The sequence below is a fragment of the Brachyistius frenatus genome, unplaced genomic scaffold (genome assembly GCF_029030835.1).
Source record: "Brachyistius frenatus isolate BFR_SWC_R1_liver_20210118 unplaced genomic scaffold, ASM2903083v1 Contig_6, whole genome shotgun sequence".
In the NCBI taxonomy this organism is placed as follows: domain Eukaryota; kingdom Metazoa; phylum Chordata; class Actinopteri; family Embiotocidae; genus Brachyistius; species Brachyistius frenatus.
This window is the reverse complement of record NW_027210605.1, coordinates 2,088,585-2,376,942: the sequence shown is the minus strand read 5'-3', so window position 1 is coordinate 2,376,942 and position 288,358 is coordinate 2,088,585. Positions and strand designations below refer to the sequence as shown.

General features: G+C 40.8%; 8 protein-coding genes across 19 annotated transcripts; 4 read left to right on the top strand and 4 right to left on the bottom strand.

Moving 5' to 3' along the window:
* Nucleotides 1-21,438: 21,438 nt before the first annotated feature.
* Nucleotides 21,439-88,125, top strand: LOC138636493 (metabotropic glutamate receptor 7-like). Its single transcript, XM_069724531.1, has 10 exons — nucleotides 21,439-22,894; nucleotides 47,539-47,755; nucleotides 55,408-55,543; nucleotides 56,138-56,292; nucleotides 58,814-58,951; nucleotides 61,268-61,468; nucleotides 68,864-69,003; nucleotides 74,011-74,946; nucleotides 83,000-83,252; nucleotides 86,976-88,125. The coding sequence occupies exons 1-10, from the start codon at nucleotides 22,391-22,393 to the stop codon at nucleotides 87,023-87,025; spliced, it is 2,730 nt and encodes a 909-aa protein (XP_069580632.1). The 5' UTR covers nucleotides 21,439-22,390; the 3' UTR covers nucleotides 87,026-88,125.
* An 11,271-nt stretch (nucleotides 88,126-99,396) lies between these two features.
* Nucleotides 99,397-111,339, bottom strand: LOC138636501 (dystroglycan 1-like). Of its 5 annotated transcripts, none has more exons than XM_069724545.1 (4): nucleotides 110,972-111,339; nucleotides 105,851-105,949; nucleotides 104,058-104,624; nucleotides 99,397-102,858 (listed from the first exon to the last, which is right to left on the bottom strand). In XM_069724545.1, exons 3-4 carry the CDS (start codon nucleotides 104,478-104,480, stop codon nucleotides 100,552-100,554), a joined length of 2,730 nt encoding a protein of 909 aa, XP_069580646.1. In that variant the 5' UTR covers nucleotides 104,481-104,624; nucleotides 105,851-105,949; nucleotides 110,972-111,339; the 3' UTR covers nucleotides 99,397-100,551. The 5 variants fall into 5 exon arrangements, with proteins under 5 accessions (XP_069580646.1, XP_069580666.1, XP_069580662.1 ...); XM_069724565.1 differs by having other exon boundaries at nucleotides 111,147-111,339; XM_069724561.1 differs by lacking the exon at nucleotides 110,972-111,339 and adding an exon at nucleotides 110,808-110,884.
* An 18,272-nt stretch (nucleotides 111,340-129,611) lies between these two features.
* Nucleotides 129,612-165,724, top strand: LOC138636530 (poly(rC)-binding protein 4-like). 2 transcript variants are annotated; one of them, XM_069724593.1, is made up of 14 exons: nucleotides 129,612-130,162; nucleotides 142,443-142,632; nucleotides 143,895-143,918; nucleotides 145,571-145,603; nucleotides 147,319-147,435; nucleotides 151,004-151,135; nucleotides 152,816-152,944; nucleotides 154,159-154,233; nucleotides 156,403-156,474; nucleotides 158,963-159,004; nucleotides 159,090-159,165; nucleotides 159,638-159,687; nucleotides 162,555-162,724; nucleotides 164,744-165,724. In XM_069724593.1, the coding sequence occupies exons 2-14, from the start codon at nucleotides 142,525-142,527 to the stop codon at nucleotides 165,087-165,089; spliced, it is 1,374 nt and encodes a 457-aa protein (XP_069580694.1). In that variant the 5' UTR covers nucleotides 129,612-130,162; nucleotides 142,443-142,524; the 3' UTR covers nucleotides 165,090-165,724. The 2 variants fall into 2 exon arrangements, with proteins under 2 accessions (XP_069580694.1, XP_069580686.1); XM_069724585.1 differs by having other exon boundaries at nucleotides 129,613-130,162; nucleotides 158,948-159,004.
* A 4,128-nt stretch (nucleotides 165,725-169,852) lies between these two features.
* On the bottom strand, nucleotides 169,853-222,237 carry LOC138636439 (dedicator of cytokinesis protein 3-like). Of its 3 annotated transcripts, none has more exons than XM_069724460.1 (54): nucleotides 221,429-222,237; nucleotides 214,499-214,582; nucleotides 213,251-213,291; nucleotides 211,206-211,261; nucleotides 206,660-206,756; nucleotides 204,978-205,126; nucleotides 203,249-203,333; nucleotides 201,883-201,924; nucleotides 201,076-201,230; nucleotides 200,809-200,890; nucleotides 200,653-200,713; nucleotides 200,415-200,562; nucleotides 199,283-199,371; nucleotides 197,873-197,998; nucleotides 195,493-195,617; nucleotides 195,235-195,397; nucleotides 194,973-195,079; nucleotides 193,293-193,464; nucleotides 193,108-193,205; nucleotides 192,518-192,601; nucleotides 192,313-192,413; nucleotides 192,137-192,218; nucleotides 191,564-191,734; nucleotides 190,666-190,858; nucleotides 190,415-190,542; nucleotides 190,076-190,222; nucleotides 189,862-189,960; nucleotides 189,666-189,760; nucleotides 189,406-189,481; nucleotides 189,169-189,269; nucleotides 189,006-189,064; nucleotides 188,738-188,886; nucleotides 188,538-188,623; nucleotides 188,409-188,435; nucleotides 188,221-188,316; nucleotides 188,069-188,129; nucleotides 187,862-187,955; nucleotides 183,440-183,588; nucleotides 181,314-181,400; nucleotides 180,962-181,066; nucleotides 179,556-179,697; nucleotides 178,991-179,157; nucleotides 177,319-177,405; nucleotides 176,955-177,134; nucleotides 176,772-176,855; nucleotides 176,541-176,657; nucleotides 175,906-176,048; nucleotides 175,100-175,235; nucleotides 174,782-174,863; nucleotides 174,405-174,520; nucleotides 174,154-174,238; nucleotides 173,949-174,071; nucleotides 173,639-173,721; nucleotides 169,853-172,774 (listed from the first exon to the last, which is right to left on the bottom strand). In XM_069724460.1, exons 1-54 carry the CDS (start codon nucleotides 221,463-221,465, stop codon nucleotides 172,166-172,168), a joined length of 6,261 nt encoding a protein of 2,086 aa, XP_069580561.1. In that variant the 5' UTR covers nucleotides 221,466-222,237; the 3' UTR covers nucleotides 169,853-172,165. The 3 variants fall into 3 exon arrangements, with proteins under 3 accessions (XP_069580561.1, XP_069580570.1, XP_069580579.1); XM_069724469.1 differs by having other exon boundaries at nucleotides 175,906-176,030; XM_069724478.1 differs by having other exon boundaries at nucleotides 175,906-176,027.
* Nucleotides 222,238-225,801: 3,564 nt separating this feature from the next.
* Nucleotides 225,802-241,849, bottom strand: LOC138636455 (DDB1- and CUL4-associated factor 1-like). Of its 2 annotated transcripts, none has more exons than XM_069724490.1 (25): nucleotides 241,518-241,849; nucleotides 239,447-239,567; nucleotides 239,283-239,359; nucleotides 239,116-239,189; nucleotides 238,891-239,004; nucleotides 238,005-238,142; nucleotides 237,237-237,833; nucleotides 236,463-236,564; nucleotides 236,210-236,368; nucleotides 235,656-235,835; nucleotides 235,275-235,484; nucleotides 234,971-235,140; nucleotides 234,724-234,848; nucleotides 234,038-234,273; nucleotides 232,111-233,186; nucleotides 231,827-232,025; nucleotides 231,281-231,363; nucleotides 230,715-230,799; nucleotides 230,374-230,607; nucleotides 229,690-229,783; nucleotides 229,179-229,283; nucleotides 228,913-228,986; nucleotides 228,730-228,825; nucleotides 228,357-228,639; nucleotides 225,802-227,233 (listed from the first exon to the last, which is right to left on the bottom strand). In XM_069724490.1, the coding sequence occupies exons 2-25, from the start codon at nucleotides 239,557-239,559 to the stop codon at nucleotides 227,178-227,180; spliced, it is 4,680 nt and encodes a 1,559-aa protein (XP_069580591.1). In that variant the 5' UTR covers nucleotides 239,560-239,567; nucleotides 241,518-241,849; the 3' UTR covers nucleotides 225,802-227,177. The 2 variants fall into 2 exon arrangements, with proteins under 2 accessions (XP_069580591.1, XP_069580599.1); XM_069724498.1 differs by lacking the exon at nucleotides 241,518-241,849 and adding an exon at nucleotides 240,806-240,891.
* Nucleotides 241,850-242,227: 378 nt separating this feature from the next.
* On the bottom strand, nucleotides 242,228-246,797 carry ssuh2rs1 (ssu-2 homolog, related sequence 1). 2 transcript variants are annotated; one of them, XM_069724436.1, is made up of 14 exons: nucleotides 246,708-246,797; nucleotides 246,259-246,301; nucleotides 246,100-246,167; nucleotides 245,298-245,402; nucleotides 244,726-244,801; nucleotides 244,490-244,619; nucleotides 244,277-244,337; nucleotides 243,874-243,995; nucleotides 243,706-243,768; nucleotides 243,521-243,603; nucleotides 243,312-243,404; nucleotides 243,053-243,158; nucleotides 242,559-242,666; nucleotides 242,228-242,434 (listed from the first exon to the last, which is right to left on the bottom strand). In XM_069724436.1, exons 2-14 carry the CDS (start codon nucleotides 246,279-246,281, stop codon nucleotides 242,294-242,296), a joined length of 1,179 nt encoding a protein of 392 aa, XP_069580537.1. In that variant the 5' UTR covers nucleotides 246,282-246,301; nucleotides 246,708-246,797; the 3' UTR covers nucleotides 242,228-242,293. The 2 variants fall into 2 exon arrangements, with proteins under 2 accessions (XP_069580537.1, XP_069580529.1); XM_069724428.1 differs by lacking the exon at nucleotides 246,708-246,797 and adding an exon at nucleotides 246,397-246,582.
* A 32-nt stretch (nucleotides 246,798-246,829) lies between these two features.
* On the top strand, nucleotides 246,830-250,277 carry rpl32 (ribosomal protein L32). The gene is made up of 4 exons (XM_069724448.1): nucleotides 246,830-246,888; nucleotides 247,483-247,583; nucleotides 247,699-247,880; nucleotides 250,113-250,277. Exons 2-4 carry the CDS (start codon nucleotides 247,488-247,490, stop codon nucleotides 250,240-250,242), a joined length of 408 nt encoding a protein of 135 aa, XP_069580549.1. The 5' UTR covers nucleotides 246,830-246,888; nucleotides 247,483-247,487; the 3' UTR covers nucleotides 250,243-250,277.
* A 1,860-nt stretch (nucleotides 250,278-252,137) lies between these two features.
* grip2a (glutamate receptor interacting protein 2a) lies at nucleotides 252,138-288,112 on the top strand. Of its 3 annotated transcripts, XM_069724520.1 has the most exons (25): nucleotides 252,349-252,578; nucleotides 258,964-259,044; nucleotides 259,761-259,896; nucleotides 261,546-261,691; nucleotides 263,369-263,452; nucleotides 263,568-263,643; nucleotides 264,582-264,727; nucleotides 267,880-268,027; nucleotides 268,118-268,287; nucleotides 272,714-272,842; nucleotides 273,071-273,232; nucleotides 273,728-273,914; nucleotides 276,757-276,902; nucleotides 276,992-277,072; nucleotides 277,409-277,472; nucleotides 277,869-278,014; nucleotides 278,803-278,947; nucleotides 279,260-279,399; nucleotides 279,963-280,145; nucleotides 280,231-280,390; nucleotides 280,606-280,615; nucleotides 282,161-282,265; nucleotides 282,735-282,959; nucleotides 284,829-284,975; nucleotides 285,955-288,112. In XM_069724520.1, exons 1-25 carry the CDS (start codon nucleotides 252,401-252,403, stop codon nucleotides 286,150-286,152), a joined length of 3,393 nt encoding a protein of 1,130 aa, XP_069580621.1. In that variant the 5' UTR covers nucleotides 252,349-252,400; the 3' UTR covers nucleotides 286,153-288,112. The 3 variants fall into 3 exon arrangements, with proteins under 3 accessions (XP_069580607.1, XP_069580613.1, XP_069580621.1); XM_069724506.1 differs by lacking the exons at nucleotides 280,606-280,615; nucleotides 282,735-282,959; nucleotides 284,829-284,975; nucleotides 285,955-288,112 and having other exon boundaries at nucleotides 252,138-252,578; nucleotides 282,152-282,261; XM_069724512.1 differs by lacking the exons at nucleotides 280,606-280,615; nucleotides 282,735-282,959; nucleotides 284,829-284,975; nucleotides 285,955-288,112 and having other exon boundaries at nucleotides 252,138-252,578; nucleotides 281,688-282,242.
* The last annotated feature ends 246 nt before the right edge of the window (nucleotides 288,113-288,358 follow it).

Here is a 288,358-nt window from a genome sequence, read left to right as displayed (position 1 = left end):
TGTCGCCTGCAGAGGGAAACCATTAAGCTCACCAAATATCATTATCAGATTTTCAATAAGATTGCAGCCATCAGATAGTGAATACAGACAGTGTTGCTGCTTCCCCTTGTCCTTCTTGCTGCACCAGGTGCAACATGTTTCTGCAATTCAATCTTGCTACAAGGCCACGAGGAGGCTATACTTATTGCTTAGATCCCAGAACAAATCATAAGCCCAGCAAATATCAGGGGCTGGGCTGCCTGGGGAGTGGCTGGAGGCTGAGGAGCTTGGATGTGTACTGTTGTTTGAGTGATTACACAATGATTACCACCTGCTGCGTACTGTTGTGCAGTGTGTACACTGCAGTACAAGTGCACTTAGGGGATTTACAGTGTTCGTCATTATCAAAATTTAAATAGCTTTGCTGATAAAGTCTTCCCAAAATGAAACCATATTTCAATAGATAATCCTCTCCCTGCAAAGCCCCAACACTCATCACAGGCCAAAACTAATGAGAGATAAGAAACCAGAGATAAGGGAGTTTAGGCTTGCGAGGTGTTCTTTTGCTTTATTGTATACTAAGCGCTAAAGTATCAGAAAGGTTAAAAAGGACTAAGCAGTCTCCAAAAGCCAGCACATATCAACAGAGAGTGCGTTGGTTGGTTTGGATAAAATAAGAGAGGAGTGGTACCAAAGAATAAAAGTGGGAACCCATCTGTCAGTGCAGTCTGGCTGAAGTTGGCCCTCGCCTCTCTGTTTTGATTATTTCCTTATCTCTCTCTTACTGGCTGGCGGTGAGTAACAGTGACCCGCTGGATTGCTTCCTAGACCATATTTCCTGGTCTGACTCTGGCATTGCAATCCATTCCTAATGTCAGTGGATTTATTCTGAGGCTTAAAATCTCACAAAGCCACAAAAGATTGACTTCTCAATGAAGAAAACTTGATAAAACAAAATGGCATGTTGGACATGTAGCTAATATGCAGCCATGAGAAGGCTGAATGTGAACAGATGTATTTTAAATAGCAAAATGAAAATGAGAACACGCAATGCTTTGTACCACGGGCCAGTTTCACGAAGCTACACTTTTAACTGTGGCCGAGATTTAACTCATAGTCAGACTTCAGATAAATGTCTAAATTAAGAATTTGCTAAAGAGGTCTAGTTCTTTGCTGTCTTGAGAGGAACAGACTTGCCATTAATTTTGGGCAAGTTTAAACTCTACGAAAGATATGAAAAAACATGACTGACTGATGAATCACATCATACCGCTGAGCTCCACACATTCCAGCAAAAACATTTTTTTTGTCTTCTGGAAAACTTTAACAGTTATAAGGAGATTTTACCTGGAAAAATCACAGTTTCCAGTAAAAAAAAAAATAATAATCACAATGCAGTGCTTTCTAATGTGGCAGGGCTCAATACTTTTGCTAATTTGTCAGTAAGCATAAGTTTCCTTGGGCAAATGAAAACAACAGACGATGTTGTCACTGCTTCCCAAAGGAGTTTTTGCTGTCTCTAACCTTTTTTTTTTTTTTTTTCCCCTCTGTTGATGTTTGCTAACAGCAAATTATGAGCCTCTTTATCTTGTCCTTCGTTACCACTGGTCAGCAGATGTCACCTATGGTTACCGTAGAAACACTGGTTTGCAGGTATCAGTGATTATTGCCAAGGAAACACTGGTCAGCAGCTTTCACTGACTGTTACCATGGAAACATGCCCAGGGTCCTGACATTTTTTGAAAACCCAATCCTGGAAAGTGAGTTTCACACCTAGGAAAAGTTATGAAAAATGAGAGGAATCGTTAAATGTCCTGAAAAGCATAACTTTCGTGAGTTTTCCTTTTACTGAGAGCAAATTGTCAGACCTCTGCAACAGCTGGCAGCTTAAATTAGGGGCCAGATGTCGTTAGAACAGAGGGAGTGAAGTGTTCTGAATGTCCCACAAACGTTTTGGTATTTGGCTTTTCAATGAGGCTAAGACAGAAAATTGTTTCAAGAAATAACTCAAGATTTTTCTATTTCAGTGACATAAGGCTAAGATTAATGAGTTCCTCTTTTTAAATAAACAAGACTGTAAAAACCCTTTAGCCACTTTAGATGTTTAGTCATTAATCATAATGCTTTAGGGAGGTTTCTGATCTGACCCTAATTCAATCTGCTCCTTGATATAACAATTCCAAACATACAGCTAGTCGTAAAGAATTATCTGTAGTTACAAGAAGATCACAGGGTTCTGCAACAGGAATGGCCCCTCGAGCCCTGAAGTAACTGATTGACAGCCTAAATTTACCGAACTGTGGCAAGTTTTCCAAGTATATTGAAAAAGTGTGCCAAAAAGAAAACTGGTGCCATTTTAAAGGAAAAAGTCGGTCCAAATAATTTGATTTAGGCTTTTTTTTTTTCTGTTTACTGCACTGCTGTAGTCCCCTAATTGATTTATTTTTACATCCTAACTTTAATCTTTTTTCCTTTTACACTTTAGCACAGCAGTCGTTAACAACCTTTTGTAGTTTTACTGGCCTGATCATATATTTTGTCTTGTGAGTCCAACTGTCGCCAAAGTATACGATCATACGACTTTGAAAATTCTCATATTTGAGTGAAATGTTGACAATTTTTGTCTGAAAAATAACGGAAACAATCCTTCAATTATCATAAAAGTTGCAGATCATTCTTTTTGTTTTTTGATTCTTTGTTTCTGCTTATGTACAGAATGACTAAACATAAGACACACCGAGTGGGAGACGGAGAGAGAGAAGTCATCGCTAACTGCTGAACTAAAGTAGCTATAGGGGATCTGAATAGCCAATAAACAGCTGTGGGATACGTGTGAAAGCCGCTAAAAGAAGGAGGGAGCTATGAGGGCTTGAGCAGAACTAGTTTAACTTTGCAGCAGGTAATTAGCCACAGTAAGGACAAATATAGCTAAACGAACTGGGTTGAGATAAATAGCCAAACTGCTACCAGTAACCAGAAATACACAGCACCTCAGTCTGTAACTGATGGTGAAAACAACTGAAGAAGCATTCCTGGAGATAGGTCTTTTTTCATTTGATATATTTGGATCTAGTGCATGCTATTTTTGTAGCTCTGATGTAGCTCATCACGTAGCTCCGACTCACATGTGAACGTTTAGCCTACTTTGTGCAAAATACCGAGATATATATTGTGTATCACCCTTCAGCTTAAAAAATACCAAGATATGATTTTTGGTCCATATAACTCAACCCTACTGTCTTTGAGTTTTATATGTTCTAGTCAGAATAGATATGCATACGGCATATGCACAGCACTGCATGACTTTCAGAGATATCGCTGAGCCATACCGCAAACACACGACACTCACCATTTGCCAAGCAATCCCTCTTTGCCTTGTTCCTCTGCTGCTGTGATTTTTCTTCGCCTGGATTCTGTCCTGTCCAAGTAAACAGTGCCTTTGAAGTATTCTTCCAATGTTAATAGCCATGGCACCTTTAATGAGGAGGCAACAGACAAGGCCTGGGAGAAATATTAGCTCAGCAAGGTCATAGCAGACAAGGTCCCATCTGTCTCTGTGCAGCCTCGGTGGATCCCAGACCCTTACATTACTCTGGCCCCGGGGCAGGGAAAATGGATCATCAATCTGATTTAGAGAGACTCTGGCCAATGCTGTCATTTCCAAGCTGAATAACACTAGTTTCTTCTACCATCACCTTTTGCAGGTAAATTCATAATGGCTAGTGGTGTTAAATTGTCTCATGTATGGCGTCACTGAGCCCCAGCCCTTCAGAGAGCTTCACATCACATCACATTACATCACACCAACATGCCTCATCACAGTGCACTGCAGCCAACATGAGGATCTGGGTTTAGTGCAACACTACAGTCAGGGCAGTAAAAAGAAAAACAGAGCAGAAAAAAAGTTGTAGTAGCCATTACTTTTTATGTACTGGTGAATATACTGCTGCCATGTATTCCAGGGTAATTCCCTGCCATTGTCGTGAACTTTAAGTCTGTAAGTGAACTCACTGGCCAATCACTTTGCTCCACCTTCAGAAATGTGACACAGTAAAACCGAATCAGACGTGCCTTCAATGCAGCCCCTTTTTCTGCTCTGCGTTGCACGCACACACACGCACGCACGCAGGCACGCACGCACGCACACACACACACACACACACACACACACACACACACACACACACACACACACACACACACACACACACACACACACACACACACACACACACACTTGCATACACACACAAAAATAACATATACACCTTTATACTCTCCTGCCATGGAATTTGTCTTGTGGCGGAAATGTGGTGTGAACGACAAGCCTCTATGACCATACAGCACTGCTGATAATGAGTCTGTAAGCCATTTGGTCAGCTATAAACTGGGGGGAGATTCTTGTGAACATCACCCAGGAAAGACAGCCAAACAGCACCCTGGGGTAGACATTACCGTAAAGAAAGGAGGAGGAGCAGCAGTCTAGGGCAGACAGGTCACTACTTCTCGAACCTCACCGTGTTTCGCAGGTCTTTGCATAAGAGATGTTTGAAAAAGAAAAGGCTGGAGAAATCCTGCACTTTCTGATTTCTGTCATCTCCTTTTCAAACATCTCTCTTTTTTTTTTTTTTGGCCCCTCCAATCCCGGCTGTCGTCTTATCAGCCTTGCCCACCTATGACGCCTCTACTTAAGCAGCTCCTGCACCAGGAAAATGTCACATTTGTCTCAAACAGAATGGAGCCAGAGAGAGGGAAGAGGTTGTCTCCACAATGTGGGGCCTTAAGGAATCTTTTGCAGCCCAGTTCTTTTCTGCTCAGCATCCCTTGAATGTGACACAAATCCCTCTGGCAGAGGAATGACTCCTTTATCCTTAGATTTGCTTCAGGTATATTACTTGTATTTTTCTCCACTGTATGCTGTGTGATGCGTTCAAGCACAGTTGAGAAACAGCAGGGGAACCATGGCTGTTACCCCTGGCTGCAGGTTTTTCAAAACCTTGGCTACAGCCCAAGAAGTAAGCAGGTGGCCAAGCCGAGCACGCTGTGGTCCCGCAGACTTTGAACCTGATTCCTGCAAATCCACATATTGTTATTCACCTGGAACTTGCTGTCTGGTTGACTTCCAGACCCAAACAGCTTTTTTAGCAGGTCTGCTCTGCACACTCCCCAGCATTCTGCTCAGTCTAGCACAGGTCTTTATTGTTTGCATCACATCACACTTCCATGCTGAGTCCAAACATCTCTGTAGTATTCCCTTCTTCTGCACACAGTGTGACTGTGCTTTCTTCTCTCTGGCTAGGTGCATATTGTCAAGGGATCATTTAATAAGAAGAGGATTGCTTGGAAAAGACAAGAAAGGGCCTCAGGTGGAGAACCTCCCTTTGATGAGGATTAGTTTTATCCTGTATATGCAAATGACATTGATTAAGCCACATACAGTACATCCCCTGCTTTAGTGTGGCATTCCTCTCCTGCACGTACTCTCCAGAGAAAGTACTGCAATACAGCCTTGGGAGACAATGCTAATAGCCAAAGATGAACTGCTGTCATCATCATCATCATTTGTGGCTCACAGAAAAAGGGGTAGTGGCAAATTACACAGACATGTCATTGAACAACTGGTGTTTGTTTTTCCTGATCTGCATGCTGATTAGCATGATAAGCAACATATTTTTCTGTTCACTAAAATGCACCGGATGCTTCTTGCAGTCCATGGCTATGCAGACTTATCTTCTTCCCATGTTGGGACTTTTAACGTCTTAATCCCTCGGCATATTGCAGGAGATTATCTTTCTAAAATTAACTAGCCCCTTGAGACTGCAGAGATAGCAGCTGCTTTTTTTGCCACTTGGCGAGTTTTCAGCAAACAAAGTGGCTTATTGCATACGTGAGTGCGTGCTCACATTAGCTTTTTATAAGCTGTAAGATTTCAGGGCTATTATGCTCTTTCCTCTGCTGCTTTATTCATTCAAATAGAGGAAATGTTTGAATCCAGGTTGGTGGATTCTGAGGATTGTGTTGTTGTTGTTGTTGTTGTTGTTGTTGTTGTTGCAAAGGATATTTGACAGCATATGTGCTCTGCATGTTGTCACCATGCTGGGAAATAAAAATGGAGTAATTCTAAAGGTCTACCAATCCGACTTCAGTCCCTCCATGTCTGGTATTCATGAGAGGTAAACTTTAGCTGATATATCCTGTGGAAAAAGACACTGCATCTGTTTATGGCAGCAAGTAAACCAGCTTTAATTAAGTCTCAAATTATTATAATTCTATTTCTTATTTTGCCAATGAACATCAGCTAATCCTCCAAATAGCCAGGTATCAAAGAAAAACAAAACATAACTTGACTCAGAATTTTTTTTTTTTTTTTATTTTTATATCTCTGCTGATATTTTTTTTATGTGGAGTCATACTTCTGCAGACTTGATGGCTTCTTGGAAAAGTAATTAATACTGTACATTGTCATGACTTACTCACTTTTTCATTCATCAGGAGTGTGAAACTAAATGTCCTCTGGTAAGCCATCAGTTCTGGAATTGTAAATGTTCATAAATAGATTTTGGACCAAAACTTTGTTTCTCAGGAGGTAAGTGGTCATATGGTCCATTGAAGGAGTATTCCCAATTCATTTCAAAGGGAAGTTTTACGGGCTGCTAAGTGTTCTGAAAATTGACAACAAAAAGTTTAGTCCATTTAAAAAAATAGATAGTCCATACAAAATCGTATAAAGCTATAGGATAATTTTGATGATATCGGTCTCTTGTTTCTTTTGACTTTGAACGGACGTATCTGCCAAATAGATGTAATCAATTGTAATAGAAAGGCATACTTATTGTGCTGACCCCTGGCAGTAGCATGTGACAATTTGAGATGCTGATTTTCATTTAGTTTCTGCATTAACGTCAAACTTAAAAGCACAAATTTAAATAATTTTATCTAACTTTCATTGTTATTCAGGAGCCTTCAGGAGTCTTTCACAACATTCATTGGAATAAAGGCAGAAAATCAACCTGGACGGATTTATTTTAGAGCAATCACTGATTGAGTCACATAACAAGTCACACTTACACCTTGGGGTAATTTAGAGTCATTAATCCCCCTGATTTGCATGTGATTAGTCTGTAGGAGGAACGCTTTATGAACGTGAGCAGAACAAATGTGTTATGAACAGCAACAAGTCACAGCCTTGTATCAGGTCAGGAATAGATATTTGTAAAAGCACTCTTTTGTATAGAAGTATTTATACTTCTACTCTGCAACAATTAAGAGGGAAATGTGTTACTTTTACATGCATTTGACAGCTTTAGTTACAGGTTACAACAATAAAATACTGCATCCACATTTTTACATCAATGATAATACTCCATTAGTATAACAGTATCACACTCCATCCCAGACTCACACCAAAGCATGTAATACATCCACTGTGCTAGTGTCTAGCCTTGGAATGAAAATTAAGGTACCTTATGTTTACACACCAAAAAACAGGTAGTTAGGAAAAGAACAGGGTTTGAGTGAAAATAAGTAATTTAACATAAGTAATGTTGTACACATCATATAAGTTACTTAATGTATGTTTCATAAGTAAGACATGTTATATAAGTAACTTTATTATATACAAAATATGCATTGACTGTTGCTTTCTCCCAGTCTGAAACACCAGTCTCCCAGTCTCACCAGTCAAAGTCTTGTTTGCTCATCTAACCACACCCCATGTCCTCCCCGCATGGACTTCACTATTTGTACTTTGTCACATGATGCCCTGGGAATGACAACAGGATGATCATACATGCGTGTACTTTTTAAGCTTAGGCGAGGCAAAATGTGAAGCTGACCCAGCATTCTCTACTTGTCTGACAGGTTAATACATGTTTTGGCATTATACCTGGCTAAGCACTCAGGGGTTATACAAGGGTCGATCAAAAGGTTCAGAGACGGCTCCTGTTGCAGGCGAACAGAGTGTACCAGTGATGTGCACAGAGCAGGGGGAAACTCAAACCGTCGTGAGTAAGTATTTCAAGTTATGTTGCTTAATCACCATCAGCACTTGAGGTACACATGTTTTAGTGACCACTGGCATGTGTGCATTCGTTATTTTGCCATCGACTTGAGTAAAGAGCGCACGTCAAATTTAGTGTCAGACATGGGTTTTTGGCAACAAACACTGTTGAAATGCTTCAGAAAATCTACAGCAATGAAGTAACAAGCCAGGCAAGGTGTTTTTGGTGACATTTGTGTTTCAAGAGGGGCAGAGCGTTAACATGTATGACAGAAATAGACACATCAGGTCAGGAGCACCTGCAGGTGGGTTTTCTTTGTCTTCACAGGGTTGTGCACTTTGAATTCTTCCCCCCGAGTCAGACTGTCAACACCGATTTCTACTGTGAAATTCTTAGGGAAATCATTTGGTGGAAATAACCTGACCTGTGGAGTGATGGCACCTCGTTCTCCAACATGACAGCTTGGTCGCTCACAGAGTGCTCATAACACCCAGGTTTCTTGCCCTCAACAACGCAAACTCTGATCACATGCAACAGCAGCAGTCTCTGAACTTTTTGATCCAGCCTTGTATTTCTGCACTATGACTCCTTATACTTTTGATACTTTATGTACTTTTCTCTAAAAAGATACAAAAGCATATTTACTGACTAAAGGAAACATTTTCAGTGCAGGGCTTTTATTTGCAATTTAGTATTTCTAATTAACAGACTTTTTACTATTACTCAAGTAAGGGATTTGAGTACTTCCCCTTGAAAGGCAATGGCAGTGTAATATCAGAGAATACGTCTGTATAAATATTGGTTTCCATGGAATAATAGGGCCCATATTCATTTCCCTGCATTGTTAGTCCCTGGTCCATTTTCTGAAGGACTCACAACCTCAACCTCCTTCACTGTAAACCAAAAAAAAAAAAAAAACACCTTAACGGCTATGGTGACTAGCAGTGGTCTAAAGTGGGCACTTTACAGACAAGGGCAGGAGCGAACAACTGAAGCTTACATAAAATTACATGAATGGGCCATCCATTCTAAGAGTAATGTGTGCTTGTATGGCTTTTTACCTGTATCAATGTTTGTGTGTTTTTATGAAATTATGCTCATTATTCACTATTTGCTGCAGAACGGTGTTCCACTTCAACTCACTCTCTGGTAACACCAGCTATTTTATAGAGTGCATCTATTATCTGTAATCTGATAAAGATTTCACATCAGGGTTGGGTTGCTCTGCTCCTGCCTCCTCTGTGTGCAGTGAAGTTAAGACTCAAACAAGTGAGTCATGTTGTAAGTGACAGCAGATATTTATCACTGCCACTGTTTATGGCGCAGGCTGCATGAACACTTTTCCTTTTTTTTCCCTGTCAATCTGGAGAGCTAAGCAGGAGAGTTAAGCACTAATAAGGCAGCTTCAGTGTTCATCTCGCTCACTCCCCTCCTCTCCACTGTCAGATCAAGGAAGAGATCTGAGTGCGTCCTGGAGAGCCTCCCCAGTGATCACTGGGTGGAAATAAAGCCGATTGCTTAAATAAGTAAGAACAACCACAAACAAGTGACTGGCTAGATGTAAAAATGCGGTATAGTTCGCCCCAAGCACTGTTTTAACCTGTGAAAATCAAAAACAGTTACAGGTTTTGCATCATGTACACAGAGCGGAGGGAATTAGGTTGCTGCTGTATGCTGGCAAGCACGGCTTTTCAAAATTAGGGCTTGCTCCCATATCAGCATGCCTTTTTTTCCTCTGAAAACATGATGAATAATTAAATAATAAATAGTGGAAGCAAGGAAAATGTCATCAGTGCCTTGACTTGATTTATACATTCTTCCTGAAGCAAGAAAGGAGAAAAATATCTTCCACTATTCAGTTTGTACAATTTTGTTCTTTTCAAAGCTTAAAAATCCTTCAATAACTTGTTTTTTTTGGAATTGGATTTTATAAGCAAATTTTATTTAGGGTGATGGTGAATTATGTCTGTCTGACTTCTTCTCCCAACACCTTTCATGCCAAGAGTGTCCCTCCTGCTTACTATGGAAGCATCTTGAACTGGTTAAAAAGAACATTTACTGCAAAATGAACTGCACTGAAAATTACTGACCCTGAAGGGAAGAATTTCTATTTGCTTTTGGTCTCAGCCTGTTTGATATACCCACATCCCTGCAGCTAGGATGTGATTGCTGAGGTCGTCTCCTAATGGTGCGCTGTTTGCTTTCAATGCACTTTCAAATCACTTGTATAGTATCACCTTGTAAACTTCTCCACATATATATTTTGAAAGCATCCTGGGAGTAGACTGGAGATGCTTCTGCTGTGCTGGGCTCTCTCTTGTGCCTCTGAGGCCCTCATCAATTATGTCCTCAAGGTTCAATCTCCCTGCATATTTCCATTCTCAAATGAATGGAATTCTCTATTATTTAGCTGCTAATACGGCTTCTGATGGCCTCTAAAGTTTGACAGGATGGTTTTGTGTTTGATGATTTCCTGCACTCTGAGATCAGCGCCAACGTAAAAAGGGGCAGACTTTGGCCACACCGGTCATTTTATCTGTTCTCCGTTTCCTGCTAGTTGCATTAGCTCACCCACTGGGGTTTCTTTTGGCACATTAAAACAGATTTGGGTTAATAATTGATGCTGCGATTTATGGACTCTAGTGCCTGAAGTTCAATTGTAAGCCTCCACTTAAAAGGAAAGCATGTCTCTCATTCCTGCCTTTGCCTCAGAGTGCCTTGATTTATAACTACAGTTTGATGGTGTGCAATTTATTGTACAGGAGTCTGTTGAACGAAAGAGCCAGACATATCATTTTTCATACAACGGGCATTTTGATGTGATTATGTTTGCGTTTTCGATTTCTCGTTCACTATCAACTCAAGACAATGAAGGAAAAATATTGATCTTTGCACCACGAGCAGTAAATCTGATTGTATTTGTACAGCGCTGGGCTTCTGGCCTTTTGTTGATGAAGAAATGTTGCCTGAAATTAATGTTCAATATCAACACCGGTTTTGACATTATGTGAAAAAGATCTATAGAGTGTTAATCAATAGTATTGCTTAGGTGATCACAGAGAGTGTGATGTATGAGTAGGCATTAGGCTTAGCTTTAATTAAAATTCTGCAAAGAGGCTGTCAGGAATTACATGACTCATAATGTTTGCTTGTGATAGCCTTTCACAAATGTAGGAGTGAGAATCATTTATTTCACCTTAATTTATCTATCAGCTTTCAACTAAACATCTAATTGTATTCCATAGAGTGTCTTTTTCAGAGGAAAAGCCTAATTAGTTTTCTTTGGTTTGTCTTTTAATACTTATTGGATGCATTAAGTTGACCTTTTTAGTTATGCTAGCTGTATGAACATGTGAATGGCAGTGTCAGTTGGTTGAACTGAAATATCTCAACAACTTTCAGCTGGATTGGAATAATATATTTTTTTACAGAGATTCATGGTCCCCAGAGGTTGAAGATTACTGACTTTAGTGAACCTCTCACTTTTCTTGTGGCTTAGCGCTGGGCAATATGTTGATATTATATCATCTTGTGATATGAGACTAGAGTTTGGATAACGTAGTATCATGATATGACATAATGGTTTTCTTTTCCCAGTTGTGATGTAATATTCTGAACCTAAAACACTCTTCTAGATGTTCTATTATTTATATATTATCTGTCTCAGCCATTATATTAACATTACTAATGATTATTTGTAAAAAAAAAAATTATTATTATTTTTTTTTTAAATCGTATTGCGTAAATATTTTGTGAAAGCACCAATTTTAAACCCTACAATATCGTTGTAATGTCCATTTCAAGGTATTTGGTCAAATATATGGTGATATCAGATTTTCTCCATATTTCCCAGCCCTACTGTAGTGACACCTTGATGTTGACTGTCATGGTTTTGACTTGTTTCAACAGTCAATCAAACTGATGTTAGTTGGTTTGACTGAATCAACTACTATAAGATCTATTACCATTAAATTATGTACAGATATTCATGTGCCCCTTAGGATGAATTGTTATCACCCTAGTGATGCCATAACTTTTCATCTAGCACCATTGTCAGGTCAAAATGTCAACACTTCGGTTTATGTCATCGTCATCCGTACGTTGTGTTTAGTGTTTTGTGACGCCGGCAGCTGTCATCCTCTACGGGCTCTGTGTAAATTTGTCTTTTAAGATTTTGTTCATATTTTAAACATCCTATCCTAAAAATAATATAATGACAACAGCAGATCCTGCTTGAATGCATCCACTCACTGACGTTATGATGCAAATACGCCAGTCAGACTTTTTATGATGGTCTTATGTCTGTAACTTTAGTGCAAAAAAACATGACTCTATTTCTCTCTCTCTTCCTCGTGCACTCGCTTGCTGAGTAGACACGTACACACAGCATGAGAATCGAGACTTTAAAGGTGGTCTGAAAGCTATGTACTATGAAATATAGGCTATTTCTGCAGGCGCTGCTGTTAGTGATCATTAGCAAACCTTAGCATGCTGACATGCTCATCTAACATGGTAAACATTGTCTGATAAATATCTGCATTGTACACATGTAGCTCAAAGCACTGCTGTCACACACTGCAGATCTGCTTGCATGACTGAGGACATTTGTTACCATCAGTGGTAAATTGTGGCCACTCACTCATGAAAGCAGTCAGTGCTTGTCAAGTGTGAATAAATTTGTTTTCTTAGTGGTGGCTGCACCTTGTCTAATCGTATGCTTTTATGCAAATTAAGTCCAGTCTGAAGGTCAGCCAACAACTTTGTTCAGCCAGCATTTCAGTAAAACACAGCCCAGTGAGCAGACACAGTTGTAGGCTATGTTCAGCCTAATGACTAAAAGACTGAGCTCATACAACATATAATTTGGGGAGAACCTTGGACCTGGAAGCTTTCATTGCACATAAGGCATGACATTTTTTGGTGACTCTCCAAAACAATTTAGGATAAAGAATCACTTAAATTTTGTTTTGTCTTTTTTACTATTTTTCTGACTATAATTATTTTTCTTTCTAGACGAAATTAATAAGGGAGAGGAGGATCCATTCCCAACAGAACAGAATATAAAGCAGAAGGAAGCATTAAGACATGCACCTGGTTTCAATTCCCTGAAAAGAGGGATTTCTACCATTTCCAGCTCCATTTTAATTTCCTGTTTATTTCTCTCTCTGAAGCTCTGGAAACTCTGAAAGGATTTAAATGCCCTTTAGTCCCCATGTCTGTCTCCCATTGCCTTTGATTTATAGATTTGATTTTCAGCTTGAAAGCAAGAGGGGAGAAATTCCAAACGGAGAAATAACGCCATCATGACATGGAGGAGCTTAAAGCGAGCTGAAAGGTGGGGGAAATAGGAAGGATATAAAACGCCCATTGCGAGCTCCACGGATGAAATATGAGGAATTGTCGGAAACCATGTAACAAAACGTGATATGCAGCAAATGAACTGGGCTTTAGTCAATCCCCGAGCAACCATAAGAAGTCCCATTCTGCTTTGTCTGTATTGTGCTGTGCCCTGTGTCGACGGGCCTCACTTTCACTTGACACTGTCGGGCACCCATTAAATGCTGCAATACGCAATCATTCCTCCCTCCAAACTCTATAAACATAGTGTGCTCCCTGTTACTCTCTTTCACTTGGAGCTGTGATTTCTCAGCCAAGATGTCAAATTGTGGGCTATAAATTCCCTGACTTGACCATGACTTGTCCGACTCTCCTGCGTCTAAAACAAGCCATGACTAACATAACCCAGCAGGTAGCTTTGTGTGAGTATTTCCTCACTTAACTCTCTCTATATGCAAGAGTTCAGCTGGTCGGGCTACATAAGGTACTCTTGTGTGCCGATAGTGGAACTGCTCTGGGGAACAGGCATCTTTTGACCCAAAGTTCCAGCCACAGTGCTCCTATGGGACCCCTGGGCCATGGGGAGTCTAAAGGGAGACAGACCGAGCCTGAGAGACAGCAGGGATACTTGGGGACCATGAAGGCACTGAGCTCGCAAAACAGATAAACCCAGGGGATTACCGTCAGGCTGCACACTCCTCAGGCTTGCACATGGTCAAAATGGGGAACGGTTTAGCTTGAACCTCTTTTAATCGTGTATGCCCTCCAGCTAAAGATGATGACATAAAGGGTCTGAGGCAGCAACCATAAGTGCCAATTCAAGTGTGAGGCTTTTATTCCTATAGGTAGTAATTTATTGTTCCACCTTATGGGATTTCCACGTGCAGTAATTTGTTACACCGTTAATTTCCACCTAATGAGTGAGAGAGATTAATATATGTGCATGATGAATTGCACAGCAGTAAGTGCTCAGACTAAGCAAATTCTTGTTTAAAATGTGTGTGCGTGCGAGTGTGTGTGTACCTTTGTGTATGCTTTTCAAACTCTGGTTAAGACTGCAGGGGCACTTATCTGAAATAAGTAGGCCTGCCCTCCACCGCAGTCCTCGCTAGCAGCTCCATATGGTAATGAGCTGTGTAAGATGAAGAAAATATGTTTTTTTGCAACACAAACAGCACTGCAGTTAATTTAAGAGGCACAGGCATAATCCACTCACAAAGTTCTAATGACAACAGCATTTTTTCACATGGAAAGTTCATGTGCAAAATGGAACAATGAGCTCATTTGGGCAACAATACTATTAGCATTTCAGAAAAATTGTTTGAAGTGAATGCAAATGTACCAGACATTAACTCACCATAGAGGTATGTGACCAGCTGCCAAAACATAAATTGAAATGAACAACAAACTAAGTGGCTTGCTCGCCAAAATGGAAAGGAATGATGAGGTCACGTCGGCCATCTGTAGTACAGTATGTTCACTGTCTCAGTGTTAGCGTCTTCATTAACATGAAGATTATTTTAATCTGCCAAAATTGCCCCATTTATACCCGCTGACATTTAGTACTTATGCCTCTTTTTGAATTGAGAACCGTCTGAGCTGACGGAGGAGAAGAGAAAAGGCTTGGAAGGTGTTGAGGCTGGAAGTGTAGCTCTCCTTTGTGTCACATCACAAGTGCAGTGCTGCAATTTATTTGGAACCACAGTCGGCACTTTACAAAGTGCCTTGCACTGCTGGCCAATGTTTACCGTGGAGGACAGAAATCAATTCAAAACAAGAGCAAGCCATTGTTGAATAAAAATGGTAATCATTGATCAAAACAGTTGAGTTGCAACAATTGTACAATTGTGAGAGAATGTCCTGATTTTTATCAAAGTGCAGGTTTGATCGTTTTTCTTAGTTCTCCTGGTTTGTTGTGAACGAACAACTATGAATTTACAGTTCAATAATAATTCAAGAGGACACATGACAAGTAAAGGTAGGGTAATCCTGATGTAAAAAAAACATGTACAGTAACTAATCAATATATGCTTCATCAATTATCTTTAAGGGGCAAGAAAATATTGACTTTTCAGTAATTAGAATGTATGAGTAGTTATTAGTTCCTGTCACTCAGCAGCTGATTCAGAGTTACTGAGGAAATATTCAGTAAATAAAAATATTAATTAAAAGAATATTTCAATATCTTACACTTACTCTGTTTCTTGCTGAAAGTTAGACTAGAGGATCAGTTTTAAGTTAAAACTGAAAACTAATTTATTGCATTTTCTCTGATCCCACATTTTGTGTCCCTCCCAGCAATTCTACAGCAGATAATACAGTTATCAATCCACAACAGTTTGAGGTTTCTCACATTTAACTCCGAAAGCCACAGATGTATTTTCCAACGGATACTCTTTTTATTTCTAGTATTTTACTTCTAGTACATTTCTTGTACATTATAATATGCTGTTAACACAAATACGTATTCTATAACTTATAAAATGTTGAGCATCATTTATAAAAAGGTTAATAAACATAACTGTACCTCCATCGTTTTTTAGTTTAGCACGAGTGGACAGATGCAGCTGTAGTAACTCTAGTGTTCTTGTGGGAGGTCCTCAGCTAAAGAAGTTTGGATTATGAAAAAAAAACAATGAAAGACTTTCAGAGTATCCATCAGCCTGTAGAAGTTGTGACATCGCTTGACATTTTTTCCCCAGCCATGGCCACAAAAGCTGACTACCAAGGTTTTCCTGAGTGTGTGACTTGCGAAATGTTCTGGCTTCCCAGGTTGGAAATTGGCCACAAGAACAATATGCATGTTTATATCTGCAGGTTTGAGACAGTTAGCATAACTAATATGTATATGAACACTGCTCATTAGTCCAAAATTCTCTTGGAACTGCTACTTCGATGGTATCTTGACCCTTGTCTGTTTCAGAGCTAGCCTCATCTCTCTTTTTCTGCTTTGAGTAAATATATTCATAAATGTCATAAATACAAAGTCATTATCGTCAGTAACCTCAGGTACATCCTTATTTTCAGAGCTGCTGTCTTTAAAAACCTCCGGTGTCCAAGAAACTACTGCTGTGCACTAAACCTGACATCAAGGCGGTGTGTTACTGTGACACCAAGCTAAAAGATTTTTTTTAATCATCCTGGTTGCCTGGCTACTTCACAGTATTGACGAGACTCCAGGAAGTGACCGTGCCCAGCCAAGAAATAACCATAACCTTCTGTAAAAGTACAGCTTGTCATTTAAGCTTTTGTAGTCCATGCATTTGTTACCCTTAGTCTGAACTATTGTAATTCTTTATATCAGGATAGCCTAATAATTCGGAAAAGCCAACAATTGATCGAAAATGCTGCAGTGAGAGTACTGACAGGAACTAGCAATAGAGACCATATTTCTCTCGTCATTGACTCCCTCAAGAAGAGACCAGCTCTATCTTATCTTAAAGACAATACACTATTATTCCATTACAGTGCTTTGCTGCCAGAATGCAGGCTTACTTGTGGATCCTATAGAGTTTCCAGGAGTAGAATGGGAGGCAGAGCCTTCAGCTTTCAGGAGTCTTCTGTGGAACCAGCTCCTAGTTTGAGTTTGGGAGGCAGACACCCTCTCTACTTTTAAGATTAGGCTTAAAACTTTCCGTTTTGATAAAGCTTACAGGCCTAGTTATGGCTGGCTCAAGTGACACTGAACCATCCCTTAGTTATGCTGCCTCTCCTCTCCTCTCCTCACTTACTCTCTCCATGCATTTATATGCCACTATTCCATGTCATTATTTTTGAGTCTTCTCTCTCCCGCAGTGGTGTCTTTCCTCACTGACCTCTCTCTCCCTGGTCTGTGCCTTTCTGTAGATATTTCTGGCTCTGGAGCTGTATGACTCTGATCTGCGGTTACTGACCCCACCAGCCTGCCCAGTGTTTGTTTATTGTTTCTCAGTATTCACCTTTTCTCTCTCCACTCATCTCTCAACCCGGCTGGTCCATTGTCAGAGGTTTCTTCCTATTAAAAGGGAGTTTTTCCTCCCCCTGTCACCAAGGACTTGCACAAGGGGAAATTATTGAGTTTCTTTTTATAGTATTGCGAGTTCTTGACCGTAACTTGTAAACTGCCCTGAGAGAGATGTTATAGTTTGGTGCCATATAGATAAAATTGAATTGAATTTTATTGACGAATGAGATATAATTGTTTATTCTTCTATCTGAGAGGAGCTGGTTGATTTTGTTAAGTTTGGGCTGAGCTACGTTAGCAGTTTCCACCTGTTTCCAGTCTTTAGGTAAGCTAACTGACTGTTGGTTATTATAAAGTAACCTTATAATAACTGACAGACAAAACAGTGGTATTTATATCTTCATCTTCTGTAACTCTTAGTAACTACAAGTCCTTTAACAAAATATGTTGTAATGTATACATAGTCCTTGATTCAGAGTTATTACTGATATTTTTAAATGATCATTTAGTATGTATTCCTCACTTATTTCTTGGTAACTACCAAGAATGTGACATATATATATATACATATATATATATATATATATATGTATTGTTGTGAAATATTAATAGCCATTTACAATAAAAACATAGATTATTTATTCAAGCTCATACAAAAAAATGTATATATATTTTTTCTTATGAGCCATGGTCTGGTCATCTATATCCATCCTCCTATCTTCTATCCTCACACATGCATGTCATAACACCTCCCTCAAACCGAAAAAAAAAAAAAGGAAAAATAATGAGTCATTCACTAAGACTGTGGATAAAATCTCCTCCATTGCAATATACCATGAAGACATTAGGGATTTTTTTTTTTTTTTAAAAAAAGGTCCAGAGCTGCTCAAAAGGTCAGCTAATTAACAGACACAAGGCGAGAGACATTTGCTATCACAATCAAATTTGTGGCTAAAGTCTTTCAGGCTAACTAACACAGCTGCACCCACTTATCATGTGTGTCCACAGGACCATGAAGTTAGCCATCAAAACAAAGACCCAGTCACCCACTAATAGGGTCTCTGGAAAATTCCAGAACTTTGTGGGTGGGAGATCAGCACCTTTGGGTCCATTACTGTCACATATAATACCTCTAATCATTGTCACTACCACCCTGGCTCCCAATCAGGAGCAGGTACATGTCACATCTTGAAGAAAGAAAAAAAAAAAAAAAATCAGCCGCTATGGCTAAATATACATATTCTTTTGATTTTCCTTTTTCCTACTTTAACTTTTTTGCTCGTCTCAAAGGTTTCATCTCTTTATAACCTACATTGTAAGAAGCCTGTGTGTCATAAAACCAGTGAGTGTCAAAGATAGCCCGGGGAGAAAAACCTCTTGTTACCAAGCTACCCACTGCAGTTATGTATTCCAGCGGTCACTTGTGCATTATCTGTCTATCTTTCACATTTCAGAGTGTGAATGGGTACTGAGCTCTCAGCAGCAGCTTTACAGAGACATAATTAGAAGGAAGAAGGTATGACAGATGGATTACAATCGTAATTGAGAGTGTGGAGAGTCTTACGCCCTAGCTGCAGTGCACCTGCTTTGTCTTTGGCATAAACAGCAGAAGAGGTAAGAATTTGTCTTCTCATACAGGGTGCCTGTGGAATTACAAAACGGTTTTTTTTTTGCTCCTCACAGCGACTGACTCTGCTTACAGTGATAAAGAAAAGCTAAGATAGCCTGATTTTATTATTCCAAAGCAGATGGCACAAAATGAGACATGGGGTCCTGGCAGCACAGTGACCTTCATGTAGCTAATCTAACATTGCCCCTACATTGATCTAACATTAACACCTCACCCCACACAGAATATGCATGACTCCAAACAAGCTGGTGGCCTGCGTGCTTTCGAACAAATCAACTCGACATGCAATTACCTCCTGCTCTGGACTTATTCCTTTATTGTGGTTACGGCCACCCTTTCATTTGAGTCTGGGAATTAAACCGGTTTCCAGGTTAATTAATTTGATGGACAGACCCCATTGTGCCCGGTGTCAGCCCAAAAGGAAACCTTATTGCCTCCTGTCCTCAACTCCTGGTTGACTTTTTATTGTTGTTTGATTTGTCGTTCTTTCGAGGAGCACCCAGTGCCAGCCCTGTAATTGACTTGAAGAAGACCGCATCGAGCAGACATGCTATTGAGTGCTTGAAACAAAAGGTTTGACTCGGAGCGTAATATGTCTAGTGAGGTGCATTGAAATGTTGCGCACCCCTGGCACATGAAAACTATGGCTGTATTTGGTTGTTTGGTCAGTCGGTATATTGAACATAAACCTCTCGCATGATAAATTCTCACTCCTCCTTGCTTGTTCATTCCTACTTCATCCCATGATGAAATTGAAATGGAATTTATTCGAGTGTGTGTGCGCACATGTGACTGTCTGTGTAGAAGTGAGGAAGGAGAATGAGAGAAGATCCAAACTGAAGTGTAATCTCAGTCTAAATCACACAGCCTCCCGGGAGAAAAGGCCCCTCTTCCTGGGGTTAGTCAGTGAATTAAATCACGGTGAGGGCCCCATTTTTCAAAAGTAACCTTTCCGTTGACAGTATAAGTGGGAGTATGGCTCTCTCCGCAGAGTCCGAGCAGTGGAATTAGTGTTGTGCGTTGCGACACCAGTCTCTCAGGGTGTCATTTGTAGGGGCTGTTGCTGCTGCATTTTTTTTCTGGCCTGCCTGTCTCTGTGCACACAGTGGAGGTGGCCATCTGCCTCCCTCCCTTTTCACATCCCTGATTTCTCTCCTCAGCAGTCCCTTCCCAGCAGTTCCCACACAGTTTCCTTCAATGTATTTTTAGTGCATCTCATGAATTTCGGCCCCAGTGTACAGTATGTGCATCCAAAACCACATTATCATGCTTTGGGTTGGACATGCCAGTTTGCCTTTTGAAAGATGTTAGCACTCTGTGTGGCTAATGGAGATAAATACACTACGTAGCAGGATTAGGCTTGAATTAATCTCTATTCAAGTTAATTAATTAGAAAATTGTCCATCCAAGCCTGTAATGTCAATAGGACAAGTTTCAATTAGAGCTTCATCGCCTTTTCTAATCTTTTAATTGAACAGAAACTAATGGAATGAACATGGTCATAAAATGGGATTCTGTGCCTCATAATCGTTTCATGATAAAGCAACTCTCACAGGCTGCTTATTACTACATGATCAAGCAATTTAACTGACTTATTCTATAATCCACTTCCTGTTTCCTGTTCAGCTGCATCCCACAGTGCTGCAACAACAGCAGCCCTGTCGATGCTGTTGCTGAATATCTGGTCAGTGGTTACTTAAAAATGAAGGTTTGTGCATGATTATTGATTATTAATGCTTATGCATATCATATTAGTCTTCTCTTTTTTCACACTGTAACATGTTAAACATGCACAAATTAGTAGAGCATATTGTTATAACAAGAATTATTATTAAAAAAAAATTAAATACGAGAAACTACCTTTTTTAATTAATGTCTGAAATTGCCAAGTAAGTCCCTGGCTAATGCATGCAGAACTCAAATTATCATAATCTGTCTGTTTGTAAAAGTACCATCTGTGCAATTTAGTTTGGTGATGATAGTGTTTTGTTAGATGTGAGGGCTCCTTGCTCCTAAAGGTGTGGTTAATTCTCACTAGTCTGCGTGCTAGTCTGTGTGCCAGCATGATGTGTGTGTGTGTGTGTGTGTGTGTGTGCGTGTGTGCGCGCGCGCGTGTGTGTGTGTGTGTGTGTGTGTGTGTGTGTGCGTGCGTGCGTGCGTGTGTGTGTGGAGGGGGAGGGAAAGGAGGGATGCACAGGATGAATCAGGAGTGTCTTGTGAAGAAGGGTTGCCTGGGAGACCAGCCTGGACCCCTCCAAACGTGTCTGTTCTCCCTTCCCCCTCCTCCTCCGTTTTAAAGGTGCATCAGTAATGAATCCAAAACTATTTCAGGAAAGGCGCTTTCCAGTCGGCGGGTGAAACCCCTTCATATCTGCAGCTCTTCTGTGTTTTCATAATGCCACAGATCTCCGTTTCATACCTGCCACAGTCAACATCAAAAGAGGAAAAAAAAACAAAAACACTTCGACTTTTTAGTGTGTGTGCGTGTTTGAGGGGGATAAAGGAGGGAGGGGAAGTAGAGAGAGACCGATTATAATGCTGAGATGCAGCTTGCTGAGGCACTCACACGAACAATTGTCTTAATATTCAAGTCGGGAAGTGCATTTGTTCGTCTTGTTTACCTTCTCTCATGTCTGAAGACACTGAGCTCTATAACTTCCTGAAAACCTTGCCATGAAGTGATGCTAATCTTCTTCTTTTTTCGTGCCAGCTGAATGACGTCTCGCATGGAAAGGGGGGCTGAAAACTCGGCGCACACAGTGAATCCCTCGCTGTGACTCATTCATTTTGTATAAATGCGACCGGTTGCGGAGACGGAGAAAGAGCCGGGGATTTAATTAGCTGGGTTTTCTTAGACCCCTGCTTAGTGAACGCAACATTTGGTGCTCACACTAATCGCGTCTTTCCTTTCGTTCTCTCTTTCTTTGGAGACTGTGGAGATGATATGCACCCTTGGGAGACATACACCACAACCATCCCTGCGCTCCCGCGGAGTTGGTCGGAGCAAGAAGGATGTCACCCACTTCTGCCGGTCCTAACATTCAAGGTTTGATTTAGCGCAATAATTCCTGAAATTGCCTGCCTTTTACTTGGTCGAATTACGGCTTTAGGGTGTTCAGATATGTCAGTTCTTGGCCACGACTTCATTGTTTCCGTTCTCTCTTTGGATTCAGCGTAAATGGACAAAATTAGGGCAGCTCATCTGCGGCGAGTCTTCGTCTTCTTTTACTGATATTCTCTGACTAATGGATGGAGCCTCCCTTTCCGAGGGAGCTGAATTACCGTGAGGGGCTTCACTATTCAACAAGCTGCATCGCTCACTCCTGTCTGCAAAACGATGGGCGCAGTTTGCCTGAGCCTTCTGCTGCGTCTTGGTTCTTCAGCCCAGCTTGTTGAATCTCCTCCCTGCTGACAAGAATGGGTCCGTTTTAACAAACTTCTCAGCCTTTCTGGTTTTACCATCGGCGGATAGCAGGCACCATCCTTCCTCAAAAGTTGATCATGGCTCGTCCCGGTGTATGCGTGAAGCTCGGCTCTGTATGGAGGCTTTTTTGGCTCATGAGGACTGTAGTAGATTTCGCGCTGCCTCAGGAGACTTATGCTCCCCATTCAATACGGACTGAGGGGGACCTGACCCTCGGTGGACTCTTCCCGGTGCACACCAGAGGGATCGACGGTACGGCGTGTGGGGACCTCAAAAAGGAGAACGGCATCCAGCGGCTTGAGGCCATGATGTACGCTTTGGACCAAATTAACCAGGACGAGCAACTCTTACCCAACGTCACCTTAGGTGCTCGGGTGCTGGACACTTGTTCGAGGGATACATACGCGCTGGAGCAGTCGTTAACTTTCGTGCAAGCCCTGATCACGAAGGACACCTCCGACGTGAGGTGCACTAATGGGGAGCCGCCGGTATTTGTCAAGCCTGAAAAAGTGGTGGGAGTCATCGGAGCCTCGGCGAGTTCGGTATCGATCATGGTTGCCAACATCCTACGCCTCTTTCAGGCAAGTCTTTTGAGCGTCTGCACTAGTTTTGTGGGCTTTAGATCATTTTCACTGTTGTAGATCGGGTATGTACAAGCTGCTGGTAATAATGGGCTTACGGGAAGAGTGAAAGTGATGCGCCTCCTCTTGCTACCCACCCGATAACGGGAAGCGCACGAAAAGGAATGCAAAAGTGGTAAACAACCACAAAGTGTTTGTGATGTGATAAAACAAAAAGACAACCCGTTATGAATAAGACTGCTATTTTCCGATGACAGTATTAGATTTGGTGTATGAGTAATGCTCCCTGAGACTTGTCTCCATTTTAAACCATGAACATAAAAGGGAGGTGAGTGAGTTTGGGTGGTTTTCCAATCCACTACACTGTGCGGATGAGACAGCTGAGTGTGCTGTTGCTTGTCCCCGGTGGTGCTGAAAGAACTGCTCCCGTCTGTTCCAGTCTCACTCCGGAGTCTGGATGAGTGGGCACTGACAGCCTGACACAATCACACCCAAACTCAACAACCCCCTCCTGAGAATAACAGGCCTGTTTCATGTGATTGCACATGATTATATGAGCCCCTTGTATGGTGAGACTGCGGGCATTTTTATGAATTGTTTTGAACCTGAAAGCCTTGATTTATGGTTGAGTTGGCATGCTTTTATCTACAGGGGGCCCCTCTTCAAAATTAGCTTGTTTCAAACTCTTTGCAGCCTAATTGAGCTTGATGGCTGCAAGTAAATTAAAAGAATTTGCTCCACTAATTTCCAAATGACTTAGCTTGAGTTTATGGGAACTCATCTCTATTCCTGTTGGCTGAGAGTCAATTGATAGAGTTGGCCCACTGCTGGTGCTGCAGTGGAATGGGAAACGCAGCAGGGCACCAATACAGCAGATTAATTATTTAGAACACATCTCCATAGCAAAATAGCTAATTACTTGAAATACCATGTGGATGCTTTTCCAATGTGCAGAATTTTGTACAGTTTTTTTTTTTTTGTTGCTGTGTGTATATATGTGTGTGAGGACAGCGGTGTTGAAGCTGGGGAGGATCATCAGCGCTGCAGTGTTGGTGCTAATGATTTGTGGTTGCAGATTGTAACTCACAGTCTTGTCATTTAGTGTTTTGTTTCAGTTCAATTAGACAAACCATGAGCCCAGCTGTAAGAAGCTGTTTAACTGCTACTGTAAGACCATCAAAGTGCTTAACAAGCTTTTAGCTCCATTCCCCCGACCTCACCCCCCCTTTGCATCTTCTTCCTTTTATTTTTTCTCACACACACACACACACACACACACACACACACACACACACACACACACACACACACACACACACACACACACACACACACACACACACACACACACACACACACACACACACACACACACACACACACACACACACACACACACACCACTCTTGTTTATTTATTTATCTATTCTACAGCAGTCATCCTCTGGGATTTCTGTGGTTCCATTGGGTAGACACTTAGCCTGATGGTCCCCACCGCAACCTTTAGCCTGGCTTTGGTTCCTATCCACAGATTGTAGGCTGAGTTAACATATACAATTTTTTATTATTTCAGGTTGGTAAAACCATCCAGCTAAGCTTTGAAGCATCCTCACTACACTTATTATTTTGTTGCAGAATGCGAGGGTCATAAGACTTCCTCTTCTTCATGCAAGCTATGTAATTTTAACATGTGTGCATTTGTGAAATTTAGAGGGTTTAAGAGAGTGGAGATTAGTCTCCAATTCACTTTTCTCTTTTCTCTTCACACCAGGTTTATAGCAGCATTGTCTGTAACTGTCAAGCTGTCAGAGCGTAGTTCATGTGCGATGTGGTGCTGAAGCACAGGCGTTGTAATCGAGTTCAAGGAATCTGTGGATTGACAGCAGTTGTTATGCAGGTCCCATCCATTACTTGCTGCTTCTGCTCATTTCCTCAAAGTGTTACCATAAAGGTAGATTTAATCACCACACTCAAATCTGCACACCTGAGAGAGGATAAATTTAGTTTTCCTATGAACGTATTCGCCCCTCAACACACTTATGTTTTCAGTGGTACCAGTGGTGATGATATTATTGATAATAAGGATGCTAAATTAAATCTGAGGCCTCGTGACACTGTACAATCAATACAAACCAGAAGTGAGAGCTGCCAGCCCATTTACCCTCATTAGTCTCACAGCACTTGATTGGTATGTGGCAGCACTTACAAGTTTCTGAGATTTTTATTTTTCAACTGCAGTCCATCAGCTATCAACTGATTCCAGTCGAAAGCATTGAAAGCCTGAGAGAACACCTGTTCAGATGTTCACATAAGAAAAAGCAAATCAGGCTTTTTTTTTCCTTAAATCAAAAAGAACAGACATCAAATGCGCTCTGTACAACGTGTTCAATGCATACTCTTAGTCAATTTGAATTATATTTAAGTCTTTGAGTCTTTACATTTCAAGCCAGCGGACAGTGACCTCTCCCTGAGCTGTCCTCCTGGCCTATTTCCCACATTCCTTTCAGTGAAGACCATCAGGTCATTTTAAGTCTCACTCCTGTGATAAATGAATCATCAGGGATGCTAAATAATGATTGCTGATTTTATTGCCAGATTCTAAATATCATGCCTGTCTATTCAGGACATGAGTAGCTGTTGAACTGTTAATGCTGAGAAATTGACATGAGGGATAGATTTTTCTGAGGGCCCAAGAGAGTTGATCAATACTGTTGCCATGGTGAGGCCAATTTGCTGCTAAGATGTTTTTATTTCAGTGCCTTTCACGCTGTGTTGAAAATAAGAAGCAACAATGCCACAGGAGAGAAAAAAAAAATCAATCAGCCAAACTTTTGAATTGTTGTCAGGATCTATGACGCCACACACCTTTTGAAAAATACCCCCACCCTTACTGTCTGCTCAGGAGCAGGAGGAAGAGGGAGACACAGCCAACTTTGTCCATTTGTAAGTTTCGGCCTCTTGAATGAATCATGAAATTGATTTTTATTCAGATGACATTTACATCGGGGAGTGGAGCCTCCTATTCTCTGTCACATCTTCTTTCTCAAAGGCAGAGGCAAAACTTTGTATTGAATGCAGGTGAACTCCGTCTTGTCCTCCTGTCTGGGGAAGCAGCCCCTTCAGACGAGCTGTCTAAGTGAGGCATCGACATCCTCTGCTCTTATAGCCCTGACAGGCTCCAGTCGGCTTTTTATCTCTCTTTTTTTCACAGAATCATCACTGTGACTGATTTGATGGAGATTGAAGCCTTGGAGTGTGATCTATTCAACTGACAATGGTAAAGATGGACACCAAAGGAATATGACGTGTGTGTACATGTGTGTGTGTGGTATGCTCTGAAAGTGACACCAAATGGAAGAGGTCAATTCTTGCCTGTTTTTCTAAACAGACAGATGCACACACACATGAGCATGCACATAAATAGTCCTATTACCCCTGCTGAAGGAATGAAAACAACAACAACTGTCTTGCGGATATTTAATGATCCACACCAGTGGTTCGAGCTCTTCTATTTTCTCTCCATCACTTGCTAATTGGCTTTTATTCAGACTGTGACACAGAAACCCAACTTGGTACATTTTTAACTTTAGAACAAGTAACTGAAACATGGATAAAAAAGGAAATCATTTCTTAGCTTGACTCTTGTCTCCAAGCTAAGGTCCAGCTTCTAAGTGAACTCATACTTAATAAACAATACAGTTGGATTTATTATCATACGGATATTTTTAAGAGGGGCAATATATTGAGTCTTGTTACTGCACATGTGCTGTTATTAGAAGACTTCCATTTCTAGTAGAGCAAAAACGTGACTATTTAATGTAAGAAGAAAGACAGCTATGCTAAAAATGGAGCAGCATAACCTTTAACATAGAAGAACAGAGAAAGACAGGTTGGATATTTCCAAGTGTTCCCTTTTGAGAATTCAGTAGGATTTACTTTGTGGATGGAAACTGACGACTTGACTGGATATGGATGTCATTAATAAGCCATCAAACCAACCCAAAGATATCCATCCTTCTTTGGAGTCATGAAGTATTCACAACAGGAAAAGATAATAAATTAATGTTAGAATATGAGACAAATAATTCTGTGTGCCTTAAGTTTGGCTTCACTCTTGCACCTAAAATGCTAAAAAGAACTGTACCATTTCATTATTTACTTGAATGCAGGAGGTACACAAACATAAAAAAAAAAAAATGCATCTTTGCATAGCAGGTAATTACAGTCCTCACACCAGATGAAAAATATTCACATAGTTATTCTTTAATTAATGTGAATATGGCAATATTTCAACCACACATGGTCATCTTTGGGTTAAAGTCAAGGTGTGAACATGCTTGTATTTATAGATGAGCTGCGATGACACATCATCTGTGAATGTAGTCACTGATTAAATACATGTGAGGACAAAAGGCATAATTATTCACTCACTAAGTTTGTGCTTATGTGAACACATTATATTAAAAGTACAATACCTGGGTACCTGAGGGAGATTCTTAGCAGTCAAAATGTCGCCATGTCTGCGTAGACTAAAAAGAAGTGCAAACGGGATAGCAGTGTGCCGGTTTCTAATTATTAATTGGTCTTATTGTTTTCATGCAGAACACAAATGAGCATTTAGTTTTGACCCAGCAGTAAACTAAGAACTCTCCAAAAAAGGGCTGACTCTCAGAGTGGCTAACAAGTTTAAGTAATTTATTTTACTATCATAATTTTGCCATGGTCTAATAACACCCCTTCTAGTTTAACAGAAACTGCCTGGCAGACTGTAAAGGGGTGATGACGAATCACTTACACTAATGCAATTATGCAGATTCTGTAGCAGAGTGCAAGTTATCATATTCATGATCAAAATTTTGGCATCCTGCCCCACTCAAATAGCATAACAAAAAAATTTGAAATGGCCAATATCGACAAAACTACATACAGAACTAAAGTATGAAGTACATCTTTTTAATACAGCAAGTAAAAAAAAAAAAACAGTATATGTTATAATAAATGTTACACTGCTTCTAGAAAAATGTACACAAAATAGGCATAAGCAGAGAGGATTGTGGAATTTGAAATGGACATGTACTTTGTTTTATACTGAATACATTATCTATAGTTCACTGACTCTCATGTCTGGTCCTTGGGACTGAGAGCCTTGCTGTTTTTCATTCCAGCCATTTAATCAGATGCTGACTTATGGCCAGTTCAAACCAGAATTGGCAAGGTAAAATTTACTCCCACGCGGGGGCAAAATGCATGTGGGACAGGAAACATCGTGGGCAGGGTTAAAAACATAAACTGCAGGTGTTGCATAACAAACAGGCTATTCCACAAGTTGAGAATTATACACTTTTTTTTTATCAGCGTCTTTATACTGTTGTCTTTTCTTTTCCTGTGTACTCTTGCACTCAAGGCCAACTGCACAGTACGAACATCCTTTTATCGCCCTGTTCTATAAACATGCAGTTATACAAACAAGGATAAACAATCAATGCTTACTTAAAGAAAGGTCAATCCCACCTGCTTTGTGAAATTGGCTGTAGATTGGTGAATCGTCCCAGGCCAGAGGTCAAACAGATTGAACTCTGAAAGAAGTGACCAAGGCGAGATAAATGTGAGAAGCAAATGCATCTCACCTTTGTTTGTGAAATGCTGGGGGATGATGTGGGATCCAGGTGAATGTATTCACCTGAAATGATCTGTTTGGACAAAAGGGCAGCAGTTTGAGCACCAACCGAGGATCTTCTAAAGCGATAATGTGCATAGATGTAGTGTTGAAATGGGATTTTTGCACTTAGATTGCAGTGATTACAAAAGAAGAGTTTTCCAAGAATGAACCATAGTCAAGAAAAACATGTCGGGTTGTTTGAGAAGACATGGATTAAGACCAGCATAAAAGCAATAGTTAGAGACAGAGAAATGTCACCTAACGGGCTCTTTTTTTTTTTTACCAAAATTTCCATCCTTTTGTTTTTGGAGGAAACAATGTTTTGAGGGGGTGAGTGGACCAGGTGCAGTATACTGTATATTCACACTCTGTAGCGTGAGCAACTGATGCAATGTTAATAAAATTAACAAAATAGCCCTGTGTTAGACAAGTTGTCATTACTGTTGACATGAGGTCATTAGGTCAGCAGCCTGCAGGGGGAGAATTTGAAAATGCTATGCAGGCCTGATATTAAGGTCCCGGCTACTCCCATAGGCCTGGGGGGATCGTGCATTTTATTATTCAGTTATATAATAGCTTGTTATTTGAATAAATGTTTCCCAATGAAAACATAGTTAGTACATTCTTATTCCATTCTTCATTGGTTTTCAGACATATCAGAGCTGGTTTAGGGTGTTGTGGTCCATTTATAACTGGTACATGTTAATTCGGTATCTTTAATGAGGTGCCAACCCTGATTTATACATGAGTTTGGAATTTTGCTTGACAATTACAGAAGCTTGACTCTCCCACACGATTCTCTCTGCTTTTGTGGGAGGAAGAGTGCCCCTGCTTAAAAGCTAAGCCCCGCTCACATCGAGGTCACACCCGTGTTCTGTCAAAACTTATTGTTGGGATGACTGTAAAATGTGACTAGAATAGCACTCTTAGAGTTGGTTGGAAGTTTTCGGCAGTTTATCTGTTGAGCAGAAGGAGCCATGGAAGAGGAAACCCCATTACGTCCGATCCTCTTACGGGGATGAGTGGAGAAGCACGAGGAGGTCTCTGCTGGCTGCTGGTCGGCCTCTCACTCATCTCTCCAAAAGGAAAAAATGTTCCTTGTTGCTTCAGCAGAAAACGATCCAGTGTGGGCTGAAAGGCATTATCACAGGGCTCATTATAGTTTGTTTCAACGCCGTGATCTGTGATCCATGCAACGTTCAGGACGGGGCGTGAATTACAAAGTCACTCAGCCAATGTAGACTTATGTGCTGTGTGACTAAATAACATCTAAGACTGTTTTCGCTTTAGAAGCCTCATAGAAGCATGAAATGTCTGTAGAGATCAATGAGAAATTTGTCTTTTAAATATGATTGGTTTTCACCAGGCACTTGCCTCACAGTTCCTCAAATCCTGGTAAATGAGTTAAGTGAATTTGTTAAAAGGCTGCTTTTAGTACTGCCTGTGAGAGAGTGTCTGCTGCTTCAAAAAGACATATGTTGTGGTTCCTCTCAGGCCTGAGTTCCGTGTTTTGTTCTCGCTCTCTATTTTATCACTTCCTCAACACTTCTCCCATCCAGCTCTGAAATCACATGGCACCTTAAAATTATATTGCACTTAAACTTATACTATGGATTTACTTGTCAAGGAGAATTCCTTCAGTACATAAAAGATGTCCCTTTTTAAGGAAAAGGGAGGGAACAGGGGAAATACTTGACTCTAAATATTCCTATTTATCATCAAGAAGCAGTTTATAAACCTTTAATAAATCGTTTCTAGCAGTAAAATGTAGGTATGCAGCTGTATTTATTAATATATTTATCAACAACCTTTCGTGCGCACTGATAAGTGAGCTGATGTACAAACAGATAATAAATGACAATACAGCAAGACATAGTTGTAATAATATAGAATATGGCTACATAGGAGATGTTACACTTGTCAAATACTGTTCAATAATATCCAAGATGTCATTTTTTTCTGCTTCCAACTAAATTATATTGTGTATTATAAACCATTTATAAATTGTAAGTGCTCTGTGAGGCTATAGGTAGGCACAGTGGCATAAGCAGGTATAATGTTTATTTTGCCTTCCATCTAATGCAAACATTTGAGAATTAGCTCTAAACTCAATATACAGCTAAGGCTGATGGGAACATTAGTTCTGCATGTTTTTCGTCATGTAACAAAGTATTGGACAAATAAAAAATTTTGACGTATTGTATGCATTATATGAAAAGTAAAGTGAAAGCCAAAGTTAGAGTAAATTATCTTGATGGGACTGACTGCACCCATTTTATTGCCAAACCATCTTGAGAAATTGTCAAGACATTTCACTGAAAGTTAAAACTGTGTAAAGGTGGTGCCGGAGGGCAAGAAATGTGAGGTGATCGTTACAGTTATTAGGATTCAACCTCGGGGGAGCAAGAATGTCTGTACAAAATGTCATGGCAGTCCATCCATGCAATTGTTGAAATGTTTTATTCGTTCATCTTTTCATTCATTCATTCATTCACTGCTTAGTCCAACTGGGTTCACAATGGCAATCGGTAAAGCAGAGAATACCAGACGACCCTGTTCCCCACGACTTCCTCCAGCTCCTCCCGGAGTATCCCGAGCCTCTGTCAGGCCAACTGGGAGACATAATCTCTCCAGCAAGTTCTTTCCTGATTTGGGGTCTCATTCCAGTTCGCACAGCCTGGTAAACCTCCAATGACAGGTGGTCACAGGGCATCATAATCAGGTGCCTGAACCACGTCAGCTGGTTCCGCTCAAGGCGGTGGAGTTCTTTCTAGATGACTGAACTCGTCAGCCTGTGCTGGAGAGTGAGGCCTACCAAACTGGGAAGAAAACTTATTCCAACCACTTGTTTACAGGATTACAGGATTATTTCAGTCATTACCCAGAGTTTATGGTGAGGCTGGGGACGTACACTAATCAGCCATTGGAGACCTTTGCCTTTTTGGCTCAGCTCCTTCTTCACCCCAACAATTCTGTACAGCGACAGCATTAACGCTGCTGCTCATTGATAATACCCTAAGATACTTCTCTCCTTTACCTGGAAGCGACATGCCATCCTTTGGCCTTAGAAAATCATGGACTCTGATGGACTCAGAACCACGGACCTGCTAAATGGGTTCATGTTACCATGCACCTGCCTGCCCTCTCTAACTGCTTGAAAGGCATTGCACCCAACCCCAATGTTGGATCGTGGACCCACACGGTCCTCCCATATTGCATTTTAGGTCTGCCACCCACAGGCATGGCTCTGAGGTTCTGAACTGGGTAAATTCTTACATTCTCCTTTGGAGTTTTCAGATTGTGTTAGTCTAGATCTTCACTACAGCTCTGTTCTCAGGATAATTTAACAGGAGCATGGTGCACTGGATGATAAAGCTCTGGAGATCCCTAGACAATGCAAGCATGTGAAATTACAGTACATTCTGGACCACAGTGGTGTCTCAACCAGCTGACAGACTGACTGCAATCATGCCCAAGTTTGGCACATTTATAGTGTCTCCATCACACATATTTTCATGTAGTTTAGGGTAACAGCGCTATTTATGCAAAATGCAACAGTAAACTTAGAACACAATACATTTTGCGCAGCTTGCTTCAAACTTAAAAGGGACAGGCGGTTTGCTGCTCACATGGCTGTCTTGCTGTCTCCAGAGGTTAGTGGCATGAGGCTCTGCCTCGACTGCATGCCCATGTGAGGGCTCTAATGTAGGCAAGCCACTGAGGAGCTGCAAGAACCAGACAGACATACACCACACAGCAGCTAAAGTGGAGAAAACACAGTGGTCCTTCTGATACAATGTTAATGTCTTCTCACTTTCCTCTGGTGATATCAAAGCATACAGATACGGTCGTTTTAGTTACGTAGGACCTGCTTTTGACTTCCTTTTTAATATTTGAAAGTATTTTGAAAGTATTATCAACAAAATGTACTTGACATATCTAACGTATTCATATAAACTGACTTGATTCAATTATTAAATGAATACTTTAATTATTATATGATTGTATTATTATTCTGGTGCATTCATGTGTAAATAATTAATTAAATATTTTACTAATTTAACTATTAAAGTGAAGCAAATTATCTGCTCTGGGTTTAATCTATCACAAAAAATAATGCATAATAAGATGATGAAATGTTTTGTGAGATTTAAGTAACTGGTTATATAGAGTAAAGGCTGTCCGATAAATACAAGAGTAAAAAGTACAGCATTTCCTCCCAAAACACTGTGAAGTAGTGTAAAATGAAGGATTAATCAAAATTGTATACTTTACGCCCCGCGTACTCATAATAATAATAAATGTCGTTTCTTTTGGCCGCTGATGGTGGATGTTTAAAAACCTAAAATGTCCTCATCCGCCCAAAAATAATTGAACACCTGTGTTTGAGTGTGCCTGTGTGTGTTTCACTGTGTGTGTGTGTGTGTGTGTGTGTGTGTGTGTGTGTGTGTGTGTGTGTGTGTGTGTGTGTGTGTGTGTGTGTGTGTGTGTGTGTGTGTGTGTGTGTTTGCTGTTTGTATCTCAGAGATGTCGGGCCCTGGTGTGCTCTCTCTCACTGTATACATAATAAACTGTCATCGGGATTCATTCCTTGTCCTTCAGCTGTGTTATTATAGCAGGCCTCAGGGTGCATCAGAACGTTTTCAAACAACAGGCAGTAATATATAACCATTATATCTGCTAGCACAGTGTGGACCTTTATAGGGGGGACTAAATTATTAGAGTGCAGCATGGGCCTCGGGTAGTTAAGCTAAAATACCTGTTGATTTTGCATTTGAAAATGAAAGAGCGGAACTTTGGAGTTTCATTAGCTTCAATTTCATTTTGTCTGTATTTCCCTCGAGATAATGTTTAGTGAGTGTTTTCTCCCTCTCTCTCTCTCTCTCTCTCTCTCTCTCTCTCTCTCTCGTTCTCTCTTTCTCTCTCTGTCTTTGGCTATGCAGTGGTGTGTGAGTGCTGTTTGAACATGTTTGTGTGTCCCTGTTCTTTTGAGCTTGAAAAGTATTCTGTGCCTGTGCAGCCAGAGCATACATAAAAAAAATCAGTTGACAGGATTACTGTTTTCAGATGCAAATCCTGTGGGATTTCAAATGCTCTCTGAAGCGCCTGCATTTGACAGCTACATTGATTTGGGGGAAGACCTCAATCACCATTGACGTTTTGCAAATGAACGGAGCGCTTTCCCTTCAAATATGGTTGCTGAAACTACAATTGACTACTGGACCGAAGCTATTGACGAGAGAATATAGTGTTTTTTAAGTGCCTAATCAGTATTGAAGCACTCACATGTTGCCCTTAATGAGGCTAGTTGGATCAATACGCGGTTGTTTATCAATGGATTATGTATAGAGCTGTCACATGCTCTACCTGGAGGTGGAAGGCCAATGAAATGTGATATTTGTCCCCAAATTTACTCAGACGTTTAGGAAATAAAGTTATGCGTATGTTGCGTCATCCAGTCAAACATTATTCTCACTGTAGTTCTGCAGTGGGCACAATTTATATAATGTATACAATATTTTTGAAGGCTTTGTGTCAAGGTTACTAGTGCACAATACTTTGTATTGTTAGAGTCATCCGATCGGTTCCGATTTTTTATGATGGTTGATAATTTCTCAACTATAGCCTGTGTGTGTGTGTGTGTGTGTGTGTGTGTTCTTGTATTACTTGAATTTGTTGGGATTAAAATTCCTTCATTCAATTGAATTAATGGAATTTGGAATTGGAGTTTGACTTGTAAATTTCAGAAACAAGATTTGGTTATGGTCTGGTGTCCAGTAGATAAGGTTAGAGTAAAATGAGACTGTCCTCCTAAGAAAGCAAAATATTTAACAAGATGTCCTACAAAACCATTTGTTTATGTCAGAGGGACTATCAGCCGGAGTAAGTATGTTTCTTTCCGTCAAAAGCAAAGGAAGAAAGCAGTTTTATTATATTATAGAATAATAAAATCTACAAAGGAAGGAAGCTAGTGTGGATGGCTGAAAATTTAATTTGACATTTTACATGACCACAATCATTCCCTAATCTTATCTAAATAGTTATGACTATAATGCTGACCTTTAAAGTCTCCCTGATTTTAATAAAGAATTGGTCATTCTAACCCAAAACTCATTATTAACCCTTTACCAATAAATCTGATGGTGGATGTTAAAAAAAACTTAAAATGTCCTCATCCGCCCAAAAATAATTGAATACCTATATTTGAGTGTGCCTGTGCATGTGTGTGTGTGTGTGTGTGTGTGTGTGTGTGTGTGTGTGTGTGTGTGTGTGTGTGTGTGTGTGTGTGTGTGTGTGTGTGTGTGTGTGTGTGTGTGTGTGTATATATATGTTTTCTTGAATTAATCACAGTATGGGGAATTGCGTCTTCCCTGGGGACGGATGTGCGGTTCCTCACAAGGTTAACCAATAGATTTATTTTTGATTCGGGCCACTGTGGGGATTAGGTTAAGGTTGGGGTAAGGGCTGAGGTTAGACATGTGGTTATGGTTAAGGTGGGGTACGTCTCCAGGGAATTGATGCACGTCAATGCAATGTCCTCCTAAATGACAAAAACATGTGCGTGTGCGCGTTCCAGGCTGGCGGTAATCCTCTGCTCTCAGTGCTCAAGCAATTTTCCAGTTCCTGTGCACAGTTGGAAACACATCACACCTTTTTATTTGGGGAAATCATCCACACAGAGGTTTGGATTTTAAATGTGCTCTAATGAACGTAAAATAAAGGAATGAATAAATAAATATACACGAGGCACTTAAATGCACTCACTCTGCTGGCTGTAGATGTGTGATCTGGAACATCCAAGTTTACCACCAAAAGGCTTTGATCGGTTTTCCTGTACTGACTCACACTATAATGTTAGGGTTTTATGTTGAGGCCATATGCAGTTCACATAATCCTTTCTTTCTTCAGTACTGCATTCATGGGTTTAGCTTCCGTAAGACTGCTATAGAGGAATTTTCCATCTCTGAACCCTCATAGAATTTTTATATTGGAATTTGGATTAATGTCTAAAACAAGTTCTTAAAAAGACAAAATGTGTATATACAATGTCTTCCTTATAAAACTCACATATGAACAGCACATTTTCTACATTTTGTATTTTGACTGATCAATGAGCCAACAAGTTTTAAAAGTCTGGCTTTTAGATCTTCTAAATATATACAGACGGTGTTGTGTTTGTGTTGTTTCACCTCATTTGACAGATTGTGTTATTAGCAGACTTGAGATCCACATGAGCTGTTTTGGAAAGATGCATGTTCGTGCTCTTGTTGAAAATTTAGATAACCCTTCAGTAGTGATGTGTGACAGTTCCATTGTATACAACCAGGCTCATTCCTGTTCCGGCTGGTTAACTTGTCTCTGGGTAATTGTCTGATCTGGTGTCTGTTGCGCATCTTTGATTCTGGCTCTGAACTGCATGTCAGTGTGCAGCCTTCTTACACTTTGTCTCACTGCGAGTGGAAGTTATGTGAAATGTGCGTGTGACAAAAACACATTCCACATAAATCTTCTCGGCCCATTAGTCAAGACACTTGCTTTGATGAATCATGATCGGAGTTTGAATGGGAGTCTGTTTACACAGAATAGCTCTGTCTGAAAGAGTGTGTCCAGTTCTTCCAGAGTTGGCAGGTTATTCAGTACAGCTCTGGAAAGAACTTCTTGTGCTCACTCAGTGGACAATTGTCCATTGTTGTGGCTGTGCAGTGGTGCCAGTGTGGAGCTGACAGGACTTAGAGGTCAGTTGGCCTCAGTGATGCACTACACCAGCAGCACAGAGCAGAACAGAGAGCCCATGGGCATCGAGGCCTCGAGTGGAAACCGGATCTTTCTCATCTGAGTTTACCGCAGGGTGGAAGATTGCTGACATACATTGACTTTAATGAGCTTCACTCCAAGACTTTTCAGTTCTACAGAGCCTGACCTTCTTTATATCCTCCTGCTCAAGAGCACATTACATTTTAATGTTGACTATCATTTCAACTATTACTGTGGCAATACTTCCTCTACCATAATTACAACATTATTAGTAGTAAAACTCATTTCTTATTAAGGTTAAAGGACCATAAGGTATGTTTGCTGGTTTCATTATAATGTAACATTATCTTTGTGTAGTACTGCACTTAAAGGATCAGTGTGTAGGATTTAGAGGTATCTAATGTTGAGGTTAGAGATTGAAACATACTGAATGCCCCTCCCTCTCCAAAACAAGGCTGTGCTACAGGCTCTGTAGGCTGTACTTTCTATGTTCATAGTCTCTGTTTGGCAGATTAGCATGCTAACATGTGCTAATTAGCACTAACCAATCTGTTTGTTAGCTTTTGATATGTTTCAACCTAAAATTGGTAATCTCAATTTGCTCCTGGTGCAAGAAGAAAACTCACTGGGATCACCACCATAATTAGGATTCAGCCTCTGGAATCCATAAACATTTGTACAATATTTCATTGCAATCCATCCAATATTTTTTCAGTACAAAGTGGTATACTGACTGATCTTTAGAAAGACTGCCATCCAGCGAGCCATGTCTTTTGCATGGCTCAAAAGCAAGCTTACTAGATTTAAAGATGGTCTTTTATTGACATCCCAGTCACAGTGAAAGCATTCATAGCTGTGGTCTGACCCCCCAGCATAACTTTCATTTGCACATAAGTCACACACAACCTGAGGTCCTCTAGACAGAAGAGGAAAAGGTTACTTTTGCCGTCAGGACCAAGAGGCTATTGGAGAGAAGGGACTTTATTGACCTGAGCTGAGCGTCCCAGGCAGTGCCTGTGTACTTCCACCAACAGGTTCTACCAATAAAGTGCCTCATGTGATAGATGGTTAATGTGAGGGCCAAATGGAGTCTGCCAATCTCTGTGAAGGAGGTTAGATTTGTATATAAAGCCCAGGTGGAAGGTCTTCCTGTGCAGCTAAACACAATAGTCCCATAGTTGCCTGTAAAATACTCTACTTTGAAGACTTGTACTAAAAACAAACTTGTCTTTTAGATCACTTTTATTCATATTTACTTCATACTTGGATGTTTGAGGTTTTTGTATATTTTGAATGTTTTTTCTGTTCTTACATTTGTTTTCCATTTCATTTCTTTGCATTTTTATTGCCTTTTTACATATTTTAATGTTGATTGTTGTTATGCCAGTTTTGTAAAGCTCTGGTCGATGTGTGAATACCTTGCTGTGAGTGGCAGCTTAAGCAGATAATTCTGCCTATTTCCTGCAACACAAAAATAACAACTTTGCGTGAATTATCTGTGAAAAAAAAGCAGCGGGCATTATGTCCATTTTAACCATTTGAATACGTGTGTGAGACTTTTGCAGGAAAGTCATCCACACATTCTTGTTCACATTTGCATTGTCTCTGAAAGGGCTGACAGTGGATTTGGTGTGTGCTGTGAATGCAGGTGTTGCTGATAAAATACTATAATCTCAACTCTGGGAGAGGTTCAAGGCAGCACTGCAGGCAATGCTAAGGAAGCAGATAACTGCCTATTAAAATATTCTGTTCTTGTTTTAAACCAGTACATAAGTCTCAAGTGCACGGCATCAAGTGGGGGCTCAGACGCGGTAACAAAAGGAATAGGATATCTGTGATATTTTCCACTGCTATGATCAGTCCGTAATTACATGGGTCCTACTAAAGAATTCTATGTGAGGAGCAAACAGGAACGATAAAATCGAGGAGGCTCAACCACATTGTCTGCACTATTAGGGGAGAAATGGGGCTGGTGATGATGCTCTGTCGAGTCTGAAGACAGAGCTATATAGGGAGAGAATAGTACAGAGGGAGTCATTGGGATGCAGGTCAGGGTGTTGCAGGTGCACGACTGACAATGAATGTGTCAGATTCAGTGTGCTCCAGGTGTAGGTGGGAAAAAAATACCCGCATGAGCATTCTTGCTCTTTGTAAATAATATGTCAGGGCCATATTAGGACTGAACAGAGCAATGAGGCAGAGCAGAGCTGTAAAGATGTTGCACACTCCAACAATTCCCACAAAACAAACACGGGCATTTGTATTCAGATGTCTCTCATGAAACAATATTGTTGTTTTTCTCTTACCTAAGGCGTAATAGCATGTAGATTCCAGTATTGCTTTATTGATATTTCATCTTTTTCCAGAGGAAAGAAAATGAAGTTATGATGCAGGCTATAAAGAACACAGCAGAGAAAACAAAGCTGTGTCCAGTGCACTTTGCAGTCGAGAAAAATCAATACAGCCAACTGTAATGTGAGATCCTGTGGATTTAGAGGAATACATTTGATAACACTTAGTCATAAACCTGCAGGCTATGTTTTATTCTTATTGTGAGTTGAGCTTCTGTCACACCTGAAGAGAGCACACAGCACAGCTACAATGATCAAGGCTGTTCTGCTGAACCCCATTGTTCTCTGCAGGGCCTTGCTTTGTGTGAAGCCTAAGTCAAAAGAAGCTTCACAAAAAGACTTGAAGAAATACTGTATCAGTGCAAAATAACTCTCGCGAGTGACGGCATAAGAGCTCGACTGTCATGACAGCTTGAAAGGCAAGATCCTTAAGTCAGTCGGCTCCATTTGTGACATGTGTTTGTATCAGCAATACCAACCTTTACACTGCACTACATAGACGTTCAGCCTCTCCTTAGTACCAACTCTTCTCTGATGAGTCTTTGAGAGCTATTTGGTCTTAGGAAGCGATTATTTCTTTGATATACCAATAGAGTTGAAATAGCAGTCTGTTTACCAGATGGAAAGATGGAGGTCGGCCAGGTTCCCTTTGTGAGCTATCCACACTCTCCTCCCACGCCTCGGCTTTACTCTACTGTGTGACTTTCCTGGTCAAATATCTGATTTATGAGTCATACCTAGCCTCTATACCCATGGAGAAACATGCTGGTTGTCTTAAAATACACTGTGGCAGGGCAGCCATGCAAGAGCTCAGGCCCGGCGCAGAGCACTGGAGCTGCCCTGGGGACTGGCATGGAGAAAGCGGGAGAGACGGTGGGTGCAGGAATCGACTGGGAAAAAGAGAAGTGGGCGGAAAGAAGGAGACGGTGGAAGGTCATGTTAGATAAAGGATTATAAAAGCCTAACTTTCTGTCATGTAACACCAAGGCTAGTTCAGCGGTGTGGGCAACTCTGAAAGGGTGGTGTTTGTGATTTCTGAACTAGAAAGCTGCAGGAACAATAAACATCCAGACTGGTTTCACTATTCAAGTAAGGTCCTTGTAGAATCACCGCCTGGAAAATGGCAGAGAGAGTGATATGAGGCTGGCTTTGGTGAGGAGAGGAGGGAGACAGCAGGAACTTGGTGGAGGAGGGATTAAAGCAAAGTAACCTATCTCCCACAGAACACATAAACTATAAACACTTGATTTTATTTGGCATCTACAATGTGGAGGAAACTGAGCTGCTGTTTGGCTTACTAGTAATTATAAGTATCCTTTTTCAAACCATGAAGTATTACATATAGTAGACTTATGAAGGGAGTTGTGGGTGGATGGTTGAGCGTTTAATGCACGATACTTTGAAACTGGAAACTGGAACTGACTGCAGACGAAATCTTGTTCTTTTTCATGGCTTGTTAGACAGAGCCAGCTATGTTTGGATATATGCTGTCATTGGGGGAAAGGAAGATAAATCTGAAGAAGCTTAGCTGCACGAGCTGTTCAATGAGGACAGGTGGTATACCAAGTCAAGTATTACTTGATGGAAACTGATGAAAAACACTTTTCTTGAATGTGTCTCACTATAATGCTACATTTATTGAGCTGTGTAACTAAAAAAAATTTAGCCCACTAATAATAGTGTCCTAGTCACTAATGTGAAATTCTAAATTGTAACTCATTTATTTTCATTAATAAATAGAGAAATGAAACTCTACATTGATAAAAACCTGTTAAAGTGACTCAAATGTGCAATGTTGCAATGTCTTTATAAAGTTATTAATGACTGTTAAACTACTGGTGATTTAAAAAAAGTTTCAGTATTAAACCTTTGTTTGTAAATTCAAAGAGACATAATGGTGGTTAAAAAATGTGGTTACTCATTTTTTGGTTTTGATCAATTTCGTCAGCATCAGAAGTGTTGAAAAACCAGCTAGAGGTTATACTGGATCGGATCGTACAGGATCTTCCATTGAGGTGCACCATTTGGACGTCTTGATTTCAGTTAACTGAAACCCTTTGTCAAATATTAAGGTTTTAATTAAGTATTAAATCGAGCCAACAGATGTTTCAACTCAGTAACAACTGTAAATATGTAACTATGGCCATTATATTTCCTTAATCTTTAAGTTTTTAAAATCAATATTTTAATATTAACAAGGGACCAAATGATTGTCTGTGAAAGATGCCGCGGACAGTGAAGAATCCACAGAGAAATATCACACGAGTCTCTAGTTTTAGTATCTTTCAGCTCATTATGGTTTTCCTTGCTACAATAATCTCCTTTTCATTGTCCTCATCAGCATAGAGCTTTTGAAAAAAACATTAAAACAGCTGTAAAAACCCTCTGTGCACTTCATGCTCAACACCAGACAGAAGACAAACATGACTAGCTGGCGAACATAGAGGAACACTTAGCAGCTAAAGAGGTGAATATTTTTTTCTTTGCTTGGTAGAACAGTGAATATTAAACTTAAATCCATCTGGTGGCTGGAAACGCGACTCCAAATACATGTGAATCTTAGTCAGTGTCTTTAAAAGTCAGTTGATATAGAAATCAGTACAAAAAGCTGACAACGAACCTTCAACAGATATGATTTTGCATTGGCAGTGAAGACATTGCAGATACACTGTCAATACAAAGTGCAAAAACATAGCCTCTGCGGATCTATTTGCTATTGCAAATTAGTCATATGTGAGTGTCACATTTTTGGCTGCGAGCGTTGAACTGAAAAATAGGGAGAAAAGAGACTATAAGGACTGAGAGAGGGAGAAAGTTGGCTAGCATTGGCACAATGACTGAGGGCAGATTGTCTCGGCTTGGGGGGAAACTGGCAGGCCGAGGACATCTCTGGGCAGGAAGTGTCTGCTGATCATCTGTGTGGGCGTGTCTGCATGCAGACATGACAGGGAGGGAGAGACACATAGGGAGATGAGAGTCACTTGTCTCCCTCCGACGGGGCTGAAACACACAGAGGGGCGGAGGACAAGGGAGCGAGACTGAAAGTCACAGGTTGTGCGAGGGCGCACTGATGAAACGCAGCCTTCACAAAAGGATAGTTAGAGTGAGAATGAGAGACACAGATGGGCAGGATGAGAGTGACAGAGAGAGGGAGGGAAAGCTGTCGGTTTCCCCCGCCCACCCTGCCTGCCTCCTTGGCTGAGTTGGCAGTGCCACGCTCTGGTAAAGAGAGATTACTAAAGCCCAGCCTGAGGTTGCATGTATGGACACAGTCATTACCTCTGCCCTGCTACAAATGGCGCTGCTGTCTGAATACAAAGCGGTCCCCACCCCCACCATGCAACAGAGCGACTGAGCCTTGATTTAGCAGGACAGATTTAAAACTTGATAACTGCTCAGTATTTTTATGTGCCTGTTTATTGTACAGTATTATTTGGTTTATAGAATATCGACCATGGCTGTTTTACAACGCCAGGCAGAGGAGCTACAAATAAATCTTCTGACGAGGGATGTTTTTTGGGAGCAAATATTTATTGTATTATGGGGCTGGTAATGGTGAATTGCTTTCAAAATGTCTCCTTGGGCAGTGCATTGGATCATACTTTGAGTTTGTGTATGCGTGTCATTGCACTGGTGTCATGTGGACAATCTGTGCATTGGCGTTCAGCCACAGACAGCATGGGGTTAGAGTTGGGTCTGTCAGAACCCGCCGTCATTTCCGCCGTCACCGTGGAGAACGGTTGCAAACAGCGGAGTGGAGCTGAGTGATGTCAAGATATACTTAGAAGCTAATCATGCAGCAAATAGAGGCACAGGGATTCCTGCAACTGGAACTGCCTGGCGGCCCTCGCTCCAGTTAGAGCCATTCAGGGGAAACATTTCAACTCCGCCACTCACAGTTCTTTCGGAGCAATGTTTTTGAGAAATGCTCTTGGAGTTTAATGGTTAGAAACCTCAGTCTGGACAACACTCCAGTTTCTGGTTCCTAATTTTTGACATTAATGGATTCTATTCAGTGCAGTGTTTTGTCGAGAACAGGTCTGTGGTTGAAGGACAGTTTTTGTTTGTAGTTGGAGTCTTTGTTCAAGAGCCCATGGACTGTCATATTTCTGTTTGGTATGGACACATTGTCTTTTCGTATCTGCAGATTTCCCTCATCTCACATGGCAAGGATAGATGGTTGCCATTGCCCCACCTGAGAGTTGTGATGTACCTTATACTGCAGATTTTTCTTCAAATACTGTTTCTATTTGTGTGATGCATATGAGGGGAAAGATAAAGCATGAGAGCACAGCTCGCTGCATCTGCAAGAATTGCTCTCAGCACATTAGAATCATCACCCTCACATTATCAGAGCACGCCAGTTAAGCACAAACATTAGAGTCTCTCACCTTCCTTTTGAGCTGCCCATGGTGCTTGTGGGCTGCTCTTTGTGAAAATATAACCGAAAGGCCACAGCACTCTAATTAACTTCACCTAGCATTCCCTCTAACCGTGAATGTGTCACCTTTACACAACCTCACTTAGTCACCCCTCTTCTTAAACACCCAAGTTGAAATTCTCATTTAATGTCAGTAAGCAGATTACCACCCCCTACACACACACCTCCCACCACCCATCACTGTCTTCTTTTTTCTCAAGCTTCTTTAGACTTCGCCAACAGATTTTTATTCAGGGCGGCCAGAGTACTTTGTGGTGGTAAATCAATAAAACAGTGTCCCCTATAACAGACCTCTGTGTTTTCCCTCCATCGATCCTGTCAGGCCAGATACATTCAAGAGCAAGCCAGGCGATTACCCTCAGCAATCCTAAGTTTGATCTATACTGTAAATGACAGGTGCCAGACATCAGCTTTGGGTAATTGTGATACTGAAAGGGGGCATCGTTAATCATTCTCTCTCGGCCTGACTCCAGTTGCTCATGATCAGAGATATTGTAGTCGGTATCGACATGGACTGCTTTCAGGCAACAGCACCTGTTCACCTTGTTATAGCACAGAGTATATTATATGATGCCATACTTCACATATAATAGCTTTAAGTATCCTATTAAAACACAAAAAATGGGAGCGATATCAAGTGCATTATGGATAGAACAATTTGGATAAAAAGATGAAGGAGAAAACAAGCCTTTACTCATTACAGGCTTATTATTTGCCGAAAATGATTAAAAAATGTTGATAAAATATCTATCCTCCTCGCCTTATTATCACCACATCATCAACCTCACGAAAGACATTCAAATCTGCTGCAATTTGTTGCAACAAGAGCTTATTATAGTTGATGGATTTCCAAACATGTCACTGTGACCAAAGTGGAAAAGCTAAACTTTGCAGCTCATAATCTACTGAGAAAGATAATCAAGTTCAGAAGATTTTAATTTAATTCACTTAGCTCATACAGAAGGATAAATTACTAACTGCCAGACAGAAAAATACAAAGGTGTTACAATCTAATCAGTATCAGTCAGTCAGCTTCTCGTTGTATAATAATTCCTGCAGGTTTAATCCTCGCACCGCACCATTTTCTCAATTAAGGTTTAGCACTTTTGTTACCTGGAGGTCAAAGTGGTAATTAAAAAATCACAGACTGAAAATGTGAGTGTTTGTACTGCAAGGAGGTGTAGTTTCCTGGGGGAAAAAGAGTGTAGAAATTATATCAACAGGGTACAAGCCAGGGACAAAGTAAAAAGCCATTGTCATCTTTAAATGTTTCCCTGCAGCAAAAAGCTCCTGAGAGACAAATGTTAAAGCAGCTCAGGGTCCCAGCCCGGGCGGAGATAGGACGTGATTCAACAAACCTATAACACCTTGTGACTCCACAGTATTACTACAGCAGCTATGATAGATAGACCACTATCACATGTTCCAAATAGGGGCTTTACTTTTAGGAAAGAAGAGTGTTCTTGAATTCAAATCACTGTTGCTGTTGCTTTTTCCATTACTTTGTTGTACTCCATCTTTGACCCAGTATACTCAATTTAGGCTGCACTGAAGGGATTTCACTTGTGACGCAGCAGCAGTCCTACCTCTAAATTTGCCTAATTGCATCACCAATTTGGTGTTTGCCAATTTGTAGGGTTTTTATGGGTTTTTTTTGGTGACTTGAAACATATTGAGTTGTATTGAGCCTCACCGCCTCCTCCACTCTTCAATTTGTCAGCTTTGTGCAGTTGACCCCCTTTGAGTTGTGGGTCAAAGCTATAACTCACACTGTGTGAGTTGAGGCGATCCCATCAGCGAGCCGCTGTGTCCTCATTCCCGTGATTCCCCAGTGTCCGTCTGCTTTTGATCACTCTAACAGAAATGGATAGCATTCATACAGTGCTTATATTAGACTGTGTGATGGGGAACTGCGCTGGGATCAAGAGAAGAATGATGTATGTCCCTGCATCCACCTGTCTAACGGGAGGTGGCCATTTTGAACCCAGACATGCCACCAGGTGTGATTGCAGTTTCAAAACCTGAAACAATGGTTGATGAGACTTTATCATGCAGCATTTTTAATGATTTACTTATCAATACAGCTCATTTGAAAAATGTGATTGCAGTCAGATTGATTGAGCTTCTCACTTTTTTTTCTGGGTTTTGACACATGTAAAGGTTTTTCCCAACAGACAGTTTTGACTTGTGTCACTTCTTCAAATGATGGCTGGGCCATTTGTGTTTATTCCCCACAAATAGCTAGTGTACTGTATTCACTGTAAATATGTCTTTAAGCCAGAGGGCACACTGCCTGTCTGTGTGCATTTGTCTGTTTATCTTTCCTTCTTCATCAATGCAACAATTTGCAAAATTTCAGGCACATTCTAGCCTTAGTGACTTTGTATGAAGTCACATTTCCTCTAAAAGTCACTTGCATGTCTGAAGATGCCATCAGTGCAAAATAATTTGGTTATGGACAAAAAGACCTGAGATGGGACTAGATCAACGTAATAACAAGTCACCCTGAAAATAACATAACTATTGGATAATTGTCAAAGCTTGTCACTCAAAACCACAAATCCCTGAAATAACATCACAGTGGAACGAGAAGAATTGGCAGATCATCAGGATTCATTATGTTGGAACTGTTATCTGTGAAAATTGGAATGGTAATCCATACAGGAGTTTCATTTTAATAGTTTAGTCTAGACCAAAGTGGTGGAGTTACAGACAGACAGGTACTCGCATGGATAAAATCCTGAAACACTTACAAAATGCATTTGGGTTTAAGAACACCTGCAGAATATTAGCAGGGTACTACACATTAGGAAAAGTGACTGTCTTGCATCTTTGTAAAGAGCTTGACTGATAGAACCTCTTTTATATACTTATGGGACTCTTATTTATCTACATGTGCACCAAAATGCACAATAAGTTTGTAGTTGATAATAATTGTGATTATGCTGCTCCCTTTAAAGTGGGAACATACACAGGTGTTAGTCAAGACATGCAATGTCCATTCAGAATCTGCCAGAAAATATCAATCAAGTGATAGTTCATTCTTGAACTTGGAAACAGAAAAAAAAAAAAGTATGGTCCAGCATTAAAAAGCACTTCATAGATTTGATACAAACTGCACTCAAGATTTATTTACTCACCTTTTCTGGAACTTAAGAGACAAGTTTTATTAAAGTGTTAAGTTTTTTGGCACACGATAATTAAGCTAAGAGCATGACAACTAATCAGACCTCATCCACTGAAAAATTTACCTTGAGAGGTGTTTGAAAGGGGGCTTTTTGTTTTTGCAGCTATCGTATGTATAAAATATGCAATGAAATATATATGGTACCAGTTGCAAACAGATGTTGCTGTAGATATTAGACCTCAGTGTCTATATATGTTAACGTAAAGGTAAGTAGTTCAGTAATACCTGAAAATGTTTGGCAAAGCTAAAGGGTGACGGAGACAGATTAAGGTCTCATCAGGAGAGAAGTGTAAGAGACAATTACGGTACTGTGCTGCTTGTTGATAAAACGTGCTGCAAAGACGTTTTCTGCAATAAGTCATTATTGATATCTTGAGTTGGAAGTTACAGCACTGCATGTTGCCCAGGTAACAGACTGCGCAAATATACTGATCGATGATAATTAATCAACAATGCAATGTGAAATAAATGAGAAACTAAATGCTTATTTGTTTTGCACCCCTTTTAGTCAACAGCGGTCATCTGCCTGTGACACAGCGAGCAGCAACAAGAAACACGTAGTGTTTGTACATGACTCTCCTTGAGAGTAGATTCACCCTCTGCATGTAATGCATTTTGAAAATTTAGTTAGTTTGATAGTTTAACATTTTGGAAAGTATGCCCACAAGAGATAATGTGTTAAATAATACACCTCAGAGGTGTTGGTTGGCAGATTTTTGTTATGTCTGAACATAGCCAGGCCAACTGTTTCCCCCTGTTCCTGGAAAGCTAGGCTAACCAGCTCCTGGAAGAAACTTTGTCCTTAGCATTCAGACACGAGAGGGCCATCAACCTCTTCATCTAACTCTTAGCCAGAAATTGTGTTGCATTGTACAATTTCTTAAGCCTCAAAATCTAGCTGACCATGTGAAACACCTTCTGTATCACATGTGGCATTGCATTATGGGATAAGCAGCAAAAAAACTACTTTTTCATTGCGCTTTGGGCATTTTTCAGGACACTGAACTGAGGATATATTTACTGCATAAACTTCACACTCAGAATACTAAATTGAGAGCACTCAAATCAAATAGCAGAGAGTAAATGTAGTGCACTGTACAGTAAAAAGGGAGCAATTTTGGACACAGCTTTTCAAAACTGATTTGACACAGCAGTCACCATAGCAACCATCTATGATGCTGCACCAGAATAGCATCAACACATAAGTAAACTTTTCCTTTTCCTTCCCCCAACCACGTTTCTTCTCTTCAAGATCCCTCAGATCAGCTATGCGTCAACCGCCCCGGAGTTGAGTGACGACAGGCGCTACGACTTCTTCTCGAGGGTGGTTCCTCCAGACTCGTTCCAGGCCCAGGCCATGGTGGACATTATCCGAGCCCTGGGCTGGACCTACGTCTCCACTATCGCCTCAGAGGGCAGCTATGGAGAGAAGGGAGTGGAGGCCTTCACACAACTCTCCAAAGAAGCAGGTAAGTGATCAGTGTGGGGCACTGCGCAAAAAAATATAGAATACAATTATTTTTATAATAATAATAATAATTTTTAAAAAAAGACTTGCACTCGCACTCATCCAGGAGAAGATCAGTTTTGCATTTCCAATTCATCATAAAATCTGTTTTGGGTGAATGAATTATTGATCTGTTTGGCAACCTCTGCCTTAGCTCCCCAATGAGTTGTGGAGTGTTACTGGAAATGTAGACTGAGAAACTGCTTGGAGAGAAGAGGCCACGTCACAGTAATAAGCACAGCCTTCACCCATGTCACTGTTTAAAAAAGAAAATGTAACCATTTAGTCTGTTTTTGCTAAATGTAAAGGCAGAAGAGGAATTGTTTGAAAATGATGTCCAATGTGTTCTCTTTGTCCAAAAGAGAGGAAGGAGAGCGTACTGGCAACGGCTCATTTGTGGGAGCTTTGTTTTACATTCTGCCTCTCTGCTTCACTCAGCCTCATATTTTATCACTGGTCGTGAGAGTGGCTGGCTCTGAGGATAATAATGGTGGTTGGTCAGATTTCTGGTCACTCACTCTCATCTGTATGAAGCAGCAGAGTTTTAGATATTTAGGCTGTGTTCCAAATTACGTTCTTCCCTTAGTACACTGAGCTATAGTACATGCTCGTACTCTCACTTGTGTAGCACTTGAATTTTGATAGAGAAGTGTTGTTTTAAACCGTTGCCACCGTTGCCACTCCGCACTTACCAGAAATAAACGTAGCATTTCAATGCATCACCTGCCAACATATCGGCTTTCATTATTTTACACAGAAATGAACATGTTTTTGTTCCCTCTGTTGAACACACATAATAAACACTGTGATGGCTTCTATCCAACAGCAAGATGGTGGTACTTAGTGAAAAATTATTTAGTGCGTTGTTCTGCAACAGCTGCAGCTTCCGCCTTAATTTATACATACTTTCAGTCGGTGGTCCCTCCCTTTCCACTACATAGCCAAGATGGCAACCATTGAATGTGAAAATGTGTCCATCGTTTCACACTCAACCTGTGGACCGTTTTGACTGCATCATCCTGGTGCTAGTAGTGCACTGTATGTTTCCATAGCTGACAGTATGAATGCACTGACACACTCAAAATACTGAGTGTAAGTACATAAGTAGGCCATTTAGAACACAGCATTAATCTGTTCAGAAACAAAGCCTGGCTTCTTTAGTGAACTTTACATACATTTCTTGTTGAAACCATATGGTTAAACAAAGAGTACATCGAAAGGTCTAAAAAACAAGCTATTAAAATCCATCTTGTTTGTTGGGTCCTGTCATGCAACATTCATTGTGACTGGTTAAAGTGGCAATAGTTGCTTTTCAAGCTAAATGAAATTTCCCCTCGGCGATTAATAAAGTGTATAAAATCAAAAATCAAAATCAAATAAATAGTTCCATTGTCACGTTTAGACTTGACAAGGTCAGGATGAGGATCTATAAGTATACTTTAGCCACTTTAACCAGTCACAATGAATGTTGCATGACAGGACCCAACAAACAAGATGGATTTTAATAGCTTGTTTTTTAGACCTTTCGATGTACTCTTTGTTTAACCATATGGTTTCAACAAGAAATGTATGTAAAGTTCACTAAAGAAGCCAGGCTTTGTTTCTGAAAAGATTAATGCTGTGTTCTAAATGGCCTACTTATGTACTTACACTCGGTATTTTGAGTGTGTCAGTGCATTCATACTGTCAGCTATGGAAACATACAGTGCACTACTAGCACCAGGATGATGCAGTCAAAACGGTGGCAATAGTTGCTTTTCAAGCTAAATAGTTCCATTGTCACGTTTAGACTTGACAAGGTCAGGATGATGATCTATAAGTATACTTATGTTTGAGATTTGCATTGTGACCATGTGGTGTGGTTTTGCTTGTAACTGGGTTGAAAACTGTGTACACGCTTGACTACCCAGCTTTTTCCACATTGATGCTGCTGTTGGCATGAAGTGGTATGTGTGAATCAGCAGTCATTGCTGTCGCCAGGAGAATCAGTTGGTGTACCGTGCAGTGGGTCAGCTATCTTTATCAAATCACATGGCTTACTATGCTGTGCTGTAGAAGTCTTTAGACAGTATCTGCTGCAGTTTGTCTGCAGGATGAGGACATTATTACAATACGCTGGGTGATTAAACAAACACGTTTTGCATAAAAGGTCTTAAGGCACAAGAACTGGCATGACTGAGTGTTTGAAACGTCAATCAGCTTTCCATCTTTCTGTCACTTTAAGAGAAATGAGACCTGAGCTCCATCCACGACAGTAGCGCCATGCTACAGGATGAAAGCATGTTGCTTCTTCTCACCTCCACCTCTATGAATTGTTATCCATTTCCTGTAAATTTGCAGTGAGCTCTGTTCCTTCTTCTAATAGATTAATGTGCGGAAACCTCTAAAATGAGGAAAGCTAATGATATCCCACAGGCACCGATCAGAAGTCCACCATGTATGAATATTTTATCTGTGTGCATTCATGTCCAGTGTGATCACTCATTAAAACTTTAAAAAGCTGTTTGTGGCAGCATAATTTGCATCGACAGAGCGAGAGAAAAAGTACCGTGTGTAGGATCGAATAAGAAGTCCTGATTCAAGGCGCATTTTTGAAGTTTCAGTTCATCTTATATCCTGAGATAAACACAGTTTCTTCCAGCAAGTTCTCTCAGGCACATTTCCACTGATGTTTCTTGTTTTCTTATGCAAAGAGCAGCAAACACAGAGTGATTTTTATTATAATTCCCGAACAGCTACACAAGGGGTATAGAATTATAAGCCATTGTTGTTGTTCACTTATTCTGTTGCGACTGAGCTGCAGTCACTTTGCAATATTTTGCATTCATATACAAATGGGAATTATTGCCTCTAAAGAAAAGCTTCCAGTACCCAAGGCCTCTTATCTTTAATAAACACATTAATTATGTAATAGCATAGCAATATAGTCACAGAATTCATTCAGAGGCACCGGTTCTGTGCCAGAACTGACTGGAATGGATTGAATTAAGTAAGAAAATAAAATCTTCGTGAACATGGAAAGAAAATCTGGGAAATACTAAAAGTGTGCAAGAACTGCACAACAACAAAAACATTGCTGGGAGGATGTTGTTGTTGCAGCATCCATGCAAGTTGATCCATAAGGCCTTGAGACATGTCTTTGTGGCTGCGCTGTTTGGTTGCATTGAAATGTCAGATGCATTAGCAGGATTCTCGCTTCACCACTTCAAGGAGAACCATCTAGCGGCTCTAATGCAATATGGCTGCCCATTCCCCCAAGCTGAGACTAAAGTGATGGTCAGCCTGTATTGATCTCTTCAATTTTTTGCTCCTCTTCTCTTTTTTTTGTTCCACTTTTCTCTCCCATGTTTAGGCACTATCCCATTGTGCACCTTCATCATGGCTCCAGGTGGAACTGGCAAAGATAAATCTTGTTTGTACTTTTCTGTGTCTGTCTGTCTCAAGCCAGAGCGATGGAGTTCAGTTTTCCCATTTGATACAAAAGACTCGCATTTGAGGAAAACCTCCCACAAAGTATCACTGTGGAATTGATTGCAGTAGGTTGCCAACACAATGTGTTCTTAGATCTAGTCTGAGCTGTGAGAGAAAAAAAATTGCCAGCAAAGGACTCATATTTAGCAGGAATAGGGGACTTTAGGGAAAAAGCTGATGCATGTGCAAACACCGTAAAATAGATACTTTTACATGACCCCTCGACATTGCCGAGTCGCAGACGGTGGACCATGGGAGGGCACACAGATGTAGGATGGGGATGTGAGCCTCATGTCAGCCCATTTTGATGTGCTCCCACGTGTTCTGGTGGGCAGACTCGGGAGAGCAGGTCTGCCGTTTGACTGTCGAGGTGATAAATATAATTGCAGCGTTACGGATCCCCTGGAGGTTCAGGTTTGGAGGGTGTTGAGTGGGTGGGCGGGGGGTTGAATCCATCAGGAGCCTCTAATTTAAAGGGATTTGTATTTCACCTAGCAAAATGGCACAGCTGAATTCCTCTGCCTGCAGTGCATTTTCAAAACCGACGGCATTGAGGATGAATAATTGAAGCAGTTAATGCAGTGCATGACCTGTGGCACTCAGACAGATAAGTGGAGAACTTCCAAGAGCCTGATGAATTTAGCCATCGTGATCATTAAGCTGTCTTTGACATATTATCAAATGTGGAGCAGAGGTCACCGTTTCATGACATATAGTTTTGATAATATGCTGTAGGATCATAGGTAAATGAATGAGGTACAGCTTTCAGTGTCACAAACCAGCAGACCTCCCTTCTACTATAAAAAAAAAGTTTACATTTTGAGTGTTCAGACATATTTTAGAAAAAGCGACTTTACAACCTCAATTTCTGCCCTAACTGTGAATGACAGCTAGAAAGTACTGTATTACTATACAGTCCTATTTCTTAGATAGACTTCAATACATTGGAATGAAATACTTTCTTCTCCCAGAGCCTGACATTTATCTGTCCCACATCCCAAATCTCCAGCCAAGACAGACAAGCGGCTCTCCTTTAAATCCACCATTTGAGTGGAGGACTCTTTCAAGTCCACACGCCTCCCAGTGACAGGTGAAAGCGGTCCGACCCACAGCATAGGCCTCTGGAGCTACTGATACAACACTTGCATTTCCATCATGCCTCCCTTGTTCCCCGACTAACTGACTGACCGTCTGACTGATTGACAGATGAGGTATTCTGCAGGCATTCAATAATTTAACTGCCATTGCACAAACGTTGGTCCGCAGCCTTCAGGGCTGTTTTGCGCCTGCAGCGCATTCACTTCTGGTGCTCTCTCTGTGAAGATGAGATCTACTCCGAATGCCTCTTATATTCATCAGTGGCTCCCGTGGTCTCTGCCTGTATTATTGACTGCTGTGACCTATAATACATCTCTGTTCAAGACTGTTAAACCATCGTAAGTCTTCACACAAGCCCGCAGGGTTTTTGTGGTAATGGAGTTAATGCATTTTCATGAGGCTTAAGTTCTCCGTGAAAAAAACGAGTTTTTCTCCTTTTTTTTTTTTCTCCCTGGAGTTAATGTGTGTGTGATAGCTACCTGCAGACACACTGCCCCCTGGAACTAAAAGGTGCTGCTGATTTGAATTCGTCAGAATCATTTGTTGCATAGTGCTGTAGTTTCTTAAAACAGCGACCTGGAAGTGCAATGTCATATTGTAGGCATGCTGTCTTAAATTCTTAGAAATCTCTCTGCTGAACCAGAGCTTTACCATCGTTCCTCGGAGACCTACAGCGCTGGCTACTCTGTACAAATGACAACAAGCATGTTTCACTTTAACAGGATACACAAGCCCTTAAGCAAACACGAGGCCATTGTCGGGATCTCCATTTTTATGTTTAGTCCACTTAGGAGGGATAACAGCAGCCATCCCAGAGGTCTTTTGGCAAACACTGAATGTTTTATCGCATCAAGAAAAATCCCCAAATCTGCTTGCTGAGAACAGAAAAATGGATAGCTGAGAGGAGGTTCAGCAGTTGTCATTTTGCTATCTTCTGCCTTTAGAAATACCACAGTAAACTGTGACTGGAGATGTGTGATCTGCCAGCTAAAGGCTGTTTATATCAAAGTAATGAGCCTGAAGAGAGTGGCAATTAGGAGATTCCTCCCATTTTTCTGTCTACGGCAGGGAAACTCAAACTGAAAGGTTATTGGATAGACTATTAAAATGCTTGAGTGGGAGAAATTTTAATTGGTTTGGGTAAAGCTTTTGCTGTTGACTCGGGACACCGGCTGGTGCTTCAGTTCAGGCCTCCAGTAGTTAGGATGTTTCCTCGCACAGGTGATCACATTATCTGTACTTAAGTAAGTACAATTTATTCAATATAGCACCTTTTACAGAGCAAAATCACAAGGTGCTTCACAAATGAAAGAGGAAAAAAAGATGTTAAGAATTAAGTAAATGATGAAAATGAATGAAAAAGAAACAAGAAATAAAAACATATGCAACAGCAGACCTTAAAAATCACTTTAAGTTAAAAGCACTACATAACATGAGGTGAGACAAAGGCCTGCTTGAACAAATGAGTCTTAAGCTGGTTTTAAAAGGCATCAGCAGAGACCGCAAAATGTATGTATACAGGAAGACCAGCAGCCAACACTTCAAAGGAACAACCACCTTTTGTTGTCAGTCGAGTGCTAGAGAGAACCAGTAAGCCCTGGTCAGAAGATCTAAGTAACCTACCGGGGAAATAAGGATGGAGCAGGGCAGATATACAGTACTTAGGTGGCTGACCATAGAGGCTTTATATATGAAAACAAGAACCTGAGGATTGTTGTGATGTGAGTCATGCTGCTGGACCTGTTCAGCAGCCTTGTAGCAAAGTGTTGAACCATTTGGAGACAGTCCAGAGACGACTTGCTGAGGCAGATGAAAAAGGAATTGCAATGGTCTAGGCGGGGATGATAGAAAGGAATGAATGATGATTCTTTCTAGCTCATATTGTGATACAACAGACTTCAGCTTAGCAATGTTTTTTTTAAAAGAAATATATATGTGTAAAAAACTTGCTGTTGATCAAAAGATTAAAGAGCAAATATAATACTGAGATTTCTAAGATTAAACTGTACAGCTGAAAAAAGCGACCCAATACACTGAGCAACCTGAGAGGCTATGTTATCTGAGGAAAAGAGCAACAATTTCAGACATGTAGGGACACAGAAAAACTCCTGTCCAACTGACAAGAGGAGAACCAGTCCAGGGCGCTCCAAGAGAAACCCACCCACTGCCTCAGCCTTTCACTCAGCATGCTGCGATGCTGAGAGCTTAAACAGTTAGTGATCATCCACACCTATAATTACCACACCACAGTGAAGCAAAGCTCTTTTATTTTTTGTTTTATGAAAAGGGTCATTTTGCTTTTCTAACCAATAATGAGCTGTTAAATGTCAAACCAAAGAAACCAATATTCAGTAATCTGCTAAAGATTTCCAATACATAAAATTATAAATGACCAGTTACAGTAATACACCATGCCAAATACACTATCCAACAATTATTTAGTTACTAACTAAAGCAATCAGACCCGTTCATCATGTACAAACTCATTAGTGATGATCTGTCTTCGAGTGATTTATTGTCAGTATTAATATCCTCTTTGCTTGTTATTGCCAGCTGTACTATCTGATTGGTTCAGGTTGCAATAAGAGATGTTTGATAATGACTTTAAATGAAATTTCAATGGCAAGCTGTTCTCAAATCAATAACTTGAAATCTGTAGCTTTATGTCCCAGTTTGTGTGGATTATTGGATTTGTTCTAGCAGATATGTTTATAACTCTCACTCTGTGCTCAGTCGGAAGGTGCCATTTGAGTGTTATATTGCATGCTGCGGTTAGCAGATCATAGCCAAAATGTAAATGTATACACTGTAAGACTATCATTTAGACTGTACAGCAAGCGTGACAGCCACATCATCAGAATCTCACTATTGTGCTCAAATGTGTTTTCCATTTCCATATGGATGAGAGGGGGGGGGGGGGAAAGCAGCTATTGTAACCTGAGGCTTTGTGTGTGTGACTGTGAGTACATCTGTGTGTCAGAGTGAGTGAATGGGTGAGATCATCCCAGAGGCCTTATCATTTCTTACTCCTGTCCTATTAAAAAGGTGGAATCTGTATCGCCCAGTCTTTGAAAATCCCGCACAACCCGAAGCTGGAGGATTACGACAAAACCATCCAACAACTGTTGGAAACGCAGCACTCGCGGGCAGTCATCATCTTCGCCAGTGAAGAAGACATACGGTGAGCAGCACAGAACATTCTGGCTACATCCATGTCGTTCAGGCGTGTTGTTGACTTGCCATGGTAGGTCTTTAATCTCTGAAAACAGGCTAGAGGTGCAGATTTACCATGCACACAGGCTGTGTCTGCTACACAAACACACCTATAACAACACAAACACAAGCATGTCTCAGAGGAGAAGTGGGAAATAGAGATCACAACAAAGCAACAGAGATATTGTTTCATTTACAAAGCCCAGTGGGTAACATTTATGTAAAGAAACACAAAATCAACCGTTTAGTAAGTATAAATTCAGCGTGAATAATACAAAAGCGAAATACAAAAGATGAGAGAAGAAGACATGGAGACAAATGCCTGTTTTCTTTAAATAAAAGATGAAAAGTACCAGCCCTGCTTCATGCAAAACACATACTACGAAATTACAATATACCCCTCCTCTTCTCTCACCTTTAATGAGATAAACTGAAGAAGTGCACGAGAGGGCTGTAATGTCAAAACAACCCCTTTAAAGCTGGCTGTGCCTCCGTGTAATAGATATTAGAGCGCATATAGCTCTTGTGCTCTCTCCTAATAAACACATGAATGCCCTTGCAGGGGAGTTCTCAATGCCACCAAGAGGGCCAATCAGGTGGGCCATTTCCTGTGGATTGGATCTGACAGCTGGGGGGCCAAGAGCAGTGCGATCCACCAGCTCGAGGATGTAGCCGTGGGAGCAGTCACCATACTACCCAAACGCTCCTCCATTAAAGGTATGCACACAGCGTGTACACACACAGATTCACACTGCAAGCTTCAACACGTTCAGTTACTCTGTTTCATTCCAATCTATTCTGTTGCTTTGTTAGACATAGGGAGGTTATTTTGCTTCTCTGTTTGTTTGTTCATCAGTTACAGACCTAAAAAAAAAAAAAAGAGTTTAAAAATAAATAAATGTTTTGATTTAAATACATCTGCAATCCTTGTTTTTTTGGGTCACTTGACACTCCTGTAAACCCATTATCAGCTTCTGGGTTGCTGGGACAAATTTGTTTGCCAATTTACACAACCAGCAGTTATGTAGTAACAACAACAACGTTCATTTAAGGTCATGTTTTGGCTATCAGGTGAATTTCAGTCCAAAATGTATTCTCTTTGATTTATTTGATTTATTGTAAATCTAAAAATAATTATTCGATAATTACAGCTGGCTCAAATATGAAATGATAATCTTTTCGGTTACTTTGGGGCAGCTATGAGCTTTCTAATGACCTATTATCAGCTTATGAAGTTGATACAGTGGAAGTGTTGCCAAGAATTAGCCTGTTTTAGCAGAAATTGGGATTCGTGGTTATGGACTACCACAAACATACAACACTCTCTCTCCTTTTAGCTCTATGTTGCTCTCCACAACCACATTATTTAAATCTGTATCTTTAGTTGTAGGACAAACATAAGTGTCCACTGTGTTCACAAACTAGTTGCTAACTTTGTCTGATGCATACATTTGGTTTAACAGAGGTTTTTTTTGTAAAAATATCCTCAAAGCAATTCTGAAAAACTGAATAAGGGAAACATTTAAGTCCAAATCATGAGCATAAAGACACCAAAATGCTCCATAGAGCTTACAGGAACTAAAGAGTCAAGTCATTATTCTCTGCAGGTTCATCACTATGAGCAATCTCTGTTATATCAAACAGTCATTTCAAACAGTATCGTTAATATGACAAATGTATTAATGCAGCTTTAAAAACACACTGGATTTTTGTAATAAGAACAAAGGATTAAAGAAAAATGCACGCTCTAGAAAACAATTAACATTCTGTAGCTATGGTGTGTTCAGTGCATTTCAGCAGTGATGACCTATTTTTATTTACCTTGTTTGCAACCTCTCGATCTCCCTCGGCCTTATGTATTTCTACTTCAGTAGGCAATTTCCTACATTTCTCCGAGTTACTTTTGACAGTCCTCAGAGAACAAGAATGACCTTGCTGTTGCATTAGGCTGTGGATTGTACATAACCAGACTAAAGTCATTCACGATAAACTGGCCTCTTTTTTTTCCCCATTGAAACTAGTGAATGTGAGCTTTTTCACCTTTTGCAGGCATCACATATATACTTATCTGTGCTATGTGATTATTTTCTTGAAAACTGAAAAGTCTCTGCTCTCTGGATCATTATTGAAAGGGACACAAAATGATAGGTTGGATGAAAAGCTTTAATTTAGTTTTTAATTGTAAGCATTCATGTTTTTAGACCAATTTAACATTTTTTTCCCATTCATTTCGATAATGAAACTGTCTCTCTCTAAAACTGTAGAGAAAAAGGAAGCGAAGGAGGAAATTATACGGCTGAGATTGTGAGAATGGGCAAAATTCACCACAGAAATATTCTCAGCATGTACCATCTGTTTTAAGTTCTGTCCAGTGTCACGGTTCTAATAACCATTCATCATTACAATCGAGGAAATTCGAAAGTCTGAGTTATATGAAGCTTTGCTTAATTAGGGGAGGTCTAGCCAGGACAAATGTACACTCTGGAGGCTGCGAGAACATTATTAATCCACCATGCATCATTGATGGTCTTTCAGCTGACTCATTCAGCTCCTTATTAGCCGTTATCACCTCTACTCACACAATTCAGCTGATGTGACCAGATAACACTGTGGGGACACAGTAAAATGTGAAATTCAGATTATCCTCCAGAAATAAATGTGTGTGCTCTGAAATACAGGGTAAAAAAAATAATAAAACACTGCACCCTGAATCTCATGGTGAAGTTTTGTCCCAGCATAGTCTGCTGACCCACATTGGGTAGTATAGTTGCACAAAGAAGAGAGGATTTTTTTTTTTTTGTCTGTCTTTGTTGCAGCTGATGCTTAATACAGGCACTCAAGCCCTGCTGAAATGAGTGTTAAGCTGATACATCATGTCTCCAATCCATCTGTTGTAAAGAATAACCTGTTCAGCACCTATAGGACCTCACAGCCGGAGGCAACAGGCTATGGCACCGCTTACACTCCCAGTCTTATTTGTTATGCATCCTGTTTTTTAATTAATGTAATTTCCTAGATGAAAGAAGTGATTAAAGTTACATGGGGCTTGCAAGGAAGAGGAACCACCATGGTCAAATTTTGATGAAGTGTAGTGCTTGCTGGTGTGCTTCCAACACCTTGCGGACCGCACCTCAGCACCACCACCACACTGCTGCATATTTCACTTCATTTCCTCCAGGTCTGAATTGGTTGATAATTGGTCCGGAACTGAGCCATTCTCCTCTTTCCTCTATTCCAGGATTTGATGAATACTTCACTGCACTCACCCTCGAGAACAATCGCAGGAATGTGTGGTTTGCTGAGTTCTGGGAGGAAAACTTTGACTGCAGGCTGCTCAGTACCTCGAAGAAAGAGGATACCAGTCGTAAATGCACGGGTATGTGAGTTTTGACATGAAACAATTAGGAATATTTCTGTAATACACTGAAAGACGATGTATAAATTCACTAATCTAAGTCAGGTTGGTGTGAACTTGACCTTTTGTTCACATTAGAAGCTGTAGGTAGACTGCTGGGGTTTAATTCAACCCCTCTTGCCTCCGTTGCAGCCAGAATGTCTAACACCAGGTGTTTCTGCCCAGCGGGGGCAGAACAGGCAGTTTATTATTAGAATAATAATGCACAACGTGTCTTAGTCATTCTACAGTTAGAGACCGTCTGCTCCTGCGGCTAATATCCTGTAACTCTTGAAGGTCCCATATTATATACATTCATTTTATTTTTTTGTATTATATAGCAGGTTAGGGAGCTATATACATACTGTGAAAAAGTCAAAACGCAGAGGCCACAGAGAAATGCATACAGCCTGTATTCAGTAACTGCGTCGTGTGGACCACAGTGAGTTTGTGATGTCACAAACTCACTCATGTCATATGTCCGCCGTCAACACGGCCCACTGTCCAACCTTTCATGTGAACAAAAACACTGATAAGTCATTCTATCAGAGCTAACAAGCTACAAGCTTGAAGACAACCTGTGATTGGCCTGGACATGTGCCACTCAGAAAACCCTTAGCCAATCAGAAGAGAGGGTCCTAATATTGATGAGTCTTAAAGACAGACAAAAAACAGCCTGTTCGCGATAGATCCCCAGAGAGAAGCTTAAGAGAGGAAATATAAAACTACTTTTGGTACTTCAAACCACTAAATATTTTCTCATAGATATTAAGACTACAAATAAAACTGGAAAAGAGTAACTTTTAAGTCCCATATCTCCTCTGCTCCCTGTTAACCCAGTCACCTTGACAGCTCGGCACACTAACTGCAGAGTGCCAGAGGATGATTTATTTAGGCTGGAATTCACAGAGAAAATGACATAAAGCTACGTAAATACTGTTCAGTTGTGCTTTGTCTTTCTGATAATATTAATGTTAGTGTCGTTTCCAGCAGTGATGCATGCTCATATTACCTAAACTCGGTCTGCCAACGGTGTGACAGGCATTGCACTGCATTCATTATCTGTGTGGATGATGCCTGTGATGTGGGATGCTGTATTAATCTTCCTTGCATACGTGGTGACAGTAATAGCAGTGTGACACAAATTATTGTTTGCTGAAGGATTTTGTTTCCTTTATAATCTTCCGTACGGCGTCTTTTATCATGCATCAAAGACAGAAGATGCCCCTCCATTTAGTGAGCCCCACAAACGCTCTGTAGAATGACTGTAAAAAGCCTTTTATCTTTTCTTCAATTCCACTGAAAACATCTCTACAAATCTCTCTATATTGTCTCTTTAAACCTCAAGCTGAGCTGATATTTATGAATGTTAAATACTAATATGAGGTTTTTGCATTCAAAGACTGTCCATTGAGCACCCTATGCAGGGCTCCCAAAGCAAAAAGGTTATGTGTGGGCTGAAATGTATGTTAAGTTCTGAGGAATGGGCTGAAATGTCAACACAGATTGCTTCTGTACTTCTTCAGATTATGGATGTCTCCCACATTCACATACATGTTTCATCCTGCTGTGAACAGCTATCACTGAGGAGAAAATCATAATTTAGTAATCAGTTATTATCTTGATTGTGCATTTTTGTTAAGTGGGAGCTTGAATATTATAATTATGATAATAGTGATAATGATTATCTTTAAAAGTAATAGTATTATTTTGGATGTTGTGATTTTTAATTCACCATTGAAATGCAGCTGTAATCCACCCCGAGTATAAAACTGAAAATTTAGTTTGTAAAAAAAACAAAAATACATCAGAGGAGGATTATGAATTCAAGCAGCGTACCAGCAGACTGAGGGAAAACCTTTACAGTAGCCCATAGAGAAAGGGCAGTACACTGGGAGGAGGATATAAAAGAACAGGAAGCCACTGTAGCAGAGTATGTTTCAAAAGTTCATAGAGCTCTTCATCACTTTTCAGATGGTACAAATGAGCTCCATTGTTAGCAGCCTATTACTTTGTAATGCACTGCAGTAATTCACTCAGTCTGCTGTATTTGTCACAAACACTTTGTCTCACAGCTCAGCTTGATATATTCCCCTCGGGAATTAAATGTGTCTTCTTATTTCCTTTTCCACGTTGTCGCTTTAGGTGTAATTCCCCTAGAGTCAAAACAGCAGCAAATGGTAAACGGAGGACTAAAACAGAAGCTGGTGATGACGGGGAGAGCTGAGGGAATGTAATGTCTTAATGGCTCATGATGCACTTGGCTGAAAGTCCTCCTCTTCCTTCTGCTTTCCTCAGGCCAGGAGCGCATCGGGATCGACTCCAAGTATGAGCAGGAAGGGAAAGTGCAGTTTGTGATTGACGCGGTGTACGCCATGGCCCACGCTCTCCACAGCATGCAGAGGGACTTGTGTCCTGATCATCCTGACGTTTGTCCACAGATGGAGACTGCAGAGGGAAAGACTCTGCTGAGGTACATCCGAAACACCAGCTTCAACGGTGAGTGACACGTTGTAAAAGTTTACACATCAGATGATTATGGACTCCGTGGGGAAAAAACACAAAATTAATTATGTTAAAGCTTATAAACACAAAGCTCAAATTAAATTACCAGCTACTTATCATCACTGCAGCTACACTGTTATGTTGTCTCATTTAAAAGGAGGAAGCGTTTTTTTTGTCCACCACGTTTCAAGCTCTGTTTTGGACATACAAGATAATAGAACTTACTGGAACAGAAAAATATATAAATATTCACTGACTGCTGGGATACCCAGCTTAGCTTAGTTTAAGCATAAAGACTGGTTCTTTCACCAAAAAAAATGACAACATCTTACTTCCCACATCTCTAAAGCTCACTAATTCATTTTATTAATCTGTACAAAAACTGACATGTTGGAAAGACAAGTTATAGTTTACTCAACTCCTTCTTGGTCAGGAGCTGTTGCTTCCTGAAGTCTCACATTGTTGCCTGGCAAACGCCCGAGGCTGATGATTAACCTGCATATAACCCCTGTAAAATGGTGATTGTCTTTTTTTTTTTTTACAATTAGGTGATTGAATGAAATCAACAAATAAGATTAAAGGCGGTAATTAATTAGCTTAATAGGTGCTGGTAGGGTTTGGTTCGGGTGAAACAAGCTTTTCCCTTGTTCTTCATTCTACGCTGAGCATCTCCTCGCGCAGGGTGATATCAATCTTCTCATCTAACTTGTGGCAAGAGACAGACTAAGCATATTTCTAAAAATGTCAAACTATCCCTTGGAGTATTTTATTCAGCTGCTTTGTATCCACATCATGTAATTTAGAGAAAAAAAACTAAAGCGTGGACCCAAAAACAAGAGCAGTTTCTGAGTATAATTTTTTTTGGGCAGAAATAGTAATAAATAAACACCACCTGTTCTGTTTTATGCTTCATATGCAGTCACTTGTGGGCTGGCTAGTTTAAATTTGCATTCAATTTGATTCGTAACCCGGAGCACCGGAACATTTTCTGGTCCTGTAAATATGATGTTTGATGGGTCTGCCTCTACTTGAACCTCTACATTATTCATCCCTATGCAGAAAGTGGAAGATGCTTAACAATTAATGGCCAATAGCTATGAATGACAGCTGCTCTAAAATGCAGGAGAGAACGCAAGAGGGGAGCCGGTTGGGAGATGAGTTTAAGAAAAGAGAAACCTTTGTTATTACAAATGTGCTGGCATATATGTCAGCCACTGATCATTAGAGGCTCTTTTCAAGTACATGGTGTCTTCTCAAAATGTTCTAGATAAGACTCAGCAAGCTACTAGATTATACTGGCTCAGGAATCAGTATAATCTTCTAAAAAAATTAGCCTACTTTTAGAGGTGGACCCAGTTTATTATAAAGTATTAAAATAACACTGTGATGTATCTCATGTAGGATTTTGATGAGATCTGTGGAAAATGTGTAGTTGTATATATTTTACGGGGATAGACATATTGTACTAGTGATTAACTTTAGATTGCTGTTTTTTAATTCGCCGCATTTATTTTTTGGCTTTTTGTTTGTGTGTGTATTTCTAATAGGGAACATATAAAATATATCCCATGACTGAAAAGGAGCACGGAGATGACAAAACCTCCTCGCCTGGTTAACGGACTTAATAAAACAGTAACATAGGCAAATAAATGATAATTACAAGCTTTTTAAGGATTTTTGTCATTGAATACATCTATTATTTTAAAACCAGCAAACTGTTGACAGGCCCAGTGGTTCTGCTTTCTGTTGAACTTGAAGTACATCTTCAGTGCCATTATTAATTTACACAGTGGGATTTGAGGAATTTGAACAATTAGGTTTCTAATCTGATAATCAGACAAAATTTCCATTTCATTTCATGATTCCATCAGAGATCCTGTTGTTCATGTTGGCTGGTTTCTATTTTTGTTTGTTCTGCAGCGTGACATATCTGTCCCACCGCCATCACTTTCAGTCAAAACAGAAACTGTGGAAGCGCTTGCTCGAGAAGAGTTAACAGTTTTCACAACAATGGAATAATTATGCAGATTTAATTGTTATTTAAGTTTTAATACAACAGGCCACACAGCTTGTCAGTCATATCCATGCTTTTTGTGGCAATTTTTCTATATTTCTTTGGTTGAATGAGCTACTTTTCTGGCTCTGACAGGAGGACATATCTGTTCTTAATCTTGCCCAGAATGCTTTGATTTGCTGTTGTTTTTTTTGTTTGTTTTTTTAAATCCAAATGTAGTCTATGTAACACAGTAGATTTCCTGTGTTAAGTTTAGGACTGTCTTTAGGTCGCTCTGGGAGTGAATGAAACACGGCAAATTTTTGCAGTTTAAAACAAGGAACAGAACTGCAATTTATTATAGTTATTAATACACAGAAAATCAAGGGAACAACATAAAAGAAAAATAACAAATTCAAATAATAACCCCAATACCGGTATTTCTCCCACAGTCAGTCAGTTTCAGTCTCTTGTCTTTCAGTCTACTACCCGGGTAGTGTACGTCTGGAGGCTCTCAGACTAACTCTTATCTGAATCTTTTTGCTCGTCGGTGCTCCGGCAGGAGAATCCAAGAAGACCAAATGCAGCTTCACCCACGGAGAAGATGATCAGGGATGGCAGGGTCACTCAGCTCCAGCTCTGTAGAGGTTTCTGGGGATCGCTGTCTCCATCACAGATCCATACAAAAAAAAAAAAAACAATCTGCATGCAGCAGAATTGAATACGATGTCAGTACTATAATTTCTAAACTCTATTGTTGGTGTAACAGTAAATGACCAGTAAAATAGTATACACACATATATATATAATATTCACTGTGGTCAATATTAACATACCAACATATTTCACACACACATGTACTCATGTCTCAGTGACATCTCTCACTTATACCTAACAGACATTATTTAAACGTCCACCGTTACTAAGCAACACACTCAACAGCTGTTCTCAATCTGACCCGTTTACTTCTGGCGCCAAAACAAGAAAATGACGTCATCGTTCCCGCTCGGCTTCAACAGGTCCCGAGGCATTAACCCCTCAGCGCTTAGCTAGCCCCGTCGGTCACATGTAGCTCCACAATCACAGATATCAACCACGTAAAATAATATTCAACAACAAATTAATATTTATCTCCGACTGGTTTTTTTTTCTCTTCTCTCCTGATCGGTATCTTTAGCCCAACTAAACAACTGTCCTCCTTTGTAGCTCTACAGCAACGGCTAACTCTTAGCAACGCATTCGTCACTCACCGGAGATTCTTCTCAGACTTAAAAGAAACTTTTCCCTTCGGAGTCGGTCTGGTTAACGATCAAATAAATAAAGATCCTCAAAAGCAGTGAGCAAAAAAATCAACCAAATGAGATTCTTCCTGGTGTAGATCATGACGCTGCTGTTTCATTCGAGGCATAAAGGGTCGTCTCCCGGGAGACGGCTTTGATCTCCCGACGTGCACGAGAGCGCCCCTCTGGTGAACGTCGGTACTGCATGTTTGAGTTAACCCTTTAGTTGCTGGTAAAAACTAATGTGGGTTACACAAACAACACCAGAACTGTTTGAATTGCTGAAAGAAAATTGGTAATGTGGGCAGGGATTCAGAGGTCTGGAAGCAGCTGTTGAAATTTCAGCCAAACGTAAAGGATAAAGCTGGAAATGACATATATTTTTTTGTTACTGTCAAAAATCCCATTAATAGACCTGCTGTCCTCAAACGGAACTCGTGAACTACGACGCAGGAAGTCGTGTGCATGTTGTACTCTCCGCTCATGTGCTAGAGTTGTGAGAGCGTTGCTGCCGGGCCACGGCACCTCGGACAGTGTCTACAAGCCCGAGAGGCTAATAATTCAGGAAGCCAGCAGCCGGGTAACGTAAGGCAGGAAATGCAAAGGATGACATATGGAAAAGATAAGGCTGTTTGGAACGTTAACATGTTCCTCAAAAGTATTATGAAGAAAACTTCTTTGTAACTAAAATGTACACAACCGAATAACTTACCAACAAGAAAAAAAAATGAACTTCAATGGCCTCTTCACTTCAGCAAACAACTTGTGACTGAAGGAGGCCTTCTTATGGACTCTTCTCATAAACACGACCCCATTAGACGTTCTGACGTCCCCCAGCTCCTAATTTTACTCAGTGCATACATTTTTTTTATTTTAAAGTAAGTATGTAGTTCACTTTTCTTGAAATAACGTAACGGCTGGACACTGAAGTCATTATCAAACAGGAGTAAAAAAAAGTGTGTGTTGTTGGGGACTATTATCAGTTTGAGACCCATGGATATGTGTTGCTTTCATGAGTATTTAGGGTCGCTGGTTGGTGTATGGGATCAGTATTCATTATAATGAAACAACATATCCGGTGAATTAAAAATAGTTTTCAGACAACTGTGTTAATCTATAGGATAGAGAGGAACAGTTTTGATTAATTAATATCATCATGTCAGCTCTGTTGTTGAAAATGAAAAAAAAAAAAAAGAATATCATTCAAGATTTCAAGATGGATAAGTGACATAATTCTCAACAATTATCGTGATCGGTTAAAAGTTTGTTTAAATAATTGTATGTTTTGTTGACACTAGTAAGCATTGCAAAGATCACAATTACCAGGGTAAATTACTCCATACAATTATTTATATACAGAAAAGTGTGAAAGCAAACTTCTGTCAGCGAGCTAAAGAGCTGCCCGCTTTCCTCTAACACTGTCACTATGGCAGCAGTGCCGAGTTCCAGCAGGCAAGAAACCCTCTAATTTTAAGATGGAACTAACAGAATATATGCAATACCCTGAGCAAATATTTCAAAGAGTCCTTAACTAAGAGCAGATTCATGCATTGGATTGAGAGTCTGTTGTCCAATCTTAGTAACCATCTGGGCTTGTGCTGACTTTTCAGCCGCCGACAAACATTCACCTCAGTGTGGCCATGACAAAGAAGGGGGTTTCATTTCAGCTTCTATCTGCTCTACCTCTTCCCACCTTGCGATTATACTCTCAAACCTTTGTACCGGCTTTGTACTGTTGGTGCTCCGTCTGGCATATCTCACTGCCCCTTATTGCATTTAGACTGTAATCACGTGCAGTATCTTGCGTATGTGCTCCTGCTAATGTATGTTTGAGAGCCAAGGAGTGTAATGCTCCTTTGTTGATCTCCCCACTGTGTTGGATTCACAGAGCTGAGGAGTGGAAAAAAAGGGAAAAAAGGAAAAGAATAATGATGCGAGAGAAACACAGCAGTGGATCCCTGGTCCACCCACACTGCTCAGCACAGCACAGCACAGCAGCAGTGCACTTTTGTCATGTCTTAGTTCAGAGCCACATGCAAATGTATTAATCTTTCATCTTAGACAGCGCTCTCACTAAGGAGTCTACAAAGACCATTTTGTTCCCTTGAAAATATCAGGCAATAGAAAAGAGAAATGAATTTCTCATGTTTTTTTATCTGCACGTGCAGAAACACCACTTAATTATTTGCTCTAAAGCTGAAGAGCGCCAAGTGCCCAATCATTCATGTCACTTCACTGAATGACTTTGTATGTTTGTGTATTTGTGTATGCTATATATTTTTGATGGGGAGTGGAGAAATAATGGTACAACCCTGTCACAGCTTCTGCTCACAGGAGTCAATACCTTGTCAACATCTTTATACACTGTGTCAACATGTACACGGTCTGTGTGGCAGAAGCAAAAGTGACAGGACAGTGAATGCCACCCACTGAGTTTTACTTTGGATTTTTATATTGACAGAGTTTTCACTACAGGTTTCACAAGTACACTTGAATTAGTTCCAAACAGCCATCCTGCTCCATTGTCTGCACTGACACATGGATATTAGTGTTCCGCTTTTAAGTGGAAGCATCGAGGGGTCGAACGGTGCCATTTTTGTGTCGTTAATTTGGAATACATGTGCTGTAACTTTGCATAACTGCAGATAGTGACAGACTTATGGCTCTAAATCAAAACGGAAATGGCCAATTAAAGTCTTACAAACTGACATTAGTGATACGCAATGCTGTCACAAAGTACAAAAGGAAAATGTGGATGCTTGTCCACCGTATTTTATGAAAAAGGCCCCTCATTATGTTGTCTAAACTGGGCTTTTTTTCTCCTGATTCCTCTGCCTTTCTTGTTTTACAAGAGACTTTTGGCCTGAAACTTTTGTAGAATGTTCAATGACAAATGTCCTTGGATGAAACTAGAGGGACATGAAATTCCCTTCTGGCTGCAAACTAAGGAGAAGGTGCGGTGGCCTTCAATCCAAAAGCCACAAGCTCTGTTCTAGATACAAAAGACAGCATGTTCCCAAAGTGTTTTGGACACAATCTCGTGGTCCTTTTGCCACACTTTTTTTTTTTTTTTTTTTTTTTTTTTTTTTTTTATAGCCACAGCTATTAAAGTACTTAATTCCCATGCCAAGTGTCATCAGACTCCCCCCGTCCCATTTCAAAAAATGGTATCTCCATTCAAGCATGTGAACCACTGTATGCAGTGCCAAGGTGAGCAGAGTTGTGAAATGCAGCAGTTTTTCATTCTCCTTGTGAGATGGTGAAAGTGACCTCATCAACTATGCAGGCCTCATGTGTAAAATCAAGTACAACCGTTTTTTCCCATTATTGTTATTCAACACTCAGTGCTGCGATCTCATGTTGACTGACATCTACATTAGCACACCACCTTGCACTCAGGCGTTATATATCCTCACATATAGAAGTGTACACAGAACTGACAGGCTCGAGAGCTCGCATAATGCACATTTTAAAACGTATTTTTGTCATGCGTAATGTTTCAGGTGGCCACAGTCCTCTCTGAGCTAATTAGTGAAATCTTCAGGGCGCTGCTTGAGACGGCCTGCTGCTTACTAAGAGCAGATGGGGACCGCATGATACTTTGGCCGACTTGTTTATCCTCCTTAAGTGTCCTGTTGTCGACCACTGTGTGTAAATAATTTGCTTATAACATGTGGAGGTATAAACTCATTTTATGCAGCTGTCAATTGCTGATATAAGAGCAGAGCCGAGACTCCGCACAACTTCTCCCGTTTTGAATGTGTCAGTATAGTCCTTCAGTGGCCATTGTGCAGCTGTGATGATACGTAGGAAGCGAGTAAGGAAGTGTTATATTGGCCGGTGGGGAGTTCACTACCCCACTCCCCGTCCTGAATGGGATTATCATAAAGGTTCAAGATATCGTGTTTGGAGTTTTAAGTTTTAAACGGGGAGGGACAGACTCTCACACTGTGGTCCTTTGTAATGTCCTCGTCGGCCACTGTGCAGTCAGCAGCAAAGAGTTCAAAGTTCATGCTTTCCTCTTAATACAAAAGGTGCTGTAACCTGTCATGCCAGCATCTAACACTTTTCTATTCTGCTCTCCTTTTCCTGCGCTTTCTCTCTGGGTCTGTACAGGCAGCGCCGGCACCTCTGTGGTGTTTAACAAGAACGGCGATGCTCCAGGACGTTACGACCTGTTCCAGTTCCAGATGACCAACTCGTCCATCCCAGAGTACAAGGTGGTAGGACAGTGGGTGGAGAGCCTCCAGCTGCGGGTAAGACGATTTTCTGATGCTGAAAACACACAGACGACAGTCTGATATCTAGGTGCATATCTCGCAGCAAAATTTATGTTTTCCAAAATGGAAATGTGACAACAATGTGCACATTATTTGCAACTCAAACACGGCGAGAGCTCAGGTGCAGACATTTTTACTTTCAGTCTAATTGATGTATTTTACGAGCAGAAAATGAATCTGTTTGTGCAATTTTACATGAAAAAGAAAGTGTCGCTTTTTACCCAGCATTTAAATGTTTCATAAATTTCAGATGTTGTTTTCCTCCAACAATGAACAGAGAAACAAGTACACAAAATGGCATATCTATTCACAATGCAGCAGTGCAGCACACTGGGACCAAGAAGCTGATGAGGGCCTGTGTAAGAACCTCATGGTGGACCCTGTCGTGCACATATAATTTGTCACGGTCACCAGCATTGTCCTCACTTTTCAGACCCAGAAGCTACGTCACTTTTATATACAATCTATTGTGCACACTAAGCGAAACCTTCGGGGCTGAAAGATGAAGCCAACGAGAAATGCAAAAAACGTAGTTCCCAGAGCGGCCACTTGAGGCTAGCTTCAAGAGTGAGTCACTCAGAGAGCTCCATGTTAAAATGGCCAACTTTACAGCAGAAATAAACATGTTTACAGCTTGGTACAAAAACATGTTTTGGTCTCTATAGCTGATTTCCCTGTTCATGTCAAATGTATAGGGGGTTCATTTTTTATATAACTGACCCATTCAACTTGTATGAAGACTTAAACATATGCATAATTTCAAGCAGGGTTGCTTTGACAGCTGGGGGCTGTGACAGTTGGCAAGCTGCCTGCAGGTTTCAGCATTGAGGCTACATTCAGCCCACCTTAGCTCCACCCACACACCACCTCTTTGCCCATTGTGGGTGTCGTCACAGAGGCTACATCTATTTTTTATATACAGTCTATGGTGCGTGCATTTGTGTTTGAAAAATATTTGCACCAGTGCCAATCACATTTAGGTTACGCTGCAGTGTATACACACACACTTCAGTTTTTGTGTTGCCCTCCCAATGTAAGCCAAATGTTAAACATACTCCAAATTCACACAGAAGGTTATTCTAGACTTCATTTAATAAGACGAATGTTTATATCCATAACTGAAACATGGTTTTGGCAAAAGTTATTAAATGTCCCGACAGCTGCTTTTAAGGAAAAAAAACTGCAGTGAGACCAGACACATGTAGTGTGTGAAGAGGGATAAAAGGAAATCAGTTTCTCACGTTTAGTATATTATCAAATTGTTTTATTAAAAATGTGTCCACCAGTAAAAGGATATCGTATAGGACCGGATGGCTAATACATCAGAGTGGACTCAAATTAAGCGTTCAACATTAAAAACACAACAGTGAGGTGAGCTCTCACTGTTTTTTGATATCATTATATCTGCATCTGCTGGAGGACTGACGCTGTGGAGTGGGAGGAAGAGAAAGAACATGTTTTTAACCCAAGTGTCAGTCCGTATAACGTGTGCTCAGTCTTTGGCAGAGAGCTACTGAAGATGTTGATGCTGTTGGAAACTGACACCTAAAATACACACCTCCCATGTTCCTCCTGCAGCTCGTTAGCTCTCCTGCAGGTTTTACTGTACACGATGAGAGTCTTTGATCACATTTTGCCAGATGAAATTTAAGGATAAGGGTAAATTGTGTGACAGCTGCAGGAAAACGGAAGGATTTTAATCTAAAAATAAAATATGAAATATGAAATTTATTTGACAACTTTTGGTACATCCGGAACATGATGTGATGGCAACGCGGATCGGGCTTTTGAAAATTTTATATTATTGGAGCTTTAAATAACTTTAATTCACCTACAAAAAAAAAAATACTGTCTAATATCAGTTTTAGGTGCAGAGCTGGAGACAGCTGCTCCTTTTTTAAGTGCAAGGTGCTGGTTTGCAGTCGCTGTAATAGATCTCACTGTCACAGCACAAGAATGGGCTCCGGGTGATTCATGTGGACAATAAAGAAAGTGATGAGTTTTATTTTGTTTCAAGGCAAACATGGTTTGATATTGCCCACATGGTAGGATGAAAACTGAGCTGAAATTTCTATGTATTTCTGTGTAATTCCATCCTCCCCCCGACCCAAAAGAAAACATGACATTTACATAAAGATGAGTTAACATTTGCATAATGGCTCACTGAATGACAAGAATTAAACTCTACCAAATGGTTTGATAGCACAGGTGGAAATCTGTGCGTCATTCTGTTTTAGTATGATTACAAACCAAATGCTGTTATAATTTTATTCCAATGCAAAAGGTAATATTTTGTTCAGCAACACATAAAGAGCCATGTAATTTAACGGTTTCCCTAAAATGACAATTGTGCTACACATTGCATCATTGATAAAAGAAGCTCGATTTAACCCTGTCGCAGCTCACAAAAAGTCAAATTAACTCCAAAATTAACAACTAAAGTGAAATCCACATAAAAACTACAGCAGCAGTGCGAGCCCAAAGTGTCCAAAAATCTTGTTTCTGGTCACCATGGCAACAGAGCTGTTGGTCTCATTACTGTTTCCACACTGTGTGTAATCGGGAGGTTTTCCAGAGAGCACCATTCATTGTCCAAATAACAAATGGCACCTTCATGCCCCCAGATAAATGGCAGATGATAATCTACACAGACAGCGCAGAAACAACACATTCGTCATAGCCACAGGTACACACACGTCACAAACACATGGCAGATGTGAGTGTGTGTTTGTTTGTGTGCTACAGAAGTGCAGTTTTGCAATTACTGGCGGTTGCCACATGTGGAGGAGGTGATGTTATCACCTGCAGCGATTCTGGACTCATGTTGTATGTCATGAGGACTGTTTTTATATCCGCTGATGTTTATGGTATCAAGTGACTGTGAGCGTAACTACATGTGGTGAAAATTGGTGAGATGGTGGAGAGTCTCTCTGTCAGGTTTTATTGAGATCGTAGGGGAAAAAAAAAAGCAAGACTGCAAATAACTGTATTTGATTAGATATTTTATTCAATATTACTTTAAAAATGTTTTCCATCTATACTGATCTTTTTAATTTTTTAATTTTGAAAATTTTTGTTTTAAACCACAGAAATGAATACATCAGCAGTAGGGCTGGTCGATATGGACAACATCAAATGTCACAATATTGCAGGGATGACTATTGGTGCATTCACAAAATATTTACAGAGATTTGTGATAAATAATCATCAGTAATGTGAATACAATGACTTAGTGGGTAAAGGCAAATAATAGAACAGCTAAAAGAGTTTGAAAATACAACTGTCTCTAAATCTCACTAATTGTATGTAAATTAGTAATAATGTAGTGTGCTGGCCAACATCCTTAATTTTGACAATCTGATACAAAGCTAAGGTAACAGGCTGCTGGATTTAGCTTAATAGTTGATAGACAGAGATGAGCACAAAACCAAAAAAACAGCAACAATAATTGCACTTCCCAAAATGTTAAATGATTCCTTTCAAGGTGCCCCATTGAGTTAAATGTTTTATTTATATTCAGTCTTAGTGACTAAAATACTAATCTTTTGATTTGTATAAAGTTCCTTATACCCAGCATTGTTTATTAGCTTGCAGCTTTCTTCTAGCTTTTACAACTGTTGATCAGTGTAGTAGTCTATAACCATCGGTCAGACTGCACCTGCATGTGTGTCACTCTGAGCACACGTGAGACAAAAAAAATGGGTACACACTGCATCATGCAGATACTAAAAGTCAGAAACTCCACAGGGGGCCTTCAAGTCATGAATTCACTTCACATCAAAGCACATGGAAAAAAAAAACAAAAAAAAAACAACAACACTAAAATGAATTCCTGTTTCCATCCATCATCTATACCCGCTTTAGCCTGAACAGGGTCACAGGGGGGGGGGGGGGGGGCTGAGCCTATCCCAGCTCACTTTGGGTGAAGGCGGGGTACACCAGTCTATCACCAGTCTATCACCAGTCTATCACAGGGCCAACACATAGAGACAGACGAACACAAAGACCATTCACGCTCTCGTTCACACCGAGGGAAATTTGTAGAATCACCCATTAACCCGAGCAGTTTCAGACGACAATAAAAAAAAAAATCAGTTTAAAACTCACACCATGGACTGTGGAGTTTCTACATTTGTTTGTTGGACGCCATTTGATTTAGTTTGGTCCATGTCTGATTGATACTGCTGTGAAGGTATTCGGTGTATCTTTAATCTTGTGGTGCTTTTCAAGTCACAGATCAGTAGACTTTCAGAATAAATCTATGTACTATAAACGTTTTTTTGACGCCCTAACAAAATATGTTCGACCCCTAACAAAATTCAGTTTCTTCATGGGTGTTTTTTTTAAGGCTGACTTTCATGGAGATGCTATAGTTGAGCTTGAATCATGCAACTCCTCAGGGCTTTTTTGGTTTCGGACTTTCAGGTATTGCGTCTGTAAACTGCACTTTTCATTTTCATGACAAGATAATAAATAGAAATAGCTCTGCAGAGTCAAACGGAGGGATTTTGCAATCCCAAATCCCATCCTCCTTCCTTCTCATCACGTATTTCATACCTCACTGGCTCCTGTATTAAAACATAATGTCTTTCGCGATTCACATTTTTTATTTTTTATTTCACTGAACAAAGGTAGGCTCTGTTGCTATGGTGATTTCAATTACTTTCAAGTATTAGAAGAGGCAATCCTTCTAAGAAATTGGCAAGAAAGATGCTGTACTGTATTAGCTTAAGAGTTTTTTTTTCAGGTATTTGCAATGATTGTAGTGTGCAGCACTTTGTTTTCTAAAAAAGGAACTTCATAAGAATCATAATGAAGCAACAAGTCGCAGGTTAATACGCAGTGTTGGAAGAGTATATTAATGTTAGGCCCCAAAATGCAGGTACTTTCACTGTCCACATGGTTTTTCATCTCTTGTGATACCTCTTGCTCATCTCGCTGTGTCTGACCCTCCTCCTGTGCTGTGTGTCACATCTCTCCCAGCTGGAGGAGCTTCAGTGGCCAGATGGAGAGCAGGAGGTGCCTATCTCTGTGTGCAGTCTCCCCTGCAAAACTGGAGAGAGGAAGAAGAAAGTAAAGGGCATGCCGTGCTGCTGGCACTGTGAGCTCTGTGATGGCTACCAGTACCAGTACGACGAGACTTCCTGCAGGCTGTGTGCGTACAACATGAGGCCCAACTCCAACAGAACCGCCTGTCAGCCCATCCCTATTGTCAAGCTGGAGTGGCACTCCCCTTGGGCAATTATCCCCGTCTTCCTGGCCATGCTCGGTATCATCGCCACCATCTTCGTCATGGCAACTTTCGTGCGCTACAATGACACGCCTATCGTGCGGGCATCAGGCAGAGAGCTGAGCTACGTGCTGCTGACAGGCATCTTTCTGTGTTACATCATCACCTTCCTCATGATCGCCAAGCCTGATGTAGCTGTGTGTGCCTTCAGGAGGATCTTCCTGGGCCTGGGCATGTGCATCAGCTATGCCGCGCTGCTCACCAAGACCAACCGCATCTATCGGATCTTCGAGCAGGGGAAGCAGACGGTCACGGCCCCCCGCTTCATCAGCCCCACCTCACAGATCGCCATCACTTCCAGTCTAATCTGCGTGCAGCTGCTGGGGGTGCTGGTGTGGTTCGCCGTCGACCCTCCAAACACCATCATCGACTACGATGAGCAGAAAACCATAAACCCCATGCTGGCCCGCGGCGTGCTGAAGTGTGACATCACAGACCTGCAGATAATCTGCTCACTGGGCTACAGCATCCTGCTGATGGTGACCTGCACTATCTACGCCATCAAGACCAGGGATGTACCAGAAGACTTCAATGAAGCCAAGCCCATTGGCTTCACTATGTACACCACTTGTATAGTCTGGCTGGCCTTCATCCCGATTTTCTTTGGCACGGCCCAGTCGGCGGAGAAGGTGAGTCATTTTTTTTCTCTTGTGCTGTCTCCCGCTCTCTCTCTCTGTCTTTCTGTCACCACCCTCCTCTTTGTCTGTCTTCCCCCCACCCTCCCTGTCCTCTCACAAATTTCTCTTTCATTTCCTTGGTCCTGTTTTTATCTTGTCCAAACACATGCGCACATGCATACTTGTGCAAAGAGAAAACGAAAACACAAACAGTGCATAAAGGGGAGCACACACACAGACAAACACACACACATTTAGTGACTATATAAGTTATGGATTTGTTTTCTCTTGAGTTCATATTTACATGACTCGGACGTGCACGGAAACCCACACTAGGACCATGGCGGATAGAAATAGGCACGTAAAGGTGGAGGAGTGATGGGGGTGCCAGCCTATCCAGATGCCATTTTAGCTCTCACGGCGAGGGCTCCAGCATATACTATTATGCTTTATTCTGGAGCGGGAGACAGGCGAGTGGAGGAGGTGGAAGAGAATGATGAGGTCCTGGAGGAGAAGGGAATGCAGGGAGAAATGGTGGGGTGAATACAAGTTTGATTCAACACATACCTTCTCTTGACAGCTGCGCTCTACTCAACAAAGCATTTGACATTGTATGCTATTGGAGTTGATTGAGAATATGACACTCTGACCTTCTGTGCTAGTCATTGCTTATCTGGCCGGCGCTGTGTAGAATACAGATGCATTCATCTGCTGGACTCGCGTGCCGCTTGGCGGGCATGCGCGCGCAAGACGGAGTGAATGGGAAGTTTTCCACTGACAGAATATCGATGCTGACAGGAAAGTGTTACTCCAAACCTTTTGAGAGACCCACCACTCGATATCCTTCCTGCTAAGCTACCGTATGAGATGGATCAGAAACTGATTTTCCTCATCTCAATTTGCTGCTGATTTCATAGATGAATTACACCCTCAGCAGCGATTAGGAGTTCATTATGTTACTTACGGCGACTGGTGAAGCAGAAACGTGTTTATCTTTCCCCTTTATGCACTTAACTCTTTCTTCACACCACCTCCACTTCGCAACACTGCATCTTTGTGTAATGGCATCTGTGGGTGAATCTCTGCTTACACCCTAGCCGCTGTTGGTGAGAAGTGCCTTAGCATGTCTCGATAACATCCTTTGCAGAAGCTGCTGTGAGGTCAAGATGGAAGTGAGGATATCTTTCCCGTCATTTCATTCTGCTTATGCTTCAGTTTTCAATATGTATTCCTCACACCTGTTTCTGCTCAGACTTTATTTACTGGCTCGTAAGATCCCTTCATAATTACTTCTCCAAATACAGCATTAACAAAATTTTGTAATTAGGGTAAAGATTAGATTGTTTGTGTGTGCATGTGAATTAATGTGATGCACTCACTTTACTCACCCTGTTGTGTTTTTATGTGTAGATGTGGCTAAATACCCACTCAGACATGAGTAATCTCTCACCCCAGGTTGTCCAATATCAAATGATTTATGATAGCACTGAGATGACATGATGCCAGCTGCCAAATTACTCACTTTAATGTTGTTTTGTGGTCTTTTTTATTGGAGCAAACATTATAACTGGAATTCCTTTAATACCATTTAGGTGCCCTTATTTTCCACACCTGTGACTCCCCCCTCCATCCTTCCCCTCTCCTCCCCCTCTCCTCCCCCTCTCTTCCCTCTGTTTTGCCCATTCAAACTCATATTGAAGGAAGCCATGCGAAAACGGGACCAGAAAGATCACAGAGCACTCCCCGCCTCCTGTGCACCTGCATGTGCTTAGTCAACTACTCAGCACATTCAAGTTAATGACGGTCAGAGTCACCAGCATCTAAATTCAGCTGTCCTCAGTCCCGGACATCAGCTGACTAAAAAACAAACAAACTTCAGGCCTGTATGCCTCTGCTCAAACAGAGCTTCAAACAAATGCCTGCAGGATCAACATAGAAATATGCAAAATAGTTTTAAAAAGTCACATTGATATTTATTTCTGAATTTGAATTGTTTTTTTTTACTCCAAAATGCTTCCAAATGAACCGAAGAACTCTGTAATGTCTTTGACCATAAAACATTCCGCACAGTTCAGAAGAGACCATATAATGAAACACTTTTCCTGAGGCACAGAAACCTTCTCGTAAAACAGCTCCAAGACTCAGTCATTCTTAAAAGAAAACGTCATGTGTTGGAGGCTTACATTCTTCAACATGTCTGAAAACCACTTAGACTCTTGTAGGATGTCTACATAAACTTTGTGAAGACAGATCGTCCTGACAAGCGTCTTCAGCAACAACTAACTATTCTAACAGCTCTCGGCAGGTAAAATGAACATTGCAATTTGTAATCCTTCCGTATTCTGCAAACAATTGAACTTGACAAGAGATGGACTTGACACTTATTGCAAAGACGTGGACTCTTTTAGAAATATGTGAAGTTCCTCTGCCTATCACTTGTTTTATGCATGAAACCTTGGGCAGACTGCAGGCAAAAAGCTAAACCTGGTCAAGTGTAATGAAAGAAAGAAACGCTGCAGTTTTGATTTTAACCTTAACCTTATTTATGAAGGAAAAGAAAACGTGTCTTACATCACTCTGAGCTGCAAGGCAGAAATTAGGATTGCCTATTGTAGTTTTCCTGACCAGTGACGTTTGGAGTTTTAGAAAGGTAATAACTGAAAAGCAGTAAATGGCAACACTTTTATTTGTAGGTTTTATGAGTGTTGGTGACACGGCTACAAGAAGACGTTTGGCTCAAACTTTTGCCCACCAAAATATATACAGGACGTCCTACCTGAGGACCAGTGAGGCAAAAGTCAATTTTATATACAAACAATATCAAAACTTAACCGAAACTATGAGAGTTTGGTGGCCTGCCAAAAAGAACAAAAGGTCAGAGGGAGTCTGACTTGGAGCTCCCCTCCTACCTTGACAGAGAAAACACATGAGTTTCAAGTTTTCCAACATGGGACACACGATTCACGTGTAGTGACACGTTTACCACATGTTGCAACATACGATAAAATGAGGAAAACATGGACGTTTTCACACGGGAATCTACGTGGGCTTCACGTCCCAAAACCACGTTTCATATGTGCACAATCACGTGTCATGCAATCATGTGATTTTTTTTGCATGTGAAATTCATGTGTTTTTTATGTTTGGGGAAACTAACCAAGACCAGTAGACTAGATTAACAAACAAAAAAAAACTCTGCAACAGGACTTGCAGGTCTCCATCCTCAAAAGAAAGAGAAACAAATGAAAGCAAATAGTCAGAGTGTTACTTCGTCTTCGGAGAGAGAGCTCCTTCTCCTCCAACATCCCTTAAATAGGCTACAGTGGGCGGAGCCATCCGCTCATCACAGATCAGGAACACCTTAGAGACAAAGAGAAAAGAGCACAAGGTCCCTCTTATGTAACAATTGGCAAAGCGTATTGTAACCCTTAAATCTACCAATAATTAATTTTCATACCAGACTCAAAGTGAATGTTGTCGAGCCACGAGCCTTGCTTAGAAAAACAAATGTATCTGCAAATTAAAACAGAGGGTGATGTGACTCAGCTGCATGAATTTATCATATCAGCTCGATGCCTCCACATCATATTAAAATGACTTTTACAGTGCATCGTTTTGCATGTATAATTGCACATGCAGCTATAATGTTGAAACCTTCTTTGAGCTGTCCTCAGTGGGAGGAGAAATATACTAGAAATATACGAACACAATTCTCAGCGATTGTAGTTGCAGTCTAATTTGAAATGAGTGAACACGATATTAAGTGCAGTAACTCAGTGTAGAAACCCTGCATGACATTTAAGCAGCTGCCTTCCAGCTAGAGGGAGTCGACTGTACTGCGCTCTCACTGAGGAACCTTGTTATGTGCATTATCTTAAAGTACGTGATCAAAGTTTGATTGATTGCTGTCAAAACTGTTGGCTGTGACAGATTCATCACTCTGACAGTGCTGCATTCTCCTCACTGCAGAAGAGCATCAGATTGTGATGAGTTGTGGAGGGTTGTGAGTCTCTGCAGAGACAGAATGGATTCTCCTCTGTGCCAGCACAAAACCAGTCACAAACATGACTCTGTTTTTGTCAAAATACAGTCCTATATTTGAATAGGCTTATTGTCATCAAGCGTTATCAAAAGCTCTCTCCTGTCAGATCGTCTCTGCATGAACTCCATCTCCTGGTGACTCCTAACCAAATGGGAAACCTCTGGAGCTCTACCCAACATTAACTAAGATTAAAGTAATTTCCTACATTAAGGCCCAAAACAGTTTTTTCATGCACTAGTAATTTTTTACATTCCTGGCTATTCTGCTTGCAGGTCTCCTTTCAGACTAGTGGAAAGAAAATGTCCAAAATACACATTCAACTGTAATTTTACTGCACTTTGTGAATTTGCTCTTTAATTTTACAACATGTTTTGAGGCAGTTTTCTGCAAATGAGTTTTTTTTTTTTTTTCATACTCTGACCCAGAAAACTTCAACACTATTCCTATCTATATTCTGAAGGTTTTTATAGAGGGTTTTCTTCATGTATCATTCAAAGCTTGATTTATATCATAGCTACTTTAATGCAAATGGTGAAAATAGATTTTATTTTTTTTCAAAGATGCTTACCGTAGTGTCTGGTGTATGGAATGATAATAAGAGCTATTTAAAATCCCCTATGTAAAAACCTTTTACTTTCATATGTCTAATGAATTTTGAATGTGGCTTCATCCAGTGTCCAGATTTTTGTTCTGGAAGTGTATGGAAATAAGTGCATTTTTAACAATTCTTCTCTTTAATAAGTAAATCAAATTTGAGGAAATTTGTAGTACAAAGAAATAAATGTCTTTATGTTAAAAATCAACAGGGGGAAGTTTTATGGTTACATCCTATTCACCTTAAGACACTTAAGGCTGTCTTAAAAGGGGGACCAAAAATGTGTCGCTTGTCACTTGTTACACTTGATAAAGACAAGTTTTGATTAGAACACAAAAATACAAGTGTTGATTCTGTATTCTGACAAATCCTGTTGAGGAAACATCAGAAGTGACTTCCTGAGATTGTTTTTGACTTTTATTTACCCACGCGGACTCGTGCAGCGCGTGATGTGTTACAGTTCCTCTATCTGCCGATCCCACAGCCCACAAACGGGGACCTCCTTTACAGAGTCATAATGAAGGGAGGGACATCACCGCAGAAAGCGTCTTCTCCAACATGGAATAGGGATTTTGCAGCACAAAGCCAGACAGAGTTATTCATGACATGAGCCGGGCTAGAAAGTAGGCCACCCCAAAACAACAAGAGACATCCAGGTAGCTGAGAGGAGACTGTAAATCTCCTGGATTCATTATTGAAGGCGTTCTCTAACAGGGCAGAGAGCATACTAATTGTCACTTACTGAATCAAGTCCTTATTGCTGCGTTCATTTGTAGTACTCAACCATACCCAACTAAATTGCCTTTGCAGTAAGTATATCCCTGGTGGCTATGATTATGAGAATTACACTCAACAGCTTTTTTTGTCCAAATGAAAGGCGCATCGTTTGTTGTGGCTGAATGTTAACGTTTGGCTTCTCAATGAGATGTAAAATTCAAAAGCGACCATTTGATTCCTGATGATGACGTTAATAAATCATTACTGCGGCTATAAATAGAGAGTTGCCAAGCAGTGGTGAAAATTACTTCATGTATTTATTTATGTTAAAGCAACAGGAATTAATTATGAATGTTGTGTGACAAGCTAAACATTTGAGTGGTGGATGAGAGGGGCTACGAATTTGGGTCAAGCTCATCGAGAGGCAAAACGAAAAACCCTGTCTGGGTGATTAGAGAAAGTAAGAAAAAGGATTTGGTTTGGTTGGCTTGTGCGCATGTGTAGCTGTTTCAGAGGGAGTGGAAGCCCACATACCTACATACTTTTGTGTGTGTGTGTGTGTGTGTGTGTGTGTGTGTGTGTGTGTGTGTGTGTGTGTGTGTGTGTGTGTGTGTGTGTGTGTGCGTGTGTGCGTGTGTGTGTGTGTGTGTGTTTGTGTCTGTGTGATGAGTATGAGGAAGCACCTCTAATGCTTATTGTGAGCCTGCTCCTGAATCAACTCTCCTGCATGGTCAATAAATCAGTTCTGATAGGGTCAGCATCGCAGAGTCTAAGGTATCAGGATCTCATTAAAAGCTTATTCCAGGCGTGTTTAGTTGCTTGCACCAAACTTGTTGTTGCTATGGATACCAGACAGGTTACCAACTACCAAACATGGAGCGGCAGCGCAGAGCGGAGATTCTCCGGTGATTATGTTTGATGCCATGTGTGCGTCTCATCACGATGCTTTGACCGATTACCCCAAAATCGAATCATAAATCCTGTAAATTCACAGCTCAGACACAACATTCCCTCAGCTTCAAGTGACACGGAGCACAGTGTATTGTGATATTCATACAGTTATTAATGCATGGTGCACCAGCCAGATCACTGCCTCTGATGCTGCTCCACAGAGATACGGGAGGGAGGGTCGAGTGCATTGGTATGTTGATGATATATGTTGATGATTTTTGGAGATCAGAGGACAAGGGCATGACTGGCATGTAAATGAGCGTTGAAATGAAATAAATTACCGATATTTACCAAGAAAGATTGTATGCAAATTGCGACATTTCTCCCTTTGCTGATTCAGTGAGCATTTCGCTTCTCCGCAGACACACTGTGGCGGGTAATGTGTTTACAATTGTATCCTCTCCACCATCCACATTACCAGCGCTTGACTAAAAGGCAGCACATAAGTGACATCTGATGCTTTCGAGTGCAGTAGATTAGTGAGGGCGCTTTGGTGATCGCCTCTTGAAATAATAATGTCCCCTCTTGAAGTGATTGTTTCTCCTTCAGGACCCTTAGATGAAACTGGGGGCTCTCGCATGTCTGCTTATTCCCCAACTTCACTCTTTGTGAAATCGCTACATTCTAATGAAGTCGATGTTTAAGATTCTGGGTTAGCTCACAATTACAACTTGACAATGTGAAAGGTGTTACATAACCTCTGAAAAGGAATACTGCGCAGGAAGCTTTTTAGAGAATGTATCTGTGTCGTGTCTCATGAATGGCAATCTTATGAATGATCTTACCACTTAACGCAGTGAGAGCCTTTCACAGACTGCACTCTGCTGTGTGCAGCGCTGCAGAGAAACAAATGTATACTGCAGAAGCAGTGTTCTGAGTCCATGCTCAGTGGGTTCTTTTGTTCTCCGGGAGAAAATTTACAATTACAATGGAGCTGGCAACAGGAACTGTTAGTGGAGGAAGAAGTAGCTGCTCAAGTGGTGAAAGAAAAACATCTGCTATAAAGTGACTTCAAAATGTTGTGGACAGATCATCCACCGACAGTGAGCTCCAAAAATGTAGTCAAGAGTAAAGAGACGGGTAGGAAGGAGGCCTCCTGAGGACATTTTGATGAAGTCTTGGTGATGCTTCTGCGATTGTCATTAATACGCTTGAACCGTCTTTGACTTGAGTGAGTAGCTGCAGGTCAGGCTTTAATAAATGCTGCTGGATTATGTTACTGAACGCATGGCTGCTCCTCTGCCCATAGCTACACAGAGCAAATATCCAGACTACCACGTATCTGATATTAGATTAGCAAAACAATAATTTTATAACTGAATTTATAAGTTATTATGAAATGGTATGTTTTTACAGAACAAAGACATACTGTATCCTCTGATGAAAAACACTTCCCTGCAGGAAGTTTCACCACAATGCAAGGCTGGAAAAAAAGAACAACGAACACTGAATTATTTTTAATGGGTGTTCAGATTTTGTTATCGGGCAATAGTTATTATTAGGTTTTGCCTCATCACCGTGCTCAACAGTGTGACTGTTCTGTAATTGGCCACAGATGTTTAGCGATCATTGCTGTCTTGTTTCTAATGTTTTCTTTATAAGAGTTTAAATGCTACTTCTAATGTATTTATCCACCTCATAGAGCCACAAAATCACAGTTCCTGCCACATCCACAGGCATCCATTTTCATGATGAATCCTGCTACTCTATTCTTTTTTTTTTTTTTAAACCTCTCTCTACCTGTCTGTGCTTCCTTTCAGCTGTACATCCAGACAACCACACTGACCATCTCCATGAACCTCAGTGCCTCAGTAGCACTGGGCATGCTCTACATGCCCAAGGTGTACATCATTATCTTCCACCCTGAGCTGAACGTACAGAAGAGGAAGCGAAGCTTCAAGGCCGTGGTCACAGCTGCCACAATGTCATCGCGTCTGTCCCAGAAGCCCAACGAGAGGCCCAATGGAGAGGCTAAGACTGAGCTGTGTGAGACCCCTGCTGCTGACCCCATGAGTAAGTAACCCAGTGTGAGGACCACAATTGTTAGTACTCAGAATTTTAATATTCAGAAATGATTTATAACACTTTATAATATAGAACAGACACGCAGACATTTTAAAGTGTTTATCAATGTAAAGTATTTATGAACTACCGTATGGAGACATGTTTTATATTATTACAACTGTCTTTTACTATATTGTCCTTCATTATCTTATTGCTGTTATACACCTGCCTACCACTGCAGGAGGAGTTATAGCTGTTGAAAAATCCATTAATGAACACTTAATTCTGCTTAAAACTATGTTATACCCAGGATGTATTGCTGTTTGTTGAAGCGCACACGAGTCAGAACAGGCTACTGCAAATGTTTCACAATAAAAGCCTCATTAAGAAATTAAGGGTTTTGTATGAACGTAATAACAGGCTAAAGGGCTTTTAATTTGAAACATATACAGAAAACGTTGAGTTTGTATTTACACGTAATGCAGTAGCTTCAACAGGACAAACAGGAGAAGATCAAAATGAGGCTTCGAGTTGAGTGAATCAATCAAAACACATCAAATGTCAATGACTTTGAACATTCCATTGGTTTTCATTGAATCTCTTGCATGATATAAGTTTAGAAATTATTGGATCTTCAAGCACTTAAATATCTACATGAAAAGTTAACAGATCAACAGTACTGTGAACATTTTATTTCCTCATGTTGGAGAAGAAAATGTCGTAGCGTTGTTTCGGTGCGCTCCAGCAGCACGACAACTATGATTATATTATTAAAACCACTTATTACATGTTTATATACAGGCTGCTTGTAAATTCTAAATAGCCTTGTTAAAGTTAAGAGTTACCAAATAAATGCTCGCTAATGATACATTTTACTATTTATTTTTACGATCATAAAGCTGTTAATGCAAAGAGTAATGTATAACAAAAACACGATGTGAATGCTTGTAAAAGTTAGTCACACATCTATGTGTGTTATCTACGTGATAAAAATCTATGAATGCTAGCAGCATGTACATGTGAATTTCAGTGACGGTCTCCGTCTCTCTTTTCCTACAATGACTTAATAGCACCTATATAGAGATGAGGGAACGATACAGACCACGAAGAAGAACCAGCGGTGCAGATCTGTGTCATGTCAGATGTAGACTTATCCAAGAAACATGAATGAGATGTCTTTTTATTCTTTCTCAGATCTACCTCAGATTTCCTTTCTTGTACTAGAAAGTCCCATTTCACCAATTTAGCTGGGTTGCTGCTTGGTTAAAATGTATGTATAATGTCCGAAAGAAAGGACCTGGTTATCTTGAATCTTGATAAACGGTTAGACCTTTAGCCCAGGAGCATGGCAGCGAGCATGAGAGAAGATGGGGGACTTGCTCTGTGAAAGGATTTGAAGGAGGGCTTTGTAGCAGGGAATGGAAGAAGATAATCTGTCTCTGTTGCTGTGTGTTACTCATACCACCCTTCATCTGAAACAGCAAGCATGATCCTGTTAGCTAAGATAATGCTGGGTATTAGTGCGTGAGTGAGCAAGCCTACATTCTCCTGCAGTTAGGTGAGATAGTGTTTGTTTAGGAAGAGAAACCCCAGAGAGAGCTTTAAAGAGAGAATCTGCGAATGCTGGATCTTAGATTAATGTTGCCATGGAAGCCCTTTGCTCAACTCCGGTTTAATGATGAAGACAGAGAAGATTGACAGCTCATGCAAATCACACATCACAGCTTCCAAGGACCTCCTCTCCCACAACACTTTTAATCACGCAGAGCGATCATGGCACCCACAGGTGCACCGGCGCCTCAACCCCACTTTGAATTACGCCTATGAGATGACAGATTTTCCTGGGAATTTCTCCAAATACCCAACAGTTGTCACACTTATCTGTCATGAGTCGAATGAGCTTGTGTGTGCACATAACTGTGAGCATGCCTCCGGGTTTCAATGTGTGTATTGGTGAGTGACTGAACGCATGAGAAATGCACATATAAGTCGGGGAGCTGATGCAAGTGTATCAGGGGATGGGGAACATATCCTTGCCTGCCACACATGTGGCTCATTGAGCAAATACATACTGTGCATAGAGGGTAAAACCTCAACATCTGTTGCAGTAACGCATCCCAAGTCCCCGAGCAGGGAGTCTCTGGAAGGCCCTCCCAAAAGTGCACCGTGTCATCTGCTCTGCGTGTCTCTCACCTTCTGTCTCTCCTACATGAGTGTCTTCTCGCCTTGTCTCCCCTCCCTGCACACTCTCCCCTTCTATTGCCCTTCGTTTTTAGCAACAGTGGAAGTGACATTTATTAATGGCGAATTTATGTGCATGACCGACCCGAAACCTGAACTGTGCCTCGACCATCCCTGGAGACTGTCCGTCAATTCCTGTAACCATCAGAGCGCCAAATATCTCCCTTTCAGGGCCCATCGGTCCTGTATGAGATGACTCCCAGTGATTTATGGGATTAAGAGCATTAGCAATTCTGCAGATTTACATTGGTATTGAAAGGGTGTAATATCTTCACGATTATAACTCTCAGGGAGGAGGTTTTACCCAGTAATTCTGAGATGTTGAATTGATTCACTTTCCTATTATTTTTTCTAACAGGCATGCGTGTGGATGCCTTTTTTTTTTTTTTTTTTTTTTTTTTTAGAATGAATTCATTACATTAACAATGAATTCTGTGGTAGGAAAACAAAAAAAGATGAGAAAAGTTGTGGCGTGAGATAAATTAGGCAGCTTTCAGTAGGACAAATTAAGATGACAGTGAAGGTAAATGTCTCAATCCCAAAGCAGCAAACAAACACAAAAAGCTTCTCACTCTAAAAATGACAAAGTCTCCATAAAACTGTTTACATGTACCAGCAAGACTCTGTGGTACATTTACTAATGTTTTATTCATCATTCTCGCTGGCCAAGACTACAAAATGCAGCTGTAAAGAAATGGTGCGACTTTAATTGCATAGCCCATGGGAGTCAGTCGCCATAGCAACATTAAAGCAGTAGAGCGAGAATTTATAGCAATGTCTGTAATTAAAAAAATGCACCTCAACCTTCTCCACTGTAGACACAGGACAACACGCGTGTAGATACACACAGCCTCGTACTTGCTGTGGACTACCTCCACATTTCCTTATCCCGGTCTTAACCTCCGCTATATCATCCACTATTTAAATATCGCCCAAATCCAAAGGCTAACCATAACTCCAGATTTAATTCCAGCCTTCTAGAGAAGTCATGAAGCCAGACTGACCTCACTTCACAAAAAAATGCTTTCACTCTCAAAGGTTTAAAACACGAATTGGTTCTCATAATATACAGCAGGATACAAACACAAACGGCACCCAGGCACTCAGCCACATTCTGATGGGTTTCCATGGCAATCCAGACTGGGATCGCATTGCATGCCCTAGCATTTGTTCGGTGCCCACTTGTGTGGTGTTTGTGGGTTGTTTTTTTTTATTTATTTATTTTTTTATCACTAGCTAACATCTGAAAATAGAAACTAAGGCTTTACACAGGGGCATTGTGAGCTGAAATGATACACAAGGGCAGAAAATATTGCTCCTGATTGCACACAGCTGGTGATAAGAATGCGCAGCACGACGGGAAGACTTTACCAAAGCGGATGATGTCTATTTACCTCTGCAAGATGCTCTTTTGTTTGGTTTTAGCTGCGCTCAAAGTAAATCTTAATCCTTTTTTTTTTTTTTCCTTTTTTTTTTAAACTCTGTTCTCAGGTCAAGCAACCAAGAAAACATATGTGAGTTACAACAACCTCAGGATCTGATCTGCTTGGAAACGAATGCTGTTTGTCCTTTATCTGTGATTGAAGAAGGGGAAGGGAGCCGTGAGAGGATCAGAGGAAGACACGCAGAGGCAGGAGAGAGAGCGCAGGCATCCCAGCACCACCTGCAGTATCGATGCACTTCAGGACTGTGGATAGCATCCAACCTCCATCCAGACATAATGCATGAGTCCCGACAGAGACTAGCGCAGGTTTAGGGCAGCGTGGCTGGGTCGTCCTCCAGGACCAGGCTGTAGGTATGAAACTAGTGCCGTGGCCTCCTTCTCTCTCTCTGAGGGAGAACAACTTGACTGATAAAAGGGGTCACTGTGAATGAGGACAAACACATTAAAAAAAAAAAAAAAAAAAAAAAAAAAAAAGGGACAGTGGATCTGCTTTCAAAATATTTTCTTTTGAAATGTCATTAAAGCCATATTCTCCTGGGGTTCCCATTATCTGATTTCTGTTTTGTATTTGTTTATAAGTGATTTTCTTCTGTGCCTCTTTTTTCTTGAAGTTGATTTAATTACCTTAAACAGCGAGCTCTGCCACATTCTGTATTTTGTTTTAATGAAATCAACTCAAATCAGTCCCAGATGATTATCATGTTAGAGTGATGGGCATTGTAACTATATATTTTTTTTGTAAATATTTGAGAGTATTTTCATGTTTGGAGTACAAAACTAGATATCCAGTCTTTGTTCAATTGGATTTGGATGGTAATGAAAAGCACCACAAAGTGTTCACTTTGCATGTGCCAATGTATGTCTGTTCTATTTGATGTAAACAAAAAAAAAGAGAAATAAATTCTGAAAATGATAATGAGCTTCAGCATCCTTCTGCAGTTTGTTTTCTCTCCCAGAGCTGAACTTCACTGAATGACAGAATATGGCTTTAATCTGCTGTTGAGCTGACCTCCCCTGTATCTGCAAGCATGTTTGTTTTATATAGTTTCGTACCGGGTATATTATGCCTCATTATGGTGTGGGAAGCATTAATATCAGAACAATCATGCAAGTATGTTGTGATGTCTGTCAAATTATGAACATGTAATAAAATCACTTTGTTATCTTTTATACAATTAAAGCAGACAGCATATCATAGTTATTCATGTGAGTCTGTTTGTGTGAGCGTGAGTGTTTCACAGCAGGCGAGAGGGCAGCATGTTTAAACTGATGTATGAAGAAGTACAATTAATCGCTGTGCTGTTTACAGGTTTCTGTAAACCGATGGAAATGTTATGTGCTCGTTTACTTTCCCACCCCGCGACAGAGCATATTAGTGAGCTCGCTGAGCAGCGCTGTCATGCAGAGGGGATGGGACCACGCGAGAGGAGAAGATTTCCACCAACTGACTCCTTCACTCAGCCTTCCCTCTGTTCTCTCTCTCTCTCTCTCTCTCTCTCTCTCTCTCTCTCTCCCGCCCCCCTTTTAAGTCTCACCACCAATCCCCAATATGAATAATATAACATGTCAGATCAATTTGTCCTGCTGATGACCAAAGCCTTTACGAGCCAACCGCTCTTTATTCCTGTGCCTGCCTACAAGCATAATGTTACTATTTTCAATATTGATTATTATATAAAAACACAAACAGGCCACGCATGAGAGACTTCTGTTTCTTCACCCGGTAAGCGTCTCCCTCTAGGCTGTTATGTGGGCAAATATATGACCAAGAGATGCCGATTTCTTTTCTCTGTTGGTGTGTGAGTGAGAAAGAGGGGGATGATATTCTTACCCACACAGGTTTTTCTGTTGTTTCTCTTTCCATTTGTCTGGCATCCCTCTCCGCTCCTGTGGGAGCAGATGGTCTTTACTTCTCATACGCACAGTCTGTCATTTTTTTGTTGCACACGGCCAATAAAAATCTCACTTATACCCAATTAAGACTGGCCTCTCCCCCACCAAATTAATTGGTAGTGTCAGTGTCTGTGTGCAAGTAATCAGTGGGGGCTGAACAGAGTTTAGATCTGCAGCTCAGCAGAAAGACATAAGAAATACGAACCAGCTTAAGCAATACCTTTTTGGGTCTTGATATAAGGCAAGATCTTTGAAATGCAGAGTCTATTTAAAAAGCAAGGCATGTCGAGGAGTGTTTTTTACCTTCCTAAAATAGTTTGAAGGATGGACTTCTTCGGCTCCAAAGTCTCGAGGCTCCTACGTAAGTGCCCACCTGCTCAGTATGCACCTGTTCCGGAGGCAGCAGTTCGCTGGGAGAATCAAATGGGAGAAACATCAAAGGAAGGAAACTAATCATGGTGGACGGAGAGCAAGGCACACTCCACAAGGAGGACTTTAATGACTGTCAGATGCACATTATTAGGTGTGGAACATTTGATGCTGAACAATAGATTTTTATGGTCGCTTTAAAAATGTACATATGCCTGCCAAGAGTTCTGGCTCTTAAGAGCTGTCTAGTTACAAAGTTGTCAAAACTGTCCTCAGTGTCTAAGAATTACAAGACTGCGTGACCCAATTTGGATGACAAGGTGACACAGCTGCTCTGTGAAATGTGCATTTCAGCGCATGCCTCATGTGACATGTAAAAAGTCCCAGTACCAAAGGCTCAGGCTTTCTTCTATCAGAGTTTTTATATCACTTTGGTCGAGTGCCGCCTTTGAGGAAAGCCTTCTTTATCTTGTCAGAACTCCTGATGTGCTCTTTCACAGACAATTTACTGATGCAGAGTCCAGATTAGCACTGTTTCATGGCTCCTGGGCTATGGGCTTTCCTATCTCTCTATAAATGTCCAATTATCCAACTCTAGCCAGAGTAAAACCTTATCTGCTTCCCGTCAGTGACCAGCTGAGGCCGATACAACATCGGCCGGATAAAGACACTCTTCAGTCTTCGTAGTTTCTTTTCTCCTGCTGCAGCTTGTACTCAAAACCTCCTCACGGGGCCTATTGTTCGCCGGCATGTTCTCCTTCCCCTGTTCCCAAGAAACCAGGCCAGCTACTATTACCAGCAACACAGTGCTACTAAGATTTTTATAATTAGTGGTACAGTAAGATAGCCACTGGTTAGACATGAATCATAACATCCACATCTCCTCATAGGAACTAATTATCATGTGAGGGGAGATCACGAGTGTGGATCCACAGCTGAAGCGCTGTTTGTTTTTCAAAGAGTGATGCAAGAAAAGGATACAGTGCCTCTTATTGCAGTTGAATAAATTAGTGTGGGGTCACTGAGCGGTATTTCTTATCTGTGGGTCCACAGAGCTACCTCTCGCCCTGCTCAGGCTGCACAGTGCGCATGCGTGTGTGTTTGTTATTGCATTTTTAATCACTAGGAGAGACCAGGCATCATTCTCATCACATTAGTGTCTCCTGGTATTTATTCCTCTCTCACCACGTTCACCCCTTGGGGGGGAGGGGGAGCTGGGTGGGTGGAGAGAATACATTTGAAATTTGCTCATTTGACAGTCGTTAGAGATATAGCTTCTGACAGTACACAATTAGCTCAGTCACCTCCTTTATCTTCACTCATCTTTGGCTGAGGGATTTAATACATGGTTCCTCTGTTGTAATGGCTGTTCTACCTCTCTCTCTGCCTCCTTCTGCCAACATTTCGATATCCAAACTTCTAATTCCAGTTAATGATTATTTGAAAATTACATATCTGACTCTGTGGATTTAATTGACTGATGTGTTATTAGGATGGCTGAGTGAGACGAATGCTCTTCAGAATTCGCAGCTGAGTAGGTGCACTAATCTGCCGCTTTTCCCCAATTTCCCCTGTCAGAAAAATGCATTCATGGAGAAAAGACGTACGAGAGCTGGCGTGCACCTCGTGAATATGTTGCATATTTGTTCTGCTTTGGTTACATGAAAGATGCAATTCACTTTTAGAAGCTTGTGCTTGTATAAATTAAAGTAGCAATTTTTTTTTTTAGGACTGAATCACAGCTCAGGTTCAGGGTACAAACAAAAGCCAACAACATTTAAAGCAAGGCAGATCATCTGTGGCTGAAACAGGAGTTGACAGCGATAAGTGCTGGCTGGCTGTGAAATTTAACTAGAGAGCTAAGCCCTTGATTTCAAGGAGCATGCATAAACAATGCCATTCCACATCCCACACAGATCACAGTCATTTCAAAGTAAAGTAAACGCCTAAAGAGAAACAAAATACTGAAATGGAAATGAGTATTTGAGCAAAAGTGATAGAAATCCAAATCAAATAACCATGAAATGAAATTGGAAACCCAAAAGGTGCAGAAAATAAATAAAACACTGCACTTTCTGTTTGGGAGTAGATCAGTAAAAACAGCTGTCTGGTGTTTTACTATTTATTTGGTCTCTCTTCTGAAATCTGATCAAATTTCTGGCACAGAAATCTCTCAAACCAATCCACCTTTAGAGGCTTACAGACTACTGGTTTTACTTTGGGAATTGTGCAGGAAGTGCACAATCAAATGACCATAAATCAATTCAAAGTGTGAATTATAGTTTTTCCTCACAAACTGTATCGCTGAGGATTGTGTGTCTCATTTTTCAGTAGGCGGTGGAGTGTGGCGCGCTCTCCATTTGATTAAACTCTACCCAAAGGCTGCATCAATTATGTATCTTCACAATGGAGTTAATGGACTGCAATAGCAGTTGAAGATGACTTGACTAAATTTCCACATGACATGGCAAGAAAAATATCACTTCAGTAATGTAACCCTCCCGAACAGCTTGTCTGGGATGATAAAAGATCAGCTCTGCCTCCCAGCTTATTTTCTTTTGTTGATTTGTCTGTTAATCGGTAAAACATGACGCCCCCCCCTCACGGACCGGCCTCCTCCTGGAGAGTGTAAAATGTCAAACACACGTCAGCACACATACACACACACTCTATACATACTCTGCACATATTCCTTCATGTACCCGTGTGGGGTTTGCGCGTGAATATGTGTGGAAATGTCTCAGCTCGGCTTGCGATCCATCTACCCAGTGATCCAGCTTCCATAATTCTGTTCTCTGGGGTTGTAGTCCCATGAGTGGCCCCTCACGGAGAACAGAAGGGGCCCGCCAAGCCACGACTACACATTCACTGACCCATCTGGCCATCGGGCCAGCAGGGAGCAACAAGGGATACAGAGACCAAAGCTGGGCACAAACATCCTGCGCTAACATGAGCTCGACAGAACACACAATGTCTGTGAAAAGGTAGAAATGGTGCACAGCAACCACATACTGCGCAACCCTCATGTTTTATTTTCATATGCTGTGTGTTGTCTGGGCTGCGTATAATGACAGAGGGCAGAGAGTCTGCAGCTAAACGCATACTAGAGAGGGGAATATGCTGCATGGTGCATAAAGAAACAGCGATCCTGCTGCTGAGTTGTGTATAATTTAGAGTAAAAACAACATGTTGATGCAGCTGTGATCTTTTCATGTGAGGAGGAGGCTGGTTCAACATGACATTACAGAGCAGGGGTTGTCTAACCTGACCTCAGAGCTGTTGTTTCTTCTCTACTCTCGCATGCAGTCGTGTAAATGTTTCTGGTGACCTCTAACATGACATGTGTCTGCTGCTGCTGCCCTGCAGTCAAGCCTCTGCAGAAGATGCTGCTGGCACCATTATTGCAAGTGCAACACTGAATCTGTCATGTCCACCCCCCCGAGTTGGTTGTGAAACCTTCCTAACTTCTTAGCTTCGTCATGTCTCTAAAAAGCCACCGCTTCCCTGCAGATGGGCTCCTTCCATGACTGAAGACGAGGATTTCCATCCCAGCTCTGGAATGGATCCAATTTATGAGATAAGAAGTGAAATGCAATTACTGCACACTTTCTAAATCTGTGACTGAATAGTGGAGGCTCGCAGTTGTTCTAACTCATCTCCCTTTCTAATTATGAGTGTGACTTAAGGAGAGAGCTGACACATTTTCTTATCAAGGGGAATTAAGTATGATCACCTCTTTCCTGAATCACTGTTTAATAAATAGCTTCGCATGCATCACTGGTACCTTCATTGAATTTACATGTTGTGTTGCAGTCACTCCCCTGGAAGCTAATGAATTGAAATAAACACAAATAGCTTACATGCAGTATCTGATAAATGATAATTACAGTTTTGTATTTAGTTTAAGCTGAAGGCTCCTTATTATTTGCCTACACAAGATTTGACGCTCTCATGCAAAGGCTATTAATCAGCACCTTTGCCCAGATGTGCTGCTACCGCCATCTATTGACACTGCAGTGCGGTGTCTGTGGTTTCCACCTCCGAGCTCTCTAATCCCCCCCATCCTGTCTCAGAATGTAAGATCTGCACAACCAGTACCGACAGATGACAAAATGCGGTTGCGAATAGGCTTCCTGCTCAGCGCTGTGGGGCAAGTGAGCTCACGGTTGTCGGTGTTAAAAGCAGCATTCAAATGGACTTACTTCATTCTTTCACAAGATGGCGCTGCTGTCGTTGTTGACGGGAGGACACGATGCAGACTCGAGACGAGATGACGGCTTCGTTACGATCGTTTCCGTTTCTGCACGCACACACAAGATACAAATGTTTAAGAGGACAACGCATTTCAATTTAAAACGAAAATAACCATAACCACTACACAGTATGTCTAATTTCAGTAAATTCATCTGATCTAAATTATTTGGCGCTGTTTTGATGCATTGTTTTTTTTTTTAAAACAACAACAACAACAAAAAAACAGCCTTCCTTTTTAATAGTGTGTGAAATCAGTTCAGTTTGCAATTAAGTTGCCATGGTTTCCAAAAACTTCACAGTATGTAGGCATTAAATAAAAAGTGAGCAGATCACTGAGCAGTAAAAGTGTCAACATGCATTTACACACACAAAATGTTTTAAATGTCACCAAACCCCAAAACCGCAGAGCAAAAAAAAAAAATCTACTCAATACTACGACCGTGCTCAAATATATGTTTTATTCTTACTTACCATCGAAGTTCAAGTCTCCGCTGAGAAAATGAGACACTGGGGTGATTAAAATTGGCTTAAATAACCAATGAATTGAATGAAGGAACACTGTGCCGAGCAGGTAGCTACTGACATGGATCAGCTAATTAGACGTTATCTAGAAGGAGGCCTAAAATATTTGCCTCCCAAACCTGAGAGGAAAAAAATGGCTTCAGTTTTAGAGAGTTAAGTATAAATACACTTTTGGTAAATTAATCTACTGGACAAGTTTGTATGCCGGTAGCTAATAATACAGGATTTATGCTCGTCACGATAGTGTTACCCTAACAACATTTAAAATTCTGACATTATCGATGTATGTTTTTCCACCGCCACCTATTTTTTTCCTCCTATGGCTCATGAAAACATATTACCAAAACGATTCTTGTTAAAAAAAAACTGTCACATTATTAAACATTATGGAGTTCTTGTGATTTTTTTTTTTTTTTTTTTTACATAGAAAAGATAAATTGGACCTGTATGAAAACAGTCATACAGCTCTGGATAATTAGCTGATCTATAAACTCTCCAGCTTCACCCTTCATTATGTTTCTCATTATTTAGGTATATCTTTAAATTACAGGTTCAATTCTTTTTCTCTGTACAAGTACAAATGTCCGGTGCTGTCACAGCACATTTTAACGCATCCAACACAGTACGCTGCACAGTTTAATGCCTTTCCCATAATAAAATATGAAATATATAACCCTGGCTTTCCTGACAATTATTCTTCACCGTTATTTGTCATTAGCTTTCAGCCTAATGGGAAACAGAGTGCCACATTTCTTGGGCTTTGGGCATCTAATGAGGCCTATTACTGAATTGTGCATATCATATAATGCTGCCCACCATTATCCCCTCCGCACTATTTCCAATGCTAAGGAGGAGATCACCTTACCGCCTCCTCAAGCACCAGGATTCACAAAATGACTGATTAGTTTTTTTGTTTGTTTTTTTTTAATCAGGAGAAAAACTTTGCGTCATTTATAGTGTGCAGCGAACATAATTACCCTCCTGTTTGCAGTGAGAACTTGGACTGGCATGGCTACAGGTCTAATTAGAGTTTGTTATGACCCCAGGAATTATAAACACATTTACAGAACACCCGTTTTGATTAGCATTTTGCCACTGGTGGAAATAAACATACAGCAGGTGCTGTTTAAACACCGAATGGGGATGCGTGGAAATCTGTGAAGCAATTTCAAACAATCATAAAGCAAAGTATTTGTATTGATCTGCATTTTATCTGGTAGCAAAAAGTCGTGATATACAGATGAGACAAAGGGTTGTTTTTTTTTGTGTGTGTGCAGAGCTGCAAAGCAAACAGCAGCTTTTCAAGAGAAGCACATCAGACGCATCAACAACTGAAAGGTCAGTTCTCCTTGCAGGTTTTCATGACGTTATACATTTTTCATCGCGTACATTAACTTTCATTCCCAATAAATTATTAAGGAGTGAGGGAGGGGGGGGTTGATGAAGTGAGAGATTGGCAGGGCATAAAATAGCCTCAACTCCACATTTTGATGCACCCTCATGCTGCAGGCTGCTTTTATCGATCAGCTCAACTCCATTTGGAGATTCAAACTACTCACCTACTGCTATAATAGTCAAATCATCATTACAATAGGGTATAAATATGAAAATACATACAAGTAGATGAGCTCCAGTAGGTTTTGTACCTTTAAAAAAAAAAAAAAAAAAATGACGTCTCTTTGGTTTAATTTCTACGTTAACTTTTTGCGACACGTTTAAAACTTGGTGTCAAAATGATGCGATTAGTGATTTTGCACATTTTTATCAAACAAGGTCAAGTTTGAGCGGTGCTTTAAAAATCCCTTTTGTAAAGTCTACAGCGGGTCACGGAGAGAAAAACTCTACGGAGCTGCGATCAGCTGCCCGAGTTACAACGTCAGAAGATGATGACTCCCGTCCCGTCAGCGGGCAGCCGAGCTCGCAAAACACCCCACGACTGCACCCTCCACGGGCTCTCCGGCGGCGCGGAGCGGGCAAGACGGAGGCAATCTGTTCTTCTGGTGTCAATGGTTTAGTAAACATTTTAAAGGCGCACAGTGTCGTTTCTGCTTCAAAGGGGGGTCTTTTCCGTGAAGACACCAACAAAACACAGTGGTTCGATGCTGTTGTAAAGCAGCGCAAGGGACCCGCGTCGTTACTGTTAAACAAGGGCCGGTGCTGATGAAAATCGATCTCTGGCTTGGCAGTTTGTCACGTTTAGGTTTTCCTCAGGCTCCTTTAACGATGGTGGCGCACGTAATAAATGTTGTTTACTTGCCGCGTTGGAGGCGAGGCGTGAAAACCCCAATTTTTTTTTTTTTAAGCTGCCGTAGAAGGCGTGACCTGACCCGTCGCGGCTGCTCACGTTTCCCCGGAAGCTCCAGGAAGCACGTAGCCTGGTTCTCTCCAAGCTTCCGATTCCCCGCTGGGATTATAGTCTGGACGCCCCGCCCGCATTAACGTTCGCTCGGCCGCTGCACGGGGAGACCAATCAGTGAACCCTTTTGGTGGTTAAGCGCGAGGATGTTTTAAGTCAGGCATTTATTTATTTATTTTTTTGTTTTGTTTTTACGTGTAGATGCAGCATCGGCCGTGTTTTGGTGCACGTGTTGGCTATTGCCAGTTGGTGAAAAGGCTCCCCAGCAGGATTCAGAGACGGGGAAACTGTTCCCTATGGAGCGCGGGGGGCCAGACCCACGTAATCAGTCAATTTGGGTCTGAAGCGGATAGGACGCGACTCGCAGGCAAGCTTACGAAACAGACCCGTTAAGTTTGATACAAAATCACCGATTTCTCTGGACTTGAACCCTGTTGGAAACATTTGTGAAAATGTAAGTGAGGGAATCAACAAAATATGTGGCGAAGGTCATTTTTAGACATTTTAGTGCAGAGAAGTTACGCGTTACACCTTTAAGGTTCCCCAACATCGGATCTCCAGTGAAACTATAAAGGCTTATGGAGGGGTAGGAATCAGAGGGTGTGTAACTTTTGTGATGATAAATACCCGGCGGTCTCCTGTTTTAACTAATCTTACTTCTATTTGAGAAGACTTGATGTACATGTAAAAATAAAAAAAAAAAAAAAAAAGGTGTCTTCTCCTTTAATAATGTTCTTACTCTAAAGTACGATGTGGGCCCCGTTCTGTGTTTACTGCATATGTTGTTTGCATTCCACAACATGGAGCAATGGTCTCAAGTCAATCAAATTCTATTGTCTTAATAGTTATGCAACAAGAGGTGAAACGGTTCAGTATTTCAGTTTGTATATTTATAAACAATATATTCTGTATTTAATCACACAATGTTTGTAGGAAGCAGAGATTGTGTCAGTGTCACCGATATCTCCTGTAAATGAGTCCGTCGCCCATCGTTAGATGGTTGTTGGCCAACTGATAAAAGATTATTGCCTTCAATTTGCAACATAAACCACCTCATAATTACCACTTACGTGTCGCAATAACAAAGACCATGAAGCCTGAGCAAACGAGAGCATGTTAGAGAACATATTTACAGCACTGACGACAAAGAAGCGCAAAATGCAGTTCTTGAGATTCACTTTCTACGCAAACTTGTGCACACACAGGACTGGTAAATGGTCTGGGTATGTATTATAGCTAAAAAGAAATACAAAAAAATAAGACAGACCGTTCTCCCTTTGATGATGAACGGTCCAGATTATCAGTGCTTCTGTATTATCTTAAAGAGGAATTTAAGATTAGCACACTTTTTGAGGGCTCTTGACAAGACACAAAAGGATGAATATTCAACGCCTCAGCTAATTCCTGAAGTAACTTTTCACCGAGCGAATGTTCTTGCCAAAATGACATCCACAAGCTTTCACAGCAGTTAAAAGGATTTCTTTCCGTCTCGGACTCCGCAAGAACGAAACAAAATGTCTTGTGCTGTACTTTGGGAACAAGTATTTGTCAGAGCAGCATGGGTGTGCAACATGTCACCGACCACTGAAACCTGTTTTTGACCTTTGTTGAATAAGCCGTCATGACAGAAGCTCTATGCTAAAAGAGTTTGAGAGCAGATATTAGTCACTATTATTGATATTTCTCAGAGAGATGTGGGAGCACGGGGCCTAAAAAAAAGAAAAGAAAAACTGCCCACCTAAATGCCAGAGAAAGGGAGCACTTCTCTTAAAATATCACAGTCTCTCAGCAGCTGCCTGCCGTGTATTTACTTTATTACAACAAAGGGAGCACAGCTCATGTTGTAGCAAAAACCCAGACAACCGTCGTATATTTGAAAGCAAAATAAATTCAGAAAACAAAGTGGAGGGAAAGATATTTGAAACTTCTTTAACTTTCAACTTAAAATAGCTCAAAGTCATCACTGCTTTTGATCATGTAAATATAATGTACCGTTTGCACACGTGGGCCTGTAATTATTTCAGCTGACCGCAATCTTTTTGTAGAATCGTAAAAATTGTTAAAACGGCTAGATGATATTATATTTCCATCAATATTTCACTGTTGTTTTCTACCCTTCTTCTAATGGCACCATCCTGTTGTCCCTGCGTCTTCCGCTGTGGTTAAATCACACACGAGTGGAGAGTTAGCACCATCGCAGTACATTTTCTACTCTGACTTTCTTACCCATTATTTTCAATGATATCTATAGTTTGAATATACCAAATATATATACAAGTTATTATTATTATTATTATTATTAATAATAAGAATAATAGTGGCATAAAACAAACAGAAAAAGACAATTCATTAATCGTAATTATTTTGATGAGAAGAATTTCATGACAGTCCCATCAACACATTAAATTGACTTCGTCAGCCCTTTAGTAGATCTACATACATACGCATCTCCACTCAAAACAGGTTTAATGGAGTTCCATGTTCTCACACAAATGAGACTGTACACCATCTTTGAGGCTTTACAAATAGTATTACATTTTATTAATATATTTTCATAAAACAAGTTTAAGACTGTATCAAAAACTCAGTAAAAACATTAGATTTTTAACCATTTTTTCTTATGGTGATATCAGATATGAAATGTACATAATTCACATATTGTTGTGGTTTCTTTGTCCCCCGTCATATTGACACGATGCTTTATTTTTTTGTGATGGGCAAGTAAACGGTCTTTTATACCCTCACAAACTATAAAGTCTTTTTTTTTTTTTTTTTTGTCCTTTTATTTTTTTTTTTTTTAATGATCGTGATCATAAATCTAGACATACAATTAAAAAATAAAATAATTTCCCGCTCTGCTGCCCCCCCCCCCTCCCGTTCCAACTAGGTTTACTGATAAAACACTAACATTATGGAGTCGTTTAATTTCACAGGCACACAATTATGTACATCCCCCTCGTCCCCATGCCTCATCTGAACTGACAACAGGCAGTGCACTAAACCAAACAGTGCAACACCCAGAGGCAGAGCAGTGATAATACAGTACTCCAAGACCCCCCCCTCTCCCTCCCTCCCCCTCACACCAATAAAACCAACTGAATGCAAGACAGTGGACCAGTCTCATTGACGACGTCGCCAATCCTCCCCCTGCTGTGAACTTTACAGCATTCCAATGGCCTCTTCGTTATCGTTGTAGCGACCTTACAAGGTTTTTCCTCGTGACCACAGACATCACCTTGGCAACAGCAAAACCAGTCATCTCACAGGCAGGTTCAGTGGTACACATTAACAGAAAACAGGAGGGGAAAGAAAGGGAAAAAAAAAAAAAAAAAAAAGCATAATTTGCTTTGTAACTTAATTAGGCTACATCTACAACAGGCGTGATCCGTGTAATGTCCTTAGTGATCAAGTACCAGAGGAATCTCAGTCGTGTGGTGAGTTCAAGGATACAAAATAACTTCTTTTTTTTTTCCCCCTTATTGGACTACCACTTAATGCTTTCAATTCTGCGCAAGACACATAGTGCAAGGTTTAACAAGAATTTGCATAAGTGCAAGGTTTGCATGTTATTGTCAAGAGGGAGCAAAGCATATAAGAGAACAGAGAAAGATCAATGTCTAAGAAACAAACAGGTTTTTGTGTCAGTAAAATGTTTCATGCTTTCAGTTTGGCGTTTTTGTATTTCATTCCCCTCCTGAAATAACAGGTGCAAAATCTTAGTAAACCTAGCCGAAGGACAGATAAGAGTGATATAGAACTCAAAGATTAACATTGTGAGGGAGAGCCTCAAGTCTGTTGTCATGGCGACATCTGCTCAAAGACCCTGTGGGCTCCAGTCTTTTCTGCTTCTTTATTATTTTCTATACAATAGAAATAGTACATCATTGAAGATAAAATTGACTCCTCTTGGCAAAATCAGACAAAAAAAAAAAAAGAATATGCAAGAAGTCAAAAGCAGATCTGAAGGACACACAAAAAGAAAAAAAAAAAAAAAAAAAAAAGAGTGCTGGAATTACAAACTGTTCTCCGTCCGTTTGCCCTGTGCCGGTAGTAGAATTGTACGATTCATTGTCTTATCCATGATGGTCAAATATTATGGTTATGGTTGCCTGCTCCTCTACAAAGTCAAAGCCATTTCATTGAACACATGTAAAATTACTCCTGCAGTAGTTTTCGACAAGCATCCCTACATTTGCACCTGCTTTCCAAACTGAAAGCTCTGGCGTGCGTTAGGGAGGCACATACGGAGGTGGTGACCGGTACGAGGTCATGTTCTTGGGTCGGGAGCCTTTGCCCTCAATGGGCACAGTAAATGGTGGGGGGGGCTGGTAGGGTGGAGCGTTGGGATCGTCATCTTGATAAACCGAGTACTCCAGCAGATCCTGGTTAAGCAGGGTACTGTGGGGGCCGCCCATATTGGGGTATTCTGGAGGAGGAAGTGGGGGCTTTTCCTCCTGGAGGATAAGAGGGATGCTGGAGGACGGCGGTGACTTGGAATCATCCAACTCGTCTGCAAATATTATGGGAACTCCTTTCTTGATGAAAGTGGCCTGCTCCTCTATAGTCATCTTCCCCTTGCGCTTTTTGCGGTAGCAGACCATAGCAATGATCCCAGCGATGAGCAGCAGGGCTGCTACCACTACAGCTGGAATGACAGTGTGAAGGTAAACGTCGTCGCTGCTCCTACGACCGGTCCCAGGTGAAGGGGTAGCCGTCGGAAGAACCGGCGCCGGCACCTCTCCCGGTGGAATAAATGTGTAGCTCTGACATTTATTGGTGCCACGAATGGAGATGTTGATGGGTTTGAATTCGGGCTCCATGGCTTTGACGAAGGCCAGTTTCGGTGTCCCTTGGGGATCAGAGATTCTGTTGCTGAGAACTGCGATCTGGTCCTTTGGACAAGGGCTCTGCTGGAGGCTGTTATTGGTCCATTCCACGATGATGGAGCCCATCGTGATGCTTCTCAGGGTCACCGTGCTGCTGTTCCTATCCCCGAGGGCATAAGCCAGCTTTTTGGTCAAAAGAATCTTCTTATGGACATCGTTGCTTAAAGATTTGGGGTCCCCATGAAATCGAGCTGCAAAGACAACTGATGGTTTGTCATTAGAGGACCAACGGTTGACTCGAACCTCAAATGCATCCATTATGCTCTTCCCACCCTTATCAGTGGCCAACATGAAGTACTCATGATTCCCCTCGTGCTGCTCCTCTGGAAGGCCGTACAAAAGCTGGATGGTGCTGTTGAACTGAATCCAGGATGTTTCACTCACTGCTTCTTTGGGGGTCCTCTTCAGGGTCAAACGAAGCTTGTCAGTAGTACCGTCCTCGTGGTCATAGAATGCATCGGCAGCAATCTTAACCTCGAAGTACGTGCCGACCCATGCAGTCACCTGATCAATGGGGTTGCGGATATCCGGAGTTTGATTTGATTCTGGAGCCAGAGAGAGAGGAGTTGTCCGCCTCGGTGGTTTAGCAGTGGTGGACTTTGGTTCCCGAGGAGCTGGGGTGGAGGTTTTGAGCCTCTTGGGCTTCCTTGTGGCAGTCGGTTTGGGTCTTTTGGTGGTGCTTGGTGGTGTTGGCAAAGCCGTGGCCTCCACAAATGTAGGCCGAGTCATGGTAGGCTGAATAGGGATGGTGCTTGTAGTTCCCAGTACTCTGGTGGGCTGGGGAGGGCCTAAGACAGGTGTATGGGCTATCTGATCTCTGACCCTCATAGTAGGCTTCACTGGAAGAGGCAGAGGGCCTCGGACAGGGGGAGCGAAGTTCTCCGTTGCCGGGGCAATAGAGGGTGAAGTCGGCGTGGGAACAACACGTGAATAGGGCTCCTGATGGACAGTTGGAGGAAGCAGGGAGGGCACTGGAGTAGGAGTATTGTACAACTGCCGCCTTACCCGTTTCACTCCATGGGGCTTTTTGTTGACAATGTGCCAGCCAACCACAGGGTACCCGAGCCGGGATGACATGGTCCCATCCTTTGCTGAGGACTGAACACTACTAATGTCAGGGATGCTGCCCTGATCAAGGGCACATCCAACTTTCCATGACAGCAGGGCCCCGTTCTCCACCACCTTCTTAGCATTTCCTGGTCCAGCCATGAAAGCAGACATGTCAAAAAGGCGGTTGTTGACTACAGGCACCACCCTCATGTGCTCCAGGGGCACGTGAGAGAATTTCCTCATAATGCTCAGTAAGTTGACCCTCTGCTCAGCAACCATCTTTGTCAAGTCAGCATCCAAGATTACAGTGAGGACAGTGACAGGCTCCTCAGAGCCACAGGTGAAAGGCTGCAGGCCACCGATATCAGACTGTAGAGTGAGCAGGGCAGGCTCAGTGTCTGCCCGTTCTTCTGGGTATACTTCAATAGAGAAGACAGTACTGGGGAACACTTGGCTGCTAGTCTTCTCAATTATCTCCTCGCCCGACACCTTGATATGATACACACCTTTATCTTGCTCCAGGGCCAAACCTCTTAGAGTGCAGCTTTCTTTGTCCCAGTATAGCCAAGAGGGTAAAGTTTCCTTTCCCATCTCAGTGAGCTTCAGGAGGGAAAAGGAAAAACAACATTAATGTATTACATCACGAGGATAATGAGAGAGAGAAAAAAAAAGTGATCGATATGCATCAAAAGTAATAAAATGTTTCACAAAAGACCCAACTGATGTATTAAAGTCAATACTTGGTCTGAAAAGCCGCTTCAATTTTATGTTACAAACACACACAAAAAACAAGAGTACATTTTTGAAGTTGTAAATAGGACATGTGGGGTTTTAGTTGTGTGAATAAATGATCACACATATAACTTTGCATTCACTTCTATTTTATATTGAGTAAGCTTCCGGTGAAACAGGAACTAGAATAAAAATGAATGCAAAACCGAAAAATATGTAGAGTAAAAGCATAAATGCTTTCACCCTCTCCCCAGCCCCTACTCCATTCAGTTTATCAAATCTTTCCAAATTTGAACAGGAAGCAGAGTGAGCTTCTATTCATAATAACTGTGTGAATCATCACTCATCATTTTGAGTTATTACTGTATGACAGGATATCATTCTGAATCACCACTTGGGCCAATAATAATAATCTCATCTCATCCGCGAATTTGACTGGAACAAATTGCAACACAGTCAGCCTCAATCAGCAGTGATCAAAACTGAACACTTAAGATGAAATATTATGCATTTGTAAAGTGACACAAAAATACTTTGGCCCATGAGCCCAGTGTAGTTCACAGAGGAGACATAAAAGGACCAAAAAGGTAGCAATATTTGTGTTTTGACAATTCACCGATATCCATTTTGCTTTCTTTCAGACTATACTGAAGTTCACCAAAACCTCAATTATAGGCCAAGACCAAAGAGCAGCACGTGTTAATGGGGATCTCATTTAAATTCTGTACAATAATCAATTTTACACATTATAAATCAGAAAACTCAATCTCTGGTTTATCATTTTCAATTAAAAAGTCAGATTGGGGATAAATACATATTGTATATTTGTTATTTTATGACACAATCTAGTGAAAACCCTTAACACTTAAATAATACCTGGCTTGTGCTAGTTTCAACAAATATAGGGCCCTTCTAAATAAAAAGCAGACAGACTTGACTTTCATGTTATGAGTGATTTCAGATTACATGGCAAATAACGGTCACATCTAATCAGCACTAGATTTATCTCAATAGCGACTTCTTTTTTCTTTTTTTTCCTCGATACATCAAATCTGAAGTGTACTTACATGGACACTGCAGCTCGCATGAGCCGGTCCTGGTGGAACTTTCAACTGGAACACTTGGCCCACGATTGCCGAGGAATCCGGGATGCCTGTGGGCACTCCCCCGTTCTTTGCAGAGGAATCTGGGACAGTTATAGGTGGTCCTTCACCAACTGAAGACGCTGCAGTCTGGAGCTCTGAGAGCACAGAGGACCGCATGGAAGCCTCCAGTTCCACAGACATTATCTCCACCAGTGTCTCTTGCGTTTCTGGCACATTGCCCTGGGCCAGGGTCGCCAGAAGCCCTATTACCAGGGGGATAGTCCTGCACGATAGAAGCCTGCTCCTCACAGCATCCCCGCAGCTCATGTCTCTCCGTTTACAGTGCATAGCAATAGGCCTTTGGGCTGCCCAACAGATGTCTATGAACAACTGAAGAGGCCACATGCACTGAAGTCAGTCTGATGATATGCTTGTGGGTTAGATTCCCTAGTGATTGGTTATGCTCGCAAATGTAGCGCTTTCTCTTTGTTGTCCTCTGGGATCCATGAAGAGATCTTTGGCAGCCTGTTAGACAGCCATGTCAGCCCGCTATGTTGGGGGGTGGGAAGGGAGAAAAAAAAAAAAAAAAAGCATGAGTGTGATAAACATACATCAAAACAGCAGTGCAAACGTACAAGTAGTATTACTGCTTACATAGTAGTTTTTGCAGATACCCATTTGAAGTGCTTTTAGGATTTCTCTGCCAACTAAGTTTACATATTGAATGCTAAATAACGTTGCGTACTTTATTACGCAAGTAACATTGTAGATTGAAAGTAGTACATGGTGCTACCGCAGCGTAGGATGGTGCTGGGTCATGGCTTCATTACATTAAGAAGAATGTAAAACTACAACACACTTCTCCTGTGTACAAAAGTCACTAAGTGTACCATTTGCTTGACTGTAATTTTATAAATATTAAATACATTACCCGTTTCTACTGAAATATAAATGTAACCAAAGTTTAAGATTGTTTGTGCAGATGGCACCAAATATTTTTTCAACTTTTATTTCTTATGACACTTGTAGTTTCAATGTAATAAACATCATAAAAAAAACTAAAAAAACAACAACACATTGATCACCTACTGATTTTCACTTTTTGAGTTACAGTGGTTCTCATGAGATGCGGCAGTGTCAAAGGTTGTTTGTCTTGGTTGTAAGTTTTAATTAGGTGCCCCGGGGGTTGGAATTAGAGTCTCCATAGTACTGACCCAGCCAACCCCAATCCTGTAGCAATCAAATGGGCAGAGGAGGGTCAGCCATTTGCCAGGAATGCTAATACTTAACTGGCAAAAGGCTGTGACGTCATCTGATTTACTCTAAAATAGTGCCTGCTCTAAAATACATGCCATATTAATTATCTGTGCCATTATATCAGCCAGTTTGTACAAAAACAAGAAGAATGTTTTGCACAGTTTGAACTAAGCCCTGTGACACTTGAAAAGGGATCGCTCAGCAACCAACACCAAATATCCATACATTTACTTTATATAGGTGGTAACAGAGGCTCAGCCTCACAGTCTCGGGATAAGCCATTACATTTAATGATCATAGTGAGAGGTAGTCATTACTGAAATCAACCATGCATACAACTGCACAGTCTACCAGTAAACTGTATGCCTCCAAATGCAGAAGCAAATAAATCAAAGCTTCAGATTAGTTTGTTCTCTCACTCACCTACTGGCTCTCTCCCCCTCTCGCTCCTTTAAGACCACTCAGACAATTGATTACATACATTTTGTTTAAACCTGAAGAACATGAAGACAAATTACCATTCCAATCCCCGACAATAACGCAAGCCCGGCTGCTCTGACATCCGACACTCAACCATCTGGTTTATCCCTGTTCCTGTCGGAAGGTACTTCAACTATCTGAAAAAACAAGGACACAATCCATAACATTTTTATTCAATCTTAGTTGCTACTGTGTGAGGCTATATTTTTTTAAACTCCTGAAACCTATTTAAATGAGGCTTGTATGCAAGTCGTGTATTCCAACGCTGCTTATTCAACAGTTGAATGACTTGGATTTTCCCTGCTGAACAATTTTCAATAGAAAACACTGTTACAGGTGGGATTGATCACAATCTCTGTGGGAACTGAAACGGTAAATCCTAAAGATTATGTGAAGACCTCCATCCTGTGGCTCAGATTGGTGTCAAGGTAAAAAAAAAAAAAAAAAAAAAGAAGATTGATCAGAATGTTCCTAAACCGGCACCTCCTTTAAGGTTTTTCCACAACCTTTAACTCAAACATTGAAGAATCTGTGCTTACACCATACAGTAGAGGACAAAAATTTGTGAAACACATTTGTGAAAAGCTTACAAGACATTGACCTATAAAGCTTGAATCTTATGGGAATGAAACAAGTGTGCTTGAAAACTGTGTTTTGCCTTTACAGTTTAACAAAGAGAACTCAATCTTTGGAAAAGCCAGTTAAAAAAAAAAAAAAAAAAGATTGTGTCATTTCATTATCTCCGTGACATTTCTGGAAAATCAACACTCAGTCTTCTGTTAACGAGTCAACAATGTTACAACTAACAGCTATTTTTTTTTTTTTTTGGCAACTTTCAATTATAGTCTTTTCAAGTATATTCAGGTCCGATCATACAATTGTAAAAATCATTATCAGTATAGCGGTGTACAGCTCAACCAATGCTATCAAGACATGGAGCCCACTGCTTTTGTATTCAAAAAATAAATTATGAGTCATCCCTGCCCAGTGGCCATAAACCTACATACAGAGGCAGCTGCAGTCAGTTACTACTGTTTGCTGGGAAAATCTACTGTGTCAGTAGAACATCTCCAGTTAATGACTAAATAAAACATGCAGGCTAATGCGTGTAAGACGACAACAAACTATGCTGTTCAATCTTTGTAGTCTACTTACAGTGAATGGCAATGATTAATATTTACTTCAGGAATCTGTTAGCTGGGAAAACTATAACATAGAATCAACTTACATCCACATGACTCCTGTAACCTCCAGTAGTGGTGTGCCGTTACATATCAATCATAATAATACAGAAAACGGTAGCTCATAGTAGCTTGGTTACAAAACACCAGGGTTCAACAAACCATGGTAATATGCAAGAGGTGCAACAACACTAGAACAGGAAAAGGGGGCAATACAACAAACTTATTTCACCATCTCAGGCAGAAGTACCTGGTTGGATACCAGGAGAACTCAAAAGCTAATAGGAGTTCGAAACCTTGCAGACATACTAAATTGACTCAGCACAGCATCTTTGAATCTTTGTCAAGCTGTACTCCATATGAAGAAAAGAAAACTATGTAAAGGAAATTACCGAAGCCATTATATTTTGTACAGCTAGGGATTTGAGGGCAGACAAATTTAGAAGGAAGACGTTACACAGCTCATTAAAAAGCTAGACTTTAGATACAACATCTCTAAAGGCAATATATTTCAAAGAGAGCCCTCCTGTTTATGCATGAACATTGTGAAAAGTTAGCAGCCACATTATCTTCTGCAGAATACTACACCTCGATCACAGATGTCTGGTTGAGCAGAACTACACAGCCCTATCTAAGCCTGACTGAACTACATAAAGCAGTGAGTGGAAGCTGCCTTGAGATTAGCTATTTTCCTGAAGACAACACAGGGGAAAATATCACAAATGGTTTTGGATGTTGTACCTTATTTGAACGCAAACTATTTTGCATGACTGTTGACGTTTACAAGATTGAGGGGTACATTTTTTTGTTCTTGGCACATGTTTGTGCACTTAAGTTTTGCAACGGAGTCTGTTTAGTTGGACTGTTCAGATTTTATACAGAATCTAAATCTCACTACTACTAAAGTTACTGTTGTTGTTTGCAATCTAAAGGAGAGATATTTTTGTAAAATTCTTACTGAATATTTGAAGGCAAACCGTTACATTTGTGTTGCTGTTTTTAATCCACTTCTGCTATGATTCATGAGTAACATTTGCATTTTGCAAATGTTTCTACACTTTCACAGATCTGTAATTTAGTTTTGCTACTATTGTAAAGTCAAATAAAATAACTGTAACCCAAAGGTTATCTGTTCTAATTTCACCACCAAATCACAAATGAACAGAGCATCGAGTTATATCTCACTTTTCCCATCAGCCAGTTGAGACATGCTCCTTTTGTGGGATTTTAATCTACTGGAGGCAGTTCAGTGGGATGTATACAGCATAAACCACCACCACCCTACCGCTCCCCACCACTCCCATCCCCAGCCCTCTTCTGACTCAACCAAAAACAAAATACTACTCTTAGGGACACATGTTCATGCAAGAATACTCAATGACTGCATTTTCAATAGCCTACAATCTGCAAGCTGTATGTAAAGACAAAATAAATTGCTTGATTCATGTATCCATTTGTGTTTAAATGTAAAACAAACATTTACATGCAAATAGCTTTTACCCATGAACTTAATCTAATTCAAAATGAACGCTACACCTCACCTCAGGCTGTTGCCACACAAACACAAACACACACAAGAAAGAAAAAGAAAAAAAAAGCAACATCTGAGCATCAAAGTAAGCGCTTCACAATGTGGCCTAGATTTTATCATGTTCTCATTTTCACAGTGTGCGAGTAATTCAGAATCCAAGTCAAACAACATCTCATTAAGAAGTATGAGATGTTTTAATATGTTGATTTGCTGTGTTCAAATGAACAATAAAAACAACATTAAAATGCAACATGTGCATAATAGGGTGCATTTAAAATGAGCAAACCTCAACAGTAATTTGGATGTGTCATTTGAGGAAAAGCTTAGTAGTCAAAACATGGCTTAACAAAAAAAACAAAAAAAAGAGTACAGATGAAGCCATGTCATCTGTTGTTGAGAGGATTGACCTTAAAATACCTTGGCTAAAAATTAAAAATAATAAAAACTTTACATGTACTTTATCACAAAGACAGTCAAAGCCTTTTTTTGATATTTCACATTGCTCACAGAGGGGATGGCTGTGCGTCATAGCTATTGACATGATCATTTCTTTGCAACGGCATAAAGGCCAAGCTGTATGGCACTCTTAAATAGACTGCAATTTCAAAAGCCAGGGTTAAATCAATTTTTTTTTTTCTTGTTGATACATGTTGCAGAGTCACATACAACACCATTATTTCAAATTAAAGAGCGTATATGTTGAATATTTAACACAAACTTGTTTCACTTTCTATGATAAGCCCTTTGTGTGTATGGTAAACAGTGCAATGACACAGGTGTGTGGGGGGGGGGGGGATTTCTGCCCATTTCACGCTGAGGCCTCCTCTACTGGGGAGAGGGATGACACCGTTTTATAAACCACGTATCCATCACGCAGTCTGCAGTTCAACAGTAGTTAAAACTTGAAAACCATCAAAAATAATTAGGGCTGCGATGCACAGTGGCACTCGGGGCCAATTGAATTGACGTACCACATCCAGCAGCCTCTAGATAGTGCATGAGCTGAATAACAAACATATCCACAAGACAAGCTTGCTTTGCAGTTGGATGTTTCCCTTGTGTTGCCCTCTGCTCTGTTCAGCAAAGAAAATGAAATATGTGGAGAGTAAAACGCACAAGTCGGCCTCGGTTGAGTGAAAGTCTAAACTGGCACGGTGACCTGAGAGCAACTCCTTTAACGCTACAGGAAAACCCACAGTATGCTGTCACAGCCCCAGAGCTGCAAGTCAACACATCATTTTGGTGTGTTTTCATGAATTCATAGCTCTCTAAAGCACCAATCAAGAGTGAATTGTGAAACTGTGACAACGCTGGCTAAATCTCTTTAATCTGAAAAGTAGCCTTTTGTTAAAAAATAAATAAAAAAAAAATTAAAAAATGGAGGTTGTCGGCTGGTTTTCTTCAGTCATACGAACTGATTTAGTCACAAATGGCAACGATGGGGAGTTCACAACACGTCGGGATGTTCACGCCAATTAGCGCTAGTAGTAAAATAAATAAAAAACCCAGGTTAAACCCGATCCTTCTCGGCGAAACGCGAGCAACGATACAAGATGCCGAGGTTGACGGCAGTGTGTCAAATCTGACGCGCGATTGAACAAACATCAACATCGCGGTTTACCGTTTCAAGACCTGACAGGAAAAAAAAAAGAAAAAAAGAAAATTGCGTCCCGGTAAAGCCGGTCCGTTTAGCCACTCGCTGTCCTTACAGCTAACGTTAGCCACCGGGCCCCCTTTTTGTTTTTCCTCCTGTTGGACGAGGCCTTTGTAACAAAAAAAAAAATGTAAAAAAAAATGACAACGCTGCCCACGACGTTCAACCTTGATACATCATTTAGCAGCCCAACCTTAGACAATAAACTCTGCTTTAATAGGAGGAGGAAGAGGGAGGAGGTATTGCTTAAAATGCAAAAAAAAACACACACCCGGTAAGTGTCTGCGTTTTGAATGCTACCCTGCATCCGTCCATCGCTTAGCGCAGAGATGCACCTGTTTTTTTTTTTTTTATTCTGGGCGGAAACGAGCTGCTGTGCGCCGGGGGTATCCGCCACGCAAACGCCCAGCTCCCGTTCAAAAATACTTGCACCTACACCGTTTGCAAAAAAAAAAAAAAAAAAAAAGTTAGCCGATACGAGTACAGTTATTAAAAAAAAAAAAGAAAAAACTCGCCCCGTGGAAACACCAAAGTCGAAAGAGGAGCGGACCCTCGGAGTGGGGCTAACTAGCAAAGCTAACACCGAGAGTGTGTGTGTGTGTGCGGCTGACAAAATACAAGCTCGTTACCTGTCCTGTCAGCCGACCGGAGCCCGTGGCTCAAATCTGTAAACCAGCCCGGCTAAGCACACATGACATGGAGGAGGAGGAGGAAGAGGGAGGCGGCATTTTTTTTTTTTTTCCCCAGGACGCTGCACCTTGCGAGAGCGACAGGACCTGAAATTCAAACTGACCTTGTTAGCGAGCTAGCGTTAGCTACCTCGCGCCGTAATGTCTCCTCCTCCGCCCGGAGAGCGACGCGAAGACTTCCCAAATGCCATTAAACACGCGCTTCTTCCTCAGCGGCACAACGCAGACATCTGGTCCGGAGTGAGGGAGGAAGGGAGGAAGGAAGGGAGGAAGGGTTACCTGCGCGCAAGTCACCGGGGCGGATAATCTCTCTGGTGGTTGTTGTTGGGGTTTTTTTGTGTGTGTGTTTTTTGTGTGTGGCTAATCTACAGATAGTTCACAGCTCCGTGTTGTAATTATGTCGGCTCGCTACCCCTCCCCTCGCTGCCTCTCTCTCTCTCTCTCTCTCTCGCGCGCGCGCTTGTCCTTCTCCTTCTCCTCCTCCTCCTCCTCCTCGCGCACAGGTCTTACAGGTTGAGGGCCGATCGTGTGCACGAGCGTGACTCCGCCTCCCTTATAATGGGAGACACGCAGGTGAACGCACGCGGTTAAATTAGGTGCTTTTTTTTTTATTTTTATTTTTTTTCTACGCCGTGCCGACGGTCGCTTTGTGGTCACCTCGCAATTATTTAGCGCCCGCACTTAATGATGACGATCACGCATCGCCACGTATTTAATATTCCAACCTTGAGTGGGGTTACTCGCTTTAATCTTGAACTCGCCGCTGTGAAGGCAATTAGAGTGATGACCTGTAAAGTAAAGGCTGGAGGAGCTTTTGTCTGCAAAGCCCCCCCTCCCTAGTAAACTGAGTACATCTGGTCTGGTTGTTGTTGTTTTTAAAGTGGGGAAATTGTATCTAAATTTTGTAGCGCTGTGACTGCTTCATCATATTTCTGAGAGTGCTGAAAACCATTCAGTATGTGGCCCTGGTAGGCTTAAAGAACCTTGAAATCGTTGGAATAATTTATCATCATTTTTAGCTTGTGAATGAAAATATATAACGTATTAATGCTGATTCACATTTTGACCGTGAGGAAAGTCGGCATTGTCGTCTTTGTTTCATATTGGACACATTATCAGCCCTTTATTCATGCTGCGTAAAGAGGGAAAAGTAGAAACGAACAGATAGAATCCTTATTTCACAAATAGGACAATTTAAAGTTGGTAGAGCTTTCTTCAGCAAATGGTCTTTGTCAAATAACGTTTTAATATGACAGATTGTGCCTGATTTCTGTTGTTTTTAATTCAGCCTTTTATCAAAATTGTATCTGAAAGGACTTTTGCAGAGAATGAGCCTACTTTGATCTGAACAGGATATAATGATGCTGGACAGTGTGCAACAATAGACATTAAACAAAGGACATGATATACTATTAGCACGTTTGAAAGATTTAAATTGCCTAAAGTTATCTTATAACCTCACCTCAGTTTTCTCAGCAACACAAACTTAGAACGTCAGTGAAGATGGATATTTCTCTGCAAACGTTGTTCTACATCTATAAGAATGTGCTTCTTTGATGATGATTAAAAGCCCTAAACACAGAGGTACTTCTAGCTAGGTTACTGTTCTGTTGTGAATGCACTCCAACAAGTGACAAAAATTACTCTGAAGAGATCTTTTCAATAATCTGCTTGTGCTTCATAACATCTTTCAAAGGGTTCATTGTAAGAGACTGGCAGAATGTGTAAGTTGTTGTTGAACTAGGGTCAGTGCTGCTTGCTTTTTAAAGCAGAACCATGATGAGTTGAGGACCATCCACGGTCTAAAGGTTATATTTGTACAAAGAAATGTGTTGTGTTGAAATGATTAACAACAGAACTGACCTGTTTTGTGTTTGCGCAGGTGAAAAAAAATTGTGTGTCAGTATTTACACAGTCTTGTGAAAACATTTCTGCCTCCCATAAAAAAAGAAAAAAAACAGATTTCTAAATTGAAGTGGGGTTTTTTTGCCAGCACAAATTCTCCTATTGATTGTGGTATCAGTACACAGAATGTCACGGGTGAAAATCAAATTTCAGGGAAAACTCAGTTGGATGAGGCATATTATTGATGAGATGTGTGTTGGACACAGCTTGCAGTAATGTGCATTTGCGTCAGTGCATTTGAGGAACACTTGACTGCTGAGTGAGGGCCACTGCGATATTAGTCACAAGATGCCAGTATGTGGATGTTAAAGGGTTCAATAAAGTGTTGTCAGGTGAAATTTTTATCACATAAGTACTTGATCTTTAATCAACGTCCAATACATGCTCATCCAATATTAAGTCTGCAGACATAAAAGATGTATATACTATTACTGTGTGTTACTTTTATACTTACTATAGCAATAATGGAAAAGTCAGTATTGATTTTGAGCCACTTCCTGATCTCTGACATTGCAAAACATTCCTTGAGATCACCTTTCTTCACCTTGACAACTTCCTTCCTTCCTTCCTTCCCCTTTAAAGGTGGAAAAGAGACATTCAAAGATGGTGACATTTCTTTGCAGATATATTTTTGAGCCTATTTCAATGACTGGTTACATTAGCCTGCATTATTATGGTTTTAAATAGGGCATGAGCTCTATTGGGAAAGATACTTGAAAGAAGAAGTAAAAGTTTAAAGAAAGAGGAACATCTCCCAGACTGACAGCCAGTGCAGAAGCAGAGGCAAGCCGCACAGTACATTTTTAAAAATGAAACAACAATCACAGATGTCATTATACTGCCAAATAAAACCGCCATTAAAGCAGAGGAAATGGGCATTTGTATCATCTGCTTTGCCAGCAAATGATTAGATGTCTTTTACCCCAAAGAAAATATTTGTGTGAAAAATGTGGTGCCATTTACATGATGTCATCATCATACATAATCATAAACAATAAACTGTGCAAATATCTTGGAGCAAAAATTGCCTCGATGTTCATGGCAACAAAGAAAGGGCCTTCATACACTGATAAAACCCTTGGCAGGCATGAGTAGGATTTTTAAGAGAGAGAAACGGAGCCTGTCTGTAATCATTCAGAGAGCTGTCAATCATCTGAATCCTTCTAACTCTTTGTTCACCCCTTCAAGGCGACAGTGTGAAAAAAAAGGACCATACATGTAGTGTGTGCATGTAGACTTGACAGAATAGATCAGATATTGAGTATCAGAATGCATGAATGTTTATCAGTGAAGTGATTCTTTCACATTTGGCTGGCAGAGAAATCATCATCAATGAAATAATTTTTGTAAGATTGCACATTGCATTTACACATTACGTAACACATTCACGGTAATGAGAATCTTTCTTGTAATCATGTTATACCTAATCATCTCTAAATCAAATGAATACACCATCTGCATAAACATAATAAGTAAACTGTATCAGTATCAGTCAGCCGAGAAGAATACATGCATTTACTGGCAGTCGCTGTTCTCTCCATCCCATTGTTTACACTCAGGACAGACGAGGGATTTTCATTGCAAATACATCATCCAGCTCTCATTTTGTCAAAACAGACATGCACAACAACACTTGCAGGTCTACTAGACCATGATAGCCCCACCGCAGAGGGGCTTTCATGTGATTGCACATATCAGTCAGACTCTTGATGTGTGAGCACAGAGAAAGAGAGAGGATTAGGAATCAGCTGACTCCCCACATTTTCTTCCAAGTGACTTATTAGAAGGGTTATTCTGAGCGGTCTGCTGGACCGCTGAGGGGGTTGGCTGAGTAGTGAGAACCTCAATGGAGCCAATCTCTCTCACAATAGTAGATTACTTTAGACAACCCTTCTTGGCTTTGCTTAATAATAAACGGAAGGACACTCTCTAGGTTTTCTATGTTGTGCTCACTCAATTCTCTTTTTCACCCTCAATTTTTTGTCAATCATAATTCAGAGTATCCATAATAGTTTTTTAGTTCTCACATGACAAGGCAAAGGTCTACAGTAATTTGCAGGGCCATTTCTTCAAGATCAGCCATGAAACACTAGAAATAACGTTTTAGAAAGATGTAATTTATCTGTTTAATAGTTTTGTTCTTGGTCTGCAGTGGGTGCCTGCATGGTTCTTTCAAAACAAGTGAAAAGAACTTGTTTTGGTGAGCTGATAATAGAGCAGGAAGAAGAAGAATTTCTTTTCAGCACAGCGTCTAGACTACAGTACCGTTCCTGTTTGTGCCTGCTGGGGTTATCTGTTCTCCCTGCTCAGCACAAATACAATGTTTTAAAAGGAATCATCGTTACTTGTGCATATTTACTCTGAAACGCATTGTTAGCGAGCCACCTCTCTGTGAAAACATCCACTTGACGAAAAAGTGATTGGCCCAATATTTTTGTCTTATTGAAAAGAAAATTGGGACATGTCATTTCAGCACATCCTATTTACATGTATCCCAGTGCAAATTAATCCCATTCCAGAATTGCTGAAGCAAGTTATCTGACAATTCACAAATTACTCTGGATAATTAATCCACCATCAGAGACCCCGAAGGCAATTACAGTTGACTGGACAGTTCTGCACATTCGACCAGTGGCAGATCAGGCTACTCCATTACAGGGTAAACACAGCTCTTGAGGAGCTAAATGAAAGTCTGAGGAAAAGCACCTAATGACCATTGTGACTGGGGTAATAGTTTTGTTATCAGAGACAAACAGGCCTAATGACTCCTGAACACACCAAGAGGACATCAGCAAATGGAAAAATCATCAAAGGGAATGACCACAGGATGACCCCAATGAAGAGAAGGAATCAAATCAAAATGCAGTGACTGCCTCAATGGACCCTGAATGTTTACTGCAACTTTAACAGTCACCTGAAATACACTTAATGTAATCCAATGGTGCAGTAACATGATTACACACTCCAAATGATCCTTTTGCACATTATAGTTATGGTGACATAGTCACAGTAGCGGTTCTCATCAATTATTTATTTGCCAGTTTACTCAGTAAAGTTGTCAATCAGCTAAACTCATTCGGTTTATCCTGCTAGTGACCTGGTTGGTCCAGAACTTCCATCCAGACTGAAAAATCCCCAAAACTCAAGAATAGATTGGCATGAAACTTGGCAGAGAATGAATCTTGAATCTTGAATCTTGACAGCTGTGGTCATCTTTTGACAACTTCGCTGACATTCCTAATTCTTGGTGAAATGTTTCAACAACAACTGGCATTAAACCTGTTCCCCCTTCAGATGAATCGTGAATGTTTTGATGATGCTTAACTTTAAATTGATTATATGATGATATCACTGATGATATTCCCACCAGTCCAGCAGTATGTTGTGTTTTGTTTTATTAGACGATGTTCACTTGCTTGGATTCACGTTCCTATTGCCCACAGCTTCAGTCTTCGCTGTGCCTATAGTCTGGAAAACTTGCTTGCATTAAGGTCTCGAGGCAGACCGATCAGTGACCAGTTGGGGTGGCTAAATGGGATGACATTGAAGTCAAGCATCCGTCCATGCATCCGTCCGTTAATCCATCCATCCATCCATCCATCCATCCATCCTCTAAACCCGCTTTAATCTAAACATGGTTCGGGAGGCTGGAACAGTATATTGTTTCAACAACAGTGGCTGTGATGGTTTTGGTGCTCACTATATGTTATATGGTTAATATGGTTAATGCTAAATGGTCTACACCCATTAGGATTTAACAACTGGAAACAAACACCAATGGAGCGTGACCAGAACCATGTTTATTCACACAGTGAATTTGGGTCTGATTATACTCAGCTAAATGTGCACATGCCAGCACACAAAATTAAGAAAGTAAATATAGTAAACATTGTCCCTGCTTAACAACAGGAAGTTAGTATTGCTCATTGCACCACTGTTTCTAAGAACAGCCTCACAGACTGCAAGCATGGCTGTAGACTTTTTTTTTTTAAAATGTATTTAGTCCTTCCAGGTAACCTTGGATGTCAGACTTACCTACAGTATGTGGCCTATATACCTGGGAGAGTCCAATCCCTTTGAGAGTGACAAGCCTGTTCAGTGTAACCTGACTCTGTGTCCTCTCCTGTTACCTCTGTGGTCTAGATAATCATCACCTTCCTGTGTTTTCCGTCCTCAGCAGGCTAAGAGATTTATTAACTAGCAAAAACATGTAAGGTCCCAGGAATGTGCTCCAGTTTTGTCCATTGGACCTGACGGTGACTGGCACGCACGCCTAACGTGGCGGGCAGCTCCGTCTCATTAAGTCTACGTGGGCTGCCGACTGTGTGGCGCAGCACTCCTGCTGAATATCTGTCTGAGGCCCTGGGCTTAGGGAGGATAGAAATGGGGAGAAAGCGAGGAGACCCAACACTGGGTCCCAGGTGTACACTTAACGCTACCTATCAATTCCTGCCTGGGGTTAGGGAGACTACAAGCCAGATCAAATCATGAGTTAGAGGTGGAGGATGCATTTCAGCCTGTCTTATTGCCTGGCTAGTAACATGTTAAGAGTTCAGACTGAGATGGAATGAGTCAACGGCTACGGGAATCAAAGCCACACATCAATCCAGGTGATATGTGGGAGAGGGTGAATTAAATCGAGACTCTGGGGCATCACTCATAATCCCATGTTGATGTCATACAGTTGTATGAAACAGTTTGGTCACCACTGAGAAAATTACATATTTGTTGAAATGAAAAAATGAAATACAACCCGAGCAGGTCAAAACCTAAAATAAGAGAAAGAGATTTAAGTAAACACTCATTGTGACCTCGGCAAAAGAACTTAGTAAACCCCTCTTTGGTTGATGTCAAGGCTTGCAAACACTTTTAGTGGCCAGTTTTTCTGTTCTTGATTTACGAATTTGCAACCACTCTTTCTGGCAGATCATTTCAACAGATATTTTTTAATCTTACAAGAATAGCATGTTTTAGATATCCTCAGTTTTTCTGTGATTTTAAAGTCAGATGACTGTGGGCTGTCCTAAAACCTTCAGCTTTTGTTTCTTGAAGTTCATTGCTCTGTTGAAGAAGCTAACTTCAGTTTCAGTATCTTGATGACTACGTGACATTGGTACATTTGAATCTGACCATTTTTAAAAAGAAGTTATTATTCCCTGTTCCATGTTTTTGTGCCAGTGATGTTCAATATTTCCACTGCTGCACGTTTTCTATCATACATTTTTTTTCTCCTTTTTTTCTCCAACCATAGTGACTGTGGCCAAATAGCTCAATTTATCTTCCATAGCATTTGTTTCCTAAATGATTCCAGCTTAAATGTTGCTTGTGCATACATTGACTTTTTTGACAAAGAGGTAAGAGCAGGTAAGGTTTACTTCAGATTAATTTCTGGTAATCCTGTTTGTGCAAGCCTTGCTGCATAGTGGAACGGTGCACCACTAATCTAGTACCAGTTAACCTTAATGCAGGTCTTTTGCAGTCTTATGGGGGTTTCATTTTTCCTTTCTTGCCAGCAGACATGCAGCTTTATTTGAACATTTTCTTGGTCTTCCAACTCTTGGCTTGACATGATATTTTGGACAGTGGAACTTACAGGCTGGAAACACCTTGATATGTTTGTTTTTGTAGCCTTTGTAGGCATTCAGATCCTCATTCAGTTGTTCAGAGGAGCCCATGGTTGTTAAGTGTTACTACAAATATAAAGAGTCAGAGAATTTATCAAGCTTTTGAAACGCCATCAGCTAACAGTTTCTAAAGGCAATTCTTAACAAGTCCTAATGAGTCAACGATTTTCAAAATCTTACACGTCACGACCAGTTGATTGCGCATGCCACAATTACTGTTTGATTTTTTTTTCCTCCTTTTTTTATGTTCATGAAAAAAGGCTCATTTTTTATGTATCCTTGCTACATTGTTGGTATTTACGTGCACTTAAAAGTCGACAAAACATGCACGCATGATCAGGAGCAGAAAAGAAATACCAGCAGCGTTCAAAGAGAAAGAAAGGCAGAAAAGCTGCCTATTATGTGTCTCCCCGTATCCACCCACTGCTTGGTCCAAGGCTGTCTGTGCTTCTTAGCTCTTGTACAGGGACTCTCTGTGATACAGCAGCGCAGGGAGCATGGTGCTGATGCCAAAGTCCTGTTATCCAAATCCGTCGGCACTGTCTCATTTAACAGATAAGAGGCTAATCTACAGGGTGGGTAGGAGATAGACCTACAAATACAAGGGCTCTCTTGTCGCTCGCTCGCCATTCTCTACATTCCTGGAATGTGTATAGGCATGTGCAGACAAACAAAACCTGTAGGATCTTTTCCTTTTATCCCCTCGGCTCGGACGTGCTGTTATAGAATGTAAATCACAATGCATTTGTTTTATTTCTCTGCCTGTGTTGTTTTTGTTGTTTTACATGTACACCACAGCTATCAATGCACCTTTTTTTTTTTTTTTTTAGCCTGCAACATTTTTCTAAAGAAAGAACCATAGTTACAAGCGGAACAACAATGCCAGTGCAAAGATTAAACTTATTATTGCTTAAATATGGGTGAAGACCTCTGATCTCACACGATGGCTGATTAAAAATAGTCTATGAGTCAGCGGACATGTGAACAGGCAGCTAGTCTCTCTTCAGTACAGACAGTTGGCTTTGGAGAAGATTTTTGAATCCAAACTAGGACTGGCTTTAGTTGGGATTTTATCATGCTTTTGCCAAGAACAAACAACACCAAAATAAAGTGTTTTAACACAGATCGAAGTATATCTTAGAGAAAAGTCCCTTTTTTGAAGTTGAAGGTTCTCAAATTTCCATCATAAGAAATCATACAAAAATGTTTACTGAATAAAGTTGCCAATGGCAAGGCCTAGCTGTTAAAAATGTAATTAATATGTTACAACTTTCCAGTTTTTGGATACTCAGGGGAAGGAAATTTCAGTCATTACTAAAAAGGCTGAGGTAAAAGACCTGGCCTTGATATCCAGTCAAGTCTTTCAAAGGCCAACAGCAGAACATCGTTGCTTCACTATTTAGCCTCCACTGTAAATACATGCAGCTGAATGGGTTCCCAGTAAAATAGTGAATGGGACAGCAATGGCTTAAAAGTGATGAATAAACAATGGATTGAATCATTAAAGCCCAGGGGCACAGAAACAGGCACAAACTGTCACGCTAAGCAGATCTCCAACAGAGTGTTTCTTGCCGATTGTTTTTGGTCCTTTGTTAGCAGCATAGCTACAAACACCTCGGCCTTTAACCTTTATGTTGGGCCTTCGTCACTGCAAATCATCTGCACTGATGGACGCATGGTATGGGAATAAATGCGAGACCAACAAGTGGGTGTTTGTTATTCAGGATTTTACGTTTTTTTTAAATTGCAAACATATTCAAAATAAAATGTTAGAGCAGGGTTCAGTCCTGTGTTCTTCCCGCCCACATGCCTGAGTGTCATTGGCCAAGACACCGAACCCTGAGTTGCTCTCGATGGCAGGCGCGCAGCTTGCACGACAGCTCGGTTGCCACAACCACAAACTTTCAGTACTTGACAAATTTACCAAAAAAACTTCAGAATATCTGGTGTTGCTACACTGACGTGGCATTGTTTCCAGGTTTGTTGTTGTGCTCCAGCACATATCTCGTTACCTGTTTCCCCACCTCAGTGCACTTTCAAGATCAAAAGCTGTTTGAAGGTATTCTTCATACTTGACACATGAGACTCAGCAGATAGCACTCTCTCTGAAGTTGCAGTCAAGAGCCTTGATGGCATCCTGAAATAGAAAATTATCCAAAGTAAGTTCTTCTACATGTTGGCTAAATGGCTCACTAGCGGCCCCTTTTTGCTATAGTATGACTTTATTTTTCATAATTTGGACATGCTATAGTATGATTTAAAAAAAAAAAAAAAGTCATGGCAAAGTGGGGGATTGAAACATAAACCTTCTGCCTGAGAGCCATCCATGTTAAGCACTGCACCACCAATTTTCCCAAGCATCAGTCTGCTTTGTGAAAAATCTTTGGCTCACTGCAACCTATAACTCCACCGTCCACAAATATTCATTCAAATGCGACCAAAATTGCCGCAGACATTCTTTGGATAGTAGATATACATGTTTTCAAGGGGGTCTGCAGTGATATTAAACATCTTCCTGTAATGTGTAGTGTTTGCAAAACTTTTTCAATTTCTCCAAACGTTTAAACTTCACTAAAAGTTGAATCACCATCAACAAACCAAGGTGGACTCTGAACCATTAATAGCATCCTTGGTGAAGTAGAATCTTTAACCTGTTGAGTTAACCAGGCTCAGTTGAGTCCCTGGAAAGCTCTGAGTGAACTCCGTGAACCACTTTCTCCGCCACAAACAGCTCTTCAGCGCTGAAGATAGTCCAGCGGTCCACAACCTCATGAGGACACAGGTTTGAGCCCCGCCCAAGGTTACTCACACAGTTCACAGTGGGTGAGTAAGCCACATGGTTCACAGAGGGTGAGTCCCTGTAAGGGTAAGCCACATACTTCTGGGTTTACAAGTTTTAGGTTTCTGGTGTAAATGCAGTCATACTAAAACCAAACCAAAGGTCAACAATACAAAAAAAACAAAAAACAATAACAAAAAGTAAAGGGTGTGTCTAAATCTTATTGGATTTCTGTCTGAACTACCACAAACTTTATCCCCCAAAATCCCATTAATATATTTTAATGCTATACTATGACGTTTTTATCATATTTTGGACGACATGCTATAGTATGACTTTTTTCTTTTCATATTTCAGACAACAAGCTGTAGTATGACACAGTTGTGCAGTGGTTAGAGCAGTTGCCTCATAGTGAGAAGTAATTGGGTTCAATCCCCACTTGAGGCATGCATGTCAGTTCAGAAAAAGGTCATACTTGAAAAAATGATTTAAAAAAATAAGTCATACTATAGCATGTGATCCAAAAGTCATTTTTGTATATGGTGCAGCCAGGGCGATGCGGCTAAGTTTGATGTTTCACCGTGACACAGGAAGTTGATGTTTAAGGTCAAACGATGCTCCAAATCTCACGAAGCTTTACGCATGCGTCAGGCACCAACTTTCCTGAGTTTTTGAAGATGTAAAAGCCACCAAATAAAAAGCAATTTTTTTTTTTTTAAAGAAGAATAAGGAACAAGATTGAGAAAAAAAATGTAAACTACAAGGTGGATTATGCGGACCCTCGCGTGCAGCACGTTGAGGAGCCGGCAGCATGCGAGGGCCCTGTATCACCGCTTGCAGTTTTAATTAGGGCCCGAGCACCGAGCATCGGTGCGAAAGCCCTATTGTATTTATATTATATTGTATTTCGTGAAAATATTCTCGTTCTTGGTCGTTCTTCTTCTCCTTACGTAAAGTGATTTGCCTTTTTGGAGGCTTTGTCATATTCAAAAACTCATAAAAGTGGATACACATATGTCTCCCGGCGAAAAATGTCGTATTCTAGTGGAGTCGCAAGTGGGTGTGGCCAAATGGCTCAAGAGCGCCCCCTACAGAGATGCCCCGGCGGCCACATTTACCTAAATTCACAAAATCCGGTGGACACGTGTATCACACCTAGACCACAAAAAAGTGACGTTGCAACATTACGTAAACTCGACAGGAAGTCCACCATTTTGACTTTAGTTGCCATTTTGGCCGATTCTTACACATTATTCTTTGTTGAACTCCTCCTAGGGATTTTGTCGTGCTGACTTAAATTTAAATTTCTATGGATAGATAACATGTTTGGGATTAAATCTTATCAAAATAATTTGTTTTCGTCTATGCGTGTGCCCGTAAAGAAGCAGCCATTTTGAGTGTCTGAGCGTCTCACCATGAAACCACGAGTTACTTTAAATCTTATGTACATGGACGGTCTCCAAACATCACAGGTATGATAACAGGGTAATATTCACTCATAGTCATAGCGCCCCCTGTTGGCCACTGGAAATTACACTTTTCATACTTTCACATTCTAAGTCGAGCTGGTTGATCACATGAACGTAAAGTCGGGTCACAATAACCTAAAAATGTAGTTGACGATATATTGAGACATTCGTTCGACTTTGTCAATGGGCGTCGCCGTGACGATGCGGCAAAGTTTGATGTCTCACCGTGACACAGGAAGTTGATGTTTAAGGTCAACGGATGCTTGAAACCTCACGAAACGTGTCACATGCATCCTGCGTGGTGAGACCATACATCTGAAATGTGTTTTGCTAGCAGGCGTGGCCAAACGGCTCGCCAGCGCCCCCTGCTGGAGACAGGAAACGAGACAAAAATAGCAACTTTAAGCAAGTATACGCGGTCCCTCACGCGCTGCACGTCGGGGAGACGGCTTCGGGGGGACAGCTTCGGGGAGGCGGCGCGCCGGAGTGCGAGGGCCCGTACATCACTGTTTGCAGTTTTAATTCAACTTGTCTTTTCAAATTCAAGGTAAAGATTCACTGTATATAATCTGCACCATGTTTTCTTTACAGTATTTAGAGACCTTAAGAACACTAACACAGAAATAATATGATTTGTCATTTGTTAACATTATTTCAGTCTCTACTTTGGCAGTTTTACATTTTTGTTCCCTCTTTAGCACCTCTTTTCAATGAAAGCCAGGACTTCCCACACTTTCCCACCATACTTAGCAGATTGAGTTCCTGCCTACAGGCTGTTTTTAACCACAACACTGGAAACTATACCGTCATAATGTTGCCTCCATTGCACATTTGAACACCTGCGTGTGACACATTATCCTATGGCCTATTCGAGACATAGCCTGGAGGAACACTACCTCTCACATCTGTCGTGATGTCATCCTCAGTTGTTTTTTTTGTTTTTTTACAGACACTGAATTAAGTTAACTATAGACCCATGTCCGTGGCTGTGGTCTTGTTACTGAGACATTAAAAATGGAGAAAAGTGCCCACACAAAATCTTCCTGTTTAATTTTTTTTTTTTTTTGAAGGTTTCATTAAAATTGGAACACGGCTTTGGACAAAGCTTTATTTCTCTTAGTGCAGGAGTAGACTCCATTGTTATTAAATGAAAGGGAAAAGTGGTAATGATCTGTCTCTTGTAAAAGACTATGACGAATGGTGCAGATGGTCATACATTCACTAAGCTCTCAAATAATGCTTTTAAAGTCGTATCTTTGGATTTCAATGAAATATGTTTTAGCCCTTTGTGGTGTCACAGGATGTCTTCACCATTACAGCTAAAGCAAAGCTTTTTACGACGGTAAATGTGTACATCTAACTTTCTGCCTTTTTATAATGGTAAATGTGATATTTGAAAGGTTTATTTGGTTTGTCAGGTCACACCTCTCTGGTTGCTGCTTACCTTGTAATTTAAGTCAATTCTATGCTTGCTGTGGTTTCAAATTTCTGAGAGTTGTAGAAACACCTATGAGCTGTGTTCATGCAGTGTTGGGCGAGCAAGCTTTGTTCAAGGACATGTCGATGATGAGTCGAGAGGCGGCACCATTCATAATTCAATCTCCAATATCTTACTGACCGTGCCTGAGATGTAACCTGTGACCTCGCTGCATTTGTATCAAGGGGCCTTCAATGCTGCTTAGAAATCAGATGATGTACGGGCTTCAGTAGATTAAATTGCCACGTTGTTATATTTCATCTTTTATTTTTGTCCATGTCAAGAATCATTAAATTACTCCACTCTATTTGGTGACCTGTGGGCAAAAGAATATGAGCAAAATGTGGTGAGGACGTAATACTATTTTAGGAGACAACTGTTGTGATCACTCCTATCAGATGCTTTAGGAAAACAACAACAACTCAATACTGTATTAGTCAAGAGATCAATGTATTGGTGTTGGTAGGACAACAACTGAAATTATGGTAATCAACCTTAAGGAAGTGCCTGAGTGGAGAGGTTAAACCTGCAATAACCAATGTGTTTGGTAACTTGGGGGCAGTGGTTTTGAACACAAGATCAACATAACATCACCTTTTCAGTTTTAAATACAAAACAGAAGCTTATTTAGCCTCCACACTCAGTTACAAAGCAACATTGTTGTTTGTTTGTGTGTTTCTGGCCACCTGATAAATGTCAGACCAATATCCACTCTATTTTAGCCCTTTTTTTTTTTTTTTTCTTTTTTTCTAACTCCTGAGGGAAATAATTGGATCTGTAGCTGCTGAATGCTCTACTTGTTCACCACATAGTCTCTACACAGTCTTTGTTTGTGTGCTGGGCAGATAGTTTACGCAGGGATTTTATTGTACAGTAAAGTTGTTGGCCTGTCAACTAGACAATGAGCAGAAACCTAAGCTATAAAGCTCCTTAAAGGGGAAATAAGCTTCAGATCTGAGTGACAATTCTCTGTGGGTTCATCACATTCAACAACATATTTGTTGTCACATTGTTTTAAAATTTTCATTCGATATAAATATTGATTAGAACCGTAACGAGCCGAGCAGATAACTTCAATACATTAATGACAGATTGAAAACGCAGAAGGTTGTGAGGAAGATGAGAATTCTTTCTCTCTTAGCTTTGATACAAATATCAAAAGCACCATTAAAAGTGCCTTGATTCAGGAGGAACAGCTCTCCTGTGGATCTGAGGAAAGCTTAAGCTGTAGATTTATTGAAAAGGTGCTTTAAAATGTTCTTTAAAATGTGCTATGACCATGTCTTTTTTGTAGAGTTGACATTTAACTTGTTTTATTTCATTTGATACATTTGTATTAATCCTTCCGACTTTGCAGGACTTTTTGTATGTCATTCTTGTTCATGTTTGTTATGTTTTATTGTAACGTATTCATATGAACTGCATGAGCTAAATGGCTGATCAAGCAGTGAATGAAAAATATTGTGTCACACCACATGACATTTATATAAAATAAATAGAAATATGGAAACACATGGTCGCTTATCATCCTCTGTGTCTTTTCTGCATGACATTTTATAATTGTGTGTGGCTGGAAAATAGAAATCATTTATAGATCATGGCGAACGTAATCCTGATTCTGTAAGTTATTTAATACCAAATCTCCTATTAGTATTCTAACTCCAGCCTGTTCCATCCAATGTTTCCTTTGCCTCCATTGTTCGAATCAAAATACTCTCCTCAAAGCAAAGCCATACATCTTCAAAGGAACATATGGTAATTTGTTTTCTAATATATGTCACCATTATGCATAAAAATGCAAATCCTTATCACTGTTTGCTCTATACAAGATTTCACCTAGATGCACGTTATTTGTGTTCCTGTTTTATTGTTTAAAGATGTACAGTGGACATTTAAACACCTGCAGTTTCTGTAGTTTTATCCTCTGAATTATAAAGGAAGTGATTTTTTTTTTTAGTTCGTAAAAGAAATCTCTTTCATGTTTTATAAGTAAACATCAAAAAAGAAATGTCAAATTGTTACTCTTTGCCTGAGAGAGAATCAAAGATGATTTTAGCTTTCAAGAAGATCAAGCTTTAACTTCAGTTACTGCAGAAGTTACTTTAATGAAAGGCTAACCTGCTGTGAGCTCTGGTATGTGGAAGCAGACAAAAGCAGAATATGTGCATTCCTCCCTCCCTATCATTCACCTTTATTCACCTTTAGTCAGGATAAAGTTAAGAAATACCCTGGAATTCAATGCAGAAAATATTAAGCCATGTTTGTTTGTGCCTGAGAGGAATGGAAAGAAGAAGAACGATGCTGCACAACGGAGTAATTGTAGTTGTTGCCCTGGTGTCATCTCTTGTTGTTTCAGTGCCATTTAGTAAGAGAGGTATTTGTTAAGCTTGAATGCTCCCAGCCAAGCAGGGATGACGTACATTGTGTTTGTCAAAGCAAACGGGGGCACGTATACCACGGCTGATTACAGCGTAAGCGGTGCTTTTGTGAATTTTGATCACCATCTAATTTCCAGCTCTATTTGATTATAGAAATGATGATGTAACAAAGAAAACACGTGCGAGCAGTTCAGGCTTAACCAACGTAAATTAGAAATTATCCAAATATAAGATGCATATCCCCAGTGTGTGAGGTTAAATCACTGAAAATGAATCCACATAATCAAATTAAACCAATATGAACACATAATTTCCTCTCTCTTTTACACCCTGGCGAAATACAACAGGGACACTGACTTAGAAGACAGTAATTATGATTACTGCAGCTGACGGTGTTTATTATTGTCAAGTGTATTTCTGCAAGCACAGTTCCTTCACTCATTTGTCGTATCTGACATCTCACTTTAGCTCACCATGACTGAGGGCTGGCAGTGCTCTGACCCCCATGTCCCTGGTGGAGATTTACATTGAATTTTTTTTTATACAAATCATCATGTCTCTCCAAGACGGATTTAAAATCACACAGCACCTCCTGCTGTTTGAAAAACAACATCTCACATGCTCCATCAATGGTCCAGATGGACCACAGAAAGTTATTCACGAAAGTTTTTGTACAGTTAAGTGCTTGATTCATGTGGTGCCACTGTGTAGAAACTCCTGTAGAGTTTTCTTTGTGAGGCTGACAAAAGTAAGCAAAAGTAATCCCAGCTAGAAATGATTCAATGTTCTGGGGAGGTTTTCAGCAGGAAGGTTTTTCTTTTTTGTTCGCATAATGTTCTTCTTAAAGGTTGGATAACATTCTCTAAAAACCTTCTGAAAACCTTTTGATTGTGTTACCACAAAACATTTGAAAAACTTTTTTAAAGCATGTTAGCCCACTCTAAGATAACAGTCTGGGAACATTTCAATAATGCTTGCTACTGAAAACCCTTTAAGAATTAGGGCATAAAAACATTACTGGAACATTGCATAATATAAAATTAAATTGAATTTCCAGCTGGGATGCTTGCTTCAAAGTTATATTCATATAGTTGTAAGTTATATAAGACATCTCATTAATAAGGCTATACTATCTCTTATTGACAGTTTCCTGTCTTCTGGCATTCTCCATCCACAAACCAGATTCCTCACACTTCCCTTCCTGTTCGCAACCACTCACCTGTGTCTCTTTCCCAAATCACTCCGCCCTGTCTCTCACACCCACCTCACCTGTTTCCCATCCCGTAAACCAGAGGTTCCCAAAATTTTCAGATCATGTATGAGTCAAAACACATTTTACAAATCCCACTTCCCACAAATACCAACAATTTTGTATCGAGTTAACATGAGCATTGTACTGACATTTTACATAGCCAAGCTTTGACAACTTAGTTTTCGAAAACATTTAAATGAATCCAATTTAATTTGTACAATATTTGATTGTGTTGTACATGTGTAATAAATATTGTCTGTACTAAGAAACATTAAATGCCAATTTTTGGGGGGACTTGAGTAATGCCATTGCAAATATTAGGTTAGCAGGAGTACTACCAGCAGGTGGAGCCTCAAGTACCAACAATGGTAGCATGCCACAGTTTGGAAATCACTGCCCTAATTAATTAGCAGTATACATCAGCAATCGCTCCCTGGTTGTCTACCTGGCTTTTATGCCATTCTTATTCCTGTTGTTGTTCTGTTCATGCCGTAGCCTGTTTGATCCTGAATCTGCCACCTGTACCTGGCTCAGCGCCTGTATGTTTACTACAAATTTAACATAAACACTGAACTGTTCCTGCCTGATTTGTGGGTCTTTCCTCCCGCTTTCATCACGGGCCCTGCCACACTAATTGCATCTCTTTCGTCTCAATAAGTGACAGTCTTAGGGATTAAAATCTGCTGAGACCCAGCAGCTCCCTGTAGGTCATAATCGTCATCATACATTTGGAAAATAAACACGCCATAACTTTAACAAGCTGTGTGAATGTATATGTTTATCCACACCAATCTAATTCTTATTTTTGCAGCCTCTCCGCTCCTTTTTGACTTCCAGCCAGGACAAAAATGTCACCATCAAACAGACAAAGCAACATCAGGTAACAGCTTTACAGAGACACTAGTAAAAATGTCAAGCAGAGATGAATACAGGTCTATTATTTAGAAAAATCAACATGAGCTCACATCCATCCCCTTCTCTCATTGTGTTGTGTGAATGAGAGGCACCTGAGATAATTTGTGATATAGATGGAGATGTCAGGCTCAAATTACCGAGACGGTCCCTCCTTCACACGGGAGCAGAGGGAGCTGTCTACATGTCTTGCTTCAGTGTCTTTAAATTAATGAGCCGCTTTGTCAAGTGACAATTTATTGGAGCTGTTTTTCTTGGTGTGAAAAAGACTAATTCATGTCGTGCTGTCACTTTAATGTTGTTTGTTTCACATGCTTCAAATGAAAATAAAAATATAACCTGGATTTATTGCGACTGAGAAATCGCCATGATTTAAATTGATATTATAGCTGCAATCCTTCACGCAATAAGAGGCTATATGGAAAATGGATCAACTGAGAATTAAATATAATATAATACATAAATCCATGAACATGCCCCCCCCCCCATCCACACACACACACACACACACACACCTCCCTTTTCAAAGGACCATTTGATTCACTAGATGGCGCCATTTGAGAGGAAATTGCTAATCCTAGAATTTGAAAATAAAACGTCACGAGAGCTCATATTTTACATTTCCAACGTCAACTCTAAATGAGCACATTTAAAAAAAAAAAAAAAAAAAAAAACATTTTTTTTATTTTTTTTATTAGATTTGGCTCAAAATTTATATTAAACACACATATCATATTGATCTATAGCACCGCGTTAGACTTAAGCCTGTGACAATTTATCAAAGGCAGTCTGACTTCTTATGTGAATTTATGTATACATGTAGCCTATACATTATAATCAATGATGTTTTATTAATGAAAAAATGAAGAAAAAAAATACGATGACGCATTGTTCAGGCACAGTTGGCTGAAACTTTTCCCTAGACCGTTCATTTCTCCACGAAAATCCTCACTATGACTGAGATAACGTATATTGCTTCAAATTTTCCGAACACTGAGACTGATTCAGCAACTATAATTTCCCCGGTCTTGCCACGATTTCACACCGCGCAGAGGCTCAGTGATCCTGAATGAGTCAATCTGCGGTGCGACGCAGAGGGGAGAAGCGCTGCTGCCCTCCCAGCAGAGGTCCTTTGGGGACAGAGAGGATCTCAACGCACCACACCGGCCGAGGCGGGGATGCAAAACACATTGGAGACTTGACGGCAGCTGAGCCACTGGATTTTTTACACTGAGAACACTCGGCTCTGTCCCACGAGCTTCCGCGGTTAACGGTGATCGGGGTGATCGGGGTGGTCGCCGCCTGCATCTCTCTGTGTGCGTCTCTCCCCTCCTCAGCGCACAGGCGCCCTGCACTCCAGTCTGCTGACACACCGGGAGGACAGTCCGCACTACGCCTCCGTGTGATTGGACTCTATGTGGATACACAGCCCGGTCAGCACTGATCCATGGGGTTAGTTTAGTGGCAACTGCAGCCTGCAACCTTTTACATGAAAACAGGTAAGTGACTTACAGGGGTTTTTGTTTTTTTTCGGAAAGGCACATTTTTGGACAGCATGTTCCCAATTATACAACTTGAAACAGCTCTTTCTTATCGCTATCGACACTTAGTGTAGCCTATTATTAGTCGAATTACACGAAATGGAGAGCCATATCTTTTGAATTAAAAGCCAACAAACTCGTCTTAACGAGCAATTACCAAATTAAAACCACAACCAGGCATTTTAACTGTATATTTATTTCTGTCCCTCTGAATTTAAGTCCCTTGAATGTGTTTTTTGCTACCTGGACGCACTCATATGAGAACAGTGTAGGATTAAAAACCATTTGTGTGCGCAGCTGAATTAATGAAGCCATAAAGTGACTGTTATTTTGGTTGTTTTGTTTTTTTAAACCTAGCATATGGCAGGAAGTCTCCAGATGAGCAGGGGACAGCAGTAAGACCGAGGAGACAATTGGCCTCTTGTGTGGGGACGGTTTTATGATAATGAAAGTGGAGCCCGTTGGCCAGGCCAGTCCTGAACACAAAGATCATTCTCAACAAGTCCCGTACTGTGGGCGCCTCCTCGGTGCTGAGGCAGCGAGTGTGTGACAACACCATTATTCATTAAGATGCCTAATTGCACACTGGATGGAAACGCGGTCTTAATAAGCTGACCCAATTGAAAACCAAAAGTTTATTATTATTATTATTATTATTATTATTATTTTACCATTACATTTAAGACTCTGTGGTCACATTTGATAACAGTTCAGATGGAGAAGAATACTACACTCTTTAACAGTTTCCACATATTTATAGTTAAGAGTTGGGCAACATATCGATATTGTATCATATCGTAGTACGACTGTAGATATCTTCTTACATTTTGGATATCGTGGTATGGTGATATGACATGAGTGTTGTCATCTGGTTTTAAAAGCTTTATTACAGTAAAGTGATGTATTTTTCCAGAATGTTCCATCACTTTATAGTTGTTATTTACCTTCACGTCTACTTTATGTATGTCATTGTGTAAATATTTTGTGAAAGCACCAATAGTCATGACTACATTATTACAGCAATGTTGATATCAATATATTTAGTCAAACTATATTGTGATATATTGCATTTAGTCCATGTCTCCCAGCCCTATTTGTAGTTACTTTTTCTTCTAGGCACAATTTGCAGTCCATAAACACCACTCATGTTCAGAATTACTTTCATTAAGCAGCGTTAAGCACATTAATTAACCATACTGTTGAGCTTCAATACAAATTCGTCTTGATATTTCAGATGAAATGAACATTTCTCCTCTTTTCACTTCCAGTTTTATTTACATTTTGCATGTTTTGACCTGAATTTGTCCATTTTAGCAGCACAACATGGCTCACATGAAACTGAAGGGACTGATCTTCTTTCCAGTATTCGGTCCAAGACAATCAATAAAAAAACATCTGAGTGTCGACCTGCTGATTGATTGATAGACATACTCATGAATCTTGCATGTGCATCTCCAGTATGTATCTGTGCAAACAAAAGCGCAGCAAATGACGACACAATTAGAGAACTGCACATCAGGGTGTAGCTGTTTGTGGCAGAATGCATTACATCGTGATGTAATGCATTGTGTGGCAGTTTTACTGAAAAAGTAGGAGAACATGATTCAGATTAATCTTCCAGAGCACATAACAGAGATCAATAAGGAATAGAAATTTCTTCTGCGAGTGTGTGTGGTGAAGGGGGCGTCTGCTCGAGTCCAAATACACTATTTATTCCTGGAAATGGAATAGGGCATACATTGTGGCTGATGTGAGAGGCACACACATCTTTTAGAGAGGCTCCAGGGGGAACAAAGTCAGGCCATCATGTATTGCTGATTCTCTGTCCAGATGCAATTCCTTAATGCACTCTGAGAGTCAGAGATCTAATAAGAAGTGGAAGAACATCTTCAATAATGAAACCCCACCTGCATCGCTGCTACAGAGAGGGCTGGGGCAGAGAGGCTTCATAAATAACAGAAGCCAGACCTGACACGTGCTGCTCCAACGTCTGGGAACTGCCAATAATCCCCCTCATCTCGTAAGATGCTGGTCTTGCAGAATGACGTGTGTGTGTGTGTGTGTGTGTTTGGGGGGGGGGGGCAATGCCTGAAACAACAGGCACAATGCTTTGTTTTAGTTCGCAGTCATCAAGTAAATGCAGCCCAGCGCAGCAACTTCACTCTATTAAACAGTTCTGCTGTAAGACACCATGGATATTCAGACGCCTTTTACTGACGTGGAGAATAAAAGAATGATTTATCCACAAAGATCCCGGGTCTTTCCACTGCCTAAAAACCTTATGCTGATGTTTATTTTATTCAAATTATTTCATAAGTCAATATGCTGTCAAATTTGCTTTAATTTAAATTATACTTAAATTCTGTAATAAAGTGTCATACTTTTGGAAGAATCAGTATCATCATCTCTACTCTGCTGTTATTTTAGATGTTGTTGTCACAAGAGCATTGTTGTTATACATATTAATTTCCTCTCCAATACTCGAGATTAATCCCCTGTAGCAGTTAACCTGCATTTGAGTAATTAACCTGTGCTTGTCGCATTCTAATAACTACAGACTCTTGAGGCACAACTCCCCACTTTCTCTGGCTTTGCGGCTACATTTTTGCTTTGTGTTCTTTATCCTGATGTTGTACCACGAGGCAGGCGACGTTGTACAGGACAGCACGAAACAAAATCCTGTGAATACATGTTGATTTGAAATCGGCCAGCTTCCTTGTAGATAAACAGTGTCTATTGCTTGGCTTGTGACCTTCTTATGCTGCTATGAAGAGACCCTTTCTTCTGAAACACGATGTGACCCTCGCTGCTGCTCTTAACACGGGCCCAGTGGCTGACGGAGCTGCGGGCTGTCCCTGCTATGAAAAGATAGCACTGTGTCGAGCTCCAAAGATTGACCCAGCTGGCCTCGTGACTCTCCTGTTGTGTCTCGCAAAGAGTCTCATGAGCGTGATTTATTTAGTCAAGAAGTTATCCTCAAAGAGCAGCTTTCATGCTGTCTGTACTGTAACAGAGACTTGAGAAATAACGATAGGTGTATGCTAAGCACACCACTCCACCGAGTAAGTCCTGTATATCAAGCCAATAAGCTAAAAGACTGCCTTCGTGACAGTAATCCGCTTTGCGCCACAGTATACTAAATGGAGGTTTTCTTTCAATTGGCCATCTGCATCTGTGTGTTTTTTTGTGTTGAAACCGAGAAGGAGAGAAGCTTTTTATCCCCCTTCAGCTGCCGAGTGCCTGAAATATTTAACAGGGACTGCACTATTTTTGGGTTTGTGCTCAGTTTGTTGTGGAGCTTATGTAATCTGTAGTTTCAGCTCAACGTGCATGGCAGTGTTTTATACCAAATAACACACCATCGACTGCTAACTTAAGCGTAGTGATACTGTAAATGGTGTAATTTTTCAGCCAAACTGTACACGCCACTATAAAGGAGATTGTGCAGTTGAGATTTGCGATGTAAATGGAGCCAGACCTCCTGCGCCATCTGTGCACTCATGAATTGAATTGCCATGTTTCATATGTACATCAAGGAAGCTAGGACCGGTCCACATCGTGTCAGGTTTCTTGTTTCTTGGAGATATTGAGCAACTCGTCTCTCTTCCTTCCAACTGCCTCCATCTTCTGTCTTTCTTTCTCAATTTGCCTCCTCTCCACTGTCCTCCCTCTCCTCTCCTCTCCTCTCCTCTCCTCTCCTCTCCTCTCCTCTCCTCTCCTCTCCTCTCCTCTCCTCTCCTCTGAGGTGTCAGATTCTCTGACTCATGCCCTGGTGTGGAGGATGGGAGGAAAGTGGGGATGAAAGAGAAGAGAGAGAAGTCATTTTGTAGATAGAGAGAGTGACCTTCATCCAGTAAGAGGGATGGGATAAAAGCTGGAGTTAATACCCTGCCAAAGTGTATTCTCCACTATGCCAAAAAACCATTCAGAATGATATATGGTCCTAATAGAAGCTCTCTGATAATAAGAGCCATGCCATTGTGAAGCAAGGCAAGGCAAATGATCAGAAAATTCCAGTGCTGCATCCAGAGGGATAAACACTCTGGAGAAGTCCAAACATATAATCAAATGAAAACAGCACTGCAGCATGTGACATACAAAAGCAATTGAAGATTTTCATATGAAACCGTTTTTCTATTTCCAGATTAGTTTGTGACTGAAAGCTAAATGCCGTCGTACAGTACATAGGCCTGGGCCGCGCTGTCCCCATGCTAACTAATGCCAGCGTGAACACAGGCTCAGACAGTGTCACTGTGTCTGGAGCCCGCAGCCGCTTGGGAGATAACAATTGACAGCCCAGAAAAGCGGCCCTGTAAGGTTCATTATCGGTATGTTTGTGTTGTTTTATCCCTGCTGGCAATAATGAGAAGGAGGAAGAGACTCGGGTTTAACTAATGAGGAGATCTTTGTGAAAACAACTACATCAAAACCTGATCAATGGATGTTTCTTGCAGAGGCGCCATGCTCTTTCAAAGGTACACATTTATTAATAGTCATTGAGTGAGAACCCACCTAAATACTGCTCCATCCTGACTGTCATACAAATTGATGGCTTAGTATAGACAGCCTTAGTAGTGTGTCAATTACGCTGCTATTCATCAGCGGCAGGATTCACCTGTAAATATGCAGATTCTGCCACCAATGGTGATCTGTACCTTGTAGACATTTTGACATGAATGGACGTGATACGAAGAAACCCTGACAGTATTGATTGATGCCACTGTGACATACGGCGGACTTTACAAATGCAGCTATTTCTAATGTCAATAATTCATGCAAACTGTAGCTCGTGAATGATGAGTGTTATAATAGTGAGAAATAAAATGCTCTCGAGTCTAGATAAAAGACACTTGGTTCTGTGGGAGGTATTATAATTTTTTTTTTTTTTTATATCAGATCCTCATTTAGTAACCATCCTGACAGTGCTCCTATTTTGTCATGCCAGCCAGAAAACCCACACTGCTTATAAGGCACGTCGATTTGTCACAGGACTTTGAAAACCAAAGTTTGATTGTCTTAGCAGATTTGTTTGTATAATCTGCATTAAATCTTGTACTTTTAAAACACCACATATCATGGATTAAAAACGCACTGCCGTGTGTGTGTGTGTGTGAGGGGGGGGGGGGGGGTAATCTTATCAGCGTCAGCCCACATTTAGACGCAGTGGCTGCAGAGAACTGTTGGCCTCGTCTCTGCTGCAGGAGAAGCCAAGCTGGCTCCAGGAGCAGCAGGCAGCTCGGGGGTCTGATAACCCTCTCTGGGGCCTTGTGGTTGACAGGCGACTCGCACTGCAGGCTGACACGGCTATGCTTTAACACCAGATGAAGCCAGGGGCTGATAGGAGAGGCCAGTCCCCTCTGTGCCGAGGGATGACCCCTCCCATTATATGTGACAGAGCTGAGATAGACACGCTGAGAGATGAAACACTGCTCTTTAATTTCAAGCCTCTCCTGTTTCACAGCAAAAGCGCTCTCTTTCTTTCTCTCATCTCGATAAGGAGATCGTGTAAGTGCGGCTATAAGATAGAGAATCCTTTTCATACTCAAATCAAGTGGTTGTAGGTCTTATAGTTGTAATCTTTGCCTGTCAAAATGTCATGTATATATATATATATATATGTATCTATATTATTAAGCTACTGTACTGTATATTTTGAAAGGGATACAACACATATTTTCTCCATCAGGTTCTTATTATTAGCAAAGAAGTCCTTCACGAACACACAATTTTCTGCCAAGGTTAGACCAGCTTTGGTTCTTTCCCATGTGACATTTTTTATATTTGGGCTTTTTTCTCTGCTCTTCTTGGTAGATTAAAGAGGTTGATGTCACATTTTCTCCCACCATTCAGGATTTAGGAACATTTGAATAAAAACTGGAAGAGAGTCGAAGGGTTTGCTTAAGGTTGCCAGCTCTGTCAATCAAATCTGATCAAACCACAGTCACCATGATGAGGCAGAATTTGAAACATTAAAGGTGTTTTTCTTCTTAACTACAGCTAATAGAGAATTTGAGAGTGATCATATGATGTAGATTCTTCCTCTGACAGGAGGTTTAAAGTATACTTTCTTTGCAATAAGATTCTTTAGATTGTACATGCAGTCTTCTTTCATCTATGTTCATAACACTCTGCAGCACAGCTCACAGAATTACTGATGAATCCCAATATGACCTGTGGCCATGATGTAGTTAAAGCTAATTCAAACATACAGTCTCTCTTTGAATATTTCATTCACAAGGAATTGAGTTCATTTAATCAAGAAGCCTCTGCATGAAGTTTAAATTCTGCTGTGAACAAGTGGTGTGTTCGTCCTCCACCATCCACTATTCAGAACTGCTACATACACTCGCGTATGCAGTCTATAGTAATAGACATATTAGTCATAGACACATATGTGCCCTTGTTTGTATGCTGCACACATGTTTGTTTCCTGAGCCTCTGATTTAAGTTTGGAAGAGGAGTCTAGAGGATTTTTTTGTTTTTTGTTTTTTTCCCCCTCTTGTAATTTTTCATCATTGTTCGAGTGGATGACGTTCCCATTGTGTCATCCCATGTCCTCGAACAGCAGTAGTCTGAGTTTGTTCATGACAGATTGATGCACAATGTCTTCCTGTGGAACTTCTCGGCAGATCAAAGTGTGTGTGTGTGTGTGTGTGTGTGTGTGTGTGTGTGTGTGTGTGTGTGTGTGTGTGTGTGTGTGTGTGTGTGTGTGTGTGTGTGTGTGTGTGTGTGTGTGTGTGTGTGTGTGTGTGTGTGTGTGTGTGTGTGTGTGTGTGAATTGTTGGCTCCTTTCATCCCAGCAGCTGTATGTGGGTTTGTTTGAGTCTTGTTTTGGTGCCCACAGACCTATGAATGTCGCCGTCTGTATGTGTGTTGGGGGAGGGGGGCGCTTGTGTGAGCATGTATGTGGATGGTCTCTCACCTCTTGCCCCCACCGTGCGCGTGTACTCACATTGACACCTTCTCACTTGCTGCTCTATATGCGCCCACCTGGGGGGACACCCTGTCCTCTCCGCCTCTGTGTGTTTAGCGTATGGACACTCAATACCGCAGACCCCCTGTGTGTACTGTATGCGGAGGGGAACCCTGTTTCTTGTTCGTTCACCATGGAGACCAGGCGTGTCCTCTTACCTTACTCATTTCCTATAAGCCAGCCCCGAGCCGTCTGCTTGCCGGTCGTATGAGGGACATGGTTGTCTCAGAACAGGTGTCCAGTCCTCTAGACAAGCGGGCTGTACAGCGTCCTTTTCATCTCGACAGTCTCTCTGGAGTGGAGGCTCCTGAAAATATGGCAGGGAAAAAAACAACAACAATTGCTGGCGGCTGTCAAGGGATGTATGCCGGTTGCTTTTATCCGTGACATCTTTGATGTATAGTTTGCGGAAGATTGACAAAAAACTCCTGGATTCTTGCCACATTTAACTTTCAGGATCATTTAAAATTTTGGTAATTGATCGGTTGTTATTTTTGTAATGTGTAATGATGTCATTTATCCTATCTGTAATTACAACATTACACAAACCAGTCAAGCATATTTTTGTATCTGTTAGATACATGCTGTCACATGTTATACACTGATGAGCCAGAACATTTAAAACACTTTTCGGTGAAGTAAAACATACAACAGCGCAGCAGGAAGTCCTCACTTCATGATGATTATAATGTTCAGCTGTTATCCAGTCTGACTGAAAGAAGTGTTCATTTATTTAAATGATCGTTTTGGAGACTTTGGATTGTACTAAATGGTTTTCTTAACATTTTGTCTAGCCAATTTATTCAAATAGTCGGAACAAAACATTAGGAGCCCCCTGACAATGTAACCGTTCCCAGTTCAACAGCAACACAAATTACAGTTTCCAAAATGACTCTTTCAATCAGATTTTATAACAGCTGAATATTATAATCCTCATGAAGGGAGGATTTATTGCAGGGCTGTTGTGCTATACTTAATGCTTCACCTGTCAGTGGTTTTAATGTTGTGGTGGATTGGTGTACACTGTGACATTCACGCAGTTGTTATATGTATAACATGAATAGATCATTGCAGGGAGTATGATAATGTCTCATAGAAACGTTTTGATAACTTCAATTTATAAATAATTGTCACGATTGTTATTCCACATGTGAAATGTGAAAATGTGAAAGAAAAATGCCTAACCCAGTTTCCCAGAATCCATTGTGGTATTTCATTTACTGTCAAACTGTATTTGACACAGCAAAGAAAAGGTGGAACCGGCAAATTTCAAAAGAGTGATTGTCAATACAGCTGGTGATTATTCTTTTTTTGATCGACTGATTAATTAATTGTTTCAGCTTTAATACAGAATACAGGTACACCGTATAATTGTATTATTTACAACAGGTGAAAGTACCATGTATCACATGGAAGTTACAGAGGAAAACAATATGGTGCCAGTTAAGATGTAGAGGTTTGCAAACATGCGTGATAACAAGCATGTGACCCTTTTTGCAGTGTGTATTTTATAATATGAAACAGAACATTTAGTTGGTAAAGGAGACTCTGCTTGGATTCTCATGTCCTCGTGGAGTGGCAATCCGTTGTTGTTTTTTTGACTGCCTCCAGACTTGTGAGTACAATGGTTTAATTCACAAGAACGTTGGATTTAATTAGATTGGGCTTAATTCAAAGCAGAGACAGTCATAATAGAGGTGGTGGTCTTGAACTTGGACGTTGCTAATCGAGTTCCACAGTGCACACCCGCTTCATTTCTGAGGTCTGGAAAAAGGATTGAAGGTGGTGCTTTGAGCTAAAAGCCGATCAGCACGCCAGCATGCTTACAAAGACAATACTAACATGCTGATTTGAAGCAGATGTCATGTTTCCCGGACTATGGACTTACTTGAGGTGTTACCTCGAAATAAATTGGTTGAAATTTAATTTACAACTTGCTTTACAATTTTCCAATGATGGGCAAAATTTGCTAATTGCAAATCTAAGACCAAAATTTCAACAACTCAGAATTGTCCTTATAATACAGTTTAAACCTCTATATTTTCTTCTAAATTGCCGACTGAAGACTCTTATGGTCATTTGTTTTTGTGTCAGTCATTTGGTTTCACAAAGTCATGCTTAATTTAGTACATATAAAGATGAACACGAGCAGTGAGTCACACCTTAAAGCTCCTGCATGCTGTATTCAGTCAGGCATGGAAAGCCCAAGGTTACAAAGTCAGTGACAGAAGAGCAGGACAGCGAATGGTCTCTCGGCCTCTCTCTCCTGGTCTGACTGCATTTTGGCAGCCTGGTGCTACAGTCTGTACTTTGCTAATTCTCTGTTGTGAGTTATCAGGTTTAATTTAGAACAGAGGGGCTCTGTTCATCCTGGAACGCTGCTGCTTGGGATTCTGGAAATGAGGAGTTCAGAGGCTCACCGCCCTCACACAGACACAGAGCACATGCCTTGTTATCAACCCACAGAATTGTACATAATGATCCTTCCAACCATTAACTCCTAATGCAATAAAGTGCTAACATTTTAGCCATGCCCTTCAGTGCCTAAACGTAATGAAGTTAGCCCACGGGTTGCACAAATGTGCTTTGTGAAAACACACGTGTTCAGGATGCATCGATCAAGCTTAAAATCATGATTACTTGGCCTTACATCTGTAGCTAACGGCGAGTAAAATGCTCCAGCTTTTGTTTATCTTCGGGCAGCTCCAAGGGCTTTGCTTGATATTTGTGGAAATGGTATGGAAATAAGCTTCTAACTGATAGTTTTGTAAGTCAATCCAATGAGCATCATTTTTTTTTTTTTTTTTTTTTAAAGCAGAGGAAGTTTGATTTAATGCAATATAATCCTGCAAAATGACACTCTGCTTCACTTACTGCCACATTTTGACCGGCATGTCAGACGATGGCATGGCCACGTTGGGAATATAAAACTCAGAGACAGTCAAGGTCTGTGATATCTTAAGAAGGATGCGTGTGAGCATTTAAACGTGTCTTTGCAAGCATCTGGTGCATAAATAAATCAGCCAAGGAGCGATGGCCTAGCGCAAGTAAAAGCAATAAACCTGCCTACAACTAGTCTCTCAGGAATTGGATCTCATCTAAAATAACACCCATTTATTAAACATGATCTCCTCTCATAGCTCACCAAATCTACAGACAGAATGCAGATTTATAAAAACACACACAAATATCAGCAGGATTGCAGCAATAGGCTGGTATATAGTAGCACTGTAGGCTGTTTGGAATGCATCTGGCAGACAAACAAACAGCCTTGATGAGTCAAAGAAGAAGGAGAATTTGTTACTGAATACGAGTGGTTAACATCAACCATGGCGATAAAAGATTCCATAGACAGGTTTGGATTTCATTAAAATCAAATGCATTTTAATATTCTGTTGAAAGGAGAGGTGATGGTACATACATGGCTCTATTAACTGATTATTCAGTGAGATAAATTTAAGTCATTCGTGATGGCAATTTCAGTCGGACCACCGCTTATCCTCTTATCCAATGAAATACTGTGACAGCATTTTTTTTTTTACAGACATTCATGGTTCCCAGATGCCGTATCTGAATTGTTAAAATACTGCACGTGACAATACTGTACGAAAAAACAAATGACATTCCAGCCGGCTCTCATTCCCAGAGCGTCAAATACCACTGGTTTGTCAAAGCTGTCGGTGTCAGAGAGATATGCACAGGGTGCCATTTGGTGTCTGCACTGTGACTCCCCGGGTTCAGTTACACGTGATTGAGTGGAAAGAGCGCATAGGGGAGAGGTCGGGATGGTTGGATGGAACAACTACAGGACTTTTACCCAAGAAACTGGTGTAAAAGTCTGCGTGGAAGCAAAAATCAACCTGGATTTCTTTTAAGTAAGTTACTTACATAACATTACGTATTTAGTTAAGTTTTGGTGCCAAAACCAAATCCATGTCAAATTTAATCCAAACTATGATCTTTCCCTAAACCTCACCATGAGGTTTTTGGTGCCTAAACCTGAGCACCAAAGAAACGAAGATGCCGATAAGCCGTGACACAACGTCAGTCTTTGACGCACTGATGAAAGCAGGTTGGACATTCCCATCAGCCTCAGCTGTATTTTAGTTAGCGCTAATGCATTAAATGCCGTATTCTGCTAATTGTCCCCCTCTCATTAATCCTTCTATATGCACTCACCCTGTCCACGCTGACAAATGTAAGCAAATATAAATCAAGAGGAAACATGAATGATTCCATGAACTAATTATATACATCATGCTGAGATTGAGAGCAGCCAGGTGTCTCGCACATTAATCACCATGCTGTGCGTCACATAACTGACATGCACGAAGCTGCTGCCAAACCGTCGTTATGCGATCAGTACCGATACTTCTCATTTGCCGTCTCCGTTTAAATTCTGCTCCGTCTACCTATAAAAGTGTATTTTTTTTTTTTTTCTCCATCTGACCGTGATGGAGCAGATCAAATCAGATCCCCAAAAGAAGCTCCAAACATTTTCCATTTTATGGAAACTGTTACGAATTGAATTTGATTAACTTTGCATGAATCTCACGCCAGAGGAAAGACCTTTTTTTTGGTTTTGTTTTTTTCCCATCCAATTTAAAAAAAAATCACTCTGCTTGCTGTGAGAGAAACTGCTTGTCAGGTAATGAAGACAAAGATAGCGTGTTATTCATCGATGGCCACCCACAGTCTGTCAGGATCCCAACGCTCTGATGAGATGCAACGTTGCTGACACTGCTGGTGCTTCAGGTCAATATCCTGCACACACAATGGTGTTCATTATGACTTTGTTATAAGCATCTCCATCAATATTACATCGACTTAAACTCATGAAGAAGTTCCTCGCTGAGATACTTACAATTATAGAGCGCTGCCTGAAAGTCCTTTGACGTTATAAATGTGTTTGATTTCAGCTTTGATTTGTCTTCTATTCATCTGAACGTTTTGATCTCTCAGAATTAGCATTCAGCCAACAATGCAGTTAGACACAGTACAAGCATGCAATTTCCAAGAAATGAAGTACAACACAGCCATTAGTTTTAATAGTGCCACATAATGTTCAGTGAATGATGACACCGAATTAATGCTACTTGTCATGAATTTTTAATGGTTGTGTGGGTGCATCCCTGAGCTACATCTTGTGTGCAAACAATGGTGTATGTGTAAGGATATGAAGCACATTTGTGGTAGGAAACAAGTGTTATATATTTATGCGAAAGGATTACCAATTCTATTATTCTATCTTGTGTTCTCTCTCAGAGCAGCACTGAAGGACCCCGGAGAGCCAGAGAACGAGTGCTGGCCTTCACTTGACTGTGTGACCAGCGAATGAGCCTTGTTCATGCGTCTCCCTGCGTGCCACTCCCACATCACCATGAACTGTGAGCAGGACTTTGGCGACGGGGGCTTGGGAGTGACCCTCACACTACGACTGCTCATGCATGGAAAGGTTGTTTATGAATGAATGCATGCATGCTTGTGTGCGCACCGCATTTTTAAGCTCAAGATTTGTCACATCATCATAAATTGTGAACCTGATTCATCAGCCTATTCTCGTTCGTCAGATACTGCTGTTTTGTCAAAGCCGTTGCTTCAGAGAGATGCACACAAGGTTCCTCTCGGCGTCGGCAGCACCGGTAGAAGGAGCACTCATATGCTTTACTTAAACTTAAAAGTAAGCAATACCACAATCAAAAAAATACTCAATTACAAGTAAAAGTCCTGTATTCAAAATTTGACAGAAGTACTGTCAGCAAAATATACTTAAAGCATCAAAAGTAAAAGTACTCATTATGCAAAATAGCCAAGTTTTGTTATATTCATCATATATAAATAACAAAAATATCACTTCATTGAGCAGCATTTTAATGTTGTCATGGTGGAGCTAATCTTATTACATGATACTGTTGACGTGTCTAATCTCTGTATATTAATGCATATAAAGCAACTGATCATATATTTCAGGTATAAAATATTGTAACTAGGGAAATAAATTAGTCAAATAAATGTAGTGGAGTAGAAAGTACAATATTTCCCTCTGTAATGTAGTTGAGTGGAAGTATAAAGTAGAATCAAATCAAAATACTTAAGCTAAGCACAAGTACCTCTAAATTGTGCTTAAGTATTGTACTTGAGTAAATGTACTTAGTTACTTTCCACCGCTGGTCTGCACTGTGATGAGCAGGGTTGAAGAGGAAGTAGAAGTACCACAGTCGGCCTGTGGAGGCTGGAAGTAACACAAGACTTTCAGCCGAGAAATCGGCATTAGAGTCCGTGAGAAAGCAAACGTCAATACGGATTTCTTTTAAGTAACGCGAGTAAGTTACTTATGTAATGTATTCAACTTTCGTATCGTATGTAAGGTAACTTATGTGACGTACATAACACTACTTGAATATAATTGTTCATTTGAACCCAAACCTAGTAGTTTTCGTGCGTAAACTTAACCAAATTTCGACCGTATCACATTTAACCCAAACCACGATCTTCTTCTACACTTAAACATAGTTTTGGATGCCTAAACCGGAGGCACCTTGTACGTATGTCTGAGACGCCAGCGGGCTGTAACTAAACAGCAGTATTTGACGCCCTGGGATGAAAACAGGCTGGATTCATAGAATTAAAGAATAAGGGAAAGTTACTGTGAGGATTATATGTTTATGCTTTTCTTTGATTTTATGTAAGTAATTACCTTTATCTCTTTGTATTCAGGAGGTTGGCAGCATCATAGGAAAGGTGAGAATGACTATTTTTCTTCCATTTCAGAAAATACTGCATATATAAGAGGTATTAATCTTCAAAAAAAAAACAAATTAGGTAAATGTTTTAAAATGTTATACCTGGGTATAATCTTATGTAAATCAATAGTTGTTTTCTGTTGTTCTAAGCCGAATACTTTAATGATAGCTTTTATGTGGATTGTGATTCAAAATAAGATTTTGTAAAATAATATCTCTCTCGGCCTTGATTGTTTTGAAATCATCAGAACACAAAGCCCTCTAACAAAGAGTTGTTGTTCTGAATATCCCCAAACTAAATATAAGAGACCTCATCAGCTCCCCCACCTCCCATAAAGGACCACAGTTATCCATCAAACCAAAACATTTGTACATTGACTGCAAGCCTCCTGTTGAAACTGAGCTCCAAACACATATTAGTGTTGGCTCCTCGTGGGCACTTTTAGTGTCTGCTAGGAAGGGCCTGTTGGGACTGTGCTGCCTCAGGGTCTCCTGCTATTAAGCCTATGACAGACATTAATGTGAGAAAGGAGAAAAATGTATAAATGAATGCCAAAAAATTGGGAAGTGCTAGAAAGAAAGACGCCACAATGTGTTGAAATTTCTCAGGAAACAGATATAAGAAAGCAAGCGGGCGGAAAAAGTGAGATGACTTTGGTACATACTGTGGAACTCAACAGAGAGAGGTTCTTGATCTGCAGCACTTGGACTAATAACTAACTTCTCCCCCTCCCTTCCCATCTCTTTGGCAAACCTCATCTCTTTCCCATCAATAGAAGCCCAGTCACGATAGACCACAAATAATATGTTTTCCTAGAACATAACATAAATGACAAAGTAGTCCAGGTGTGAGATGATGTTGCTTTTGATACTCTTGTAAGGAAGTGGTTGACAGCTGGTGCATGAAGGTGTGAACAGAGGTGTGACAGCTTTGATGGACTTTAGCCAAAATAAAATAAAAAAACAAAACAGGGGAGGGGCAATCAAAAAAAAACAGCAGAGGGTGTGCTGCAGTGACACAAGTCTGACAAAATGTTCTCGTCCCTGGCTTCTTCTTCACACACAGAAATATGCAGCCATGACAGTTGGTGTGCGTATCCCTTGTTTAGATATACATATGATTTTGCAGAGTTACCGCAGAGGACACAACCACGCTGAATTTTATTCTGTTTCACATCCATCTGACGTGGTATGAAATGACAGGCTTCACGTCGGCTCTGTTCAGACTGCAGGCAAAAATTGAATTTGTTCCTCGAACCAAATCTTTAGGACAGACTGTCCGCACTGTTATTCGTGTGTCCAGATATCACCTATCTGCGCTGGTTGCTGTGGTAACGATGTACGCATAGCTGCACTGCAGCAATTCATTTCCTCCGTAGCACCGAAGTTTATCAAATTGATAACACTTTGTTTTTGGTAGCATATCGTTCCGCCCACTCTGTAACGTTTAAAATGAAGTCGTCATTGTGAACGACGCAAGAAATCTGATCTGCGACACCAGAGCGTTCAGACTGAGAGGCATCTGTAGAAACCGATTGGAAATAGAATTTCAAGCCACCACCGAATGTCGTTTGGATCCAATTTGAGCTCATTACACCGTGATGTGACTATTTTGATTCTGTTTAAAGCCCTTCATCTCGTCTTTTTCAGAAAGGAGAGACTGTGAAACGAATACGAGAAGAGGTACAGTGTGTTGAATGTTGTGCATTGAACCTCAACTTTTCATTCTTTCACTTGCATGTGGTTACATTCTGCTTAGTATATTTGACCATTTTCCATTTTTGTGTCATGTGAGATTACAGTTTGCATGTATTTTTGAGTTGAGCTGCTACCATGTGTACAGTTTGTCCCTTTTTTAAATGAAGACATGAAGTGACTGGATCTCTTATATTTTCTGCATTCATCTCAAGAGAAAACCTAATTTAATCTCAGAAGGCCCTCTAATACAGGTCAGGCTTCCTGGCACTTGTATGTAATAATAACAGAGATCGGTTCTTGTTGCTTGTTTGGGAGCTCTGAGTCTGAAAAGCACACAGAACAGGTACATCGTCTGAATTGCCTTTTGGGCAATAACATCACCTTTTCAATTTAAATCCTCTCACTCTACCAGTCACTGCACCTCCTCCAGCAGCCCTCTCACCAAATCCCTTTCCTCTTTCTTGTCATGCTTAAAACCACTTTCTTTTTTTCTCTGTCTGACCCTCCATTCCCTCTTTATAAATCTCAAGGGTGCAGCCGAACTAATGCCGCTTGGTTAACTCTTTGCGTTAAGAAGTAATTAGGCTGACACTGTGGCGGCACATTTGAGTCTTTCACTGGCTGCCAAGGGTTTTTTGTTGTACTTTATGAGGCAGAAGAATAAACAGAGGAATGGTGAGGTCATAGGACAATGCAGCACTACAGAGTTGCTGGATAAATCACTCACCCTTGGTAGTCATCCATCCATCCATCCATCCAGACAGACAGACAGGCGGTTTTGGCCTTTGTTACTTCCCAACTGTATGAGACTCACTGTCAGTCCCTCCCCAAGCTGGGCAGGCCTCCTGGCTTCCTGGCTTTTAGCCACAGCGGGAGAATGACTCACTGGACTGACTGGAGGAAATGTCCCACAGGTCAGGGCACTGCTCTGTCAGTACTCATGTGACTTTAACTCGTAATACAAGGGCACAAAATGGAAGGAGACAAGCACAGGAGACGAGGGCGACGCCTGAGGGAAAAATAGATTATCAGTCTTAGATACAGAGATGTGCTGTAAAGCTTTCAGTCTCACCTCCTTTACCTCATGTCACTTGACTTTCTCACCCATGGATGTGCTGAACTGACCAGTATCTGGCTACCTAAAACCCTTTTTTTCCTACTTTGGAACCAAACCAGGAAGGGAGAGCTTGAGATTTGGGGAAATAATGATTTTGTACCAAGAGTTAGATGAGAAGATGAATACCTTTTTTATGTCAGTATGCTGAAGATAAAGCTACAGTTAGCAGTTTAGCTTAGCATAAACCCTGAAAACAAGGGAAAACAGCTAATGTGGCTCTCCTGAGAGGTGAAGAGTAAATCTCGATTGGACATGGTGTTTCGGTCAGCTTAGTTTAGCATGGAAGCTATGGCTAGAGGGTTTCCGTCCAAACAAAACCTGCCTACAAACATCTTCTAATTTTACTAACTATATCTTGTTTATTTCCCCAAAAAAACAAGTTGTGTTTTTGCGGAAGGTACATGTACAGTAGGTGGATTTGAATGCTTTTGGACAGAACTAGAGCAGCCTCTCTCCTGACTTTATGCTAAGCCAACAGCAGTTTAATGTTGAACCTTCAGCAACTTTCAGCAATAACCTTTTTTTTGTAACTTATTTCTTTATTGGTGACAAATAAATGATCTGATGACTTCTGTTCCAACAGAGCAGTGCACGGGTAAACATTTCAGAGGGCTCCTGTCCAGAGAGGATCATCACCATTACCGGTGCCACAGACAGCGTCTTCAGAGCTTTCACCATGATCACGTACAAACTGGAGGAGGTAACTTTGACGATTCAGCGTTGGGGAGGAACTCGTTGCATGTAACCTACGTAACTCAAACCTCGTTACATGTCACGAATTATGTAATTCAAAAAACGTAACCAAGCAGTAACAGATTTTTGAGAAAAAGATATGTGATTAAATTACAGTTACTGTTCAAATTGTTGGTGACTAGAAAGATATTACATCCGACTATATTCGTTTGGGTAAAAAACAAATCAATATGCATCACTCTAACCAACCACACCGAGGCAGTTGGCCATGTCGTCGGATGACACAAAGTGATATTTAAAAAAAAAAAAAAATCCTTAAATTAGAGTTAGAGTTAGAAACTGCGAACATAATCAGCCCTATTTATAGTTCTATCATAAGTCAGCATGGAGTCGACCTGAGTGTAAGACTTGGTTTGAGGTCATGATCTGTTTCAAAGTTATATGGAAGAACTTTGAACTAAAGTTTGTCAGTAATCAGTGTTGAATACTGTTGGGAGGTTTACCCTGCGTAGTTTAAATCTATTTTTAGGATTTTTCCGCTCTATTGTCCACTTCAAAACATTTGTTAGAAAAGTAATCAAAAAATATGTCTTACATTTTCATCAGGGTAACTAGTCATCTGTTACCACTACATTTCAAAAGTAACCTTTCCCAACACTAGAAGCACGCCATTTATTGACACAACAGAGACATTCATTCAGTTTGTCTCTTCATTTCACAATAAAACCAAAAGGGAATGTTGGTTACAATTGTATGTCTCTTACAGAGGAAACCAAAGATTTGTATTTAGCATGCTTTTGAAAGAACTCAAAAGTCTTATTGGAGCCAAAATAACTTTTGTCAAATCTGGGAAAAAGTGGTAGAAGCCATTACACCACCACATCTCGGCCGTACCACTAATGTGTTTTTATTGCTATCGATTATATTCTAAACTGAAGTGGTGGAAGGAAAATATTTTTAGTATTTCCGAGCACTTGATGTGCTTTCAGACTCTGCAGAGGAAAATTTGGGATACGTGGATGAAACTGCTGTTGCAAAACCATGTGGACTTCTTTAAATGACATGATGTTTGTTGTGCAGCAAGTTGTGAGATCACATAATTTTTTCCTGGATGACACATGTTAAGTTCAGTTCATTAAAGTACAAATGTTACAAATTTGTATCTGTTAATGAGAAGGATTTGTACACTACTAATGAGTTATAGATGAAAGTTTCCTCATGCTATTAATTCCCACGGTGACTGTCCATCAGGACACTAATTAATATGTCGAAATGAGAGCCGTTGTCACTCTGATTTAGCATCACAGCAGACGCTGGCACAGGAACAGGTGGTCCCCGCTCAGGTCGGCAGCCTTCAGTAAACATATGCTGGCTGGGAGCACAGTACAGTATTCATTAAAGATCTTTCACACTCACCTCTTTTCAACCCTGAAACTCCTGCGTTTCCATAGCAACGTGCTAGCTGACCCCCTCTGCGTCTCTTCCTCCATAGTTGAATTATTGCATGTCTGACACCTATAATTAAAAACAAAAGGTAATTATCAGGTTTTTGGCTAATAAGTATTGGACTCGGTATTTGTTTCTGTCTCAGTAGTTTATGATTACGGAGCACGAGCTCACTTTTTTTTTTTCACTTGGCAGCTGATCACTTGTGTGAGCTGTTTTATGGATAACATTTACCCAACGTCTGCCACATTTATGCAAATACAGTGATTTGATCATCTGAATTTTTTTTCCCAATAAACACAATACACGCGCTACACTGTCGTACATGTGTTTTGCTCTCAGGTGTCGAAGCACAGCACACATCAAAGCCGCATAATCTTTCTGTATGGGAGTCCTTAACCCACCAGCCATACAATATGGTTTGGGGATTTAAGCTCAGGAACTCGTTGTGTGAGCAGTGCTTCTGTCACCCGCTGTCTTATATCCGCCAATTCGCTTTGAGAACAGGAAAGTATGGGAACATTCACAGTTGTTCAGATGTAACTCGTATTTTTAGATCAAATCATGAAAATGACGCCCAGAGTCTTGTGATTGTACAGAGGAGCTGCATGCTCCTCTTCTAATGAGACGAGACGTCAGAGAGCCTGATCTGCCTCACTAAATATAGATACGAGTAGAGAGGCACATCAGAATATGCTTTTTAAATAAAGTTCACAATTATTGGAAATATTGTGCCGTTCCCCTCATAAGCTAAATCCCCTGAGGCTACACATCCATGCCGTCCCCTCTTAAGTCAAACTCTACTAATTTTATTGCAAACTGGCCCCAACATAAACCGTTCAAAAACAAGCAGCATGCCTTGCATTCTGTCACACATTTGTTGTGGATTGAGCTCTGATGGGAAGAGAGATAGCACAGCGTATTTACATATCAAAGGTTTACAGAGACACTGTTCACTAATTAAAAGCTCTATCTCCACCCACAGCAGAGCAGATGGATGTTTGCTACCTGCACTATAAAAACACTCTTCAAATCGCTAAGGTTCTCGGTCCAAATCATTTTTCTAATGTTGCAAATACAATACATATAGATTACATAGACAGACTGCATGCACTCATTCAGTCCTAGGCTGTCTTTATCATCTGAAATTGTTCGTCATATATGTTGATTTCAACTTCTTCAGCAAATCAAGATACTGTTCCCTTCAGGTTGTACACCATTAAAATAATGCATAATTTTACTGACATTTTATAAGAAAGATTTGGCAAGAGTGAGAGTTAAATGACAGGATTATAACTGGTCTCATTTTTTTGTCCTTTTAACATACAAAAATATGACATTTGAGTCCGGAATGCAGTTAGCCTAGCATGAAGATCGAAAGCACGGCGAGTCAGCTCGTCGGGTTCAGTCAAAAGTGAATCAATACGTCCACCTCGTAAAACTGTCGTTAATTAGTGAGATGTAAAGATGTTGGTATGTTTCCCCCCCGTGAGCTCAGGCTCAGTTTTTTATCCAGCATATACAGGAACATGCAGATAAAGAGGCAGAGGTTAATGAGGTGCAGATGCGGGTTGATCTTTGTTCTCTCTGCCTCGCAGCCAAAGCTCCACCTGACACCTCCAGTATGGATCCCACTAGCTTTTCCTGATGTTGGATATTAATGTTGAAGCAGTAGAAATTAAGCTTGGCTGCACTGTAACTGCAAAACCGCGAGTGTGTAGAGCCTGCTTTGGTCTTTTTGATTTTGAAATAGCACCAATAGGCGGTGAAATGTTGACTCATCAGCTCATCATGATATGGAATAATTGGGAGAGATTTTATCTTTACTCATCTTTTACTGTTTAATTTTTAGTATTTACAAAATTCAGCCAAGTTACTGACTGAGTAAAGACTTGATCAAACTGAAATTATAAGGGTGTTTAAATTATTATGAACCTCAAAATGACCAATATAATGAGCTGAAATCAAACTTAGCTGCTGTTCAGTCCAAATCGTTGGAGTTAATGTGATTTATCTCTTCCTCCGTTTCCCCCTTGGCCCCTGCTGTCAGCTATTTTCCTTTAGGACGCTGTCTCCTCCTTCTTTTCCAGCAACATACACTACATTATTTTCCCCATATCTCACTCCAGGACCTGAATGTGCTGGTGGCCAATGGCACCATCAGCTCCAAGCCACCAGTCACCCTGCGGCTGGTCATCCCTGCCAGCCAGTGTGGCTCTCTCATCGGGAAGGGAGGGGCCAAGATAAAGGAGATCAGAGAGGTGAGCAGCCAGAACACAAATCTACTCTATCCTCTCAGTCCTCGCTGCAAAGACAGGTCTAAGACTGAAATATGAAAATAACAAAATCTATTCCTGGAAATGGGAACAGAAGCTGCAGCTGGAAGGGCCTGATATTCATCCTCTACAGTTTTGCTGAGTTTTGGTGCACTGCCCTATCCTGACTCCGCCTACCCGTTGCTCACAGCTTTAGTCTTTGCTGTGATTATAGTCTGGAAACCCTGTTTGAATTATGGTTTGGTCGGCCATTTTGGAGGACGGGCCAATCAGTGAACAGTTGGGGTGGCCGAGTGCTATGATTTTGAAGTCAGACATATTTTCCAACAATGGCGGCATTGGTAGTTTTGGAGCGTACTTCATGGTGGTTAATGCGAATTCGTTAAAGTTGTAGACTTTATTGAAAATGGGTCAAGTGCAAAAATGCCTTAAAGTGCAATACCACTGAGGGCCTGGCTACAAAAACCCTCTGGCTCCCATTGAAAAAACAAGTCTATTAATTTTTTCCACATCATTATTGTGTCATTTGCTAAATTTGCTCTTTCTGATCAGTGCTCTGGTTGTCCTTCTGAAAATAATCCCAAATTAATTTGATATTGGGGCTCAAAGAGACGCACATCTGGTTTGGCTGACATGCCTGGGGCGCAGTCAGTTTTACAGAATAGGTGGGCGGGCATAGTGTCCTTGGGATCTCAGTCATATCCACCCCTCAGTCATCCCCAACTCCTCCCAATATGGGCACTTCTGACTCAAAAAAATCAAGATGGTGACAGCCGAAACACCCTTTAAAACAGGCAGTTCACAAACCAATGAGTGGGTTAGTTCCAAAATTAACCTGAGGTCTAAGGCCATTCGGATCCAACAACTGGAAACAATCAACTATGGAGGGTACCCAGAGCCATATATTCACACACAGACTTTTGCTATTGCTGTGTATCTGCAGTAATGCATTTTAGGTATTACATGCTCCAATTCAGAATCACTGAAATTACAGTTTCACAACATACACTATGACTCAGCAGTGGCAACTTTGAAAAGGAAAAACAGTCCTGACTACATTTAGGCCCAGTTGAAACATTAGGATTAGATTTATCAGATCTGTTGCCAGAGACATCTGACTCTGTAACTATAGCTCTGTACCAATCTACAAATAGAATCTCTCTCATTTGAGCATTTACTGTCCCCAGCAATGGTAGCCGGCTGATTTTCTGCAGTTAGAAAGATTTTTTTTTTTGTCTTGAAATATCCGAAAGCTATTTTAGTTGTAGCTTTGATTTATTTCTTTGGTTGCTACAGCACACATGTTCAGTAGCAGAAACATTTATGTGATTCAACCACGGCCTCCAGAAATATGTTGATATCAGCAAGTGTAGCTAAAGCTTAAAAGTTTAAACTCAACCAGCACTCTTTGCCCTGATCTATCAAGTTACAATTAAGAGCATGACATCCTCTAATTGTAGATTTAATTTACCTGTCGACTGATTTGATGTTAAACACACTATAGTGCTGTTGGTCTCCTTCAGTATTGGTGGAAAACTGTAAAGGTCAGCAAATCCAGCAGAGAGGCACCGAAAGGAGCCGCGGCAATGTAATCACGACTTGCCTTATCTCTAAAATCAAACTAATCCCTTTTTAAATTTTTTTATTTACTCCTATCATTTGCAGAGCACCGGAGCTCAGATACAGGTGGCAGGGGATTTGCTGCCCAACTCTACTGAGCGAGGGGTGACGATATCTGGTAATCAGGACTCGGTAATCCAGTGTGTCAAGCTCATCTGCACAGTAATCCTGGAGGTAGGAAGCGTACCATCCTTCTCTTTATGCCATGCACCCACACCTAGCTGACACTTTGTCAGACATCAGCTGCTGCAGCTTTGTGAGCAAAATAATTATTGTTGCCATGTTTTTATATCACCAGCATGCAGTTATTGTTTATTCCACTGCAACAAAGGTTAATGCATTTTTAGTGGGCGGTGTATGTCTTTTTTGTTATGACTACGTTGCGTAGAAGTTGACTAAATTCAGAGTTTTCTCATTTAGGACAGAGAATACTGAAAAAGTACCCACATTTTTTTACTGTTTGGACCCTCTGTGCTGCAGTCTACCACGCGATACATCGGCTAGAGTCGAAAGGTGCTGTTTTCAGATCGGAACTCAGTATTCTCAGAGAAGACACCAAGTTGCTAACCAGAAACAAACTGGCCCACAGCAAAATCTGTCCACCTTTAGACAACAGCTCTCTTGAGAAAATCGAGGAGGAGATGAGAGAAAAACAACCCCAAGCACAATTTCTCCCTGTGTGTTCATGGAAGTGCACAAGTCCTTTTTGTTTTAGCATTGCAGCTGGACCTGACTGACTAATTGCTAGTTTGATCCAGTTTTCCAGGGCTTTCTTCAAAGGCTTGCAAGTTTCATTAAGATTCAGTGCCAGCAGCATCTTGCTTTTGGCTCCAAGATTTAAATTATGTAAAGTTATACAAAGAATTTGCTTCGACTGCTCTACATTTTAAACTCAAAAACTGTATCACTAACACGGCAGTTACTTGATAAGATATACAGTGTCTTTTACACAGTATAATCTTCTTTTCTTATTGGTGTTTGAAGAATTTTATCTGAAAATGTCTCCTTGTCAGTGGATGCTTGATTTATCCAGAGGAATAACCTCTGCAGAGCCTCAAGGTCTGATATATACTAAAGCTGAGAGCTATTATCCACAAAGAGCGCTTACTACACTCTTCAATTATTCAATGAATGATTAATATTATCAAAAGAAAACAAGGCAGGAAATAATGTTTGTGTCATTAGCAGTTTAGCTTGCATTAATTGATATTGTATATTAATGTACCATGGAGTTTAACACAGTTTGCACTCCATTTGCAGGCTTTCCCAGCAATCCTGTCTTTACCTCAGAATTGCAGTGTGGAGCTTATTTGTGTCTTCAAAGATGAATTCACAGTCATGGTTTGCCTAACAACCTCTGACCCCGTGGCCTGTTTCCGATTCCTTAGTCTCCACCAAAGGGTGCAACCATCCCCTATCGACCGAGCCCCTCACCAGCAGCTCTCCTCATCGCCGGGAACCAGGTGAGAAAATGAGATTTTACCACACACATTGGGGGGGGCTTATCAATGATAGACGAGCTCAGTTGTTCTTAAACCGCAGGGAGAATCTTCCTTTCCGGTGATAGGGGCTTTACAGGGGGTTCGACTCGGGGTGGGAAGGGGGGGGGGGCTAGATGTAGGTCTTGAACGAGCAATTGAATGAATCGGTTTTATGTTGGAGCAGTAAAAGCACTTTCAAGCTATCACATTTCAGGGGAGTAACAGAACTAAATGCTGAGTAGGATGAACAAATTAATGACAGGTGAGAATAGAAAAATAGGTAATGACCAGTAAAAAATAGGATGGTCTTCCTCACGTGTTCACTGCCCATATCCAAGAGAAAAGTCTTTCTGGCACTGAGCAAAGTGAACCTATTCATAGTTCATCTGCACAACACAAGCTCATGTAGAAGGTGAAAGGAAACATACATTATATCTCGTGTTCTAGATCGAAGAATAACGTGAAATTTGGCTTGTTTTGTACTAATCTCACAAATATAAATAAAGGTTTAAAGCATGCAGGCATGCTTGCATTTTATTTAGCACAGAAGACGAAGTACGTCTGAGGCTGATGGGATTACTGTTAGTCTTTCAGTTTTCTGATTATAACCCATTGAATTGAACAAAATTAAAACCTGATAGTGGGAAAAGTTGAGAAATCATTAAAGTTATTACAAATCCATGTATAATCAAATTACCTACAACCACATGCTAGACAAAAAAGTTTATAGGTTTACCAAAGTCAAATGGGACAGAGATTTTTATCCCCAGAGCTCTGCCGCTAAAGGATTAGAGCTTGGTTACTTTTATTGCACTAACCGAATTGATACGGTACTTTCAATTGAAAAATGCCTCGTTATTTGCTACCAAGTTTTTATACACAGGCTTCATTCACACTGATGTTTTTTTTTTCTTAAAATGCATAACGTGTGACGTTTACGCAGAAGTAAATCCAAGTAAACCGGAGTTAGTGAGCCACATCATTAACCTTCCGTAGTGCCTATTTTAGTGGTGCCCATGTAGATTAAAGATGACTCGGGTTCAAATTAGGTAAGTAAATCTTACATTAGGACGCATTATTTCACTCTTTTCACAGTATTTTTTGGCCACACAACTTTCTAATTTGCCTGGGATACAGTAACTAGAGGCCTAGCTAGTGCCTGGGTGTTTAGGGAACATTGGTAAGTTGTAGCTACAGAAAAAAAAAACCTGGGTTACATTCTCGCCCTCTAAACTACATAAACATTAAAGATTTCTACTGTTATGTGTAATGTGACGGTATCGGTATTGACATTTATTTTTTTATTGATACCCAGTCCCGCAACTCTAAAAAATTCGGAGAACGCTTGAACCTGCATTCTGATTTACATTAAACTACAAATAGTTATTGGAGAATGTTTGCAGGAGGTATTGCCAAGGATTACGTCTTTTATTGGAGTCTTTGATAACTCCGGTGCTGAAACAAGACTCATGTCGAAGGTCCTCAGTGGGGGATCGGGTGTTTTTTGTGTGTGCGAGTGGTGGGGTTGAGTGGTATAGATGCTGCCGTTTGAGAAGGGACAGATATCCACCCTCCCATGGAGCGAGTCACAAGATTAGCAAGTGAGTCTGGAGACCTGCCGTCTCCTCTGGCTTCAGCAGCAGCCAGATATTCTGCATAGCTGTCAGCAGTTCTGACACTGTTTGTGCTGCCTCAGGCTCTGGTCAATTTATGGAACGGCTTTGTGTTTTTGATATTCCTTATAATAAGCTATTAAATTAAAGCCACGATCCTAGTGACTGGGCTTTAATGAAGGTTGCACAGTGATAAGGAATGTTTGTACAACGTGTCAAGGAGAAAATGAAGTGGATTGGAAAAAGGTCTGTGGATGAGTCATAGCCTATAAGCCTGTTAGGTGTGCTAAAGTGTCAGAAATGCAGCCTCGAGAGCCCAGCTCAGGTCAAATTTGTTCTGTAGCAAAACCCCAGAAAAGAAATTGGAACTTTTTTATTTAAGATTTTCACATCAACTTTCCTGCTGCAGGTTTTCAGCTTGTGAGCACATATATTTACTGTCACTAATCATCACCCCTAATGCAAAAAGTAATTATAATAATGACAAAATGTTGGCAATGAGCTCTATTTTTTTTCATTTGTTGCTATGTGTTCGTAGGTGTTTGAAGCACCGGAATTTGCACCGCACCCTCTTTACTCAGTCGCCCAGGGTGGCCTGGACCTCCAGCAGGTAATCGAACAATCATTCATGTGAAGTCCTTGAATAAGCTCTGTTTGGTCTGAATATAAAAATCTCTCTAGAAATCAGTTCATTTCCAAGCTAAAGCATAGGAACGAGTTTCAGGGCTGTGAGGCTCTGAGCAGTGAGGGAAAGGAGGGGTTGTGTGGTATGTCCAAAGTTACACAGTCCATCATATGGCATGAGGCATTAAAAACAACAGCTGAACATAAGCTGCAGCTATTGTTCTAGCCTGTCCATAACCCCTCCTGAAACACGATGCCATCACACACCACAGCTCTGCCGTCTCTCTTTTAGTCCTGCCCAGCTCTGCACCAGAAACATTTCGGCTTTGGGAGTATTCCTCCCATGACAGCAATAGAAGATACTGTCATAATATCAGAATGGAAACAACAGCCTCTGATAAAACAGCCCTAGACTGAAAAAAAAAAAATCTAATTGCGGGTATTGTTTTCTAAAGAGTTCGCAATTTAGATCACTCACGCTGTAAATGGTTGGATTATTGCAATGAATTTGTTGTGTGTGTGTGTGTGCTTGTTTGTATAAACAAAGCTCTAATGTATTGACACATTGTAAAGATGAGCTCCCCTCCCCAATTTATGACCATATAGGATGGACTGGTAATAGTAGCCAGACTGCTGGCGTCAGGCAGAATTGAGTTAAGCTAAGTGCTGTCTGGTCAGGCCATAACTGTAACTAGGGAGGGCTGCACAGGCATCACCCTTTCTAATTAGGATAGATGGATGGATAGATAAGATAGGATTGATAAGATAGACAGAGAAATACAGAGAGAAATATATATATATATATATAGAGAGAGAGAGAGAGAGAGAGAGAAAGAGATAAATAGAGATTTAGACATATAGGCAGAAAGATATAGATATATAGAGATAGATATATAAAGGTATATAAAAAAAAAGCTACAAATATATAAAGAGATGTAGAGCTATACAGAGATATATAAGGAGACATACTTAGAGAGATGACTTTTGAAATTTAGTCATTTAGATAGAGATATAGAGAGACAGACAGAAAGAAAGGGGTATATATATATATATATATATATATAGATATAGATATAGATATATATGTAGAGAGAGAGAAATATATATAGAGCTATAGAGAGAGAAATAGAGCGCTATAGCTAGAGAGACTGACAGACAGACAGTTAGATGTTGGTGGGAAGTGATGGTTAGAAGAGGAAAAATTATAACATCTGCGTATCTGCATTATTTAGGATAAAGAGGGGGTTTGGGTGATATTGAAGGTAGAGATGAATATGATGTCAGCATCAGAAAATAGGAGAGAGAGGAAGCTTTGCTCTGGTAAAATATTGAAGGTGACATTATTGTATTTAAGATGAATTAATCAGACACCATCTTTACAGCTTGCTAAGATTGACATTTTCTACATTGTATACTTTGCGTTGCATGCAACCCGATTGCACCTGAATTACAAAAAAAACCAATGTATTTTCCATTTACCCCTCGTGGTCTGACATGGAGGCAGTTTTAGCTATTTGCCCTGGTTTTGAGATACTTGAGCTTTTAGGTGTCTGTTACCCAAATACAATGACGGTAAAGGAAATTTCTGTAGCTCACAGCATTCCAAAAATTGTATAAGCTCAAAAACACGTGTAATACTGTTACCAGCTTAATAATGCATATAAACAGTTTTAACTTCTGTAGCTGCTACAGACAATGATAACTTCCTTCTATTAGAGGTCTCAGACAGCCTGACTGTAAAACATTGATTAAAAACAATGGCTTTTCATATTCTTTACATCATTCTTTACATGTTTTGTCACCAAGCTCAGTTTGTGGCAAAGAAGTATTTCTGTACAGATTGGGTTTTAATAAATTCAAAATAAAAATTGGTTGATTTGTTGCTGTTTTTTTTACACATTTAGCAGTGGGAACTGTGAAAACTTAAACAATGAGGATGTAAAACCAATATTAAAAGAACACAAAGGGGAAGAAATCCAAGAGCTGCATGTATTTAAAAAAAAAAACTACGCCAGTTTCACAAAGCAGTCTACTGCCATTTTTAAGTGAAACGACTTTGTACAGATGAAATAGTCCTTGTAAAAACTGTGCACATTAGGTGTGTGGATTAGCCAGCGTAACATGTCCCAACAGAGATGCTGCTGTTCAATTGTAATGCTGTGAGCACCACAAGCAAAATTCCCTTGACCTCCATTGTATTGGGGTTCAGGTAGAAATCTCAGGAAAGGATATTTCTAAACACAGACAAACAAAACCCGAACTAGGATGTCTGCATTGATAGAACCACTAAAAAAAAAGTGAGTTTTTTACTATTGGTTGAAAATATGATCCTCTGGCTTTCTATATTCTTTTTTATTTTTTTTATTTCAGACAAACAAGTATGTATTGACTTCCATTAGGAAACTGCAGATTTATTGCCTGTGTGTGATGGTTTTATTACTCTACTTTATCTAATGTAGGATGCCCTCTTTCAGGCCTACACTTTGCAAAACCAATACGGCATTCCACACTCAGAGGTATGTCTTCGAGTATTACCATCTAATATAAGATAGTTTACGGTTTAGTGTACTCTGACACAAGTTCTTCCTCTTTGTTTTACAGCTGGCCAAGCTGCATCAGCTGTCAATGCAGCAAGGCCTGAGTCCCATTGCCCAGCCTGCTTCGACTATCATGCCTGGTACGTTAACATTAGTCCGTTTTCTTGATGTATTTCTCTGACGGTCAACGACGGCCTTTTTCGATGTGTGCAACACATCGTAGATATTCAACCTGCCCAGATGTGAGGAGTAAAGGCTCGCTGTCATTAGCTGTACTGATTATGAGCTTGTGTCAGTGAGGAGGGAGGAGAGGAGGCTTTATGGCTCTCTTACATCTTCCAGTCTGAGAGAGAAACTATTATGTGAAATGATATGTTCAGCAGAGTCAGAGAACTGGGGGAAAGAAAAGAATAAGCGCTGTGTTAAATATCAGTCCATTAAAATGGAAATGAACTGCTTTACTATATCTGGCAGTTTTCTGCTGAAATGTTTTAGTTTTTTTTCCTTTCGGTGCGTCACTGGTGGTTTGAATTGCTTCACTGACTAAAGAAGTTGAATGAACACTTTAAATGTCAATTTTATTCAGTCGATGCTTGTATTTTCTCTCAACAGGGATGGACTCAAACTCTCAGACATCTCAGGAGCTGCTTATTCCCAATGATGTAAGGAAAAGCAACTCATAACTTTGGGTTTCTGATTCTGTATGTCGTTAGTGTTTTTCCCATCTGAACAACAAGAAAAAAACCAAACAGGATTTCAGTGTTCATCTCATGTACACAGCACAGGAGCAGGTGAATAGCTGCTACTGCAAAAAGATGTCTGGCGTGACTTCAAAAGAGACGAGAGACGTGTTGGCAACTTGCTAATTATCCTCATTATTCCAACCTCAGACTAACCCAAGGTTAAAGGGATTTTGAGCCGATATGGATCCTTTCGCATTATTGTCTGGGCTGCAGTTTGCAATGTCTTAGAGTGACTCCCATGAGTGTTCAGTAAATCCTCTCATGTTCCCTGACCTACTTAGAAGCTGTCTGCTGTGAAAACAGCCAATAAGAAAACAGCCAAAGATCCTTTCCCTCTTCATTTAGCCTCCGCCAGGGTTTGATGAACAGTCTCTTCGATCTGAGAGCAGAAATCACAGTGCAGAGATTCATTTCAAAATCAAATCTGACTACATTTCTAGTCAGATGATCAGTCCAGTGTTGAGGGTTGGCTGGTTTGGTCTGAAAATGATGGCTTTTTGTTGGAGCAATTTGCTTCTTTCTGACTTCCATTAAAAAAAAAAAAAAGAAATAAGAGAGAAAGTAAAACAAATTATGAAGCCATTTATAATTTACCATTTAATTTTCGTCTCATATGTCCAGAACCAGAACCATTCACGAGAAATTAAATGTTCCGCAGAACATTAAAGGATAGGGCTGGTGTTTAAATTCGTCAAACAGCTGGGTACTGTAGTGTTTAGACTACTTTACTCAAATGGGATCAAATCTTGTTGGGGGCTATTTTGACCACGGAGTAATACTGTAAATACTAGCGAGTATTTAGCAGTGTGGCGGTTCAAAATACTCCCGCAGCTGCAAGTTTCGGCAATTAAAAAACAGTGGTAAAGACAAAAAATGATTTCACTTTGCTGTGTTTGTTGTACAATAAAGGGAAGAGAGAGAAAAAAAACAAGCAAGAATTGGATTGATTACTCAAATGTTTCACTGTACTGTGTAGGACATAGCCACATCCCTTAAACAACATTTCTAAAATGCCCGAGGGCTTTTTTTTTTTTTCCTTGAGTAAACCCCCACACAGCGAGCAGCACAATGCATCAGAGGAACGAGAGAGTCCAGTGCTATACGTGACAGGGACAGCTGTAAGCTCCAGCCATTGTTCCAGAAGAGAGGACTTACAGCCATGACTGAGCCTCCCTCAGCCCTCTGTCCTCCCCCTCAGGCCAGGACACACTCCGACCACACAATCCTGCCCTGTGCTCACATACTGGACGCTGAAGGAGACTCGTGCGCACACACGGACGCATTCAGAAACTGCTTACACCCAGTCAGCAGTGCACTGTGCTTCTGCGGAAGACGGAAGATTTATCCGCAAGAAAAATGGCATCAGCTTCGCCATTCCTCTTCCTGTGTCCTTTCAAATGACTGGCTCAGCAGGAATTCAACCAAATATAGGCCACTTTCAGTACAGTAGGGGACCAGGAGCGCCGTGCAGCGTTAATGTTAATGGAATTCTTTGGAAAAAAATAATCGCAAAAAAAAAGAAAAAAAAGAAAGAAGCTTACTTGAAATGCCTCCCGAGTCATTTATTCAACTCTACTTTGCTGAGCTCAAAGTTGTTGTTGTTTCAGATTCTTTGAGGTTGTTGATGCAGAAATGCTGTCGTCTGAGGTCATACACACCAAAGTGGGCGAGTTGTTGACAGCTGGTATCTTTTGACAGCTGGTGTAAAAGGCCAGCGGAGATTTTTGCTCTCAGCGGGGTAGAGACATTATCTCTGATTTGAAGTCTGTTGTGACCATTGTCTCTGGAGTTGCTCTTTAGGCTGGCTGTTCTCTGTGCCCCTCCTCCCCTTAAATATACTGCTGAGCCAATAATAGCCAGGCGGAGCAACCAGGTCGCTGTGTGACAGATCAGACATTGTGGAACAGGTCACTTACTTCTCAGGAAAGGAATGTGAAATGCGGGGAGGACAAGTGCAGCACAACACCGCATGTGTGCGTTTCTACCTATACGCCAGCCGCTGGTAGACATACTACAAGTACTACATCACTGTCTGGCCCACTGGTTATATATATTTGGCAGCATAACCCTGTCGCCTGAGCCCTGACACCCTGCACTCGAGCTGGTACGCAGCCTCAAGCTCCGGTTCTGCTAAATATCTACTGTCGCTAATAGGCAGGGGTCCAGGTTGGCTAATGAAAGCAGAACAAAAGTGATAATGTAGTTTGGAATGCAATAAAACTCGCGTCACTGTCTAATCTGCTCTCCGCGGAGAGAACACTCAAGCCGATGGGACTGTATATCATATATTTGAGTTATTTTCCCATTATGTTTTCCATTAGTGCGGAGATGCATCTAGCTGGCATGTGTTTGGGAAGTGATTTGTTTGGGAAGTCATCACCACTCTGAGGAATCAATAACCTTTTAGCCACTCAGATTAATGAGAGGCAAATGTGCCTTCTCTCATCTCTTTTACCGGTGTGCACGCAGTAGCAATTAAGGAAGACTTGAGGGTGGGGGAGGAGGGGCATTTGACATGCATGATGGATGACCAGTCCACTGAAGACAAACAATGTAATTGCAATATTTGAAGTGGTTTACATAAAGTCAGCTGAACGGCAGTGCAGAGTTGTTGTTTTTTTCCCCAGTGTTTCCACAGCCTTTTGCCCTTTTCGTCAGAATCACTTTCATCGACAAAGCAAAGGGGAAAAGCTGCGTTCAGTAAAAAGATTTATTGAACTCTTCTTTTACAGTTATTCATTTCTGCATCAAACTGACCGATCCGTCTCACCTCTGATTTTCTGCAGCTGATCGGCTCGATAATTGGCCGTCAGGGCACGAAAATCAACGAGATCAGGCAGGTGTCAGGAGCTCAGATCAAGATCGGCAGCCAGCTGGACGGGACGAGCGACCGTCATGTCACCATCACAGGAACACCAGTCAGCATCAACCTGGCCCAGTACCTCATTACCTCCTGGTAAGGCCCAGTGACACGCACTGCCGTCTAATGATTGGTTGCGAGTGTGGGACTGAGAGAAATGCATTGGTTTAAAAGGGTCAAAAGGTGAAACTTTAAGTGATAATGAGCAATGTCCTTGTGCTGCTAGTAATTGTGCTTGAGGGAGTGAGCAGAAGCTGGCTTGTACCCTGCGTTGTATAGCTGCGTCTTGTTGGAATTCAGTTAATGCCGTGCAGCTCTGACACCTTCTGCAGGTCAAGGTTTTACATAAAAACATTTTGCAAGACAAGACATAATCTTAGGGTAAATAATTTAAGAACAGGCTGCAGAATAAATCTAGCACCTGAATGTAGCGAATACAAATAAAACGGAATTTAATCATACTGAATGCAAATAGAATAAACCAATGAACAGAGTAAAAAGAACAAAAGCAAACGTGCATATAAAGAGCTTATATACTTCCTATTTAGTTTTTTTTTTAAATGAAACCATGTATCAGTCTTTTCTCTTTGAGATTTAAGAGAAGAAATATCTTATCTCTGATTTTATCTGACATCCTGTAATGGCAGTAATTCTTGTTTGGATAGTCCTTGAGGTAAAGAGAGAGCTGTCTCTTAATAAACACGGCTGAGGAGATTGGAGCGATGATTTATACAAGCACTCGCCAATAATTTTGTTTCCTAAAAAGGGAATCAAAAGAGCCTTTCCATATTAACTCTTGTGGTTTGTCGAGATTGGTTTTATTTTATCATTGTCTTGCATCCTTCAGACGCCTTGGTTACATGTGTAAAAATAGATATAATAGATAGTTACTAAAGCCCAATCGACACTAGCTTCTGGGGCTCATGCTGATATTAAAAAAATTCCAACATCAATATATTGGCTTATAGTCTTTATACATATTTATACTGTATATATAGACACACATTGTTTGCACTGATCCCTCAAATGCGGTCACCAGTACAGCCTGACCTATACTGGATTTTTGCCAATACCAATTTTAGTGGTAAAAAAAACAACTATATATATATATATATCAAACACTGAATAAATGTCCAATAATAATTTCACTAATAGTAATCGTGAGTTACTTGGAATGGTTACATTTTTTGTAGCGGTGAAATGTCAAAAACATTTAGCAGCACCCAAGGGTGTTTCAACAGAATAACCAGGGGGCTTGTGCAAATTTATGTCGTGAACTTGAGACAGAAGAGGTTCTGTTGTTTAGAAGAGGTAGTCTCTTCAACATTAAGCAGAAAAAAACAAAACTATTGTGCCGTACATTCTAAGCTGCCCACTTACAATTTGACAAGTCAGCCGAGTTGAGTCAGTCTGAGACGAGCCAGTTCACACTGTTTGCACCTTCTTCAACAATTTCGACTCGTTTCAAATCTTTGGTGTAAACTGGGCTTTCCAAAAAGTAAAATAAAATGTGGTAGGGGTTGTAGTGCATAGAATAAATACATAATAGAAAAATGTACTTTAAATAAAGGTGTTTTACAGAACAAATAGAAGTAATGCATATTTTTGTTGTTGTGGACTTCTGAAACATGACATCGGTTCAAAATCGTGTTTACAAGCAATGCAATTGCAATAAAATCAAGTTATATCATGTAAATATGAGCTTTTAAAGAAGACCCCGGGTCAAACTTGCAAAACATCACGGTTAAATGAGAACACTACGAGCCTCAAGCAGAAAAGAGGAACAGGCTGTAGGGGTCTGACAAGTACATTGCTAACTCAACACACCCTGACTGTTTTTCATTTTCAGATTTGACTCAAGTGACCTCACCTCAGAATATGTATCAGACTTTGCACTACTCCTTCCAGAGCCACACAATGCTTTTTTCACATATGCAGTAATACTCCTTAAGACTTGCAAACAGACTTTGATACGTAACATTGGTGGAGTTCCCCTTTAATAATGGTCCAGAAACTTCCCCCAGTGTTGCAGCAACAGAATAATCCTCTAATCTTCCTTCCTTGTCCTGTTTCCATGTCTCCTTATCCTTTCTCATCCTATCATTGCCCTCGTAGTTTAGAGACAGCCAAATCCACGGCCCAAGCAGCCACCATGGCAACCCCAGTCGACCTCAACATGGCCTTCACCCAGCCGGCATCCCCAGCTGCCTCCCCCGGCCCCACCCTGGCCACTGTGGGCGGCCTGACCCCGGCTCATATGCTGGGCACTCCGTACGGTGCCATGCCCCTCTCCGGGCTGCTGGGGATGAAGTCCGTCCCCTTTCTGACTCTGTCCAGCCCCGGCCAAGCCGTGGCCGTCACTGCAGCGCCCTCCCACACCACTCTGGCTGCCTACACAGCCAAAATCTCCTCAGCCAACTGCATCAAAAAGCCAGAGAGACAGAAGTTCGCTCCCTACTGATGTAGTCTCTGAGCTCCGTGTGCGGAGAGTCAGATGAAGGACAGCTGCAGTGTTCTGTTCACAAACGCCTGATGTAGCCATATCCGCTGGCAGAGATGCTCTTGACTTTTTCTTCTATGACGCACCAAGAGAGACGAGACCAATGGAGGTGTGGATAAAGCTATTAAAAGTTATTCTAGATAATTTGTGAGTTTCCCATGAATTGATGGACTGCTTTCATCGTCACCTCATCACTGTTATTGATCACTAAAAAAATAGAAAAAAAAAAAAAAGGGCTGGAACCTCACCTGAGAGATACATGTTTAACTGCTTTCACATGTGCATCTCAAGTTAGAGATCAGCTAAGTATTTATCCTTCAAAAAAATTTGTAAATTATACTCAGATGATAAATGCTCTACTGTATGATGCTTTTATACAACATGTATGTTTGTCTCTTGAAGTTTTTAAGAAAATTTGTAAATGTCTGGGGGGTGTTTCATTTTTTTTTTTTTTTTTTTACATAATCTGTGCTCTGGTACTGTACCTTACTGTTCAGTGTTATGTCTGTTTTGTTGGATTTTATTTTGAATGTGCAACTTGGTTAATCTTTATTTATTAGTATTTTTCTCAATTATTAAAAGTCTTTGGTTCCTGATATGGTGGATGTATCCGTCTCCTCGGCCTTTTCATTTGTAGACCCACATTTGAATCAGATTAATGCAGCAGAACAGGAGCACATATTCGGGGGGGGGGGGGGTGTACACAAGAAGATGCAAGGTTATTTTTGTTTTCTCCCAAACACCCACTTGGATGGCAGCTTGTCATTTGTTACCAGAATTTATGAGACAACGCTTTTTACATTATTGTGCTCTTGTGCCCCAAACAATAACTGCAGAATGTGTCTCCTTCACAAAGGAGAAAAGAGCTCTGCATGCACGCCCAGCGAAGCACTGACATGCATCTAAGTGTGCAAACACAGATACAGAGGCACATGCTGCTCGGTGTGGAGAGTACACTCCTTGGAAGTCCCTTAAGACAAAATACAGTGAGGCTCTGAGGACAGAGGAGTTTGTGGGAGAAAAAAAAAAAGGCACAAACAAAGGAAGAGAACTGGAAAAAAATGTGAGGCTCCACAGCGATGCCATAACAATGAATTTCAGTGTCTGCATCAGCATGCACCACAGCATCATCATCCTCAGGAGAGGCAGCTAGGATCCTTTCATCCCAAACTCCTCTTTTTTTTTTTCTTCTTCTTCTTGTGACTGCATCACGGATATGCGAGACACTAAGAGAGCACATTCCTCACAGTTACCAAAGACATTCATTTTCAGAGACAAGCACACAGCCTGCATCTCAACTTCAATGTCTGTCAGCTGAAGTCCAATGGGATGTGAAGCGAAATGTACCCATCCATCCATCCATCGTTATTGTTTCATTCTAATTATTTTCAATCCGACAATATTTTAATGTATGCTATATTTTCAAACAAAACTGAGTCTGATATTTTGTAATATCCTTAAAGGACTTATGACAGGACTTTAACAGTATACTAAGTAAGGGCTGCACAATTCTGGATGAAATCAAGGTTTTCTTGCTTAGAATTGAGATCCCAATCCTCTCCAGTTTTTTCCAAGATCATTTTTATTGCGCTCATTTACCTGATGCAGAAGGAAATCCAACTTAAACTATGATGGTGCCTGATGTTGGACCTGCGCATGCTTGTTGTGGTGTATTTGCCACAACCTGCCTTTGTACATGCCTTCCCTACTGATTTTGACCGTAACTCATTCATACAGTCAGAAAATATTCAGCGCTCTTCTAGTACTAATACCACTCCTAGTGATTAATAAATATATTCTTTCATTTTGAAACAGCAGCCTTACATGGTTGTTAATCAGAAACAAATTGAGGTACAACTTCACCAAAACATCACTCCACAAGAGCAGTGTCTCTCCGAATGCAGATGGCCTCATCAGCTCTATCCTACTTATAGACGCATCACATTAATGTGAAATATACACTAATTGGCCACCTGACTTCATTAGGTGCACCCACTCAACTGCTCATTAAAGTAAATATCTAATCAGCCAATCAAGTGGCAGAAACTCAATTCATTTGGGTATATAAATGCATTTAGTCAAGAGGATCCGCTGAAGTTCAAAGCAAGCATCAGGACGGAGAAGACAGGTGATTTAAGTGACTTTAAACATGACATGGTCTTTGGTGCCAGACTAGCTGGTTCGAGTATTTCAGAAACTGCTGATCTTCTGGAATTTTCACACACAACCATCTCTTTATAGACACTGGTCTGAAAAAGAAATAACATCAAGAGAGTGGCGGTTCTTTGGATGAAAATGCCTTATTGATGGCAGAGGTCAGAGAAGAATGGCCAGACGGGTTCGAGCTGATAGAAAGGAAGCAATGACTCAAAAAAAACACTCGTTACAACCGAGGTATGAAGAGCAGCATCTCGCGGCACATCAAACCTTAAAGCTGATGAGCTCCAGCACAGAAGACCAAACCAGGGACCACTCAGGAAACTGAGGCTACAGCAGGCACAGACTCACCAAAACTGCACAATGGAAAATTGGAAAAACATTGCCTGTTCTGATTAGTCTCTAGTTCTGCTGCAAAATTCAGCTGTTAGGGTCCAAATTTGGTGTAAAAGACATGAAAGCTTTTTGCCCTATATCAACAACTCAGGCTGCTCGTGGTGTGGGGATGTTTTCTTGGCACACTTTGGGGCTCTTAGTACAAACTGAGCATTATTTAAACACCACATCCCTTTATGACCACAGTGTACCCATCTTCTAATGGCTGCTTTTAAGCAGGATAACACAACCATAGCCGTGTCGCAAAGCTTGTATCATCTCAGACTGGCCTCTTGAAAATGACAATAAGTTTCTGTACTGAAACGACCTCCACGGTCATCACATCTTAGTCTAATAGAGCACCTACGTGATGAGGTGAAACAGGAGATTCACATCACGATGGTGCTGCCTACTAATCTAAAGATAGCGTGTGATGCTCTCATGTTAATACGGAACAAAATCTCGAAAGAATGTTTCCAGCCCCTTGTTGAATCTAGACCACAAAGAATTAAGGTTGTTTCTGAAGGTTAAAGGGGTCCAACCTGTTCCTGGCAAGTCAATGAGAGTATAATCTTAAACTGCACATCTGCGAACTCATCAAATCTAACACTATGCGTGACATTTACACAATTACTAGTATTCTCTGTGTTGCTACCGCTGCACATCTCACATATTGTTTACTGTGTACTGTGTACATTTGGAAATACTGTGTAGTGTATACTGTGTACATTTGGAAATAGCCTCACTTGGGAATTCATTTGATTTAATTTTTCTGAGGCCGTTTCATGGTTAATTCAATGATTTGTATTCTAAGACGATGATGGTCCTCTGGCAATTTTGTTAAAGATGAATTAATTTTAAGGTGAAAATCGAACAGTTTGTGATGTGTTGAAAAGTAGCCTAACACAGGAGCTGTAATTTGCTCTTTAAATTCAATGAAGCAAAAGGGAGCTAAAATATTTTTTAAAAAAAGAATAAATAAAAAAAAAAAAGAATAAATAAATAAACAGTAAATTTGAAATCGAAGCACAGGTCATATTTCATTGCTGCACAAAATTTGTGCTTTACCAAACAAACTATTAAAACCCAAGCCTGAGCACTTACTGAGAGGCTGTGATAAGTCATCTGATTTACTTCACACAAATCAAGCTCAATTATCTAAATCATCGCATTACCTGGAGTATCACCTGCTAGGTTGTTGTGTATGGATGTGGCTCTTCCTCGGCAGCGGCCTCCTCTTCTTTCACCTGTAACACTGCAGCTAACATTAATTACGTTTTTGCTCACACTAGCATCTGCAATGTTACTTTTGAATTTTTTTTTTTTTTTTTTTTTAACTTACAACATTTTGTAGCATCAGTCTCGAGATTTTTTTTTTTTTTTTTTTTTTATTGTTATACTTTCTGATCTTTTCCGCTCCATTGTTTACCGTTTGGGCCCCTTAACCATTTGCATTTTTTGATTCCTTATCTTCATGATAGCTTCTTCCGGTCTTAATTTGAATATTTCCCGCCTGACCTCGGACGTCGATGGGCCGATCCACTTGCAGAGATGGGGGGGGGAGAGGTAGCGACGGTAGTAGCTCCTGTACCTTTCTTACCGTCAACGTATTTAGCCCACCTTGCACCGTATAACCCCGAAATAGATGGACTGTTCCAACATCTGTCCCCACACACACACACACACTATTTATTTCTCCACATTACTGGTGTCTTCCCGTCTCAACTAGGTGGACCAATCCGTCTGTCATTTGCGTGTCTTTGCTTCGCAATATTCGAAGAAAGATTTGTTCATAGCTTAACAGATGATTTAACTCACTCCGGTGTGAACTACGTTTGCCATGAATGATCAAATGCAACTTAAATCCCAGCTGCATTACCACACAACAGACGACAAGATGTGTTGCACGTGAATATCGAAGCAGGGATGTTAGTGACAGGATTGAAGTGTGAGCTGATGAGAGCAGGGACCTTAGCTGTCACTTCTTTATCTGTGGCGGACCCGAGGGTGGTGTGACATGCTGTTATCTACGCACACACATTCCAAACACACTCACACGGCAATGAAAATAGCACAAGTATCTGCATCCCTACCACTTTAAGCGTCACTCTGGTAATTCAGTGACAAACAGCGCCCTCTACCGTCGACTCAATCAACTACTCAACCATCGCAGAACAGAAAATGAGGAAGAGTTAGAGCTGATAAAAGATTGTCTTTAATGTTTGGCATTGTTAATGAATTCCATACCACAGCAGTTATGGGAGTAGGAAAACCACTTTTACAACCAAACACTGTTCATGCTAACACCATATGTACAGGAAAGCACATTGAAAAGTGTATAAAGTATTTATATGAGAAGACTCATAGTCAAGAACGGTGGAGACAGCCACAGTCTAATGGATTTGTCTTTTTCCAAACACTGATTATAGATATTTATCAATTACATTGATCTCTGGAGTACATGTATATACACATAACAACATTAAACCTTTTTGGGGCTTCTGCAATAATTCTCAAAAATATTTCACAATACTGCTGTATGTACAATAACAGAATTTACATTGAAAAATTCTATTGTACCTATATTTTGAGTATCACTTCAGTCGCCAGTTATTCTCAATGCAATCAAACTCACAAGAGATACTCACGTACTGTATATATCTAATAACCTTCGGTTCAACTCCATACAAAGTACAACAGCCTTAAAACCCAGTACCCGGGCCTCCTGTCTTGGTACGGATTCTGAAATATGTTCACACAACTGATGATCTCACATACAAAAATAGATGTTGTCTAGTCAGCTGACAACTTGATGTACAGTAACACAAAGCATCCACCTGCAAAAAACAACCAGGAAAACAAGTAATTTTTAAAATATTAGCTATATCCTTCCAACCCACAACATGACAATAAACAGCGCTGTTCTTCTGCTCCACAAATGAAAGTCAACGTCTCCGTCAGTCTGCGCGTCAACGTTCTTCCGAAAAACATCATCATTTTCCAAACAACAGAAGGTGATTGAGAAAGAGCCGCAGGCAGAATAAGAAATATTAGCGCTACAAACCAAACAACAATCTGAAACCAAAGCGGGACGAAACCATACAAAAACATCAGTAGGTAGATATCTTTTTCTTTTTTTTTTTTTCCTTCAGGGAGCGTATAAGTGAACAGAATGAAAAGGAGAATGGCTGTCACTAAATGAGCTTCTCATAGTCCAGATGAGAGGTCAAACTGCATTTGAGTGCACTTAAGGCAGGTAGGCGATTCCAACGCTGTCTGTGTGGGCTCCTCGACCGGCCAGTCAGCCGTCATCAGACGCAACACAACGCCACTGCAGCTGTCCAGGTCAGTCCTCACTGCTTAACATGGTCTAACAACCATACAGAGAAGGAATATATGGAGGGAAAAAGAGAGAAAGAGGGAGGGAGGGAGAGAGAGAGTTCTATTGGTGTTAGTTCTGAGTGTCCAGAAGGTGGTTGAGGTGTGAAGTGGAGAGTCCTTGTTCTTCATTCACTGTGAACATGAAAGCTGACAGGTGCAGGACCTGTCATTGTCCTCAGTTTCCCCTCAGTCGGCCAATTGCTCTCGTTCCTCTCGAGATATCTTTGTCACACAAAAGAGACAAATAGAGACTTCTTCAACAGAGACTGAACTTAAAGCACTTAAACAAAAAGAAAAAAAACTAAGATTGCAGATTGTGCAACAGAAGTAGAACATCTCATCTGAATACATTCACGTAGGTTTCCATACGCATGGTATGGATGGGAAAATCGCCAGTGACTGAAGTTCATGTCCCTTGAGATGCCGGTCCAAGAGTTCAACCTTAGAGACCTGTGATGTATGACAGCCCGGCAGCAACACGTATTAGAGTGCGCCATTTGATATGATTCACTATTAAGGAGCACTTAACAGTGTTTTGAAACATAATGGACATAAGCCTTTGAAAACACTATAATGTAGCAAATTTATCAAAATAAGAATTCATATATATGAAGCATTTAAAGCAGAGAAGTCACTTCTGTAGTTTCCTTGTGTTGTGAAAATGACATGAAAAGCAAAGTTAAGGGTGTTCAGAGCTTGTACTGCACCTGGGATCATGTTGGTTATGATCATTGTCGTCATATTTCACAAAACTGTTGTCATATTATTCTCAAATGAAAAAACATGCTCACAGACAAGTTGTACAATTGTGTACAATCAATATCAATTTTTGAACAAAGTTAATCTGTGTCATTGTTCAACAGATATTTTTCTTTTAATTCTATCTAGGAGGCCACACGGAGCAGTGACGGCAGTTGTGCCTCAAACTGTAGCTTCATTGAGGTTAACTCCTTCTTTTCTTTCCTTCACTGCACTGAAATTCAAACCCAGAGCATAAAAAGTCAACTGAACACACTCCCCTGCTTCTCACCAGACTCTATTACTGCTCCTTTTACTCAGTGCAAATGAAGGGAAGAAGACAAGGAGAAGAAAGGTCTGACAAAAATCTGGCTGAAGCCTCCTCATTACTGTGCCTCCTCGTGCTCTTCGCTGATGCACTGCTCCCAGGCGTGTTTCCCCTGGTCCTCCCTATGGCCGTGAGGGGAGTGGAAGATCCTGCGGGGCAGCGGGATGGGCTGAGGTGTCAGCTCCTCCTCGGGGATGCAGCCCTCTCTCAAGTAGGGTTTGGGGGGCACGGCTGGAGGCTGAGGCCTGCGGTAGGGGATGTGATGCGGCCCGTGAGTGGGGCCGTGGTGATGAGGTGGCGGTCCATGGGAGTGGCCGTCCAGCCCGGGGTGGGCGTGAGCGTGAGGGTGTGGATGGGTGTGCGGGTGTGAGGCAGGGCTGCGGTAGTGGAAAGGGCGGACTGGGTCCATGGAGTCGATTTCTGGTCCGCCGTAGTGGAGGTGTAGGTAAGGAGAGGCCAGGTACTCATCAGGCGGGGACCACAGGTGACTGGGGAGAGGCTCTAAGGCATCGTTCCTGATGGGACCAGGTTCAGGATACTGGCCTCCGAAGTTACTCTCACTCAGAGAGGAAACACCGCTGCTGGCGCTGCCCGACAGAGTGGAGTTACTGCCCCCCAGAGCTGATTGAGGACTGGTGGGGGAGCCGGGGATCGGGTGGAGAGGAGACTGGAGAGGGTGAGAGAGACGATGGCTGTCACAGCAACAACTTTAATTTCAGCACTCCTCATGCTGCCTTCACATGCAGTCAGAGATACAGGAAATAAAAACCGCAGAAGGAATAAAAAGTGGACTAGTTCGTCATGCTGAACTGTTAAAACACCGAGTCAATTGAATACGGTGTAATTATGACTTGCCTGCAGTCTACACTCAATCATCAGGCATTTTGGGATTTGTCATTCCACTGTGTGTGTGTGTGTGTGTGTGTGTGTGTGTGTGTGTGTGTGTGTGTGTGTGTGTGTGTGTGTGTGTGTGTGTGTGTGTGTGTGTGTGTGTGTGTGTGTGTGTGTGTGTGTGTGTGTGTGTGTGTGTGTCCGTGTGTGTGTCTGTGTGTGTGTGTCTGTGTGTGTGTCTGTCTGTGTGTGTACAATTTGAGAATCAAAAGCAGGGTTACTATGGAAAATGTTCAAATGTGTTTTCCAACACTGAGTTTCCATTTCAGCATCATATCAATGAGGTATCCAAGTTAATCGAAATATAAAGGATGACAGTGAAAGAAAAAAAAGCAGGAGGATGAGGAGGACAAAACGAGGGAGGACTACATGAACTATGATCTGTCTGAAATTCAGTTTACCATTTGAACATGAACATAGTAAAACCATCAAACAATCAAACGCTACGTCACTTCAGTCTGCTTCAAAAGCGGAAGACAAATCACGAAGCATGACTGAAATTTCAAACTGGAAAATTTGCATGATATTCCAAAACCGAAAGTTCTAGCAAAGCTGTTTGTCTGATATGTTATCTTGTCTGTTGTAAAGTAAAAATGTTGGTATCTGACCAAACAGAATGATGTTTAATTTTTGGCTGTACCTTTCTGAGAGAACGGACAGGCAGGGCTGGAGGAGGGTCGCTGTTCTGGTGGTGAAACGCATCACAGTGCATCAGGAAATGTCCTGCAAAGAGAAGTTAAATTCATCAGTGAGGAGAAGGACTCTGGTTAAAATAAAAAGGGTTTTAAAGCCTGTCTAAATTTCACAAACTCAGATTTTACAACTACACTTCAGTCTAAACCGTCAGCTGCTGTAGGAGATGAATCGTCTGCTAAGCAATGAAATAAGTTTAAAATATTATTACACGCTCCTACCACCAGAAAAAACTGCGAGGTGAAAAAAGACAGTACCTGGTGGGAAGGACCTGGGTGGGACAGGGGGCATGATCACCCCTCCAGTGGAAGCTGGCATGTAGGACACCTGCTCCCTGTTCTCTCCATCCAGACTCCAGCTGCTGGCAGCGTTGGGAAAGACTGGAGGGGGGAGAAAAAAAACATGTCAGCACACTGCAAACATGTCATGTACATGTAATATTACACGTTGTTTGTGAGTTACCTTTCTCTGGTAGGTTCATGTGGGGGTCCGCACAGGGCTTACAGGGGCTAACTTGCTGAAGTAAGGCACGCTGCATGTGGTTGTTCTGAAAGAAAAAAAAGAAAGCTTTTAAAATAAGACAAACAAAAAAATAAATGTTATATATACACCGTAATATATTTGTAACATTCAATACCCATTAATTCCATTGAATTCGCATTTTGGTATGTATTGCAGATTGATACATTGATGAAACTGTATATCTGTCCTACCTGTCCATTCTCTGTCATGTTGTAGTACATGGAGTTGTTGACCCTCTCACGATGAGACGGCAACAGTATCATCACTTCTCGGTTGTGTTTGGCCTTATCGGGCAAGGACGGAGAGCCTGGAGAAAGAAAAGACATGAAACCTTTCAACAACCCTCACTATATCTAACGGAGATGTTTTGTTGTCCTAAAAATGCAGGCATTTAGAAGGTCTTGTTATCTTGTAGTGTTCAAGGTTTAGAAAAATATGTGTAAGGCAGCTGTGATTGGTGACAGTCATAATATATTTATAGCTATACAGGGAGACTGTCAGGATACAGTAATTATCTTTTTAGTCTTTGATCCATCTGAGGTGAGACTTCTGCAGCTGAGTAACTTACCTCTGGCACTTGAGGGAGCGGAGTTGATAATCTGGGAAGAGTTGGAGCGGATGGAGCTCAGGCTGGAGGAGGAGGGGCTCGGCTGCAAACCAGAATATGTTCAAAAATCCTCAAAACACTTTCAAAGCAAATCATCTTTATCTGTCTTTTATAGGTTTTCTAGCAGAGGGGAAACTAATGATAAAATCGTATGTGCATTAATACAGGAACAAGAAAAGTAAGTATTATTAATGGTTTACATCCTGAAAACATTAGATTTCATGCCAGTTACACTTTATAATGCAGACCACAGATCATTTTTGTTTTTTGAAATCCTACCTGCATGTGTAATGCCTCCTCAGGGTGCTCCCCCATCAGGCCGTCGGTCATTATGACGAGGTTTCCTGCCTCACTCGACGTGTGAGAGGACAGGGAGGAGGATGAGTGACGGATTGAACCCTGCAGGTTCAGAGGGCTGCAGGACAGAGATAATGTTGGACAATGTATAAAAAAAAAATATAAAAAAAAATTAAATAAAAAAAAAAGGTATCTCTGTGTTCATTCACGTGTGTTTGTGTATCTTTCCCTTAAGAACCAGTGCAGCATTATTTCACATACCAACTTTAAACCTTTTAATGGATTCTGTTTTGTTGCCGCAGGATTACACATTTGCAATGAAGTTAAAGAGTTCAGTTCATGCTGCATTTGAGATTCAAGTCAAAGGCCTATCTGAGGTTTACATTGTAAAATAGGTTTAAGTATTAAAATTGCTTTGGGCAATGTTTTTATGTATAATGCACCAATCTTATGAGCCCAAATCTCCTGGTGGGACGTGCACATTCTCTGATGAGCAGTTTGGACAATTGATGCATGCAATTAAAAGATCTTTTAAGTTTAAACATTCCTCGAAGTCAATGTTAGTGCTGGGTAGATATGAGTAGGTATGCAGCACAGTTTAGGTGGTTAAAAATGTTGTCTGTGGCTACAGATGTGCCTGTGTGTGTGTGTGTGTGTGTGTGTGTGAGTGTTTGACTGACCTGTGTCTGTGTATGTGTTTGACTGACCTGTGTCTGTGTATGTGTTTGACTGACCTGTGTCTGTGTATGTGTTTGACTGACCTGTGTCTGTGTATGTGTTTGACTGACCTGTGTCTGTGTATGAGGCGCACACTCTCAGGGCTCATGTGGCTGTGGGAGGAGAGGATGCCTCTCGGAGAGTTGACACCTGGACAGCCAGCGGTGCCGAATCGATCCACACCGGGGACACCCTGCTGGGAGCCGACCATATACTACTCTGAATATTTACACTGCTCAGACATGCATTAAAACACTCACATAAACATACATTACTACACCATTTAAACATACCTGTGGCTGCGCAAAACCCACAGCACAACTCTCAGTCTGCCAAAGAGGCAGTGCGTCTGTTTGTCAACAAGAGCCATAGACTTTACATAAAGATGGACATTATAACAGTTCCACAAAAGACAAGCCAAAATGTCTCGGAAATTGATGCTGAAATCTTGCACTGGTGGCAACCAGAGTCTGTGCAGTAGTTACCGGAGCGTAACATCAATACCGCGTCTCCACCGGGCACGATTCTGGTTGCTAATGACGTCGCCAGCACAAGATGTTAGCGCCCATTTCAAAGGTACTTTAGGCTTCATTTTTTAACAGTAGGACAAAGTGATGACATGTTGTCCATCTTTATGTGCAGTTTATAGAGAGATGCCAGTTCAAACAGAAACATGAAAATTTGAGTCACATGTGGGTGTACTCACATGGTGTAAACCTGTCCTCATCATGTGGAACTGATCTACAAGCTTTTTGTGTAGAGGACGCATCTCTGGATGCACCAGCTTCTCGTGAACAGCCAGCCCCACTCCGAGAATGTGCACCTGTTGATGACATCAGAAGAAAAAGCACTGAACAAGATGTTTCTTTAGTTATCATGTAAGTGTATTTACCGAGAAGCTGCACACATGTTGAACTTTTTTTAAGTCGAGTCGGACCTGCTCCTGCATCAGATCCTTCAGATGCGTGATCCTCTCTGTATCCTCTGGGTGACTGCTGATGTAGTCCTTATCAAAGAAGGCCTGTAGTAGAGGAAGGTTCAAAAGATGAAGATCTCACGCAACATGAATTCATCATTCACCATTTTTACAGTTTTCCCACCCGCTGCTCTGCAGCAGTACCTCCTGATATCTGGCGATGCCTCCGTTCACAGCAGCATCTATGACGCCATTGAGGCACATGCTGAGCGGGTTGATGTTGCCATGATGCTGTCTGTGTTGGTACTGGCTGATCAAAGTCCGCAGCTCCTGGGTCTTATTCTCCACCACATAAATGGCATTCTCCAGAGGGCTCACCTCCACCTTAAAACAAACATAGATATTCAGTCTAAACTATGATAAATTATGGGGTAGAAGCATGCGTATATAAGCAACAATACATAAGTCATTCTGATCTGGAGTAAAGGGGCTTGAGAAAACACATCCTTCATCAGATAGTAAGTGTAATATTTGATGAGTGAGTGCGGTGAATGTTTGAGCTCCTCACCACTTCTCTCCTTTCCACCTCCGCCCAGCGGGAAATCCCAGGGAGAGGACGGGAGAGGATCAGGGTTGTTCTCTCAATCCACAGACTCTGTAAAACATGCAGGCACAGATGTGAGGTTATGCTGTCTTGCGTCAACCTCAAAACAGTGTTGCAGAGTATCATGTGGGTCAGATGCGAGGTCTGATCTCAAATTTGGGTCACTGTGTCAGAGGAAACTACACTATCATGCCTGGTCCAAGTCTCTAAAGCCCTGCAGGTTGTAAGTTTTCTAGCACTGTTAGCTGTACTACATACTCAGGGCGAGTAAAGTACCAACAACAAAAACATTAGGGATGAAATGTTTAACAATTGTGCAAATTTATTGATAATTAAATATGAAACTAAAGAACAGTAGCTTCTCAAAAATGTGAGAACATTCTGCATTTCTATGTTACAGCAGTGAGTGGGTTTACATGTGAAGTTTCCTGGTTATAATCAGATTTTTGGAGAATTCTAGTTATAGTTTGCACATGAAAACATGAGCTGGTTTCAGAAACTGGCATTCTGGCTTTAAGACACCTGGATGTACTACTTTGGATTCTGTGATGGAAATCGGAATACTGTGACATGTAAACGCCTGATCCAGGTTTGTGGACATGATTTGTTTGTACAGACCACAGCGTCTGAAATGGTGAAAATAAAAACACAGGTGTGCGCAAATGATCAGAAACATGGATACCGTCGTGATCCTGTATGCAGGGAATACGAATAACCAGATTTCTCACTTTCAACTAATAAACTATTGAGAGGTTAACTGACAATTACATGAATCACTGGTTGTAGCTGTACAAAACGAAAATTATGTAGTTAATTGCATTCCACCATCTTTTTTCAATATCTCAATCATTATATAATATATGTCATTTTAAGTTTGTCAGGTTTTAAGAAAATACATTTCTATTTATTTTGTGGGAAGCTATGCGTGCCTATGATTAATTTAGCTGTTTTCTTGAAATTGAAAACTTTTCCTCTTGACACATTACATCATTTTTCTGTGATTATGACAAATGTTCCTGCAGGTCAGACAAGGACTACGGGAATAGGGGAATAAGATACCATTACATACACTCCTAAACTAGCAAGTCATATATGAATGTGATATTACAATCACAATTTAATACCTATAGCAGATCAAATATACCAGGAAAAAACGTCTCAAAAATGATATGAGGTTATGTAACTGTATTATGGAGGGCTTGTGTCACTTTGACCCGATGCGATGCTGATGTGGCTGAAAACCAAATCAATCTGATCAAATCTGATCAAACCAGTAAATTCTTAATTAATAAAAACAAATGATGTTTCTTCAAAGTTGATCTTCAGTTCTTGGTTATGGAGGAGAGAAATACTCCAGATTTATTGCATCTAAGCATTTAGGGGATTTTAAGATAACACTGCTTAAAAACTGTAAGGCCTTTGCTTTGGCCACTAGGGGGTGTTACAGCTGCTTACATCACCTTAGCGCTTTGTTACATCTTTAAAAAAAAAACTGCATTAATAAACCACAGTTTCCCCAGAGTTGCATCCATGTCACATTTTTAAACCGTGTTGGATCTGAATTTAGTGTTTTTGCCAAACACACTTTACTGTGAGGCAGAACTGGGCCGAGTGTGCCACTGCTGGCTCACCGTACCCTGAACTCATTCTCGCGGTCCTTGGGCCCCTTGTGGAAAGGCCTGTCATAGTGGAAGCGGCTGACATTGTTTATGCGGTAGAAACTCTTGATCCTCTCAGGCACACGTTCCAGCTGAGGCACATCAGAGATGTCTGACACTGGAGTCACCGCGTAGATCTGCAAGTCTAGAAGCCGAGTGTCAAGGAAGTGACAGACAAGTCAGACGAACATGCATATTCAAAGAGGAGGAAGAGCAGGAGGGATATTCAAAGGAAATGCTTACGGAGAGGGTTTGTTTTTACTGTCTGACTCTGGAAATCATCCCCCACGTCGGGTTCAATGTTTGTATTTCATCTGTGATAATCTACTGTGAGAATACTAAAATGATTAAATTAGTAATCGTTTAAATCCAGATTAATGAGTAGCAATTTTAAATGTTAATCAGTTATTCAAGTTGTTTAATCTAAAAGCTAAAATCTGGTTCCTGCCTCTCAAATGTATCATTACAATATAAACATATCTCTCTCACTATTAAAAGAAATAACAGAACACATTTTTGTAAAATAACCAATTATCAGGATACACTGAGCGTCACTCTGCAGGATGGTGTCGTCCGGTTGGTTGGGATGCTGCATGGCGATGGCTTGTGGAAATTCTCCCAGCATCCTTTGCTGAAAGTCCTCAAGCCGTTCATAGTCATAACCCCGACAGACAAACTCCTTGTTCTATAGAGAGGAAGACGACAGCTGGAGCAAAACTGGCGGCTTTCATCTGGGAGTAGATGAGAATCTGTTGCACGTGACTCTTTCAGGCGTCAAGGGAACAGCAAAGTAATAAGGGAACTAGTTTTCCGGATTTAAAAAATTATAATTTTTGTACTTGCTTTACTGATAGTAATACTACTTTAGTTGCTTTCGGACAAGTAGGTAAAACAGTGTAATGGCTGTATGTTTGGATTCCCAATGCAGTGTTGCTAAATAAGCAATTCTAGCTGACAAAACATTAATTTATCATCACATTTTAAGTTGATAGGTTGAATTGTTAGAAGTTAGAAGGCCACATTATAATTCATTTGGACTCCTGTTTGTGGCCACTGGGTAAATGTCAGTACAATATTTACTCTCCTTTTGCTCTGTTTTTGGTCTCCAACAACTTCTGATTGAAATATTTGGCAATTTAGCTCCTAAAGGTCCTCTGTCCTCACCTGCTCGTTGCTAACTGACAGTCTGACTCTCCTTTAGTGCTGAGCAGGAGGTGAACGGATGGTTTTTAGAGCATTTGTGCTGACAACAGCTGCCTGCTGTATCCAAGAACTAACATTATCTGACGTCACCCTGCTGCTGCAGCTTGAGACCGAGGCGCTCTACCGACCATATGAGAGCAGAGAGTGAACCAAAACATTAAAGGTGGGGGACAGACAGCTAAAGTATGAAAGAAAACTTGTGAAAAAGTATGTAGGTGATAATTACCCTTGGTTCATCACTCACTACGAACATGATACACTGTCATTTAACACATTGTTATTGCAGCGTATAAAAATATCAATTATAGCTGCTTCAATAAAGTATACTGGGCATTGTCAATAACAAATTTCACCTTTAGAGCGAGTTATTTGTTTTGCACACATAACAGCAAATGGGTTTAATAAAAAGTGACACTCAAGCAGCTGTGGAAAAGTTTCTTTGTACTTTAGGATCATGTGACAAGAATTTCTGTCAATTTCATTCATGAATGAATCTGCCAGGATTGTCCTGCTTATAAACTGGTTTAGCTTACTACACTGCACATGGTTTTCACCATGCTGTTAGGAATGGACATTTATTCTTATTTTTTATCTTCAGTTTCCTCACTCAGTCTTCTGTCTTACACAAACTACCATAGCTACCATATCTCTTGCTGAAGCAGGGCAGATGCGTAAATGTGACGACAGCAGCAGAATCATTACTGCATCAGGGCAGAGAACATGAGACTAGATTTGGAGAGTCTTACCCTGAGAAAGAAAGGAAACTTCCTGCCATAGAAGCCCATTCGAAAGAATTCAGGTTCAATCCTCTGCTGTTCAATGATGTTGTCGTAGTAGGCTGCCTCCATTTTCTGTCACACAATAATAAACATGCAAAAGAGTCATGATGAATAATGATTTAATCACACACAGCTGAATGCCCTGCATTTCCTAATGAGTGTGGGCGTGCACAGGTAATTAGGACATTTTGTTTGAAGCAATACGCACTTCACACCACATAACAGCATGACAGTGACAGAGGGAGACGAGAAAATATCACCTTCAAGCATCACAGAGGATGCTTGTTTGATAATAACAGCTGAAACAGACTCTACTTACCCGTATCCAGCTGAGGCTCTGATAATCATATAAAGTCTCATACTGGAAAGCCAGCTCCCGGCAGAGAGAGATCCCATATTCCCAGCACTGTAGAGTCATATAAAGGAGATAAAGCATAAATGAAAAAAATAATGAAAGCTTAAATGATTATTTATAGTCAACAAAAATCATCATATAAATGTCATGTCATCACGCTGATGACTGTTCGTTTGAATAACAGTGGTTCAAATCATGTGTCTGAGGACTAGAAAGGTTTCATAGACTGTAATGTCTACTACTTGCACACATATTTACAGTAGGAAGACTAACCGAGACAGCTGACAAAAAAAAAAATACAGCAGTGTCCTAACCATGAATAGAATATATTTGAACGAAAGAGTCGCCAACATCATTTTGACAGCAGGAAAAAAAAAAAACTTCACAAGACTCTATAAGAGTCTTGATTTCCTTCTGAGTTATATTTATATTCCAAAGGTCAAAGCTTAGAGCAGGAAATATCATATTTAGACTGAAATACAGCTTCAAAATGTGTTGTAATTGGGCCAGTATAATGTCAGTCTTTCTTTATTCAAGTCTTCTCTTTCCAAGAAGTTGTATGTGCATTAACATGCATCTGTATTTACTTTAAACACTAATGATAATGTAATAGTCTTTTAAAACAGCAACTTGATGACTACTTTAATGGATAATATTATTTAAAAATATAATGTATGATTTTATTAATGTTACTTGACATAAGGGCAGAAATTCAAAGGACATAGGGAGGATTTTTGTGTTTTAGGTTTATTCTTAATTTATTTCTTAAGTATTAAAAGAGAAATGACACAATGGTCTCGTTAAACTTGCCATAGCCTGGCTGTGTTACCCGTGGTGGATATAAAGTAAGACCACAGATACAAGTTGCTCTTTAAACACATACAGTAAAGATTCCCGTTTATCGTAGATAAGCTTCAATGGTTGCGGCAGAGGGGGAAATCTGCACGTACAGAGCAGCTACTTATTGTTATTGAAGAACAGGGGTAATAAAAACCAGAGATGACAAAGAGTAAATGAAGGAGGCCATTTTTATTTCCTTCTCAGCTGCTCCCAGAGTCTAGAGGGCATGGTTCTCTCCAAAGCACAGGGACCAGTCAACTAATTGAATTTTGTGGATGAATGCCAGACAGGGAGGAGAGATTCTGGGAGGCAAATCCCTTTTGAACAGACATCTGACTCTCACTGAGTAGCATATATGGTGTGAACAAAGGCTAAACATTTGTATTTATGTTATGATATTCAGCTCTAGTACTCTTAACTACTAGTTAACTGGCTGTAGTTACTGTGATTTTACATATAAATCACATGATCATCTCATAAAAGAGGATACATTAATCAAGATTAAAGTACTCAACAGTGCACAAAATATTTAAAATTAGCTCCAACTCCACAAACTTCAACATGGAAGTGCTACATACACATTGTTGTGTAGCCTATATTGGTGATAATCAAATGTCTCGTGTTTATAAAACAATAATTTGTAACATTTCAAAGTAGCTACACTGTTATACTGTAGTATTTTACACTGTGGTATTGATTCTTTTACTTCAGTTAAGGATCTCAGTGCTTCATCCACCACTCTGTGTTGTAGTTCAATAGATACAATCAAGAGTAATTTATTTAATTTCTAAATAAAAAAAAAAATTTTTTTTAAAAGAGTGCAGTATGCGACAACTGGGGCTTGCATAAGATGTAAAACATGATAAAAACTTTGAGAGAGATAAGACTGCCTCACTCCCAAAGTTAATGAGGGCAAAATTTAATTATGCTGGGCAACAGCTGCACTGCAGATGAGAACAAACAGCCCCTTGTAAAGAAAAAAAAAGAAAGCTATTTAACATAATGCCACTTTCAGTTATCTAACTTCATTTATTTTGTGATGTGTCTCATCCAGCAAAACCTGCTAGTATTGTTCCATTATATGCAGTAAAGTGAACTTGGCCTTGCCTTCTTTTCCTCATTGTACTCAGTGTGTGAGACTCGCGGCGGGAAAGGTCAGAAACGATAGGCCTTAAACATTCCCATGAAATACTGACTATGTGGTTTGTGAAAATAGGAGGAAGAGACAAAGCTATAACAAATTCACTTGCCTTGCCCTTGTTGAAGTAGTGAAGGATTTTACGGCTCAGGTTCTCCTTGCGTTGCCACTCACTCTGACAAGGGTAATGGAGAAAATCCCTCAGAGGCCGGTCTTCCCACTGCAGCAGCTCCCAGTACAGCAGAAGGGTGAACGCTGCCTCTGTAGTCAGGAAAAAAAAAAAAAAAAAGTGTGATTACCTCCTATGTAACAAAGCTACAGATGTTAAACAGTGTTCACCGTCTGGCCTCAGTGATGAACTGGTTGCTTCTGGACATTTTGGGTCTAGTTTTTGTGGACAGATGTCGCACGACACAAAGCGCAGTCAGTGGGCGCAGGTTGCCCTGAGCGTGGTGACTGTGATCTGGTATAATGGTGACCAGAGGGGCAGAGAGCACCTGCACAGTTGAAATCATATCAGCCCCTCTTAGTCCCCATACAGTTCAGCTCAGTTGTTTGGAACAATCTTCAAGTTAAAATCATTTCTAAAAACGCCGTGTGGAATTGTCTTATTTTGTCTCAACAGTACACGCAGTTCTAAGTACCGAGAGTGTGATCTTTACAAATGTATCACAGCTCAGTGAGGGACAACAGACTCTCATACAGAAAGGAAAGGTTGTAAATGTGTACTGTATCCTCTGTCCTCACTGTGCACATATAGGTGTACAGCCACACAGGAAGCTAAACACACTTTTAATAAATGTTGAAGACAACTCTTTGCCTTTGAGGATTTTACTGGAAGCAACTACCAAAACAGTTCTGAACCACAAATTCAGCCAGAGATTAGTGATGAGATTTCATAAATCAGAGCTGGATCAAAGGTGTTGTAAACATGAGTTAGTGCAGTAATGAGGCAACTGAATTCACAAATGTACAAAGCTGTCAAATTAGTTACACTGTTTTTCATGCAAGGGAACCTTTAATGTTGATCACCAGCAAAAAGAATTAGCGGTAAAGGTTCCCTGTGGATCTTCAAACCTCTAATACCACAACAGAGCTTATTTTCTAAACGTGCTCCCTGTTCTGTGTGACTCATCCATGAACATGAAGACACATATGTGCACGTCTGCCAAGATATGCTGACATATGTGGCAGGAAGAAGACTGATGTTGTGGTTAAAATAATTCAAATTAGGGGCTATGCTATTGTTTTATATGAAAGGAAATGGATACACAGAATGGCCTTTTTAAGCTCTCATTGAAAGTGCAACTGCAAGATTAATCTAGTCAACAAGTCCACGAGAAAAAACAGTTATCCAAACAGCAGCTTAATTCTAGGTTGATGCTGCATACTTGTGTTGTTGCTGTAACAACACATTAACAGACAGCTATCACTAGCTTGGTTAGCAGTAAGCAGATCAACCAAATTCTACTAAATCAGAAATCAACCATCACGAAAAAGCTGCACTAAATAGAGAGCTCAATACAGCGCAAAATGCACAAAGAAAAAAATGCAGACAAACTAAGAAAACTTCTTCACAAGTCTGACAATATGTGTAGAGTTTAGAAAAAAAACAACATCGGCAAAGTCAGAAAAAACAACCGAAAACTGAAAAACAAAAAGGTTAGCAGCGGACACTGAAAAGGGATAAACACCATTACAGCATGGTTGTTGTTGCCATGGTGACCCATAAAGTTAAGCTGACCGTCTGACAGCAGCGAAAATGAGTTTACAAGTAAGTGGTTTGTTTGTTTAATCAGTCTGATTACATGATTCAGATATTATTCAACACATCTACTGTTAATCCTGCAGTGTTTCTGTATTTGGTTTTATTTCCTGTACCTGCAGTTCATTTTTGTATTTGGTTGTGTTTTCTCATTTTGCAGAATTTTCTCTCAAAGCTGTACATGTGACCGTTTATAAAAATTGCATTTGTTGTTTTCTTAGTTTGCTCATTTTTTTTTATTATTTCGATGTGTTTTCATATGTTACAGTTCTTTAAGCTCTCGGGGACGCTGTAGTAATAAGAAGAGTACCTACAGATGATGCTCCAGAGAGAGACGATGTAAAAGATGTCTGTCAATATTTGCTTGGTCACAGATCTGACAAAATGGTGCATGTAATAATGTCTGTTACGCTGATAAGGAACACTGTCAGCAGCGGTTGCTACTAGCAACAGAAAGTTTGACTAAAAGCAGTCGCTGGTGGAAGAATGTGTGTGTTTAAGTGCTGGATTGGTTTGAGGCGGAGGTGGAGAGAGAAGGAAGAGGAAAAGGAGGGAGGTCAAAAAGGTGTGGGAGGGGAATTACTTGTGTATTTACACTTTAAAATAACTTTTAATTCACCTGAAAGAAGATTTATTTTTCCAACATGTCCCCAATTTCTTAAATTTTAGTTTTTTCTCATCCTGTTTTAACTACACTTTTTTCTATTTTTCATGGTTTTTACTGCGCTATTATAAATGTTAGTCACCAGCTTTGTATGTTAAGCACTTTGTGTTGCAATTCATGCATGAATTGTTTTATATAAATAAATATAAATATAATAAAAATAAATTCTACTGTCTGTAATATTGGGTTCCCTTCACTGTTTTGACTGTTAAAAAAAAAACCCCAATTAAATAAAACTGTTTTGTCACAGTATACCGCAATGCACTATCCACCACTACATACTGACTGTTTGTAGATTTAGAAACAAGTTGTTAAAATAGATTTTGATGAAGTTCATAGTCAAATATAGTAGCTGAAATCATCAATCGATTGACAAAGAGCTGTTTAAATATTAGGATTTGAATTTACTGCTTTTTTATCTTATGAGATGATAAATTGAATATCTTTGTGTTACAGTGTGTTGATTTTTTTTTTTTAGGAGATTATGACAGACCTCTTGGACAATTTTATCACATTTTAAAATAAAACATGATTAGGCGAAGAGGCAGTTTAATCAATAATGGAAACAATCATTAAATGCAGTACTAAAATAAACAGTGCAACAACATGAATTCATTGGAGACATTTTGAGCTGAATCATATCCTCTGACGTTTTTTTAATCCAGCAGTGATTCACAGAACAAACCACATGTGCAATCACACCCAACTCTGCAGGACACTAAAATCTGTTTTAATTATCTTCCCAGCTGCCTGTTGTTTGTTTTATGTAAGTGATGAATAAGGTTGGATTCAATTAGTCATATTTGGCTACATTTACAACAATGAAGCCACCACTGCCAAAAATGTGAGTAAAGCAAAAACACTTGAGCCATTTCCACAGTTACATAAGCCGACAACTTCTTTTGCTTTCCTGTTGGCGTGACTGAAAGTGGCATCAACAGAATGTACTGCAACCTCCTCTGTTTTCTGATATGTAAAGGACAGAGGTGATATAAATCCTAGAATTACAACGCACATGAAAAGAGCAAGTGGCAGTGAAGACGGTCAAGCAATAGTTTTATGTTTTAATGGTAAATTACCAACACTGATGATTATCATCATTCGACGTAATGTCAATTTAGCCGAAGGTGCCTCTACACTCTTGTGTGATAATAAGCTCCCAGGCCTCTGTTTTCAGGACACCCTTCTTATCTACTATCTTCCTTATCGGTGGCTAAACAAAGAATCCAGTCTGCTATGATAAAGTATCGCCAGCTTTTATAAGATGTTGCCCCAGACTCTTCTTTGGACTGCTGAAGGCTCAGCTACTAAAATTGTTTGCTAAATAGAAGGCTCATGGACTGGATATTATCACTGTTAAAAACTCTGCACTTCTGTCTTCTTAGATACTCTCATTCATAACACTCCAATTCGGGATAAACGTGGGCGTAGCTAAGGTGAGAGGTGCGGGAAGTCCCCAGGCTCCGTGTGGAGGACCAGCTAAATTTTTAAAAGAAAGGAGATGTCTGTCAAAAACAATCTGCACATATTCACAATGTCCTAAAGGTGCAGTCAAGTTGAATTTTACAAGGCAAAATCTGCCTGCGTGGTGAAGCTGAAACAAGGTGGGATATGAAATAGTGAGAGCTCACCTGTTCCTACAGTATAAAATGTAGGTAGCTAGTACTGCTAGCAGGCTAATAACAACAGCCCTCAAAGTTGTAAATTATAGAGCGTCATTTATCACCTTACACTGACTACACAGCCGAGCAACATCCTCGCTTCTCTGCTGCTGGTGGCATTTTGTTGTTCAGTCATAAAACTACAGTATACAAGGTTAGTATCTCAAACTGTCTGGACATTGAAGAGCCGCATAATCTTTTGTGTCAAAGTCAAATCATTCTGAACTCTGCAGGGAGCAAAGAAAAGCAAGTTAACTCATGTTGAGAAGGATATCAATCTGACACCATTGCTTTCTCTATTGTATCTATTCTACTTATTCTCAGGTGCCTTTATTAGTAAAAACCAGATTAAATGGTATGTGCACGCAACAAAAATAACACTTTGTCAGTACAAAGACCTGACACCAAGGACCATAACAGAAAACGTTCCTGTATCTCAGTTACCTGTGAAGTCCTCTGCTTGGAGATGTAGGTCACACAGCTTGTGGATGTATCGGATGTACATGTCCTCCTTGTTGACCTCTGATTTGTAGAAGTTCTGGTGTTGAATTAAAACGAAAACGAGACGTCAGAATCTCATTCTTATGTGTGAATATATTCATGAATGTGTTTGTTTAGTCCAGATTAAAAACTCTGTCATGAATGTCTCACCATGAGGTTGACGGAACCGCCAATTTTCTTGTTCTCCATCTCATCTCCTTTCATGCAGTCCCTACAAATAGAAGTTTCTTTTTTTGTCATTGCTCTGCAATTTATTGACATAAACCAACAATGTTAGGATGTGCAACTTCATTTCAGCACACCTGTAATCCAGTAACCGCTCCACGAGTCTTGTGACTGATGTAACGAATGAGATTCCCGTTTCTCTCCAGGTCTCCTGCTCAATCTTCTCCAGCAGGCTGCACAGAAAATACAGTAAAAGGAGGTGAGAACAGGAAGTAGATGGACATGAATCAAAAGGTTTCTCAAATGTGAAGACGCAACACCTTACCTCGGATATGGACCAAACAGCTGAGTCCTGGGGTGTGACAGTCAAACAAACCAGATAAGTATTTTAGGAGGAAATCCTTAAAGAGCAGCTTCACTTTACATGCTCACTAAACACAGGTTTGATGCTTACAACAAGCTGAAGAGCTCTCTGTGGTTATCATCGCCTTTCCCATCCGACACCATGCTGTCAAGTTTATCCATCAGCTCTGCTTCCACCTACACGTACACAAACACATTCAGCCAAGAGATGTGGGTTTGTTACGTGACAAAGAGCTGTTCGTTAACACAGCACACAATCTGTAATTCACATCATAATAATGCCATAATGACCTGTTTGAAGTTGCCGTTTTTCCTCTGCTCCCAGTCCATCATGTCATGGAAAATTGGGATCATAATATTTCGAACCTCGGTCTGAGGCACCAGGGTGACACCGAGGAAGGGACCCATCATGCCTGGGATGAAGTGGGGCTTGTTGTCACCTGGATTACAAAGATTCATACTGACATGACGACTTTATTTTCACAGACTTCGTAAAATTATGAATGCTGGTGCTTCTCTATGATACATGTATGTGTGTGTGCATGTGGGTATGACGCACCTAATTTCTGCCACATACTGAAGAGCTCATACGCCATCATGACTCTCATATCTCCGTGCCTACAAAGAAAACAGAGGAAAAAGAAGAAATGGAGAAAATTTGATAAATAATTAACACAGCGCCTGAATGGGATGTTCACAATAAATATGCAGCAGTTTCTTACTTGTCGAGGACTTTCTTTCTTTTAGCAGGACCAATCGCCTCCAGCTGCAGACTGGGCTGGTTGATGTACAGTACAGTGAGGCTGAAAAACGAATTCCACACCTGACACACAAAGAGAAATACACAAAAGTAAATAAATGCCACACTTAATGATATAATCAAGAAAAAAACATACAAGATTTTGTGGCATTATGGTCTATCAGGTTTCCTAAATTCTAGCCACAGTCCGGACACACACCTTGAAATCAAAGTCAGCCTCTGAGAAGTTCTTGTGCAGCGCCGGAGACAGAAACTGTGTTGTCACTACGATGATACTGCAGAAAGCAAACATCAGCTTACAAAATGAGCTACGTGCCAAAAATAGATGAAAAAATTTGCAACACAAGCGTCACCTTCAGAGCAGGATTATCAGAAGAGAGCCTGATCTAATGGTTGGCTGTATTCCCTTACCATCTCTGGGACAAAAGACTGCATGACAGAAATGAAAAGCAGACTCACTGACTAGTTAGAAGCCGCATGACACTCCAGTCTCGGGGGAAGATAGTCAGTTTCATCAGATTGCGAAACACGCAGAAAATCTTCAACAGGAACTCCTGCAGAGAAATAGAATAATAAAATGTCTTGGTATGAAGTAAGCAGGCCACAGAAAAAAATTATAATCATCCTCAGCTCTGAGGCTCAGAGGGTTTCCCACCTTCAGTTCCTCCTTGCTGTGGAAGTTGTTGAGAAGATGGTGAAAGTGGATTTCTGTCATCTGTCGGAGCAGAGAAAGAAGGCAGGAAACATACTCCCCCTGCACAAAGAAAATGACAGATACAATAATACAGACAGTTTTATCAACTCAAAATACAAACAAAATTTCACTATTTTTCTTGCACAATAAAGAGCCATTTTGATTGGAAGCTCACCGTTATCTCAGCAGTGCACTGGGGACATCGTTGTCCTCTGGACGTCTCCACAGAGTGAGATTTGCTCATGATGGACAGCAGAGTCTGCAGCAGCACATCTAGCAAGCTTTCCACCATCATCTCCACCTCCTCCTGAACAGAAGACTCCTAAAGAGCAAGAGCAAGTTGAAGAAAAGCAGAGGAACAACAAAACAACAACTGCTACTAATTGGGAATGCCTCTATTTTTAAATTTGGAAGCTACTTATTCAAAAAGGGAATTTTCCAACACAATCTTAGCCTTTTGGTTGGTTAATAAGACTTTTAGTCGTATTTGTTAAATATGCTTATAAAACAGTACCATGGAGCTTGTCTTGATTATGGAAAAGATGCTGGTCAGAATCCCAGAACAAATGAGCAGCTCCCTCTGCTGGCGAAGATGCAGGTGGATGTGATGCAGAACCACGGGCAGCAAAATACTACGAGACTCTAAGGAAAAGAAAGGAGGAAACATAGTGAGGACGAAGCTAACAAGGACTGTCTGCACATAATGCTTACATTTATGGACTGCTGTTGTTTGTTTTGTTATCTAGATAAAGATATTTTTCTCACCAGGGAAGAAGAAGAGGCGACTCTCAACTGTACGAGCAATGGACTGCAGTTTGACTACATCCATAGACTGGCCGATGTCCACTGTGCTGGGCATGCTCCCTAGGGTGCCCCTGACATATTCGGCTACCTCCTGAACAGTGAACATCTGCAGCAGCTCATCAAAGATATCAGGGAAACTGTTCAACAGTGCTGCCTTCGGAGGAAAACATAGGACACAGAGAAGCAATTTGTAGTGCACGTATGTAATAAATATCTTGTTTCAAAGAAGCTACACACAAATATAAAAACAAATAATACAGCTTGTAAATTTATGAAATTGTCACAGACACAAAACAGACAAAACCCACAGCCACAGAGTGCATCCATGATGTTATGTGGGAACACAGTTTATCGTTTTTAGAGATGCAGTTTCGCCAAATTTGATCTCAAATACACTGTTAAATAGTCACGTCTAGACCACTCACTGCATATTAGTCACTTAACAACACATCATCCTGTTTGAGCAGCCTGGTGGTTGCACAGCGTTTGCAGCATTGTAGAACCAACACAGGGGGGCGCTGTGACTTACTTAGAAGGCCGAGAGCCCAGGAGCCTGAGCACAGAAAGGCATGCAGCTCATCACACCCCTAAACTCTCCAAGATAAAGCCGAGGATGGGTCAATAATGGGGCGAAGGATTGAGGCATCAATGTACAGAGTGTACATAAATGAAAAGCAAGACAAGAATAAGAGAAAATAAGTTGACAAACAAAAAATGTATGGATGAAACGTGAATGCAAACTAAGACAAGGAATAGAAGAGAAAATAAAACATTTTTTGACTGAAAATAAATAGGACCGCCGAGCAGGTGACATGCTGCGGAGCAGTAGACGTGAAAATATTTGTCATCACTGTCTGACCTGCGTGAACACCAGGTTCTCTGAGCTGCGGCTGTCCAGACTCAGGACGAAGCGGATCGACTGGAAGAGCTCTTGGATGCTCGCTCTGAACTGCTCCTCCTCCATCCCACAGGTGGCTCTCGAGTACAGGATACGAGACTGGACGATGAACTTGAACAGGTACTCCAACGCCTGAGGTGGTTGTTGGAAAGATGCAGCCAGTCACATACAGTCAGCTGACGTGCACATCATATTGTAATATCAGCTCTCTGACAAAGATCACCAGCTGAGTACCAAATCAATACATAAAAGAAATGTTTCCAATGAGGCCTCATGTCAAAATCTCTCTTGACAAAGGAAACTCAAAGAGGACATGGAAATACTGCACTCTATACGTCAATATCTTGAGAGGTTTTTTGATAACTTTCTTTCATTAGGTTTTCACTCAGCAGGGAATTCACTTCCTGGGGCCTCATGTGGTGTCACATTACTTGTTATCAGCACTTCTGTTTGACCGTTTCCTTATGGTGGGCTAATTAATCCCTGCTGAAGGAGCCAGGGCAGAGCCAGAAGCAAGTGAGCGTGATACTTTACCCTCATGGCTTCCTGTATGTGGTCCTGCCGGACGACCTCGGCTGAGCGGTCCATGTACCACTTCAGACATCGAATCAGCTCTCTGCAGACAAATTGTTTGAAATTGAGAAACTTTGGAGGCATCTACACTAACTCACACAAAATAACTGAAAAGAATTGGGTAAATATTGTTATACTTGTATGACAAAGCTCCAGCAAAATGGTTTTGGATGTAGGAGTCCATGACAGGTCTGAAGTGGTAGAAACGGCTGTCCCTGAGCAGGTTAATGATGAACACCTGTGCACACAAATACAAAAGGTGTTACACATATTTCTGCTGCTTGGAAGTCAAAATACATATTTTAATTTATGTGTACAGTTCTGTTCCTTTAATTTTCCTACCAGAGACTGGAAAACCAGTGGCCCGTATTTATCAGTGTTGTCATCTAAAAGACAGAAGAGCGTATCCAGGACATCTCGCAAGAACTGTGAGTGAAAAACAAAGAAACAATCTCAAAACAACCATCACATTAAAGGCCTTACGGCTGACTAAAATAGAAACAAGGGAAATAGAAAAAAGGATAGCCCGTTTATCCAAAAACATGGCAATAAAACCTTATTTTATTCTGAGATGATAATGTGCTCAACAGTCCCCAACACAATTCTACTAAATACTGCAAAAAGCGTAAATATATTGTGAATACAAAAATGTGAACAATTTCTGTCATTAAAAGATAAGTACTTAATCAGAATATCAATAATACTAATGGCAATTTAATCAAGATACAATCACAGTATGAAAATAAAACCAATAATCTTCACACTTCAGTCAATTAAAACTTAATCTCACAAAATGGAAAATGTCTTTTCTTTCTCAGTCTAAATACTATAATGGTGGGAAATATTTGTAAAGGGTAACCACAGGATTACACAGTAGGTGAATATTCTTCATATCCTTATCATTGTTAGACAAATATTATGACAACAGTGACCTTGACAATTTCCTCTCCGCTGATCTGACGAAGTCGACCGAGGATGTCCAACACCCTGTCTGGATGGGCCTTCCAGTTCAGAAGAGCCAGAAGGTCCACTGAAAATTACAATCAAATCACACTGAGTTGAACTGAATCCAACAGGAATATAAAATCGAAGAACAGAATGTGAGGTGTTAAATTACCATTTTGTGTGAGTTTGGTGGAGCAGAGGATCGTGGAGACCCAGAAGGTTTCTTTGGGGCTTCTCTGGAAGGGCAGGTTGGCCGGCAGATTGGGGCAGCTGTTGAAGTCCTCCTTGCAGCAGGGCAGGCTCAGGTACAGACCCTGGTTACTGAAGGTGGCATTTTCATCACACTAGAGGATGAACACAGGAGGGATGAGATAGATTCATCAATGTTTCAGTGACAGAGTGCTGCTGCACCAATGTCATGGGACAAAGAGCTGGAGTTGTGGGTAATAACCGGTCTGATAAAACAGGGTTTTTAAAGGGTGCTTTCATGTTGGTAACTGGCCTGGGAGCACAGAAACATTTGAAGGGCTCTTCTCACTCTGCAGCAAAGTGTTGCTCGGCTGCCACTGATGAAGTGGATGTCCACACCGTTACGATACAATATGCAAAATACTCAGAGGACTTAAAACTTTAAACATTCAACATATCAATATCATTCTAACAAGTCAACATTATTGATGATTGGAAAATATATTGCTAGCATACTAAAATAATGTTGTCATGTTAGACAGATAGAGGTATAATGTTGTGGCTAGAAATACCTAATCCCTGGGTTTGGCACTCTGTTTGGAGCTCTTTCCTCTGCAGATTTGGTCACAGAAGATTCCGTGACCATGTTTATAGGAGCATTAGTGTCCTTGTTATATCTGGTTTATTGGAGAATCCTGTTAATGTGCTGCACTTGTAAACATCACAACCTCATTTCAGAAACTACGACAGGATGTTTAGGCTTCAAACTGTTTTTGAGAGACCTGGATGTGATACCTGCAAAAGAGACAAATAAACTGCAGCATGTTTCTGAGCATTCTCAGTCGAGATCAGTTGAGAAAAGACAAACATCCACCTCTGGACAAAACACCTTGTATGTTACTGATGGATCACTCATCCAGGGCTGCTCAGCTTTCACACAGTGGCTACATGTTTTGGTGAGGGAGAGGAGAAAAAATGATGGTGCATTTCTTTGCATGTTATTGTGGCCAATGATGAGAAAATGCAATAATGACAGAAGGTAACTCCCAGGATGTAATGCCACCCCAAAAATAACTTTAAAGTAATTTAAATTGCAACGCTGTCTGTTTTGCTGTCTTTGGCGTGATAAGCAGTAATAGCAGCTGTATTTTTGGACTTTACTTCCCAGAGATACACCTCTGTGTCCTGTTTGACGTCAGTCAATTTGCTTCACAAACAGGTTAGTTGAAGAGCTAGCCTGTTGCGTTAGCTAATAGAAAACTGTGTAAAACTTGAGATTTTTCCTGGGAAATATTGCCAACGACACCAAGCTCATTTAATTTATAATACTGCAACTGTAAGGCCTTTCATCAGAGGGCCACAGGCTCTATCAGAAATGTGGTAACTCATTCAGCAATAGACACTGACTTAACAGACATTTATTCAAAGGTAAATCTTTGAGATTATTACTTTAAATGTAAAATCTTAAAAGTAAAAGACACAATAAAATGTGTCTTAAAACACAGTCACATTATTAAAATTTTTAAGAGACTAATCTCTACTTGAAAATGACAAGATTTTGCTACAATGCACCATATATCTAATGTGTGTGTGTGTGTGTGTGTGTGTGTGTGTGTGTGTGTGTGTGTGTGCGTGCGTGCGTGCGTGTTAAACCTGATCCTACCTTGTACACATAGAGCTCATGGCTTTCATCTGACAGTGTGGTCCCATCTTCTCTCATCAGAGGAGTGAAGGCAAAACCAAACAGTTTTTTCTCCCCTTTATCTTTAGCTGAAAGGAAGCGCACCATAATATCATGCATCAGATGCTTATCTACACACTACACAAACGACACACACTTGTATAGCCCTGAGCATGATCCAATCTGTCCTAATAAACTTGTGCACTGAGGGCTTGACTGCCACTGGGATGCATTACTGACTCACTGGAGCAGTGTCTGAACTCGAAGCGTAGGTGGGACCCTCTGAAACGGTCTATGGGAATGGGCAGCTTGACCATCTCACTCCAGCGAGGACTGTTGTTGTGATACAGGACAAACGAGCGATATTCACAGGTGTTGGGCTCACCGCTGCCCAAACTGATGCAGTCCTGCAAAGGAGAGGATGCGTGGAGGGAAAGTTACGCTCGTCATTATTCATATGCTGATGATATGGCACATAATAACTCGTGCACATGCGTCATACTTTGAGTGTGTCCCCGTCGGCGTAGAGCACATAGAGCGTGACTTCGATGTTCTTCTGGACGCTCTTGCCACCCCTCTCAAACTCGCCCCGCTCCAGGGTCAGATACAGGTCATTGCGTGTGTCACCTAGGACAATTACACAGAAGAAACTCAACTTAAAGTGCAGCTCCACGAATTTTACTCATTTGTGTCAGTAAGCAGTACTGCCACATGGAGCTGCACGAAATCCGGTTGCCTCAAGTGATGTCACTTCAACGTCAACTGGGTCTTTAAATGCCAACGTAAAAAATTGAGAAGTGTGGCGTTAAGCTACGTTAGGCAGACACATTTCAGAAATTCCCCAACCAAGACAACAAACATGTCCCAAGTGATGTTTATAGGTTATAATGTCCATGACCGCCTCTGCTCCACAGATGAACTGTGAGTGGTCAACATAAATTAAGCCTCTGTGTGGACTAAGATGTGCACAACACGTCACAGTTCTTTTCAAGGCGAAATGACCCCGCTGAGTTGTAATACACTGCAGCTCTTGACTGCCTCAGCACCTTTTGCGAGGTCAGTGTTTAATGGAATAAATATCAGTGGCAACAGTGGAGGAAGATATTGCAGTTATTTATAAAATCAGATTATAGTTATTTATATCGAAGTCATTTCCTTGGGGACAGATGACTCACAAGGAGTGATATTGGAAGGTATTTCAGGCTAACTGGAAAGAAGCTGGAGAGGAGAGGAGAGGAGAGGAGAGGAGAGGAGAGGAGAGGAGAGGAGAGGAGAGGAGAGGAGAGGAGAGGAGAGGAGAGGAGAGGAGAGGAGAGGAGAGGAGAGGAGAGGATTATACATTCTCAGTAGACACGGAGCACAGCAATGTCAACTGATGAAATATTCCGAAATAAACACACACCTCTCCCTCTCTCTGTCTTTGACTTATCTTTGAAGGCCTCTGCTCTCTACAATGTCCTCAAAACCTGATCTACATGCCGATCTCATGCAAACAGGGAGCAAAGAACAGAAAGTCTATGAAATACCAGCGGAGGAATAAGTACTCAATCCATTATTTTAGTGAAAGTAGCAATACTACATGACAAGTGGAAGTCTGGTGATCAAAAGTACAAAAGTATCTGAGCTTAATAAGCATTGCATTTGTACTGAAACTGGTGTATTGTTACATATCACATTATTATAAGAGACCTGCTGTTGGGGTGGAGCTAGTTTTAACTACTTTATATAGATGAACCTGAAAGTGTAATTTAAAGGAACCATCTGAGAGGTGTGGAGGAGAAATGTCTCTTTGGTTGAACTTAAAAAACTTGCAGACATCTAAAATATGGCAAGAGGCCACACGTGTTGTACAAGAACTACATGTTCAGCCCCGTATCACACAAAGGTGTATAATACAACCCTCAGTCCAGTAGAGGATACAGTGTCAGCATGATGTTTTGCCTTGCAGAGGCGTGGAAAGTACATGAAGCTATGACCAGGATCGAAGAAGCAGGTCATGTGACAAAGCACAAAGCGTGATGAAGTCTGAGTAGGGATGATGTCGGGGGCAGTTGGATGGAACAAAAACAGGACTGGCTGTTCTTTGAATTTCTGAGAAAGGAAAAGTCAACATGGATTTTTTTTTTTTTTTTAAAGGTACACACATGTCGTAACAAATTTAACTTACAAACTTACATTAAGTAATTATGAGACGTGCGTAACTTTACCTAATACAGAATTATTTATTTGAACCCACACAGTGATCTTTTTCTGACCCTTACAAAGTAGTTTTTGGTGCCTAAACATAATGCACTTGACTTTTTACACCTTGGTGAGACAAAACATGACACTGAAATGTACCCTCTAGTGGACTGACAGATGCATTACACACTTTGGCGTGATACTGGGCTGATATTTTATAAGCATATTCAATGGGTTTCAGTTGTAAAAAATGTAATCTGTAGAGTAATAAGTAATTACAGTTTTGAGATGGATGAAGTGCATTAAAAAGTTGAGTGATGTTCAGAGGGATAAAGTAGTAATAATTGGAAGTCAACATTTTATCTAGGACAGTACTTGAGTAAATAGTTCATTTCCACCACTGTGAAATACAAATCCAACACATGCTGTGAAAGACGCACCGATTTCCTCGTTACCTCAGCCCCCTCTGCTCTCTCCTTCATCTTTCTGTGGCTATTTGTTATTGTTTCCTCTCATTCAATCCTCTCTTTCCTTATATCCTTCTTGCCCTATTCCTCTCCTCCTTCATTTGCTTCCCCTTCACTGGGATCTGTGACCTTCCACTGTTTTCATTATTCCTCCAAGCCATCTGGCCTCTGATCTGAACCTCTTCTCTGAACCTCTCCATCCCTATTAGTGCCTACTACTCTTTGCCTGCTTACCTGGCAGGATGACATCTGGGAAACCCAGTTTGCGTGTAAGTGCCAAGGCCCTGTTGAACACAGCCTGGTTCTCCCGTCTGATCTGCTCCAGCTCACCTCGCAGCAGCTGCAGGGAAATGATGAGGCCTGGGGGCAGGAGCGAGGGGGTGGAGGTGGGCACATGCGAGTGTGTGTAAATGGAGGCGAAAGGGCGAGTGAAGAGGTGTGGGGTTGTGGGAGGAAGGAGGAATGGAAGGGAAGAAAGCACAAGGACAAAAAAGAAAGGAGATGGGAGAAAGGGAGGGACAGAGGGGTATTTAAAGGACATTAGTCAGAATGTGGGGGAGGAGAAGACAGACAAGAGAGAGAGGATGGAGAGACGTGATCAGAGGCAGAACACAGGGAGGGAGGAAAAATGATGGTGTGGAATTATGCAAAAAATAAAATAAAACAAGGAAAAATAAGAGTTCTGCACAAATCTAGTGACATATTTTGTGAGGCATGAGTCATAATTTAAACAGTGAGATGCTGGTAAAAAGACAAGTCATAGTGAAAGTTCACATCTTGTCAGAGAAGCTAACACTGGCTGAGCCGATATAGCTCAGCATTCAGTTACATTATTTTTTCTCCTTCAGGTGTTTATTATCAAAGTGACAGTTAGTAACAATCCTGTGTAACATAAAGGAATAGTCATTGTGTTTTACGAATATCATAGCACAGTGTACTTTCTGGAGTTATAATGGTAAAATTATTATTGATCAAATCATCGACGGACAATATTTGTTTTTGGATAATACGGTGAATTAGAGCAATCGTCCCCCTTTTTATGAAGCGTACTCTCTTTAAAAGCAGAAGCTTTTAGATGATGAATCAGTCGATCAAAAGAGATAATCAGCAGCAGTTTTGAAAATCGATCGTTTGCATTATTCTTCTTTGGTTTCTGCTTTTTAGATGTGAATATTTGGCTGTTTTTTTTTAAAATAATTGTATGTGATAATAATAAATATCGTTGAATTACTGAAATATTTTAATCAAGTGGCTGTTTTCTCTTCACTCCACTAAAAGCTGTCCGAAATAAAAACTGTTAACAGCCTGGTCAGCATGACACCGGAGATGTTGCTTTCAATGCTTTGAATAATCAAAGCATTGAAAGCAACATCTCCAAAACAAAAATCAATCAATGTCTATAGTGTTTTAGTGGAGGCATAAACATTAAAAAAAAATCTGGGAAATGTACAACCATAACTAACTGTGTAGATAGATAGCAGGACCTGACGATTAGATATCCTTCTCTATGTCCAACATTATCCATGTGACCTGTTGGGAATTTTCCTGAGCCAATTCACTGCGAGTTACTCTGGATAAAACCTTCTACAGATGAAAGAGGATGTTAACCACCAGGTAAGAGATGTGCAGAGACAACATATTTACCATAGTTAGTGCTGGGGGCTGAGTACTTGGTGTTGGACTTGCGGATGATGTTCTCGTGTATCTGGTACCACTCGTTCTCATTGTTACATCTGCAGAGAAAGACAGTCGGGTAGCTCTGTTAACGACGCACCCATTAGTGGGTCCAGATGGAGGGTTCAGGATTGTGTGCATGGGGACTTCATGAACAGCATGTGTCCCCAAGCCGATTTCCTCCTGGAGAAAAGGTAGCAGCAGGGGGAGGCGCTATCAAGCAGCACATTAGCCCAAATGCACAGCACACTAAGCAAACCTGACAGCCAGCTCTCTACCAGCCTTTTTCATTACTGTGGGCCTGAAGGCCCGTGGGAAAGGCATGGGGAAATGCACAGACTGGAGCGTTATAGGAGCCGACAGTTTGGAGGCAGCTCAGCACTGAATCACTGCTTGCTTTTTAAAGAGAAGGGCTCTTCACGTCAGCAGAGAAATCAAATAAAAATGACAGCGATCTAGAAATCTTTATGTCACACGGCGCTGTATAGTTGTCCTAAAAGTACTACACAAGAAAAACAACATGTAACAAGAGAGCGGTGTATGAATGACCTCTGACCCAGAGCGGATGCTGAGAAGGACAGCGCAGTTACAAGGAGACATTTTAGCTGTTCACTGACAAGAAAATATGCTGAGCGTGGTGATATTTTGCTTTGTCCTCTAACTTTGCTCAATTATCTGTGTCATCCCCCTCAGTCTCTTCCCCTCTCCTTCTCTGTATCTTCTTCCTTCACTAGATTGGCCGGTGTACAGCAGTGGCTCTCTGTGGCGAAGCCTAACAGAAGCAGCCAGATTCACAACACGCCAAGTGCCCTATCTCAGGCCCAGGGTGAGCAGCTATTGATTTTCCAGAGGACACTTCATTATCATTCTGGTCAAAACACACCGAGCGTCAACAGTGAACAACTGGGTTGTCACGCACAACATTTTCGGAACATTCACACTTTCCTGCATCACTGCAAAGACTCAATTTCCAAGAGTACACAAGCCATGAAACTACAAAGCAAAGAGAAACTTTGCATAAAGGGGTAAAAAGAAGAAAAAAAAATGATATCAGGCATTTATAAAAAAAGAAGTATTCGAAATGCTTCAATGGCAAACTCACGTATAAACTTTGAGCACAAAGTCCTTCTCCTCTTTGAGGTCTGTGATGGTGTGGAAAACATCGCTCATGGCAAGTACAGCACAGCCGTAAGGCCGTCGATACTGCACGTGAGGTGGGCCTTTCTTTGAGTCGTTCAGCAGCATACGACCTGGAAACAAAACAAGAAAGAATGTGCTGAGAAGAAAGATTGATAAATCATAATTATCAATGACAGGTCTTTGTACATCGTTCTACTTACCAGTTCTTATGACATGTGCGACGATATACAGGTCTCTCTTCAGGTCTTTACTGCTTAGGTCCTTCAGAGAAATGGGATCAGAAATGTTAGTGGATTCATTTAAAAGTTGAAATAAAGAATATTTGCATTTATGTCAAGAAGGGAAAGAAATCTCACTGTGAAGAGAGCACACAGACGATCAACCTTCTCTGGATTCTTTGGTCCTCCGTTTTTGTTCAGTTTCACCATGAACTTCTCACTGCAAAAGAAGCCAGTTCACAGTTTCAGAGTGTCTGTCAGCTACAGAACACCTCAGTCAATCTGCTGGACAAAGATAGTGTGCAGACGTCCATGTGTGTGTGTCTGTTTGCCCTTCCCCACATGCAGGATGTCCTGCAGGGCCATTCAGGGCTGCTGTGTGTGCACTGAGATTCCTCAGCGTACCTGATCTGTTTGGCCTCGCGAGTGTCGTACAGAGAAAAGAAGACGTCTGCGTCCTCGCTGATGCTGTTGTAAGTAAAGCTCTTCAGGTTGATGAAGAGGTGGTGCGACACGGGGACACGGCAACCGTCACCGTGGCGCTGTCTCGTGCTATCACCCTGGGAACAAAGAAGAAAGTGACCGCTAATTAGAAAAGCCCGCACTGTGAGGGAGGCCAAATACCTGCCATTCTGTATGCAGATAAGCTTATATAACAGATCAATGGAGATACTCTAACTCGTAAATAATTGACATAAGCTATACAGTGTGCTTCATCCTGTCACAAGTACAGTAGAGACATATACTGTCACCCAAATTAGGAAATGGATGGATGAATGTGTGATGTAAAGCTGGTGTTTCTGTTATTATGGGCTACTATTCTGGGTGCATAACTGTAATGAAAACTACTGTATAATACAGTCAAAGGTACATTAACAACACCATAAAAAAACATAACATCTTTGAGTGATCATTTTTATTTCTTAAGCAATGTTAGATCATTTGGAAAATACGCTGAAGTGAAGGTACAATTGCATTGGGACATGTGTGACCCCAGTGGGAACCAGTGCTCACCCCCTGGTGTGCAGTTTTATGAAGCATGAAAGTGACACTATAACCACCAGGATTATAGTCAACCAGTGGTCTGAAGAGTCTAAAGGTGAAAGTCTTTATTTGGTCCAGAGTGTTTGGAAAAGAAATGATAAATGAGAGCTGAAGAGAGAGGCAGAGTATGAAAGGTGTGACGAACAAACAGCTTTGAAATGACTGTACCTGGTTTGTGCTTTGCTGACCACAATGTCTGCTGGAAACATGCTAAAAAAGAGTGAAGTACAAAGGCAACATGTCAGATCAGTCAGTCCATTTCTTTACTCTTCCCACACAGCATTGAACTTATTTACCTCATAGCAGCTTCAGACACACACCAACTGAGCAATGCCTCAGTGCTTCAAATCTGACCAAATTTCCCCTACGTATGTGCAGAGTGGCTACAGTAGTGCTCCCACAGCGCTAAAAGAAGCCCACATGAGGCAAAACGTGAGCATGTGGGAGGGAAGAGGACAAAGCCAGTATCGCCCACACGCACACCCTTCTCTGCTCGGCAGCCTAAAAGAACTCGTGTACTCCCATACCTGAAGAGTTGCCAAGGCCTTGCGCCCTGCCAAACACAAGCTCACTTTCATCGACAGAGTCAGGAGGCTTTTTGGCAAGGAAGAGCCACACTGTTGTTTCAGGACAGAGCATTTAGTGCACAAACATTCTGCGTGCAAAGCTGAGAAACATGGCAATGGGATAATGGGAGGCTGCAGGGCAGTTGGAGAGCCTTTTCATCAGCATATGGAGCTTCAACTGCTGACCAGAAAGGATCTCCCTCCCAGATAACAGTCTCCAGCAGCATTACATTAGATTTCATAACATCTGTGCTGTAATCGCATATTTCTAAAATTGGATCTGCATCAGTAAGTCTCCTCTCTGTCCGTGTATGTACAGGTTTAGAGGTCCCACATCACTACAACCAAAATACATTTGAGACATTATTTATTTATGGAAACGTGTTTCTAGTGTGGTTCCTGGTTTCAAGCAAACAAGACTTGTGTAATTTATTTCAAAATAACAATAATAAATGCATTTGTATGTTCTTTCCCATAGCCTCACCTTGGCATGTCACTTTATATTATTTCTGCATTGCTAGCTGGCAATCACACTTGTGATAGTCACGTGCATGCAAGAAAAGAGACACACTCAATATGGCGGTAAGATAAGCATAAAGAACAGGTCACATGAGGCAGCTCCAACAGCTGAATCGTGCGCTCTCTTGTGAGTCACCTTCTTATGGATGATTTGATAATCGGTACATTCACACATCCCTACACATCCAACAACACATTTCTATATGCAAAACCAGCCTGTGCAATGAAAAAGGCATATCGTGGGTAAAAAAAAAAAAAAAAAAAAGCACACAGTGTGCAAGTCAGTGAGACACACCTACAGATATAGTTTATGCATGCAGCAGCGACGTGTTTAATTGCATTTTATCATGCAAAGAATACATTCACTTTAATAATTTACTCTATTTAATAATTCAAGGGATGAATTTGTACGGCATGAATTGGTTCAACAATAATCCCAGCCAACATACCAGTTTGTAGAGCTCTGATACGCTGATCTGGTCTGGATCCACCATTTCAAACTCTTTTCTGGGAACAAGGTCAATGCCGAGGTGCCTGGTAAGAGAGGGGTGAGGGCAGTGTTAAAAAAAAAAAAAAAACACATTACAACTTTTAGTGAAAGTGTATCAAATGTTTTGCTTTGCTTATGACATCTTTCTAACTTCGAAGTACTAAGGTGATGCATGCTAGTTTATATGTTTTAGCGCTACATTTAAGGAAAATAATTTACTTTTTATTGCATTTATCTGACATTTGTATATTAGGCTGGTGGAGAATTAGAAGAGAAGTCTGCTATTTTTCTTTCCTGTCAGCAAGCATCCAATTAAATTAGGTTAACAGTAACACAATCCAAGTACTTTCACTTTTAAAGCTAACTAATAAACCCAAAAGTGTAACAACAACCATTTGGCTTACATGTAACTTCCTTGAGTCTCCGCTGGTTGCCTGGCAACCACTCAGGGGCCAAGAAATAGTGTCTTCTTTCAAATTTAATATTCAAACACATGATCACTTCATCAAATATCATGAATTTTTTAAGATTTAGTCTCTAATTTTTCTCACATTAATTCATATCTGCTGACTGAGACATTTTCAATATTAACCATACACTGTAACATGAAAATAGAATATAGAAAAATCAAAACAAACAAGACAAGCACCTGTATTTCATTAACATCACTTATATTTATATAAACTGTTTTCTATGTCAGTTGGTACCAAAACTTTAAACTACAGTTTGATGTTTCACTGATACAAAATTGAAATATTGAATCAGAAGGCTACATTTTTTTTCTGCACCACCACATTTAACTGTCCATTTCAGATTAGTATTGTGTAATATTTTATGCCAACAACGCTGCAAGACATTTCCTGCATCTGTGGAAACCCTCGGATCTTGCAGTAGAATAAGGATTCACGCTTTTGAATGCAGTCTAACCACTCAACTTGAGTTTGTATGACAGAGACCGACTAAGGAGTCTGTGGGACTAAAGAGGTTAGTCCAGGAGGAAATGTACTCTTGTTGTCTTGCACTAGTGACTCATGATGCTGTAAATCATACTGTAACTCTTCACTTAAGCAAAACTGTGCAGCCTTAAAATCATGGAGAACTACATGCGCTGCTATGATCTTTTGACCATGAAAGTATATCACAGCATTGATCCCAACACGCACGGTGAACAAACTGTATTTCAGGCTCCAATTTTGAGTGTTTTCTACATTTCGTTCAAGCATGATTTGCACTAATGTTCACCAATTGAGTGATATAGTTCAAAGTGAATACCTGTGTACTTTTGTGTGCCATTGTGCATTGAATCTTATATTAAACTGAGAGATGGTTTCTCCACATAAAGCTCCACCTCAGCTGAAGTGGAGCCCTCTCATCTTTATCTCAGTTACGGACGCCTGTCACAGCTCAGTTGGATGGAGTTTGAAACTGTAAGAATATGGCTTTACAGTTCCTCCGGGGGGATTTGCATTGACTTTAAGCTGCTTGAGAGTCGCTCATCTGCTAACTGACTATAAAATTACATCATAGCATTGCTGTTACACACCCATTCATCCAGTGTTGTAGATCCCTCCAGTGCCAAAGAAATATTGTATTCTTTAGTGACCAGCGGTTAGAAGTAAATGTTTGTTTAGGGTCCCCTCCTGCTCCCTCTCTCTTGATGTAATGCACTCAGTACAAGAGTTACTCACTCATTGCCCCAGTCAAGCCGTACGGTGATGTGTCGCTTGATCTCACGAGTCTGGTCCTGGGCGAGGTGACCCTGGATCAGCTGCCGACGCAGGTCGATGAGCTCATTCATAACATGACGCAGCTTATGGAAGAGATCCACCTTGTGTTTCTTTGAAAGTAGCCAAAAAACACCCAGTTGAAACATGTGATCTGCTTCTCTGCAGCATTTCTTTATTTTATTAATGAAGCCGCTTTGTGAGATGAAATGATCATAAATACACGTAAAAAGCTTGACACTGAGAAGTCTGGAGTCTAGATGGGTCTAATAGATGTCAGAATTTAGTGAGTGTGATCAAGATAAACTCGTGCTCTAAATCTAACCCTTGGCCTTCACCCTTGTGCATCCAGTAGAACAATATGTATTGCAACTGAAATTGAAGCCCACTGGTTTCATTAATGAAACAACGAAATAAATTTGGCTTACACATCTGTTTTGACCTCCTCACAGTAATACATTTCATCACCATTTCCCGTAGACCAAGGACACCATTTTTAATTCAGGCATTCTCTGTTCTCCCTAATGGGATGACAAGCCCACATTATCACCCAGGTTTGTTTACATAAATGCAAAGATTAAGCGCCGCCACAATGCCATGTAAATTTAATGAGGATAAACACTGCATGTTCTCAAAGCCTGGTAGCTGCAGAAAACAAAGATTTTTGTCAGGGTTGATGAGCCCTTTCAGAACTCTATTCTGCAGGGCTAATTACATACATTATAACAGATACACAGTTGTGGTTAGGCCATTGCTCCCTGAAGTAACTCTATGAATTCTAATAGGCAACAATAAGGTGAAATGTATCAACATTTAGCCAATGCTGCATCCTATTATAATGGATGCAACTGTGGCAACATGGCCCATATCACACAAGGGGGTAAGCACCAAAACCAGCACTGTTAAATCAGCGCTTCATATTAGTCGAGCTTCAGAGGAAGTTACATCACCACACCAATGCCTCAGGCTGCTTAGTTGCTCAGAGCTTGAGCAGTCCTCAGCGAGAGGTTATGTAAAAACTCGCTGCCAGCCCTGCAACATAGCCACTCAGCTCCAAACTCCAAACCCTACCAACCACTTCCGCCTGCCCCCTCGACACTTAGCAGGATTAAGCATGCTTTAGGTTTCCAGTAATCTCTTCTGTCCAGCAAGTAAAGGCTGACTTAAGGTGGTGGATCTTAAGATGATGCAGAAACTACGAGGGACAGCCCAAGATCAATCAATGGCAGAGCATGAAATCGCACACGACAAGTCGGTAGGCCATTATCTGTGCCCAACCGCCATTTCTGCTCCTACATAGATAGTATATGAAAATACAGGGTGACAGTAAGAACGACATGCTTCGGGGAAATATCTTAAGCTTTGTATGTTTGGGCCATATTTCAGGGGAATCACTACTCTTGCTGGCAAACCTGGTGATACCAGGTGTTGATTTACTTGCAAGGAAGAAAAACATAGTGGAAAAGTCTATTCCATCCCCTGAGAAAAATGAAAATTAAACAAAGACGAAAAGCAATTTCTTTGCAAAAGCTGTTCTTCTTTCAACTCCCTTGGAACTCTTGATAATGTTAGATCCATTCTCACGTTTATTGCCTGGAGTTTTGTTCTGTTATGAGTGAGATGAACTGTAATAAGCTGCTACTGACCACATAGAGCTGCTTCCACAGGATGCCCCATTCCTGCAGTGTGGAGGTGGTCTCTGTGATAATAGGGTCCTCGAGGGGGACCACCGTCTCGCACAGCCTGCAGTAAAAAAACAGGAGCATGAACATGAGATCAACCCCCGAAGCATCAATACTGCAGCTACAAAGTCTTTTTTTCAAGTATCTACTGTCAATATCAATGTACAATTTATTTTTTTATTTTTATTTTTATTTTTTATCAATATCACATATATCACATCCTGGGAACATGAAGGCTCTTTTAGTGCTGCAGAGATTGCTTCTTTACTTTTCTTATGTGCAGTTAAACACTATCTGGTGTTTTAAACATGGCTGTTTTCAATAATTAACAGACAACAGTAAAAACAACTGCCTCATGTCCGGCAAATTATTTGGGGCTAGTTAAAATATATGGAGAAGCTTCTTATATTTAAATAATTAAAAGTGACATATTCTTGTCATTTACAGAGCATAGTAGCTGCTTATAATTACAGCCTGACCAATAATGGATTTTTGGGGCTTATTCAGATATTATGGAAATAGAAAATTTTGATACTAAAATATCTAAATGTGGTTATCAAACACTTGTGACAAAGACATGTAATGGAGGAAGAATATTTTACAGTTTAACAATAAACTTTATGGTCCAAAAAGACATCAGTGCAGTTAAACAGTGAACTTCATTGGGAAGGTAATATTTATAACTTTAAACTCAAAAAAAAAAAAAAACACAAATAGAACAATTAATAAATTATCCTGAGCATCTTTCTTAGCATTTTCTCTATAAAAGTTTTCTTATCAGCACATACCGGAAAGAATGTCGCCAATAGCCCTATATCTGTGATAGGCCCACATTGGCTGATTAAATTGGACTATAGCAAAATCTGTCGAGTTCTAATTTTAATAACAAAACAACGTATCAATATAGGTATTCATATTGTAGGGCCCTGGTACCAGAGTCAAACCTAATTTCGTGGCATTACCCGCCCACAGTTACCATCTGGTTTTGTTCACAGTTGAAGGTGAGGGACGGGGCTGACGTTAAGCTAAACCAGCGCTAACATCCTCAACCTCATCCTCCCCGCCCAAGTGTGTAAAATAATCTGAGATGGCCTCGAAACTCATGATAAACATGAAAGGCCCTCTAAAGAGCCAGTGTTTGATTTGTCCCTTCTGGGCTACTGTATAAACATGGCAGTACAACATGGTGCGCTACATTAAAGAGGACACGATCCCTGTGTAGGTATGAAGGGTTCATTCTAAGATAACTTTAAGGAATGTAAATACTTTTTCAAAGGATTCACATGTTCTGTGTTAATTATTACATTTTCAAGTAACCTTCTTAACACACATACACACACAAAACCACAGATTACACATGTCCCTGCTTCAAGACAGCTTTTTAAGGATGGAACTTTGAAATGACAAAGAGATATCATCATGTAGAGTAATATGCCTTTCTCTGGCTGCAGTAAGGAACCAGAGCGGAGCTCTCCAGGAAAAACCACAACACACATCCTTCCTGTGCGGGTAAAATCACAAGGAAACATTAAAGCAAAGGTCAGATCTCTTGTGGCACTTTACTGTCGAAGCTGCACTGCCAAGTAACTTTGATACTGTGTGTTTTTGGAGCAAGGAAAGCATTTCCATCCATTCCACAATAGGTCAGGGCAGGGATGCTTTGGGAGAACTACACAGATGCAGTAGGTGTGTCACCTCATTAACTCCGTGAGACAGAAAAGCAGTTTTCCCAGAGTGCAGCTCCAGGAGCGAGGAAGTATAATAATGTTCATTTCCAAGTTTGCACTTTTAATTGTTTGAGTGCAAACAAGAGTCCTCCTACTATGTGGGAACTCAACTGGAGGATGGTGATATAACAGAAAAACCCCAGTCCGCATTGAGCCACAGATCCCAGCCTGCAGACTGATAAAGCGCTCCTCTGCCTGCTCCAGTCTCCGCCTCTATTCTGGCCTGTGCAGCCATGGCTGGCTATTGTGATGAGACGGATGTGGTTGACCGCAGTGTGTGTGTGTGTGTGTGTGTGTGTGTGTGTGTGTGTGTGTGTGTGTGTGTGTGTGTGTGTGTGTGTGTGTGTGTGTGTGTGTGTGTGTGTGTGTGTGTGTGTGTGTGTGTGTGTGTGTGCATGTCAGCAGCTGTCAGGTGGTAATTCTCTTGAAGATTGGATTGTCACTAATCAGTGATGAGGCGAAATTAGATGGCAAAGGAGGGAGGGATACACATTCTCTGACATTGATCAGTTGATGAATTTGTTTCACACTGCCTGTGTGATGAGAAGGAAGAGCTCCATCAACTCCATCAGAGCCAGTCGGTCTGACCAGTGAAGAACAGACACATCATCCTCACATCATCCTCCGCTATATCTCAATGAAGGTCTGATAGTGACAAATCTGTAGAGAGAAATTGCTGCTGAAGTTGTATGCAACAGGTCAGAATTTTGAGATGAATTCCCTCCCCTGTAAAATGCTCTGTGCTGAAATGGATTTAGTTGCCTTTTATCTACACGTGTTTGCTTAATAATGACCAAATTTAAAGTCAATGACGTATGTATTGTTTCTTATTTGTGAAAGCTTTTTCTTCATTCTAATCTCATGGAGGCTGTCAGGTTTGATTGACTGGTTGTATGGCTGGGCAAGGTGGATCTATCTTTCTCTGTCACGTTATGTTGACTTTCATGTATATCACAACATTAAGGTATATAGAAATGTTGTACACTAGGTGGTAAGAATGGAGAATACAGCTTTATATGTTAAAGTAGACGGCGCTGACGGTTTATGGCCACATTAAATAGCAGACAAATCAAGGTACTTCATCACACTGATGAAGAAAATCCTGTAAATCCAACTGTGCCACAAAGAGGCCAGACTCACTGCCCCAATACAAGCAGAAATATTAAAGGGATTGCCAACATCATCCTCGAAAAACTCCAGCTGCTTTTTTCTGCCATGCAGTGCAACCAAAATGATGTGTATAATTTCTATGAGTTTGGCTATTGGTCACCTGAACTGAATATAGAACTTCAGCAAATACATGCAAATTCTGATGCTGAATAAGTATCTATACTGGTGCGGGTAATGGACATGACATCACAGATCCACAATAAGGCCCCTGAAAACCGGTTGTGAAAATTGTTAATATTTCTCCACAACATTAAATATTAATCACTGGCAAAACAACATTTTAGTTTAAGTTGGGGGAAAACATCCTTGATTGTTGTTTATTAAGAGTTTAACCTATTAACATTCATACCCTCTTTTCCTAAAAAGTCTAAAAGCTTGGAAGCATTTTGTTCATTCGACACTCACTATGAAAACAGTGTGAAATGCTCAGTGAAATATGTGAACCCATTGGCAACAGAAAAGGAAAAGTAATATAATTTTGCCTAGCACAGACTTGTATTAAATTAAGGCACCATTACTGTTACTGCTGTTGTTGTAGCTGTGGTATTAGTACCTTAAAAATGGTGAGCACAATTTCAATGATGAGCCTTTTTGCTTTCAAACAATGTATAATTTAGTTCTGGACTTTATAAGTGTAGTTATATCAGATTTGTTTAACAGCAAAGGCAACATAAGCAAAACACTCCACAACTGTTGTCAACTTTAGTTGCTAAACTCTGATTGTGAAAATACACGTGTTTTGTGAGGTCACTGTTATCTTTGGCCACTAAAATCCAATCAATTTATCCTGGAGTCAAAGTGAATGGAACACATTGAGGTTGAGATTGAAATCGAATTGACAACAGATCACATTGGGCTTCACCTTTGACCCCTACCATCTAACCAGTTAATTTTTGCTTCAGAGTGAATATTTGTGGCAAATTTTAAGACATTTCCTCAAGGCATCCGCGAAGAGATATTTCTTACATGACAATGGGTTACCGTTGGGTCACATGAACTTGACCTTGACTTTGACCTTGACATTGACTTTGGGCCTTAGGCCACTAACATCTAATCAGTTCACCTTTTGGACCAAGTGAATGTTTGTGCCAAGTTTGAAGAAATTCTCTCAAAGCCTTTTTGAGAAATTGTGTTTAGAGAAGGGAACATAATGCCTCTGACTACGGTTGTCACTGGTGGTGAGGCATAAAAATGCTGACGAAAGCATCATGCAGAAATCTCTTTGGTAGAATAACCTAGATCAGTTCTAACTTTGGCAGAAAACAGTCAGTTCAAGTAGAACCCATTAGTCACTGTAAGAAGATGATTGAGAAAATAGGTTTTTAAGGCCTTTAGGTACAATTTCTTTGCTAGTGTTGTGACAAAATTTGTTTTTTGCTTATGGTAAGCAAAATATACTCTCATTCAGTTGCACAGGAAAGCTTGTCCTCCTGGTTCTCATAAGTTCAACGCAGTGAGGAGTGCAGATTTTACATTATGAAACAAGAAGGTTAAGGTAGATACCCTGAGCTGAAGTTTCAAAATGAGCATCGAGACAGAAACCATTGGTTCTGTGCATTCCTTCATATGATGCTGTACATGCTTGAGTAAAAACACTTTATCATACAGCTTACCCTCTGTTTGTCACTGTAGATTTCTTCAAGTGGACATAGCCAACTGGGAAAATGCCCTGTGGAGGGAGGACAAAGCAGAGATGTTACTGGGTGTGACAGGATTACATTTATAATTCTCCTGCACCACATGACCAAAATGTAGAGTATTATGCCTGTGACGTTAGGTATTCTAACCCATGTTGAGTGCTGCAATGGTAAAAAAAAAAAAGGAGATTTTACAATTCTGCTGGCAACACATTAAATGCTTAAGGAAGTGCAATATGACAATTCCTTTCTGTGTGTTTCGACATTTTCTGCTGTGTGTGTTTTCACACACCGCAGAGACGAGAAGCAGAGCGATGTGCAGGATCCCTATTGTGGCTTGGCTTAGCAGGGGAAGGGCATGAGAGACTGAGTGGTGCCAGCTGCCCCCTTTTGCAGTTCATCTTTCTTATTCTAATCTGCCAGATGTGAAGAATTGGCCACAGTGAGCACAACTAATTCTACTCAGCGCTGAGAGAGTATGGGGGCGAATGAATGTGGGCAGCAGAGTACATAACAAAATGGAGGGGTGTTAGTAAGAACTGTAAATAGCTGATGAGAGTAGAGAAGGACAACATGTAGCCACTAACACCTACATTTACCAGGACTGGACAGCGTTTGTGCTTTCTTTAAAACATTCCAGCAGCATCGCTCATCACTTCAGCTTCTGACATTTCAGTTAAAAATGTAGTAGAGTGGATGTACAAAATAGCTAAAAATTACTTTCATGTTTCTATCAATATATCTGGTATTTGTGTTTTTGGTGATGCTACTCTTTGTATTATGGCTATAGAAAACTTTACATATTTGTTCTCCAGCTTTGTACAATGGTTTTACAAATAGATCTGCTACAGTTTATCTGTGGTAACCCTGCTTTAGTGTACAAAATATTCCAGTGGAAGCAGCTGTGTCATGCCTTAATCATTTACTGTAGTGCAGAGCATTAAACTCTCTTTGCTGTGATGGTTGTTATTATTCGATGGTCTATTTGCATGTACAGTCTCTTCTTACTGAACATTGTGCAAAGGATTAATCGTAATGATGCTGCACAAAAAGAATCTGAAATGAGAACTGAGAGGTTTGGATTTATTCGCTCCATTCTGCCTTGCCACTTTCTTTCTGCTTGATCAAAAATATAACACCAAAACAAATGTTGCTGCATCTGTCCTACAGCCGTCACTGCAGAAAGGAATTTCTAAAGTGTCATGGATTATAATTGAATTGGGAATTTAATTTTTTTTAAATCGTTTTTTGGGCATACTGGCTGGTTTTCAGATTAATAATTGCACCATCTGCTGGTTGATAGGAAAACAATATTTGGATTATCCAAAGAATTCTGCTCATGGAGGAAAACAGCCCAGTGGCAATGCAGAAAGGGCCATATTTACTGGCGCATGATGTACACATACAACTTATCTCTGCTGTGTTTTTTTCTCACCATTTGTAAATAACATCTTGAATGTGGCAATACTTTTTGTGCTTCTATGCTCTGAAGTTAGAACAACTTGGTTAAAATGATGCCTTTATGAAAGCACCTCTGGAAACCCAAGTCAATAGACTTCTATTTCTGTCTAATCAAAACTCTATTTAATAAGTTAATCAGCCATTTAGGTCTTTGTTGTCTAGACAAAAGTTATTTCTGGGATACACATCTCTCACATCACATTATCATTCACAAAAATGCATTTGTCTTTGATAAAAGCTTCATGAAGACATCAGTGACATTCTAATAAAAAAAAAATAATAATAATAAAAAAAAGATAGCCCTATATTTTGGCAAAAAATAAGTTTTGTGAAAAAATCCCGCATTATTGAGGTACACACAAATACATATGCAAAGATTTCATTTACAAGTCATGCCAATTGTTTTTTAAAACTTCTTTTTTTTACCTTTGTGTGCTTCAAACATGGGTCTAGATTGATCCAGATGCATTGTTATTGTCTTATTTGAACACAAACCATGGTACCGACAGAAATCAGCACAATGTGCACACAATGTAACTTGTGCAGGCTGTAATAATTACCTTGACAGAAGGCTTCTTGGTGGAAAAGCCTCTGTACCAACCTAAAGACACAGCAAAGTGCACATGAGAAAACCTCACCAACACAACATAACAAAATACGGTGCATCTGTCGCTGCACTATGTGGATGTGGTACACAGTAATGTGATACAGTTTGAAGGTAAAATGTTAGCTATAGGGAGAAACAGCCCAGTCCCAACAACTGCAAAGGCTCAGCTGTTTTACTAACGTTGTGTTTTTATTACAAAAGCTGTAATGTGTTTTTGTGACGTTAATTTCTTGATTATAGGAGTAAACCATGTTGCTTTCACGTGTGCAAACTAATCAACCTAATATTAGTTTTGTCTAGCTTACCGTAGCCTAGCCCAGCCTAGACCAGACTAGTTTAGCCTAGCCTCGCTTTCTGCATTATGTTTGCCGACATCACTGACCATGAAACACAAACCACACCATTTTAACTGATGATCTGGATACTTTGTAGTCTGTTATTGCGTTGGTCACGACTCATGGCAGAATAAACGGATCTGGGGCAGCAGTAAGGTTAGCTCGGGTTTTATAATCATTTATTGGATAAATATAATTTTAGTGGCTTTCTAGAAACTAATCGCTGTACCCAAAAATGTAAAGTGTCAAATGGGGTTGGTACTGATATTTATCAGAGTTTAGTCTGCAGCAGTTCTAAGGCCGTATCAGTGGTTTGCTTTTAAACTGTGCCGTCAACTAGGCTACTATAAAGTACCAACAACTACATCCCTTCAGAAAAGCTAACAATAATTGGAAAAAAAAAAAAATAATAATATTTTCGGAGTTTTTGTATTTTATCCTTTGAGCTGGCTTTATCTCCAAAGTGCAGTTATTTCAAGGAAATTCCCAGAGAAATCATAAAGCTTTTATTTTAAACAGCTAACATGAGTAAAATGTGTTATCGCCTCTATTTTCCTACAACTAGCACCAGCATACATATTTCTCAGCAGGAATCTTCTTAAGAATTTATTAATAAATTATGAACCCATATAATAAAGTGTGAGTGAGTCTAAATGCTGTTTGAAAGCCCCCTGTATGCCACTAAGAATCATTTTCTGACAGAGAATTATTTATTTATTTTGCAGAAAAGTAGCTAAGTCTAAATACTGTGCTTGAAAAGACTTTAACCTGTGCAATGTAATGTAATGTGCCTCAGATGTCATACTAAGGTTGATATTGAGACACTGGGTGTAAATTAACCTGAATCTGTATTACAATACTTTTACCTTCACTCTTCTCCAGAATCTGTACAGTTTCCCCGATCTCCAGGACCAGCGCCTGACATATTGATGACCGGAAGTTGCAGATCACTGTGCAGAAAAAGGAAACAAAAGGACAGAAACAAAACTGGTGAAAAAAATATTCAACCATGTAATAGTTTTTCTGTAAGTCCTGGCAGTCAGCAGAAATTACATTGTACAATTTCTGATTAAAGATCTATGCTTACTATCATCTCCTGTGACCTCTGATTGAGCGAGGTGCATCCCTCTTCACCGTTGGGTGTCGACACAGAACGTGTTTTGAGGATTGTCGCAGGGCAGTTACTGCAGCTTTTTTTTTTTAATAAGCTGTTTCATGCAAACATCTAAACACAGTGTCACACAGGAACCACTGCTTAGCGAACTGTAAACAAGCTCCCACCCTGGAGTGGGAAGTCATTTTAATAGGCAATTAATTCTTAAGCGACCTGATTTTGTGCAATGTTAAGTTAATTGAACTGTCTCCCAAAATAGAGCCCACACAAACTGCTAAGTAATATGGCTAAACGCTGATTTATCATAAGTCGGTATTAGCATAAGTCTTCCATGCCACCTCCTTTTGCAGCACCATGCAGTCTTTGACCATACACAGAAACATCCTGTGACTCAGACACTGATGACATGATTATTATTTCAAGAATAAATGACACTTTAAAGCCTTTATCAATTGCGTTGCCTCTGGAGTCTGTTTTTATCTATGCAGCACTGCAGCTCGGCACCATGAGCCATGCAACAAACTGCAGAGGCCTCAGTAAAGACAGACTTGTTTAATAATGACTGCGCTCCACTGATGATTTTAAAAACCTACAAATGGTGGCCCTTCAAGGAGAGTTTGGTGTGAATCATTATGCTAATGAACTAGCCAGGGGACCCAGTGAGGGGGAGGAAGAGAGGGAGGGGCTTGAGCTCAGCTCCGTTGCCTGTTTGAGGGTAATGAGTGTTCAGTTCCTGTGCTCGGGTAACTATGGCAACAGATCATCCACAAACTGGAGGGCTTTCTTCACTGTAACTGCTGCGGGGATCTAGGCATTTTAAAATGGCAAGCTTATGGATGATGCATCATACTGGAGTTCACATCAAGCGTATTGGGCATTGAAGAGAGATGGATGGACTTAAAGAGCGTCCTTGTCACCTTTTTCACTCTGCCTCAGGCCCTTTTCCAACCATGGCTAAGTCTTTCGTATGCGAGAGTCCTGTTCTTTAATGGCTTCCATTTCATTTGAATTGCAAAACCTGCCCTCACGCCATTTGAAAACTCTTCAACACGGGCCACGTCAGAACAAGATGAGATTTTGAGCAGTTTGAGAGAGCTGGGCGCACTACACAGACTCATATTTTCATAGTCCTCCCTCACAAAACCTCCAAGCTGTGTAAACACGCAGTCAAACACTCATTTCATTGTGCCTAAAAGCTGAAGAGCATTAGCATATCCACAAAACACTACCAACTAAATTCATCTCTAGACTTCAACATGTTGAACGTAGGATGTTGGAAGGACTGACGGGACCGGGAGTGGAAAATGTTGGCAAAAGCAAACAGTTCTACTCAGCATGCAACAGTATATCAGTCCAGACTGTCCCTCTATTCAGTTGAATTCATGATCCACACGGCATCTGATAGCTGCTATTGTGTAACCAGTAGCTCACTAGGAGGAATTATAGGGATTGAGCAGCACAGGAGGAGGCTCCTGCTGTCCTCTACTTGCCTCTCACCTTCATCACGTATGACACACATACATGTCTACTTATCCGTTAAAACAGCTCAAACACCACCTGCATTTTATTTACTTATCAACTATCATGCGCATCTGTGACCCAAATTTGGGGTTTGGGGTGCTCAGTCATATACTTTTCTCACATCCACTGTGCCAAGTTTCATCTCCAAAGAAGACGACCATAAAACTGTTAAAAGTGTTTTTAAGAGTGGTATATTTTTGTATATCCAGGACCCCACTCAGTTTGTGGTCCTGGATTGTAAAAATGTATATTCCCCTGCTACGACACCACAGTGTACAACACTTGAATTCATCAAAGGTCTGAGAATCTTCGGCGCACGAGCAGAGACACGAACCTTCCAGCGATATGACGAACTGGACTCCTTGAAAAAAATTGTTTGTAACTTTCAGTGCAGTTAAATCAAAGTGACGAGGAAAGGCCGTTTCAGAAATAGTTATCAACAACAGCCAATGAATGAAGGACTGTTTGGAAACGAGGCAGTGCGAATGGATGAATCATTTTTTTAAACCTGCTAATGAAGCAAATTTTCCAAAATAATAAATTCGGTTTTAGATAGAGTGACAAGCAATGAGAACTATTAGATACAGCAGGGGTTTAAAATGTATTATCAGAAGGTATATAAACTCCAGGCACATAACATCCACTATCTCATGGTATTTTCTTAAAATAACTGCACAAAGTTTTTACAGCACGAAATCAATCTTTTAGGAATCTATTCTTCCGTGTTGGTGTGAAGTACGAAACAAGCTGCAGTCAAAACCGCACCTATAGAAACCACCAACAACAACTCTTCTGAAAAAAAAAAAGTAGCGTTGTTTATTGGTTATCTCATGCAAAATGTTACAATATGAGGTACCAAATTAATCCTGTCTAATGCATTACTTTGTCATCCATTATAGAGAATCACAGGGAGAAAATCTAAAGGAATCAAGCATCTTATTTTAAAAAAGCCATTGGAGGCAGTGAACTGCAAATAAAATGGTGTCAATCGGAAAATAAGATTTAAAATAATTTAGGCAACCTGCGTGAGACTCAATAACACTCTTCCCTGTGCCTTCATTTTCTAACTCGCTGCTCTATACCAGCGGTGCTGCCACCCATGGTGTGTAGGAAAGACCTTGATGTAACCAGAGCGGTCATGTTATGCGAGAACACGCTCGGTGTGGCTTCTGAAATGGGAAGCCTACGAGTGAACACTAAAATCCTTGTTGATTGAATCCTGCAGTGATGCGGTGTGAAGGGGGCTTTTATACGTTAATTGCAGATATATGTGGCAATTCAGAGCCTTCCACAGAGTTAAAAGAGAGAGTTACAGACATTGTGTCTGTGTCGAGATGTTTGTCATGTACCACCAGTAAATACTTGCATCCCATCAGCAAAAATGTATTCAAAGCAGAAAGTCACATTTAAGTTGTATCTGCTATCGATGATATAACTTGCACTGACATAAAAAAAAAAAAAAAAACAGTGATAACATATGGAGTCAGTCCAGAAAAAAAATATTTCACCCTATACTCTGTGGTATGTCTGTCTACAGCACTTTTGTTTGAGTCTGACCTTTGACCTGTCTCGCTTATCTAGCCCTCACTTTTCTGTTTCTTGTTACAGCGTACTACTGTTCAGCTGAGAAGAGAAATGTCAAGATAGATGACTCCATGTTACATCTCTATAATAAAATCTATTTTCTTCTGTGCAGCAGAAGAGAAGCTTATATTGTCTTCCAGAGTAAATACTATTGCATACTGTCATGTCCTGAAAAATGTTTTACAGCTACATGTAATACAGTGAAGCTGAAACAGAGCATGCAACGCCTGCTGACCTTGCTCGAGAATTAGTGATAGGCACACGCAACACCTAACAGTACAATGGCCCACCGGGGAGAAATATTCTGCAGAGAAGGGGAAGATGTCATCACAAACCTGCCAGTAAAACAGTAAACACTATTTTGGCTTATAAATTGCCTGCTGTATTTTCAAAACAACAAAGTGCTAATGGCACCACCGTACCGAAAACATTTTTTTTCAAAAGGACACCGTGCTCATCTAAACTACAGCCCTGACATGAACTTATTTTCTTGGATTTCTGTTTTCTTTTAGGATCCAGTCTCAGTCATAACTAGTACAACTGAAGCTGAATTGCTCAGTGAGTGCATCCCTAAACCCTTCAAGTAATGCAATGTGAGTATGTAGACCATGAAAATCCGGCTCTCCCGTGTTGAGTAGTCCTGTCCCAGATCTGGCGAACTTTAAAATTACACAATGGTCTTTGGGCTTCGCCCACTGACTCATTTCGTTGAGCACGACTTGAATGCACACTCACTTACTGAGGCACATTACTGCACCAAAGTTTTGCTAACCAAGGGACTTCTCCCACAGAGGCAGAGGAGCATTTCACCATATCTGATTCCAAATCTGTGTCCCAGAATGCCACCCACTGTGTGTCACTGTGAAAAGATGACCTTATCAAGAACTCTTCAACGACTGTGTATTCAATGCACACACATGCAACAATAGCTATATTCACTGTGCTGCGGTGCAAGTTACTTGAGGCACTTGAAACTACGGTACTGATAAACTTCGTGATCTAGAGCCTGTGATGAAACCAAGAAGTGCTCACCCATATTAAAACTTCCCCATGCAGACAGGAGGACGGGTTAAAAACATGACAAAATCTGTACAGAAATGCTAGTTCGGGCCAATCTCTCTAATCCCTCAGATGAGCATTATCTTTTGTTCCGTCCTGAACACATTGCATCCCCGAGTTGTTTGTTTCAGATAATGGTGGCCTCGTCTGCTTCATTATTTCATGTGCTGCTGCTACTGCTGCTGCTGTAGTTTTTGTCTGAGCCACATCCATGTGGCCACAGATGAATCCATCTGATTCATTTCACTCTCTCTCATGTGGGCAGATACTAACTTATAGTCAGAGCTCTTTCTAATGAAAGTGTAAAGAAATATTGCTGCGTATATGAGAGCAATCCATCAGTGACTCATTTGCAAATAAGAAAATGAAAAAAATGTACAGCTGAACCATTTCAAGAGGACTGGATTGAGGATTGGTTCAATAATCATTATAATTTTGATAATCTGTTTACAACTCACATTAGTTTGCATGTATATTTCAATGTAATTGTATGATATGTTCTTTGGACATTTTACAGACTTATTAACAGAAAAAAGACAAGTGATTACTAGATAAATTGGTGATTAAAATAATCATCATTAGTAGTTCAAGAGTAAAGCTGGGTACCACTGCAGTAGAGTCATACAGGCCTTTGCTGCCACAAGTGATTTTCAAGCAAATATTTATTGCATAAACACAACCAAGGAGAAAGTAAATGAATAGGTAGTGATTCTAAAAAAGCTATTAACGTTTCATGAGGTGGTCTTCAACTGCTTCCTTTATGATGGAGCCTATTAAGATAACGCAGGAGTGAAAAAAAAGAAAGAAAAAAGGCCTGGCTGACTACAGACAGACTTTGTTTCATAAATCGGTGCATGATAACATGGGTGAGAGTCAATTTACACGCAATCACAGAACAAGGAAAGAAGGTAGGGAAATGGGCAAAATGGTGCCACTAATACCACAGATGAGGCAGGAGAAGAGCTGATAACAGGCTGTGGGGCTGCGCTGCCAGTTAACGTAACAGTCCAGCAGCGTGGGCATCATCCACAGTGATGCTGGAGAAATACTGAACCTCGCATGTCAACATGTTAACTGAGGCGAAGAGGGAAATTCACCAGAGGGATTCAGGCTTCCTTTACAAGGTACAGCATGTACTGTGTAGGTACAGAGCGGCTCTGCCTTCCCCGCATTTCAGCATCGTGGACAGCGTCATCTCCACATTTCAGCACCACGGACAGCGTCAGGTCAGTCCGCACAGACTGATGCGGAGGCTGCGCCGAACTGTTGCTTCCCCACACAAAACTACCTTCTCCTCCGCCTCCCTCCCTCCTAAAACACCCCGCTTATTAACGCATGGGAAAAAAAGAACTGCAGTGATTCTCTGATGGATGGATGGACGAACATACAAACGATTAAATGCGACGCGGTGATAACTACAGCCAGCAGAAGTGGCGATATTACAGTGGGCTGCCATTGGGGCTCTCAGCCTGCAGTCTTTATGAAACGATCATGACGAATGCAATGCCTCCAAACAAAGTGTATATGTGTGGGCGTGTGTATGTGAGGGAGTAGGGAGGGGGGGGGGGATGTATCATGTGCGAGCCAGCATGAGTAGCCCTGCAAGTATAACAAGCTGTAGTGCATCTGGACATGACTCATTCCCCTAATGAAAACCCTCTATAGCGTAATCATACGCTATAGACACTTTTAGCTGTGACTGTGGGATCCAGCAGTCAATTTATAGCGACCGTATGATATTTTATGGTGGTATTTTTTGCTTCCTGTTCCTATTACACTCGATATAGCTCGCTTTAAGAGCCGTTTTTTTTTTTTTTTTTTTTTTCCCTTTTTCATGAAATGCTGATCTCTTATTGGACACGTTTTCCTCCTCTGTAGGGGTCAAAGTGCACACATGCAGGGAGGAGATGCACAGTGTGGTCCCTTGTTGTTGCAGCAGCAAAAGCAGCATCTTTTTTTTTTTTTTGGTCTACAGGTAGACTCCAGCTTCACTCCAGCCTACACCTGTTGGAGGGACGCAGTCACGATGCCCCCTCGTGGTTTCAACACGAATCACTTTCTCTTTTTTTTTTTTTTTCCCCCTCTTTCTCCTTCCAGATACTCTCCTATGAAGAAAAGGCTAAAATGCCACATTGACGCATTTCTACAAAACCACCCAACTAAGAGCAGGAGCGTGATTTAACGGCCCGCCTACGGTTATTGTGTGCAGACTGCGATGGCATCTTTAAGGTGGTGGGGTTGTAGGCTGTACCATCCCACGCAATTTCCCTTTCTATGCAGTCACTGGCCTGTGTATATCAGCCATTATAAGTGTATGTGTTTTTCTTTGGGTGTAATGGGATTAACAACAGAAAAAAAAACGGTCTGAATAAGCAATTGAGGATGTCGATGAGCAAAAAAATTGGGTGTTTCTCGTGCAAAAATTACCACCATTACGCTGTATTGACCCAAAGAGCTGGAAAGCAAGCGTCGTTAATTAGCAATAAAAAAAATTTAAAAAAAGGTGCAATTGACTCACCAACTCCGATTTTCTCCTCTTCTGTAGGTATCCACATATTGGTTATTTTCCCTCCGGTAGAGCAAGCCACATTATGTCGATATCTTGAGATGATGATGCTAAAAAACGAGCGCTGAAGGCTACAAACGATCCCGGCTGCTCATACATGGGACTACATGTCTCGACCGGAATCAGTATCCTGACGTTTGTGTGTGTGTGTGTGCGCGCAAAGGGGGAAAGGAAGGACCATCAAAGCCTCAATATCTCTGCTCTATTATGTCCCGGCGTGTGTCTCCAGTCTGATGCAGTGTCCAAACCTAATGTAACGCACACACACACACACACACACACGCAGGCGCGCACGCACGCACGCACGCACACGGCGAGCAGTTTTTTTTTTTTTTCTGGTCTCCACGAAAGGTGTTATTGCCGCCGCATTTGAAGTGGAACGGAGAATATTTCTTTCCCTCGAAGCTTATTCATTTCATTTCTTTTGCGTTTCCTTGTTTTTCCAGCCAATCGCGCTCAAGTCCATCTGGTCCCCGATGAGCTGCGCAGCCAGCGTGAACGGTGTGGATCGCGCGGTGATTAGTAGGTAATAGGTCGCGAGAATGTTCACCGGTCCGAACTGTCGAGCTGGTGCGAGAAAATACTCAGAAAGCTGCAATATACCATAAGCTGCGCCATCTTCGTGATCGTCACATGACTTGTTTTGTCAACAAGCATTTGCGAATATATGCGCCCCCTCTCTCCCTCTTTCTCTGCATGCCACTTCCATCCATCACAACACACAAACTGCATCTTCTCCTGCTAGGATGCTGGAAGGCAGTCTGCTTCTTTTTTCTTCCCCCCCCCCCCTTTTCTTTTTTTTTTTTTTTTTGATTGAATGTGTTACTTTGGGGGCCCTGTTGGCCACAAGTCGCTCCTGGTGTTACACATCAGGCCAAACCATGTGGGGAAGCACCTCCTGGTTGAGTCATTTCAAAGAAACTGACCCACTACTATCAGCGATGCTTTGTCATAGTGCAGTCACGCTCCCACACAGATGCAACTAATTCCGAACGGCCAATTTCCCCCTTTGCATTTGATTGATAGGTTTGGCAAACTGGATTTCCCACCAGGTTCCCATCACACCACGGCTGGCTGATGCATGGATACCACTCACGTAAAATAAATGATGAGATCTGCCATCTTGGTGGTGATTATCTATTCACTACCCAGCTTCAGGTCTTGATTAACGAGATGTGGACCAGAGGTGTGGACACGACTTTGGACTTGACCTTAGATTTGGACAAAATATTTGTTCACACATTTGTTTTATTTTTCCAATTTGTTTTTATATTCAGTTATATTTTCTGTAAAAAAAAAAAAATAGTATCCACGCATTAAGGTCTAAGTGCTGTTTCAAAGCCCCCCATACTGCTGAGAAGAAAGTAGTCATGACGTACAGAAGTAAAACAAAACCAGACACAAAAAATATATATATAAAACACCCACAATATGGTCTTTTCTTCATCGTAAGTAAATTGCCTTCTTGTTTCTTAAGCCATAAATGTGAGAAGATTAAAGACATGGCCTCAAGTGTTCCCAGTGGAAGCTGCACAAACAGTTTAGAAGTTATGGGGTAACAGTTTGACTGTAATCTGATTGATTTGGATCGTAATGACGTTTATGCCAGGCAATCAATTCAGCCGAGACTGTAGCACCAAATACTGACGTGGTGACTAACCTCATGGCAAAACAGGGTGTCATAAAATGAGTCATATAGTCTGTGGGGTAATGAGTAACACTATGAACATGAATTCTCTGTGAAACTTCCAGTTTGTGGAGTTTGACTTTGATGACTGACCTGCTAATTATTTTAGAGTGGATGAAGAGAGGGAGCGTTTAAACGCCATCGTGACAGAAGATAATCAATAATAAACAGAACTTAAATACTTGTAAATAAATATTTCAGGAATGCTACTGATGTTCGGTCTTGAAATTGTTCCTCTGTAAAACACCCAGACGATGATATTAATGTTCTAAAATGTGCGGGAAGATATTTTACACCAGATGAATACGCAAGCACTCGTTCATCATACAGTAGCTCGCCCATTGCTCACTGCAAGTCTGGTCATTTCAGTGCATTAAGCTGTCTTGTCCTATAGACAAGGCAGTCATGACTAGAAAAATAGAGTGATTTGGTGAATATTGAGCGTCCAGTGAGTTTGATGTAGTGTGGGAGGGAGGGCAGTATTCAGCAGGGTAATTTCTCTCCATCATAGCGCCGCTGTGACTGACTCCCATCTGTCTATTACTTCAAGTGGAACACCGTGGGCGGTGTTCCAATCACATACATAAAGCTGGGGGAGTGTGGGGCTTTTTTTTTTTTATAAGCTAAATATGCATCCCGGATAATAAACATCCAAGAAAGAAATTAAACATAACAAATTACAAGCCTTGTGCCGAAAATTCACTCAAGTGAAATGGTAAAAAAATGTGGCACACGGGACATTTTAAATGATAAAAGCTTAGAGAAAAGCCTCGTGCACTGATTGTTTTTCCGACACACTTCCACTTTTTCAACGCCGTGGCTACATTTAGCTCCCGCTGTGATGCAGCAGCACCGAGAGGACGCTGGTCCGCTGCAAACAGGGGGGGGACTGCCTGATACAGGGAGAGCTGCTATCGGTTTCAACACTCCCAAAGCCAGCAGACAATAAGAGGCAGCAGAGGCGGTAATAAGAAGCATGTCCTGCCATCTCATCCATCATCTGCTTCCACAATAACGCACATACTTTTATTTCTTTACACTCCTCGGGATCGTATATTTCATCCACTTTAGGCTCCCCACAAATAAGCAGTGTTGTACACATGGGGACACACGTGCCTCCGCGCGCACACACACACACACACACACACACACACACACACACACACACACACACACAGTTCAGGAGACGTATTTGATCCGTCTTAATGTATTCTATTATTAACTGTGGGGGAGGCCACAGGAAAATGTTGTGGCAAATTTCTGCGATGCACAAATCACCAATCAAGACGTCTGAGGGATGTCAGTGTATGGGAAAATGAAGATGTGATTATTCACACCCAACAAATGTACAGCATAACTTATATGACAAATGCATGTAGTACATTTAAACTCAGCTGTTTCACATTTGTTGCATTTGCCATCATCTTTTAGCTTCAGTTTACTGCGTATGAAAGCAGCAGTGAAGACCGAATCTCATTTTACTGCAAATCCCAAAGATTCACCAAAACTAACGTCACTGTTGAGGCATATCAATAAATGATTGATTGATTGATTGATTGAGTGATTTTGTTAATATAATTTACATAATTTTGTAACCTTAATTCGATCATCTCACTGACATCAAAATAAAAAAAATTTGAAAAGTGCTGCAGAATAAACACTCGAATAACTCAGGGAAAACGCAGACAAGCAAACACAGCCAGTCACACACGGAGGAATACGGCCAGTGTCCGAAAAATATCCAAAATCAAAAGTAATCCCATGGGATGAGATTTTAAACTATTAAACTCCTTTTCTATTTCAATCCATTTACATGGTCCCAAGTATTAGAAGGAAGCGCCAGGTCAGTATTTACTCGTGGGGTATCAGGGCTGGCCGGTTCTATGAACTGCTCTGATGAATTGTAGCTTTTAATTTTAAAGGAAGATATGTGACGTACTGCGGCAGCTACAGTATGAAACATTTATAAATAATAGTAGGAGTGTGTAGCTTTGCTCTTGTTAGTCGTGATGTGGAATGAGCAGCATGAGAGTTCAGTATATCTCCATAGTCAGGCCACGATGGTTAATTGCACAATAGTTTTCTTGTAAGGAAAAAAAAAATTCGGATTAAAGAAAGTTTGTTTTTTTATGTCAGGTTCTGAGCCAGTTGCTCTACAAGGTTTAAAAGTTAGCTAAGAGAGTTGTAGGATTGAACAATTTTAATTACAGTTAATGTCTGATGCTGTGCCGAGATATCTGAAAAACGTCCATTTTTTTCTTCTTTGTTTTTATAATAACATTTTTTGTATACATTGTAAATAATAATGGACCGAGTACAGAACCTTGTGGTACCCCCTTTGACATCAGACCATCTGTACAGATCGCCTTGGTTCTATCAAATCAAAGGCATGTTCCTCACAATTTAAAAGACTCACTCAAAGTTTCCATTCAGTAGCACCTTGTTCGCAGGTTTACCGATACGATCAAGTTAGTGTGTTAATTAGACCGTAGCAGCGGTTTCTCTTTTTGCTCGCGCTCCTGCTGTTTTCCTTTTAGGAGCCGATGTACAGAAACAAATGTACCTCTGCTATAACAGTTCAATCAACGTCTATTGTCTGCAGCAATCATTAACGCTTCATTGAAGAAGCACACCAAGCTAATTTTACGGCTTTATTTATAGTAAAAATACTTTCAATACATACAAGCTGTACATAAACTGTCTCAAGACACTCAACATAAAAGTGTCCTTGAGGAAAAGAAGTAAAGTGAATAGATACAAAGCAAGAACATGAGAAAAATCTTGAAATGTTTGCACTGCGGTCAAAGTGTGCTTGTGCAAGGCATCCGTTTTCACAATGTTGACAGTCTGAGGCTTCCTGTCAAAAACACATTTGACGTGTTTTGCTGACATTTATCACAATTTGATATTTTATGAGGTTCCAAGAATTAACAGGACCAATTTTATACCAAGGGATGAGTTTTACTATTTCACCACATCAGTCCTATAAATGTACCAAAGTCACAGTGATAAACGCTTGGTTTTGTGACATAAAACGTAACGCTAAATTTCTTCTGTGTGATTGGGCCCGTGCCGTTATCAACAGCACAAAGCCCACAGCTATCTTTTTGTGAAACATCCAGTGAACTTCAATCCGTGTGTGTGGCCCAGTAAAAGGGTGTAAAATAACAAATGGCAGAGAGCTGGAGAAGCCTCTTCATGTGTGCCGTGCTGACAGCGAGCAGGTGCGTCAATGGTTTTGATACAGAGTCCACACTAGTTAAAGCACGGAGCTGAATTCATTTCTCTATTTACATAATGAAATCAGGAGGCAACGATTACAAATGGCACTGCTGTGTGTGGCATTTTGGTCGTCAATTTATGGTGAAAGTAAAACCTGAAGGTGTGTTTTAATGCTTGAAGAACAGTTGGCAACATGTTGGTGCATTGAATTATTCAATACTTGAGGACTTTTTGGTGATTATTCCAGGAGGTCTGGCAAAGTACGAGCTTAAGAGAGCATTGTATCCTCAGACACACGACTATGGACCCACAGCTTTGCAATGCAAGCCGTCCCTACTGCGAAAGACTAATCTGTGACCAAACTGAGGCTTACAAAGTGAGAGAATCAATATCAAATGAAGAGGCTCATTTAAAGAGCCGATAATGTGACAAAATATAAAACTTTTCTTTCACCGCATCTACACACTGGTCTTTCCACTCATCATCAAGCCCACTTTTTTTCTTTTTTCTTTTTTTTTTTTATAAAACTATATCACATACAATCATCTTTGCCCAACATTAAGTCAATTTGTGTGCATTGTTGTTGTTGTTTTTTTACCCTTGATCTCTGAGCTTCTTCCTTGGTTTTGTCACCCAACGTGTGCAGACACCTACTGTTTTAAACTGGCAGTGCTCCAAGTTATCCTCCTCTATTACCCTCTTTTCAGGCCTGCTGTTCTGCAGCTCGAATGTCTATGAGGCAGAAGTATTGACATGTCGTCTGGATCCTTGATCCCAGATGGAGGTGGCTCCTCACTCGTTCAGGGATAAGATGATGTCATCCTCAAGGTCAGAGTTGTCGGAGCTGTCTGTTTGTGCGATAGAAAAATGCAGATTTAGAAATGTGGGGGATACAGAGATTTTGTGCTGAATAGGTCAGTGGGTGAGGAGTGAAACTGCCAAAATGGCAGAAACAAAGCAGGCCCTGGCACAGTGTGAAGCAGCTCTGCATCCACTCTTATTTTTTTTCACAAACGTATGAAATAAACTGAGGCAGCAGTTTTTAATTTCCACTGGCAGAGAGAACATTTCCTTGAAGTGACCATCCAAGCATGAGTTTTTAGGCTAAACTGATCCTGCTAAAATGAACCTGTATTTCTCGTTTAACTAAGTCGGTCGTTTGAACACAGACAGATGATTTATTTGATCATTTGAGTAAACAGTTGAAACCATAATCAGTGTAATGCTGCTCATGTGATTGCAATCACGTGAGGTTGGTATGTCAATTCATTAACATGAGTCTCATTTCATGCGGGTTCTTGCATTATGTTTTCAAGTGTTATTTAAACAACTCGAGTGCGACACTATGAATGTCTTCCAGGAGAGGCTGTCTGAACCCGTGTGCCACTATAGGCTGCTGTTATTTAAATGATATTGCATCTCCGCCATCACTGCAACAATTAGTCATTTAATTGATTTAATTAACTACTTTAAACATGAAAGTAAAAAAAAATGCTTTAAATATCCTATTCCTTTTCCAGTTCTTTTGGTCCTCCATGATAATAAACTGATTATATTTTGGTCATGGACTGTTGATCGGGAGAAAATAGAAAATTTTAGACTGCACCTTTGACTTTGGGAAATACTGACATTTTTCACCATTTTCTAACATTTTCGAGACCAAACAGCTAATGAATTAATCAAGAAATAATTGACAGATTAATTGATAATGAAAACCATTGCTATTTGCAGTGCTACCAAACAGTCAGGTGAGTTGGGATTAAGATATTTTTTTCTTTGCAGAGAAAACTTTTAAAAAGATGAAATATTCACAACTCACTTAAAGCTAAACTGGTAATACACCAAGAACAGGGTAATGGCCGACCAAAAATTCAATAAAAGGAACAATACGGAAAATAAATGTTTGATATAACACGACATTTGTAAGACTTTGCAAGAACCTGTAGATACCCAACACACAGCAATACTCACCATTGTCGCCATCCAGATCAACATCGTCATTATCAGAGTCATCTTCGTCATTGTCATCCTCATCATCCTCATCATCATCATCATCTCCAACGTCAGCGTCCTCTTCGAGAAGACGTGCCACTTCCTCATCAGAGGGAGAGAATTCTTCATTCCCATCATCCTCTTCGTCGTCTTCATCCTCTCCACCATTCTCATTCTCCAGCTCGGCGATGAGGGGATCCGTGTCAATATCATCATCTGAATCCTCGTCGTCATCATCATCTTCCTCTTGATCGTCGTCCTCCTGGTAGACAGATTACCAAAAAAAAGTTCATTGATAGGCGGGAACTAAAGAGGTACTAATTTATCCAAATTAAAAGAACAAATTCAAAACCTGATCTTCTTCATCTTCCTCCTCTTCCTCTGCAAGTCTCTGACGACCAACTTCATACAGTCGGCACACTGTGTCAGTGTTGACGGAGTCTTGGTTCTATGGGACAGAAACAGCACTTTCATGTATTTCAAGATGAATTTGACAGCCTTTGTTTAGGTGACACGTTAAACACCAAGAACTGACCTCAATCACAGCGAGGTAGCAGTCCTTCGTATCTGTGCAGAGGTCAAATATATTCCTCTTGACGTCAATAGTGGCTGGGAAGAGATGAAAGAACGTGTCAGTAATCAATCTGTACTAATTATACAAACAAGACAACATATTTTAATACTTGAAATTATTGTCTACAACTACAGTGCAGAATTTTAACAAAGGAAAACATTTTATGTTAAAAAAAAAAAACTTTGAGGAAAGTTTGATTGAGGTGAGTTGAAGGCAAGAAGCCTTACCAATTGGTTTGTAATCTGTGGCATTGAAGGTCCTGAAAGATGAACCAAAGGGACTTTTCATCTGCATTTCCATCATGTCGTCTTCATCATCAGCTTGCAACATTGCTACAATAACAAAAAGCCAGAGAGAGACTAAATAATAACTGAGCACAGCAAGCCGGTTAGCTGCTCTTCTGGCTCCTGAGTGGTCGTTGGACGGGCAGAGCCGTTGAGGTACGCCCATGTCTCTTCCTGTGAGATGGCGTGAACCAGCTGGTTCTTTCTGTTGCCGATCCAACATGGAGCCTTCTGCCCATATGGCTCTGACTGTCACTGTGGCATCAAGTGCGCACACACACACACCTCAATGGGCTTTGTTCGCACCTCTCCGCAAATATACACATGCTCACTTTGCTTCATAATTACCAGCCTTCAATTCAAACACACCTTTCACACATTGACTGTGAAGGGAGTTGTGGGCCTGATGCCAAATGCTCTCCACTTCCCATCATGCAGTGGCATCTAAATTTACCTCCGTAGATGACAGTGCCGCTGTTGTTGAAAACAATTCTGCACTGGTCCAGAGCAGGAACCGTGTGGAGGAGGTGGAAGGTCCGCAGATCCCACTTAAACTCCCAGCTAAGGACCATGACGTTCTTTTTCATTTGGATCAAACAAATCTGTTACAAGTTTAATTACAAAACACAATGATTCAAACCATCCGGAGGGCAATAAAATCAATTTTTAGTGCAATAAATATTTAATGTTTAGCAGTGAAATGAAACCTAAATATTAATCCCATTCACTGCTCATTCAGTGGAGCAACTTCAAATTCAATTGCTGATACAATCATTCTTTGTCCTGGTCCAATTAAATAAAATGTGCAGTGAATGTCTGGTGTTGAAGAGGGTAATAAATTCTCTTTCATTTGTCAATTTTAATGGTAAATTAAAATGTAAGGTTCTAAAACCTTTTTTCAGTAAATAGCGACGAACACACGTCCATCAAAATAAAATACAAAGCCAGTTAGATAAAGTTAGATGCCACGAACTGTGTATTTTAAAGCATCTACATTTTCATTTTTCAAAATGCTCATTTTTAATGCCCTAATCTACAAAAATATACAAACTCCTTGCGCTGCCTCACACTTTTGGAGGGGTCGTACCAAAAAAACACTTTACTGCTACCAACCACATGATTAAAGTCTGAAGGATACAATCTCTGTGTTTATGATGACCTCCAGGCCATTGGGATGAAACACACCGCTGATGTTCATGTTGAACTTGTCAAATTTGTGGATGGCCTGAGCCGTGCGCACATCCCACAGCACGCCGTCATTCAGCACCAGGTCATCTGTCGGGTTGAAGGTGGCACAGTTCCTCTTGTAGTTGTTTGCCAGGTCCGGGTTGTTGAGCGTCAGGGTAACCTGGCCGGTCTGGATGTCATAGATCTGGTGAAGAGAAACCGTTTGAGTGAGCATTCAACATTTTACTGCACATTTCTTTTCTGGATTTAATACTATAAGTGGTTACGGTGGCAAACCGTTGACGTACGTACCCGGGCTATGTGTTCCTTTGTGCCGATGACACGGTCTTGCGAAAGCTTGCTGAACTCCACATAATGGTCACCCAGAAACGAATGCCTGAAGAGAACCAGAGCAATATTTCAACATGCAGCCAGTGAGTACCACAGCCGAGTGCCTTAGACCATATAACTGCATTAAGACACTGTAAAATAAAAAAATAAACGCTAAATCAGACAGAGTCCGAGTGTTGCCTTCGTTAAACTCTTGGATATGAGTGAAGCCCAGTGCTTGTGTTCCATGGACTGAAGACTGCAGCCCGGAGGCTGTTGGCGTGCATAATTAAACAGCATGTCACCTCCTTTCAGCAGCTCCTTCTTTTGACAGAATAAAGCTGCTGCACCATTGGGCAGAGAGGACCACATACATGGAGGCAGATCACAGACAGGCAAAGTCAATATTTGAACTTTGTTGATCGAGAGTCATGTGGTGGTGGTTTCTGGCAATTTCACACTCTAAATATTTCAATATTTAAGATTTATATTCAAAGAAATAAATATTATATCAGCGATGATGTGGCAAGTGCAGAGTTTTGACTTACTTCATGATGAACACTGATTTCATGCCCCACAGTGCAGACAGAGGGTAGCTCCAAGAGGCTGACGTTAAGAGCAGAGAACCGTCCTGAAAATAAAAATATAATGGGATCCTTTTTAGGTATGTTTCAAGACCAAAAAATAGCCTTCTCAGAGTACAAATTGGAGTGTGACGTGTTTTTTTCCATCAAAGAATACATAAGTGATTTAAAAAAAAATTTATAAACACTTCATTATAAAAATTAAAAAATTATAAATATGTTTCATTTCAAAAGACAAGTACTGGATTGTAGGATTCTAAAAGTTAATTCTTATTGTATGTGTGCTGGAGGTTTAAAGTTTTTTGATCACACTTGTGTAAGATGCACATTGAACCAACCATCCAGATTATCGCAAAAAGTGACAAAACCTTACACTGTCAGAGAAACGCTCCCAGTTCAGCAGATGATTGTTAAACCAACCTCCTCAGTAACAATCGAACACCTAAAAAGTGACATGAAAGTCAAATATGATCGGTCTCTCTTTATATATTAGTGGCTTTCTCTACTGACCCGTGAAGGCTCCAGGTGAGTGATAGCCGAACTGTGGCAGCTGTAGCTGGCCTCCTCCTGGCCTGTAAACACATTGTAGAGTTTGAGCTGCCCTGTACACGTCCCGAGCATCAGGAAGCGCTCGCGGGCCGAGAAGGCGCAACACATGAAACCGCTCTCATCCTCGTCGGCCTCCCTGAACACGGAGATTGGGCGGAACCTGGACAAAACGGAAACGAAGACTGTAGAGAAGCAGTTGGGGAGACTGATCGGGAAGGAAAGATCAGTGTAACAAAGCTACTGACCTGCTGAAGATGAGATGTCTGTCAAAGCATCCTCCATCTACACCTCCGTATTTTGGGTATATGACCCTTCGCGTGTGTCTGGATGTAAAGTTGATGGGTGCTTGGCGTCTCTGTTTGGGCTCGGGGCACTGATGCGGGGTGAAGAGAGAGAAAGGCGGGCAGGTTGCGACGGGGTTTTTACAGCGTGCATGCTGCTCCCTCAGGTACTCTGTGATAATGCCGTCTAAAGCAGGGGGGGACGGCAGGTGTCTGTCAAACTGCTTCTTCATGGCCGGAGTCTGGCTGAAGGCCCCGTGGTCGGACTTTTGCCGCAACACCCGAGGTTTCTTGCAGCTCGCTGTACCACATGCTGCTTGCCGTTCACGAGAAAAAATTATTCGCCCGATCAGCGGAGAGCCATTGTTGCAGTGATGGACAGATGTGGACGGGAAAGCAGTAGAAGAAGAGCCGGATGGTTGGGATGTGGAGGGGCGTGTTTGTGGATGGCTGGATGCAGGGCTGGAGGAATGAGAGGGGTGGTTTGTGAGTCTTGACACAACCCCGTTGGCCAGTCGCGGGGTGCGGGGCAGAATAGCAGCAGCAGAGGCAGCCGGGGGAGGAGTGACAGGAGGGAAAGCAGAAGTTGAGAGTGAAGAATGAGACACGCATGCCATCGGGAGCTCTGCTTCCTTGGTGAGGGTGGTAGCCGTGTCATGAAGGCCTTTGGCTACAAGGTGGTTCCTAATGAGCAGCAGCAGCTCCTTCTCAGGGAAGGTGATCCTGGACTGAGCGACCACACTGGCCCTCTGCAGCCACGCCAGGGACACATCCGTGCCAATGAGCAGCGGCTTCCCAGAGATCCTCTCGATCAGCTCAGCCGCAAACTTACAGAACTTGACATGTTCGCTGCGTTTGTCCTGAAGCACAGGCTCCTTCATGAGCTGCTGGATGTGTCCGCTGCTGAACAAAGGCAGCTTGCTGATGATCTGTCGGACGGAGGTGGAGCGAGACAGACCCACCAGAGCTTTACAGGCCAGAGCTCGGATCTGATCTGCATCTGTAATGGGCATCTTCACCGTCAGCAGGGAGAGCAGCACCTAGAGGGCCGACACAGAATGGAAGTAAAAACCAGCGTCTGACAGACCTGAGGATGTAACCGAAAAGTGGTTTTTGATTCGGAAGACTCCCAACTGAGTGAACTGAGTCAGAAGTGTCTAAGTAGCAGCCATGATAAGAGGTGGACAAATTCTGTCAATGCTAAGAAAGGTGCCACAGCGCTTCCTTTGTTATCTACTTACGATAGGTAATACAAGGGCAACTCTTCAAAGAGCAAAAGTGAAACTGCTGTTCCACAATTCTTTGATACTGAGACGCGTGTTGAAAACTGATTTAAAGAACTAACAAAACATTTCTTGACAATTTGATTTTACGCGTCTCATTTCACACTCCCATATACGAGATGCATACAAGTCCTATGCAAATTTAACGCAGCCCTTTATTATGCAATTGGTAAGTTGATGGGATGTTTTTATCCTGCCCGTGAATTAGGATGTCATCATATCTGTGCAGTTTTCCTTCTGTAATGTCTCAATTCTGTAATGTTCCTGGGTAAATGGGAGCTACACTATAATCACTGCATGACAGATCATCTCTATTTAGTGAATGGATATGTGTTTGTGGGTTAATGTGAGGCTTTACGAAGTGTTCAAAAAATACAAATATTTCCCAGTGATAAAGGTATATAAATCCAGTCCTTTAACTATTGCAGCACTTAGTAGCTGTGCACAAATATACCTCAAATGTGGGTCACTAGCACAACTTTAGAAACCTTTTATTACAGAATGACCAGAAATACCCGAGCTCACCTTTTGTCAGCAATGTGAAAGAGAACAGCCTTAAACCCATAAAAATCACAAAGGTTTTGGTGGGTGGTGTATGTTAACTGTACCTTGATGCCATTGTTGGACTGCACCACATTCCACATCTTAGTGAGCACACTCTCGCTGGCTTTGGTCTGCTGAGGCAGGCGACGGCGGGGGGTGCCTGCTATGAACTTGCCAATGCTGGACATGCGTTTGTCTGGAGCACAGACGCAGTTGATGACAACCTGCAGAGCGGACTTCTGAATCTCGGCATCATTCACAAATACCTCGCCTTCTGCCACTGCCAGGACGATACTCATCCCTGAGAGAAAAAAAAGCCAACAATTAGATGAGAAATCTTGCTGAAAAATAACACCTGGAGTTGTGCCATCTCTCAGCAGGACCTGGCACAGGTTTCATGAAGCAAACAGATGAAACGACAAAGCTGCCGCGTGTTATTACATTCTGTGGCCAGTGAGAATAATTTGGATTTTATTGTGCTATATTCTTTAAAAAAAAAAAAAAAAAAAAAAAAAAAACTGGGGCTCAACTTAATGCTCACACCATAAGAAAAATGTATAATGGCAAAGTGAAACGATGCACCATGGACACATTTACACTAAGAGCTGCTTGAATATTCAATCAGTAGTAGAACCAGTGGAGTATTACTTTTTTTATGAGTACCTGATGATAACTAAACATCTATCCAATTCATACCTAATACTTATGAGATGATTGTTAACTGAAATGGTCACACTCTAATAACACCTACCAACAGTGGAAACTGTGGATCCTCCCTCATCGAGCACAGCAACAGCCTCAGACAGTAACATCTGGGTCTTTGGAACAACTGTGAGGATACTCAGGATGTCAAGGGCATAACGCACAGTATCACTCCTACAGGGAAAGGCAAACAACAATCATTATATCACAGTATCATCAAATACTCAGTATCTAGAACTGGAAACCGTTAAAACATGTAAAAAGGAAAAGTATGAGAATAACGGCCTGGTCAATACCTGCCATAGTAGGTCCTCCAGTCACAGGCAATGGAAATGAGCTGCAGGAGGAGCTGGACACAAGACAGCTTGTGAAAGACCTCCGCTGGTTCCCAGTATAGTCGGAGTGGACCGTACTCTATCAGAAACTCCATCATTTCCACCACCTGCTCACGGCTATAGCTGACCGCCTGAGGAGCGAGACGACAAGATCATGACAGAAACACAAAAATATATCTAATTCCTTTTGAAAAGTTGTCATTTTATTTGAATGCAATAATTGTTCAGTAATTTCCATCTCACTTATCCTTTGTCCTCTGTTTACCTTGTAGTACGGCTGCGAGTGAATGAGGGCGCCACCCTCTGTGCGCTGCAGCGATTGCTTCACCTGCTCCACCTTGATGGCCAGATGGGCCTCAAAGTACCTGCGCAGGGCCATGCAGGTGTGCTTGGCCGTCTGCCTGCTGGAGAAAATCTCATCATCACTCAGCAGCGCTCCCTGGTCCTCAGGGTTCAGGATTTCCAGTGTGCTAATCTGAAAGCAGTCAGTTCATATCATGCATTAGTACGCAACAGCATCTGCTGTGTTATAATGTGATGTTATACTGACTGCTCAGCTGATCATGTTTTGAAAAACGTATTCTCTAAAAGTGATACAGATGATTGCGTTTACATGGTTACGGTGAGGGCTGCAGGTTTGTCTTACCAGATTGACAAGGCGTCGGAGCCCGTCCTGCTTGTCGAAAAGCTCCAGCACGGCACGGAAAGAAAAGGAGATGGAGAAGAACATGGTGGCGTGACAGCAGCCGGATGCATGCGAGCATTCCAGCAGCCACAGTGTGTAACCGACCACATCCGACAGGATGGAGTGCGGCAGCATGCACACCTTGAGATGAGAGGACATGGCCATGAATACAAATGTGAGCAGCTACTAGAGTCAGGGAATACTCTTAATAATAAGTATAATTTTAAACCAAAAACTGGATGGTCATGCAAATGAATATACAGAATTATGTTATTTGGTTTTATACAGCAGTACACAAATATACAGAGAAATTTGAGAGACAAAACATACAGGTAAGTAACTAATTGTGAAGTATTGTTGTTTTGCTGTATTTTAAGCTATTTCCTTTATTTCCTTAACTACAACAAGCAGTTATGACACCACCACCTTGGCTTTGGCCTATATTAAACACAAAAAGTTGCTGACATGCAGCAGAATTATGGTAATATATGCGTATTTGTGTGTCTATTCGGTACCCTTTCCATGGCGTCCTGGTTATAAGCAAGGTAGTAGAGGCACAGAGACACTCCAGTAGCAGCCATCGATGGCCTGGGGATTTCCAGCAGCTTCTGAACGCCTCCATGAGCGACAAACTCTGCGGCAAACTTCTTGTGTAACAGCAGCGAAGCCAGATACTGCAAGGAAGGAAAAGTAAAGTAGTAAGTCTGAGGAGCTTCTTGTTGTGTTTCAGCACCATGATGGGTCAAGTGCTGGAGAGAGTGTTTTTACCTTGAGAGCCTCAAAAGTAAGCTGCACGTCATTGGTCTTCTTTAGATCCATATAATGCATAAGCAGCTCGCGAGCTCCCATCTGCATGAACACTGCCAGCAGCTGTAGGTGGGAGGAAGATGAGGAGGGAAAGACATCGAGAACACATAAATCACGTCAATTTGCTTCCCTATGAAACCTCTAAATGGCTAGTTGCATGAATGTATGGCTCAACATTCAAAACAAAGCCTGCTAGTCTTTAATGTTTACTGTATACACTGAAAATGAAGATACACTTCAATACTAACTTTTATAGTCACAGGATAACAATTTATTTAATCATAATTAGGGAAGGCTGACATCTGCTGGTACGTTTGTGACAAGACAAGAGGCATATAGTCACTGCCTAAGGCGATAAAGCAATTTCACGAGCTGTAAATTATTGCTGCAAAAAGACAACTTTACTCTGGCGACAACAAAAGAAAGGTATAGTTTTCCACAGCCCGAGGAGACAATCAGTCCAAAACTAAAAATATATTCAGGGACAGAGCAACATATCTAAATCAGCATGTAGCTCACTGTGGTGCAATTACTTTTAACCGTGAAAAATAACCACTAAAATAAAATACATATTCAGTTTACTATCATATGTGAAAGAAAAGCATCAAATCATCCAATCTGAGAAGCTGAAACCATTCACTAACTCATCAACTTGAATTAATTGACCATCCAAATAGACGCGTTTAATTTCATTGCAGCTCTGCATAATGTATAGGCTGATAAAAATAGACCAACCTCTTGATATTCCCCCAGAGGAGTGAGATACTGTAGGATGAGCCTCTGCTCGATCTCTGGGGTCAGAGGGTACAGATGATAGTTGTTGCCAATCACCCAAGGACTCATCTCAGACCAGCTGCTGTTGGAAAGCTCACTGAAGTTCCTCTCTGGGTCTGGCAAAGAGAAATTAAGCTTCTGTTTTGAGGTCCTGCCACTGTCCCTGTCTGCCCTCCTCTTCAGGTAACTGCTGCAGTCAGACACGCCTTGGTGTATCAGAGAACTCGGGGCAGACATGGGCTTCATCATGGTTTTAACAGCCGAGATGGCACGGCTGCTGGTCTTATGAGGGGAGTTGAGCCGGAATGAAAGCTCATTTTCAGGCTCTGTGGTTGTGAAGGGAATTTCGCCACCTTCCTCGGGACCCATCCCCTCCTTTTCAGCTCCATTTCTACCGGGTGTAAAGGGCTTCTCTTCAAAGCCTCCGTCAACTGTCTCCTCATCCAAAGGTAGCAAAGGCTCACTCAGAGTCTTCCTGGGGCTGGGCCGTTTGATTTCCCTTTTGTTCTCAGCATCCTTGTCCTGAAGCTCACGCAGCCGATGCAGCATCAAAGGAACCTGTCAACACAAAGCACGAAAACCAAGTTGACTGACAGTTGCTACTTGACACCACCTTCTGGTGATGAGTAAATTGTGTGACAACAGTTTTTTCAGTTGACTGTCATTTAATGCTTTCATGGTATTCATTTATATAAATTGATATAAGAGGCAGCAGAAGCCCTGACTGACCAAAACAGAGTTCTCCTCTCTGTAGTTGGCTGCGATGTCCTGGTTCTCCATGGCGCCCGCCAACAAGCCTGTGGCATAGATTCTGAGGGGCTGCTCGGCCTCCTGAGCCCACTTAAACAGCCTTTCAACGATGCCCTCCTGAGAGCAGGAAACACAGGGGAGCATGAAATACACAGACACAAAAGAATATCAACACCATATGAACAATCAGAAAAAAATTGGAGCTCTCCAATTGACCCATTTTTGATCATGTAGGAATGTATGATGACTCCCAGCGCAATTTCACAGATTAATATTTTGTGAGAGTGGATCCAATTCTTTAAAAAGACCTACTGCCTTAAAAAATGCGGACTGTTTATCTGTGTGGATAAGTAAAAGGTCACAGAGGGGTGGTTAAAGTGTAACTAAATCGCAGGCTGGACTATGACTCCACAAACAAGAACAACATTTTGATGCTGCATCTGTTTTTCTAAATTTGATTGGTTGGTTTGTCGGGGCGCACCATTGAGTCAATGACAACGAATCTTACTTTGTGAGCTTACTGTTTGGCAAAAACAATGTGAAAATCCTGCTTCTTGTCCAATTTCGACTGCCTTAATAGGCAGGACAGCAGACATCTTTCTCAAGTCAATCTTGTGTGTGATGACTAACTGTATCATTTATGTCAGCAGGCTGAACAAAATGGAAGATTGTGTCCAGTAGTGCGTGTGCACGTGTGCATTATTTAATGTTACTTTAAATACAGTATGTTAAATATGCATCTTCAAAATGACAAGAAAATGAAAGGCTACCATACCAGCTGAAATGCAGGAAACACATTCTTCTGACAAGAAAACAGAAAAAAAAACACAGTTGCAATCTCATAATGAAGTCGGGAATAATATACCTTTTCTTGGAAGACCACAGCGGTCTCCAATCCAGGCATGATGTTCTGAAGCAGGCGACAAGCTGCAGCATTGAGAGAAAACTCTCTGCTGGTCATCACATAGCTGTTCACCAACTATAAAGGGAAAAATTATTTTCAAAAACCATCTTCTGAGTGTGCTGCTAAAAGTTGCCCATTACCATTATTTTGCAGGAAACGGTCTCAAAGCTGTCTATCGGTTCTTACCGTGTTCATGAAGTCATCATTCTTAAACAGGATCTTCAGGAGGTGTCCCAGCACACATTCTGGATCAGCTCTCCCTAGTGGCCAAGAACAAAATGTCAAAAACACACACATTTAAATCAGCGGTAGACTTGCAATTATGTGGTCTGTTAGTTTATTTTTTTTCATACCAGGATGTCGATCATCAAAGGGGTCGGGGTCCGCTTTGTGGTACTCCTCTGTCTCCTTCTCAACAAGCTCTGAGATTCTGAAAGTTATAACAGGTCAACACATTTCAGCCCCTTTCAACCACCATGCTATTTACATGACAGAAACCAGGGACATGGCTACTTACTTGGTGAGGAAGTTAACCAGGTCCTGTGTGCTGCCTTGTTGCTCCCTCTCCCACTGTTCCAGTAGAGCAGTCAGCTCTGCCTTTGAGTCCACACTGGCAGATGCCGACGCCATAGCGCAGCCTGTCAGGATGGCGAGCACTTAGTATGTGGTCATTTCAAGACTCAATTTTGCAAGTCAACATGACTGATTAAATAAAAAAATCAATAAAAAAAAATTAAAAAAAATTCAACAACAGTACAAATATTCACTTAAAAAAATCACAGGATATTAAACTAAAATAAAAACAGATGGGTAAAATCTTTTCATTAAAATGATCATAAAAGCATAAAACCAACTGGGTAAAATAAGTTCAACACATAAGAACACTGATAAAATATGAGCATCTATAAGGGAATTAGCAGTAACATTAAATGACCCACTAAATAACTAAAAGTTCATTAAAAGCACAGTATTGCATAAATATTTTAAAGCTGTCCAGAGGAACGTGGTCCTAAATTTAGAGATTTAAGGAGGCAGACAACTGTAGGATGCTCTGATCTTTAAGCTTCTCAGTCTTTTGTGAGAAGGAATGAAAAAAAGAACCGAAAAAAAAACAGGTTGTTTGCTGGGTGTGAGGGGTCCTTCAAAACTTTTGTTTTCTGTAATCATTTTTACACGGAAAAAATTATGCATCCATTAATTCTGGATGCAGTTCACACCACTTTGTTCAACTTTGTTCTGTCCTCATCTGACATGCTGACAAACCACACAGTTATTGCAATGTCCAATGGTGCTCTACAGAACTGCAACACACCATTTCATGGATGTGCCACCTTTTTAGTGGTGTCCTACCCCTATTTCAAGATGGAGGACCCAGGAATATGCATAGCTACCCATTTGTTGAATTTTAGTGTTGTTAATGACCCCGGGTAGGTGGTCCCCATATGAAAGTCCTACTACTAATTCCCTGGTTCAAGCCAGGTGTTTGCATTGCATTCGTGCAGCACATAAAACCTCACTACTGCATTGTCCTCAGTGCACAGACAGTGCAGACCCCCCCCCCCCCCACACACACACACACACACACACACACACACACACGGGACCCCAGTGCTAATGGTTGAGGGTTTAGAGAATTTGTTGTTTGACCACCTGCATCCTCGCCAACAAAACAAAATCAAGGACACATTGACACAGACTTGTTCAACTCTCATATGTGAGAGAAAGCTTAAACTGCCATCATCAGCCACCTGGTGTTGAAAAAAAAATAGCATGCAGAGTGCGCAGGCACAATTTAACTACATCACAAGCGGACCTATCTGCCCCATACGGGCAAAACTGATACGGCTCTTTAACATCACAGGAGATGGTGACATACCAGGTGTTAAAACAGCTTCATGCCGCAGTTATCAAAGCAACAGGTCAGTTGTTAAACAGACAGCTTGCGCAGGTTTCCTCGGGGACGTGAACAATAACAGCTGCGTCAACACGTGCTCGGGACCAAGAAACAATATCAATTAAAAAAAAAAAAAAAAAAAAATAGGAGCCAGTTTAGAGGAAAACAAACCACGGTGCGAGCAACACCACGAGGACTGCTTCTGTTAATTCAGGGACTGACGATGTCCCAACTTGAACTCCCAAGTTGGCATTTTAGTTTTCAATGTTTTAGCATCTTTTTTTTTTTCTGGTTTGTTCGGAAGCTACAATCTCAGCTCAAACATGTGCCGTGTTTTCCAACGTTTTCTTTTTGAGTTGTAGCTCCGAGACTTCACCGGACCAGACAAGCAGCAAACTCCAGACCCTGCCTGTTGCGATGTTTGCTTAGCTCGACTGGGGCTAAACGAGGAAGCTAATATACTTAGCCCGGAAACAACACACACACACACACACACACCCAAAACATTTTTTTTTAAATGCTATTGTTTGCACTAAGTCCGAGCTGTCCAGACACGGGCGGTTTATCGCGTCACATTCAATGCATTACTCGAAGCTGCGAAACCTGCCTGCGCGCAAAACGCCGCACTGAGGAACTAGCTAGAAGCACCACAGGTTTAAAAAACCTGGCTAGTTAGCCAGCATGCTAACTTTACCTCGTTGCTCCGCTCGGGTTTCTCAAATTTTCCGAGGCTCCTGTCCGCCGATATCAGTCCGAACCTGATCGCTGTCGGCCAAGTATCAACGCACCGATCACCGTTTCACAGCCAAAACTTAATTTGCTGTATTGTAGCGTTGTGTTCACGGTTTATTATCATTATGGCGAGCACGTTCTTTACGTCATCACACCGGCGACCGTCGAGTGCTGATGATGAAGCAACTCAACAGCAAAACATTGCGAAATTGCGTTTAATCAGATGTCTCAATTATAACAATTATTTGTCTTAGAAAACCATGCATATTTAAAAGAAATTACTGATATATAAAAAAATAATAAAAAAAATTAGTGTTGCCATGAGAGCAAACGGATTAGGTTCACATACTTATTGATTACATAAAAAAATGAAAAAGCTAAATAATTATTTTTTTTTTACTGATAACTGAAGTAAGACTAAGGATTCAGTGGACATAGTATATTTGTTTTACATTGTGTTCAAAAGCATTTGTAAGTGGTGTAAGATTTCATATAACAATACAAATTAAAAAAATAAACTGACTTTCTGTGTAAAGATCACTTTTTCAATTGGCTTCATCAGTTCCACGTGGCTTGTGAAGAGTTCATAACTTCTGGACGTCAAACTTTAACAACATCATATTTCCCATGTCCAGGTAAAGCCCTGGACATGCAGCCTGCACCACCATGAGCAGATTGACTTTTTAAGGAAGTACATCTATTTACATATCAAATGGTTTGGAAACCCAACCATTGCAATTACATTACACTGCAGCAACAGGTAGCAGGATAGTTATCTGCATTAACTTGGAATTCATTTCCATAAACAAAGTAAATGTGGGGTTTTCCTTTCCACGAGTAGTTCACCCTGGTTACGGGGATCAGCTCTATGGTTTGACGCTGTAGACAAAGGAAGCAAACATGAGATAGTTGCACAGATATATAAAAAAAAAAAATAGGCTTTGATCAATCCAGTACTGTTCATTCTGAACGAAATATCTTCAAATGAAATAATTTTGAATACCTGTTGTAGGATGCGTGATGTCTGGGAGAATTTGCTCCGGTGTTCACTGACAAGGCGTTGTGCAGCCTGCACCACTGCAATGTCTGGGAAGCCCATCACTGGATATACCTGCAGAGGGTGATCACCAAAATGTGACAAAAGTGTTGAATCACCTTCACTGTTTAAATTGTGTTTATTCATTGTTTGACAGCTCAAGCAGGATAACAAAATTGGTATGTGTTTGGCAAAGACGTATAGGTATGACCTTTAACAGAACAGTGAACATGATGCATAGTGATAGCAGTGCTTCTTTGTGGTCGCCCCGTTTTCACAGTGGTTAGTCATGCATAATAACTGCAGTTCCATGCAACACTACTGTGAGCCGTTTCTCACCAAAGTCTAAGCAAATGTATATACGCCCTCAATTTCCCCCCAACTAAGCAAATTTATATACCCCCCCAATTTCCCCCCGACCGCACACACACACAGATGTTGAGAAAGAGGCAGTAATTTACCATGTACTGAGAGTCTCTGAAAAGCTCCTTGCCAGACACTTTGCTAAGGTTGTCCACACGAAGTCCGCTCGACTGTTCCACAACATAGTCATCACAGTGGTTAGTCCTGAAAGCATACAAATTAAAAGAGGGAATCCAATTTAATCTTACAGCTACTTGGGGTAATTAACAATAAAACCATAACAAACCATACAGACTATTCCTTTTGTTGGTTAAGTAGGAAATTCTCGATAGACAAACAATTTTGAGGAAACTGTACCATTTCACAGTGACGCTGATGTAGACCAGGAGCTGTTGTTTTCCATGACATATGTCACACTGCTTCGATCCTTGTCCATGACATTTCCCGCAACTGTAACAGAACAATGTTTAATAGCTATCAATATGCATGATAAGTACAAACTGTACTGTTCATGAATTTCTCTATCTGATGCTTTGACCTGATAGAAATCTATAGGTAACACCTACTTTTCCCTCCCTCTGCCGCTGCAGTGGTGGCATCGATCATCTCCGTGGCGGTAACCAGATCCATTGCACACCCAACAAACTTTCTGTCAGGAGCAACATCAACCACAAAAAAGAAATCACATGATTAGATTGTTTCACTAAAAATCTTCAAAAGAACTTTTCATTGGCCAGTGGAAAATACTTACATTCCCAGCACCGGCACAGTCTTTGCAAGGTTTTCGTCCCATTCCCACACAGGAGTGGCAGCTCTGTAAATGAAATGTTTCTCATTAGGATTTTTTTTTTTTTTTTTTTTTTTTTTTTAAAGCTTTAAACTTCCAGGAGCTTCTCCAAACATGTTTTATAAAATGTACCTTCACAGATGACGTGTAGGGAACCCTGATAACCTGTTTGCTATCCACAAAGAAATTGGGGGCTTTGGCAGGAACATCCCAGGGCCCTGCAGGTGGTTGAGAATAAGCATCCACTGGCTGGCCTGTTCCAAAGTAAATAACATATTAGACAGTCACCCTAAAAAGCAGACTGACAGCAGAAGTAGTATTGAAACAATTTATTTACAAATCAATCAACAGAACATAAATCACTATATAATGGTGAGTAAATATGTCTGAGTTTTGGACTGTTGGGCTAACATGATATTTAATTTAAACATGTCACTTGCACTTTTTTCCCCCCCTGATGTTATTGTCTCAACTGATGATAAAAATCAGTGTTAAAGATACAAAGTAGAAGATGCAGAAAGTAACATTTACGCACCACTGTATGGCTCATGACTCCACGCAGTAGATCTTGATTCATTAAAGGTTTCCAGGCGGTACTAAAATAAAGCAGGGGTCAAGAGAACAAACAAGAGGTAAACAATCTATTATTCGTGCACTTAACAAAAAGTAACACCTCCATTAATCGACATTGATTTCCATCAGGGGTTTTTTTTAAACACACACGCACAAACAGACTATTTCCTCTTACCCTGTATGTATTAAAAGCCTCCATTTCAGTGATCACACCATCCTTGGCTGGTCCAGAGCTGTAGCAGCATTTGCTGGAGGAATACAGGATAAAGGCCTCCCGGGCAGTTTCCTCAGTTATAGATGGGATACTGTCAACAGTCAAGGAATGTGATAGTTTGTCAGGAGGAAATCCTCATGGGAAAACTTTTGGAATACCATTAGCAATACTGTTGAAAGAAATACTTTGAGCCTTACTTCCAGTGTGGCTGTTCAGATCCAGGCTGAGGCTGGGGAACTGGGTAAGCAGGCATGGGAGGCGGTAGAAATCCACCTACAACAGATAATACCAGTTTTTCCGTTGCTGATTCAGTCTTCATCAGACAAAGATGATAAAGCTGAGTTTTGATCAAGACTGTCAGAGACACGTTAATTTAACTGTATGACTGGGGTTGTAATTTGCACTGATAGTTTGCATAAATTCACTTTTTAATCAAATAATAATTTCAGAATATGAAATTGAGTGTTAATAATTTCATAATTCATTTCCACAATTGTTTCTTTATTTATATATTTCACACAATTTATTTCGAGAACTCTTTGGTTTGATCACACCAGCGGTGGTGAGTGAGTGATAAAGTTACACCACTGGCCAAAAATATCTGTTTCAAATTAAAAGCCCTAAAATGGAATATACAGTTCAGGAATATAGTAAGTTTTAACCTAGTCTTGTTAATTGTTCATTCATTTATTTAATATTAAAAATGTTCTGGCTGTTACTGGGGCACACAGGACTACCAGGGAATATGTACAGCATACTGTAGACCTACCTCCACCTCCCGCCACTGTTCCTTCATAGCCAGGCATATTGTCAAACATACTGGCTGGAGGAGCACTAGGGCCATGGGACTCAGCTGCGGGTGGGGCGAACATTGCTGTAATAAACCAGAAGAACCAGTTCAGTCATTCGCAGACTTTAAAATCGTATAAATCTTCTACCATCCAAAAACTTTTCAAGCTTCACACAAACGGCTTCTTGAACAAAACCTGTCGGGGACTCTACTGTACATCACTCAATGTATACAGAAAACTCGTGAGTTCTTGGGACCCTCCCAAATTCTGACATGTTTCTACTTGACAACGTGAAACAGTGTAGTGAGAGACTTACCTTGCCCCTCCATGTTTGTATCCATTCTCAGATGTTTTACAGCCACACTAAAGATTTCAGGCAGTGGATGATCTCCACAATAAAGACGTCAGGAAAAACACGAGGCGGATCACGTATGACAGGACACCCTCCTGGTGCCAGGAGCCTCAACAAACCGGCAAGTCGAGATGACGTCACTTCTGTATGCCGGACGCGTGCAATTTTACCGAAATATTTCTTATGGTAGAACTCGAGTTCTACATAGATACCCGACCACAATTTTTATGGGGAAAAAAAAAGTCGTCAAACACACTTATATGTGAAATAATAATTGTATTTGTCACTTGTATACTGATTTTTATTTTTATATTAAATTAGACCCAGATTTAAACTAATCAGCCAATCTGTTTACGTTTTCATATCACATTTTACAGATAAATATGTAAGTTTTTTTGTTGTTGTTATTGTTGATTCATGGATCTTACCAGGTGTCCCTCCAGCGGCTGCGGGTGCATAGCCGGGATTGGCAATTCCGTAGGTGCCGTTCTTCTGACTGCAAGTAACGGGAAACGAAAGTCAGGCCCGTGAAGTGGAAGAAATCACGTTATTTTGGAATAAAATACAGAATAAAAGTCGACGCTTACCTCATAATAGGCTGGTTCTCCATCTCGAAGCGCTTGACAATAGCTAAATGAGAAAATAAAGACGACCAAAGTCCTCAAACAAATCACGCGCAGGCAGTATAGTACAAAACAAGACGTGACAATAAGACGATCATTAACCTTTTATCACGGCACACACTCCCGTTTCCTGCAGCAATATACCACTTTCTACTCTGACACGCAGACGGGATAAAACATTTTTTAGTATTCTAGATTCTGGACTTCACGAGAGTCTTTTACGGTAAATGCGCTCACAGTTTTGGAGAAGTAAGCGTCCCCCGCTTCCCCCACAATAACTCTCTTCCTTCAGGAAGTGCGCACCAAACATTTCAGGAACAGATGTGGAGAATGGGCGTACATACGTGTTTATCTCACAACAACATTATGACGATACTAAAAGTATCTGTTAACAACACAAACTCCCATATTACCTTTAATCGCGAAATAAATTCGGAGAAAGGAGCGCTATTCCAGCTGTCCACTTTGCACCTTAAAGTTGCGCGTTGGCGCGCTCACAAACTACATTACCCATAATCCAACGCAACACCCCACGGAAGTCCCTTTCTTTCCTTCCGCCGTCGCCGAAGTCCCTTTTTGGATTTACATCGGCGGGTGAGTTGATACAATCTACATGAATCCACTGGATTTAGGACATTATTCGACCATCCTAACGTGGTTTATCAATCATTTACGTCCAGTCTACAAAAGATTGTTAACATTTTTACCAATTTGTATTTCTGACTTGTCTTAAATGGGACACTCTGGAAATGTGTTTGTCGCTAAAAGCGGCCGACCGGCTGCTAACCCCATGAAATAGGGTTTGTAGTATTCAGTAAAGGCCCGGTGCGGCAGCGTGGCGTGGCATTATGAAATACGTATAATAACTATCAGTTGTCCATATTAAACGTGCGAAATATTAATGAATGTTCAGACTGACCTGCTAAAGCGGAATACACGTAGCATGGGTGTAGCTCGCTAGCTGGCGCTGGTCAACACGTTTACCTCGAGTCTCACTCCGCACAAGAGCAGATTTATACGCAAGTTTATTTCTTTCAGTCGCAGATCTGCGAGTGTGTTATCTATAAATGTGACAGACGACTTGATCATTGGAACCTCAACGCTTTAGCTCCTGTTTCACTTGCACTGTTGCATGAGTTTGTGGTAATCTTGTTTTTGTTTTTGTTTTTGTTTTTCCCCCCTCCTCAGTCACCATGGCAGCCCTCAGGCCCCTCACAAAGCCCAAGATTGTCAAAAAGAGAACCAAGAAGTTCATCCGCCACCAGTCCGACAGATATGTTAAGATTGCGGTAAGTGTAACGTACTGCGATAGGCATCAGGTTTGGACCGCTGCTTTTACCTGCAAAGGATTGCAGGTGCCAACGAGTTGTAATCCCAAAATGTCTTCTTCACATCTCCCAACAGAAAAACTGGCGTAAACCCAGAGGTATTGACAACAGGGTCCGCAGGAGGTTCAAGGGTCAGATGCTGATGCCCAACATCGGTTATGGTAGCAACAAGAAGACCAAGTTCATGTTGCCAACTGGCTTCAAGAAGTTCCTGGTTCACAATGTCAAGGAGCTCGAAGTCCTGATGATGAGCAACAAGTAAGTTGTGAACACTTGTACTAAAGGTACAACTAGTTCGCTGGCAATTGAGATTTTCCTGTTTGGTAACTGTCCCACTTTCCGGTTCGAAGTGTTCGTATGGGGACAACAGCCAGGTTGCCTCAGAGCATGTGCCCAGTATTTATCATCCATATAAACCAACACACAGACAAAATGGAGCTCACAGGGTCAATATTATCTGCACACTTAAATGTTTAACTCAGCCAGCAGGTTAGGCTACCCAAGTCTGGCCGTTACACCGAATTTTCTTAGCAAGTACAATTCTTCTTTTCACCATAGTTGCTCATGACTACACCATTATGCTAAGAAGTAAGTGAAATTTAGTTTGTCTTATGACATTGATACCATAGAGGTGAAATTACTTTTATTTTTGCTTTTACAAAAAGCAAAAATGTAGAGAAAGTGGTGCTGCTAATTATTTTTTCGGTATTTATTTTAAACCAAGAAAGGTTGATTTCCAAATCTTGATTTAACTGGGATATTTGTTCTGTTAAACAAATGCTGTTGTTATCCAAATGTACTTTTTCATTGCCCTCCACAACTTAAGACATTTATTTTACCTTCAGTTTATAATACTTTCAGAGGTTGGTGTCAAAGATCTCAAAAACCTCAGCAAATCACAGCAAAACTTGAACTGCAACTTTGTCATAAGTCAATGCACAAAGATTTGAGCGGCACCCGAACAAAGTTATTTTAGTTCAGAGCGTTAGAAACCAATCTGACCCCTTTTTGTAAAAACTCAGTAATTTGACGGGAATATTAAACACAGATGCGGATGTTTTTACAAAAGCGGGAACTTGCATGAGGAAGTTCATAGTTTAAGAATATAAATTAAGCAGGAAGCATGCACTGTTTGAAATGTACAGCCCTGTTCAATTTTGCAGTCACATCATCATGTTAATTTCAGGAAACAAGACAAAAGATTCTTTAGTTTCTTGTTTTGTATTGAATCTCTATCCCATATTTTTGACATCAGAAAAAGTTTAGTCTGAATTTAGACTTCAGATGACACAACTCAACATTTTATCAGTGTTGAAACGGTCTGTTCAAAGAGAATTGTTTGTAATTGCACACCGATAGAGTTCAGCAGCAGATTCTGGATGTTGGGCAGTTTGTTTGTTTGAGGGAAGATGTTTCGATTCAACGACTACAAAACTTTGAAGCTGTGCAATGTTGGATAGATAACCAACCTCCCAACAGCAGCTCGAACATTAAACCCACCCACACTTCTCACTTTTATATCAGTTTGTCCTTGCAGATTGTTCCCTGTCTCTAAACTGCCAGGAAGCAATTTGGGGGAAATGACAAAGATGAGCATTAACAGTGATATGAACTGTGTGTATAATCACTTAAAAGTGCATTTTATTGTCTTGGCTCTTCTCATCCATTACCAGCGAGCCAGCAGCAAGTTTGATAGGAATAGTTTGAGCAGCCAGTTAATATTATCGACCACATAAATCCATTCGAATGCTAGTTCTGTCGATGAGGATATGTTGTATCGTTTCAGCATAAGCTTTGTCCAATCAACCCGAGATAAGAAAAGCCAAAGTTGAGCTGAAATTGAGGTCCATCGGCTGCTTTGTGAATTTTACTACATCTCGGATGTGGTGACACTGATTTAACTTGATTCCCTTTTTCTTCAAAGCAAACGTATTAGTGTGAATAACGGCCTGCTTTTTTTTCATCTTGTTAATCATTTGGACAAGTGGGAACGTTTTACAGACGGATTGTGACAGTGATAGAAATGTAATTTAATTTTATGGGGCTTTGTGTTTGTTTGACAGCATAAAGTGATATCGGGGGGGGAGGGAATTGCATCTTCAAGATGTGTAATTGTTGTCACTGCACATTTACTCTCTTTCACTCGGTATATATCATTGGTTTCGAGATGAGTTTAGGATCTGCCAGTTTTAGAAATGTCTGTCGCTGTGTTCACCCTTTGCGTAAACATTAGTCAGGTTGTTTTTTTTTGTGCCACAAATCTGATTATATGTTGGGGCTCCATTAAACCAAATCTGTGCCAACACTTCAGCTACAGTTACAAGATGAGTCAATGCTTGTTTCCTAACTCAGTGCAATGGTTGCTGTAAGATGCGTGTTGGTAAATTTAATGTGCGGTTTTATTTGGGAGCCTGATGTTCTTTCCTTGAAGTCTCAAGTTTGTAACATTTCAGTGAAAACATCTGAACTCTTTTCTCTCTCCCTCTGCAGGACCCACTGCGCTGAGATCGCCCACAACGTCTCCTCCAAGAACAGGAAACTGATCGTGGAGAGAGCAGCTCAGCTGGCCATCAAGATCACCAACCCCAACGCCAGGCTCAGGAGCGAGGAGAACGAATAAACTGCTTATTCACAATAAACATTGTAAAATCAAAAGTGACTGTTGGATCATTTTTCTGCGGGGGTTGTTAAACGTGTTGGGAAAATGTTATGTGTGATACAAATTTGAAAGTCTGAAACTTAAAATACTTTTATTTAGACAAAGCCAGTGTCAGAGATGTGAATCTGAATTTAGGAAGTTTTTTCTGTGTTGAAATGGTCAGAGGGAAGGCAGTTATTACACAAACTTTAACTTGTGCTCTTGCCTGAGGAGACGTGATGATTGGATTTTGACAAGCTGTCATTAAAATTCCCAGAGCAAGAGCACAAAGATCCTAAACATGGAGAAATAAGTTGGTTTTTTGTCAAATTTGCTTCTCATAGCATCAAAATAAGTCTGGAAATCATGGAAAGTAGTATCGGTGGAGAGACATGTAATTTCAACAAAAAGAATGCGTTTATAAAGGTGACTTAGTTATTTTGGGAAATGATACCTAAAAGAAAAGCTATTTTTGTACGTTGTACAGGTGTTAAAATTCTATAGAAATAGTCGCATGCGAGTTCCGTCCACACCGATGGCTGCAGAGCTGCTTGTATTCTGCCTTGGGTAAGGTAGGTAGGTAGGTAGGTATTTACTTTATTAATCCCCGAGGGGAAATTTTTTCGCTACAGCAGCATACATACAGAAGCAATAAGACAATAATAGAAACAATAGAATAGAATAGAATAATGTAATAATAGAAAAGCAATAAAATTAAATAGCAGTAAAAAATATAAATATAAAATGCACAGTATATACAGTACATTATATATCTATATATATTATATACAACAAACCAAGAAACACAGTCAACATATATATATGTATATATCTATATATATATATATATATATATATATATATATATATATATATATATATATATATGTATATATATATATAGATATATACAGTACAGTATATATCTATATATATATAATATACAAACAAACCAAGAAACACAGTAAACAGGGTTATTCCTCTCCCTTCCAGATGACTGGATCCTGGAACAGAACAAAAGAGGGCAAGATGCCTGAAGAAGAACGCTGACCCATATTATAAATGGAGAAGGTCACATAACTTTGTATAAACACTGCTCTCATTCCAAGATGTCATCTGGGTAGTTTGTGAAAGAGTATCCACAGTTTGAGGTCTTTTGCTCTCAAAGACAATTATGGACTCCATTCAGATTTTTGATGAAACCAAAACCTGCTCCAAGAGGCTGAATTAAAAATGTCATCTTTTAACAAGCTTTAATTCTGAATAAATACTGGATGCAACCTACAGCTAGCGACAACTCGACTTTACAAATATCATTTAATAGATAGTTGGATTACGATTGTATCTTTAATACTTGGAATGAGCGTGTCCTGTCGATTTAGTTTAGCAAATTTGATAGACCTTAACTCCAGAGGTTCTGTAATGCTCTTCTGGTCCATGGGGAGTTTTTACTTGTGACAGAGTTAGATTTACAGATTGGCATTGCTACGTTTACTCGAATAAATGAGCAGTAGCTACTGACGGAAAATATTTACAACTTAATTCCATGTAAGTAGACCTTCTGCAGTAGACTTCCATATTCCTCCTGCAATAAAAATCATTGTACATGTATGTATATTCATTTATGTACTTGTATACAATACATTTTTATCAACAGATTGAAGTGAATGAAATCAAAAGTCATTGCCTTGAACTGGCCTGCTCTGATTGTATATTGCTTCACGATGTTCACAGGCCAGCTCCCTGCAGAGAAAGTTTCCATTGCATTCTGGCAGGCAAGCTGTGCCCCGCAGCCCTGAGCCCTCTTCCATCTGTTCTGGTAAAACTGACATTGCCAGAGCTGCAAAAACATGACATTTATTTAGCCAGTCAGCTTGTGGCTGCATGGATGTGGAAGGAAGTTACCAATGGTGGTCAGAAAAAACAGGCAAACTGTTGGATCTGAATGTTTTCGCTTCTAAAAAAAAACCTGCACCTGTTAGTGAAGCGGCCTGGAGGACTCACCTGAGAGGACTGGATGTTCTCCAGACAGGGAGGGGATCATGAGAACAGCAGGGCGGGCAGAGACTGCAATGTCTGAGAGATAGTGAATGTCAGGAAGAGGATAGAATCCATTTTTTTCCTTTTGACTGGTCAGAAAATGAACATGTCAGCAAGGGTAGTGTTTGGGAAAGCGCGACTCGCTCCCAAACAGCTCTCCTTTGTCTTCCCTCAGACAGATTCCCTGAGGAAAGGCAGCCGGTCTGCAGGAGGAAAGAGGAGGATGTTCTCTTTTTCCCTCAGGTGTCGACTGGGCATCATCAGAGGGAGAACCAAAGGTAAAAACCTACAGAAAAGCTTTACATTAAGGTTTAATATTTAACAAAATTCAGAAGACTTTTACAGTTTATCCAGAGTTTTGTTAACCACACAAAATTACTTGCCGTTGGCAAGTTTGTAAGTTATTCTTTTGTGACGTAATACCTCAGCAGTCACCAATTTAGGTATGTAATCTCCATTAATGTAAAAAAAAAAAAAAAAAAACAGTACACATGATTATATGTGTTCTACTGTCCTGTTAGACTGAGCTTCTGTTTGACTGAAATCTGGGATTTTCAGTGTAAAAGGTGAACAGGAATGAATGTTCAGAGCGTGCATTGTTGTTTTTCTCACACTGAGCTCTGCTGGTTGAATGAGTCATTTTGCTTCTCAGACCTTCACTTGCAACTGGAGCTAATCACCATAAGATGGCAGTGTGGTCAGTTTGAACGATTAGGAGGCTGCTACAGACCCTCCTTGCCTTGACTGTCAACGTGGATTAAGCAAGTGTTTCTTTTTTTCAAAGGGTTCACTTTACAATATTAAAAACATGGATAATTGGAAAAAATGTACTAAATAGACAATACAGTCTCATTCTTTTCATTAGATCCTTAAATATTAGACACTTTTCTTTTTTCCTGCCTTTGTTTTTTAGATAGAGCATTCCCAGCCTCTGTTTGTGTGCCAAGGTCACGTCAAAATGATGCTTTCATAATCAAATCAATCCGTTATGACTCCCACTACATCAATATGGTTGATTTCTAGTCTGCAGGAAGTACAAAAGAGTACATTTTTCTTAACACTGAACGTTAGCGTGTCTGCTCCCGGAGGTTTTTATCAGTCCAACACACTGCTCCATCTCTCGATTCTCTTTATTTTGTTGGAAATTAATTAGTCTCGCTCTGAAAGACTATGCTCGCTCACATTGTAAATTGGGTATTAAGGACAAAAGTCTCTGAGGAAATTATCTACACCAAAGAGTATTGTGTCCACTGGAACAGCTGACTAATTAAGCTCTATGCAACAGTGGCTAACAACATGGAAATGTTTGTTTGTAATCACTTTACAAATCTTTACCAAAGGCTGTTGTAGAATAGAGGGTATAATGTAATTGTGAACCTCTGAATTTTGTGTTTTTCTGGTTGGTGCTGTACCTTTCTTTCTTTTTTTTTTTAAATCCTCCAAAGTGTCAGTAATGATAACAATTTGACCCCAGTGAACCAAAAGAAAAGGCAGATGAGGTTCGGCCAGTGAGGCTGAAAGAGGGGGTGTGTTGTTTGTGTTGTGGTGGCGGCAGTGGGGGTCAGGAAGTGGCAGGGATTGAGGCTTGAGTGTATGACAAATGGTCAGACAGGTGCAACCGTCTGTGTTTGGGTGGAGGCACCAGAGTGTGTCAAAAGGTCCCTTAACCCAATGATTCCCAAACTGAGATAAGTGTACTTCAGCTATAAAAGGCCTGACAATGGAACTACAACTGGTCTGAGTCCAAAACATTAGTCTTAAACAGTCAGATTCAGACTCCTCAGTTGTTGGTTTTGCCAGCGGACTGAGTGAAATTGTGATAAGGCCACCAGGTCCAAAAGAAAAAAGCTTTTTCTACGCATCACCTCACTGATCTTGAGTTACACTTGTGAGTGCTCTGATTAAGTCTGTCACAATTATTTGAGCTGATCCCCAATAATTTTGCTTAAATGATAGAATCGTTTCCATTCACCTATATAAAAACAGCTTAATGAAACTTAAAAAAGTGACATATTTCCATCACTATTATAGTAGTTTTCTACAGTTTGAGGTTTGACTGGCGCTCTTTTATTGATGTCATCTAATAATGGCACGAGTAATCTAATATTCGACCAAGCGCATTTCGATGAGTAACAGTAACCTTATATTTGTGTGTATTTAGCCTGTTTGTGGCAATTGCATTGTTAAATCAGTGATTTAAATTGTATGAAAAAATATTGTAGATGTCTGCAGTGGGAAGTGGTACTTGGGAAATTTGGTACATGGTTTGAAAAAGTTTGGGAACCTTTGCTGCTCTGAGGGGAAGCATGACATGTCAGGCCTCAGGGGAAAGATGCTCAGATTCATAGTGTTCCTTTTTTCCTTTCTGTTAGGACATCATTAATTCATTTCCACATGATCACAATCTGACTCTGTCGCCCAGGCTCTACAACTGCACAATATTTTGACTCAGTTAGACATGCAGGCAGCTGTTCAGCACAGGAATCTTGCATATGCGTTTGCAGTTATATGAGTGAGTGAGTGAGTGAGTGAGTGTGTGTGTGTGTGTGTGTGTGTGTGTGTGTGTGTGTGTGTGTGTGTGTGTGTGTGTGTGTGTGTGTGTGTGTGTGTGTGTGTGTGTGAGAGAGAGAGAGAGTGAGTGAGTGAGTGAGTGAGTGAGTGAGTGAGTGAGTGAGTGAGTGAGTGAGTGAGTGAGTGAGTGAGTGAGTGAGTGATATCGGCATTGTGTAGATATGAGCTGTGTAAAATGGGTGCAGTCTCTATGTGAGAAAAACATGACTGCAGAGCTGAGTCTGACAATGAATGTGTAGGTGGTGTTAATTGTGCTGAGAGTTGGGTGTGTGGGGTGTGTGCAGTTTTTTTGTGTGCATAATCTCTGTGTGTTCTGCATGCATTTGGGTGGGTGGGTTTGAAGATGTGTTTGACTTGGTGCTAAAATGGATAAAGTGTGTGTGTGTGTGTGTGTGTGTGTGTGTGTGTGTGTGTGTGTGTGTGTGTGTGTGTGTGTGTGTGTGTGTGTGTGTGTGTGTGTGTGTGTGTGTGTGTGTAAGGGGGAGGGAATGACTATCGTGTGTGCCTGCCTCACTGAGCCCCTCTGGCAGGGAGGGAGGGAGAGAGTGAGCAAACACACTCCAGCTCTTTTCAAGAGAGGAGGGTTATGTGTGAGCTCATGTGAGTGTATGAACGGGGCATGATAAATCCTCTGGAAAATAGACGAACGGTTCATGAGAATAGCTCAGAATCAGGACAGCAGCAAAAAAAAAAAAAAAAAAAAAAAAAAAAAAAAAAAAAAAAAAAAAAAAAAAAAAAAAAAAAAAAAAAAAAAAAAAAAAAAAAAAAAAAAAAAAAAAAAAAAAAAAAAAAAAAAAAAAAAAAAAGGGGGGGGGGGGGGGGGGGGGGGGGGGGGGGGGGGGCAAAGGAAATGGCACGAAAAGGATACGAACCTGGTCTCTCCCTTCTTTGGATAATATAAAAAAACAGAGATTAGCAGATAGTAGGTCTATATTTGTGGGGATTCAGGAGAATCATCTCGTGAGTTCAAAAAGAAGGGGAGCGGTAGACCATCTGAGGATCAGAATTTGCCCTCCGGAGCTCCAGACTTCACTGGGTACAAACAGGGACATGGTTTAAAGAAATGTTGGACTGAGGAAACAGAGATGTTTGTTTCGTTTTATCTGAGCGGCTGAGACCTGGGCTCTCGGGGTTGCCTACTTTTTTCTCAGGTGAAACCTCAACTCTGTGCCCGCTACTAAAGATCAGCAAGGTTACTCCCAGAGCCTGGCTGCCCTGACTAAACTACAGCCATGCTGTGTGGTCTAAGGAGAGACACCAAGAACAGCATTGGTAAGAGCACTTTGTTCCTTAGAGTGAAGCTTGTGTGTTGTAGTTAGAGGGTCGGAGGCAGCAGGAGGTCACCGATCATCTGTGAAGAGCTGCTTATCTCTCAGACGTATCGTTCTTGCAAAGGGCAGCGGAGTTATCACCCTAATGTCGCTTCTAATTGTAATCTCAGGTCCATTTAGTCGGGATGCAAATGAATTTGATAATGGAATCATTACACCGCATGCATTACAGCAGCGATAGATAGCAGGAGATTTAAATATCAATGGACTCGACCATCAGCTCTGCATGACACCCTACCATGTGTAATTGGGGCAGATTTAGCAACATGAACTGGGTCTGGAAGGACTCAGTTTATAAATAAAGTTTCACAGCTGAAAATAGCATTATGATTTCATTGTCATTGTCAGCGCCGCCCCCATATTTAACCTACATTCTGATTGGACATGAGAGGAATGGCATGCAGTGCCCTGAATTAAATCAGGAGTTAATTAACTCACCATATATTTATGGAGGAAGGAAGCATTTTATTTTTACTCACTGGGTACTTTGGATGCAGCTACTTCAGAGAATCATGTTACGTCCTCTGCAAAGACAGCAGAGCTGAGATGGATGTTTTTTTTCTCGGTTCATTGTTGGGACTGTTTATAATCAGCTCCGTCCTGATCTTGATTCTGGCTCTCAGGGTGAATGATGGTTATTTTAAGCTGGAGGAGGATGGCTGGCGGAGGGCTTGATGGTACTGTAGTGTTCAGTCACGTGCAGCGTGTTGGGTCTGTGTAACCCAGAGCTAATGTTGCCTTTTGACTGCAATGACAGCTGCTGGACTGTCAGGGCCCCCAGGAGCCCGCGTGGTTACGAGGGAATTTTCCGGCCTAACATGTTGGTGATGTGTCACTCACTTTGTGTGTGTGTGTGTGTGTGTGTGTGTGTGTGTGTGTGTGTGTGTGTGTGTGTGTGTGTGTGTGTGTGTGTGTGTGTGTGTGTGTGTGCCATAAAGCTACCAGGCATGGTATTTGTGTAAGAACGTGGGTAAATTAGTGTGAAATACCATATTATACACGTGTATATTCTGTGCATCCTCATAACATGCAAATCCAATCAAGATACTTAAGGTCTGACTCATGCAGCCATGTGCACACTAAGGCGGAATTTTCTTCTTTACTCCTCATATCCTGCGGCTGCCCAAAGGTTTCAGGTCAGTGAAGGTATGATAAAAGGATCTTTGCCTCTCAGCTGTCGAAAAGCTTCATCTTCAGTCGGACAGATGTGGAGACTTGATGTGGACAGATATAACGCAGCGGGTTTGATGCCCTCCAAGCCCTTGTTTCCTCAAATTCAATCTTTTCAAATCAGCAAAGATAACAGAGACAGACATGTCAGTATAAATGAATGGAATTTGTCGTGTCAAACTGATTTACACTCAGACTTGAAATGTTGCTTCTTGAAACAATGATTTCATTTCTGAGATCTGGAGCAGGAGATAATGCTTTGATCATGACCTTTATTGGACTACTGCCCCTCCAATAGACAATAGCAGCGGCAATCACAAAGTCCAGACACTGCGCCTGTTGTGTGTAAACAGTGCGCAGCACTGTAATGTGCATGGCGTAGGGGGAAGCTATACCTTCATGAGAAAGTATCAGCACCTGAGTTACACACCTTTTTGTGAGCACTGAGATGTGTGTATTTCCAATTTCTCCATAGACATGAGCAAAGAGTTAAACTTGAAAATCGTCAACGGAGACCTTTGAAATGCTTCCAAAATTCACTTTGTTTCTCCAACATTTGAAACCCCATAAGTTTCTCGCCCTTAACAACACAATCACAATGTGTGTTCCAAATCCATGGATCCAGAAGCAGTGGTCTGTCTGTATGAGTCTTATTGTGTGCCCCTCTTGAAGTTGTCCATCAGTTTGAAATTATTATGCAGTTGAGGAATAAGGGATGTTTGATAAATAAGATTAAAACCAGTGTTCCTCATTGCAGTACTAAACCAGTCATTGGAGGCAATTGCTTTTGTGACATCAGTTTGAAGGCTGTAGTTGAAGGCAGTAACATGCCCTGTCCACTCTTAAAAAGAGGACCTGGCACAGCTCTTCTTCAAGTCTGCAATGTGATGTTCAATCACTGCTGGGCAGCTAAAAAGGTAATCCACAGTGGACAGGATTAGAGAAGTGCCAAGTCAGTTTCCTCATCACTGCGACTGCTGACTGGGTTGCATGGCTGCATTCAGGTTGAGATGGCTGGGCAGAGGCTCTGCTAATCTGAGGACATCCCTGTGCTGTCAGAAATGGGCCTCACTGTGGGTAAAAAAAAAAATCAGTTTCTCTACAAAGCAGATTGAATGTTTCCCGGCTCTCTGCAGCAGCTGCTGTAAATGACATGAAAAGGATCATTTCCTCTCCATGCACGAATAGTCCATTAACCACATGCTGTTCCTTCAAGAAAACTCCCATGCTTTAGTAGTCGCATACATCAAGCTCACAGCAAATGTATTCTTGTGTTAAATAATGATTTTCTGGGGTCTTTGCTGCAGACAGAGGGGAGCTATTTTAATTCTTCAACCCTTTTATGCGATTGCCATGGAAATAAAGTGGAGTGAACTTTCAGGGTACTGAGTTCAAGCTGATCACTGTGGGTAGATTAATGCCTGCTGTTGGCTTAGTGCTGTTTCCCTAACAGAGCCCCCTCATTACACAGGGTGAAGTTCAAAGCTTTAAAGAGTGGGCTGCAATCATAATGTGCAATGGACGCCCGTGCTCATTTAGCCCTCTGCTGTAGCGTTTCCCTACACATCCTACCTCCCTGCTGTCTCCTCAGATGAAGGACCATACTCAAAGGGGAGCAAAGAGTCCGGGGCAACTGACCAATCGCATTCGTCCCGGAGGCGCAGCCTTTCAGGTGCGATACAGTCAAAACTGACTTCACATCATTTTGTTTTGTCTGTTGTCTGATTCACGCTACTGTGCCCAGTTCACCAGAGGAAGAGTCAGGCCATCTTTGACTGAGGTTTTTGTCCATGTGCGTGTCGAGCCATGTGCCTGCTGTGTTTTGCTTGATGCTGCACTGTTTTGAATGCTTAGATAAGGTGAAAAAATGCTTGCGTGGCATACCTGTCATTGGTGCTAAGCCACTCTTGGTAGACTTCACATAGAGTGATTTAACAGCGCAGCACAATGTGGACTACAAGACAGAATGAGTCCTCTGATGACAATATAAAATCACATATCCATCAATTAATGTCAACATCATTTTAATTTACTTACGAATACACCTGGATCTCAACTGCATGATATAATCTCCACTGAGTGTTTTTTTTTTTTTTTTTTTTTTTAAAGTAATGCATTTCTTTCTATTATCCCTTTTTTTCTTTGGTATTATTACATTTGTTTCCATCCTTCTTGTCCTCCTGCTGAAACCGTCACAGAGATTTCATCAGATTGAGAGATTTGAAGGAGAAGACAGGAAAGTGAGAAAATATAGTATGTGTCAGAGAGCATTTCTGTGAGAGGTTCAGGGAAAAAAAAATCTTTCTTTGCCTCTCAGACAGGGTGATTCTGTCAAGCAGATGCTAATTCTAAATGTGGATCCGTCCCTGCGTCTGTCTCTGTCCGCAGAGGAGTATCGAGGAGTGACCACGGTGGACCTGATGAAAAGGGAAGGCAGCAGCCTCGGCCTCACGATATCCGGAGGGTCCGATAAGGACGGCAAGCCCAGAGTGTCAAACCTACGGCCAGGTGGGCTGGCTGCCAGGTGAGATCTGTGCTCTGTGGTGCACTAAAAAACCTGGTAACCACACCACGCTGTCCGGGCTTGTTATTCTCCCCCCACAAATGTACACGTGTTGCAAAGTTTCCCTCACTGCAGGATTGTAGGCGGCTGTGTTAGATCAGCTTGATGTCAGCCCCAACAGGGCTTTAATCTATAATCTCCAAGAAACTATGTAGATGTGTGTGTCCATAAACTGAGATAGTGTCTTGTCCTCCTTTTATTTCCTATTGTCAGTTCATTCTTAACTTACTGTGTGGTGATAATTATTCAACATGAGTGTTTTGTGATTGTTTTTTTTGTTTTTTTTTATCTTCAGAGATTGCTTAATTAAGATGAAACAAATTTTCCCCCACATCAACCACATGACAAGCAAATGTAGTGGGAGACTCACATTTCATGATGATTAAGCAGCGTGTGACCGAACTGAAACAGATACAAACGCACACATACACAGTTTTAGAAGAATGACACAGCCCCTCTGAAAATGTCTTGGCCAAATGTGCCATCACTTGTCAAATCCTAGGAGGTTTAAAGACAGACACTGTGCTAATTCTTCCAAGCAGCTTGTCTTCCCACAGCTGAGTTCATGCTTGTGTGGAAGTGCTAGCTAATTTACTGGGTGGAGAGACACGCAGGCAGACAGGAGAGCAACTGGCAATGACATAGTGTGATGAGACTGGACCGGATGACAGGCTGTCCGGCTCTGCTGGTTAAGACGTCTCTCTGTCTGCTGTCAGTGCTGATTGGCAGTTGCCCAAAGGTGAGAAGGGCAAACAGGGAAGAGCACCTATTTAATTAATTAGTTATCCACGGCGTGTTGACTCAGAATGTCATATGTGAGACAACATATACAATCATGTCTGTCAGCGTCTGAAGAGGAGAGGCTTTCGGCCAACTCACTCCAACATCCGGGCTGCTTTCTGCACAGGTGCCTCTGGATGTGAATTCCCTTACTTCAGAGGTGCTAGATCAAATTCCCTTTAATATCTGGACCAGAATTCAAACAACCAACTTTGATTAAGTCTGTAAATGTCCATATTATATTTTGCTTTTTCTATCACTCAATCAGATATCATTTCTGCCTCCTTCACACAGAGGGAGGATGCACTAAAAAAACGCTCCGAACATTAATTTAGTTGAGATTGTTGCTTCACATTTTGATCACTCGGTCAACTTGATAATTGCAGGGAGCTTACAGCAATGAGACAGAAGTTGTTAAGTGTCGTAAAACCAAAACAATGAGCTGAGAGTATCTATAAAGTTCCAGAGACTACAGAGTTGTTGATAATTCTCCATGGCTTCATCACTATGTACCACATCTCGGTCTCACATCACCCATGTTCTCAAATCCCTTCACTGTATACTTTACTTTACTGCATCTCTCTCTTAATGTCTTAAAGTGTTAAAATTTGGCCTCTCATTAAGACTTGATCACAATGTCAGGTAATACAGGAATGCATTGAATTATTGGCTGATATTGTACATTAATGGTGCTTATTTGCAGCTTTGGTAACAAACATGCAGTAAATCTGAAGCTATTGTTGGCCTCAGTGGTGATGGGCTGCTGCCTGCTTTGCCCAGTTTTTAAATCGAAGGTTGATCTTGATCATTTGCACTGTGGCTGTCTGCAGGAGTGACCAACTGAATGTAGGAGACTACATCAAGTCAGTGAATGGCATCAACCTGTCAAAGCTGCGCCATGATGAGATTATCAGCTTGCTGAAGAACATCGGGGAGCGAGTCATGCTGGAGGTGGAGTACGAGCTGCCTCCATTCGGTAGGTGAAGTCTGAGAGATGAATATTGTGCCCGGATGTGTCTGATTGACAGTTTTACCAGTGAGAAAAAGCCACGTGATGAAAATGCTAAAACACTCAGGGAATGGACTGTCAAATGCTTTGTATTTCTAAATGTACAAAGGTAGAAAATAAGTTGATATTTCAGCCTAAGAGTTAATTCTGAAGACCATAAAGAGCTCTGATTTATGACATGTAAACTAGAGTCGTTTAACCTCCAGACAGCACAACATAAAAGTTTGTTATCTGATAAAAGTGCCTGCTTGATAGTCTCAAAAAAATCAAACGTTCAGACATTTAGCATGAGAACACATGAGAGGAAACAAGCTATTTGGCATCACTTTGAACTACCATCTGAATTTGGAATTTAAAATGGGAAGAGACATCAGCAGGAAGTATTTTCCCACCATCCCTTATATAACTGCTTCTAACACGCCATAAATATTGCTCTGTTGTTTGGACTGCAGACAAAAAATATGATATGAAACAAGAGCTGAGAGAAAAAACAAAGATGCTAGATCTCACTAGAATTGACAGGTACATTTCAAATTGTTCCACCTGCCGCTCAAAAGCAGCGTATTCGTTTCTTGTCAGGAAAACCATTTTCTTGGGTGAATACATCAGAGTAAAACATGAAGAAGAAGAAGGGCTAAAGACCTAAAACAAATTAACTGAAAGATGCAGATCTGTACAGAGCTCTTTTTGCCTGCAGCCGAGATCAAATACGTTTCTAATCAAACAAGTTCCACACTTATAAATAGGGGTATATACAATGACTAATGTGCATTTTGTTGCATAACAAATATTTTCTTTTCTTAAAAACCTGCTAATGTACAGAGGTTGTGCTATATTTGTGTGTAATAAGAGAACCTAGGAAGGCTAGCAAATGTGTCAGTGGAAGTAAAATGTGTTCCTCTTAGCAAATAATAATAAACAATGACTATGATGTGGATTTATGAATGTACTATATAAAGCAAATAAAATAATTTGCTGAAGCTCTAGATGATAAAAACATCGTCAAAAACTATGGTTTCAGATCCAGACATCCAAATGATGTGGGTCATGTTGAGGCCACTGCATCTCCAGAGGGCTCAGCTCTCGCTTCCACTCTAATCTACACTCTTGTATTTTCTACATGTTTGCATGTGCTTTTTATTTTCTCATTTTAACCAGACATCTTTTTTTTTTTTGGACCAACAATCCTACAAATCAGTGCTTACATACTGAAATAAGAAGAGTATTTCTAAACAGCTGTTATTGTTTTGACACATCAGTTGTGCTGAAAGAACGACTATAACGTAAAACCTCTCCGTTTTAAGCTCAACATCGAGACTTTCTCCAACCTGCAAACATCAAATCAATGCTTATTGGGTTTAATCGATCAAGGCACTGGCTTCAGAAACAGAGTTGGTCCCCCGGGCGCTGCACTGTGGCTGTAAATCATTAGAATGAGTCAAACGTAGAGTATTAAGTTACCCACTGAGCTTAATTAAATCTTATTTTACCACAATGCTTTGTTCGTTTTCCTAATTCCACACCTCTCAGATGTCACTGAAGTCAAACTTTTTCTTAAGCTTTTTTTTATCTCCAGTTTTTCATTTCATCCATTGCTTTATTTAATCATAGTAATAATTTTGTGTAATTTTTTTATACTCTCAGTCCAGACCCCCTCAGGAGTCATAACCAAAACCATAGAGGTTTGTTTACACAAGGAGGGAAACAGCTTTGGCTTCGTCATGAGAGGTAAGTGGATGTAATGAGTTTTTGTTGTTTCTGTTTTATAAATCCTTTCATGAAATAGTTAGCTTCAGCTTTTTGCACCAGTTTGTTCAACTCACTGTTTGTTTTCTTTCTTCAGGAGGTTTCCATGAAGACTGGCGCAGGTCTCGTCCTCTGGTGGTCACCAACGTCCGGCCCGGGGGTCCTGCTGACAGGTAAGGAATGTGGACAATCGACACAGACAAGTGTGCCCACTGGACATAGTGTTTGTGTATGTACGTCCAAGTGTAGCTATTTATGGGGCTTGTGTGCATTTAATGTCTTGAACAAGCATGAATGAACCTATCCAGATGATTGTGTGAGCGCATGCATGCAAGTTTCTGTATTGTAGCGTCCCCTACTTAAGAAGCCGCCAGACGGTTCCCGGTTTGCTGGAACTTTATTCGGAACAATACACAGGCTACTGTGGGCTGCAGCTAATGCCAACACAACGGCTAATTTTTATGGCTCCTGGCCAATCACATGCGGGCTGTCCCACACTGCTCACTGTCATAGGTACAGAGATGACTGACAGGTCTCGCAACTTATTTAAATACAGTGACAACAAGAATGAACACTGATATTTTGAACACTAACATGTCACCCAGGCATGGATATTATGGGTACGTACATGTATAGCTTTATGGACGTGTTTTATGAATTATGTTATTTTTGTCCACTATTGCCCATCTTGAATTAGATTTTTTTTTAAAGAATGCAGATGATTTAAAAAAATAGGATGATTTATATGTGCACATTACTATTTATTTTGCATAAGTATATTCTCAGGCCGCTGCAGGAAACTGTGGCCGTGACACATATAGAGTATGTTATCTTCAAAGCAGAAAGGGCACAGCTCCTCCCGAGGCTAATGCAACATTGCACTTTTCACCATGAAAACTGAGAGCACCAAAACACTGGAGCAAACATAATTCGCCATCAAAGGCTTTACGGCCGTTTATGTTGTTTATCCTTCATCTCACCTGGGAGGAAACGCTCATGTGGAACAGTTTAATCATTTACTGTGACTGGTGCTTAAACGCCTGTGTGAGCATCTTGTGATGGTCGCCCATGTTTTTGTTTTTCCTCTCCCTCTCCTTCTGTTTTTCTCTAGAGAGGGCACGTTAAAGGCCGGAGACCGAGTGTTGAGCATAGACGGCATGCCGCTAAACAGAGAGAGGCATGCTGACGCTTTGACCATGCTGATGCAGAGCGGCCAGGAAGCTCTGTTCCTGATTGAGTATGACGTCTCTGTCATGGGTGAGCACACACACACACACACACACACACACACACACACACACACACACACACACACACACACACACACACACACACACACACACACACACACACACACACACACACACACACACACACACTCAGGGAATATGTGGAGGCATGGTAGTGCTGCATTGCTCTGAGGGTAAATAATGTGGCCGTTTGGCTGCGTGGATGTGAGTGTCGACGCTGGAGTCGCCACCAGGGGAGTCACACGGGCCCGAGAGCACACTTCAACAGGGAAAGGGGTGGATGTGTTTCATTATAATGTGGGTCTCTCTTCAACTGAGTAATGGCATTAAAAAATGTGTCATTACATTCTTTGACTTTTTTTTTCCAGGCGCTTTTCAGGGACAGTCTTATTAATTCCTATTAACATGGGATTTTTTTTTTTTTTTGCTTACATGACCTCAATAAAACAAGGCTGGACTTGAGCAATAAGCAGACATTTTATGGTATGTCCCTAATCTCTGATGATGCCTCATATTTTAGTAGACAAAATGGCAGATTTTCAAAGCAGTGTATTAACCCCTTAGTAGTTAAAACCACCATCCGATGGTTTGTTCCAACATATCGATACGATGAATACCGAGAAATACTCAAACACAAGCTTTTTATGGAGTGCTAATTTATCTCCTTTTATAACTGATTTATATTTTTGCACGTGTGCCAAGTTTCTTTGATGAACACATTTTTTTTTTTTTTTATCAAACCCAATACTCTGTTTTTTATGAACTTCTCATCAAATGGAAATATTGAAGTCTTTAGAAACTTTGGGATCCGCACCAGATATTAAAACTTTTTTAAACATTTCTTTTTGTCTGTTTTGTTAAGATATTAAAGAGGCACTTAAGTGATTTGATATTACACTTTTATAAATTTGAGGGTTTCATAAAAGGCCGCTTACAAATAAATGTTCAAAATCAAAGCAGCAGACTATGAGTGCCTCATATGAGTCAAGTCGGATGGGTTTAAATATTTTGAGTCGACTGTTCAAAGTAACGGTGAAGAGAGGTAAAGAAGAGAGTGCAGGTGGGGTGGAGTTGGTGGAGAAGAGTGTCAGGAGTGGTTTGCAACAACAGTGGAAGGAAAGGTTTACAAGATGGTAGTGAGACCGGCTATGTTGTGCAGTTTGGAGGCAGTGGCACTGATGAAAATAGGAAGAGGCAGTTTTTTTGTTGGGAGTGACGAGGATGGACAGGATTAAAAATGAGTATATTAGAGGGATTAGAGGGACAGCTCAGGTTACATTACGGTTTGGAGGCTAAGAGAGGGAGGCAAGATTGAGATTGGGTTGGGACATGTACGGGAGAAGAAATGCAAGGTATATCGCAAGAAGGATGTTGAAGATAGAGCTACCAGGCAAGAGGAATACATGAAGTCCAAAGAGGAGGTTTGTGGATGCGGTGAGGGAGGACATGCAGGTGTTTTGCGTTGCAGAGGAAGATGCAGTAGATAGGAAGCGAAGGAAACGGATCATCTCCCATGGCAACCCTTAACAAGAACAGTCAGAAGCAGAAGGAGAAGTAGAGTCAAGTTTAAGAAAATGCTGGATCCTACATTTATCTCTTTGCAAATTAACTTTATTATCCCAGTCGGATAAATCAGTCATTCTTTCACATCCCCAGGTTCTAAAACAGGGTTACAGTTTAGTCCCCAAGCCCAGGCTGAGACGAACCCTCATGCTAACCATGAGGGTTATTTTCCCAGCTAGCTCTTCGAGAGCCACAGGAGACATAATACATCTGTTTTTAGAGCCTCTAGTGCTGTTCCTAAGCTGACTTTAATGAGTTAAATTAGTGGAAGGCCCCCTTAAGTGAATGTCAGTGGAACACAAACCAGTAAACAATACATACCAGCATTGTTTCAAGCAGTTTTAGGCTCGATGTTTTTAATATTGTTTGTGCATTTCAGGTTTTTTGGCTTCATTTTGAAGCTCTAATGTTGTTAAAAACTCCAGTACAAGTCGATGTGAGAGCACAAACAGAATCCAATCTAGTCCATGCTCAGAAATATCTTCACCACTTGGCCAAAAAGGAGTTAAATATTTCACCAAACACAGGAGCTCACCTCATGACTAAAAGCCTAATTATAACCTCCATTTGGTCATGGTGACTAATTTTCAAGATTGCACACTTTGCACTGGTCTCTGGAAACTAGGGCAGGTCACCAAGGACAGCTGACACACATTATCCCTCTGAGTGTGGGAATTTAGGATTCAGACCTCCAGACTGAACCAGTCAGAGCGTTCATAATTATAAGAAGAAATATTTAAAAAAAAAATCTAAACAGGATTTTTCTAGTGTACGCTGGTTACAGTTTTTACTCTGTTCTCTGAACCACTGCTGAAAAAACATTAAGAGCAATAATCCTTTTTTGCTGAGCAGTACAACACTAGATTTGTCCTGTAAAAGCCCATCACTCACTGAAAACTTCTTCTCCATAACTAAATCCAAAATAACACGTCCCTTTGTCATTGCCAAAGTCAAGACAGTTAAATGTTAAAAGAACTGTGTCAAAATGACAGAGGACGATGAATTCTGTTTCTTCATGTCATTTCTCATTGGGACTTAATGCACATGCAGGAACACAGTAATAAAGAAAAAAAAATCTTCCAGTTTTCTTTCCGTGAATCTTCACAATTCTGTTGTGACCCTAATCACAGTGCATACCATATATTAACCCAATGTTAAAATAAAATACAATCAAAGTAAATGTCACGATACAACAAATTTGTGTAAATTAGAATTCTTTACTAATGTTAAAACAAAGTACCTCTCCCTCAACACGTCGCTAGTCATCCAAACATTCCTGAATATGTGGTTAATGACCCGTAATGAATGGAATTATTATTAATTTACTAATGCATTACTGCATCAAACAACAACAAAAATGCACATGATATAATGTTGTGAGACAATGAACGGTTTCTGAACTGTTGACTTCCATTCAATGAGTGATGCCACAGCAACTGAGAACTACAACAATGTAAATCTGATCAGTGTAAATCTATGACTGCTTTGTGGTGTTTTCATTGTCTGTTAAGACTGTAGAAGACATTGCTACTGACTTTAGATGCATTCAGTAACCTTGTTGGTCTCCATCACATCTGTCTGTATTATCTGTTTCAGAGGCAGTGCAGCAAGCCTCGGGCCCTCTGCTGGTGGAGATAGTTAAAGGTCCCTCGGCCTGCCTGGGGATCAGCCTCAGCACAACAATGTACAGGAGCAAACAAGTTATTATTATCGACAAGATAAAGGCGGCCAGTGTGGTGGAGAGGTGAAGCAAACTTTTGAAATGTTACTACTCCTGGGCGGTTTCCTGATAGAAAGCCTTCTGACACGATCCTCCTCTTTTGCACTCTCTCAGGTGTGGAGCGCTCCATGTAGGCGACATCCTCCTGTCCATAGACGGGACCAGCACAGAGCACTGCTCCCTGATGGAGGCGACACAGCTCCTCGCCAGCACCTCTGAAATCGTCAAACTGGAGATTCTTCCAGCCTGTCATAGCAGACTTCCCATCAGGCCGCAGGATACAGGTACAGTACGTCCTGCAGGTGACAGGAAAATAAGAGCAAGTCTCTCAAAGAACCTGCAACACGGAGGAGAGAGTTAAAAGAATCTATTTGGGCTGAACAAAGTAACCATCGGTATATATTATGACTGCAACTGATGATTATTTACATTGATGATTATTTTTGAATTTTTTTGGTCAATCATTTAATGGTTTGGACTTGAAAAAAAAGCAAAATACAAGTTTCCAAAGTCTTAGTCTTGAAAATACCTCTTTTTGTCTGACTGACTGCCAAAACAGGAAAAATACTTAATTTACTTAAATATAAAACCAAACTAAAAGACAATCAGTTCTGAGAGAAACAATAAATAATTTATCACAGTTATGTTCTGTTGATCAATCAATCAAAAGGATTCATGTTTTATTTGTTACCCACAAACAATAAGTGTAGTGAAATAATACATTGTGATATAGTCTCAGGCCTCTGCCCAAACGAGGGCGTGATATATAATGATTAGAATAAGAGTATCACTATAAATTATGCATGTAAGTAACCAGTGGTGGAAAGTTGCTGATTTACTCAACTGTGCTAAATTGTAAAGTAAAATGAATAACCACTTCACATGTTGTGTTTATGCTTCTCCTGCAATAGAAGGGAAATATTTTCTGCTATAATATATTCAAAAAGATGTTAAAGCACCCAAAAGATTTTTAAACATAATACTAATTTGTACAGAAGACATACGTTTTGTCATCTGTCCTCTCACGTCTTCTTAGATTCATCGGCTCCGAGTAGGACCCACATGCACGACGATGAGACAGTAACAGAACAAAGTGTATCACACAAAAATAAGTTCCAGGCTGGTAATTCTGAAAAAACAGGCGAGAACCAATCAGAACTTGTAATGGTCCGAATGCACAAAGACAATCTGGCAAAGTGTAACAGTGGGTAGAATATGTACACTATACTGTAAGCAGAGTGGGGCATGAAAGAGGTGATGCAGTAAGCTGGGAAAACAGGACAGGCGAGCGACTGGTCTGAAATGACAACAGAGTTTACAGCAGCGAAGGCAGATGATAACGGCTTACTTTTGACCTTTTATTTTTCCTTAAATTTAAGCAGGCAGTCTCATTGAGATTAACATCTCCTTTCCAAGAGAGATTTAAGAACTAGAAACATTCACAAGATCACAATCAGCAAAACAGACACAACACAATTACACAAAAAACTAAATTCCCCAAAAACTAAACAAGAATCTTAAAAAACGACTGATAATAAAGCTTTAATATGTCCAAGAGGAATGAAAGACTTTAGTTGGAGGGCAGTTTGCCGTTTAATCCATTTTAAAGGTGCACAGTACCTGAAACCAGACACTCTGATGTTGGCAGACATGAGGGATATCTAAGGTTAAGAAGCTGCTGGATTGTAAACTGCAGTTATTCAATTTAACTGAAAGAAGAGATGTGAGGTAGTTTGAAGGCTTCAGCGGTACACTTTTATAAATGAATAACATGAGATGGCTATTTCATCAACAAAGTTCATCCAACTGTGTGACACCGAGAACAATGATGAGTACGAAATATGTCATTTGGGATAAAGCGTGATGCAATCTGATACACAGTTTAACTGCTGGAGGGGGGCCTTTTGGAGGGGCTCAACCCTCAGATTGGAGACCACTGAACAAAACTGACAAACTGTATTTAAAGTAGTGAAAAGCGGCTCCGCTTTAAATAATTAAGTTCTACAAACACATTTTTGCATCACTGTTAAAAAGCTAAAACCTATCCTATATAATGATGCATCAGTCATCAGGACAAGTACATTTAGTTGTAATGAAGTATATTTATCATGTTGTAGTGGTACTTCTCATTAAATAAAGGATCTGAGTGCTTGTCTTTAAACCTGCATGCAATAAAAGTATTACAGTATGTATGTAATGGCGCAGTAAGTAGGTGACCTGAAGGGTTTTAGTATATAAAAGATGTTACCAGCGTAAAGTAAACAATGCAAAACTAATGTGTACATGCCCAAGTGTAAATATGCAGAACAGTGCAAAGGGTTCTCAGATAATAGTGTAAACTAATTCATTGTTTACACACTACATGACTGTGTGCACACTGTGGGAATATACATTAGACAGACTGTAGTTCCACCATGTTGTCATCACTATATGTATTGTGACGGCTCTGCTCTTAGCTACTTTACCTACAGCTGTAAAGAGCCTGGCTGCCTCCCAGCTGCCTTCCTCCATGTGCTCTGAATTAGCCTGTGTGTGTTTGTGAGCGTGTGTGTGTGTGTCCAATATTTATGCAAACTGCCGGCTACAATCCCTCTGGCTTTGGGTACACACACTACACACCAGGGCTCTTATGCACACACACAGAAACTACATGTAAATGCACACACACTTTCTCTGCAGGAGATCATGTTCTTGCCACGCTCTGCAGACTTATTTTTGTTTTAATTCATTGTACTGTTGTTTAGTTTAGTTTATTTAATATTATTATATTTTATTTAATTATGTAGAATGTGCATTTAAAAAAAATTATATTCAATATTTTTGCCCTGTACATGCTGATGGAACATAACAATTTCCCTCTGAGGGATTAATAAAGTATCTATCTATCCATCTATCCATCCATCCATCCATCCATCCATCCATCCATCCATCCATCCATCCATCCAGTTTAGTATTAACTCGGGCCACTAAATTCTTTCATTTACAATTTTTCCTTTTGTGTTTTGTGCAGTGCTTTTTCCAGCTCTGGTCTGCAGTGCTTCACTTAATTTATTCATTCTTCTGAAGACCATGAAGAATTATTTTTTACAGTTAAAAGTACCAAATGTACTCTCTAAAAATATTCATTAACAAGTAAAAATCCTGCATTGTAAATATTACTACAGTAAAAGACTGTATTATCAGGAGAATGTGGTTAGACTACAAAAGTGAAAGTAAAATGTAACCCTTTTTCATAGAGCTGTACCTAAGGATGATTTTCATTATGGATTATTTTCCTGGTTAACTGATAGATTTTAGTACAGTACTTGAGTAAATCACTTACTGATGGTTACATTGCACCACTGCTGAAGACATGACATTTTTTAAATGTACCATCTCCTATTGATCATTTTACTGTCAAAATTCAAAATGCATATCAAATTACAGGCATGTTTTCATAAAATTTCATTTCAATAACAATTTAGTTCTTGAATAAGGTGTTGTGGCGTTATGATTAGAAAATATTTTAACAGTTTCTCCCCTCAGGCATGATTATAAAATGCAATTTCTCTAATCTGCTCAGGGGATTTAATAAGACTGATATGGCCACTGAGAGATTAGGAGTTAATGTTTCTTTTCTCCATGTGTAGATTGAAAGCACCATTTCTTGGAGAGACTCCCCTAGGTGAGCTTAATTTAAGCCGGCAGAGCTTTACAGGTTTGATTGAGTCAGATAGAAGCCGGTTTTCTTGAAAAGGGCTGGAGGTTCTCCTGCATGTATTCTGATTACATGTGGTTGGATTTAACCAGGTTTCCTCCGTATGGCAAACATCCCAGGCGCTGCTGTAGTCATCCATGTTTCCAGCAAATCCTCCATCCATGTGAGGAAGTTGCCGGAGATTAGACCCCTGCAAATGAAGCAGCAGGGATTACTGTCACATGTAACATTCAGTGACAAATTTAGCTGCATGGATCTGTAAAGGAAAGTTAATTATCGAGGTGTGTGTCATACAGTAGGTCAGCCGTTTCCCTTTGAATGCTTCATGAATACTGTTTGGCTGAATTCTCTGCGTTTCACAGGCTTCAACACGACAGATAAGAAGCTTTTAATCATAAACAACAATCTGTGACTTTCATTTGAAGTCAGAAAAGTCAACAGAAATACTAAAAAAGGATTAAACTAAAACACATTAGCGCTGTCAATCAGATGCAGAGACAGACATGCTGCATTAACACCAATCAAGCTTTCAGCTGTGTTCAATCAAGGTCAAGCCACATGCCTCCAAACAGCCAGCAGCACTTCCTCATCATGTCCAGCGGTCAACTCTCCCAGACTGGTTTTGCACCTTTGGGCTATTTTGAAAATGAAATGATCTTGAGTTTGTACTCAGCTTTTTGGAAGCTTGCTAGTAAAAGTATGAATTTTTTTTTTTTTTTAGACACTTCACCACTTCCTATACAGCTCCGTGTGTCTAACTGATTCTCAGATGCTCATCAGAATACATTAAACCACAGGATTTAATCTAGTGTACCATGACAAAGACATTAAATATCAATTACTGTGCTCTGAATTATCCTCCAGGCAATGTGTGGTCTGGTACAAATTTAGACACGGGAATGAAAGCGAGATTTCACGGGTAGAAAACAGAGAAGTGCACGACTGAGAAGTGGATCTGGTTTGTTTAATGAATGTGTTTTTTTTTTTTTTTTTTTACCTCCTCGCTGCTGCAGTTAAAGTGCAGAAAAGCAACCATCATCACTGGGACCAAAGCAGCAACTACTGCCATCCCCCACATGCCAGCCACAGCAAGACATGGAGCAGCCCAAGCCACCCACACAACCAGCAGGACCACTGCAAATGTAAGTTATCACTTGTGACAGCACCGCTGCTGGCGAGACACCATAGCAGGAGCCTTTTCTTCAGCGTGATTGTTACATGTTTTTTCCCCAAGAGGTTTATTACCCCGACGCTGGTTACCACTTTCCTTCCTTTTGTGTCCCTGTGAGTGTATGCCGCTGCTGTGGATGATGCGTTTTGCCCTCGCTGTACCAGCCTTGTCATACGTGTAGTGCTATGTCTCCTTTCAGCTCTGGTGAGTGGTGGCTTCTCCCCTTCCTCCACAGCCACCTCAGGCTTCAGCAGCCAGGGTAGCAACACGCTGCCCTGCCCCGTCCCTCCCATCGCTCCCACCAGCCCTCGCAGCTCCGCCGGCAAAAGGAGGAACAGGAAAAAGGACCATAAGAGCTCATGTATGACAAACCGCCTTCCCCTTTTCCCAACCACATTAAAAGGCCATTTCAATCAAATTAAGAAATTGGTTGTTTCCTCATTTAAACCTGTCTAAATCCAGGCTGGCACTTATTTTGGGGTTTTAATTCCTTAAATGTTTTGTATACAGTCCATTGCCAATTTATTGGGAACGCCTAGCTGTACTTATGCAGTCTAATATAACCATTTAGTCGAATACTTGCAGTAAAGTGTGAAAATTGTTTTGTTATTTGAGTGAACTGAGCCTTTAAAATGTAAACCACCTCCTGTTTCCTTCTCAGTGTGTGAATAGACTTGAGTGATCACTGATGTAAACTCTTCCGTTTCCATGCCATCTCTGTGGGCGCATGTCTCTTCCCCTTACCCTCCTCCTTTTTTTTTTTTTTTTGTCTCTGAAAATCCCTCTCCTGCTCCATTTATCTGCCACTTCTCCACTGATATCTCTCTCTGATGTGCCCCCTCCCATCCTCCCTCAGTATCTCTGGCGTCCAGTTCTGTTGGCCCAGGGGGGCAGGTTTTTCATGTGGAAACAAGTGAGGTCTTCCTGAGGGGGGATCCTCTCACAGGTTTTGGGATCCAGCTACAGGGGGGTGTCTTTGCCACAGAGACCCTGTCCACTCCCCCAGTCATCCGCTTTATTGAGCCCGACAGCCCAGCGGAGAGGTAACACAATGAGACACCTAACGAGTAAACAAAAATCATATAGGGAGTCACCTTGAACTAGAGGGCCTGAGTGCTAATCATTCAGCCTGACAATGAAACACCACATGTGAAAAAAGGCTAATTTTAGCCTGGTGTCTCTGGCTGTGTCAGAAAATCGCCCCCGCGTTCGCTTATTCACTCCCTACATAACAAGACACTCAGTGCTTTACTCAGTAGAGAGGAAAAAAATCGAGACTTTGGACACTTATTATCATTTTTGTCTCATCGCTGACAGCTGTTGAGTCATAACTCCTTTTTATATCCATAAAATGCAGACCAATGCATTGTGGGATTGTAAGCAGAAAGTACTGCGCTTGCCATAGACATCACTTTCCTTTTGAGAGTGGAGACATTTACACACTTTGACTCACTAAAGTTATGTCAGAGAATGGACATTATTTCTGAACAGAAATGAAGATGCAATAGAAATACTACTGACTGACTGTTTTTTACCTGCTCTAAACTGACCCCCAGTTACTTTTAGAAGCGATTTTCAAAGGTTTTCTGATGGTTCACAAATCATTAAATAGCTTAGCCTCATTCTATGTTGTAGAGCTACTAAACTATTTGTCCCAGTCCACTTTAATATCCCACTGCGGCTCTCACACATCACGCCCATAAAACTGAGGCTTGTCTGCTTACACACTCAATGCACTTACCAGCTGAGTTAAAAACTCCATTAGCATTTTTTTTTTACAAACAAATAAGAATATACCTGTAACATTTTTCTTGTGTGTCATTGCTTTTATTACTTGTTCTGTGCAGCCCCTTGAGTTGCCACTGACCATTTGAAATGTGCTATAGCCTACAACAAATAAACTTTAACAGAGAGTTATTTCAAATACAGCCAGTGAGGATTTCTTCTTAAGACTGTAACATTAGACCTCCATTTGTCTTAATTCAAATGGTATCATTAAGCGGTCCAAGCCAAACAAGGGGTCAGTAGATAAATGTGCCAGTATAGCTGCACACTGCTGATTCTTTCTTTAAAAAAAAAACAACTCTTTGGTGGTCACAAGTAGACACTGCTTCATTTTAAGATGATAACCAATAGATATTTTCAGATATTGAGTGTGTTCTTGGCAAAGATAGAAGATCAGTAGACTCGTAGTTGTGGTGGTAGTAGTTGTACATTCATCAAACGTTCTCAATGAGGTGTTGATGCTGAATTTTTAATGATGAAAATCCCCTTATGGTGGCATGTATTGTATTGATTGAGACTGTATGTTGTAGGCTAATTAACACACAGCTCAAATAGGGCCAGTTTGTAGATCTGTCTTGTGAGATTAATGGTTATGTTGGCCCGCAGTGCCGTGTCCCCTGGGACTTGTAACGCGATTAGTCCAGCAGCAGTTGGATAGGAGTGACTCAAGTGCAGCATCCGCCTGCGATGTTGGTGTCTCAGCCTCCGCACAAGGTTAATGAGCAGCGGTGGTTAGTGACTTAATATCAGCTGACAGTGCTTTTGTGTTTTCCCTCACAATTAGGGGTCTGATTTAATGTGATATGTATTTTTTGGTTTTTTTTTTTGTCCTTTTATGTGTTTGCTTGCTGAGGTAATTTTGAAGGTCGTGTAGAGTCAGTTTTGAAAGTGTTTATGTCAGGCCTGGAGGCCACAGTTCATTTTAAAGATGGCATCTTGAACACTCACTCTATGTGACATGTGGTGTTAAAGTGAATGACAGTGTCGCTGGTCAGAATCCAAAACCTTCCTTGCGGATGTTAGTGGGAGGTTTAAAGTATAGATTTGTTGAAATTAATGTTGACACAATTGTTCATTTAACAACAGAAAGATTTGCCAAGTATTTTAATATTTAATTCATCATCTGAGTCTTTTATGAAGAAAAAAATTACATGTTTCATTCCAGCCTCTGAAATGTTAAAGGTTGATGTGTTTTTCAGTTTTATATTGTTATGATTCAGTATCGTTTGAGTTTTGAACTGTTATTTGGACAAAACAACCCAACGAACAGAAAAGCATACACTTTACAGAAACTGGCATAAATAGAAGGAGGATCGTTCTTCTGTTTTGCAGCTGTTTAAATCTCTGTGTGTGTGTGTGTGTGTGTGTGTGTGTGTGTGTGTGTGTGTGTGTGTGTGTGTGTGTGTGTGTGTGTGGGGCGTGCGGGCGTGCGGGTGTGATGACTGCTTTGTGTGATGCTTTCTTGTTGTGATGATGCATTATGCAGAGTGGTGTTTGTCATGTAGCCTACAGTCACTGATATAAATGGAAAGGACAAAATAATAGGAACAGCTGTCTGCATACTACAATAAAGAGTTCCAAAGCACTACAAACTATATCCCCTAAAATTATCATTAAATGTAATCAGCACCTTTAATAGTCTCTAAAACAACAATGATAATAATGAAAACAATTTGTTAAATCAACAGGAAGGGTTTTAACAAGACTGATATATTCGGCTGTTAGTTTTGCATAAAAAGCTGACAACTGAGTGTATATTGCGATTCATTCTCAGGTCTCTCTTCTTCAAAAAATTTATAATTTTTTTTCTGATTCTAAGATGTCACACTTGGTTCAGAAAATCTTGATGAACATTCCTCACATTTGTGATATTTTCAGACTAAACATTTAATGGTTTGATGGGGGAAACGTAAATACTTTATAAATCAATACAAATAATCTTTTGCTACAGCCACAGTTCAATTGTCATCCATTTGATCCTGTTAAATTTAAACACAAATATACCTATTTATTTCTTTTTCTACCATTTATAGAAATTCTTCTGTGAAAAAGACAGACTCGTATATTACCTTCTTCTCTTGTGTGTTTTCCTGTGTGGAGGTGTGGGCTGTTGCAGGTTGGGGACAGACTCTTGTCCATCAATGGGATCCCAACTGAAGATGGCACTTTGGAGGAAGCTCATCAGCTGCTCAGAGACTCTGCTCTGGCAAATAAGGTCACAGTGGAGATCGAGTTTGATGTCGCAGGTACCATATAGAAAAATGTTTTTTAATTGTGAAATCTTGTACATCTGTACCTCCTGCTATAATTTATTTTAATTTTAAATGTCAACTAGAGTCGGTGGTTCCCAGCAGCGGCACCTTCCATGTTAAACTACCCAAGCGGAGAGGAATGGAGCTAGGCATCACCATCAGTGGTGAGTGTGTTATTGAGGAGATATTCAGCAGGGGGCAGTGTTGCTCAATGATACTTTATGCTGTAAATTTTCTTTGAATCAATGTTCTGTGGTCCACGAAACCTGCATACCTCAATACTTCTGAATAATACTGCCCTGTACCAACATTCATCATGACCTTTTCTGCTCTAACTAGCGCTGAAAAAACACAAACTGCAAGCCAAGTGTGATCAGTGCCACAAAAGAAAAGGAAGCAGAGTGATATAAATGCTTAGTTAGAGATGAATAGGTTTCATCCTCATATCCAGCTGCCCAAAGTTAACTCTAAACACTTTAACCTCTCTTCTGTTTTACCAGCAAGTAAGAAACCTGGCAAGCCCCTCATCATCTCTGACATCAGGAAAGGAAGCATAGCACACAGGTATGTCAGATCATCCTGCACAGATTATAATAAATCAAGTTTTCTGTTGTTTTCAGTTCTGCTGCTTGTCACATCAGTGAGAAAATATCTCTCAACACTTTACAGTTCGGGGTGAACAAGGGTTTCTCGGCTTATGTAGGATTATTCATGAACAATGTAAAATTTTGTGAGCCCGCTGTGTCACAAAAGCCTAATTGGATTGAACTATCAAAACTGGATCAGTAGGGCAGAGCAGCGACATTTCAGAAGGGCTCAGTGTTGATTAGGTTGAGGGTGAGGTTCGGTCACCCCCTCGGATCTCAATGAGACACGATGCTAAAAGGATTCTCAAAGTGAGTCAGAAGCCACAGCTCTCCCAGTTAATAGTTGTGATCCTCTCGCTCTTGTGTCCGGTAGAACAGGCACTCTGGAGCCCGGAGACCGGCTGCTGGCCATAGACACTGTGCGCCTGGAGAACTGCACCATGGAGGACGCCATGCACGTCCTGCAGCAGGCGGAGGACATGGTCAAACTCCGAATCCAAAAAGATGAGGACAATATAGGTACTTGAACCCCTTAAAACACCAAACATCCAGTATATGAGCATCACGTGCTTTAATCATGTCAAATTTTTGTTGCTACTTTTCAACTCCATTGCATTGATTTGATGACATTAGTTATAAATTACTTTTCAGTTTTAGAAGTTATATAAAATGCATATGATAAACTCATAAAATATACTAAATTGTCTAAAATAAAACTACACAGAAGCTAACTTAAAAAACCTTTTTGAGGACCAATGAGAAAGATGTATTTTTGATTTCACAAAAAGGAACATTAGAAACATTAGCGAAAAGGCAACCTGCACAACATACCATTGTTTTTAACTCCACCGTACAACACTGATCATTTCATAAGCCCTCACATTTTTCATGTGGCCCTTTAGAGGGGCCCTGACCCCAAGGTTTGGCACCAGTGGACTCGTGCTTTATTTGCGTTCCTCATTAAACTGACAATAAAACAGTGAAAAAGTGAAAAGTTGAGTTTCTTGATTGACTATTTGCAGCACCTGTTCCAGCTGTACACTGGTAAGCAAATTTTTGCATAAGTAATTATGATCTAATATTGTCATACATCTTCCTATTTTTGCAAGAGCACTTTTTACTTGTGATACTTGAAACCTTTAACTTAAGGTTTGAGTTGAGTGTTTTTAAACTGTATTAAGTAATTATGGCTCTGCTGAGTTAAATACTTATTATTTGTCCAACTTTTTACTTTTTTTTTATTGTAAATCATAACATCTTTTATAGTCTGGAGTGCATAGTAATCACTGTTTACCTGTGTGCCGTAGATGAGCTGGAGATGTCGGGCTCCATAATCTACACCGTTGAGCTGAAGAGGTATAACGGACCGCTTGGCATCACGATTTCTGGCACAGAGGAGCCCTTTGACCCCATCGTCATTTCTGGCCTCACCAAGAAAGGCCTGGCAGAGAGGTGAGAGGAGGGCAGGGCGAGAGGTGAGGAATAACAGGCTGCGGGATCTAGGTAGTTATATGGGTCGATGGTGAGACATTATGATGAAGCCAGGTCTTCAGTGGCACTTTTGAATTTTTTTTTTTATTTTTTTTATTTATTTATTTTATTTTTTTAAATAAATGAGACAGTAAACAATGGCTGTCTCGTCTTTTTCTGTAACAAGAAGCCTCTTTGTTTCTGTTGTGATCAGCGTGCTGGCAGCCTGACAGGATTCCTGGCCCATGTGTTGGTACTGTCTGGTATGTCTCCTCTGCTCTCCTCACCCTGCAGGACCGGGGCCATCCATATAGGGGACCGAGTCCTGGCCATCAATGGGGTCAGCCTGAAAGGAAAGCCGCTGAGCGAGGCCATCCATCTCCTGCAGATGGCCGGGGAGTCCGTCACCCTCAAGATCAAGAAACAAGCAGATCGTATATATATATTTATTCACTTTAAAAAAAAAAAATCTGTTTAGTTACTTTTGGTAGACAATGATGCCTCAAACACAGTTATAGAAATAGGCAAAAACAAAAAAGGCAAAAGAAGAAAATGCAGAAATATTGAGAATTCAACAAAGGAAAGCAGATAATAATAAGAGCAGATGGTTTAAATCAGAAATAACATTAATTTTCCATTTGTTTTGTGGGCTTAAAACAAGTACAGTACGTCCCTATTATTTCCTCCACAAATGTTTTAGTTTTACATTGTAGGTTATTAAACTCACTTATTTCAATCTGTGTCTATTCTCCTGTGGGAAAAACTTCCCTGCTGAGTAAACAACTTGTTCCTTGCTCATTGTGGTTTGTTCTAGTTTTGATCTCACCACAAAGCAAACTTTACTTTTTAGAAAGTTACAAAGCCTTTTTGAAATGACGAGATGGAGAAGACAACCTATGAAAACAAAGATACAAAGAGAAAAAATCTGGCTGTCAAATAAAGACAAGTGCTTCAGGAGTGGAAACGTTTCAGTATTGTGTACTCTCTTTGTTCCCAGAGTCTGACAACCGGCAGCATCTGGAAAGAGAAGTCAGCTTTTTAAGCGACACAGAGGATGAACTGACCGACTCACAGAAGACTAGTAAACACTCAGAGGTCTACTCGGCCACTATTCCCAGTATAGACTCTGCCATGAGCTCCTGGGATAGCTCAGGGTTTGATGCGGGCTACTGTAGCCAAGGTGAGATCCATCATTTACCATTTACGTGTTGTCCAAAAACGACCTATTTATCTTCACACGTCAGTTTGACATCTTTGTTTTTTAGGGACATATCTTCACAAAGCATCCGATATACTGCTCAATCCACATGAGTGGAGGCGCCCAAAGCACAGGAGCCAAACCAGTTCACACTCTGCCGGCCTACTCCACCACACAACACTGTATGATGGGAGATTCACTGAGGATGAGTGGGACAAGATACCTGGGTAAGTGCAGAGGTGCTGGAGTGCTTTCTAGAAAGAAAGACCACATTAGTCTGAAGGGGCTGTCGGCCAAATTGTCTCATTTCCTCCTTCATACAGTTCAAATGAAAGCACATGACTTTTCTGAAGTTTATTTTAAGAGAGACTCTCTTTACTGCTCTAATGTGCAGTCATTTCTCAGGGGTAGCCGCCCACCTCTGAGCCTGGTTCTGTCAGAGGTTTCTTCCTGTTAAAAGGGAGTTTTTTTCCTCACAGAGGTTATTCATGTGGGAATTCTTGAATTGATGGGTTCCTTAATACAATGTTGTGAGGTTCTGTTGTATGAAAATGTACTACTTTAAGTGGTGCTATATGAATTTAGATGAATTCTTTAAACAGCAATGTCTGCCCCTTGTGTTTAATCAGTGTACATACAGAGTGGTTTAATTCTCAGCCATCTTGTCTTCCTTTTATCACACTGTAACTCTGCACATCGATAAGACAGCTGTCAGGTTATCAGTTCACCGGCACCTAAATGTTTACTGCACGTTACTGTTACAATCGCTGTAATTAAGCTTGAATGAGTACCATAACATACATTACCATGTTGTGATTGATCGCACCGATAGACCGGTTCTATTATATTCATCATATTATATTAAAGATTATGTAAATAATTCTGAGCAAGGATGATTGTGGTGCAGCTGAAAACTTGTCTTAATTTTTTTAACAGTGGCTAAATTTACTTTTTTCCCCATTTTATTATTACACACAGAAATAAAGTCCTTAAAGGCTGGTGAACCAAATTGATATTTTAAATTAACCTCTAAAAATGTACCCTTAGATTTTAAATTGATGTATTTTTAATATCATATCATTTTTAATGGCGTGAGTGTATGTGGATTGTCTCCTTTATTTCATTTGATGATCTGACGATTTGTCCCCGTCAGATTACAGCTGAATAAATATATTTAATCTATAATATACAATAAAATGCCACCACATTACAGAAGTTAAATTGTATTGGGTTTGTTTTTTTTTAAAACCTGCCTTATAGAACAGATTCTGTTGTGTCCTTCCTGTCAACATCTATTTTTTTGTCAGTACAGCTTTAAGTGGTGTCCTTCATTTCTATTACTTCCTTTTGAATAATATTCGGCGTAAAAGCCAATGATTCTGTGATTTTTATTTTTTTTTTTCCTCACTCTTTGGATTCATTGACAAAAGCAAACTGCACTCTTTGAATTATTTTCTTGTCATTTTGTGTTTTGTGCTTTCATGTTTTGTGCTTTTCCAAACTGTCTTTTCTCTCCTTTCTCAGGTATTCTCTCTCTCATCTGCTTTACTAACTGCCCACGAGCTCTTTGGTGTTTCACATAGATGCATCTTTTTCTGTCACCCCTTTTCCACATACACACAAAACAAATTCTTCAGAAAGCACCTCAAGGCCCATGGATACATCAACCTTATTTGTCTCTTCACTCTTCTTTTTTCCTGAACTTTTGTGTCACATGCTTTCAATTTCCTGCTTTTTTGGGGGATGACCTTCCTTTTGTAGATTTGAACTCTTAAAGGCTTTATCTAATCTAGTGGACTCCTCGGCGTTTGAGCTTCTACAAAAGAGAGAATTTACAGTAAACCCTCATTGTGGTCCTGAGAGATTTTCAAGAGGGACTCTCCGACCTCGAAGCCCAAAAAACTGCATTTCCCATGCTGCATTTGTACGCAGCACCGACCTCCAGACTGCAGGGCCGCTCTCATGTTCTGGTTCCTGCATTGTCGTAGATTCGTCAGCCCCCTCGTTGCCATGGCACCCTGAACCAAGAAGACGGTTTCTGGTCCCAGGCTCTGCAGGACCTCGAGACCTGCGGCCAGTCAGAGATTCTCAGGGAGCTGGAGGTAGGCCCTGCTCCTGCTTCCTCTCCTTCAACTGCTTTGTGCTGCTCCTGTTTTCACAGACCAGTGTCGGCCTAAATGAACATGCCAGTTGAAGCATTATTATAATCATCAATGTGTAATCTGTTATTAAATCTGATAAGACAAGCTGGGCGCCTGCCATCATACTGACCGAAGAAGGCTTCTGCACAATGCCTTGGCCTCTAATCTGTGCGCGCTGCGTGACAGATTGTGTTTTTTGCTTGTCCAAATGGAAGCCTGTCTTTCCGTTTTCATACATAATGCTCAAATGATGTTTTTAATGTTTTAATCACTGTTCTTAATTGTTTTTAAATGTGCTTTTATTTTGCCTTATGTTTTGATGCTTTTAATGGTTTTATGTGAGGCACTTTGAATTGCCTTGTTGTTGAAATGTGCTATACAAATAAACTTGCTTTGCCTAATAACCCCTTTTCTTTTTGCATTCTTTCAGGCATCCATGACAGGTAGCGCTCTCAGTCTGTACCTAGAAGAAACAAAGACCACTGAAGACTCAATGTTTCAGTCTGAAATTAACCCCATTAAAAGGGAGAGAATCCACGGCGAGACTAAAAACAAAAGCAGCCTGAACATGTCGACTGGAGCCAGAGATGTAACACCCAGGGTAAAAGGGGACCCCTCTGAAATCTTGTCCCCTACTGCTCTGGCACTGCACAAGGTGACTTTAAAAATGATACTTTAGAATAATTTGCTAATAAAAAAGTTTATTTTTTAATTTTTTAAGGTACCCAGTAATGTCAGGCTATATACAGGCTTAACCTACATGTCCTTTTACAACATAGTTGTGTACAAGGTTTCTATTTGATCTGTCTGTGTTGAACATCAGATTAATCTTATACACCCATAACATCATTACTGTACTATTATTTTAAAAACATTCAGATAAAGCTATGGTGATGCACTTCTTTTCACAGATTTAGCTTAATCTTTTAATCCCAAACAAGAATAAAACTGTGAAACTGTAAACACATATATTAACAATGAGCACTCTATATTTGAAAACAAGCATATCATTTATTCATTTCAGTTTGCTTTTTACTCTGCACTGTAAAGGGTGAATAGTCTGCATTTATATCGTGCGTTATGACCTTAGCTGTCTCTAAGCGCTTTGCAGTTTGTTGACCATTCACACACACACACACACACACACACACACACACACACACACACACACACACACACACACACACACACACACACACACACACACACACACACACACTAACGGTGGCAAAGCTATCACGCATTGTACTCGCCTGGCATCGAGAGCAACTTGGGGGTTCAGTGTCTTGCCCAAGGAAACTTCAGCGTGTGCACACAAAGGTGTCACTCCCTTAATGTCATCTCTTCTTCCCCTTGTACTAGTGTATAGGTACCTAATGAATATTTTATTGATGTACTATACAATACCACCGTAACTTGCATGCTGTAATCCCGAGCAGCGCTGAAACAATTCGGCAGAACCGTAATCAGCTGCACTCACACTTGATGAACACGGTACAAACAAGAGAGTCCTGAGGGAATGTGCCCATTACGAAGTTCTACCTGCGTGCCTCCTCCACTTGAGTCACTGCTCCTGTCAGTTCAGTGTAACTGGACCCAGCGGATACCTGGCCAGTCAGGACTTGCAGTGGTTATACGATAAACACTCATTATATAACACTACCCGAGCAGCTGCACACGCTGTGACCCCAGATTGTGCCAGCACACTCCCTGAGACGCCTGTTTGGTGTCATCGGTGCATCTCACCTTGCTCCGTTTGACTGATTTCACAATAACGGAGCACATCACAGCCCCGCAGTGAGGGAATTAACAATATTTTGACTCGACACAACTTAACATGATATCATGGAAAGTCATATCAAGGCCCTCCTAAAGCCGTTTCTTGTTTGGTTATGGTAAAAAACCTGCTCACCTTGTTATAGAACATCCAGATCCGAAGAGAAACACGACACGGAGGCATGTGGCTGCGCTGTAGCTGTTTCATGTTGACACAGGGAGGGACACGAGAAATGACACGCCAAAATGACATCTGCGATGCAGTTATCCCTTCCTCCTGTCTATGATATGAGACGGGTCTTCTTTAACTATTTGCAAAAAAAAAAAAAAAAAAAAAAAAAAGGTGAATAATCATAATTTTCCAATACCTTAACAATAACAATACCTTAACAACAACAACAATACCTTTTCCACAGTCTACTGTGGTGCTCTTTACGGCACTCCGCTTCACTTTACTAGCTCTCTTTTGGAATACATGAACGTATAGCCTCTCACCCACCCAGTGAATATAGTGGTGTAACCCCTGATGATGTCAGTTAACCCTGGTTACATTTATATCTAATTTTTTATTTATTATTATTTTTTTTTTTACCCAGACCCTACTACAAACTATTGACGTAGAGTTTTAGATATGTAGCACTCCATTGTCTCTTTATTGTTTCTATAGATAAACACTCGTCTAAGGAGTAAAAGCCTCCAGATGACCTGCACATATAACCTGTGTGACGCTCATTTCTTGTGTTTGCAGGTGATGATAAGGAAGGACCTTGAGAGCCGTGACTTTGGTTTCAGTGTGTCAGACGGGCTCCTGGAAAAAGGGGTGTACGTGAATATGATCCGTCCGGATGGTCCGGCAGACCAGGCGGGGCTAAAACCTTTCGACCGCATTCTTCAGGTACTGTTGGTCTTGAAAAGTCAACTTTTTAAAGGAATATTTTGACACTTTGGAAATAGGCTTATTCGTTATTATTATCACTGAGTGTTATAGATAAATAAAAAAAAACTTTACAAAAAAAAAAACTCGTATTAAGCCTGAACCAGTTAGCTTAGCTTGAAGACTGGAAACAGGGAAGAGCAGATGTCCAGTTATAACTCAACTACACCTTACTAATGACCTATTTTATTTGTGTAGCTCCTTTAATACAGGTAAGAGCAATTTAGAGTGTTTTATAGATGACGGTTAGAAAGCCGATAATTTTTTTTAATAATAATTTAAAAAATAATTATATATATATATGATATATATATATGAATAAAAGATCATGGCAAATAAAATCAATAAATTTAAATATGAAAACCTAATGAATACAATAACATCAATTATTTAATAAAATAAATAATGGATGTAAAGCATTCTGATTCCAATCCAAGCTAAAAAAGATATGTTTTTAAGTTTGTATTTAAATATTTTATGACCGTTTCTCCTCAGGAAACCTGCTGGGAAACAGTTTCTAAACTGAGTTTAGCTTTTAATGCTTTTCATAGTGTTGCTGTTACACCTGCTAAAAATGTATGTTAAATGACATTCTCGCTGGTGAAGAAATAAGTACATTTCCCAGAATGTCAAACTATTCCTGTAGAGCAGTTCCCAAACTTCCCAAGAACAAATTCTCCCTGCAGATACTAACATTTTTTTTTTTTTTTTTTTTTAGATTAAAAATTGACTAAGCACCGGCAAACCGGCATACAACCGGCATTGTAATGTGTCATGTATGTAATAACTGTTTCCTGTAATTAAATGAAATGCAATTGTTAGGCTTTTCACAAAGGCTCTTGTGTACCACCAGTGGTACACATACCACAGTTTGGGAATCACTGCCCTAAAGAAATGTGAAATATATTGAATGATAAATTAATTGGTTGTGATCTCCCAGGTGAACCGTGTCAGGACCAGGGACTTGGACTGTTGTCTGACTGTGCCTCTAATTATGGAAGCCGGAGACAGCCTGAACTTGGTCATTAGCAGGAATCCACTGGCAGCAGCAGACACAGAGCTGCCCAACGACTGTGACGACCCCTCCAACTCACTGTTTTACTTTCCCGAGCACAGGACCAACAGCATCGCCCTGTGACCACAAAGATAGACACCAACTGTTGAAATACTGCAGCGCTGGGACCTCACACACACACACACACACACACACACACACACACACACACACACACACACACACACACACACACACACACACACACACACACACACAGGTTACACAGGCCACACACACAGGTCAAACAGGGCCACACACACAGGTCACACAGGTCACACAAACACACAGTTTGTCACATTGTACCTCTCAGACAGACTTTCACACTCATGTTCAGCATCCAGAGCATCCACAGAAACGGCCACTCTGTGCGCCTGAAAGCATCTCTCGCTCACAAAGTTACAAGTGCATGTGTTCACGATTGCCAGTTTTAGTCACTGTGCTCACATGATGCAGTTCAGAGGAGGCTCTGGCTTCAGGGCAGGCCCATCCCCCACCCCTTCCGTCTCCAGAGGCAAAGCCACATGCAGGGTTATATAACAGTAGAGTCATAGCTTCTGATGGAGCCAGGATGTCAACACACACGCCTCCGCTCTGGAGAGAATCAAATGCTGCACACAGTCACTGCATAAACTCTTGCTTTATTGCATTTCATGTTGTCATTTAAGGACCATTAAACCCATTTTAATTTTTCTTGTACACTGTCGCACAGTGAAGGACCCACATGCTACGATTCATATGCATGTAACATCCCCCCCACGCACGCACGCACACACACACACACATACACACGCACGCACAGGGTGTTGGGATATTCAAGGTTCAAGGCACGTTGCACCTATTTGAGTTATTTCAGCCGCGACTTGGCTCACTGCCCTCGTTTCCAGTCTCTCCTCCACGCTGCCTGCCCCAGAGAAGGGACAGTGCCTCCAAATAGACAGAACGCTCTCTGGTACTTGCCAATTTAACTATATTTTAAATCCCCTTATATCTTGATACCACGAATGCTTGTGAAGACACTCTATCCTTTACGTCTTAAAGTGGATGTCCCTCGACGGATCGTTTCTGAATGGTTCCAGAGAGACATCAGTGTTCACAGATTAGAATGAGTTTCTTTTTTCTTTCCATTGTTGATGACTTTGACACATTTGCAAAGGTGTTGTTTTCAGCTTCACATTTTCCTTTATGACGCACAACTTTCATTTGCCCTTCATGCCGAGTTCATACGTTTTCACTTTCACTGTATGATCCCGTCTTTGTAGAATGACTAAAGGGTTAGTTTGTGGTCTGTCGCCGACGCTTGCTCAAGTGAATCACACCATTTTCCAAAACGGAGCATGAAAGGCCTTTAACTTTTCAGTGACGAATGATTTCACTTTACATCTGATTCCACTGGTTATCAGTTTATTCCCCTCTGCAGTCGCTGGTACAGTATGTTAAGCATGTATTGGGTTAGTCCTCGGCGAGTAGCACTTCCCGTATAATAAAAACGTGTTGGAGTCATTTCTCTCTGCTTCAACAGGATCTTTGAGAGTATTCCCTTTCTTAATGACATGCTGTTTTTATAAAGCGTGTGCATAGGACATGTGGCCTGCTGATCCAACTGACTCTCTGGAAACAATAATTTTTTTCATTTCACGTGTTGGCTGAAGTGAACATGTTGTGAGATTGATTCATCCTTGGGACGGTAACCTGATCTCAGACTTATGTCTTCTGTTAAATGTCATGTTGTATACAGAGGCCTATTTTTAAGGTTTTATATTAATTTACTGTATTGCAGGTTTATTTTACTGTAAAATACATCATGGTATGAAGTGCTTTATTTTTACTTACTGTACATGCACTTACATTGTCGTATCTTCATGTACACTGTGATACTGAATGTGGCTGTGCATTTTTTTGTTTGTTAATTTTTGCATCCTCCATGAATATCAGTTCAAAAGAACTTGAAAGATGTATCGGATATTATTTTATTTTTGTTATTTAATTTATTATTAAGTAAGAAATGTATTTCTTTTTATGAGAATAAAGTTATGAGACCATAGTTGATTGGTTTGTGTTGAATAATTTGGCGCTTCCCACAGAGATGAAGAACACTGACCCAGAAAATATTTGTTAGACTTTTTGTCAATCACTTATGTCCAAGCTGAAATTTGTATTCAGACATTCATGACCTTCAGAGGATAATAATCGAATTGACGTTTGTTCCCCTCTGGATTAATTTAAGTGGTCACTTTTTCATTAACTCTATAATCTGGTCAATATTTTAATTTTTCCATTTTAAATGACC

Bases quoted from the DNA above. Each gene is read 5' to 3' on its own strand.
- LOC138636493 (XM_069724531.1), top strand. From the start codon at position 22,391: ATGGCTCGTCCCGGTGTATGCGTGAAGCTCGGCTCTGTATGGAGGCTT. The intron at 69,004-74,010 runs GTAAGACGATTT...CATCTCTCCCAG, and splicing joins TGGAGAGCCTCCAGCTGCGG to CTGGAGGAGCTTCAGTGGCC. The intron at 74,947-82,999 runs GTGAGTCATTTT...GCTTCCTTTCAG, and splicing joins CGGCCCAGTCGGCGGAGAAG to CTGTACATCCAGACAACCAC.
- LOC138636501 (XM_069724545.1), bottom strand. From the start codon at position 104,480: ATGTGGCCTCTTCAGTTGTTCATAGACATCTGTTGGGCAGCCCAAAGG. The intron at 102,859-104,057 runs GTAAGTACACTT...TCCCTCCTGAAG, and splicing joins ATGCGAGCTGCAGTGTCCAT to CTCACTGAGATGGGAAAGGA.
- LOC138636530 (XM_069724585.1), top strand. From the start codon at position 142,525: ATGCGTCTCCCTGCGTGCCACTCCCACATCACCATGAACTGTGAGCAG. The intron at 152,945-154,158 runs GTAGGAAGCGTA...CCGATTCCTTAG, and splicing joins TCTGCACAGTAATCCTGGAG to TCTCCACCAAAGGGTGCAAC. The intron at 159,688-162,554 runs GTAAGGAAAAGC...GATTTTCTGCAG, and splicing joins AGCTGCTTATTCCCAATGAT to CTGATCGGCTCGATAATTGG.
- LOC138636439 (XM_069724460.1), bottom strand. From the start codon at position 221,465: ATGTGGATACCTACAGAAGAGGAGAAAATCGGAGTTG. The intron at 200,714-200,808 runs GTGAGATTTCTT...ATTTCTCTGAAG, and splicing joins GTCTGTGTGCTCTCTTCACA to GACCTAAGCAGTAAAGACCT. The intron at 188,317-188,408 runs GTAAGGTGTTGC...TTTTCTGTGCAG, and splicing joins CTGTTTGGTCCATATCCGAG to CCTGCTGGAGAAGATTGAGC.
- LOC138636455 (XM_069724490.1), bottom strand. From the start codon at position 239,559: ATGGCGTCGGCATCTGCCAGTGTGGACTCAAAGGCAGAGCTGACTGCT. The intron at 239,360-239,446 runs GTAAGTAGCCAT...TATAACTTTCAG, and splicing joins CTGGTTAACTTCCTCACCAA to AATCTCAGAGCTTGTTGAGA. The intron at 228,640-228,729 runs GTTTTGAATTTG...TCTGTCTACCAG, and splicing joins AGGAAGATGAAGAAGATCAG to GAGGACGACGATCAAGAGGA.
- ssuh2rs1 (XM_069724436.1), bottom strand. From the start codon at position 246,281: ATGGAGAACCAGCCTATTATGAG. The intron at 243,996-244,276 runs GTGCGTAAATGT...ACTTTGGAACAG, and splicing joins GAGTCATGAGCCATACAGTG to GCCAGCCAGTGGATGCTTAT. The intron at 242,667-243,052 runs GTAAATTACTGC...CACCCTCTGCAG, and splicing joins TCAGAGACTCTCAGTACATG to GTATATCCAGTGATGGGCTT.
- rpl32 (XM_069724448.1), top strand. From the start codon at position 247,488: ATGGCAGCCCTCAGGCCCCTCACAAAGCCCAAGATTGTCAAAAAGAGA. The intron at 247,584-247,698 runs GTAAGTGTAACG...ATCTCCCAACAG, and splicing joins ACAGATATGTTAAGATTGCG to AAAAACTGGCGTAAACCCAG. The intron at 247,881-250,112 runs GTAAGTTGTGAA...CTCCCTCTGCAG, and splicing joins GTCCTGATGATGAGCAACAA to GACCCACTGCGCTGAGATCG.
- grip2a (XM_069724520.1), top strand. From the start codon at position 252,401: ATGAACATGTCAGCAAGGGTAGTGTTTGGGAAAGCGCGACTCGCTCCC. The intron at 252,579-258,963 runs GTAAAAACCTAC...CTGTCTCCTCAG, and splicing joins CATCAGAGGGAGAACCAAAG to ATGAAGGACCATACTCAAAG. The intron at 268,288-272,713 runs GTACAGTACGTC...TCGCTGCTGCAG, and splicing joins CATCAGGCCGCAGGATACAG to TTAAAGTGCAGAAAAGCAAC.